General features: G+C 41.6%; 4 protein-coding genes and 1 pseudogene across 12 annotated transcripts; 2 read left to right on the top strand and 3 right to left on the bottom strand.

The window, feature by feature from the left end:
• Positions 1-58,027: 58,027 nt before the first annotated feature.
• Positions 58,028-71,850, bottom strand: LOC147897254 (DEAD-box ATP-dependent RNA helicase 26-like). Of its 4 annotated transcripts, none has more exons than XM_087380883.1 (11): positions 71,204-71,850; positions 64,966-65,075; positions 63,745-63,800; positions 63,285-63,506; positions 62,990-63,196; positions 62,814-62,900; positions 62,601-62,696; positions 62,007-62,225; positions 61,452-61,634; positions 58,452-58,739; positions 58,028-58,348 (listed from the first exon to the last, which is right to left on the bottom strand). In XM_087380883.1, exons 1-10 carry the CDS (start codon positions 71,722-71,724, stop codon positions 58,509-58,511), a joined length of 1,932 nt encoding a protein of 643 aa, XP_087237009.1. In that variant the 5' UTR covers positions 71,725-71,850; the 3' UTR covers positions 58,028-58,348; positions 58,452-58,508. The 4 variants fall into 4 exon arrangements, with proteins under 4 accessions (XP_087237009.1, XP_087237010.1, XP_087237011.1 ...); XM_087380884.1 differs by having other exon boundaries at positions 58,452-58,736; XM_087380885.1 differs by lacking the exon at positions 58,028-58,348 and having other exon boundaries at positions 58,596-58,849.
• A 19,285-nt stretch (positions 71,851-91,135) lies between these two features.
• Positions 91,136-265,945, top strand: LOC147897250 (Nucleic acid-binding, OB-fold-like protein). Its single transcript, XM_087380505.1, has 14 exons — positions 91,136-91,151; positions 255,865-255,964; positions 256,030-256,131; positions 256,204-256,368; positions 256,464-256,529; positions 256,639-256,704; positions 256,811-256,930; positions 257,133-257,207; positions 257,385-257,512; positions 257,633-257,723; positions 257,910-257,978; positions 258,074-258,165; positions 258,437-258,500; positions 265,568-265,945. The coding sequence occupies exons 2-14, from the start codon at positions 255,908-255,910 to the stop codon at positions 265,670-265,672; spliced, it is 1,200 nt and encodes a 399-aa protein (XP_087236631.1). The 5' UTR covers positions 91,136-91,151; positions 255,865-255,907; the 3' UTR covers positions 265,673-265,945.
• LOC147897252 (flowering time control protein FCA-like) lies at positions 96,732-236,068 on the top strand. Of its 5 annotated transcripts, none has more exons than XM_087380709.1 (18): positions 96,732-97,154; positions 132,280-132,350; positions 158,311-158,383; positions 165,085-165,152; positions 165,511-165,577; positions 165,691-165,770; positions 165,989-166,053; positions 166,161-166,229; positions 166,330-166,492; positions 186,661-186,780; positions 186,866-187,648; positions 213,661-213,705; positions 213,815-213,955; positions 214,109-214,339; positions 229,947-229,988; positions 230,097-230,156; positions 230,224-230,279; positions 235,569-236,067. In XM_087380709.1, exons 1-18 carry the CDS (start codon positions 96,917-96,919, stop codon positions 235,585-235,587), a joined length of 2,391 nt encoding a protein of 796 aa, XP_087236835.1. In that variant the 5' UTR covers positions 96,732-96,916; the 3' UTR covers positions 235,588-236,067. The 5 variants fall into 5 exon arrangements, with proteins under 5 accessions (XP_087236835.1, XP_087236834.1, XP_087236837.1 ...); XM_087380708.1 differs by having other exon boundaries at positions 96,733-97,154; positions 229,944-229,988; XM_087380711.1 differs by having other exon boundaries at positions 96,733-97,154; positions 229,944-229,988; positions 230,097-230,130; positions 235,569-235,613.
• LOC147897253 (uncharacterized) lies at positions 171,209-172,574 on the bottom strand (annotated as a pseudogene).
• Positions 241,206-241,996, bottom strand: LOC147897251 (major pollen allergen Ole e 10-like). 2 transcript variants are annotated; one of them, XM_087380991.1, is made up of 3 exons: positions 241,874-241,996; positions 241,477-241,722; positions 241,206-241,401 (listed from the first exon to the last, which is right to left on the bottom strand). In XM_087380991.1, exons 1-3 carry the CDS (start codon positions 241,959-241,961, stop codon positions 241,358-241,360), a joined length of 378 nt encoding a protein of 125 aa, XP_087237117.1. In that variant the 5' UTR covers positions 241,962-241,996; the 3' UTR covers positions 241,206-241,357. The 2 variants fall into 2 exon arrangements, with proteins under 2 accessions (XP_087237117.1, XP_087237118.1); XM_087380992.1 differs by having other exon boundaries at positions 241,213-241,401; positions 241,477-241,719; positions 241,874-241,964.
• Positions 265,946-288,358: the final 22,413 nt, after the last annotated feature.

Raw genomic sequence — 288,358 nt, 5'->3', positions numbered from 1 at the left:
AAAAAATAAGTCAATTTATCAAAGGTGTCCTAGAAGAAATAATCCAAAAAAGATTGAACTTTCCAAAGAGGTTTGGATTAACATCAATGTACATTTTGTTTGTCAAACCAATACTTTCCTATATGGCTTTGGGTTGCTAACCACCTTTCATGGTTCCGGGAAGCTTGTGAAGTTTTTCATGAATCCCTCCTTTTACTCATTTAAGTTTGAAGAGACACTTGGGCTAAATCTATTTGAAAACCTTTATCCCTTTTCATTAGAGGGCCCAATTATGCCATAATAGAGCCACTCAAACATTTCATGAAGAGAGTTACTTCCATCAACCCCACCTCCCTGCTTGAAGTTTCCAAATATGCACCTTGAGCTCTATAATGAGACTCCTCCATCTCTTGGACACTTCAAACATTCAATGAATCATATTGTTAAAGTAACCATGGAACGTGAGCATAAAGAATGTGTTGCATCCACAGGGAAGGTAAATGATGTAAACACCAAAAAAATAAATTCAATTCCAATTTAAATTAAAAAATGTGAGGACCAAACATACCATGTAATGAATAATGTGAAGACCTATAATGAATAATGTGTGATTCACCCGATCCATCCATTTTGGCTTCAATGAACTCTTTCACTCTGACTTCATATAGTTGCACATTCTCGTCATCTATTGAAGAGTTTTGCAAGGTCTTAATCACGTTATCTAATGCTTTCCAAACATGTAATCTTAATTTTCTCACATCAATCAGTGATACACTCACATAACTCTTTCCAACAAATCCAATGAATATTTAGTCAAATTTTGCCATGATTGGACAAAAACCTTCATGTCTTTGGGCCCGCCATGGAAATTTTATTCAAAATATTTCTTGATTTTGTTGAGAGTTGTGTGTAAAGCTTTAGATAGCTTCACAGTTCCTCCATGTAGTCTCATGCTCAAGAGAAGAGCTCCGACCCTTGCAATACATGATGTTGTTGACTCTTTCAATTTCATGTCCCATACTTATACCATGTCCAAGTAGAGAAACTTATCAATCAGCTACATCTCAGCATGCACTAGACAAAAATGCACTCTTTGTACTAGGGTGTTTAAAATTGATTCCCATTTTCCATCAATTTCATATTTGTTGGGTGCAACATCTTGCGTGTATCTCAGCACTCCATTGCTCCTATACATTTGGTTGTCAACATCATCATCTACCATTTCACTCATTGTCTTTTCCATTTTTTAGTTGTTACCCTTCCCTCACTCTAACTCATTGTGAGTGCATGCAAAAAAGGCAAGAGTATGTTACATTTTCACTCAATTCCACTCCAAATATACATGTAAATGTTTTAAGGTCTACTCACATGTGCCCTTCATCTTCAAAGCATCCAAATCCTTCATCTTGGAGCAACTGCCCTTTGGTTTGAGCATCTATGACACTTGAAATTGTAGATCTATCAAAGACCCACTTCAAGTACTAGTATGGCTCTTTAGGAAGTTCAAATGCAACAAGCCACCAAATGTACCTTTTGGATTGAACACTAAAGTCTTTTCTAACTTTCTTATTTTTGGCATGTTTAAGGTATTTTTTCATCATTGTAATACTCACCCTCTTTAGCTTGTGGGATTTTGTAACCTCACACTCATTCAACTTGATAACAAACACAAGCTTTTCTTCGTAATGTGAAAAATTACAAGGTTTACACTGTTAAAAAAGACCTTTAAGAAATTGCGGCTCAAGTAAACAAAAGAAATGTCTCTTATCCCAAAAAAAGACATTGCTATGCTCTGTGTACTCAAAGGTTCTTTGTCCTTGATTTGCCCCATTTGTAGCTTGTCCAGTTTTCTTTGGTGTCTTAGCCTTTTTTCTTGTCTATGCCTTCCAACATCATGCGTTCTAATATGTGTATAGACCACCTAACATATCTTTGATGGTGGAATTTATTTTTTCTTCTTACATTTCTAACATGTATTGGTATCAACAACAATGGATTCTTTACACCTCAAAGTGTAATTACAAAGACATTATAATAGCTAAGTGCTCTTGTCTACCATCACATGCATGAAGAACTTTCGATGGGTCTACAATGTTTCCTAGATTAGGTAAAACCTCTTGCAATATTGCATGTCGCAATGTGGGAATCCCTAAGAATGGAAATGAATTCTCTCTTCTTCACTATACTCTTTGCCACAAAAAGTTTGTTGAATGTTTCTCTTTCAAAAACCTCCTTCATAAAATTCCTACCAAAAAAATATGCTGATGACATCATAAAAATACACAATTACATGATTGCATGACATTTTCACAATTACAAAATAGTCCCAACATACATACCGTCTTTACACTTCCTTGCTTCACCACCATATGCTAAGCTCTGTATTGGTTGCATATCCTGTATTCTATGCTTGTAGCCAAGAGGGGTTCTTTTTATTTTCTCTAACTTCCTAGTTAATTTAGCAAGCTTTTGCTTGATGGAACAACTCTCTTTTACCGATTTTGTCTTATCATCAATTAATCTTGTGATTTCCTCTTGTGACATTTCTTTTGCAACTTCAAAATTAGCAAGTTTTTTTGGTTCTTGGGTTAGCCATTTATGGAGATTATGCATGGTATCTTTAATTCTTTTAATTTCCCATTCTATCTTGAATAAGTTGAACTTGGAAAATTGGGCTTCAGCACTAATATGACCAATGCATTTACAATAGCTAAGTAAGCCTTAAAGACCATCTCCTATGTATTGAATCAAACTTGTCACATTTTCAAATAGAGGAGGAACACCTCTTAAAGTATCCACCCCTAGATAGAGTCCACAAACACTCCACAAGTCGACATGACTTGCTCCTTACTATTTTAGTTGATCTAATGCTTCTTTGTTGACAATCTTGTGGCCATTGCATTCATAGTATTCATTGGTGCAACTCAAATGTTCAAGGTGCTATTCATGGCTTGTTGGTGCGATCTTGTAATGGAACCATGAGAGTATTTCAAAAATAGACTTTTGGACCAAAGTTCAAAGGGACAAAGATTTCAAATTAGCATAGGGTAGGATAGGATCCATTGAAACAAAAAAGGGTTGATATTATAACATAACAAAATGGTGAGAAGAAATTGGATTTAGGGGTTGAAAAGTGATTCTGGTGCCTTCATGATAGTACGAGCAAGCTCACACTATCATCTATCTTTGATTCAGCTACTATTGCTCATTTGGTTTCAAACTTTTTCAATTAATTGACTTTCATCGAGTAACATGGAGTTGTGGCCTCAGGACTCCTTTGTGCATTCAACAAGCAAGTGCAATCCTTGTTACATAATCATATTGGTATCATAACAAGCATGTAATTTGAAACAACCTAGTGCCCAACAACTATGGTGTCTAGAATTGAATTGTATATGTTGATCTTTAAGAAAAATAAAATAAAATAATTGTATATATTGAATTGTATATGTTGACCTTTAAGAAAAATAAAATAGAAAATCACATCATAGCACTAGATGTGCCTCTACAACACACACACACATGTGACTCCCCTAGATGCACACATGCACCATAGAGCAAGCCCTTGACCATAGTTATTCCAACATACCCCCCATCAAGGGTTTGCCTCTTGCAATGTCAACGATACATCTAGTCTCATAGTTTCTCATGCCATCTCATGGTGGTCACAATGGCCATCTCATGGTGGTCAAGGATAAATCTATGTCTAGGATCTCATGCTAGCAAAGGTGCCCAAGGGTCAAGGTTTACAAAACTGGGATAGACCAAACACATATCACATGCCCTACATCATATGGTGACCAGAGGTGATTTACAAAAGACAAAACATATGACATTCTTTTTAGAGTATTACTCTAGGCAGAGAACCTCAAAATTTGACCAAGTGATGATAAACAAAAATTCAAAAGACAAGTTGCTGAAAAGGCAGTGTCCTTATCTTCTACTACAAAGTTGGATGCTTCTTTTGCTAATGGAGTTCTTTCTTCAACCAGATTTGACATAGTCCTCTTCTTCTCATTGCAAACCTTTTCAAAGTGATTATTCTTTCCACAATATGAGCAAGGATTGATTCTATAACAATCCTTCTCAAGGTGATTGTTTTTCCCATAGTGTTTATAAGCCTTGTACTTGCTCTTTGAAAACTTCACTTGCAAGAGCCTCTTTTTCCTTTTTTCCATTCTTGAAGTGTTCTTTCTTTCCTCTTCTTGTAAGGCACTAATGATGCCTTCTAATGAGGGTTGAGGAAGATTCTTCAAAGTAGTAACCACATAGTCAAAATCCTGAGGCATGCTCTTTAAAAGCACTGCCATAACGTCATCCTCAATGACAGGGGAATTAATTGAAGCTAGTTGTGCCATAATACTTCTCATAGTGTTGACATGGGCAGCAACATTATCTTCCTCCATTTTAAGTTCGAAGAACTTTAATTTTCAGATTTAATTTGGAAGTATGAGAGCTAGCACCAAACAATATGTCTAACTTGTGCCATGCTTCAAAAGGGGATTCCAAATATGAAATTTGGTGTACATAGTCATCACCCAAACCTAATGCAATGATGGCATAGGCCTTCTCAATTCTCAGAGTTCCTTCTTTGACTAAGCTTATCCCATAGATTCTCCTTCATAAGCATAAACTTCATCTTCATCTACCAAGTATGGAATCCTTGGGCATTGAACTTGTCAGCTTGCTAGACCTCCAAAGAGAGAAATCATCCAACTGTCTTGCCCCCTGCCGGCATAATTGCATGATTATAAACATGGTAATCTATTTAAATTTAAAATTTCATATTTCATTAAGGGAAGGGAGGGAGGGGACATTGATGAGGGGAGGCCTTCACAGTGGAAAGGGGATGACGATAAGAGGGGTCACATGATGCAAGTAGTGCTCAAAGAAAGAAATGTATTTTTTAATATAAAAGTTATAATTAGAAAATTTTTAAAGTAAATAATTTTTTTCATTTATATAGTTTTATTTTATGAAAATTTTAAAGATATGATAAAGTTTCATTTATATAACTTTAACTATTAAAATAATATTATAAATGAAATTTACACTTAATTTTAAATTTAAATAAGTTAAGTTTGGTTTAAAATAAAATTTAAATTCCATTTATAATATTCCTTTTACAGTTGGGGTTGAAGCTAAAATTTTATTTAAAAAAAGCAACTAAATTTATTTCAAAATTTATAATCAAACTCACATGAAAACTACATATTAAAAAAATCAAATCAAATAAATGTAAAATTAAATACATTACACTTTTAAAATGAATTTAATTTTAAAATTATTTTTATAACTCAACATTGGGAGGGGAGGTAAGAAGGGCAATGTGAAAGAGAGAGAGAGAGAGAGAGAGAGAGAGAGAGAGAGAGAGAGGGAGGGAGTGAGGGAGGGAGGGAGAGAGGGGGGGGGAGGGAGCGAGGAAGGGGGAGAGGGGGGGGGGAGAGAGAGAGAGAGAGAGAGAGAGAGAGAGGCAGGTTTGAGAGGAGGGAGCAACACGAGAGGAGAGAGGGGAGAGGGGCCAGCGAGGGAGAGGGAGAGGAAGAGGGGAAGGAAGGGGTGGGAGGAGGCGGTGCAGGAGAGAGAGGGCAGGAGAGGAAAGGGGGAGGGGGGGAGGAAGAGGGATTACCTAGGAGGAGGACGGAGGCGGAGGAGGAGGAGGATTTGGAAACAAGAAGAATGAGGATGAGATATTGAAGAGGGAGTAGGTACTATAAGGGAGAGGTGGCACATTATTAGGTTTAAGGTAACACTATATAAGTAACATAACCTTCATTCCCTCTTCATTCCATACTTGATTCTTCGATTGTCTTAGTTCCCTCTAAATTTCAATCTATTGCTTGACTTGGCAAAAATTTCCAGATGCAGCAGCATGTGAATTGTATTTTTAAACTATTGCATTTGCAACACCTTCCAACCTATTGTGAATTTGATTTCTTTTATTTTTTAAAAATCAATTCTCTCCCAATCTATTGCGCACGTAACAAGTCTTGTTAAAGTCAATTCTCTCCCAACTTCTTGCATATGCACCAAATTGTCAAAAACAGTGCTTTTTGAAGAATTTATTGATGTTGGGAAAAACCTCTAATCATGCAATATTATAAATTTAATTAATATTATTAATATAAATATGTATACTAATATTTTAAATATAAACTATAATAATAAAATATGGAATATAATAATGTAATTGAAGATATCATGTAAATTTATATAAATATGATATATCTATATAAAATATTAAATAAACACATAATATCATATATATTAAACATATAAATTATTAGTATATTCATAAAAAATATTAATGTAATAGGTTATGTAAATCATTAATGTGCTATTTATTTAAATAATGTGATATTTAAAAAAATAATAAATAAATTTCAACGTATAAAAAAATATATATTGTAATAAATCATAATTTAAATTAATTAAAAATATTAATACAAATATTATTTTATTACAATATACACCTTTAAAAAGACATTATTGAATCATAAACAAATGAGTATGTACAAAATTATAAACCAATTAAAAAAATAGTAAATGATGTAAGCTAGATGTTGAAAAATATGCATTGGTATGCTTCTAGCCTATGTGCTTGTCTTTCATTGGTATGATACTTTGAATAGGCCTTGAAATTACTTAGTTTAAGTCTTGTACCAACTTTCATACCCATCAATTATCATTTGCATGGTTTGGAATGTATATTTCACCATATATCATGCATGCAAGTTGAAAAATATGCATCTGTGTGCTACCATATATGAGCTTGTCTCCAATGCGTATGATACTTTGCACAAACCTTAAACAAAGTTTAAGGCTTGTGCAAATTTCATACCCATTCGGTCTCATACCCGTCAAAGACAAGCACATAGGGTCTTGGATCTAAGATCCAAGGTTTAGCTAGGGTGTAAAGTTTAAGATCTAATTTTTAGGGTTTATGGTCCAGGGTTAGGGTCTAGGGTTTAAGATCTAGGCTTTACAGTCTAGAGTTTGCGATTTAGGGTATGGGAAGTGTTTTTCTTACTCGATTTGATATAAAAATTAAGGACTTCTAAAAGATTTTAAGGTAGGGATGTTTTGGGCTTTTCTTCACAGTTTCTAATCTATCTTTTCCTAGCAGAGGGTTTAGATATGGTGTTATACGGGGAACAATGAAGTAGTGGCCTTTGGACAAATACATTGTCTTGATCCTATGAACGTGTGTCATTTTCAACATTGTGGTGAAAGAAGATGCATAGTGATAATCACAAATGTGAGCTATCCTAAAGTAAAGTTAAAATACCCACATGAAGATTTTGAAACATTGGGATATCTTACAATGTGATAATTTTTGATATGCAAGACGTAGAACTCTTTGGGATTAATATGAGATTGTTCCAACGATATACTTTCAAGATATCAAGAAAAATTATTTCGAGGGGGAAAAAGTTCAGGTGTTGTCTTGCTCTGGAGAAGTATTGCCAATTTGCAAATTCAAGGGGGCTAAGCATATAATCTTCTTTGTATGGTGGAGATAATTAAGTTGACATGTGAAGGCATCATACAAAATGCAATGGATAGTATATTATCGAATGGGGGTTAGGTTTCTTGAGATTAAATTCTCCTAAAATAGTTTCCTTGATGTGGTGGAAGATACATAAAAGTATTATCAAATGAAAAGAACTACACAAATTGGCTCCAAATCAAGAAATTGTAGCAGCTATGATGACTACCATAGTGACATGTTGATCGGTATTGAGGACATTAGAATAACCGATGTTGGCACGGTAAAGGTTTCTTTTGTTGTAATTGACTCGAACATGCTCACTCGTATAGAAGGCTTGTCTTGTGTGGCAAGTGATTGAAACATGGTCACTAGTATAGAAGATTTGCCTTGTGTTGCAAGTGACTCAAATATGCTCATTGGTATAGAAGACTTGTCTCGTGTTGCAAGTGACTCAATTATTCTCATTGATATAGAAGACTTGTCTTTTGTTGAGAATGACAAGATGGGACCACAAAGGAAAATAAATGATGTGATCGATGGAATTGACGTAATAATAGTCCTTGATATATTAGTGATAATGTTTGCCATGTTCTCATAGAAGTGGAGGGTAGAGATGGAAAATCATTTAAAACTTGTGATGTTGGTGCAGATCTTCTTAGTGGCATGGAGCACATAGTGGGCAAAACATTTAATTGTGAAGAAGAGAGGAATTGGCAACTTGTGCACTAGATTCCCATTTCCAAGATATTGTAATGCATATAGCATTTGACTTTAATGATGAACATTAAAGAGAATGGGTATTGGAAAACGCAAGACACTATTCTAGAAATGAAAGTATGTGAGTCAAGAGGCGATGAATCATGGCACCAATTCTAGAACCCAAGAGACACGTTATCTGAGGAGAATATGAAAAGAACTCTTATGCAACTTTGTTGTAAGAAAATTTGCATTAGAAAAGGCACAAAAGAGGATTATGAGGCCATATGCTTGGGTATCTGGAGTAAGACAGGGGAGAATCATAACCATATTCTTCAACTATTTAAAATATCAATAAGTCCATGTGCAATCACCATTGATGGCATGGATCAAAACTTTGCCCAAGTATAGATGCACCCCACCTCCATTGGAGGGTAAACATGGCCTAAAAACACACTTGTTTGGAGTATTAGTACATGGATACTGACTCTTTTGTGATGTATGGATTGAGAGTTTGCACGAACATGAGAATAACTAAGTAGCAACATCCATCATGAAAGCAATATAAAAGGTTACCTCACATCTTGTGTATATAAGCTGATAATTGCTAGAGAGAAAACAAGAATAGATATATATTTGGCTTATGCTCTATGCTAGTTGCTTTGAAACTTTTGAAGAACTAGAAGTTGCTTTTCTTCTTGTCAGGCCATACGTCATAGATTAAATATTTAGTGTTTATCTATGGAGAGTTGAAGTCAAGGGATAATCTAACTATGGAAGATATGTTAGTTCGAATTGGGGGAAAAATCAGAGGTTCTTGAAAGGAAGAATCAGAAGTGGCTATCTTGGAGACGATGGTAGATTGGAGAGCATTCATAGAGCTTCATTTGAAACAATGAGATGATGCACTAATAGAGCACACAAATCCACACTATTTTTTGATTTAACATGTATGAAAATACTCCAGTAATGCATGGAAACCACTACTCAATGGATGGAGATGATTTATGGAGTGAGCCATATGCTTTATTACAATGAATAACTCCATTGGAGGAAACTTGATTTGTTCTTGCAAAAAACAAAGCACTTGACATAGATGATATGAGACAGCATGCATGCCTCAGGATCCATGGAGTGCTCTAAGGTGGATGGAACCTATGTGGAGACATGTTGAAGAGAATGCTCATGACATATACCTCAAGTCAATTAGGTTCCAAGATAGATTAGCTTGGACTCATAAACAGAATCTTGAGTGAATGTGCATTTCTTCTCTTATACTCAACAATACATGATAGGCCTCTTATATAGAGAGTGCCCTTTGAATAGTCAACACATGTGGGATCCTCTCATCCACATCTCTCCTTGTGGATATCCTCAATCCACATCCTTACATCATGTAGTCCACATCCTAGGGTGGTTACTTTAATTCTTTCCTATACCATACCTTAGCCTTTAATCTATGTGCTCATGGCACCACAACTCTCAACTTCTCCCCATGGTGCCATGATCCTTTGGCTACTGCAAGGTGGTCAAATGTGAGTTACATTCCATCACCTCCCCTTAGTGTATGCATTACTACTTAAGGTGATCAAGTGTGGTTTTTACATGTCAATACCTCCCCTGGGTGCTTTCATAGCTACTCTCAGGTGGTCAGGTTTGATTACAAAATATAGGCAAGTTGGCAAGGTTGTTGTTTCTCAATACATTCCATTGATGTTGCCTTTTGGCTGATGCCTTGATGACGATGGCATTCGCTTCTTTGCTTGGTGTAGCTTCATGCATGATGCTTTGTTCTTCCATGTGCCTTGATGCTTTCTATGTGGATGCCATGCTTTGAGCTATGGTCATCTCATGCACTTGAGCTTTTGGCATGCTTATGACAACGATGTGTGCATTCATGCTTTGATTTATCATTTGTTGCAAAGGTCTTACCAATTGATTTCTTTCAATATTGGTAGTGTCTGATCGCTAACAATGATTCTTATTTGACAAGCACATAGAGCTCAAAAAGACGATCACTTTTTCTTTTTAGAGCGTGTGCAAATTCTTCCTGGATTGCAAGTTATGGCTTGTCGAAGTTTCTATGAAGAAGAGGGCCTTTGATGATGTGGCATAGGGATTCACATGCTGAATTCCATACTGTGCTTAGCAAGGGACTCTGTGCTTAGGTGGCACTGTTGATGAGATGGACTATGGGAGTTTAGTGAAACCTAACCTCGGTTAAGTAAACTCAGGTGATGTGGCAACTGCACAGTCAACAGATGACGTGGCAAAAGTTTAAACCACTGCCTATACCCTGGTTGAGCTCAACCCAACCTTGGTTACATATGATATCCTCCACGTGTCATCTCCTAAGGTTTGAAGGAGATGGAGATGGTGATGCAGGAGATGGCATGCTACTCTGAACGGGATGTCGGTGAGGCTGCTTGTAGAGTTTTCAAAGGAGGCGAGTCATCTGTGAGCCTATGGATTTGTTTTTTTGGGTGTGGAGGCCTCTATGAGGCTGCTCACCATCTGTCCGGATCTGTAGGCTCTGTTTCAAGATGCCGCTCTGTGTTTGTTGAAGGCTGCGTTGTTTGTTACAAAGTTCTGGGCTGCTGTATGCATGGCATGGCGCTGCTTTGAAGCTATTTGGAGCGATGGACGTCCGTTTGCTACTGGTCCTAGCTGTCATCATGGAGGTTCGCATCGGAGGAGATAGCACCTGCTTTTGAAGCCTTGATGTTGTTATGGCATTGTCGCTACAAGCCAAGGAGGAGCCCGTGCATGGAGGTCTCTACTACAAGCCAGCCATTTGGTCGAGGCTTTATTGAATCTTGCAAGGGATTCACTGCTGTAGGGGCTTAGAGCCTTAGAATGGGAGCGAGGTCGTTGAAGGAGAAGCTTGCTGGTGCCCATTGGTTCTAGTATCTCGGCTACATGCAATCATTTAGAGCATTGGAGAGTATGTCGACAGGCTGTGGCATTTAGTAGGAGCCTTCACGTTGGTGAAGAGTCGAGAGTCTTTGTTGGAGGGAGCCACCTATGCTTGGCTTTGCAATCAGCTATCATCGTTCGTGTTGTTGAAGAGCCGTTTGGGACATAGAGGAGCTACCCATGAGCCCGAAGTAGTTGCGAGTCATAGTTGAGGCTCTGCTTGCTACTGAGGTGGGTTTGCTGAGGTCGTCAGGCAACTCGTTGGATTGTTGTGTGTAGGCAAAGAAGGCAAAGAAAGTCATTGATATGGAGCTGTGAGGCTGGGCTTGTTGGAAGAAGCTTGCCTCTTTGTTGGAGTCTTGGTCGGCCGCTACTAGAGATTTTTAGCTTAAGAGTGCCTTAGTTGCTATTCAAATTTGAAATCACTGATGTATCTTTCTCTCTTAGAGAACAAGAACAGAGAGATTTCTCTAAATAAAAATACCTCTCTCTCACAAGAAGCTCTCAATGAAAACTTTGCTCCCTCATGAACTCTCTCTTTCTCACATAATCTCCCAAAGAACTCTCGCAGAAGATGGACATAATTCTCTATCTCACATGGGAGAAAATGGATGAAAATTTCATAAGAACTCTCTCACTCTCAATCTAAAACTAAAACTAACCTAGGAGAAAAACATGTGCTCCTAAGGCAAGCCTACAACTAATCTAGTAGGCTAGACCTAAGCTCTGATACCATGAGAAAGCATGCGTGCCTCAGGATCCATGGAGTGCTCTAAGGTGGATGGAACCTATGTGGAGACATGATGAAGAGAATGCTCATGACATATACCTCAAGTCAATTAGGTTCCAAGATAGATTAGCTTGGACTCATAAACAGAATCTTGAGTGAATGTGCATTTCTTCTCTTATACTCAATAATACATGATAGGCCTCTTATATAGAGAGTGCCCTTTGAATAGTCAACACATGTGGGATCCTCTAATCCACATCTCTCCTTGTGGATATCCTCAATCCACATCCTTACATCATGTAGTCCACATCCTAGGGTGGTTACTTTAATTCTTTCCTATACCATACCTTAGCCTTTAATCTATGTGCTCATGGCAGCACAACTCTCAACATGAAATGAAAGGCTTGGAAGTCTTTATTAAACATCTTGGAACTATGATGCAAAAATATCATGAACAATCAAGTAAGAATTTGGAGGTAATCAAATCAAATGACGCACTTGTCAAATCCTTAAAGAAACAAGAAAATTTAATGAGCATTGAATACTGTGAATCTTTTTGGCCAAAATGAGATGAGACACAAGGATCTACATTAGATAGAAACACGATGACAAATGTGGAAGAAGTTGAACAATTTCTTTTACCTCAAAGATATTGCGGTAGGCTTGCTAACAATACCAAAATTTGTACCATCCAACAAAATCCAAGAGGGTACTTTTGTTATAGTTTGGGCGTTTGGTCCAGAATCATAGCTGGATGACCAAGGTGGCCTAATTTGGGTGGCAAAGGTTGCTCAATTAGCAAAGGCTGCTCAATTAGCAAAGGACGACATGGGAATTTCTATGACATTCATAGCTTTATGGTATGAATCATAGCCTTTGAAAAGTCTCTCAAAAAAAAAAAAAAAGAAATAGCTCTATGAGGGTTGCTTACAGAAGAAACATGAATGGGTTTCAAACAAAGAGAGGTTGACAGGGATGTAAGTGAGTAGCATTATTTATTGTTGGAAATCAAGGGCTTGAACTCATTAAAAGAAGAGTGGTTATGATGTTGAAAAATGTATCACAATACTTGATATTAGCCTTGTAAATATTAAATATGGTTTGGGTAGACTTGAACCATTAGATGAAAATGCAATATCAAAATTTGATGACTCTAAACAAGACTCAAAAGCATAGTGTAACATATTTAATAGATTAAGAAGTCTTGTTCCAAAGAAATGGTATATCTCTAACACCACATACTATATTATTAAATCAAATAGCATGTCTACACACCACCTACATGTTGAATTCAACAAACACTTTATATATGTTGTCATGTTTTCACAAATTTACCAACAATGATGTATTGAGTGGAGGTCACCACTTACAACCTTGGTGAAAATTTAGCCATATTATTGTGGAGATCACCCATGTACTATTGTTAAATCTCCCAATTTTGGAGTTCACCAAGTGATATTGAGTAGAGGTAACCAATTTGGAAAAAAGTCCAAACAAGGTGAGAAAGTCCAATTTTTTTGAATAGTGTGTTGTTTTTGTATTTTGTTTATTTTTCCAAGCTTAATCATTATGTACAAGAGATACCACCTTGCTTCTTGCCCAAATTTTTTGGATTTTCAATAATGTAGATATCGGGATCATCCAAGTAGCTTAATCATGGTAAGTTCTAGATGCTGTTGAATTTCATTTGCACAAGAAAGTTGGTATGTTGAAGGATATCAAAAATTATCTTGACGCAAAGAAAGCATGGGAGCTTAGATTTGCCTTGCACAGTCATCAAATTTGGCTTGGTGGGTACGGCTAACATGATGAGTTTGATGTGTGCACAGTTGTTCTTGGAATATTATGACAATGTTGTATGTTTGCAAGATTTTGGCATGGTATTGTTCAAAAAGGGTCATGAGTTCATTATCTTGTCGGAGTTCCAAAAAGAGTAGAGTCGAATCAACATTTCCATGCTAGAGCACACAGTTGGCTGTACAATACACTTACGTGGTACAAATCCTCCGTATGGGTCATGATATTGCTGAGGCAAAACAATTAGTGGCAGCTTATTATAAGTGCTATCTCAAACACTTGCATGCTTGGAATGAATATTTAGGACTCCCATAGCCATGCATGCTATGGACATAGACCAAAAAAAGAAATTAACAAACTAGGATTTGTGTTCATACCTCCCACAAAGTGTGAGAGGTCAAGAATGCAAAGGATGTTGTGAAGATGGCAAGACAGGGCTTTGAAAAGGCTGCTCCAAGATGGCTTTAGACTCCTCTTCTCTTCACTCTCCAAGCTCACAAAGTAAAAGTGAGGAAAAGAGGTGCAAACCCTATTTTCACACCTTGCTAGACCCGCGTGAGAATCCCACCACACAATTAGTTAACTCCCATGTGAATAGGAAGACCCAAATGATTAAGAAAAATGAAGCAATTTGGGCTGAGTTTCTTCCATTTTGTGATTCTAGGTTAATTCAAAGAATGTCTTGGGTATGTTGATGCAAGTTTAGGTCTGACTTTTTTTGTGGCATTTTCCCACCTTAGTTTCTAGAGACATGGTTAATGCCTAATATTAGTACTTTTTGGAGGTCTTTGTGTTGAAATATGAGGGTTATTTATCTATGCTGTACAAGTAGAAGTATTAACAATGATACGCTCGTGGTGACCCAATGGTCAAAGAATGGAATATACCCTAACTCGATGTAGTTGTCAAGAATTTTAGGCTATTTTTATAAAACACCTAGTAATGGAACACTTAATTTGGGACACTTTCTATAGGTTGATAGCTACAAACACACATCACCTCAATAGTGAGTCTTTTATGCATGAGGCTATAAGAAAATAGTGTACAAATTCTTCCAATTTACCATAACATCTTTATTCCCTACATAATTTGGTGACATAAATCATGGGCATTGAATCCAGCTCCACATGCAACACCACTTTCATTTTTCCAAGAGATGGTATATGTTTTCCACAAAATGGGTCCACTCACAAGTTGTTGGATTTGACCTTAGGCTACCCCTAGTTCCTTTCAAGTTTTTAAGGACACTAGATCAACATCTACACCTTCATGTACAAGGGCATGTATTTTTTCTTATTTCATAGCTTGAAGCTTTGACTTGATGTATGTTTAATCATTTGAAAGCTTAAAAATATCAGAGTATGTACACCAAAATTGAGATTAAAACACTCATATATTGATGGTAAAACACTCATATATTGATGGTAAAATTAACATAAAAATGTACAAAATGCCACTATAAAAATGAGAGGGCCAAAGACACGAAGCCTCGTCGATGTCAAAACAATCAATCAGTTGCATTTACGTCGACGACAGCCAAGTCTTGTGCACCAAATAAGTATATCTCTAAGTTTACATACAATTTATCACCTATATCATCATACTATATTGTATGTCTAGTTCACCCTAAGACTTAATCCTCTAGTTCACCCTCTAATTCTCCGTCTTCTTTCCCAATGTCATGATCTCCACCTTCCTCCATGATAGAGTAATTACTGTCACCTTTCTCCTGGCCCATATTATTCATCAGCATTAGTTAGATCTAGTGGTGGCATCTTTGTATCCACATCCCTATCTTAAAAAATATGTTTGCTTCAAGGAGCAACTTGGACCATGTACCACCATCTTAGATCCAAATGATCTGGATGAAAGACCACCTATGTTGAAGATGCAAATTAAATGCCATAATTATATTAATGTATGCTTAAGTGTATATATATGTATAAATATATATATCAACATCTACCAATAATTGTTTGAAAATGAAGATATTAGCTTTTAATCATTTCATTAGCATGTACTTTTTCACAATGCTCTAGAAGAACAAAAGTATCACTTTTATCTGCTATCTAGAGTCTGGTAGAGTAAATGGCAAAGAAACCACTACTGTCTCTCTAGACTGTAGCATTGGGACCATTATAGATAGTTCTAAACCATTTGACCTAAAGAATGAAAATACTAAATCATCTAAAATCAACTTCGTAGACGTCACGTATGGTCCCACAATAATCTAACTACAAGGAGAGAAGATTGGTATTAGAAGCACTTGCTTGGCTACCTTGTATGAAGTTAGCCATGACTCCATAATCGTAGGTGACTCTCCTTGAATCGATGCGTTCCACACAAAAATTCCCAATTCAAGTGGAAAGGTAAGAAACTTACATGTGGCATACATCTGACTACAAGCTCCCTCTCTCGATCGGTTACATCCTCTCCATCATCTTTAAATTTATTGAAGAGCTTCTTGTAGCCAATCATGTGACGTGTCTGGGGAGAAAATCAAGGTTCGGTGGATATGGTATCTTTTGCCTGCGCATGACTCTAAATCTCATCCTCTCATTTATTCTTCTGCTTGGGCCTCTTCATATCTCTCCACCCATTTTTGCCTCTCGGGACTATTGAGGAATTCAGGTTACCATGCCCTTTATTGGGGTCTCTTGATGGTTGAGGAGTATTGCACTTAGGTTATCTAGTCAAAGAAACTTATGCTACTTATGCAATACCCATAAATCTAGGTAGAACTCACTCAGTTAGCAAATGGTATTTGGATCATCTACAAAATAGTACTCTACTTTTAAGTACAAGACCCAAAGGGATACACTCAATGACAATCCCTAAATGCACCCTAGTAATGGCATAATGCAGCTTAGTCCAAACTAAGACTTCATACAATTGGTGGGGATCCTTGAATTCATTGGATCTTGTTAGGACTTGGTAGACCTTGACAAAAAGAAAAGAAGGTGACCTAAGAGTCAGTTTAGTATTAGACTAGATACAAGGCTACATGATCTTGGTACCACTTTTGCCCCTGGGATATCTATTGGGCAAAAGGGAGATGCACATAAGGAGATTGTGGGTATATCTAGGAAGTTCATGAATGGGGATCTAAGGACAAGGATTCACCAACACTTTAGAAACTTTGGTGAGAAGAGTTGTAAAATATACCTATCATGTAGGTGTTATGGAATTGAAAAATTATGGACATGGATTGACCTATTATACTTCCCTTATTGATCATGCACATAGCACTATATTGACTTGCAAGTACTAGTGGAGCACTAGTCAGCATGGATTCTCATGAGGATTTGGGCAATATGGTAATGGAAGTATATATCTATAGAGAATGGGAGTGATAGATATAGAAATAGAATGTAAAGGGGGTGGGGGGGGGGGAGAAGGAGATAATTAAATAGAGAGGGCAAAGGGGAAGAGGAAGGAAAGGGGTTAGGGTTGAGCTCCTGTGAGCTCCAGAAGTCTGAGAGTCATGCCCTCTGATAAGAGAAGACCCCCTGAGGTACAAAGGTCATAGTCCCCTAGGGGTAGATGTCGCTAGAAAAGTGCAAAAAATTGAGTGATGAGAAAGATGGTCCGAGCCACGAGTCAGGCTCGTATGCTAAGGCGGTTATCTCAGATTCAACAAGCAGTAGCTGAAGCTATCGAGCTTGCTTGTTTGGAACAAGGCTTGAAACACATCAATACTAGGAAATTTGATGGTTTTCAGAGCAGAGAGGGTCCCTCGAGGAAGGTGGTTCGCCTACAAGTCGACATTAAGCTAGAAACCTTGCACCGAGAATATAGTAGCTCGCTAGACTGTGGAGTCTTTCTCCTATTCCTTGGTCATGTCCCATCTGAAGACAAATTCCCAAGGTGGGTTGCCTCAGCCTACCAAGGAAATGTCACTCTGGTGGACTATAGATTCGTCAGAAAAGGCTTCTTTCAAGCAACAGTGCAGTCTGCAGGAGAATGCGAGTGGCTCATCTGTAGCTCCGTCGGATACAGCTATTGTAGCTAGGCAGCAATTAGCCGTGGGCAGTGATTTCAAGGTTGCTCATCTATCTGAATGCTCCGAAAAGAGTAGATTATCCATGGCAAGATGTGGCTATATCTGAATTTACAGTCAAAGTACCTCAATCGGAGCTATTCACAAGACTGGTCCAAGTGTGGAAATCAAAGGTGAAAGGCTGCACTTGGGGAGGATTTTATCCGTCCTTGGATTCACTCAGTTGGACTTTATGATTTGAAAATGTTGCATTTAGTCGGATTTGAGGGTTCTATTTTCTTATGACTGCTTCACTCAGTTGGACTTTATAATTTGAAAATGTTTCCTTGAGTTGGACTTTATAATTTGATGGACATTTTCCAATAATACAATACGATTCTATAGCTTGCAATTCATTTAGGATTTGTGGTTACCAACCCGATGGTTGAATTCTGATAATAGATAAAGAGAACCAGCCTAAAGGGGACTATTTTAGTATAGCACTATGCAACAATACGATCCATTTTAGGATGGCAAGGCTACTGTAGTGCAGGATAGGTGGTCGCTAGCATAGTGGTTGGTTGCACACTAGGATATTAATTGCCACTAGCATCGTGGTTTACTTCTATTATTACAAGATGATTCATGAATGGCATGCAATTCATTTGTTTAGGATGTGTGGTCACCCGTGGATTTGTGGTCACAGCTCGGTGGTTGAAATTTGAAAATAGTTAAAGAGAATTAGCCTAAAGGGGACGCCATAAATAAATGCATTTTCTAATATTTCACCAACCCGACGGTTGAATTTCGACTATAGTTAACTTGAGAACCAGCCTGTTAGTGGAAGCTATTTTCCTTGTGTGCAACCAAGGAAAATGCAATTGGAACCCATGACGTGCGATTAGATGATTAAAAACAAGCATGGTGGTTATTTGGGATATACTAAAAACAGGTGTGGTGTTAATCTATCCTTTGGGATTTACAAAAACAAGCACGGTGGTTATTCGGGACACATGATGAGGATCCAAGTGGCCTTTCTTATGACACATGATGAGGATCTAGATGGCCTACAGATTGCACATTCATCGGGGAGACATGGGCATCGATCCCCATGGAGCTCAAGTCATTCACACCTTGCCTGCACAAGTCAAAGAATATGTGTGTGTGGCAAATTGGCAATGACAAACATTCTTGTCTTTGAGTTTCTTGACATACCAGGGCTTCCAATGCTCAAAGTTATTGTGCCCAATTGAAATGGAGTTGAAATGTCCTGATTCTGATCCATAAAATTGAGATACAATCCGTCTACTTACCCAACATGCAAGCCCCCTTTTTGCACTACTATGAGGAAAATAAAACAAAATACAGTATGTGCAAAAATGCGGTCTAATTAAACTAATCAACCTATGGGAAAACAAAACAATGCCAACCCACATACTAGTTTAATACAATCATATATAATAAGGTACTAGCAAAACAAAACAATTTCAACCACCAGGCTGGTTTAGGAGACGGTCACAATTTCAACCACTGGGCTGGTTTAGGACACAGTCACAATTTCAACCATCGGGCTGGTTTAGAATAGTCACTATTTCAACTACCGGGCTAGTTTAGCCTAACGGCCACAATTAGACAATAACAAGTATATTGCTTTTTCATTTTTGAATTTCACAATTAGAAAATAACAATATATTGCTTTTCATTTCTATACCAATATATTGCTTTTCATTTCTTTATTTCTGTTCAATCACAATTTCAATCAGATACTGCTGTTTAACTTGAAACAGCATCGGGTTGGCTTAGGACAATCACAATCACATTACGTCCAAGCCATCTCGGTCTAGAAATTAAGTGGTATATGACCCGAACAATAGGAAATTAAATTTAACAAATTTAAGTACTAAGAAACACAGTAATTTCAACCACCGAGCTGGTCAACAACTAATGTCTGTTCAACCACACTAGTGTTTGAGCTGAACCAGCCACTGTTGCATGACGTTCCAACCACCGGGCTAGTTTCGTAAAATAACAATATATTATTATTCTATTGTGTGAAATATATTGTTGTTACTTCCTGTTCAACCACACTGGTTCAAGACAATCACATAGCTGGTGTTTGAGCTGAATCAACCACAGTTGCATGATGTTCCAACCATCGGGCTGGTTTAGGACAATCACATTAAGTCCAAGCCATCCTGGTTCTGGTGTTTGAGCTGAACCAGCCATGGTTGCATGATATTCCAACCACCAGGCTAGTTTAGGACAATCACATTAAGTCCAAGCCAGCCTAGTAAACTATCCTAAAGCTCAATCACAAACAACCACCGAGCTAGCTTAGGTAACCATTGACTTGCGTTGTATCAAGAAATGAAACAAGTAAACTATCTCAAAGCTCAATCACAAACAAGTTATAACCACCGAGCTGGTTTAGGCAACCACTGACCTACATTGTATCAAGCATGTGTATGATGTGCTCATTAAACATCTTGCATCCCATCTGCTTTCTACAGATGTCCTTGTTATTTGGAGAAACTCTCATATTTTCATGCCAAAACATCACCATCTTGTGACGACTTTCACACTTAGGCTGTCTCTCCTTTTCTTGCATTCTCTTGAAGCCCATAGACTACTCGGATCGGGCACTGCTTCCACTCTGCGTGCATCTCCTGAGGTGTTGGTAGGGTTGTCACTCTATGAACTTTAGGGTGTAGGCTAAAGCTTCTGAAGACTTGAGACTAGTATTCACCTGAATGGCTTGATGTTGCTTTCTCGAATGCTACCACCAATCGTGACATCATAGCTCGAGTTCTTCGCTCTGATGGCAATGATCAAGTGCGTGGCATCTGCAACTGTTTCTTGCTGCTACTCTACAAGGAGTCTTCTTTCTTCTCGTTGTTTCTCCCTTCGCAAACATTGCAAAAGTGTCTTCTGTTGTCATTTCGATACCGTGCCATTTCTTTCCCCGACCCATAATCTATTCCTTGTGCCCTGACCAATATTTTTAGCTTGCTATCTCATAGCCTCTATCTACTTCTCTTGCAAGCCATGATGAGTTGCATGTTGCCATGGCAATGATTAATGAAAGATGACAATGCCAAACCAAAACAGAGAGAAGCTAGCTTGTGAGGCGAGCAAAGAATAGAAGATAACTTACCTGAAAGATGACAATGCCAAACCAAAGACAGCACAAGGTCACATGGACATGCGTGCGGGTTACAGGGCAGGTCGGGCAGGTTGCAGGTACTTAATCTTCCAAGATTTGACAGGCAGGAGGTGTGAAAATTTGAAATTCGTAGGAGTAGCAAAACTTTCAGCTGCTGGTTTTCCCCTCTCTGGCGATACACTTTAGTAGAAGTGGATATCCCCAAAAAGTGCAATGTGGCCTCAAATGCTTCAAAACACAAATAGGCCAAAGGGCATGCTATCGGGTTTGATGGTGTGTATTATGAAATGCAATGACCTTTGGCATGCTTATGAGCCATATAGCACACAAGTGCATGGAAAATGAAATAATTCAAAATTGTAAATAGTGTTGGATTTATTAAAGATCTTTGCACATGCACAAATTGCACATTTTCAACTTCTTTCATTTTAGGGTGAATCTAGATACCAATACCAACAACTATCAATGTTTTAAGACCTCCATGAAGTAGTCCCACTAGTTTCGATTCCAAAATTTCAATCCATTTTGGTTTTCAACAAATCAAAAAAAAGTTATGGAGCGTGTCCTCAAATGGGTGTGCATCACTTTAGCACAACATTGGAGGCCCATTAATTCATGCCTAATGTTCTCATTTAGGTGTGTCCTTGGGTTAAGGAGAAGCTCACATAGTGTACTTTTGAATGATTACTTTGTTGCATGTTTGTATAGAATAAAATTTTGATGTTTTTGAATAAATTGCTATATCCTATAGTCTTTAGGATGCATGCTTCACATGCAACATAGCATTTGTAATGCTTTAACGGGCTCGTTCTAAATCCTTATATAATTTTTTGGTCTCATGTTTAAGTTTGAAGACGTACTACAACTTGAAGACAAAGTTTGCTGAATTCCATTGAGCAATGAATAAGTTATGGGTCATACAAGATACCTATATAGAGAAAAGACCTTGAACCTCATAAAAAATGACTGCATCCAAGCAAACAATGACCCATCAAATAAACATTGGCATATAGGACATAAACATGCATCTGGATGCTCCGTGGGAAGCAGTTGCAAGGCATATAGTTGGCAAGATGGGTGCCAACACATAGCTAACTGCACCTCATCACCCATGTCACCAATCAGTGCTACACATGCATCATGGTTCTCTTTTTGCAACTATATGTTGAGCTCTTGAACACTCTTTCATTGAACATGAAGAGTTGCTATCTAGTTATGTAGCTCAAGCTCGGTCTGTGGTCTTTCATTTTCTAGGTGTGGAATAGAGGTTGAACATGCTTGAGCCAGGCCATGTTCTCCTCATGCAGTTGTGCCACTTGTTGCTCTAGTAGTCCACATGCACCCTCTAATGCCTCTGATAATTGTGACTATGCGATTGTCACTTCTATGTGACGAGGTGTACGCTAAGCGCTTGTCAGGATAAGAGGAGAAGTCCACTCGGATGCCTTTGACGAACTCCACATAGAGAAACTTGGCAAAGTACTGGCCTACCTTGTTGTGATGAGGTGGCTTTCCATATACATTTTGCCAAATTTGCTCATCTCGACACTTCATAGGTGGTCTCATCTTCCCCCCATCATTCTTATGCGTCTCCTAGCTTGGCTATTACCAGCCTCTAAGGGCCAAATTTGCAATAGCTCTTGTTTAGAGACTAGTTTATTTATCTCCTTCCACTGTAGAACTAGAAAAGCAGTGCATATGGTGTACTAGTTTGTAGGTGATAAGTACTCAAGAAAGTGGGCAAAAATATTAAATACATGCAAAAATATCAATACTCAGACCCTCACAATCGACATAACTTGTTGTGCATGTGATCGTGTGTGGTACGTGTTTGGGCATTGGAGGCAGTGCCCATGCGCACTTGTTTTTGCATGTGCTTTACATGAGGGAGGGATTGGAAATTGAAAATCCTGGGCAATGACGACCATGCACATTGGAGGGCCACAACAATTCACAAGGTTTTCACACTACCAAGTATTCATCTCCTAATTCAAGCAGCAATGTTATATTAAATTTTTTTCATGCTTTTGATTTTTGGAAATAAAATGACATGATGGTGAATCACACTTGGGAAAATATAGGTGCAAAGAAGAGACCCATTCACGACATGTTTTATAATTTTTGTGGCTCCAAATATTATTAGGCTTTGTTTACAAAACTTGCGGATGAAGGGGACCTCAGACACGCCTCTGGTCATCTTCTTGCGCTTCTTACATTGCAGGTTTTGTTTAACGGCGCAAGGACTAGGGCAAAAAATCCGACAGCTTTTTGTCTCAATCTGGCACCGAGAGTGAGAACGTCCATTCATAACGAAATGCCTGCAAGGAAGCGACCAGGTAGCAGCAAATTAAACCATGTTTAAATCGTAATATATCAGAAGGGACGAACTAGACACACGTTGTATCCTGGTAATCACCTTTTCTGCAGTGTTTTGAGAAAACATCGTTGAGGATGTTGCTGGAGACGATTGAAGCTCTCAGAAGTTGTAATATCTGCAGTCCACTGCAATCACCATTAGAAGTCCCTCCCACGCTTCCTCCACGTTTTGCAAATATAGGATTTGAGACCTTTTATTACCTCTTCACTGCCAACAGAGATTTCTATCGTATCCAGGTCACCAAGTTTCTCAGATTTCAATGACGACAACCTCACTATGGAATTGATAGTAGAACTAGGAAACATCTCTAAAGAATTTGTAATCATGAAAGTGTTATCCGGCTTTACAAACCCGCCTATCGAGTCGGAGCTTTGGTTGCCGTCTTTCGGACCTAGTATGCTACTAGTCTTGTCTTTCAGGGAACCCCTATGTCTATCACTGATCAGCTCTTCTTGTGAATGCTTGCCTTTCGGCGATTGGATCTGAGATGGCGAACGAGCATTGTCGTCTTCGGTCATGAGTTTACAAGCTATATCCATTTTTTTCTTGTGTTTAGGACATTTTTGGTCGCACCTAGAGGAAATGTACTCGCACGGGCCAGAGTTGCAGCAGAAGAAGCCGGACCCTCGCGATGATCCTTCGGCTCGTGGCAGAACAACAATCTTACCGCCCCAAGGAATTACCGGTCTGGGATCCGTAAGAGATCTCTTTGATGTGCAGAATCTAGCATCGTGGAGCTTTTTGACAGTTTCGAAGAGATTTGTGATTCCGGAGAGGGGCTTGTTAGCTGCACCTGTGTGGGTGGCCTTGTATTCCCCGACGTCTCCCAGTCTATTACCCGTATTGAAAACCCTTTCGCCTTGTTCAGCTTCTGCAAGAAGCTTCACAACGCAACCTAAGGGAAGCGTGAGAAAGCCCAAGATTAAGTCTACGAGTTCCTTGCCCGCTTCCAGCAACAAGATCTGCTTACTGGACTTGCTGTACAGCAAAGTGGCCGGAACGCTGGGATCTCCGCCAAGTTCAGACGTGGGTTTGGCAGCCATCCTTGTTGGAATCTGACTGAAGACAATGCAAGTACGTTAGCGGAGGGATTGTGATGGTCGTGGAGCCTCGAGGAGGAGGGGGAGGAGGAGGACACCAAGATTCCAAAGAGCGCCCTTCTCATCTCCATCGCCATCTCCATGCACCAATGGACGTGCCGCTCTAGTCTCAACTTGATCAACCCACGTGTCAACACGACCTGCGCCATGTGGCAACGCTACTCTACGGCTTCTCTCCTTACGCGCGGTGCTAAGCAAGCTAATTAGATCCTCTAGGGTCGATCGAGTCCAGTCACTTGCCAAGAAGTCTCCAAGGAGGCCGGTCAGAAGGAAGCTCTCGTAGTTTCCAAGGAATGCATATCCCACGAACATAGAGGAAGTCAGTGCCCATGATTTGCACTTTGATACTTTGGAGGTGGCTCAGTTGGTGGTTGGGTCTGCTAAGGATGGGGATGAGAAGTTGCCAGAAAGAACATGTTGGAGGGGGCTTCTCGCAAAGAGCCCCTCCGTGAATTGGAGTGCCTAAGCAGATCAAAGAGGCAACTTGCAGTCTGGAGGGTGTGAAAGAAAGCAGGTTTGTCTCAATAGCTTTGGGGTGCTCGGACAAAAGGTGGCGATCTGTCACATTTTTCGATCTCGATTCTCTTGTGGAACTTGAGGAGTTTCCCTGCAATCGGGAGAAACAACTTAGGTGCATTCGACTGATGACGTAATGGTTGTCTTGTTTTAGGAATTGGAGTGTGCGGAGGATAATTTCTTTTGGTATCAACTTTGATTGTTAGGCTATATGGATTGCCTCGATTGAGGCAAAGGCGGTACTGTGATCTTGATGAAAATTTTATTTGTGGTGCAAGACTTGTTTAAGGATGTTGGGGGTTATCTAAGAGCGTTTTGCTCGGGTTTCAATTTAATGCCGCATAAATGGTTGCACTTAGTCCTTCGCTGCTTCTAATGTAGAGACAAACAACTTTGGCCAGGGACAAAAGACAAGAAACTATAATCTATCCATTTAGGCTACCAGTGTTATTGGTTTTGTCCAAAGACGAATAGAGTCAATGAATTAGGAAATTTCTACATAGCTATTTTTGTATCATGACATTGCTTTATTCTTATGGCAAGCATTTTTGTTCAGTTTGCAAAAATGATATAGTTCAATTGGTAGGAACTTTATTCCTTAGATCACACTTTCGATATCTCTTGCTAGTGAGAAGAAGATTGTGAATGAAAGCAATTTCTCTCCTCGAGAAATCCATGAAACTTTTTCCATAATCAGCATGAAGATGGCACTTGCCTTGTACCTAGCAACATTGATGGATTTCTGGATGATCTTGGGCAGCTGAAATCTACTTTTGTGGATCTCAAGATTACGCATGTTGCCAAGATTCCAAAGATTTGCAATGTGCATGCAAGTAGAAGAGGATGTCCTCCATGCTACCTTTAAGTGTGCATAGCCTAAGCTCTGAGAGATTGGCCTTCACAAGCTAAGGCTTCATCATAAAGATCCAAATCCTTTCTACGAATGTACTCCTTTTCTAATTATCTGCATCATTCCGTATAGGTATTGGGTCATTGTTTGCTTGGGTGTAGCCCTTTTTGGTGAGGTGGGGGTTTCCATTTTCCGAGCAAAAACCCTCGAGCGACGAGTGGACAAAAGGTAGGAGGGGTCAAAATATATAGGCTCAAGTCATTTTTGGGGAGCAAAAAAATCGAAATTATTTCAAGGAATATGTAAGTAAATATGAAATCCACTGTGACACATCGTCTGCCATGTCAACAGACATGTCACCTGTGCCACCACTCATCATTGCCCAATCAGCTGACATCTCATACAAAATTGATTAGGTCTTCCTAAATGTGCAAAAACATGCATATGCCAGTGAGTGTGCATGTAACAATCTAGTGCAAACTATATGTGCAAAAATGTGCATATGCTAGTGAGTGCTCGTGATACAATAATCTAATCCTAACTAAGGAAGACTTGGTTTCCCAAATCTTCATTTTTGTCGGGGATGGCTTGCGTGTTGATGTAGTAGCGCTTCAATCAGCTCCCATTTATTGTTGTGTTGATGTGTGTGTGTATCTAACTAGTTAGTCAACCAGTTACCGATGGTAGCCAGGCCATTACTAGCAAAAGTTCATTGATTTTCAAGTAATTGTAATTGAAATTTTTTCATGCATCATTGCAGCAACTGCCGTTTTATGAAAAACTTATTCATGCCTATAATTCATATAAAAAGCCATGTGATTATGTAATCCCTATTAGTAGGCCTTAGTGCAATTTTGGTGAATTATCATCATGGACCATAAACATCTACGCTACTTTAGTCCCTTCGTTAGCTCTTGCAAAAGCACGTTGAGGTGTGTTCCTAACTAACCACACTTTCTAATTGTTTCCTTGCAACTCCTTCACTTGTTCATTTACATTGGCCTTGAGGAGGTTGGCCCAATTGACATTGTTCCTATTGATGTCTTGTTTATCTTTGAGATGATTTGTCAAGGGACATGTCTAATATCCTTAATTGGATTCATTCTAGGAGAAAACACAAGAATGTATTGGCATATATCTTTAGAACCTTGCTTTGGACCTTGCACTTGCAACCAAGTTCTTTTAGCTGATTGAAGCCTAAAATTTTTCACCACATTTTCTTCATTCAACATGATCTATTTGCCAATCGCTTTGTGCTTTGAAAGATTTGTGCATACATTGTAGGTGTTGATTTCTTCTTTGGTCATAGTGTTCAATCACATCTACTTCATGATAATTCTTGTTGCTCTACCCATGCAATGGCTACTAGTGGCCAACTTTTCTCAAGAGCCCCTTGTATGTCAATTCCTTTTACCTTTTTTTGTCAAATTTGGCTTCTTCAAAGTGAATGGTGAGTTATTTTGCTTGCTATATGTGTGATATGTCTTCCATGAACTTTGTTACTAGCTATTCCACTTTAGCGTCACACAAATTTAGTCATAACAATGCATAGAAGGCTCTTTGGGAAGGTTGTGACTCAAGATTGAAACGTGACTCAAGATTCCTTCTACCTTCTTTGTCAAATCTTGTTTCTTCAAAGAAAATGATGAGTCCTTTTGCTTGTTCTATGTGTTTGTTTTGGAGGGTATGTCTACCATGAACTTTGTTACTACCTATTCTACTCTCATGTTGTGTAAATTTAGTCATAGCAATGCATAGAAGGCTCTTTGGGAAGGGTGACATGTGAAGTATATTTGGGCTATGGAGGTTGTATATTGAATATAAGAAAGAGAGGAACTTTGGTTGAGTACTCTCCTCTTTGATCTCACAAAAGGATATATACAATTGAAGTGAGTTTAAATAGATGTGAATTTAGGTTACCTCCCTTGATCATGAATGCAAAAGGGGGAGTGTTTAGGCTGAGCACTCTTCACTTTGATCTCACAAAAGGATGCATACGATTGAATTGATTTCGAATAGAATGGATTTAAATACCTCTCCTCGATTGTACATCCATTGTTGACTCCATGTTAATTAAACTCATAATGGCATCTTTGTCATGAAATCTCCTTTTGCCATTGCATCATGTCCATTCAATGCTCCTTGCTCTAAAGTAATACATGCTAGATTTAGCACCTTCTCTCCCTTTGACATCTTCCCTTCATCCCATTGATTTGACATGTAATGATTGCCAGCTAGGTGTGCCCACCTACTCTCTCATGAAGGTCAAAGAGTATTTGCTTGAAGCACATGTTGTGCCTTGGAGACGCGATCCATAGTACAATCTATTTATTTTGGTAATTTGTTCCCATTTCATTATCATGATAGTGTTTGATCCTGTATGGTTCAATCCAATATTGATAGATTTTGATTCTTCATCCTTGTCTTGGGATTGAAGAGCAAGACCATTAGCTTAGCATTGTAAAGAAGGACCATCATTGTTTGTACAAATTTTCTATTTTTGATGTGCTGGTCATGCAATCCCTTCCTCTTCATTTATATTATAGTCTATGACTAGGTTGCCCTTCATAGTAATTTGTCAATTCGTCTAGCATCTTCCTTATTGGTTACTTTTGTGAATTCATCAGCCTATTCCTTAGTGCTTTCCTTTTACCATTTGTGAGCTGCACTACTAACCTTAGGCTTGGTACAAGGATCTTGACATTGAGCTGGTACACATTCCATCTGCTAAGTGTCGCTAGTGATATCACGAACCGTATGGAATCCATCTTTGCTACTGGAGCATAAGTCTCATCATAGTCTTGACCATATTGCTATGCAAATCCTTTTGCAATTAGTCTAGCTTTGTATCTTTGAATACTTCCATCTGGATTGTACTTCACTTTGTATACCCATTTGTTTTCTATGGCCTTCTTTCCTGGTGTAAGATCGCATAATTCCCAAGTATTATTCTTATACAAAGCATCCATTTCTTCATTCATAGTACTTTGCCATTCTGGCTTGTCTATGCATCTTTGAAGTACGCTGGCTCTTGTGTAGCCATGATGGTAGTCATAAGAGCATAGTTGGTGGTTTCAACCTGAATTGCTTTGCCTTTGTGAGCATATGTCAATTTGGCTGGAGGTTTGCTTTCCCTAGTAGACCGTCGGAGTTGCTGTGGCTCTGCCTGGGGTGTTACTAGCAATTCTTACTCTTCTTCATTAACCTTTTCTGTAACTGACTGTGAAATTGGTGTGTCTATCTCCTGTGTGTTTGAGGTCTTCCATTCTCATTCCTCATTAAAGATTACATCGCTGGAGATAATGACCTTGCGGTTAATGGGACCATACAACTTGTATGCTTTGCTTTCTTCATTGTAGCCAACCATGATGCATTTGCGTGACTTCGCATCCAATTTCCTGCAAGATGATCATCATGTAAGTGGGCATATCAAGACAAAGCACATTGATTTGAAAGAGCACTTCATCAGAGAAAGAGTGTTACTTGGTGAAATCACACTACAACATTGTGATAGCAAAGAGAATGTTGGATACATCTTTACCAAACCACTCGGTAAAGAGCTTTTTGAGAAACACCAACTAGCTCTTGGTTTGACGTAGAGGAAGGACATTCCCATTAAAGGAGTGTGATGGAATGTAATGTTCAGTCCTTCTTTGATTCCCCAGAATCATCATCTTGAGGGAAGGCCTACTTCATGATGTTGATCTTGAGGGAAGGTGTTGAGAGTTCATGCTCAACATCATGTGATCATATGTGCATAGCACCATCATGTGATCATATGTGCATAGCACTCTAATAGAGTGCTATAAAGGAAAGGGTTAGATGCCCTAACCCTAACCCTAAATGGGTTTGTATATATTCTACATTTTTAACTAGATCTAGTGTACAGTTAGTCATTTGTGGTGTGCTCTCTAGTTGTGCCCTCTCTCCTCATCTCCACTCTTCTCCTCTCCCCTCTTCATATTTTGTCAAGATGTTCATAAGATAGCTTTACAAACCACTGATGAGTTCTTGGTGGTCCCCTTCAAGTTAACCAATGCACCAGCCACTTTCAATTGCATGATGGATAGGATTTTCAGTCCCTACAACCATTTCACAGATACTTTCTTTGGTGACATATTGGTCTTTTCAAAGACAAAAGAAGAAATAAGGAGCATTTGTCACTGTGTTCCAAGAACTTTAAAATCACAAGATTTTCATTAATAACACTTACTTCATTAATTTTGGACTCCAGAGTCTACATTTGGACTAATCCTAAAATCCCTTCCCAAATGGAAAGTTTACTTTATGAAAACATCATTCGAGAATCAAAGTTTCCTTTCTAGCACTAGATTTCCACACAATAAATGTCACAATATCTCTCTACAATATTACACTAATAATGTAAAAACTATAATTAAATCCTAATTTTGTATTCCTATTCATATTTAAAAAATTCCTTAGGTTATTATTATAAATTTATGAAAAATCACTTAATACAAAATAAAGAATTATTAAATTAATTTAATCCATGCAATTGCACTTAAAATTCAATGCAAAAATCTAGAAGAAAACTATAACACTCTTGAAGATTCAAGAAATTAAAAGGTTTATATAGACAAGAGACATGGAAGACTCTTTTGTAATATGAAAAATAGCAATAGCTATGCTTGCAATTTTACATTATGATCATAAGTTTACAAGAAATATTGATCTAGATGAGTCTTTGTACAAAGGAATTTGTCACGGCCTTTTCAATAATTTATTTCTACCTTTACAATGAGTTAAGTACAAATGGGCAATCCTAACATTTTGTGTTTGAATGTCCAATTTGTCATGACTTGTCACTTGGGTGCCATCTTCACTCATTCTCATTTGACCACCATCACCTTCATTCTTTATGGATGCTTGAATGATGTTATCATGGGCATTCTTCATTTGTGCTATCTCCTACTTCCTCCTTAGCAAGCATCTTTGAGAACTCTGTAATGTGTGAAATAATTGGTTGTGGTACCTTTATTTTTTCTTCTACATTATACCCCATGTGCTTCTTTGTTTTCTTAGTCCTTGATTTTCAGAATACTATGACTATCTGTATGGAAAGCTTTGAACTGCTTCATGGTTTGGGACCCATTCCTTTTTCAAACAACTAATATACAATGTATTGTTATCTTGGTTCTCCTTCCTACCCAGTGGTTCATACCATATCATTGTAAATGTTGTAGCTCTCCCTTGGCCATCCATGCTCACATCCACCACTTTTGTAACCCTTCATCGTCCAATGGTCAAACTGAAACAAAACAATGGACGTCTATGTCTATTTGTGGCATAAACTCTCTCTTCTTCGGTCCACAATATGGACGTGGCAACAGTGATTCAAAATCATTTTCAAAAGAGACCATAAGCTGGGTGCAAGTCGTTTACTAACATTTGGCCAAAATAAAGGTTGTTCTCTCTTAACATCATCTTCTCACATTTTCTCAAGGTCCTTTATCAATTGGTAGGTCTTCCTAATTACAACAGTAGTGTGTTCCTTCTAAGAGGGCTTCCAATTAGGAAATCTCTTTGGCATTTCCTCTTTGTATGTAATAAAATCTTTTAAGCCTTCTATTTTACCTTTGGATTTCTCGCTGAATTCTTTTATAGGATGGGCCCATGTTGGATGAATTTCTTTGCTCAAAATTAAAGTTAAGAGACTGTAAGGTTCTTTAGGTTCCCATGTTGTATCAAGAGAACAGTGTTGCCAATACATCACTAGTTTTTCATTCTTTAAGAAAAAGCGAAAGTAATGTGGAGCGCTATGACCTATCAAGGCATCACTACCTTTTTGTATGAAAGGCATAATAAATCTCTTCCAATCATACATCCTTTCAACCATAGAGCATAATGTACCTTCCTTTGTAGCCACCAACTTGCCCCCCACATTCTCTTATCAACTCATCCATCGTCTCCATGTCCTTGTGTTTTAGCTCTCTTGAGACTGTGCTAAATACTTGATCGATATCCTCATGTGGTGTCCAACCAACAAAAACCTAACTTCAATTTCATTGAAGATTTGATAAGTGTTTAGCATTGAGAAAAATGCAAAGAAGAATACATTCTTATTCTCTCATCTACAATTGTCTGCCTGTATTCTCAAATTTGTTGGTAGGTGATCTTAATCTGTACGTACACTGTGAATTGCCTTCATAACAGATGTCACAACTTGATTGCTATCATGTAGATGCAAGGAATCAATCCATATGTCTACAAAAAACTTATATCCATGCACTAATACTCCACATAAATGTGTCTTTAAAAAGTACTTTCCTTGGAGTATTAACAAATCTGGGTAATGTTGTTGTATTCTGATCCATACCATCTACAATAATGCACATGTACTCATTTGGATGAGAAATAGCTTGCTCCTTCCAAAATGCATGTTTTATTCTAGAATGCCAAACAAGTCCATGATGAAATTCTCTCTCTTTTATGTATGCTTCTCTCTGTTCTAGAGACGTTGTGCTCTCAAGTGCTCGCTTTAGATCATCAAAGTCACTGGACTTTGACATTTTTGCCTCTTTGGGATTTTAACATGTCCCTCTTCTTCGAAAGAGTATACAAATTGTCAAAAGATGTCAAAGCATGCTCTGTGTTTCTCCAATAGACTTAAATACTTCTTTTTTTGTCAAAGCTATTGGAAGATGCATTTCAGATAGATGGGGTTGAGGTAAAGCATTTTCATGAATGTAGTCTCTGAAAATTATTGTTGCCAAGACTGTTGAGGCTCTTGTTTTGGGCCTTCCTGTGTTTCCATGAATGTTAAATTTCACTCCATACTTTGCTTTATTATCCAAATCCCAGTATGTGCCATGTGATAATCCTGTAGTAATGCGATATGCATTATAGCAAATACTTTTTTCATTTTTGAGAGGCTTTATATGTTTTCCAAAACTTTGCTTTTTCTTGTCATTCACTAGAAAGCAAGGTATTCCAAAATTTTGCTTTTGCTCCCTCTCCTTTGCCACACATGTTCTTTAATCCCATTGATGTCATGTAAGTTAATGGAATGCATATGCCTGCGCTTGCAATGTGTAGATCGCATTGTTTTTAGCACAACATCTTCATTCATTACTCTTATTCTCTTTAGTTGCTTTTCTACATCTGCTTGGACTCGCTTTCTTTTCATACATATGTATATCTGTTTTTGTTTCTTCTGTACATCCTTATTTGAATTTGTACAGTTCTCCTCATCAAATTTATTTGTCACTTTGTTTTCATGGGATGTTGCATCCTTGATCTTATCAGAGTCAAAGTCAAATACCAAATAGTCCTTTGTTGATTTCATTTGTGTATTTGAAGCAATTGTAGGACCATTTGAATCAATATCCATGTCATCCATGTTTGATAAGCCCACAATGCCACATATGAAACACTAATTGGAGGCCCTTTTGGGACCCCAAATCTCACCTAATAGTCCTTCGCCCACCAATCTACCACGCAAACCCTCTGCAAGTGGAGGATTCAAGACACTGCAAATGTACAAAACCTCTCAAAACATGGTTGAAGTAACAAGATTTTCCCCGCTCTGATGACAAGAGTGGCTATAGCAACTGTAGGAAGTAGTCCTACGCTCGCAATTCTGGCACAATGTCAAGGATTACAAATTATATTAGCACAATGTAGCATCATACTTTCAAACTCTTTGCCCATGTCAATGTGTCATCCACTCTTCACTTCTAAAACTAATTGCTTTCTTGGCACCAACAAGCTCATCCACTCCCAATAAGATATCACTTTTATAGTTAAGTGCATTGAAATCATCCAAGTTTAAGGGGACAACACTGATGATATCTTTATCCTTCTCGATATGCGTGAATTCATCGATTCTAGATAAGACATTGCTTCCAAAATCTTTTTCCTTCTTAGTACCACTGAACTCATCGACTTTTGATAAGATGTCACTTCCATAAATGATTGCATTGAAATCATCCAATTCTGAAGGGGCAACACTTTTGATGTCTTTGCCTTTCTTAAAATGTATGAATTCATCCACTCCAGATAAGGCATTGCTTCTAAATTCTTTTTCTTTCTCAGTACCAATGAACTCATCAACTCCTGATTAGATGTCATTTCTATACTTGCATCCACTGAAATGATTCACGTCTGAAGGGACAAATCTGGGCTCATTAGCATATTCTTTAAGTCCTTTGAAATTGTAGTATACCTTGTTCCAACCCCAAAAATTGACCTTCCACTATGTTCTTATTTGCAAATGATATCATTTGCAAAATATCTCCCACAGTGAAATCCAAAGAAATGCACTTTGTATTCCTGATGATATGTGTTGGGGATAAGTCTCATCTCTATCCCATGCAATAAATGATTTGTTGAACACATTATAAGACATAACATCTCCAAGTATTATCATATCACCACACCTATTCTTTAGCTCAACATGTGCATTAAGAATCTTTGATACAATAACTACCACCTTATCTTTGCCAAGTCTTTTAAACTGACAGAGAATTTGGATCACTATCATGGATTGTAGCAAATGCAACTAATTCTCTTTTGCTACATAAAATCACCTCCATCATTAGAACAAAATCTATAGCCATCTCCTTTGTGAGAGTCCTTTGAGAGCAAGTTGTAGCAACAATAATTACATAAATATTGGTCTCTTTTTAATAATCTACAATAATATTATAAGTTACATACATAATATTTTTAAACACACACACACACACACATAGACACACACACACACACACACACACACAGATATGTGTGTGTGTGTGTGTGTGTGTGTATGCATATGCACAAACACACACACACACACACACATACACACATATATATATGTTTATGTATATGTATATGTACATGCATACATACATACATACATATATACATATGTATGTATATGTATATGTATATATATATATGTGTGTGTGTGTGTGTGTGTATTTATATATACAAGTTGCATTACCCGTTTATATGACTGATTAGAGACCCGGTCCTTCGGGTCTCTCAAGGTGGGATATATAATATACTCTCTCTCTCTCTCTCTCTCTCTCTCTCTCTCTCTCTCTCTCTCTCTCTCTCTCTCTCGATCTAAATATTTATATTTATATTTATTATATATATATATATAATATAGTATAAATATAAATAAATATATCTATTTATTTTTATTTTTATTTATGTATATTATATATATTTTTTCTCTTTCTATTTCTAAAACCAATTGCTTTCTTGGCACCAACGAGCTCATCCACTTCCGATAAGATATCACTTCTATAGTTAAGTGCATTGAAATCATCAAGTTTACGGAGACAACACTGATGATATCTTTATTCTTCTTGATGTGCGTGAATTCATAGACTCTAAATAAGACATCGCTTCCAAAATCTTTTGCCTTCTCAGTACCACTGAACTCATTGAATTTTGATAAGATGTCACTTCCATAGTAGATGATTGCATTGAAATCATCTAATTCTGAAGGGACAACACTTTTGATGTCTTTGCCTTTCTTAAAATGCATGAATTCATTCAGATAAGGCATTGCTTATGAATTCTTTTTCTTTCTCAGTACCAATGAACTCATCCACTCCTGATAAGATGTCATTTCTATACTTGCATCCATTGAAATCATCCACGTCTGAAGGGACAAATCTTGGCTCATTGGCATATTCTTTAAGTTTTTTGAAATTGTAGTATACCTTATCTTTATCATTGAAAACCTCGTGTCCTTTTTTAATCTTCAAAAATTGCATGATCCATCTCAAATGTTTTCCTTCCTCATAATAGGGACCATCCAATGACACTGCCTTATCATCCATACCATCATTAGTAACTTTCATAATCCTCATCTGTGCAAATGACCACTAATTCACTTGTTCTAACCCCAAAACTTGACCTTCCGCTATGTTCTTATTTGAAAATGATATCATTTGTGAAATATCTCCCGCCCTAAAATCCAAAGAAAGGCACTTTGTATTCGTGATGATATGTGTTGGATAAGTCTCATCTCTATCCCATGCAATAAATGATTTGTTGAACACATTATAAGACATAACATCTCCAAGTAATATCATATCACCACACTTATGATTTAGCTCAACATGTGCATTAAGAATCTTTGATACAATAACTGCCACCTTATCTTTGCCAAGTCTTTTAAAGTGACAAAGAGAATTTGGATCACTATCATGGATTGTAGCAAATGCAACTAATTCTATTTTGCTACATAAAATTGCCTCCATCATTGGAACCAAATCTATAGCCATCTCCTTTGTAAGAGTCCTTTGCAAGCAAGCTGCAGTAGCAACAATTACATAAATATTAGTCTCTTTTTAATAATCTACAATAATATTATAAGTTACATATATAATATTTTTAAACATACACACACACACACACACATATGTGTGTGCATATACATATACATATACATATGCATATGTGTATACATACATACATACATACATACATACATACACACACACACACACACACACACACACATATATATATATACATGCATACATATGTGTGTGTGTGTGTGTATTTATATATATAAGTTGCATTACCCATCTAAACGACTGATTAGAGACCCGCTCCTCCGGGTCTCAAGGTGGGATATATAATATATATTCTCTCTCTCTCTCTATATATATATATTTTTTTTATTTATTTATTTATGTATATTTATATTATATATATATATATATATATATTATAGTATAAATACAAATATATATATATTATTTATTTATTCATTTCTATTTCTATTTATGTATATTATATATATATATTCTCTTTCTCTTTCTATTTATATATATAAATAAATACATCTATATCTAGATCTATATATCTCGAGCCTCCAAAATCCAAAGCACCACCAAGTGACGTTTGAAGCACCCTCAAGAAATATAAGATAAGAGATGTGTGTGTGTGTGTGTGTGTGTGTGTGTATTATTTATTATTTATTTATATTTATACCTTGAGCCTCCACAATCCAAAGCACCATGAAGCAACGTTTAAAGCACCCTCCTTAAGAAATATAAAAGAAGACACACACACACACACACACACACATATATGTATGTAGATACACAAACGAGAGAGGTGAGGGCTGTCGCGAAAACCAGGTATAGAGAGAGAAGTAATAGAGGGTATATATAATAGAGAGGGTAGTACTAGTGGGAAAGAAGTAGTTCATAAGAGAGAGGTGAGGGCTGCTATGGTGACAGCCAAGGATAGAGAGAGGAGTACAAGTGGAGAGAGAGAGAGAGAGTGTGTGTGTGTGTGTCGATGTAGACAGGTAGGTGTCTCTCAGGTAGGGAGAGGAGAGAGGTACTCGCTGCCATGGTAGCCAAGAGTAGAGAGAGAGGTGAGAAGAAGGATGACAAAAAAGAGAGAGAGGAAGAGACATAGGGAGAGGAGATAGGTGCTCATTGAAGAGTAGAGAGAGAAAAAGAAAGAGAGAGAGTAAGAATAGGAGGAGATAAGAGAGAGAAAGAAGGGAGAAGGATGGGAGTAAGATAAGAAAGGGAAGGGATGGAGAGAAAGACAAAAGTAAGAGAGGAGGATGAGACAAAAAAGTTGACATTGTAAACGTAAGGATGAAAGAAGAGAAGAGAAGAAGGGAAGGTAGGAAGTGAAGCAACATAGTAATTAAGATAACACAAAGGAAGTGAAGGGAAGCGACGGAAGAAGATAGAAAAGAATAAATTAAAGAAGAGAGAAAAGAAGAAGAGAGGGAAGGAAAGCGGTGCACTAACTTTGAGGATGGAAGCATAGAGAAGAGAGGAAGGAACAGAATCGACAGAAGAGAATGTTCAAAACATACCAAATAAGCATGGAAAGTCTTGAGAATGTGGAGAATGTGTTGGAGAACATATATATAACAAGAAGAGAATTTTGAATGTCTTTGGAATGTGAAGGAGAATGAAAATTTAAAATTCCGATGCCTTCTAAATTTTGAATGTCTTTTAAATAAGGGGGAGAATGAAAATTTAAAATCTTGACACCTTCTAAATTTCCAGCACTTTTTAAATTATAATTTCACACAAAATTTGAATGTTCAAAGCTTATGTTTTCATCTTAAAAGAAACTAGTATGCAACCCGTGTGTTGCTGCAGGGGAGAGAGAGAGAGAGAGAGAGAGAGAGAGAGAAACTCCTTTTGGCACATGCATTGATCGGTTCACCTTGCATGCTTGGATCAGTTGTTGAAATTTTGGCTAAGTCTTAACCCATGGCTTTATTACCTCCTTTCATTTGATTGACCTTCCATCTCATCCTTCCTAACTTCCATCTTCTATCTCCTCCTTTTTCCCAAAGCTACCTCTTGCCTTTTCACCTCCTCCCCACTCAAAGCCCACCTCTTGGCTTTCCACCTCCCTCTCCAAGCCTCCATCCAAGAGATACGTGGTAGGATCTTCTTCTCAAGTTGCCACGTGTCCTCTCTTTTTTTCTAGGTGTTCATGGTTAATACGTTAAAGATTTTTAGCACATTTTTAATTTCAGGGTTATTAAAATTCACCATTCTCCATTACTATATACAATGTAAAAACTATTCAAATTCAAAAAATTCTCTCTCCTCATCTTATTTAATAAAATTCAACAAAACTATTAATAAAAATCATAGTACACATCCTTTGAACAACTTACAATAGTAAAACATCATTATCTTCCCATTTAAAGAACTTAAAATATTAAAATATTCTCACCCTCCCATGCTCGTGCAAGGGCATTTAAAAATTCACCAATACTAGAGACTATTTAATTAAATTCATAGTACTTATCATTAAAAAAATCACCATTATTAGAAACTATAATTTAATAAACCATGTTTTTCCTAGTGTCTTGCACAATCGTCAAAAAACACGATCAGAGGTTTGTTTTTAGACATTATAAATGAACAAATAAAACCTCATTGAATCGGTGAGGGAGCTAATTGACAATTTACATTGATCCACTACCATAAACTTTTGTGCTTTTAGGAAGAGTCAAAACAACCTTGAGCTATGATTTTCCCTTCTTGCCTCCCTTTCTGATGTTGAGGCATCCGATATGGTTTGTATGGTCGATCACCCATCAAACCATATTTTTTACCTAGTGTCATGCACAATCATAAAAAAACATGCTTCGAGGTGTGTTATTCAAAGGCGCACGTCTCTGATGGGCATCTTGCTTTGCACACATGTCAATAACACCTATGTTGAGCCATGTGCAAAGTATAGTGTCCATTGGATGTGGTTTGTATGGTTGATCATGCATTAAACCATCTTTTTTACCGTGTCAAGATAATCGTAAAAAAACATGCTTGTAGGTGTGTTATTCGAACCTGCACGTATCTGATGGACATTCCCCTTTGCACGCATGTCAATCCCACCTATGTTGAGGCATGTGAAAATTATCTTGCCCATCGAATGTGGTTCACATGGTCGATCACCATGTTTTTCACCTAGTGTCATGCATAATCATCAAAAAGCATGCTTGCAAGTGTGTTATTTGAGCCTGCACACATATACGATGGACATCCCCCTTTGCACACATGTCAATACTACCTATGTTGAGGCACATGCAAAGTATTGTGCCCATCATATGTGGTTTGCATGGTCGATCATGAATTAAACCATGTTTTTCACCTATTGTCATGCACAATCCTCACAAGACATGCCTCAAAGTGTGTTATTTGAACCTGCACATATCCGATGATCATCTTGCTTTCCATACACATTAATCCCACCTATTTTAAGGCATGTGCAAAGTATCATGCCCATCTGATGTGGTTCATATGGTCGATCATGCATTAAACCATGTTTTTCACTTAGTGTCCTACAAAATCGTCAAAAAACTCGCTTCGAGGTGTGTTATTCGCACATGCACATATCCAATGAGCACCCCGCTTTGCATGCATGTCAATCCCACCTATGTTAAGGCACATGCAAAGTGTAGACTAGCGCATGGTCGATCACCCATTTAACCATGTTTTTCACCTTAGAGTGTCATGCCCAATCATTAAAAACCACGCTCTGAGGTATGTTATTCAAAGACGCACATATCTGATAGGCATCTCGATTCACACTTGTGTCAATACCACCTATGTCAAGGCATGTGCAAAGTATCATGTCCATAAAATGTGGTTCGCATGGTGGATCATGTGTTGAACCATGTTTTTCACCTAGTGTTGGACACAATCGTCAAAAAACATGCCTCGAAGTGTGTTATTCAAACCTGCACGTATTCGATGGGCATCCTCCTTTGCGCACGTATGTGATGGGCATCCCGATTTGCATGGACGTCCATCCCACCTATGTTAAGGCACATGCAAAGTATCATGCCCATTGGATGTGGTTCGCATGGTCAATCACGCATTAAACCATGTTTTTCACCTAGTGTCGGGCACATCGTCAAAAAACACGCCTTGAGGTATGTTATTCGAACTTGCACATATCTAATGGGCATCTCCCTTTTCATGCACATCAAACCCACCTATGTTGAGGTAGGTACAAATGCAAAGGGGGATGTCCATCGAATACGTGTAGGTTTGAATAACACACCTACAAGCATATTTTTGACGATTATGCATGACACTAAGTAAAAAACATGGTTTAACGCATGACTGACCATACAAAGCAATTTAGATGGGCACGATACTTTGCATGTGCCTAGATATATGTGGTATTGACATGTGTGCAAAGTGCAATGCTCATATGATACATGCATATGCTAAGACCACACCTCAGAGCATGTTTATTGATGACTATGCATGACACTAGGTGAAAACATGAATTGATGGGTGATCGACCATGCAAACCATATCCAATGGTCATGATACTTTGCACCTATCTTAAGATAGGTGGGATTGATTTTCCTGAAATGGGGGATGCTCATCGGATATGTGTAGGTTTTGAATAACACACCTCTAGGCGTGTTTTTTTATCATTGTGCATCGACCATGCAAACCACATCATCTGATGGATACAATACTTTCAACTTCCCTGAACATAGGTGGGATTGACACGTGCAAAGGGGAATGCCCATAAAATACGTGCAAGTTTGAATAACACACGTCGAGGCGTGTTTTTTTATGATTGTGCGTGACACTAGGTGAAAAACATGGTTTAATGTGTGATCCACCATGCGAACCACATCTGATGGATATGATACTTTCAACTTCTCTAAACATAGGTGGTATTGACGTGTGTGCAAAGAGGAATGCCCATCCAATATGTGCAGGTTCGAATAACACACCTCGAGGCGTGTTTTTTGATGATTGTGCATGACACTAGGTGAAAAACATGGTTTAATGCATGATCGACCATGTAAACCACATTCGATGGATACTAAACTTTTATTGTGACTCAACATAGATAGTATTGCACATGTGCAAGGGGGGATGTCAATCGGATACGTGTAGGTTTGAATAACACAACTGCAAGTGTGTTTTGTGACAATTATGCATGACACTAGGTAAGAAACATGGTTTAATGTGATCGACCATGAGAACCCATCCGATGGGCATGATACTTTACACGTGCCTCAAAATAGGTGGTATTGACATGTGTGCAAAGGGGGATTTCTACCGGATACGTGCAAGTTCAAATAACACACCTGCAAGCGTATTTTTTGACGATTATGCATGACACTAGGTGAAAAACATGGTTTAATGAGTGATCGATCGACCATGAGAACCACGTCTTATGGACACGATACTTTGTGCGTGTCTCAACATAGATGGGATTCACATGGGTGCAAAGGTGGATGTTCATCAGATACGTGAATGTTCAAATAACACACCTGCAACAAGCGTGTTTTTTGATGATTATGCATGACACTAGGTGAAAAACATGGTTTAATGCGTGATCAACCATACATCCGATGGGCACAATACTTTGTAAATAAATTAATATAGGTGGTATTGATGTGCGTGCAAAGGGGGATGCCCATCCAATACGTGCAGGTTTGAATACTTTGTAGTAGAGAGTATGATTTGCATTGGATTTCATGTATCCCAGATCAGCAAAATACTTGTCGATTCTACTGTACCAACTTCTGGGTGCTTGCTTTAAGCCGTAGAGACTTTTCTTGAGATGGCAAACCTTATTCTATTTTCCTGGTTCAACATAACCTGCTAGTAACAATGTTGCATGTAGACTTCCTCGTCTAGCTAACCATTGAGAAATGCATTCTTGACATCGAGTTGGTACACATTCCATCTGCTGAGTGTCACTAGTGATATCAAGGACCGTATGGAATCCATCTTTGCTACTAAAGCATAAGTCTCATCATAGTCTTGACCATATTGTTCTGTAAATCCTTTTGCAACTAGTTTGGCTTTGTATCTTTGAATACTGCCATCTGGATTGTACTTCACTTTGTATACCCATCTGTTTGCTATGGCCTTCTTTCGTGGTGGAAGGTTGCATGATTTCCAAGTATTATTCTTATACAAGAGACGGATATCAAAACATGAAAATGTCAATGAAATGCCTGCACCAAGATATATTAGGAAGCATCACTAATAGCAGTAGTGATCAATATGATGGAAACCACAAAGGAAGTCTCGAACAAAATCAATGCCATAAGAGCACCTGCAACAAATAACTCAGCCAAAAAAGTTTAATTCAAAAGGATGCAACAAGATAAACCAAATTTGTATGTTGGAACACTAACCTGTGTGGCTGCTTTTAATCGACTTGCATATTTGTAACCTAGTTTTCCAGCATAGCTCATAACCCACTTTATTAAGTTTTTGTAGCTTTTGGACTTTAATTTTTGAGATTTTGAACTTTAGTGTTTTGACCTTTGAACTTCAAACACACGACACTGGAACAACACAAACCAACATGAGGGCATAGACAATAATGCATATGCAAATCCCATATCTCACAAAGCATGAAAAACAACGAGCACAATAGGCATTATAATAGGCAAACGATGAGGTGCAACAAAGAATGTAGCCTACAACAAAACCCAATAAAGAAGAACCTAGTCCAAACAGGGTCCAAACAAGAAGACCAAAACAAAAACTAAGACACATATATAAACACACACATACACACAAACGTTTTGGATAAGAAAGAACACCAAAAACCCCATGCTTGAAACTTATAAATCAAACTCATGCACATACATTTTGACTCTCACATTGTTACAACAAAGAGTTCCTAAACAATCCACACACCCCAACAACAAGCAACCACAAGCCAACTAGAACTAGGATGATAATAAAATTACAGAAAAGAACACCATACAAAACAACCTTCTAGAATGTAGAAGGCTCACTAGAAGGCTAAAAAAACGTCAAAGAAATGGACTTACTTGATATTATAGGTGCTTAATGTTTAACATCTCATAGAAATGCGATCTCCATTGCCATCGTCCAGAAAGAAGAAGAAGAAGCCTTTCATAGAAAGATCATGGTCAGCGGAAGCACCTTTTTTGCTTATATGATATCTTAGAATGTTGAAACTTGCATGGTGCCATGATCAAGGAAAAAAGTATTTTTGTCTTAGAACAAAATTTCAATGAATACAACGCAAGAGATCAACTTGGATTAACAAGAGGTTCCATTGCCTTGGGCACACTGTTGCTTCTTCAAGAGAGATCAAAATCGAGCACAGATGCACACTTAGTAGAGTTTTGATCGAGTTAGAGTAAAAAAATTTAATGAAGTAGCACGGTAAGTTATCGCTTTGAGAGGTGATTTAAGTGCAACCTATTTTTACGAGGGCCTTTGGAGAGTGAAGGTGTAGCCTAGGGAGGAAGGTGGCACTTGGGAAGAGACCAAGGCCTTATTGCCATCCTCACAAGCCTAAGTATAGGTTATTCCATTGTAGATTGCTTTCCCTTACGATTTCTCATGTATTACTCAAAGAAGAGCAAAGTTTTGCTGTGATACTATTGGATCTCTTCTCTATGATCGCTTCACTATTCTAGCTTGTGATTATTGTAGAGGGGAAGTGTGATGAATAGTCCACAAAGAGGTTGTGTACCTTGTGATGCCTTAATCTTCCCCTTAATCTTCCTTCTTCTCTTCCTTGGATGATATGGTGGTACCATTTCTTAAAGATCATACACTAGTAGTTGGTAAGGACATGTATATGGAAAAAAATGAATTAGAAAGTTGGAGATAATGGTCTCATAGGAGAAAGAAGGCAGTCACAGGCTTAGATAACGGTGCCTTTTGTTGTACGCTTCTTATTATGTTCCCTCTGGCTCTCAAGAATGGTGTACTTTTGGATGCTCCTTGGATGCAATTTGGATGTTGCAGACATGGACTCCCACTTTTTCTTTGATAAGATTTTGTGGTTTCTCCTCTCCAAATTTGTAACTTAATGCATAGCAAAAGATTGTGTGATGTTGCCAAGTTTGAGATTCTCAATTGTAAGAGAGAAATACAATAGAGTTCTGCCATCATTCCTAGGGAACATTGCTTCCATAGTTGTGTCTTGACTCTTGGCCACTAAAGTGTAATTGGTTTGAATTCATATCAACAGCCTAAAACATAGCGACCATCGAGACCTCTAGGCTTCAGTCATGAACTTCATCATTCAAGGCTTCTACAAATGGTTCAATCAAGAAGATATGGAAGTGACGCTGTGAAGACTTCAAATACCTTTCTAGTTTCTACTCAAAAAGTCTATAAATCTCTTACAAAGGCATGAAGGTAGGCACAAGTAACATGTCATCCTTCTTTGCTATTGCCTTGTCTAAGTACACACATAGCCCATTTATTTCGCTCCTCTTGATTTGAGCTATTATGGCAGGAGGGAGGGAACAAGTGGCGGGAAAACCTCTGCCATGATGTGGGTGGCAAGGACATAATCAATTACAAGATTTATTCTATTTTAATGCAACAATGGGGTATTTTTAATGTATGATTGCTCACCTTGGCTATATGGTTTTATGAAGAGTTAAGCCTCCATGAGTCAATGTTACATCACCACAATTCCTCTTTAGCCTCTGAATCTCCTCTTCCCATTGTTGCATTTTTGTTTTGAGGCTAGTGCCCAATACTTGTAGTCCAACTTTCATGAATTGAGCTAATGATGTGGAACTACCCTCATATGCACTCTTCAAGTTACACTATTGAATAAGAGACTTGACCTCCATGCAGTTGCTCTACTATGGCTTGAACCTACCAGTACTTAATGGTTTCTTGTTTATAAGGAAAGAGACACCTTGTTTCCTTTTAAATAGTATAAACTTCTACTAGCAAGGTTGATCATGGAATCCTCCATTTTTTAAGACTGATATATGGGTGAATTCCTTACAGAGGTATGTTTCTAGCCTACAAACCACATCAAAGGATGATGCGAACTTGCTCAATCATACTTTCATTAAAGAATACTTTCTTGTCCCTCATTCATGTTCACTTCTTTTAGAGCTTGGGTACTATTAGTAAGGCAGAGAAGAGTGTATGCATTTGATGACATGATGTGAAGACTGGTGGAGGTGTCAGATGGTGAGATTAGGAGCTTAGTGTGTGTATTGAGATATATGGTATAAGGGATACAAGTTGCAAGGTGTAAGCTCAAGAGTGCTATGTACAAGGCTTGTAGATAAGAAATATAATATTTGAAGGCTTACAAGGAGTAATTTCAAGAAGGGTTTCATGCAAAGGGGCAGCCAAGGATTAAAGGAGTATTTATATTGAAATGAAAAAAATGTATTAATTCATGAAGAAGCTACTTAATTCTTTTCCGAATAGGACACGGGATTGGAAGGACAACCATTATAAGGGAGACATGTGATTGGATGACAATAAGTCTCTACCCTTAGGTCCTACACATGTAGAGGAGTGTGGGATAGAAGAGATGCATCATGGCACAAAGAGTGAGAGCACAAGTGAGGCAAAATCCATTGTATTAGAATGAAGGAATGACCTCCATTTTATAGAAAGAGAGGATGGTGTAGGCACCTCCCCTATACATCAGTGGGACTGGCCTAAATAAAAGGAACCTCCCATGTGGGGGTCTTTGGCTTACATCATCACTTAGATCACACACTATAACAAAAGTTAAATATTCAATTCTTTTTTTCTATGGAAAGAGTTGTAAAATATCTAGATATTTAATTTATTTCAAAACTTGGTTCGATCATTCCTTTTTTTCACCTCCGCATCTCATCGTCCCCGACTTATATTTAGTGCTAGGGTAGTTATTTTGCTTAGGCTGTCATTAGCTAAGGAGGATTATCGAGTCCAAAAAACTAAGGTAGTTAGACACCCTTTTCTTAGATAGCTAGGCACACACTTGTGTATGGCCTCGATGAAGAGAGTTCTAATGTAACCACATGTTAATTTGTAAGAAATCATAGTAATGTCTCAAGCTTGCAAGGTCATTCAGACATGTATTGATCATTGTTGGTACTATTTAGATCAAAATGCAAAGTACTATTTAGTACTACATCACTTCCAGAAAGGCCTCAAGCTCCACATATCATGTCGAGACAGTAAGAAATGCTAGACCAGTCACAAGGATAAATGTTCAAGGAAATGGTTTCATGGAAGTTATGTGCAAGAGCAGGATTGATGAAGATTTAGTATATAAGTTATGCATTAGTGACAAGAAGTACTTCTTGAAACCTACACCAAAGATTGTAGTAGAAGGATTTCTTGATGTATTTGATGCCTTTGGATCTTTGAATAAAAGAAGGGATGCATTGCCAAACATTGTTGTACCTGCAACACCTCAGGTTGTACCCATTCAAACTCCAATGAGTGTGCCACCCATAGCATCTTGCTTTGAGGTTGTATCTATTCAAACTCTAGCAAGTGTGCCACCCATAGCATCTCTCTCTTAGGTGTTACCCATTGCAACATAACTATAGGAATTGCAAAGGAGCTATCCTGGTATAGGTTTGACTAGCGCATCTATTCCGAGGAAAAAAACCAAACAATTATATCTCCACATGCAAATAGTTTGAGTGCAATATTAGGAGATAGGCGAGGAGTTGGATAGTGAACATGATGCAAATCAAGAATATGCGCTTGTAGTTTCCCTACTATCTGAGATTTTTGCAAGTGTGGCATACTTATATCCTCTTAATGACGAGGGATACATTTGGGAAACATATCAATTTGGTATGCCCACCGTGTAGATTGATCAAGCTTCCTTGTTCACCAACCAATGGAAGCTAGATGAATGTTTTGCATGCAAACTTTATGAATATATGAGGATAACTAAAATGTCATTTGCAAGCAATCTCACTCTACATTGCATGATGTTTAAGAGGGCTCAAGAAGATGATCCTCTATTATGTGATATCACATTTCAAAAGCACAAAAACTTTCTCCAAGCCTTTGAAGACTTCCAAAAGAGTGATGTCGTTTGTGCTACTAATTTGTACCATAGCAAATATGGGAGTGATGTTAGAAAGAGATATAAAGAATAGGTTTTTTGATATATCCAAGTCCAAACCCATTGATGGGTAGCATTTTAGTGAAGCTCACAGGTCTTTTATGATAATCACATGGGGAAGTTTGCACGATTCATCGCTTACATATGCCTATTTAAAGATGAGTCTAAGTATATTCTCGTATCAAAAAGGTTAAATTTTCTTCTATGTAAGATGAAGAAAAGCTCAACTCTTTTTGAAATCCTCATATAGGAAAGGGAGTTGTGGATTGGATGTGCTAGGCCACAAACACTAAAGTGCAAGAGACCTACAGTAGAACTTTCTTCAAAGCAAGGTTGCTTCTACTAATGCTTGAAGGACATGGTGAGCAATGTGCAACCAAGTACCCAAGATCAGAAGACCATCATTGCAAGATATAGATATTATACTTGCATCGTGTTTCATGAAGAATAAACTTTTCAATGCACCATGGAAGTTTGTACATCATATGAACCATGGAAGATATCCTTGAGGCACCATAGCATATAGTAGGTTAGAAGAAAGTAATAACAAAAAAGATGTCTATCCATTGGTGGAGAATAATATAGCAAATGAAGATAGAATATCCTTAGTAATGATGACTCCTTCTTTGGAAAGAAGAGCAAGCATAGCCACTTGAACAAAATAGTCACCCAAATGGTTGAAGGTGAAGCTGATGTCTCAGCATTACTATTCTTATTTAGTTCAAATGAGAAGTTAGGCAGTAAAACAAAAATGTAGATAAGAAAAAAGCGTGCGGCCTTGGTTAAATGCTTGACAAGACTTGGACTAGAAAGTGGGTAAAATCATGAGATGTTGATGCTACTCCAACAAAGGATCTAAGAGCAAAATTTTCGATACAGAATGCAACAAAGGCCTTGCAGTGCACCATGCAAGATACAATAGCTTCTTTTGCTTTTAGCTTCTCCTGTGACATCTTGTTGGGCCAAAGGAAGATAAAACATCGGCACACATCATGACAATGACAATAGATGATTGGGAAAAGCCATGTGCATCTTCATGGATGACTTACAGGACCTTGAAGGGGGATAGTTAATCTCGTATGATTTATCATAGAATGTTCTTTGGTAGACCCCAAAAGATTAAAATTGGTTCTTTTCATAACAAAAGCACAAAGGGATCCCTTATATGCAAACCTCACATCTATAGTTGGGTATCCACTTTCAAAAATAATTCATGGTCTATTTCTAGACCATGACATCATCCTTTTAGAAGGCATCGGCATTCAGGTCTTTTAGCCTTTTTTTGTCTATTTCTTATCTGTTGTATGTAGATCCTGGTCCTTTTTTAGAGATTGTTTTTTGGCCATGCTTTGGACTCAGGCTTGCTATGCCCCCCCAGGACGTTACCAGGGGGTTCCAAGGGGGGCTGTAAAGGCTCTTAGACTTGATAATGGAGGTGAATATTGCATCAAAGAGTTTGATAGTTATTGTTCATACAATGGAATTCGTAGAGAGAACACAACTCCAAGAATGTCACAAGAAAATAATGTGTCAAAGAGGATGAACAGAAGAATCATGGAGCATGCAAGGAGCATGAGACTACACGCAGGGCTGCCCTTACAGCTTTGGGCTGAAGCAGTGAATACAATTGTTTACTTGATAAATAGATCGCCTTCACGTTCCTTAGATGGTGGCATTTTTGAAAAGGCATGGATACGTAAAAACATTAACTATTCTTTTCTAAAGGTTTTTGGTTGTGAAGCACTCGTCCATATTGATAAGGAATTGAGAACAAATCTTGAGGCAAAATCCAAGATATTCAATGAGATTGTTATGTATAAATATCACTTGCAGAAAAGAAAGAAAGAAAATGCAGACACAAAACACACAACTCGATGAAATTACATGAGATGAAATTCCAAAGGCTGCAAAAAATGAGAATGTGCAACAGCCCAGGAGCAAGAACCTCACAACCCTCCAGGTGCACTTACAAGGTCTACAAGGGTAAGTAGACCACCTGAGCAATTTTCTCCTTCTTTCAATTATGTTTTGTTGACTGATTCTGGTGAACCAGAAACATATGACGAAGCAATACAGGTAGAATCTGAAAAGGAGTGGGAGTGGAGGCATGGAAGAGGAAATGAACTCTTTGCTACAAAACCAAACTTGGGATTTGGTTCACTTGCCTATGGGAAAAACAGCATTATGGAATAAATAGGTTTACAGGGTGAAGGAAGAAGGAAGAAGATGGAGGAAAAAGGAGCTATAAAGCAAGGCTTGTTGTAAAGGGGTTTGCTCAAAAGAAAGGTATAGGCTTTGATGAACTATTCTCTCCTCTTGTTAAAATGACTTCAATCAGAACTATTCTGAGTCTTATGGCTGTAGAAGACTTGCATCTTAAACAATTAGATGTGAAGACATATTGTCTTCATGGGGATCTAGAGGAAGAGATTTATATGCAACAACCACAGGGATATGAGGTCAAAGGAAGAATTGGTATGTCTACTAACTAAACTCAATGCAATAAAACGACATATATACATTTATGTGTTGGTGTGGCACGTAAGTGTATGCATGTATGGATGTGTGTGTGTGTGTGTGTGTGTGTGTGTGTGTGTGTGTTATTATATGAAAATTTAGGTAATGCTTATGTGGGATGCCATTTGGGCTTTATTTATTAAAAGGAATAAAGACAACCACATTATTCATATCAAGTAATCTTTATTTTCATGTATTATTCTGTGAGATGCTCAATGTAACACAAATACTAGAATACAAAAGGAAACATTGAGATTATATTCAACGTGTTATCTACACACTATATGAGGCTGTATAAGCTCTAAGACAGGAACTGACGATTTCTCTAAGCTGATACATGTTGCTGATCTGTAAGCCGTGTGAAAATTAGGCTTGTGGGTATTCTTTTGATGCTGAGATAAAGGTAATCCGTGCATAACTTTGCAACAAGCTCCTCTTTCACAGTTGCCTGCAAGGGCGCAAAGCCGGTTTGCAATCCAATAAAGACCTCGTATGAGACAAGTGCTTTTTACGGGTCTCCATCTCCATGACTCCACAACCTGCTTCTCCTCCTCCTCTTCTCCTTCTTCGTTATCTAAAGGGGACATCTAGTCTTGGTGTTGGGAGTGCTGCCTACCCTCCCTAATTTTGATGCCAACTCTCTCAAGACCAAAAACTCACCATCCACCGATTGTAACATAGATAGCATTCACGAAAGACCTACGATTGCTCAACCCCAAGGTTACTAGCGAGGAGCAACCAAAAGAGAGCTAGACTGACGACAAGATGAGTAAGGATAAGTAGCACAATTATTTGCAGCACGAGGATAGATTTCAATTGGCGACAAACGAGCTGAGGATCAGTCTAGATAGGCCCGTGGGGAGGGAGGAGTTGGCTTATAGTACTTTGCATTTAGGACATAATCACACATTTGTGTGGAGAAAAGTTGGCACACTTCCTCTCCAAAAACTATAAGACCAAGGAACGTGCCCTTCCTAGGATTCATATCGATTTGAATTCAGCTCATAGCAATATGTATATAGAGTGTACATAGCACCCTGCAATTTGAATTTGGCACATAGCACTTTGCATATAGCATAAACGACACATTGGTGTGGGGAAGCAGGGGCTTCTTGAAGAAAGTAATCTCTTAAAAAATCACTCTGCTTTTCAACTAACCCCTTCCCATCACACACTTTAAAGTAGTCAAGTGACACAGGTTGATGTTTTCCCATTCCCATTGAGACCCGATTATGTGTGGGCACCTCGTCTGGAAACTAATACATTTCCCAGATAATATCATCAACAACATCTTCATCATCATGTGTCTTCTTTCTTGAACATCTATTCCAAGTTCAGCACACTAACATTTCATGAAAAGTAATACATTCAGAAGATCACTTACACATCTAAGCAACAAGTGATGAGACTCTCTATCCTGTGTCTCTACCCTCATCAAACGGACTATCCTTGAGTATTAGGAATATGTTAACTAACAACAAGTCTGCAAAGGTCACGGACAATACCAAAAACAAGCTTGTTATCATGAGTTTCACATGGGATTGATGGTTTAGACCCGACTTGCTCCAAAAAGCAATGGAGGTTGTTTGTACCGTAGTCTTCAAAATTCTTGTCATCTATATCAATCTCACTTTTAGTCGTTATTGTGTCACTTCCTCCCGTGTGAGAGGCAGAATTTCTGTATCCATTAGCACTAGTGAGAATTTCAAAACACTCATCCAATTGCGTCAACGTAGATAGAATGTCCCCATAAAGACTTGGAAGTCTTCCTTCAAAATATTATATTTATTTTTTTTCAAAACAATTGGCCTTGCCTCTCTCTCCTTTTGTTGTCACTGCTCTGCCTTAGCAGTAGCCTCTCTCAAATTAGGAGACTGTAGCTATAAATTATTTTCAAGAAACCCCAATCTGAGAAGCTTATAATGCAGCAGCCAAAACAGATCATTCCATCTTTCCAATATCTTCATACTCTCTGCTTTTAAAGTGTTGCAGACTTTGTTGGAGGCGGCAGAGGACATTCATTTCGATATCCGACACAATGAAGCATAAATGTCTCAAGATCGTGTACTGCAAGGCTTTGAAAAAGTTTCCAACTGGTAAATAGCTCATCCATGACCAACAGAGCAAGCTTGGTAACAGACCTTATCAGAGACACATATTAAACAGTGAGTAATCATAACACTGATTACATGCCCAAGCTACAGTTTTAAAAAAAACAGAAAAGAGAACATTCACAAGCAAAACCATCTCCCATAACAAAACGAAAATACCTGAGCGTGGGTACGTTTTAGTTTTTCCATCAGTAAATCATAAGCAGCGTGTACATTTGCATCAAATACCGGAACAATCCACTTGATAGACTTGATGAGCATCACAAGAAGAACGTCGTTGCCTCCACAAAAAATGGGCGTTGACATTATGAAACTTTTGGTCGCTTCCAAACATCACAGAAAGAGTGTACAGAAGTTACAATAAATGGCGCCTTGGACACAAGGGTCTACAAGATTCTTGCCGGATTCTCAGCCCAAATTTTGCATGCAATATGAGAACGACATCGACGAACCACTCCCGCTACATCCACCACGCTTTCATTGTAGAGATTTCGCGCAGCCTTAGCTTTCAAAACGCGCTCATCGTGAAAAGAATATAGATCGATGGCAATCAGAGGCTGCAGCACCCATGTTGTCTTCAATCTTGCACACTATCCTCATAAATTTGTGTGCTTGCTGACTAGTCTTCAGTCTGCGTTGTAGATCTTAGCTTTTGTGATAGAAATGAGATGGGAGGATTCTGACAATCTAGGCTGGGGACGAAAGATTATCGACGACCATACCGTAGTTATCCATAGATCCGTCGGATAGGTTGCGCCTCATCACATATATTTCTTTCATCCTTTTTAAACAACAGACTTTGTCTCAATACGATGTTCTCAGTAGTCTCGTCCGCTTTTACTGGGAAAGGTCTTTTTGAGGCTTCCTCTGAAACCGGGTTGGTCTAATTCACATTCGCTAAAACGAACAGCCCTCATCGCCGTTGGACGAGTGAGAGGGATCCATCGCAATGAGAGCAAAACCATGGGTAGGAAAAACTCCAAGAATCAATAAACGAACCAAAAATAGAGATTGGAGAGCGATTGATTCAATTTCTAGTAGCAATCTGGAAACAAAGAACCCATTGCTTCTGTCTTGATCGTTGTATTTTTCTGCTTGCTCGTAACTCCAACAATGACTGGTCTTCTATCAGACTGTTACGTGGTGCAAGATTTGTTGAACAAGAGCCGAAAGCAAACGAAAAAAGTATTCATAATTAAAATCATGACACGTGGCTCAACGGGAAACATCCATGCTTATGTCCACACCGAGAGACAACAAATACGCACAAACGATTGCCACGACATCCAAGCTTATGTCCACACTGGGAGACGATAGATACGCGCAAACAATTGACGTGCCAACAACGGAATGGCAACGTGGGACACTTTTTAACAAAACTCTGGAATGGCAACGTGGGACACTTTTTAACAAAACTCTCACAAGAGCACTGCTTGCAAGACAATGCTAAAATAAGATGAATTTCATTCATGTGGCCTGTCCGAGATGGTGTGCGAAAAAGGGGACGAATTGAAAGCTGAGAGAGAGAGAGAGGGAGGGAAGAAAGGTGGGGGGGGGCGGGCGGGGGCCGAGGCGGGAGAAAAGATGGAGGCTTTAAAGGGGTACAAATAGAAAGATGGAGGATTTCAAATTGCGAGTGCAACTTTAGCCCAATCATAAAATTTCAAATTAAAATGAAATAATTCAAAATTCACTTTCATTAAAAAACTCAAGCCATTACTATAGCCTACCCACAGGGCATACCAAAAACAGTCACAAGATTGATGTATGAGCAAAGAGGAAAACACATTAAAAGAACGAATTCTTTATTCATCAATTGCAGAACTACATATTTTAAGGATGAAATGGTAACGGCTGCTACCATCAATCAAGAGAGAGACAATGGTTGCAAATGTTACACATCAATAGGGAGAATATCATAAGAAATAGTAGCCCAAATGGCATAAAGCCAATTCTTTAAACTACTAGCATCCCCATTGCATTTTCATACTCTTCGTCTGCAGCTACCATTATTTTTCAAGCTTCTACCTAAAAACCAATTAGAAACACTTGTCCTTTATTATACTAATATCCAAAGGTGTATATAGTAAAAGCACGTAGAAACATGTGAAGCTGATCAAAAATATGTTAATTCTCGTACACGAGGTGGGACTAGTTAAATCAAAGGAGCAAACAACGAAAAACATAAAACGTCTGTTGGAAAGGTCACCTCCATAGTTTTTTCCATAATACCATGCGCATACGTCATATGAGTGCGGAAGTATAATTGGAGTATGGTTCAGCCCCTGGGACTGAAACATACGTGACCCTAATTTTACCCAAAAAAAATCAAAAAAATATAGATTGATCATTGAACACATTAAATTGACATACAGGTATTAAACTTCCAGCTTGAAACTTGAAACTTGTATTTATTTTAAAGTCATCACTCATGAGTCGTGATTCATCATTCATGAAAGACTCCAGCCTCCAGAGACCGTAGTCATCCAGATTCTAGATTTTGATACATAGTGTCAAATGTATGGAATCATAGATCATAGATCAATCATCAATACTACACCAAAACATCATGATCAAAGGAAGTAGGTACTAGTAACTACACCAAAACATCATAAAGAAAAGGCTGCCACAGCCCGGAAATAAAGCCTGAAATGCATGACAAAATTCACAACGGATGAGGCTCAAGCCTCAAGCTGCATCTTCATCCTCATCCTCTTGCTCATCCTCATCCTCATCATCGTCTGCATCAATGCCCGCACCCTCCTCATCATCCTCCTCCTCATCACTATTATCCTCATCTGCCTCGCCATGAGACTCCAAAAGACTAGACCTGCTTGAAGCTGCAGCAACATTCATCCTTCCTGTAAGTGTAACAATAGGGGCTGCAATGTCTTCTCCCTCTGTATCTGCTTGCCTCGCTAGCAGCCTATCATCATCCTTCTCCTTGTTGATCATTTCCAGGGTCACTTGTATCTTCTCAAATCCCCTTTCCTTGATTTTGGAGATGAGACGCAAATTAGTATGGATGTATACTAATTTATCGGTATTCTTTGGAAGCAGCCTATTCCTTCTTTTAGTATGGATAAGAGAGAATGTGCTCCAATTCCTCTCACAAGGAGAAGCACCTGTGCCTTGCGAGAGCACTCCAAGAGCTAACCGCTGCAAATTTGGGATGTGAGCCCCAAATGTCTCCCGCCATTTCACCCCTTGGTGCATTCTCTTTTCATCCTTTGCAATCGCACAAGCAAATGTGCCTGATATGGATTTGTAAATATCCAACTCATCACATAAGGTGGCCCTGGCTATCAACATCATACTTGGTGTACCGCTCTATGACATCCATCCACCCATCGTGCACCTCCTTGTCACCATCTAGAATTTTCTCTCTCCAAATAGGATGGAGAACAAAAGCTGCCACATGCAATGGAGAATGCATCATATCCCACCTGTCAACACACAAGGCTCTGACATCAGCCAGCTTTGAGGAGTCAATCCCATCAATAGTTGCCATCTTCTCAACCATCCAATCAATGAGCTCATATATAAGTCCCATGGTAGCCCCCTCCCTATCAGCCAGGCGAAGGATCTTTAAAATAGGTGCACAAAGCTTCACAGTGTGTCTTGCATCTTGCCAAAATGAAGCACCTAATATAATAGAAGACACCTGTTGTGCTTTCGCAATGCGTGACACCTTCTTCCTACAATACTCATTACTGACAACCATGCGGCGCAATCCATTGTATACCCTCTCATCCAACAAGTTTGCTAGCATGATAAACATGTAAGCAAACCGTGCTTGTGCTAGCTTCACAAATTCCTTCTTGCTGAATTTTCTATACATTGCTAACATGATGTGTTTCCGGGTAACAAATGTCACAATCATGTGAGCATGTACCAACACTAGCTTCACCCATGCAAGCTTTCCAATGTCCTCAAACAAGAGGTCAAGGCAATGGCATGTGCATCTAGTATAGAAAATGTGAGGCCACTCTTCCTCCACCAATTCTCTTGCCCGCACACAATTAGATGCATTGTCCATACACACCTGCACCACATTTTCAGCCCCAACATCAAGAATGGCATCTTTCAGTATCCCAAAAATGTACTCCTCTAACTTATACTGCCCACTTGTGCCCATGGACTTCAAGAAGGCTGAACAAAATATGCATGAGACCATGATATTGATTATAGGCCGGCACCGAGTGTCAAACCAGCCATCACAAGTTATGCTGCAGCCATATTTTTTCCACTTATCCCGCAACTGTAGCATCTCTTAATCTATGCATACTGCTTCATTAGTTAGCTCCGTTGTGCGCAAAACATTGTGGGATGGAGGCTTGAAGCTAGGCCCAACTTGGCCAATGGCATGAACCATCTCCAAAAAATAAGGGCTCCTCACCTTCCAATGAGGAATATCCTCAGCAAAGAAAAAAAGACGGAGAGCAATGTATGCATCCTTCCATGCCTGTGACTCCCATGCCTTGGCCAAGGCTCCCTTTGACATCTTCTGTTTCTTTTGCTTTGGCTCATATGCACTGGCAGTTGCATTTCGAAGAAACGCTCCAAGTGACCACAAGGAAGGTAAGGGGGTGGGCAAATTTATAGGCCCCCTAACCAACCTGGTCGACCTACAAGGAGCAGGCCGACTAGCCGACCCAAGGGTGTAGGTTTGGGCTAACCCGACCCAACCAAAATCGGACTAGGTTGGTTTGGACCTGACCAGGCAGGTTAGGTGACCCAACCTAGTTAGGGGCCCACACCCTAGGCCCCAACCCTGCCCTGAACATGGGCCTAGGTTGGCCTGCCCCAGTTGGCCTAAATGGCTAGCCACATATCTACCCTTGACCCTAGCAAATATGCTCAGGTATCTGGCTTGGAAATTAACCTCTATTCCCCTCTCACTCTGTGTTCCTACTCTCATAGGATGGGCACACCCACAAAGGAGGACAAAGCTTGGCAAGGGCTGCCCACCTAGGCTGATTCACAGGCAGTAAGGTAGAGAAGAACACACTAGACGGAAATATATATTTTGGTGGTTTCTCTATCTGGCTGGTTCATTGTCTATTGATGAGTCTGCACATCTATGTGACACACATTATTAAGTAAAGAAGTTCGTGATTCCACATCCCACACGCACACTGTGTGAGATCCTGGGTATTACTATAAGTCTTCCGCTGCGTGTACCCTCTCTGTTGGGTATTTTCTAACAAGAATTGCCCCTACAGAGTGACAGCCCTCATGGATGAATCCCTCCCCTAGAGATCCTCCAGTTTGGACCACACCTCTGAGGCATTGGTCAAGCTCTGCATTGCTGGAGAGACCTCTTTCGAAATGATCCGTCCCATAGCAAAATGCGCCTTGAAATCATGCTCCTCTCAACCTTGTAATTCTTGCAGAAAGGCATCCTCGTGGTCTGCATCCCAATGGATGGAGCTCAGTGGACGCTCAGGCTTTCTCTTGAATCCCTAAACAATCTCCCAAAGCCCCTTGTGGATGAACCACAACTTTATGTTCAGCTTCCAATGGGCATAGTTTGTGCCGTCGAGCTTTTCTCCGTTACTCATACATGCAGGTCCCATGGAACTGCTCGAATCCTCACACTCCTTTGCTGAACCTGCAGCCCTTTGAGCGGAGAAGAAGAGGAAAGGCTGGATGGGGGTGTGGGAAAGAAGAGGAGGCTTCCTTGCTGCCTTCTCCAACAGATGCCAACCCCAATGCTTGTCGACCATGCCCTAGGAAAACTGCTTCGAACAGCCTCCTATGCTGTTGTGCTGTCCAGGCCTAAGTCCGGCCCTGCAAACACTGATCAGCACCTCAATTGGCCTCAGATCTACATCACAGCCTGGTCTGAATCAGCTCTGGTCCCTCCTTGAGCTCATGCTCTGATACCATGTGAAAGTTGTGCATGTGCGGAAGCATACGAGAGAGAGAGAGAGACTCTGAATCAAGGCAATAGCAACTGCACATCTGTTGGTAAACAACCTCAGCCACAAGGAATACAAGTGAAAAAGAAATGCTTCAAGTGACCGCAAAGATAGGTGAGAGCCTGGTCGGCCTGCAAGGAGCAGGCTGCCTGGCCGACCAAAGGGTTGTCCTGACCCGACCAGCAGGTCGTGCTGACCAGACGGTTTGACCCGACACCCGACCTAGTTGGGTACCCAAACTGGGCCCCAACCCTGCCCTGACCATGGGCCTGGTTGGCCTGCCCCAGTCAGCCTAAGCCAGGCTCCCCTTGACCTTGGCCAATATGCTCAGGTAACTGCCTTGGAATTTACCCCCTATCCTTCCCTTATTCTGTGTTCCTACTCCTCTCACAGGGTGGGCACACCCACACAGAAGCCCTCTCTCACTATGACATGCCATCACCTTTAACAGAAAGAACATACTATACAAGGCATGTATTAAGTTCAGTAAATTTGGCAAGATACAATTTCAAAATATGGTGCATCAATTTGGGAGCATCTGTTCACACTAAGTTTTGACAAGGATAAGTTCAAGGCACCGGATAGAACACAAGATACATACCTTTGAAATGATACACGTGTATATGAGCATACACAAGCTGGCATTGGGGGGGAAGGGGGAAGGGCAGGGGCATGTGTCTGCATGTCACAGAGAGAGAGAGAGAGAGAGAGAGAGAGAGATGTATACATCATTCTTTTACAATAAAATTTATATCTTGAACATAAATAAGCAGAGCAGCAGTCTTGTAAAGATCCTTTGAAAGGGAGTGCTGTCCTCTGCATAGGAAAGGCAAAGGCCAAAAAGAGATTATATCTGTTCTCCCTGGAAGGAAACAAATCGATGGTTAGAATTTCTTGCTTGAAACATGTGCACATATGTTAAATACACAATGTTGAAGTTCATCTTCAGACCGAATCATGTTTACCTGTGTTTCAGAAACACCCAACTCTCTCCAATTTGCATGTGCATTGCAAGAAGAAACCTATCGTTTTGTTAACCCTGGAACTCCACGTAAAGCCAACTTTGAAACAACCGATTTGGGAAGTGCTGGAGGGAGGTCAAAGCCAATTGAAACGCTGAACTCATTTGCGTGGCTGACAATGGTCTTTTTACTGAGTCCCACAATGTTCAATGATAGGTAATATCCAAGCCATGTTCGATATGCATGTGTCCGAATCGTAGAATCTATGCGCGATAGGCTTGGAAAAATCTTCTGAGTATCCATCAAAGTAAATCAAACATGAAACAGCTCCTCTTGGTCTCAAGTTGAGATTTGAATTTCCAATTAAAAGATTCTCAGGTTCAGGATTTGTCTAGAAATTCCTATCATGATCATGAAAAGCACAGCATTGTTTCATAAAATGTTTATGATGTTTCCTACAGCCTTAGAGACAACCCTTCAGTCATCAAACCAAAGACACAAAATAGAACAGTCAGTAGGCATCACTATTGAACAATTAACCAGTGTGAAAACAAGGACATTCCACAAATTAGTTGGTGAAGGAGAATACTCAACATGTTGCACAATCAAGTATCTCACTTTTAAAAGACCTGATCACTAAATTAAGCTCTAACAAGCTCAAAAGAGTCTGATGCCTAGAACAAGAGAAAGAATAAAGGAAAGAAGGGAGTTTATTAGAGACTTTAGATAAAATTATGAGTAAATGAGAGAAATTTAAATTAAAAATTAAAAAATTAAAAAAATTAACTTAGTAAGAAAGCTACGCTTATGTTCTCATTAGTACCCAAGCATAAGTTGCCATCTTGGTTTCAGAATCTCTTGGATGAACCCAATGCTTACTAAGCTTTGAAAATCCAACCAACAACAGAAACTTCAACAACAAAAAGGTAGAAACAAAGCAGAAAATAAGAATGAGAAATGTGGAGAGAGAGAGAGAGAGAGAAAGAAAGAGAGGTATATTAACGTCCTCAGATGACCTCACGGGCCTCTGGGACAAAGTACATCAAGAGAAGAAACTCATACAAGCCTCTGTGGGCTGAAGCAAAGGGCGCAGTAGGGCCCTTGTGATGGGCTGCACAAATGTCCAAGATCTGCATCTATCGAGCTGTCTCTCGCTATGGCAGAGGATGTGATCTCCTCGATGGCCAATGTTGTTGTGTCGTAGTCTCCCATATCCCTGGGATTTAATGCTTTGTGTATTGGCACAATGGTGGTGGTACTCCAAGCAGGAGGGAAGCAATGACATACTGCATGATTGAACATGTGACTAAGATCGGGTCCAAGACCTCATGTCCATGCGTAAAATGCTCAATCCACAATCCATCATGGTCCTAGGCTCTCTCACGGTGGAGCCGACACAATGCAGCTTGCACATTCTCTACAGTGATTATGATGGATGTGGTGGACATGGGCAAAAATAACATATCAGGTGGTGCAAGGATCAGGACGTCATAGATCAATGTCGCATCATGTGCCAAACACCCGGATCTATGATGGGGATAGGTAGCTTTCCCTCAAAGAGAAGTCCTCACGTGCAATAGTGGGATCCCCTCCTCGAAAAGACCAGATCACCTCATCCATCATGTGCGAGAGGAAAGCTCTGCCCCAAAGCCCACTCACGTGCTAGGTGAGATCTCATTTGTTGCCACTCCATCAAACCATGGGTTCTGGGGCATCTTCCCAACTGGAAGATGTGTTGCGGATGGAGGCATGGGGAAGGATCTAGTGGCGGTGTCCTCAACCACTGATACCAAAGTGCTTGAAGCATGGGTGAGGTCTGCATCATCTCCAAGGAAGGTCGGCAACTCATGGGACAGGTGGCTCATATAGACCGAATGAAGGGCATAGTCAAAGTGTATATGGACACGAGTGGGGATAGGAAGATCCTGTCCTACGACAAGCATGGCAATCGAGATGCTGAATGCCAAATAGGAGAGGTCAGCCATGGGTGGGGCCTTTTGATGCTAGAAGGATCAAAAGAGAAAAAGAGAAGAGGAAAGTTACAAAGAAAGAAGAAAATAACATAAAAGCGGAGAAGAGAACAACAACACTAAAGACAAGAAATAAGAAAAGATTATTGAAATAAACAAAAGGATCACAAAAAGCGGTAGAGAGCAACTAAAACAATAAGTAAAAGCTCACATTTTTTACTAAATAATAATAATACAATGAATAATTAAAAATGATAATTAAATAATAATAATTAAACAAAATGAAAAGAATAAAATTACTAAATAAAACACACACTATTGAAAAATTTTTACTGTTAGGGCTTCCACGCCCGGGTAAGATATTTCGATAAAGTTAAACAGTTGATCACCACTTGGACGAAAATTCAAAGAATTTGCATGTCCACTAAGGTGATAGAAAAATATACCTTTGTAAGACTAGAATATATCCAATCGTACAAATTCATATTTTTGTTTTTCTACAGTCCAAAATTCTACAATGAAAATAAAAGAGAAAACGAAAGAGAAGAAAAATGAAGTGCCCAAGCATAAGCAGCTATACTGGGTGGGTTTCTAAAGACCTGCGGAGTCTCTTGGGCAAACCCAATGCTTACTAAAAATACGTCAATTAAACAAAGAGAAAGATAACAAGAAATAAGAAGAAAGAAAGAAAGTGACAAAGCAAAAATAACAAACAAATCAAGAAACAAAAAAGACCAAAAAACAGGAATAAAATCTCTCTCTCTCTCATGTATGAATGAAAGAAAGAATTTACAGAATGACTGATTTATTTGAAAAATAAAAAATTAAAGGAACCACTTACACTTATGTACCGCTTCTTACAAAGATGCAAAATTACATTCCTAACTTAGAAAGCACATGCAAAGTCTCTTTCAATATGATTTGAACAAAACACATAAAGAAACATCACACATGCAAGCAATATGAGCAAATCCAGTCAGAAGTTTCAACAGATTTAAAGAACCTTGCATTGCCCAAGTTTCCCTATGCATACCTTATTTTCTACCAAAGAGTCAACGTCAGGAGCCGAGACTTTTTCTATATGCCGATTCTGAATTTTATCAAGAAATAATTCTTCCCAAGGTGTCAGTAAGAGTAATGACTCTCCACTCTTTCCAATCCGACCTGTTCTTCCTATTCTATGAATATACTTTCCACCATGGTCAGGCAAACCAACCTGGGCAGACAAAAGAAACGAAGTAGATCAATTCATGACTTCAAACGCGTGTATTAGTAATATTTATGTACTACTAGCAGACGCTCTTAGGAAGTCTAAAAGCATAACATGAAGTGATCAATTTACAACTTTGCAAATACATTATTTGTATTTAAGTGTATATGCAGATGCTCTTAAGAAGTACAAGCATAACCTAAACCCAGTACAATAGCAGAAATAAGGTAATCATTATCAGTCTTAGGATAAGAATTTCACAGCAGGTAGATGCATAAAGGTCTTGAACACAAACACACAGGACAAATATATACAGCAGTGTGAACATTATCAGAATATGGAAACTTACTGAGGCGAGGGATTCAAAACCATGCACACCTGGACAACAAGAGTCACATTTGGATAGTCGATCCCACGTGCAGACACATCAGAAGTGAACAAAATGGTTGACCCTCCTGAGAGCCGGAATTCCTTGTAGGTATGAATTCGATGCATTTGACTCTTCTTTGAATGTATTTCGCTACAGTTGAAACCAAGATCTTTGTAAAGCTGAAACATAAATGCTGTTATCCTGGAAGTTATGCAAAAAACAAGAACCTGCAAGAGATAAAGCACAATGCCTTTATCATTTATATCTGTGAATTATCACCAATTATCACCTTCCATTCAGATGCAGCCATGGGTGCAAAGAGAACGAGAGAGAAAGGTAGAGAAAGAGGAAGAGAAAAGGGGGGGGGCGAGGAGACGGGGGAAGAAAAGGGGAAGGGGAAGGGGGAAGAAAGCGGGAGGGGGGCGGGGGAGGGGGGGTGGGGGGTGTTTGGGTTGTACAGTGGAGGATGAAAGAAAACTAGAAACACTCAAACGGAAAAAGTGGTGCAGGAGAAGAAATTTACTCATATTTTTTAAATAAGGTTTGATATATGCTTAAAGATAGAGTGCACTACTGCAAGGGCTTGCAATATTTCCTCAAACCTTATAATTAGGATCCTGCTTTATGTGATCCTGAAGGATAGAATACAAAACTGCAATATGTTTCTGAACAGGTGCAATGATATACTTCTCCTTAACCTGCAAGTAGACATCATTCACTATCACAGAATGCCTTGTACAGAACACAGGATCTAAATGTAAAAGAGGAAAAAGCATATTTTCTTACAGCCGAGACACTCTAGAAGAGAACAAAACCTGTCCATGTGTGTCCATGCTCATGTTCCTCACTGTGTCAATAGATACATAGTCCTCTTTTAAAGCAACCTTTGATATGCTGTGAACCTACAATGCAATCATTGTCACATTGTCCACAACACACAAGAGTAGAAGATGCACATATCATAACAGAAAGAGCTCCAACAATTCCTGACCTCTTTTGGGGTTGTTGCTGAAAACAAGAGAGTTTGCCGAAAGAGAGGCATACTCTTTACAATGTCTTCAACACTTTTACGAAAGCCCGTATCAAGCACGTGATCAGCCTCGTCAATGATTAAGAGTTTTACCTTTTCAAGTCTCTGCTTAAAACCCTCAGTTTTCTCTATATGATCAAGCAACCTTCCAGGAGTGGCAACCACCATCTACTCATCATTTAATAAAGCATGTAAGGCAAATAAGGCACTAACTGTACAAGTAAATGTAGCTAATTGTTATTCATTTAAAAATTACCTGAAAAGAACTAGATTGGAGACTCTTTCTTTCTTTGGATACACGAAATCCCCCGGTTAAAAGTTTCACGTCAACACCAGTGTGAAACTGTGACAAAATCCGAGCTTGAGCATAGGTTTGGAGAGCAAGCTCTCGAGATGGACATACTATAACCGAACAGATACTGCTGCAAATCTCCTGACTAGTAGGGTGAGCTTCCAAAATTGCTTCTATGGCTGGCAGCTACAGAAAAGAAAGTAAAAATTAAAAACAAGAAAACACAGATGGAAAAAAGGCATGTCCTACCTGAATTGAGATGCTACAGTTGACATTTTTTACGAACTTTGTCTTCTCAAAACACCTTCAAGAGCTGTGATGTTATGTTAAGTTCACGTATTGATGGGCAACTACAATAAAGATTTTTTAATTTGACAAAGAAGACATGTAGTTGCATGCTGAGAAGACTATAGAGCACTCTCACCAAAAACGCTATCGTTTTTCCAGTGCCAGTCTTTGCTTTGACCAAAACATCCTTGCCTGTGGAATCATTAAGAAGCACTCAAATCAATCAGACCTTTGAAAGGCGAGGACATCTCTAGAAGCTCACTCTTATATAAAATAAGAAGTATTACACAAACAGTTCCGGAAAGCAAGGTGGAACTGGGACGTCCCCCAAAAAAAAACTTTTTTTTTTAGTTTGGCGCTTTGAAAGTTTCAAATGGGTATTTTAGAGTTTATATGGAAACTTTAAAGATGCAAAATGTTAGTTTCTTTCATTTTCTAGCATTCCAGTCCCCATTCCCGCGTTCCCCCTTTCCGGAACATTCCCGTTCCGACACCCAAATTTCCGGAACGTTCCCGTTCCCTGGTAACTATGAAATTGAGAGCAAACTTTCCTCTCTTCCTAGTCTTCTCAGTAGATTTCTCATCCTAGCCATAGACTAACCTTAGGCCTTTCATTTTTTACAGCCTTTGCTGCAGTCCCCTTGGTGACTTGTCTTAGGAATGACATATTTTAGCCAAACCATCAAAGTTTTGTATTTCCACCAGCTGTAACTATGGGGAAAAGTCCATTTAATTCACTTTCAATGACACAGGAGATACAGCAGGGTTTATGGACACTAAGTTGGCAAGCGCTTGCATATAGGATGATGATGTAGCAACAGAGTACAAGACGCTGCTAAAGGCTAGTTCTCATCCATTACTCAGTGAAATTCCATAGTAGAAGAGAGCTGATGATGCAGCGCGTATGTTAGAGGTGTGGTATCATACATGCCTCCAATGCCTCTTAGTTTTTAGAGGTATTAGAGGCGCACCACTTGTATTTTAAATGTTTTTAAACAGAAGCAAGGCGAAGGGCACATAAAAACTTGAAAGAATGATATTTATCAGAGGAAAAAAATGGCAATCTAAGAAACCCAAGCAAAAATCGGCGCAAGATCAAACATCACACCGCCAAACTGGTGTGTGACCCACAAATGCCCTAAGCCTGATGTGTAGAGTACCGCTCTCACCCATGTAAGGAAATAGAGCAGAACTAAAAAGATCTCAAGATCAAGTAGCTTCCTTAAGATTTACAATTCATTGCTAAAAAGTACAGTAGTTTTTAAAAATATCTTGAGTGTCCAACTGACTTCTGTCTTTAAGCAATCTACACTGATTGTTGAGAATCTTAAGAAAAGTTTTGATATGGAATTCATGCCTTGTAATATAATGGAAAGGGTCGCTTCTTGCACTGGTGTCATTCTTTCATATCCTAGCACACTGTGCAATGCTTTGATTGAAAGAGGTGACAAACTAAACTCATCAAATCTGCATCCAACAAATCAAAACAAATTAATACAAGATATGTGTTGGGTAACAAAATTAGAGTATAAAGGCCCCAACCATGAAATCTATGCTTGACAAAATAGCAAAGTTACAAAATTGCTTTGAGAATAAAATGTTTAAACCTTATTACATTCTAAGGTTTATATCCACTTGCTTGATAAGTATTTCCCTGTTTATTTTTATTTTTTCAAATTTCAAATTTTGAAAACTAGGATGATTGCCAAAATGTCTATATAGATATTTTTCTTACTGCTCGGCTAGGTACTAGTTGGCTAGGGTCTAGCATTCAAGTGTGGACCCCTTCTATGTGGGTAAAAAACCACAGCCTTACAAATACCCGAATTCGAGACCATGCACACAATGTATAGACTCAATGACTATTGATGGAGAATGTTTATACATGCCTTAGCTGTGCGCCAATGAATATGAAGGAGATAAGAAGACACAGACACGGGGTGACAAACTAAATAGACCTATATGATATGTGAGAATGGTTGACCAAACAGCGTCTAGAATAGAATTAATTGTAGACTAGCCACATTTGATAGAGCTAATCACCAAAATCTCATGCTGAAATTAGAAGGCAAGTCTGGAATGGGATTGACCACACAAACAGAATTTTATGTTTAGACAAATGAAGGGCCTGAAAACCTTAGTCCTCTATTTTACCACCTCATAAATTCAGCTTATCACACATGTCAAATTAAGTATGATTGGTGACACGTGGCATGACATGTGGTAAACGTGACACATGGCAAGACGTGGCAATTTGGCACATGGCAGCGTTTGACACATGGCAACACAAGACACATGGCAGCATGTGACATGGCAAGTGCATGTGGCAGTATGTGACAGGTGGCAATTAAATAACGTGGAGAAATACACATCATGCCATAAGACTCTTACGCATGTGGACACATGGCATCATGCTGTGGACAAGTGGCAGGGCCATCCTTGGCCCATGGAACCCCATCGTCACCTCAAGGGTCCATCCAACCCAGGGAAAATCGCCCCTACTACTAGGGGAGGCCCAGCCACCACAAGAGGCTATAAAATTAGGAGAGAGTCACTTCACTCTTTTGCAGCTTTCCTCCCCATCTGATGGAGCTGCCATCCTCCCTTAGATCCCTTATGCAGTGAGCATTCTTACCCTCCCCCATGGAGCTGCCGCTGCCCCCTCTACCTACTGCAAAGTATGGATACTTCTGCCCCTTTCTCTCTCTTAAGAAATGAAAATAGCAGTCTAAAGCCAGCCCTCTGCCTGCTACAGCCAGCTACTTGCCAGCCTCTATGCTCGGCTAAAACTGCCAGGGTAAAGCCAACTTCGGGAGCCTCTATACTCAGCTAAACAAGCCACGATACAATCAGCGACAGGAAGCCAGCCCTCATACCCTATTCCAGGACAATGATAGAAGTTGTGGTAACTCTCACCACATTGAGAATTTTTCAATTTGTATATCTTCTTAGAGGTTCAATTATTAAAAAACTTGCTATAATTCTGGCTATAGAAAACTGCCATATCAACAGCAGATGAGGACTTACCAACCCATAGTTAACTCAAAACACGGGTCAAGTAACCGATCATTCAACACTTTTCATTTTTTACGAGAGTGCAACACATACCTTTATTTCTTGTGAGTTAGCACAAAGTTTGAGCATAGTCAAGGTGAAGCACAAAAGGCACTTGGTGCATTCAATATCAGGAAGAAAAGGTGTACCGCCTCATCGGTAAATTAAGGATTCATATTAAGGGATATCTTCATCATTTGTCTTTCATGATTGCACTGATACAAGGTGTGGATGTCATTCTCGAAATGCCTTCGCATAAGTCAACCGTCACATTGATTATGCAAAGAACATCTATAACTCGTTGCAAAAGGGTCAAGATTTCAACATTACAGCTAGAGTTTCAGGAAATACTATCTCTATGGTAAGCCATTCACGAATCACGAGTTTCAACAGTCTAGAAAAGGCATATATTATTTTGTGCTTTATAATTTAACAAAAAGAAGTTATATATGAAGTTACCCGAGGTCCATTTATTCAAGAGAGCTTAGACTTCCTTGAAAGATTTTCAAATAATTTCTTACAAAAATTTCCTAGTCAGCTGTTATGTCCATTTTTGGACATAAAGTGCTTGTGTTATGGAGGTCAGGTTAAACTAGGGTGATGTAACCTAACCCTGGGACAATTCGGACATGAGGTAACCTTGGTCAATTAGGGTGGCTCTAGAACATAAGATATTCTAGATTCCATTCCAGGAATTGCAGCCGACCGTATACATCCAGAACGTTCCTGGAACATTCACCAAGTCCAGAATTCTAGGAAATGCCATTCCAGCATTCCCAAGTGCGTTCCTTGTGTTCTGAGTTTTGGGTCTAGCGCTGCCTAGGACTATATGTTGTCATCAGTGTTGGAGCCTCCTCTTAGAGCTCTCTCAGACCACCCTCCTCTCAGCTCACTCTCACCCTTAGTCCTCTCAGCCCCTCGTCCCTCCTCTCACTAAGCCTCTCCTCTCAACTAAGAGCTCCCTCCTCTCAGGCTTCAGCCCCCTCCTCACTCCCTAGTCTCAAGTCCCTCTCCCCCTTGCTTTGAAGTTTGCAGGCTGCAGCAAATTTTTCAGCCCTTTTGCTGCATTTTTTTGCAGGTCCCTACCCCTCTATCTCTGATCTTCCGTCTTCTCTTTCAATGGCTCTTTCGCATAGCATTGAGAGTCCCTTTTGTAAAAGTGAAGGCATAGACCAGGTGTGGGCTCCTTTATTGGGAGTGAGGGGCCAAGTCATCTCCCCTTGCCCTTTAGTTCCAGTAATCCGAAGGCACTTGCAAAGGCGGAGGTTCCTTGCTGTAGCCAACAATCCCGCAGTGTAGAAACGTAGCCTAGAAACACACAGTGCTAAATTCAAATCTTGCTCCTTCCCATCGTGCACATACATTCAGCTCCAACCTGCCAGGCGGCAGGCACCTATGGCCCTGCTCACTATCTGCACAGACCGAACTGCTTCCTGCAGTCTGCATGGAGGAAGTAGAAGGAGATAGTGCAAATGAAGAATGTCCATGATTGAAGCTTTGTATTGAAGTCCATTGAAGGATTTTATTTGGGTACTAGGCAAGAAGCCAATTCAAGACAATTATAATCAGAGTCATCACCTCCTATGTCAAATGAGAGTCAAAATATGCACTGGATGTCACCCAAGGGTCAAGGCTTGGCAAGACAATAGGGAGTTAATGCAGATGGCACCTGGCAAGGGACTATCACATTAAGCAATAAGACAATGGGGAGTCAATGCACCCAAGGGGCAAGGCTTGGCAAGACAAGTGGGAGTTAATGCAGATGGCACCTGTATTTTGCACTAGATGTCACCCAAGGGTCAAGGCTTGGTAAGACAATAGGGAGTTAATGCAGATGGCACCTGGCAAGGGACTATCACATTGAGCAATAAGACAATGGGGAGTCAATGCACCCAAGGGGCAAGGCTTGGCAAGACAAGTGTGAGTTAATGCAGATGGCACTTGGCAAGGTACTATCGTGACATTGAGCAATAAGACAATGGGGAGTCAAATTATGCAGATGGCACGAATTGAGGCTCTTTAAGAGCAACAATTTAAATTGTAAACATATGTTCAATCTATATCATTTTGGATATAAAGACTCTAGCTGAGAGCAACGTCTCTCAATGTAATCATATAATAATAGCTATAATTGGGTCTTATGGCATCATGTCTTTTTTCTATTTATTAAAAGTTTTAAAAATTTTGTGCATATTGCGAGTGACAATGTTATTTTTATGTAATATTTAAGTCTCCTTTTATGGATTTATAAATTTATCACATCAAGGAAAATTATTAAAAATAATTAAATTAACAAATAACTTAGGTATAGCTAGAATTTCTAACCTGTTATGTGCAGTCTGCACCTGTTGTGCTGCCTTGCGTGGCCATTTGGCAATCCCAGATTGACCCACCTTCTGGTCCAGTTGTTTGCAGCAAATCTTGTAGCCTTGTCTATGCTGCTGTCGACAACGTAGTACAGGCCTTTGAATTGTATACCTTGGTAAGACTAGAATATATCCAATCGTACAGGCCTTTGAATTGCCACATACTGTCTGTCCTTCAGTCGTACTGATTCCTATGCTGGGCTGCCTACATTGCAGACTGACTGTACTGTTTGAACTGCCTACATGGCAGTCTTCAGATCTGCCTCTCTCAAACCCAATCTCTGTCGCTGGTACATCTCCACCATGTGAGGGCTCACAGGTAGGGAGGTGACCACAATAATCCCAACACCTCACACGCTTGAAGGCAATTGCAGAGAGGTGGGACAGTATTGGATAAGGAACTGTGATTCTTGATCCTCTCAAGGTCAAGCATCACCAGCCCCAGGCGCTGCAGGTTCTTGCATGTTTGGTAGGTAGCACACTTGCTAATATTTCCGTTTGAGGAGTAGATCTTCATCCACACATACATGTGGGGCTAACACTTTGCCTGCAGCAGTGGGCCATTTCTTTTACGGAGCAGACGTGCCCCCAATTAAAGCCAGGAATCCTTACTTCATCCATATGGTGGAGGAGATTGCAGCGGCTTTGATGGTTGAGATGTGTCACGGTGATGAGAGGTGGATGAAGTGCCACTAGGAGCCGCTCTATTCAATGCAACTCTGGGCCAGCTTTTTTATTAAAGCTATTGACAATTGAGAGGAAAGTCAGCCCACTCCAACAGGGCAGCAGGGAAGATTCTTGAGATTAAGTCTCTCACGTTACTTTCACTCCTTGCATAGCACTTTGGCTGAATTACCTGTTGAAAGACATTCGTAAGTTGGATTGGATGAGAATTCCATCTTTAGAAGCTAGCTGGTCTAAAGGCCCTGATGTAAAGATCTAAAAAGCATCAGCTGATGCTGCCAGAAACCGACCTCTCTACATGAGGATGCAGACAAATCCCTAGGGGATCTACAAATCCAATGCCGACTGCAACCTAGATACTGAGACTAATTGTTTGCCTTAAGATGTTGAGAGGAAAGCTTCTCTTGAAAGCCTCCACAAAATGGGGGTCTAACAAGAACCGGGAAGAATTTGGCACCACCCAGGTGCCTCTGATACCTGAGTAGCTTAGCTATATATCAGTCTGAAACAACCCAATAATAACAAAGCACAGATTCCTATTCATTTAAAAGGGAAGATTGAGAATATTTTTACAGTGCTAAAAACTGAACACGTATGCAAAAATGTTCCTTCTGAAAAGCACATGGTGCAAAACCAGATCCGAAAGATGAAAATTGCCAGCTTGACATACGGCTCGCTTGTATAGAAAATTCTCATCCGACTTTAGCCACAGCCTAGTATGAAATCATCCTGAGAGCGCCTAGATCTACAAGTCAAATTATGACTGAAACAACATAAATTTCATTCATGTGGCCTGCAAAGAGAGAGAGAAGAAGAAGAAGAAGAAGAGAGAGAGAGAGAGAGGGGGGGGGGAGAAAAAGTTAGAATAGTATTCAATGGGCCTGCCCAAAGTGAGAGAGAGAAGAATTTTTATTTTTTTTCAAGAAAGAGACTTCTATTAAGTAAGAGAAAAAACCCGCGAGAGCAAGCTCAAAGCGGAATACATCATGAAATCATGAGGATAAATAAAACCCCCTCAAAGTGAGGTGGAAAAAAACCAAGGCTGAGGCTGAAAGTGTCACCTCAACCCTGTAGGAGTCTCAGAGAAGAAAGGAGAATCTTTCCATTCCCTAAAGAAAGAAGCCCTCCTAGCTGAGGCTGCACGGGAGTCTCCCTGCATACTCATCCATATGACCATCAAAGTATGTACGGTGTCTGTCCAGATACTAGCCAAAGTGTGCGAGGGAAGAGAGAGGAATATTTGGAATGAATGCACTTCCAGAAAAAACAGACCCAAATTTTAAAGAGATGCTCTAAAGTCAACACACCAACCAATCACGAAATTTACACAAAAAACACATCGGAAAAATGCTCAAAATTATTTTTGGCATCTCAAAGTGGAACCTTCACTAAAGCTACCTACGGCAGGGCAAAAAGTGTTGCAACAGTGTCAGATGAAATGGACATTAATTTCAGCACTGGGTACTGTTTCATTAAATGCTATGTGCCTACCTTACTTGCGTCAAAAACGAATCTTCAGATGACGCAGAGATCACCCTTCTAGTGTGGAATCCTTCGTCTTGGGGGGACTTTTCTCGCCCCTGATTCACTGAATGAGACCCTAATAGTAAGTGCCCAATCTCAAGTACTGACGATCGTGCTTGCGCAATGGTTGCTGCAAATGGTTGACAACCTGCTTTCAAATCACCGCTCCATGTGTCCGGATTGCACTCTTTCACGCAGTACGTAGAGGCACTGTGAGCAGCGCCCCTTCTAAAACATGGTTCTGAAGCAGGTTCAAGCTTTGCACCGCTGTGAAGGTATCCAACGTTGGATCCCTTTGCATCCGTCGCAAAGAAGTTGTTGGGCCTCAACTGCCTAGCTACCAGAAATAATTCAGCGCGGTGAATGAGCTGGACTTGTGGGTTCCTTTCCAAGAGTCGTTCTGATCTCAAGACCGTCTCACAAATCAGAAAAGCAACCGAAGCCCCCCTTGCTCGACTAGACGACTTGGCAAACCGGAGCCATACCATGCCTGTTAAAGACGGGGTTTTATCGCTTATTAGAAAGGTTTTTGCATTTTTTGCAGTTTTGGCGTTGCAGCCCGGCTTCTATTGTTTAGAGTTGGAGTACATTTTCTTTCGAATGTGTGAGCAAGCCTCCCTACGTACTCGTATTTTGTTGCCATGTTACATCGCATGCCTAAGCCTTATTAGTAGTGGCACACGAGCACCGCTTATGTTGAGTTTGAAGGCTGGGTCACACCAGTGCCCGCCCAAGGGGTGTGCACCGGCATGGCAAACATGTGTCGTCGAGAGACTTGAGGCACAAAATGAGAGGCACCTGCAGCCACCACTCCCTGCACACCCCTCACCCAAAAATCTGACAGACAGAATCAAACCCGCGACCTCTTACGAGATACTTCAACACCTCAACCACCAAGCCACTTTTGGGTTGATTCGAATAAATGCATGCCTCTTTCTTGATATGATGTCTCGTTAGTGTGTAAACACACCTACCCATCACCTTCCCCCGCTTGGGCAGGCAATCGGCGGTGTGTAACCAACCTCAAATTAGCACCTCACTTTTGGAGGTTACAACTTTTCAATGCTCCATCCCAGCCAATGAAAACTTTGAGAAAACATGCATGCCTCAGGATCTATGGAGCGCTCTAAGGTGGATGAAACCTATGTGGAGACATGATGAAGAGAATACTCATGACATGTACCTCAAGTCAATTAGGTTCCAAGATAGATTAGCTTGGACTCATAAACAGAATCTTGAGTGAACGTGCATTTCTTCCTTGTACTCAACAATACATGATAGGCCTCTTATATAGAGAGTGCCATTTGAATAGTCAACAATTGTGGGATCCTCTGATCCACATCTCTCCTTGTGGATATCCTCCATCCACATCTCCACATCTTGTAGTCTACATCCTAGGGTGGCTACTTTGATTCTTTCCTTAGCACATACCTTAGCCTCTAATTATGTGCTCATGGCACCATATCTTAACACCTCCCCTTAGTGCCATGATCCTTTGGCTACTGCAAGGTGGTCAGATGTGAGTTACAAATCCATCACCTCCCCTTAATGCATACATTGCTACTTAAGGTGGTCAAGTATGGTTTACATGTCATTACCTCCCTTTCATAGCTACTCTCAGGTGGTCAAGTTTGATTTACAGAACATATGGGCTGAAGGTGGAAAGGATTTTACTTTTGAATGCTTGATGTCGATGGCGTTTGCATCTTTACTCGATGTAGCTTGATGCATGATGCTTTGTTCTTCCATGTGCCTTAATGCTTTATGTATGGGTGTCATGTTTTGTGCTATGGTCATCTCACGCATTTGTGCTTTTGGCATGCTTATGACAGTGATGTGTACATTCATGCTTTGCTTTTCCATTTGTTGCAAAGGTCTTACCAATTGATTTCTTTCAATATTGGTAGTGTCTAATTGCTAACAATGATTCTGATCTAACAGACGCGTAGGGCTCGAAAAGACGATCACTATTCCTTTTTGGAGCGTGTCCAAATTCTTCTTGGATTGAAAGTTACGGCTTGTCGAAGTTTTGAACAAGAAGAGGAGCAATCGATGATGTGCCAGAGACTGTTCATATGCAGCTTGCAGGACTGTGCTTAGCAAGGGGTTACTATGCTTAGGTGGCACTTGGTGATGTGGCAATTAACCAATCCTGAACCTAAAGTTAACCAAAGCTCAATAACCTAACCATGGCAAATTTTAATCTAACCAAGCCCATACTTAACCAAGTTCCAAGTCATTCAACCAAGGTTAGTTTTTATCTGTGCCACGTGCCAATCATTGGGAAACCTTAGGATTTCTAAGGTATGGAAATTTCTGCGGCTTTTCCGTCATTTGAGATGGTTGACGTTGTTCCCTTTAAAGGTGGTTGCATCTTCATCGTCGTCTATGTTCAGTGCACCATCATATCTGCTAATGGTTTGCTTAGTGGATGTGTCAGTGTCGGGGCTTGTTGTAGGAGGTCGCATGCTTTTGCAAAGAGTCGCAGGCAACGGTTGGGTCTGTCAAGGCCTCTAGAGAGGGTGTGAGGTTGCTAGTGGATAGTAGAGAGAGAGATCCAATGGAGGTGCAATCGTTGGAGACCCGTGAAGGAGCGTTGAAGACTTTGGTCATTTAGCGTGGGTCGTCAGGGAGCAGACATGCCATTGCAGAGGAGCTTGTCTACACAGCTATTCATCTCAACAAACTTGCCACCTACAAAGTGTACAACGCCTGCAACTAGTCAGAGGGCATTTTGCAGTTGCCTGCACCTCCCAGCAACTCGTCAGATGCATTTAATGCTCACGGAGTTTGGTTCACACTAATAAATTTGAGATGCAGCGTCAACAATCTCGCACCAGAAGTACCATGTGCACTAACTCTATGCGTTTGTTTTGCCTCTCTCCTAATCTACGTATCCTTTGGCACGCCTAGTGTCATTTTCACCTTGTTTTACAAGCTTCCAATTCAAGATGTAACTCTATGGAATATACTAATTGTAAATGCAATGTCACATTGCTTTGCAGCTTGAAAGCTTGTGGTAGCATAGGATCCATAAACAAGGGTCTACAAATACACATTGAGATTGCCATAAAGGAACTGGAAAGAGATCCTTTGGTTAGCATAGCCCTTGAAAGGGAACACGCTATAGCAACGATCAAGTTGCTAGAGTAATCTGCACATAGTTGGCAAGCATGCAACAACCTGCTCTATAATGCGTCGATTAGATTGTGCATGCCTCCCATCTTGCGCAAGCCATCTCACTGCATAAGCTTCAATGTCCTTATCAGCTCCTCCCTACTTCTCCCGCGACATCCTCATCATCAACCATCCACTAGATCTGTGTTTGGTTGCTTCCTTGCCAAATTTCAGCTTGGATCCAAGATTCTCCTTACACTTGATCCAACCGTATGCTAGTGGAGGTGGTCTCTTGGGCTTGTGTGTCATTCATTCTACCATGGATGTGATCTCCTCTTCTGCTACTGCGAACGTGATCCCCTAGGCTTCTACATTGGTGATTCCAGTGTGGGCATTCTGTCCTATTGCTGCAAAGGTGATCGCTTGGGCTTATGCGTCGCTAGGTCTACTACGAGTGTGATCTTCTTGGAGTATCTAATTGGGTGGTTCTGTTTGAGAAGACCGTGAGGTTGGCTTATACATCAGATATTGTTTGAGATTAGCTTCGAAAAGCCTGTGAGTTTTGAAGTTATCTCATTGGTTTGATTAAAAAGACTAACCGGTGGAATCTCAAGTTCTTCTCTTTGAATAGAGTGTAAGCTATTATAAGCTTCATCTTGTAAGCGTTTCGGTTTCTCTAAGATTTGGTTGTTGTGTCGTGAATGTTTTCCATGCGTGTCTTGTGAAGCTCATCTACACATCGATTCTCTTCAAATGTTCAAATTCGATCTTGACTACATGCATCTATTCAAAAGCAGTCAAGCTTTGCGATCTCATTCTACATCGGTATTTCGCTTGCATTTGAGCAAGTTGTTCTTTGAGACCTTGAATGAGCTTCATTTCTGATCATTTTTGTGCATTGGAAAAGCTCTCTGGTCAATGGCCAAAGCGAACCCTAGTCCCTTGGGCCTATACGCTTTCGCTCTCACAACCTTTGTTTTGTCTTCTACAACACTGGGAACTTTGGCATTCATGTCCATAGTCCCCCCAAAGTGATAGTGGGTCTCATAGTCTTCTATGGCAGCATCGGTCAAGCGCTCACGGGAGTGTAGAAGTTCTGCGTAGGCAACACATTCGATGCGACGACTTTCACATCTTACAGGGCATTCTGGCTCTCATATGTAGCCATTCTCATTCTAGGATTTGGTGTGGTGAATTGATATGCAAACGCCGCTCCAAGCATTCTCAACCATGCTCTGGCAACGTTTCTACTGGCGTGGATGATCTCATAGCCACAACGCATTCTAGTGTGAACGGGTAGCTCATTCGTAATAAGTAGACTGGAAAGAGCAATGACGACTCGAATTGGCGAAGTTGTGAATGGATGGCTGAATGCGTATCATGTATGGGTCGAGAAGATCATCCAAGAATGTGTCCCATCGTAAATGGGTTGCTCCTTATGCTTCGCGAATGTATTTTGCTATCATCTCTGTTTTGAGCAACTTGTGAGGTGAGCAAGAATGAAGGTTTTGGGCACAACCAGCTGAATCCATGGGTAGAGACCAAATTCCTGAATGCGTTGAGTTATTAACATCGAGTTGTGGAATTGAGCAATTGAGCAAGGGGTGAATGGGTGGACCAACTGACGCTCAAGCTTTGAAAATTGATTGCGAACCTAAAGAATAGGCATGGAATGGATTCCATGCAGCTGCATTGATGCAAAAGGCAGGTTGTTTGATTGCGCAACGGAAGAAGAACATCAAATAAGCAGGGGAGGAGAGGAGTGGAAGGTCTAAGGGAGGTTTTACTATAATAAATTGAAGATTTTGGTAAGTATATTTTAGTGACTTAAAATCTGAGTTAAGTGATTGTTTTTGCTTTTTGGGTAGTTTGTAAGGAAAATTAAAATATTACTAGACTTCTAAATTAGTTTGAGCAGTTTTTGCTATGTGCGGTACGTCTAAGATCATGAGTAGTGAACCATTATCTTTCTAGAGCCTAAAAAGTGGGAACTTTCTCTTCCGCTTAAGAGGCTGAAGAAGTCTCCTCTATTTTAGTTACATTTTTCCTCTCTCTCTCTCTGGGGGAGGAGGTTGAATTATGTTATTCAATCTATCTTTCTGTGCTTTGCATTTGTTATAGTTTCCTTGTTAGTGATTACTCAAACTAAATAGGTTTCCTTTCTTGCTTCATTTAATCGATCGAAAAATCTATCATGGAGTGGGGTTTCTCTATTTGGTTGGATGATGTTTTCTCTTGCCTCCTTACTACTTCTTTTCTCGTTGTTACAGCTAGAATCTATAGTCATGTTCTCTGTTGCTAGGACTTATTTTCGATGATTTCTTTTTGTGCAAATGTATCATCATTGAGGTTGTGTGAGTTTTAACACTTCGCAAGTGCATTTTCATTTCAATCTTCTTCTTTGTGCTCCTTGGATTTATCAAGTATGTGGGTATTTCTTTCCTGCCACTAATTTTTCATGTTAGGATCATGTCTTCGTGTTAAAGTACTTCTCCTCCATTGATTTTTCATGTTAGGGTGCTCCTCAAGGAATGAATTACGTCTATGTGTAAATTATATCTTTTTAAAATATAATCTATAAAGTTTAAATTTTATTATTGTTTCATTCTGCATAGCATGATCTTTGATTTAGATTTTCCCTCAAAAGTTAGGACATATAACACAGTTCACTCTGTATCAATGTCCAAGCAACAATTGGCTTTTACTTCCGATATCTCATCTGAAACTTAACTCTTTTTGTGTTGGATTTTAGGAAAACTATAACTCCTAGATTCCTTTAGCTTTATGTATAATACCTCATTACTCATACTTCTTGACCCTCAAAATTTCTTTCAAGGATTCTAGAACATGATTCATTGGCATAACACTCTCTAAAGGAGAGATTGAATTTCCAAATACAATTGATTAAAGGAAACCATAGTATGTATATTAATATACCTTAGTGTAAATGCATCTAAGCTTAGTGTGTACATCCTATTCTAGAATGAGTAGTGTAAACATATCTAAGGCTTAGTGTGTACATTCTATTCTAGAATGAGTAGTGTAAACATATCTAAGGCTTAGTGTGTACATTCTATTTCATACTGGAATAGTGTGAACATTCTAAGGCTTAATGTGCTTAATGTGTACATTCTATTTCGTGATGAAGTAGTGTGAACATTTGAACACTTCGTATATTGAGTGTTTACATTATATTTCATACTAAACTAGTATAAACATTTTGACTTGATGTTTTTTAATGTGTACATTCTATTTCATAATGGAATAGTCTAAACATTATAAGACTTAGTGGATTGTTCCTTTCTAAAATGACCATATAATATGAAAATTATTGTATTTTCAATGTGAATATTAATATTGTTTGGTGTGTAGACTTTATTCTATAATAGGATATGCTAAGTGTATACATTTTGTTCTGCCATATTGATATTCCTTAATGTGTACATTCTATTTTGGAAGGGAATAGTGTGAACATTCTAAGGCTTAGTGTGCTTAAAGTGTACATCAAATAGTGTGAACATTTTATCTACATTTTTCATCCTAAATTAGTATGAACATTTAAACTTAGTGTTCTTTAGTGTGTGCATTCTATTTCGTGATGAAATGGTGTGAACATTCTAAGACTTAGTGTGCTTGTTATATACATTCTATTTGTAATAGAATAGTGTAAACATTCTAAGACTAGCTTTATTTATGTTTGTATATATAATTTGTACATTCTATTCTGAAATAGGATAGTGTGAACATTCTAAGATTCTCATTAGTAGCTGTTATTATATGTTGTATATTAATATAGCTTATTGTTAACATTGTATTCCATGATAGGATAGTGTAAACATTCTAAAAGGTGTTGATAACGTGTGCATTCTATTCCATGATGGAATAGTGTAAACATTCTATTTTGTAGTAAAATAGTGTGAACAGTCTAAGAGGAATTGATATGGTCGATGTGTACATTCTACTCCATAATGGAATAGGGTAAACATTCTAAGGCTTAGAGTGTTTAGTGTGTACATTCTACTTTGTAATAAAATAGTGTGAACATTCTAAGACTTGATGTACTTAGTGTGTATATTCTAGTCCATATTGGAATAGTGCAAACATTCTAAGATTCTCATTACTAGCTTCTCTTTCATGCATATTAATATAGCTTAGTGTGAACATTCTAAAAGTTGATATACTTGTGTAAACGTTCTAAGAATTAATATGCTTAATGTGTCATTTTTCTTCGTATTAGAATAGTGTAAACATTGTAAGAGTTGATATGCTTAGTGTATACATTCTATCCATAATGGAATAATGTGAACATTATAAGTGTATACATTCCACTCCATATTGGAATAGTATACACATTCTAAGATTCTAATTAGTAGCTACTTATGCTAGTTAATAGATAACAAGAAATATAAAGGAGGAGTAGTGAGCTCACTACTATTTCAAGCTACTATAAATATTCACTTCATATATTGTATAAGGTCCTTTACTGTAGTGTGTTTATTATATTTTTGGGTAGAATTGTATGCCAATTCTAGGAATTCTCGAATGTTGTGCCCCTTTTGAGCATCTGCTTCATTTGTTGTATAAGCTCCTTTATTGTAGTATCAACTTTATTCTTTAGTAGAACACTATCGTCATCCTGGGCATTTTGTCCTTTCACCTAGTAGCTTGTCTTTGTTAACTAGTTGCTTGAATTTGTCTTTGTATACATGCATAATTTGTATGCAATATTCTTGTAATATGTTCAACTTTATATGTGAGGTTGTAATAGCTTTTTCTTACTTATTTCTTATGTTGTATAAGTTTCTTTATTCTAGTACCTAGTATATTCTTAGCAGAGTAAAGTGGTCATTCTAGGCATTTCTTTACTAGTCATTTCTTTACTCTATTGTGTTTATTCTATATTTTATTAGGGTATTGGGATTATCTTAGGTATTTCTTTCACGACTTGTTTAAGCTTCTTTTGCTATAGTAATTCTATGCTCTTATCAAGCACATTCTAGCCATTTCTTTACTCTACTGTGTTAATTGTATTTTTTAATATGGTAGTGGGATCATCTTAGGTATTTCTTTCACGTGTTGTTTGAGCTAATTATACTTTAGTAATCCTATTATCTTATCAACAAATAACTTGTTTTTTTAATAAATATTGTATTTATATACATGCATAGTTTCTATACAGTATTCCTATACTATGTTCAAGGTTTTTTGTAAGGTTCTAATAGCCTGTTCTTACGTATATAGATAATAATATTTCTTCATGTCTAAATTGTATTGGTATATTTCTAAACTATTTTTAAATGCTCCAATTGATGGAACATTCAGGAGCAAAAAGAAAAAGAATCAATTTGGTGAAGGTGAAACATCACTATTATTCACAGTGCATGATTTAAGCACCAATAGACCCTTAGTAGACATGCATGAGGAGCAACTAAAAAATGCTTTCAATGTGACTAGAAAGAGTATGGATGATTTAGTGACAATTTGGCAAAGATTGCATTTAAAAGGGCTATGTACTAAGTGGCCAAAGTTTGAAGCTCAAATAGATATCTTAACAAAAGGATATTTAAGAGAAGAATGCTTTAGAATTATTAGGCAAATCGATGTATCTGCACAGTCACTGGGCCATCAAATTTCCAGTAACACACATTTTCAGACCAAGATTGCTTTGATCCAGTAATTATATAAAGGTTACAAAGGCAAAGGTAATTGCCTAAGAGATAAAGTAGCTGCTGTGCAATAAGTTCACAATATAGTGCCTATGCCAACATTACGTAAATCTCCTTCTCTCAGACTATTGCATCGTAGACAATTTGTTTTCTTACCAACAACAGATTGGTATTGGCATGTTTACACAACCTAGCAAGGTCAAGATTACTCAGGAGAGTTTCAAGGATAAAATTTTTTATTCAAAAAGCAATGATCAAATCAGTAAGGAAATGCATGCGTTGATAGCAACAACATGCCTAGATATTTCTCGTCCAGGCATCATTGCTCCATTGGGGTTGGTTAGAGATAAGAATGAACCAATGGTTATTATGAGTATTGGAATGGTAGCCACTTGCATAGATGGCTATATTTGATGAATGGACCTACTTCTAGATCTGTGCCCAAAGATTTTTTAGACACATCTAAAAAAATAGGTACTTTACCACGCTTCAAACGCCACATATTTGACACTATCAAGGTCTAATTGAGACTATCCACTATATACATAGCAAAGGTGTTTTGCATAATAATTTACACTCCATAAATATAATGATTCATTTCTCTAAGGAAACAAATGATGTTTTTGTTAAGATGGTTGGATGGAGCATGAGCACAAGGAGTGGAACATTAAAAACTTTCTTGATAATTCTTGATGGGTAATCTAGAAACACTCCATCAATACAAGTAGAAGTTTCAACATGTTGCACTAGAATGTTTTAGTATTGATCCTCTTTGATACTGCAAGGCACAAAATATCTACTCACTTTGCTTTATTATAAGCAAATTGATGAAAGGAATAGAATGTGATATTTTACTCAAGATAAGGTATATACGATGAAAGGAATAGAATATGATAGTTTATACAAGATAATGTATATCCTCAATAATCTATACGATGTAAGTACAAGGGTACTTTCTCTTGATGCTACTTGTTGTCCTACTATTGACAGCTTTGTGAAGGTGATGGCCAGTGCTCATTGTCTTGGCATACTAAATTCTACAAACTCTAGTCTTCAATGTAACAAAACGAATAAACATAATTTGAGATTCGTTACAATATGTTTGAGGATCAAGGTCTCATTATCAATTAGGTTGTTGATATTCTAACATTAATATTCAATTTTAATTGTCCAATGTTTCTACACATTTACGATCACTACAATACCAAATTCATAATGTTGATTTTTATACAATCATCCTCATGTATTTTTCCTATCTCATATTTTTGCATAATTATTCTCATATATCTACATTATAACGTTATATTTAAATAATAACATTAAATAATTTAAAATTTTTATAACCTTATCTCAAAATGCATTGTGATATTCTTACAAAATAAAGAGGAAAGTCCCAAAGACCTGATTATATTCTATGGACAAAAAGTACAATCTTATTTTGGAACTTTGGGTCTCTCTCACATTTTTATGTGTTTACATAGTTATTTGTATGTATGGTTTTGATACATAAGTTGATTATAACATTCTAATGTTAGTTCTTTTCTAATTTACACTAAAATCTCATTATATCTCGAGAAGAATCATCATAGTAAACTTTGAGTCTATTTGTCATTTCTACATGTTTACATAGTATTTTTATGTATCTAACCATACACAAGTTGATTATAACATTCTAATGTTAGTTCTTTTCTAATTTACACTAAGCTCTCACAATTTCTTGAGAAGAATCATCATACTACATCAAAAGATCAGTTGATTTAGGGAAAATATCACCCGGTAGTTATTATGCTTCAATCAAAGCTCAAGATACTCTAAATTAACAATCTATGCTCTTTAGTTACAAAAGTTTATCACCTGGTGGTAATTATGATTCAATCAAAGTTCAAGATTCTTTTGTTAACAATCTATGCATCTTCACATACTCCTAATCCAATTACAAAAGTTCAAATAGCAAATTAAGATAAAGTGATTATTCTCCATGGGAGATTCTCCGCCCTTTTTTTAGCATTTCTTGGTGGCAATACTAGCTCCGATTTCTCCATTCAAGATAGCAATGACCTTATGATCATGGTAGGAGATAGGGAGCATTGCATTGGTGTCATCACTCACAAAGTAACAACAAAGCTTGTTGATAGGTACTCTTGGAAGTTTTTCGATCAAATTTTCACCTTGATTATTTATGCTAGTATTAGGTTCAATTTGTGAGACAACTTTGTGATCTACCTCATCTACTTCTATTGTCTACAATCTACCATTCATGTAGTCCAAAAGATAGGCCCATAAGATTGGACTACTATGTGGCAAAATAGTAATGGGCAAGTTGGTTTCAGTGTACAAGAAGGATGTGATTCTTGCAATGTCCCTAGGTTCACATACATGCCCCATCGTGGGTGGCACTAGTTCCACAAAGATCATAAGAAAACAAATTGCCTTCTTGCTCTTTAAGTATTTGAACAGTGAGACGCCCCTTAAATATTTTGGCTAGAAAATTTGATTTAGGATTTGAAGACACCTACTCCTCAATCCTCTTTGGTACATTCAAGTGTTCAAGGTAATATTGGGGTGAAATGTGGATGGATGGTATTGAGCTTTATATCGTATTCTTTTTATTCTATATTTTGTGATGATGGTATCTTAAAGCAAAGAATGTTGAAGACTTCTTTATTGGACTATTTGGCATTGACATTTGAATTTGTAAACAAAATTCTCATTAGATACTATTTGCTATGATTTTTTTATTGGAAATAAAATGCTCCATTGAGTTCTCATACACTTTCAATAATCGCATACAAAAAATAAGACAAGAATTAGAAGCATGTGCAAGGATGGTTTAATACTATTGAAGAAAAAATAGCTGAGTGTTACTTTGTCTAATCCAATGATTGATCATATCTTGTTACATATGGAGTGGTAAAAAAACATATAACATACTATGATATAAAGATTGGTTATGAAAGAATTTGTCTCATTAGCACAAACAAGAAACAAATGAATGTAAGGTTGATGGCCATATTTTAATAATACTAACTTAGCAATGAAAACTTTGAGAGGGCTAGAATTGACAAAGCATGAAGCTATTGAGTAAAAAGTTCATAAGGCTTGTTTTTTAATATTTTATAGTGTGATACCTCACATGACATAATTGATATGTTTGACTTTCCTTTTATTTAGCGACATCTATCTCCATGTGCACACCTATTTCAATGCAAGTACCTTTTCATGTAACTAGGCGTGTGCTATCACACTCACAATTCCAATCACTAAGATCACCACATAAAAAACAAGGGTGGTAGGAGAGTTAGATATGAAGGATGGAGATGGATAAAGTAGCGAGTTGGAAGGCTCCTACGTGAGCACCTGCTCTACTCACCCTCCCCCCAATTAGATTTTAGTCATCAATACGGCTTGCGTGACAAGTATGGAGATCTCAAGATTCTCAATAGAGAACTTGTCGAATCACGGATAAGACAGATCCCAGTGTCCTACTCCCTCTCTTGCTTTTGGATGATTTTGAGCTTGACAATAACACCATTTTCCCTTCCTTGGGTAAAGACAAGGCCTCTCATCCTTGGACAGCTACTACATCTCAAGATGTTGCCCCTCTATCTATGCGTTATGGAATTAGAACTATTGGGAGCCGGGGAGGCATAGGAGGAGGACATACGTGTCCTTCCTACGCCCATGCAGCTCAAAAGCCACGAGGGGGGGGCTTCTTTAGCTTCACCTTGGGATTGTGTTCTTTTGCTAGCTCTCCCTTTTTAGATGGTACTATGGCCTCAAGATTTCTACACCAAACTGCTTCCTCTAGCTCTCAGCAGCAACTCATAAGAGGAGCCTACAGTCAAAGGGAAGTGCAAGGACTCTCAGCTTTAGGAACCAGAGATGCAACACTCATTTTAGATGCTATCCTAGGTAAAGGAGGAGCCAAAAGAGATGGAACCGCAATGGACAACCGACACCACTCAAGTGCGAGAAATGGACTTATCAAAAGCAATAAAATATGAGCCAGTGGAGGAGTTAGTGGGGTCGAGACAAAACCGGAGGAACTCCAATAGGAGGTGGATATGCAAGAGGAGGACAACTACAAGAAGATAACCCAAATGCTAGGCAAACTCATAACATGCAAGGAGTACCCTCCCCAAGAAAGATAACATTTTATTGCCCACGAAGGATCAAGGAGTAGGAGTTGGTCAAACATTAGCTATTACTGGATGAACATGCTAGAGAGTGAATAATCTTGGTAAGTCTATCTTGGCTTTCCTTCGTGACAAGCTTCTCACTGACTCTGGCTAAGCACCCATGCATTAGTAGGCTACTTACCAGGTGTCTGACAACCCATGACTTTCATTGAAACATGGATTAGAACCAATTGGTTTAGGAAGGTATGAATGTGCTGAATGTTTAGATTTCTAGAAAAAGTTTTTTTGCATTCTTGTTAAGAAGGATGACAATACTTTAGTCTCTTCCAAAGAGGAAAATATAAGCTTAATTCATAATCATTTTTAGGCCCTTCTTTTCTCGTCTATGATTCTAGATGAAGAAGTCCAGAGGGCTAGAGAGCTTTGTCAAGCAATGAGAGACAAATCTGTGGAAAATTTTAGTATGGTGTATTTAGAGAAGCCTCTACCTCAGAAGCTGTCTCAGTTATGGTAGATGGGATAATCGCAGGGGAGGATGGACTACTTACAAAGTGTTTTGAAATGTGGTTGGCCCTTACTTGCTCCTATTATCGCAATAAAGCTTAAATAATGGAGCTTCACCTCCATGTGCTAATGGGGGAGTTATTAAGCTGATCCCCAAGAAGGGATCTAAATATGAACTCGAAAACTGGAGACCTCTTACAATGCTCAACTATAGTTATAAAATATTTGCAAAGGCTCTAGCACTTAGGATACAAAAGAAGATGAAGGGATTGGATATTGCAGGAATAGAAAGGATTGATTAAGGGACATTATCTTCTAGAGGCAATCATAAATTTATAAGAAGGTTGTGAATATGCCCAAGAAACCAAGCAATACATTTGCTTTCTCAAGGTAGATTTTGACAAAGCATATGACACATTAAAATGGGAATTCCTCATTCAATCCTTGTAGGATATGGGCTTAGGCCGCTCTTTTATTGCCTATGTAAAATGGTTGTTCACCAATGGCTTAGCCAATATTTGTGTCAATGGTGATATGAGTCCTTCTTTTCCCTTAAAGAGATCAATTAGGCAAGGTTTCGCCCTTGCACCACTATTATTTGCAATTGTTGTTGCTGACTCTCTTGAATAGCTCCTTAAAAGCCAGTGTTAAGAAGGTAGCCTTAGGGGGATAGAATTGACAGATGGCAACAATAAGCTAGTTTGTCAATAGTTTGTTGATGACACAACTCTTACTCCTAGAAACATACAGCATGATGTGGGGTGCACTATGTAGTGTTTGGACATTTTTTATAAAGCCTTTGGGTCAAGAATTAACCACACAAAAAATAGGTTATGCTACTCTCAAAGGAAGGGAACATTAATTATTGAAAGAACTAGGATGCCACAGGATCAACAAGGGAACTATTTTGAGATTACCCCATGGGGTTTAAAATTACCATGAAGCAAAGGTGGGGCTAGTTCATGGAAAGGTTTCAGAAGAAGACAAACAAATGGAGAGGCTATCAAGCCAATCTTGCAGATAGGAGGCTAGTTCTCAAATCATTGTATATACCCTATAGCCATTTCCTACTTATCCTGTGGGGCCCCATGGACAGATTCATTAGGGTTTATAGATCCTTTCTATGGGGAGGGAACTCCATAAGTTCCAAAGTAAGATGGTCTTTTTTCACCAAGCCTAAGGAAGAAGTGGGCTTAGGAATAATTAACATAGCCTCATTAGCAAGAAAACTCTATGTAAATTGGGTGATTAAAGCTATCTTAAACCTAGATTGTGACTGGGCACAACTTATGTTGAGTTAAACCCAGATTGTAACTAGGCACAACTTCCGTTGAGAAAGATGAACCAGGTTAGACCAATTAGAGCCCCTAAATGGAAGAATTATCCCATTCTCTCTACTTTCTATAATCTTGAGCCTTGTAAGGCTAAGGGGAGCCCTCTGGCGATTAATCTATTTGGAAAGCCTTTGAGGAGATTAATGTTTTTTTACAATTTTTTGGACAAGGAGCCTTTATGGTTGTTGACTCTATATGGGTCTCATCAACTTTTAGAAATGCTCAACTCACAGTTAAATAGTTCTCTCTAGCCAACATTCTCTTTAGAAAAGGACTGCAAACTTGGGGCTAAACTATGGAGCAAGGAGCACTTAAGGTGGAAGACTTGGAAAGAAATCAAAATAGAATTTGCTTTAACTAATCAATGTGAGGCACTGATTCTAGCCAGATTGGAGCTTTGGTAGGGGAATACTTGCTCGAAAGGGAGTATCTTTTTAATATATCATAGAGAGTTTAGCTGGATAGGGAGCTCTGCTTTGCTTCCTATATCCCCACTCCTTCCTTTGATATGGAAGATCTTTTTAGAACTCTACCACAGGACATTAGAGAAAAGTGCTATGAAATATCTTGGAAGATATGGACCAAGCAGGTCCCTGAAAGATGTCTTGCCTAGCTTGGCTTATCTTGCATAAAGATGTGTGGACCAATGAAAGAGGTCTCAAAATAGGGAGGGGGGATGGTAAATGTTGAAGATGCCCTAGTATTATTGAATACATTATTCACTTATTTGTTGCATGCCCACATGCTAGAAAGGTATGGAAGTTCATACAGATAGAAATTGGGAAGCCAATTAATTGGAAGGCCATTTTGTTAGGGGATGCATTCAAAACCAAGCAGGAACTTTGGTTTCAAATAAGAGCTCATGCTTTATGATACATATGGATATCTAGAAACAACTTCCAATCTAATGATGTGGTGATGTTTACTGATGCTTTTGTTTATTGCATGGTGGAATAGGGAAAAAAGAGATTGGATTTTGAAATAAGTGCTTATAACCTTGAACACTCCAAGTTGAGTAAAGGTCTTGCTGAACATATAAGTAGGTGTACTTTGGAACATCAACATGACAAGCCACCTCAATTCCTTCACAGAAAATCACCCTCTCAATCTCAAGCTGATCATACCTCTGCTCAAAACAATGCTGCTCAAGGACTTGCTATTCAGTACCCTCTCTCAGATTCTGCTTTCCAGACCTGAGGTGCCTCATCTCATGAACAGGATATCACTATTGATCCTTTATAGGGTGTTCGGGCTGCTTCTACCACCAATGCTCAGATTTTAGATATTTTTTATGATGATTCTCATACTTTCTCATTTCAAGTCCCCTCATGCATTTATAGGAGGACATGAAGTGTCATGCTGGTTTCTACAAGCAATTCTTTCTCTAGTACTTGGAAGTTTTTTTGTATGTATCCTTAACTGATGGACTAGCTCGACTAAAACAAGAATAACCCTTATGATGTACAAAAGTTTTGATATTAATATAATCACTTTTTTGCTCAAAAAAGAAAAGATCACCACATGAATATGTCATGCAAGAGAATCCTATGTATAATACAAAATTTACCTTTTGAGATCAAATGGTGGAAAATGACATCATTAAGAAACTATATTAGAAAATTGATGAAGGTAATTCAAAAACATTACAATGTTTTTATTACATTGATACCAATCAAGGATTTGAATTGTGAAAAATAAAATAATACATGGAGTGATCACATATGCGATGTCATGGTAAATAAATAATGGTTAAACATTTACAAAATAAGGCATGGAAACAAAAAATAAAGCTTTATCAATCCTAGTGTATGTTAAAACCATATATCTTTAAAGAGAACAATTGCATGGCCATAAGCTAAATTATGTGACTAATTTTGATAGATTTTGAGTATAAGAGGAATTCATTCTCCTTATCAAATCTAATCAAATACTTATTAAATTTTATAGGAGCATTTTTTTGGAAGGATTTACCAAACAACCACTATAAGTTTGGGAAAATAAGTCCTAGCTTATTTTCAGTCTTAATAGAAAAGGTTGGTCTCTATTGCTATAATCATAGGAGAAATAGGACTATGATCATAGGAGAAATAGGACTAAGGTGGTGGTACAAAATAAAAATGATCAAAACTTGTTCAAAGAAGGCTCTGCCATAATGTTGAGAGACCATGCTCAACATCATGTTATTACATGTGCATAGCACTAACACATATAGAGTGCAATAAAGGAAAGGGTTAGATGCCCTAACCCTAAATGGGTTTGTATATATTCTACATTTTAAACTAAATCTAGTGTACAGTTAGTCATTTGTGGTGTGCTCTCTAATTGTCTCTAATTGTGCTCTGTCTCCTCATCTCCCCTCTTCAAATTTTGTCATGGTATCAGAGCTCCCTTGACTTTCGTCAAGGCATTGTGAGAGTATGAGAGAGTATGATAGTTTGAGAGATTGAGAGATCAAGCTTTCTCTTCCATGAGATAAAAATTCTGTTCATTTTGGAAGAAATTCCGTCCATTTCCGTTCATCAAGAGTTCTTTCTTCCGTGAGAGAAAGAGAGGTGTAAAGAGAGGTGTTCATTCCTTTTTGTGAGAAAGAGAGAGAGAATCCTCTTCTTGCTTGAGATATTTTATTATCCGAGAGATTTAATTCGTAGCTTTGAGAGAGAAATAAGGAGTGTTCTTTCCTTTCGAGAGACAAGATTCACTTGTTTTGGAGAGAAGCACAAGTCTTCTCCAGCCAAGTAAAGGCTCTACTCCAAGCAACAAAGGCCCTATTACGAGCTACTTCGAGACAAGCTTCTCCAATGAGAATCTTTGAAGGGGGATACATCATTTTGTTCTAGGTGAGACAGAGGTGGAGAAAGATCAACAGCCAACCTATAAGCTAGCCCCTTCACCTCAAACAGCCTACACGACCATCCCTACTGCTACGATCTCTCACTCCTATGCCCACTGGATGCAACAGCCAAGTAGCCTTAGATCTTCATTAACCCATAGCCAAGACGACTCTCAACACTCCAACCTGATCGGTAGCTCATGATCCTAGCAACGACCAACGAGGCATGCATTTGGACAACTCTCCTCGACTCAACCGATGGCAAGGCAGCTCCACGGGAAAGCAGCAACAATTCTAACTACAAAATCGGCTCCTTCATAGCCAGCCTCTACGTCGTACGCGCCTTCACTACTCCATAGCAAAGCTCCAAATCCACAGCTGACCCAACACGTAGCTCTCCTTACGGCCGCCTTCTTTAATGAATGCAAACGACACCTCTTCCAAAGCTAAAGCCCACGGCTCAAGGCGACCGACTCTTATTGCAGGTAGAAGAACGACAACTAATCAGACTCCTAGCCGCCATCTTTGAGCACCATTTCCACCTCCGATGCAGCTAACAGCCACGACCCTTCAGTGCCAAACTCCATCGCCTTGCATCCTACAAGTCTTCCACAACGTTCAAACCTTAGGCCATGTGGCAGATAGGAACCTACATGGGTTAGGTTCAACTAACCTTGGGTTCACTGGGTGGTCTGCTTTTTGACACGTGGCACCTTGTTGGGTAAAGGTAACTCGAGTAAGGTTAAGAGTAGATAGAGTTGGTCATGCCAACCCCCGATTGAGTTAACCCACGACTGGGTGACCACAGAGAAGTGTGGTCAACATTTTGACATGTGGCATCTTATCCATATCTGCCACATCAACATCCTTAGCCCCATGCCACATCATTCACTGAGTCATTAGCATCCATGTCATCAAGGAGGCCCTAGTGCCATGTCACCATGGACTCGTGTGCCACATCATAAGCCTTCCCAGTTAACATTAGCCTGCCCAGTCAGCATCAGCCTGCCCAATCAGTAGCCATGTTAGCATAGCACATGTGGTAGTGACACCTCATCAGTGCCAACTGGGCACCCTTGTCTCTCCACGGGTACAGCTTTCATTTGCTATGTGACGACTCACTGCCTCCTCAACACACTGCTCCACAGGCACTGTCTCTGCATGTGACCCCTGACTGCCACATCATCATTGAGCACATTTACACTCCTTTTTCCCCTCCACCTAGATCAAGTCATATCTATTGCTCCAAGATGAATTTGAGCGCACTCCAAAAAGAAAAATCGCTCGATTTCTTGTGCTCTACGTGCTCGTCACATAATGTGCACATTTTGGTACAAGTATCACTCACTTTTGAGCCTTGCCCCACTGATAAATCCACTTCCTACACACACATTAACCTCTACATCAACGCATCTGACCCAACACATAAAAAGAACCAAAGAATATGAATTATTTGCTATTCTTTTCATCAATCGATGGTTGGTATAGATCTAGATCACAGCAGACTAGATTGCTATAGAGGAGACAATTTGAATTTCTCCAAGTTGCCAATCTAAGCCATGCCCAAAATTCCCGACTGGAGTCAGTCCCTATGCTCACATACGGTTTCACATCATCACATTACCTAAAACCTTATGTTCATCAGTTCAACAAGCAGAATTCAAAGTGCTTAGAGGCATTGGCTGATTAATCAGGGGCAGATAGCCCATGATTTGATTTCACACACACATGCCATCATTGCAAAGCCTATTTGGCTATTTCACAGCATTGTGCACTTTATTTCAGCCTTGTAAAGCGTCTTGGCTATTTCCAGCATCATTGCCACCACAAGCCTTGTAATTCAGATAGGATTATATAAATTGCAATTCTAACTTCATGGACAGTTCAAATTTCACTTTCCACAGTCAGTGTTGTTTTGTAGTTGATTCAGACAGTAATTTTCACAACACTTTGAGTACATTTCTTGCACAATGTCTACGTCTAGTAACCTCAATCTGGAGGCATCTGCTAAGGTAGACAACTCCAATTATGGCACATGGAAATATTGAATGGATACCATTCTTGTAGTTCAAGACAAATGGGAGTATGTTGATGGATCTATACCTAGACCATTGGATGATCCAGCTAGCAGTAGCTCTACTCCACCTCTTGTCACAACACCAGCAGCGGGATCTATAGAGGGATCTCTAGCTACACCAATAGTTTTCGCACATGTAGTAGTAGATCCTACCATTGCTCGAGCACAGGCAGAATGGGATAAGAAAGACAAGTATGCATATCATTTGATCAAGTAGAATGTGCAAGATTCATTCTAGGATAGCTCAACATCGTCAAGACATCCAAGGAAGCATGGGATATGTTTGCAGCTCTCTACGAGTCCAAGAACACTTCTCTGAATAGACTAGGAGAGGGATACGAGAATCGAGTCCAGAGTATTGCCATTCAACGTGGCAAATACTGATACTGGAAGAACTTCAGTCAATGTTACTTGGTGAAGAACTCAGGATGCAAGCCATTCATGCACGCAAAGGTCATTCTAATGATCAGGCATTCACAGCTTCAGACAGAAGCAGAGACAGAGGTAGATCATTCCAACGAAGTGGTCATCATCACCAACAAAATTAGCATCAAAGTCAGAATTAGCATCAGCATCATCCTCAACAATATCAGAATGAGCAAAGAGGAAATCATTCCAATCGAGAAAGATTACAAGGATGAGGGAATGCATCCACCAACCTGTCAAACATTCAGTGCAACTACTGTCATAAGTTTGGACACTATGAAAGAGATTTCCGCGCAAGAAGCAGTACGACCAAGGCGGTCAATCCAATAGTAATCGAGGGAATTTTCGTGGAAGAAGAAATCATCATGGTGGACATTCTAGTGATAGTCATTATGCAAATGAACATGGGAATATGTTTATTGCAAATGAGGAAATGCAAAAGCATGATATAATGTATCTAGACGTATCTAGACACTGATTGCAATTCAAAAGAAGATTTTAGTTATCAAGTCAACCAAGCAGATCAAGATCCTTGGTATATCGACAACGGTGCATCATCTCATATGACAAATCATCAGGAATGGTTCACAAGATGAAACCATTAGAAGGACAGAAGCATGTCATCTACACGGCAGATAATACACCGAATCCAGTTCAAGGGACATGCATTAATTCTATGAACAATTTCACTAGTAGGAAAGGATTGGTGAAAGATGTACTCTATGTTCCGAAGCTCAACAAAAACCTCTTGTCAGTAGGTCAAATGACGAAACACAACTATCGAGTCATCTTCGACGGAGATGAATGCACTATTAGAGACAAATCCAAAGGATTTTAGCTAGTAGGAAAAGGAGTAAAAGAAGGACGCTTGTACAAAATGCTAGCTATAGTACCAGATTTACATGCCATGTAAGCTCAACCACAACAGATGCCACTATTTGTGTAAAATGGCTCAAGAGATATGGTCATGTCAATTTCAAGAGCTTTCTAGATCTCAGAAATCAGAAAATGGCAATTGGGATTCCTAAGCTACAGTTTTTTGGAAAAGTTTGCAAAGCATGCTGCTTGGCAAACAAAAGCGAACGAACTTTGGCAGAAGGACCTCTTGAGCAAGAGGTATTCTTGATTTAATACATACAAATGTATGGGGTTATGCCTAGATCCGCAGCATCAATGGTTCACTTTACTACTTGACTTTCATCGACGACTATAGTAGATATTGTCGGGTCTACTTTCGGAAAGAGAAATCTGAAGTATTTTTTAGATTTCAAGAATTCAAAGCCATGGTAGAAAACCAGACAAGTAGAAAGATCAAAGTCATGAGATAAAATAGAGGAGGTGAATACATGTCTTCAGTATTCATGAACTTTTGTAGAAGTCACGACATCTGAAGACAATTCATTTGTATAGATACTCCTCAGCAGAATGCAGGAGCTAAAAGGAAGAATGGTACTTTAGCAGAGAGCAAAGCCCAAAACTTCTCTATGATTGGGGCTCAAAAATTATGACAACCAAAATAGGAGACATTGAGGTGTTGATGAAGTACAGCAAGGTGTCCATAGAACACATGGCTTGGAGGTTGAAGATCAATTTCCACAATACATTGAGTTTCAACTTATGGTGATGCACATCTTGGTTGTTGGAGAGATTGACATTCTCATGGTGGCAATGGAGATCATGCATAGGATAAGGGAAGACAAGCTTGATGGATAGCGACATGTTTACCCCGATCATATATTTAAAGGTGCCATAGAAGAATGTGGGCTAGTGGAGCCTAGTATGACTATCACTTGACTTGATACGTAACATTTGGTTTCTAAACCAAACCAATACTCAACTTGGGCACATACAAGGAGCCAATCAGAAGAAAAGTAAGCTAGAATGTGCCTATTACCCTACTTCATGAAAATAAGAAATTATCTATACAATATATGGATGTGTTTGCTTGGAGCTACATTGATTTGTGAGGTGTCCACAATAGAATTTTCAACACCAAATTCCCCTAATACAAGATGCCAAGCTAGTCCATTAACAGAGGTATAGGATGAACCCCAACTATGGCAATGAAGTCAAAGCTGAGCTTGGCCAATTGAAGAAAGTAAGATTCATATATGCAGTTGGCTAGAGCAATGATTGGTAAAGGTATAGGATGAACCCAAACTATGCCAAGCAAGTTAAAGCTAAGCTTGGCCGATTGATCAAAGTAAGATTCAGATATGCTTCGACTAGAGCAATCAAATATTCTTGATCATGGTGGTGCCTAAGAATAATGGGAGGTTTTGGGTGTCCGTTGAGTATAGAAAGCTACAATGCTTAAACAGTACAAGATCCATTTCCAATACCCTTCACCAATAGTATCTTGGATCAAGTGGTATGTCACGAGATGTAGTTGTTCATAAATAGGTAGAGTGACTACAATGAAATCTCCTTGGTAGTTGAGGTCCAACATAATATCGTGTTCATTATTGAGTGGGGCATGTATGCATGCAAAGTTTGACCTCTTGGCTCGAGGAATGTGTTGTCCACCTTCAAACAATTTATGGTTTAAAAAAAAAAAAAGGAGTACTTGATCGATTTCATTGCCATGTACATATAAAAGACTTTTGTATTTTCATATTGGTGGCAATCTCTTTTAATGCAACCGAGTGTGTCTTCTGTGCAATAGAAGGTAAGTTTGCTTGAGCACATCATCTCCAAAGATGAAATGATGGAATTAATTCTATGGTTCATTTATTGATGGGATGATTAAATCTAATCACAGACCTTGATTTTCCAACTAGCCCTTGGTCGGCTTAGTACCATACAATTAATTCATACTCACTGGAGAATTCTTTGGTATGGATAATTCTTAGTCATTTTTCATTCCCGTTACTTTTGTATACTAACTATTGAATCTAACTTGTAGAACCAATGGATTCCCTCTCTAGTAAAATTGGGGTACAACTTCAACCAACATCCTAATCCCACATGTGGATATATAATGTATTCTCTCTTACATCAACTCTCATAACAGACCCATTGACCAAGCGGATCCAATTGTTATTTACCCTTTGGGTATTATTGCTATCAAACCCACTTATGGCACTTACTTCACCACTTATTTCCCTTACTTAAAAAAAAAAAACACACCCCTGAGATTACGGTTTGATATTAATTCTCTTATTAATCTCTTTGGTGGGGGGTAGGTTCCACATGGTGGGTTTACCCCTCACGACATGGTCTTAGCCTCTAGAGATGGGGGGTAGGCCACACACACACATATGTACATAGAAACACATTTTATACTTACACACACACACACACACACACACACATCTCTCATCTCACGCATACACTTGCCCCCCTCCCCCCCTTCCCCGTTTTTTGGTGAGTCGGTATATAATGAATTTTGTAAATCCCCATGATGAAATATGTACTCTTAAAATCTTTTACTAATACATACACTTCCCTTATGGATTTGTTTTAAAAAATGGTCTTTAGTTCTCACATAAGGGTGTGGACTTCCCCCCTTGGTGTGTCTCAATCGATGGTTTAGGAACTTTTCATAAATGGGTGTTTTCTACCCCCCTTATTGTAGGTTCTATAAGACAAAGGCAATTTATATTTTACATTAAACAAATAGTTAGGGCTTGTAACATTCAAAAAAACTTTATGTTTGTGCTTCTGTAGTCACGGTTAGAGCATTTAATCAAAGCGTTTGGAAGTACGTATGAACTTTTTGTACTTTTAGAATTGTCATATTATTATATTTTTATACTCTAGAATTTGGAAGATTGTTCTTGTACCTAGGTAAAGCAATAACGAGCCAATGAACACATGCATTGCGTGTCTACCCAAATCAAGCTATATTGTTTTAACATATGGTTTATTTGGATGGTGGTAGATAAGTGGGCCATGACCTCAGAACTTGGACACTTTCTTATCAATCTTGTGGGTTTTTTTGCAAACTTAATATTAGTAAAAATTCTGAATTTTTTTGATTTTTTTGCAAACTCTATATTAAGAAAAATTCCCAATTTTGTTACAATTTTGTCAAAATATTCATTTTAGCTGTCTCAGATATTTTGTTCGTGTCTCATGTATAGCTTTTTAATCCAAATGATCATATGGTTCATTTGTTGATGGGACAATTAAATCTGAATACACACACATACACACTTACTATTCTCCTTTTTCTTTTGCATCCATTTAATTTCTTAATTTTCCCTTTTTCTATATTTTCTAATTCTTTTCCCTTCTATCGCACAAAGGCTCCCTAATTTTTCCAGATTGCTCCTACTTTTTTTCAATTTCTTTCTTAAAGCTCTAAATTTTTATCTCTCACACCCGTCCCCTTGCATCTTTAACCAATTTTCTCTTGTTTTCTTCCTTATTTTTTCCTCTTCGATCCCCATAATTTTCCCTAATTTCACTTGATTTCCCTCCAATTATTTTTATTAATTTTTTTAAACTAACATTTAAAATCCTTTTTCCTTTGTTTTCAAATTATCTCTAGGCCCTTTTTTTACACCTTCAAAGTTCACATCGAGCTGTTTAAGTCTGTGTTTAAGCCAATATTTTATTGTGACTCTGATAACAAGAGAGGGGTGTTTATGATACCTGTCTTCCCAAATAAAGTTAAGCTGGTTCTTACCATGTTTTCTTGCTGGATGGTGGTAGGTATGCAGACTCTCCTCTTCAATGTGCTTATCAAGACTTCACCAAGCTCCATTTTTTTTTGCTCTTATATACTTTTTATGCACTTTCGTAGGTGCTTTACTTGCACACACACACTTGGGTCCTATCATCACAGCTTCGACGGGGTGGAGGCAGGAGGCCTTTTACAGACTGAGACAAAGACAGACTGCGGGGATGAGGCGGCCTTCGATGGTTAAAGTGGCATTAGATTAGGATAGTGGGCCGTGTGGGGTCCATGGGGTAATCAATGATTCACTATGGCAGGTTTTGGCTTTTATAGCTCCATTAATGAATCAAAGGATATTGCGATTCTTGTGCTAATTCAAGTGATGTATTGTCTTGTCATTTATTGGGTTTTTATTTATGATAGCGGCCAACATTGGGCATCCAAGTCCTTGGAAATGGAAAAATACACATACCCTTCCTAGTTTTGTAGGGGGACTGAGGCCCTCATGAAATATGGAAGCTAATTAAAAAGATTTCCTTGCACCAAGAAGTAAAGAAAATAAAAGTAAAACACTGAACTGGCTGGCTTATATTAATAGAAATATACAAAACTTAGTGCCCTAAACTGGGACCTACGCCATATCAAACCCAACCCAAACTTAGATAGCCACCCAATGTGCCAATAGATAGCCCATGTCCCTACAACCCACATGTATCATCCCGAATTCATTGCGTTGAGGGAGCCCAACACAAAGGGTGTCCGCCCCACTGCTAAAATAGGGGCTAATGCCCAAAGTACGTAACGACTCGTTACGCACCAAGAAGTTTAGTTGGTGGCAAGGTGTATGCCTAGGTTGAGATGGTGTTAGGGCTCGCCTTCTGTACGTGAAGATTTCTCATTTGCCCCCTTCCCCCCTCTGCTCCTCCTCCTCCTCCTCCTCCTTCTCTTGCTGCTGTGGTCTCCATGGAAGCTCCGCCCTTGCTCAAGCAACCCTATTCCTTCCCTCAACAACCTGCTGCTCAACTGCAGCAGCCTCATCAGGGCCCTCTCCTGCAGCCTGGGCTTGCGCGTCCCGCAAGTTTTTTGCCTGCCTCCTTGAATTCGTTTAGCGCTGCCCCACATCCACTGGCAGGCCAGAAACGAGATGCAATGGGTGTTCCTCTCGCCCAAGCAGGCCCCGGCGCAGCAGTACCCAAGCAAGGTACATAGACGCAAATCCTTAATCTGATTTCGTTCTTGATGTAACAGGATAGATCCTAGTATCTGGGAGAATTCAACGGTATTTCCGAATGACTTCCATTTGTCTGAATTGCCCGCGTGTTCCGTGCAAAAGTAGAGAAAACATTTCGCCATAAGAACAGTTCCTCGCATATATTCTGTTGCGCTTGCAGTTTGAGGCCACGATCCGGACTCTCTGTGCTAAGACCGTTTCTAATTTCCTATTTCGATTGAAACAACACTTTTTTTGGGGGTGTTATTGTGGGTATTTCTTCCTTTATTTGGGGTGGTTGGGAGGGACGCAACAGGTTCAAAAGCGGTTCTTGGAATTACCTGTCCGCTCCCCTCTGTTTCTTTTTCGAACCCTTTCATTCACTTGCCTTCATTCATGGTTTAGAAAGCCATCATCCTGGCTTGTTTCCCAAAGCATTTCCAGGCTATGGAAAACCGTGAATCTACTCTGCCTCAACTCTCCCATCGAAAGCGGTCTCTTTGTTTTTCCTTGCCTATTTTACCATTCTTGTCTATACATCTCTTTCTATCGAGAAAGATGGCCCCAAATGCTTTGGCGCCCGCGCCCCTTTGGTATTTATTTAATTCCTCAAACAATGGAAAAATGCTTTCACAACAAGGGTTCACTCCTTTTGCACTCCGCTTCACTGGCAAGTCCACTATCTAAGCCAGTTCCTGGCGGCAAACTGCATCCAATCCCTAGTGCACACTAGAACATCTGCCAAGGCAAGGCTAAGGCATGTCCCATTGTTTGTGTCCACATTGCAAAGTTGTCTAGGCATCCCACAAGGCATCTAGCTTGCTATACAGGGTTTGGCAGTCCCATGAAGTCTTCTAAAGGATATTTAGTTTTATTAAAGGATCCATGAATCTATATTGTTCTAGATTCCATGGATGAAGAAAAAGCTTCTTCATATGCAAACATAAGAATGGATGGTTATGTGAAGTTTGCATTCTGGTAACGTTAGTGGGAGGTGTTAACAATCTTTTTGGCTATAGTTTTTAAAGCTGTGGAGGTGATTATCATGAGGTTACTTATTGCATCGTTACATGATGAGTTGATGCTCTAACTTTGATTCTACTAGTAGGCATGCCATTGGATGCTCGTATGTCTTTGTGGTTATGTTGCACTTGTGAGAGCATATGCTTGTACAGTGGTTAACAGGGTCGATAATGTGGGTGTGGATGCCATAGTAGCTAGTCCCTACAATGCTTGATGGAGTAGAAACGTTCTATTAGAAAAGTTTGAGAATAGGTTGTCCCTTGGGGTCTCAACTTATTGCCTAGAGTATCCTAGAAGTGGGTGCCAACAATTAAGGGGATTTAAGAATGAATGGATACCTCGATCTAGGAAAGTGTAAAAGGTGTCTCATGCAGAACTACTTAGGTCCTTTGACGTTCTTCTTGGAACGTTTTGAACTTCACTCCAAGATGGTTTGCAGGGTGTAGATGATATCATGCCAAATACGCACAAGGGTGGCCGTTTGCTAAGTCTCGTGCCCACCCATTGGCAAGATTGTAGTGAGCCACCCAGATGTGCTAGGCAGTGATGCTAGCGATTGTCTCTCAAGTGATATCCTTTGGGGAGATCTCAGACCACCATCTTGTTGTGGGAGGGGGGTCAAGGATATAAGCTTGGGTCTATAGTTTGAGCGGCTCATGTGAATGGCCTTAGCTATCTAATGGGCCCATCTTGCAGACTGACCTCATGTACGGATGGCATGTTGAACCTTCTCCTCCAGAAATAACCTGTTAGGAATCCTCAATCCATACTGGGGGCAGTTTAACTGAGGCTGCTCCAAATGCATAAGAATGAGAGAACGGTTAGACATGCTCTAGTAAACCATTTCAGTGTCTCTGATGAAAGGAGGAGTGGTTGTTGAAAATTGGGGCTCCCACCAAGCTTCTTGATTGCAAATGGGAAAAATTTAACTGCTCACATGTGCCTCTCTTTGCTGCACCTCTACTGGTAACCTAATGGGGAGATCCTTGACCCATATGCCCATCCACATGGCTTTGCCCCTAGTAGTCCTCCAAATGGTCAACACCTCTGTCACGATCTGTGACGTATTCCTTTCTCTTTATCTAGACTTATGGATGGTTTGATGAATGGACACTTGTGAAAGGGTATGCCCTTTCGACGGGACACTTCCTATGAGGCACAACCCTTCACAAGAGACATTCTATGGAAGAGACACTTCTATTGTAATGTACCCTCTCATCAAGGGTCACACCCTTCACAAGGGGTACACACCTCTTCATGCACATACGCTTTGGAGTACACACCTTTTCATGTGTGACTCTTCACTCTCTATATAAGAGAGGCCCAATTTTATGGATGACACACTACAACTACACTACAGATACTACAGACACTCAAGCAATACAATTATTCCTTGTTCTCTGCTATTTTAGTCTCTTTTCTGTTCCTTAGCACATTTCTAAATATAGTAAATCTAGGATTTCTTATAGTGGTATTAGAGCAAATTTCGCTCCTGCCTGTAGGAAATGCCCCCCACCTTCTAGCGCCTATCTGATACATCTCTTTCCGCTAGAAGGATATCCGTGCACATTCTGCATGGAAGAGATGGAGAGAATGAGCGTAAAAATTTTTAGCGCCAACCCTGCCTAAAGTCATCAATGGCCTCTCCATCTCCCACACATCACGAGTTGAGGTGAATGGACACGACAAAAATCGTGTCTTTTCATGTGCTTGGGCTGTCCCAAAACCAAGGGCGCACCTTTTCCACCATCGGACACACCTTTTGATGAAGAGTCTTGACTCCTCACCCAAGGGACACACCCCATCGTGACAAAAAGGACACACCTCTTCATGTGGGGACACCCCTTTTAAAAACAGGGACACACCCCTTCATGAAAAGGTGCACCTATTCCAAGGGTCACACCCCTTCGAATAGGCACACCTTTTGGAACCAAGCACCTTATATAAAAGGGTACCTAGAGGGGTTAAAAAGGAAAACCCAGCCCCAAACCTTAGGTCTACCCTAGATTACCCAAGGGTCAAATAAACCCACCCTTTAAATTTTTTGGGCAACCACCCAACGTAGGCAGCACAAACGAAAAGACAAAAGGGACGATCCATTTCAACGCCCGTACAGATTTTCGTCAAACAGGTTGGCCTGCCTGCGCAGCCCCTGCCCTCGCCATTTCGCTGCCCTGCTCCCCTCGCCATATGCAGCCCCTAGCCTCGCCAGTTTTTGGCCCTGGTTCCCTGCCAGCCTGCAGCGCTAGATCAGCGTCAGCCTGCCATATCTGCCGCAAATCAGCCTTGGAAGCTGCAGCCTGGTTTCGCCAGCCTCCATGGTGATCCAGCCTGCAGCCTTTGACGCCTTTTATCGCGATCCAGCCTGCAGCCTGTTTCGCCATTGACAGCCTCCCCCCCCCTTGTTTCGCCACCTTACCTGCCAGTTCAGCAGCGGTTCAGCCCTTCAATCGCGATGAAGACAGCCTGTTAAATGCGCCTTGTTCCTGTTTTCCAATCCGGACCAGCCAGGCCCAGATCTGCTCCTCGCAACCCACTGCAACAAGGACCTCCGGACAGAAATCTGCAGGCCTTTTCTACGCAACAAATTGGCAGATTACATCAATGCCAGGTGGATTGTTTCCATTCTACTTCTAAGGATTCTCTTGTCATTATCAAATTTCAGCAAATGAAAGACACTTCCTTAAAGCATGGAAACCCTTGGTAATTCACCCGGCATTTCAAGGACACCTCAGGCATCATCTACCACACAATATCGTGTTCAGATTGCACAAGCAGCCCATTTCGGAGCTTTGGCATCGTGGATCTTCTGTGTCACGTGCCCTCCTAGTGATTTGGACCACATACTATACCTTCTGCGTGAGGCACCTCAGTTACATTACTTCCTCAGCACCGTCCAGGTTGTGCTCCACGAGACACGAAGATATCCAGAACCCGATATTCCTCACGAGTTTTTTGTCCATCTTTGGAGAGATTTTTACCCCTCAGCTTCAGCATCTCCAGGGTACTCTCCACCTCCTTCAGCTCCCAGATATCCTCCCATACAGGTTGTACCTTCCCCAAGACAGTATTTACACCCTGAAGGCACTCCTTCTCTTGGATATCCTCCACTCCCGACAACACTCCTTATCCTTTCTCAGATCCGTGGACTCTGCAACCTACTCCAGTACTCTCACGAGCGGTAACACCCATTTCGGCATCACCAGTGTTACCTCAAACAGGACCTCCTTTACCAGATTTCCACGGGTGGTTCCATCTTGCCTCGCTTGCCCCCTCCAACATGAGCAACCTCAGGGAGCAGCCCGAATCTGCTTCCAGGAATGGTACAAACTAGAGCGCAGGTTCGTGCTTTTCTCACGGGGACCTCAGATATGTTGCAACGCTCCCGTGCAGCCTCTCCAGAGATCAAAGACTCAAGTCCAAAAAAGACCCTTGAAGTCAACATACAAGGCGAAACATTACGGCAACTTCAAATTTCCGAGCTTCAGGACAGCACCTCCGACTTGGTCCAAAAAGTCCAACTCCTCCAAGATTCTCGCAGTACCACACATACAGAGGATGATGTGACGCAACCAGACGACTATGTGGACTCATTCCCAGCAAAGGTAGAAATCATTGAACTCCGTGCCCTCTACCATTTACTCCAAGCTTCCAAAACTAAAAGACTTAACATCAAACTTCCGGAAGCCTACATTGGTCAACGCAATCGCCGAACAGTTGACCAATGTCTCGCAAAATTGCGCATGTACTTTGATACTGTTGATCTCACTGAAGGCAAAAAGATCGCCTTGGCAGCCTCCCTCCTTAAGGATACAGCTTTTCTATGGTGGCAAAGACGCTTAAAGGACGGCAAAAGTGTGTTAACATGGGAATGTTTTGAACACGTGCTTCGTAAGCAGTTCATACCTATCAATGCGGACTTCCAAGCACGTTCAAAACTCCGACAGTTGGAGCAAACAGGCTCCCTGTCTTCCTACATCTCTCAGTTCACCACATTGGTGCTGGAGATTGATGGGTTAACTGAGAATGATCGCCTTCATGCTTTCATCTCAGGCCTAAATCCCTCGTTACGCATTGATGTCCTTAAAGCAAACATCACCACCACAGCTTGCGCTATTGCTTACGCAGAGCGCATTACAGATTTATAAAACACAGGGAAGCAGAGTGCTAATCGAACACAGAACTCTACTATGGCCAAAGGTGCTCGTGCTCAAGATAACCTCAGGTTTAGAAAAAACTCGGGTAATCAAGGTCAGCGACAGTCTCAAGTTCCGCCGAAGTCTCAGAAATCGTATGCTGGATTCCAACAGAAGCACTCCTCCAAGGATTGCACCTCTTCTTCTTCACAAAGTCATCACCGTAATCCCCAACATAAAGGTGTGGCCACTGACAAGAAGAACAACTCCAGCACAAAAGGACTTTGTACCATCTGTACAGGCGACCATAGATGGTTCGATTGTCCCAAGCGACCAAAGCAAAATTCCAATATGCAACCTAGCACTTCTCAAACAGAAGATGCTACCCCAGCATAAGACAAGAAGGCAAAGTTGTTCGAATGGCAAATACCATCTACCTGAGCCTTGCTAGCAACCCCGAACCTTCCCTGGCCACTCAAGTACTTTGTGTTCAAGGATCAATTCGTGGATAAACGGTCACTATTCTCATTGGCAGTGGCTGCTCTCATAACTTCCTAGCTAGTTCTATGGTCGGCAAACTTCGATTGACCACTAGTCCTAGTCTCATGGACTATCAGATTGAACTTGCAAATGGAACTACCTTCTTGTGCAACACCAGGATTAAAAACTTGTCTTTTCGCATCCAACATTATACGGACAAGTTGAACTTCGACATCATGCCTCTTTCTCGGTACGGTGTCATACTTGGACAACAGTGGCTCTACGACTACGATCCATGAATTAGTTTTCGTAGCCATACTATCCAGTTTGTCCACCAGGGAAAACTTATCGAGCTAACTGGTTCTAGGGACTCTCCTTCAACCCCAGTTGCCTCCGTCCTACAAGTAAAGAAGTGGGTTCGTAAATGCCAAGTAAAGACTTCACTTCTGTTGGTTACGGCAGTCGAGGAGACAGTAACAAAGGATCCTCCTGAATACCTCAACCAACCTTTTTTCCTGGATATTTTTTCACAGGAATTGCCAAAGCAGTTACCACCTCGACGACCAGTGGATCACCCAATCGAACTTATTCCCGGCAGTAATCCACCGTCGAAACCTCCTTATCGGGTGTCTTACACTCAAAATGAAGAAATCCAAAGACAGGTCATCGAACTACTTGACAAAGGTCACATTTGGCCCAGTCGCAGCCCTTTCGGATCTCCTGTACTAGTGGAAAAAAAGAATAAGTCAATGCGCCTCTGCATCGACTACCGAGCCCTCAACAAGCTCACTATAAAAAACAAGTATCCATTGCCTCGCATCGATGACCTCTTCGATCAACTTCTACACGCAACACAATTCTCAAAGATTGATTTTCGTTCAGGTTATCATCAAATTCGCATACGAGAAGGCGATAGTACAAGACAGCTTTTCGAAGAAAGTATGGACACTATGAATGTTTGGTCATGCCTTTTGGGTTAAACAATGCCCCGGCCACATTCATGACACTAATGAACGACATCTTCAGGCCTTTCCTCGATAAGTTCGTCATCGTTTACCTCGATGACATCCTCGTTTTCAGCAGATCCCTACATGAGCACAAACAACATCTTCACCAAGTTTTTGAAGTTCTCTGCGCAAATTATCTCTACTTTAACATTGAGAAGAGTGAGTTCTTCAAGACCCAACTCGAATATTTGGGACATGTTATATCCGCTCAAGGCATCTCTGTGGATCCCAAGAAGGTCGAGGTAATCCGAAACTGGCCTACTCCTAAGACTGTTCATGATGTCCTCTACCATACAAAGGTCTATCAGTTTTTCGAAGTCGCAGCTCCTATGTCCGAATTATTGAAAAGCACAGCACTTTTTTAGTGGCTTCCCGAAACAGAGTATAGTTTCCAACAACTCAAGCAAGCACTCACTACCACACCAGTTATGGCTATTGCTGACCCAAACCTTCCATTTGAGGTCATGACCGACGCTTCCGACATCGCTACAGGAGCAGTCTTGATGTAAGAAGACAGAGTTATTGCTTTTGACAGCCATAAACATTCTGATATTCAAACCCGATACCCGGTTTATGATAAGGAGTTTCTTGCCGTTGTACATGCTTATCGCTCTTGGAAACATTATCTCATGGGAGCCGACTCGGTGGTCAAGACAGAATATCACTCTCTAAAGTATATCTTTACTAAGCCAGTCATGAACGCTCGACAAGCACGCTGGGTTGAGTTTTTGGCCAACTTTCACATGACCATTGAGTACATTCCAGAACTACGCAATGTAGTTGCAGATGCTCTCAGCAGGTTAACTCTAGCATCAGCTATGGTAATCTCTACATTATTTGTGGATGTTCCGAATTCATTCAAAGGGAAGTATTTCAATGATAAAGACTTCGGCACAGCAGTACAAGTTCTTTCAAAAGATCAACCTTCGGCTTCCGAACAGAAGATTTTCTCATCCTATTCTTACACGGACGACCTTCTGTATTATCAAGATCGCGTCTGTGTACCACATGACAAGGATGTTCGATGTCTTTTGTTAAAAGAGCATCATGTAGTTCCTTATGCTGCCCATCCAGGCATCAACATGACTTATAGGTTACTTAGTGCAACATACTACTGGCCTTAGATGAAAAGCGACGTCATCAAAATGGTTACATCTTGCTTATCTTGTCAACAAATGAAAGCAAGCCGACGATTTCCAGCAGGACTTCTTCAGCCTCTTCCAGTTCCAATTGAAAGGTGGGAAAGTATTTCCGTGGATTTCATTACAACACTACCACGATCCTCCAGAGGTAACACTCAGATTATGGTAATTGTTGATTGATTGTTCAAAATGGCACACTTTGTTGCTTGCAAAAGCAGTGCACAGGCTCCGGACATCGCCAAACTCTTTATACAACACATCTTCCGACACCATGGATTGCCCAAGAACATCATATTCTGACAGAGATCCTAAGTTTACCAGTCACTTTTGGATTTCACTGTTCGAATCTTTGGGAACAACTCTATTGTTTAGTTCAGCCTACCACCCAGAATCAGAGGGCCAGACTGAAAGAGTCAATCAAGTTCTGGAAGAAATGCTTCGACATTATATTCAATCACGCCTAGCAGCTTGGGAAGAGTATCTACCACTCCTTGAGTTTGCTTATAATAACTCTTTTAATAGTGCCATCAGCATGACTCCATTCCAAGGAGCTTATGGACACACTCCAATCGTACCAACGAATTTTGTACTTCAACATCGAGTGGCCCTAGCTGATCAACTGGTTCAAGAAATGCAAGACATTCTACTCCAAGTGGGGGATCATATGCGAAAAGCGCGAGAGCGGTATCAACGGTCTGCCAACAAACATAGACGTCACTTGGAATTTAACACTGGTGACATGGTGCTATTATTTGTAGCCCCACATCGCTATAAGACGGTTAAGTCTGTGTTTGCTAACTTGCGACCAAGATACTATGGACCTTTTCGGATCATCAAGAAAAATTCATCTTTAAGTTACAAATTGGAATTACCACCATCATGGGATAAAATCCATCCGACATTTTATATTTCTTGGCTAAAGACGTACATTCCAGGCGATGAAGCAGTTCCTCCTGCAGGTGATTATGTCCCAGAAATCGAAGATGATTATGTTCTCCTTATTCCTGAGCGTATTCTGGACCATCGACAGCGAGAGACTCGACATCGACTTATCACAGAATTCCTTGTTCTTTGGCGAGATTTGGACGACTCCGACGCTACTTGGCAATCTGATGAAGACTTACAGCAGTACCCTGACAATTTACAGCAGTATTTTCAGAATTTAGCGTGATATTTTCTGCATCAGTTCATTATCTCCACCAGGGTCTTATTTTGAGTGGGAGGGGATGTCACGATCTGTGACGTATTCCTTTCTCTATATCTAGACTTATGGATGGTTTGATGAATGGACACTTGTGAAAGGGTATGCCCTTTCGACGGGACACTTCCTATGAGGCACAACCCTTCACAAGAGACATTCTATGGAAGAGACACTTCTATTGTAATGTACCCTCTGATCAAGGGTCACACCCTTCACAAGGGGTACACACCTCTTCATGCACATACACTTTGGAGTACACACCTTTTCATGTGTGACTCTTCACTCTCTATATAAGAGAGGCCCAATTGTATGGATGACACACTACAGCTACACTACAGATACTACAGACACTCAAGCAATACAATTATTCCTTGTTCTCTGCTATTTCAGTCTCTTTTCTATTCCTTAGCACATTTCTAAATCTAGTAAATCTAGGATTTCTTACAGCCTCCAAAGCTAAGGCATTCCCCGTAGGAATGCATACTCTGCTAGTGCGTCCTGTTGTTGGGGACCAGATCGCAGGACCACGTCTTGGGAGTAGGCGGCCACATCTCCTTATGTCTGTTGCTAAGAATGTGTGCTCCCTGATCATCAAAACATCTATCGTGCATTCGACAAGGGCATGCTGCAACTACAGTCTCAGGATTAGCCATTGACACACCCGATTGTGAAAACTATTCTCGTTCAAGCTTACTACTGTTTGACTCATAAGGAGGGTTGATAGGAGGAGGACAAAGCCCTCGTAGAGCTAGAGGCATACAACAAATTTTTGCGAGTGGCCCACCTTGGCTAGTGGTTTTGAGTGTTCCCAATCTGTCCGATGCCTCGAGATGGGCGTCAATGTCGCCACACCAAACTTGTGGGTCTAGCCTAACTCCTCATGGTACTCTGCTCCCAAAAGGGTAGCCACTGCTTGCAAGGGCCATTAAGTATCATTCGGAGCGACCTACGGGAAGTCATCGTCCTCTCTGAGGGCAATCAACAATCAGCCTAGTCTCGGCATGTTTGGGGAAAAGGCTAGTTCACACTTCGCCTTATCCCCATACATGATCCATAGCCCCACCTGTGCTGCTCCTAGCCGCGGTGCCTTAAGATTTGTCGAAGGTCTTTGAGGATGACTCCTTGTTGCTTGCAGCTACGAAAAGGAAGCTTCAGGCTAGGTGACTTTGCTTCCCTAAGCCCCTAGGAGCCGCGAACATAGACAACCGAAATCTCCAAACTTTTCGTGTAGTTCCATGGCCATACCGGCAATGAAGCCGAGGAGGTCGAAGAGGAGGGTGTTGTGCGGGGAAGGCTTGCCTTGCCTCCTTGTGAGTCAAATGATGAGGAGGCTCCCTTGGAAACAGCTGGGGTGGCAAGGGAGGCTAGAAGGTGCGAAGGGACAAGGGGAAGGTGGAGGCTCAGGTAGAGGGATGGAGAAGGTAGATAGGGAGGCTTTTTTAGGAGACCTCGGGGGATTTGAATCGGAGGAAGAACGGGAGTCCGAAGAAGAGAGAAATCAACTGGGGTGTGGGAGTTACGAAAGAAGCAACAGATGCGGATCCAAGCTTTCTTGGGGGAGTAGGAGCGTGGGGGGAGATCTGGCGCTCCAATAGAACTAGAGGGGCTGGTGGAAGAGGAACCGTCTTGTTTGGTGGTCCTATTAGGGATGCTACTGTTGAAGAAGATGACTTCTCCACCACGGATTGGGGAGAGGTAGCTCCGCCTTTTCCCTCCCCCCAAGGAGTGAGGGGGGTGTGGGCCTCTACCTCACAGTGTGCGTGCGAGCCTTTGGCGTGCTGATCTCGTGCTCCCAATAGAAGTAGAAGGGCTGGTGGAGGAGGAATTGTCTTGTTTGGTCCTGTCAGGGTTGTTGATGAAGAAGTTGACTGCTCCACCACAGAGGGGGGAGAGGTAGCTTCGCCTATCACCTCCTCCCATGGAGTGAGGAAGGTGTGGGCCTCTTACCTCACACTGTGCCTGTGAGCTTTCCGCTGGCTGAGAGAGCCCCTCCAAGGGTACCTCTATTCCTTGCCCTCCATCTTGATCTTGCTGCAAGGTAGGGCCATCACCGTGGGAGTTGGTCTTTGTCTCGTAGCTTGACTCCGTCTTCTCTCTCCTCTTTTTACGTTTTTCTTCGCATAGTGTCTCTTTATCTTGTTTTGGACTGAAACATCGGCCATGCATGGAGGAACCTGGGAATGTGGAACCTGTGCAGTCAGTGTGGCGGATGAGGGGTCGAGGGGTCTCCCACTGCTGTCCTAACTCCCCCCTCTATCCCTCCCCTTGATGACCAGTGAGCCTTGGGCAAGCCTCTTGGTAATCTTGCAGCGTCCACCCGTTGAGATACCAACCGTCCAAAAAGAGTCTCTAAAGATGGTCGCTTGACCATGGTCTGTTTAGGTTGGCCATCTCACACTTTTGGGGGACATGTTTGTTTTTTGGTCTAATTTGAGGCAGTTTTTTGGGTGCACAAAACCCCAAGGATCCTACGAATAGGGGGCATAGCGTCCTTCGTTTTTCCAATCACTGTTGGATAAGAGGAGCGTGAACTCAAGGTTGTGTTGCAGTGATGCACCCAGGGTTGCATAAATGTGTGCCCTAATGTAAGCAGCTGTATGAAACTTTTTGTACGTACAATATGTGTATGGTATGTGATATCTAAAAAAAGGCACCACCGCACGTGCTGTACAGTGCCCCTGCTCACATGTACTTACTGCTCTTTCTAGCCTGCTCTACCACCTCTCATTATGGGCAGATCTTTGAGTGCATTAGACCCCAAGGATTCTACAAATAGGTGGGCTAGCTTTATTTGTTTCTTCCAATCATTGCAGTATAAGTAGGAGCATGCAGTGTGGAGATTCATTGTTATTCAACGTTTTGTTGCAGCCGTGCACCTAGAGTTGCATGAATATGTTTATTGTAATGTAAGCAACCCTTTGAAACTTTCTGTACATACATAAGATGTATGGTATGGTATGTGCGCCAATCCAAGTGACCTAAACTTTTGATATGTAAAATAAGAATGGCCATTTGATTTTGCCATATGGTGTCCCTGCCTGTGTGGGCTTGCTGCTCAATCCAGCCTGCTTTACCCCTACATGCATCCCCACTTGGGCTCGTGCTTCCTCCTATGCAAGCCCCGCAAAACCATTTCTCCAATGTTGTTCCTTCCTCCTACGCTTGCAAGCTCGACAAGGCCATTGCTGTTGGAAAAGTCACGTCCTCATCTGTAAGCGGAGAGCATGGGGAGGTATACTTAGGGTTAATGTGGCTACCGAATGGGCAGCACCTAGGCTGTGATGTGGATAGCAAAGTGAGAGAGAACCAAAGAGACGGAGCTGCCACATGGGCAGCTCATAGGCTGTCATGTGGGCAGCATAACAAAGGGCTTACCTGGCAGTATGGGGTTGTCAAGAAGACTCAGGTCTGTATGGATCCGCCACGCGGCAGCCTGGGAGCCTACAGCAATGATATGGTGCCTACAGCAGGTGTCAAGAGGCAGGAGCAGGTCCAGGATGGCCCGGGACAGGTGGCACGACTGTACAGAGGGCGAATTGTTTGGAGCAGGTTAGGGTCCTGCACAGGCCCTGGAAAAGGCCTGGATCAGGTCGGCCAGAGAGGGACAGGCGCAGGTCAAGCATTGGGCCAGGTACAGCAAGGAAAGGGGGGCTGCAATGGGCAATCCCCTTCTCCTTATATAGGGCCCAAGCAAGGCTGGTTGGCTGGCCAAATCAGGTTGGTCAGCCAGCAGACCCAAGTCAGGTCCCCACAGACCCATGCAAGGGGCTGGTGGGTTGGTTCACAGACCAGGACTGGTTGGCCAAAAAGGGGCCTGCTGGTTGGTCCACTTAGGGGCTATCAGCCCCTATAAAAGGAGGCCTTTGGGGGTTCATTCCACTGCAGCTGCAATCCAGGAGCAGTTTGGAGCAGCAAAGAAGCAGGATCTGGGCCTACATCCAGGAAGTCCAGTGGGAGCTGAAGTGCTGCAGGCATAGCTCAGGAAGGGGCTGCACCCTTGGCTTTGGGTGCGGGGAGCAATGGAAATGCAAATGGAATGCCAGGGAGAAGCTGAAGCAAAACGAAGTACTTGCAAATGAATATGAGAGAGTACAAGTGTGTGCCACTATATGGCCCAAAAGTCAACTGGTTGACCAAGACTAGGACAAAATGTCCGAACTAGCCTACAAGGCCATACCAAGGCTAAGTGCTGAAGTATCCTAGATTCATCTTAGGTATACTTGGAAACTATATCATGGTTGCACATATTTGTCCAAGATGGATATAGCAACCTATCATAGTATAGGGAGATCAGCATCCATCCATTCTCTGCTATCAAATGCATCCTTATGACAGATAGGTTCCTCATTGCAGGCTGTAGCAGTCAAAGCAACATGAAGCAAATTGGTATCCATTTGTTTTCGACCACCTCTGGTGCGGGCAGCCAAGGGCTCAGCGCGTTTGCTGTCCCGTAGAGTATCCAATAGCCACCTTGGAACTCGTTTTTGCTGCCTAATGACAGCTCGTTCCTCTGAAACTGCCTGCTCAATAGCATGATCATCATGTGGCTGCAAATCAGGTTCAACATTGGCAACAGGAGGAGGCTGGGAGCTGCTAGAAGCATTTGGAGTCGGACCCTGCAAAGTGTCGTCTGAAGCTGTGAAGGGCAGTATGGCATCAAACACATCAGAGGCTTCAACTGATGGCTGTTTTTAACAGTCCAGCCAAGGTAAAGGGGCATGCTCAGCAAAAACCACTTTTTGACTGACAATTACCTTGCCTATGCTATGCTGAAACAACTTGTATCCTTTGCTCTGTGAGCTGTAGGCAATGAAAACGCATTTGATGGCCTTATCATCAAGCTTATGCCTCAGCTGAGAGGGTACATGTGTATATGCAAGAGATCCAAACACTCGTATGACTGAAATTACAGGCTTGTGGCTTTTCCATGCTTCATAAGGGACATTGGTCTTCGATGCCCGAGTGGGTGCTCGATTGAACACATAGTTGGCACACATGACAGCATCCAACCAGAATTTATTGGGTAAAGACTTCCCCTTAAACATGCACCTACCCATTGCCATGTCTGTTCGATTTTTTTTTGAAACCAGAAGGGCAGAATCCAAAGAGCAAACAAATGGGGAACCTCATGAAGGAACATCTGTGACAGAGACTGAGCTTAACTGACGCAAAAGATCCAGCTGCAGGGAAGAAGAAGGGCCATCTGCGAGATCAAGCTTTGCCGATTTGAAAGAGGATGAAGAAGGCAAAGCATTGCGCTTCCGTCGAATGAAGACTCCAGCAAGAGGAACAAAGGAAGCAGAAAAAACAAAAGATGTTTTGGGAGCCTGTACGGGTGGGGAAATCTGTAATTGAGATGGCCCATTCTCTCATGTCAAAGATGAGTTTCAGCAAGCTGTGAATCTGAAATAGCAAATGCTTCAATAGAAAGTGCGGCTGAGTGATGATCAATGTGATAAAGCCCCTTTTGCAAAGTGCCAGTGAGAACTATGGCATTGTCATCACGAAGATCATAAACTAGGCATCTGTAGCCATAAAAAATCACTCTGAAACCTGAAGTGGCAATTGCTGAAATTGAAATCAAGTTGACTTCAATTCCAGGCACAAAAAGAACATTTGTCAGAGTGACAGGATGGCTTGAAATGGATGTGAACTGCACATCTCCAATTCCTTTTACAGCATAGGAAGCATTATTAGCACATGTGACAGTCCCCCCTCGAGGTGCATCAGGTAAAGAATGAAACAACTGTCTGCAAGATGTGACATGCTTGGAAGCACCACTATCAAAGTACCAGGACTGAGCATCGTTAGCAGTAAAGAATGCATCAGCTTTGGAGGGATCAAATGAGCAATGGACAGCCCATGCCCAATCATCCTGAAGAGCATGTGCATGTGAAGCATCTTCTGGCTCATGGGATTCGATAGCATGAGAGGCATTAACTGTCAATCTTGCTTTCTTTTTTTCTGAAGCAATGCGCTTCTTGCATTCTGAAATGTGATGTCTAGGCCTGCGACAATAGTTGCATCTTTTCTTCTTTGACTTATTTGCTGTATTTTTAGATGCATGGGAGGAATTGCAGCTGCTATGCGCAGATTTTGGTTTACCCATAGGCTTGGCAGCCTTGCCTCTTCCTGTCTGCTGTGAAGCAAATGCATGATCAGGAATAATGGCTTGTCTATTAGCTCTACTTTGCTCTTCTTGCAAAAGCAAAGTCACTAGCTGATCAAAAGAATAGTGGTATGGATTACCCATGGCCACTAATCGAAGGGTTCTAGCAAACCCTTGATATGTATCTGGCAGTCCATTCAATGTGGTATTGACAAACTGTGAATTTGGCACCACCTCATCAATGTTGGCAAGTTGTTCCATGAGGTCCTTGACCTTTGTCAAGTATGCATCCATAGAGTCACCTTCATTCATGCTGACTTCCTGTAATTGCCTTCTCAAATATGCAACACGTGCCTCATTGTGAATCTGATAGAGAGAAGCCAATTTATCCCGAGCATCCTTTGCTATCCTGCAAGACCGGATGTGTGGAATAATGATTCTCTTGCATGATAAAGCAATACATGAATGTGCATTTGCATCTCTTGCATCCCATCTTGTCTGTTCCCGAGTTGGAAGAGTAGTAGCAGGAGTGCTAGAAGATGAGGCATCAGGACTAGTACCCCCTGCAGAGGGACCAGCAGTAGAGGCAACCACTGTAGCATTGGCTGGCCTCAGATCAACCCCAGAAACAATATTCCACAAATGCTTTGCAACAAGAATATGTTTCATGAGATAAGACCACATCGGATAGTTGGTGCCATCCAACTTATCATCTTCACGAAGAACTCCAAATAAATTTTGATTGTTCCTAGCCATAGCAAATGTGATACCCTTAAAAAGACGTGAAAACCCAAAAGCCTCAAGGCTATGACTGCAAAAAGCTGGCTGTCCAAAAATGACAGCAAATATCTGCAAATTTCTGACCCAAATCAAAGGGCAAATGCAGATCTGACCCAAATGTGACTGTGGCAGGCAATGTTCACTGCAAAAACAGCAAATTTGGCAAAAGCCCCAAATTTAATGAGGGCAAATAGGCCAAAAAGAGGGCAAATGCAGAAAAGCCCCAAATTTTGCGAATGTGACCCAATGTATGCGAATTCGACTCGATGTCTTGCAGAAAAGACTGAACGTCTGAAAATCTGACTCAATGTCCTGCAGATGTGACTCAATGTTCTCCAATCTGTCCCAATGTATTGCAATCAAAAGAGAAATTGCAGAGAAAATCCCAAAAAAATATAGCCTCAAGGCTTGCAACTGCAGAATTAGGACTTGCTGCCCACAAAATGACTGCAAAAGTGCACCTGTCCCAAGCTATGGACCTAAAAAATTTAGGCTTTCCAATCTGTTGAAATGTCTTGAAATGATTTCAAACAGTAGAAGGAAGATAAGGATAACAAAAATCCTCAAAAGCCCCAAATTTTGATAATGTACTGTAAAGTACAAGCTGTACGGACTGCAGGTGCATCGTGCTGAGCAGGAACGGATTGCAGTGTATGGAACAAGTACGTGCAGTGTACAGATGCAGGTACCTGATTGTACGGATACAGATACGTTGTACGGATGCATGTACTATGCTGTACGTTGTACGGCTGTACGGTGATGTAGATTGAAATTTGTACGGTTGCTCATGTACGTTGTACGGTTGTACGAAATGCAGATTCGAATCTGTACGGTGATTGAAGTATGGAACTGTACGGAGTAGGTACGACGGTCAGTACGGACGGTATGGCGATGCAAGTATTGATCTGTACGGTATCGTAGGTACGGTGGCTTTGGTACGGGACAGACAAGTACGTCGTAGGTACGTAAGAAGTAATGTGTACGGAGTCCAACGTACGGTGGTGCAGATACGAAAGTTGTACTACGTAAGTACAATGGTAGGTACAGATCTGTATGACGCAGGTAAAGACCTGTACGACGTAGGTACAAAATCCAGTACGGACAGGTACAGCAGGGAGTCCAGGGGCAGAAAGACGAGTCAAGCCTAGCTCTGATACCAGTGTAGGATCGTTTGAAAAGAGAGAGTGTAGGTTGCAAAAGAGTTGATGGATTAGCCGTCACATCAAACTAGGATAATGAAAAAAAGGACAAGGTACAAGTACCTAGACCTAGGACTAAGTGTGCTAGGTGTCACATAGGACTGAGTGTCCTATGTGGCCTAAAAGGCACTAGCACTACAAGTGCCTATATTTATGCCTACAAGGCACATACCATGGTTTATAGGGCATCACTAGATCCTCCAGGAGATGGCCTACAATATCATGCACGCCCTTCTCACATCCTTCCAATCGCTCTCTTTTGCTGCCTTACTTGTGATTTCATGGTAGGCGCAGAACATTGAGGTAGAAAAGGAGCTTCAGCCTATTAAGGAGGTGGCAGGCGTCTTCCTTCAGCTTAGAACCTGCCTATTCTCCCCTTGGCGCCCTCTGCTGCCTCGGCTACAGACGGCACTTCGTGTGCTGTGTCGTCACCAGAGAAAGGTACACTCCTTTTTAGACACGCGCGTATGTGGCCATGCTTGAGAAGCTCGCAGTCGATGCCGAAAAAACATCCTCCTCCAATGAAGAAAAAATACCTCAATATAACACTCGACTATGCTTCAAGCGTCCTCCATCTTTCCCGGACTCTTTGGATATGGTCATGCTGCTCTTCGTAAGCATCTTGAGCTTTCTTTTCTTTGATGACAGATACAAATTTTTGCTTTCAAAATGCCAATGACACTTTCGCATGCTCCTCCCTTGAAATCTCAGAGTCTAATGTCCGAGCTACCTCGATGATTAGGAGGGCCTCCATCAGCGTAGGCATGCACAACGCTGAATTGACACCTTTCATCGTTTACATCCAAGAGGAATTTGGTTTTGGAGCTGTAACAATTGCGATTGCTAACGTGGCTCTCGAATGTGAAACCTTCATGATTCTTTAGCAGATGAATCAACTCTTGGCTTTGTGCTCAAGTTCATTTGATGGTCTCGTGTTTGCAACTGTGATAGTTCGTAGGTTTGTTTCTCTCTATTGTTGTAAACCATCACTTGTTGTCCAGGAATGTCCACATTCAATTTTGTTTCAGCGTGTAAGCACGTATCACGAAAAACATCAATCCTCGGAGACGAGTAGCCAGAGAAGAAAGACAGACAGTCGAATATAAGATAAATTGTGATCTGCAAAGCAATAAGGATTCACCTGACGCAGGGTATACAATTGTACAAGTGGCAGCTAATGGCATGCCGTCCATCAATGGATATGAAGTGTTAGAGCGGCCCCTGAGGTTGAAGAGAATGGAGCATTTGAGTACAAAGTTTGTCTCCTACCGGTAATGCATTGTTGTTAGAAGCCGATTTCGCCATTCATGCTAGAAGGCATTTTGGAACCTTTGACGGCAAGCCTTTGGTCAGTGCACTTGCGGCAAGAGCAAAATATCAAGAGGTGAATGCGAGAGATGGTGCTAATGGAGCGAGGAATCCTTGGATGCATGCAACAACGGAAGGAAGATGCCTGCTACCTCCTATAAGAGGTGGATCTGAATACGACCTTTTGCTGATTTTGCTGTGATCAATTGTAGTAGCCATCATAGACTGCCAACTTATCCTAGAATTTGGTATCCAAAAAAATAGTACTGTAAGAGAGGTTTCTGGCTCAGTAAACCTGTCTACGAGGAGCCAAAAATCGTATGTTTTGATGTCAAGGTCGACGATTAAAAAAGTGGTCTTAGCTTTTCCTCTTCAAAGCTTTTGATTTGAGCCTTGTAGGCCTTTAGATCAAAGACAAATCAAGGGCTAACAATTGGAACATGTGGCTTAAGGAGAGCTCAAGAAACTAAAACTTCCCCCTAGGCTGCCTACCATAACAAGGGTGGAAAGACTTTGTATTCATTTATTTAGGATTTCATGGAGATTACAACCAATTAGCAGAGTTTAGCCTATAGTCTCTTTGCCTTTTCTTTGTTGGTAGTCTTTTGAAGGGCTACTGGAACGAGATTACGAGAAGCAGTTAGTCATTTGTGGTGTGCTCTCTAGCCATGCCCTCTCTCCTCATCTCCGCTCTTCTCCTCTCCCCTCTTCATATTGAGATGCTCGATTAGGCAATTCACTTTGCGAAGGTCTTTGGTAGTGCTTTGGCACACAAAGAGAGATTACCTTTGCTGGCTAGTCATGGTGGAAAGCCTAAGAAAAAGATCAACTGTAAGAATTGCCAAGCCGACAACACCTAGCGTGAAAAGGCTATCTTAACAACTTTGGAGCCTCTTGCCAAGAAGCCTTGAACCGGTTCCAACTTAGGCTGATGCCGGGCGAAGGGACTTTGCTTCAAATGCAACAAGCATGGTCATTTGTTGAACGTGTGTACTTTAAATCATGGTAGGGGCAAGGCAACTATTCACTTGGTAGAGTCTAGTGTGATTCCAAGTAGTCCTCTTCACATTGCTAGTCTTGGTGTCTTTTCTTTAAATACTAGTTGTGAGCAATGCCATTTCAATGTTAATATGTTTGGACCCCATGATTTGATCAGCATGGTGGGTCATATTAATGGGCATGTAGTTCATGTTCTATTTGATGATGGTAGTACTCATAATTTTATTGATGCTTCTCTTTTGCAGAGGCTAGGCTTTCCTATGGTTGTCAGTAGCCATCTACATTATCTATCTCGCACATGTTGCTTGTGGGTCGTGGGAGGAGATGGTTCCGAGCCTTTGCGTGGAGATCTAGAACTACTCTGAAGAGCTGTCCTTCCATGTTATGAGATTAGATAGGGTTGACATTTCACTCGGAATGGAGTTGTTTTGTTGTAAACTCCCTTTTGTAAATATTGACTATTTGAATCACGTAATCCATTTTCAATATAATGGAAAGCTTTTGGCTCTTCATGGAGATCTTTGTGAGCCTATGGTTGAAATGACATCTTATATTGATTTTAATGTGTTCGGAATTAATAATATTTTTGTTCTGCTTTGTAAACATTTCGTTTATTGCAATTGGATGAGTAACCTGAAATGTATTTTAATAATGATGTTTTGTCGTACTCAGATTACACACGTACAAAGCATTTCTTGCATGCGATGTATGTTTACTGTCCAAAAACACAGCAAAAAAGTTAGCCTTTAAGCTGTCATTTCTTTAATAGTGATACTTCAGCCATGGCTATGGCTGCTAACATTGATGCTTCAATGACGGGAGAGCAGTGTGCGGGTGGGCTACTCGCGGCTTAGTATTCCTATAATAAGATTCTTTAGAAAAGGTGTCGGGGCAGATTTAGAGATAGGGGTAGAACTTGTGTGTGTGTGTGTGTTTGTCTATCTATATATATATATTCCCCCCCCCCCCCCCAAGCCCCCCCCCCCCAAAAAAAAAAAAGGTAAATTCTATTAATGCTTGAAAACATCATACAAACAGCTTCCAAAAGGTGCTGTCGATGAAATTACAAAAGGAAAACAAGTTGCCAGCTATAAGAAAGCTAGTATATGTGTGTGTGTGTGTGAGAGAGAGAGAGAGAGAGAGAGAGAGAGAGAGAGAGAGATTTCAGCTGGTGACATTATTGGGATCTATGGTCATTATATCGTTGTAAGTATTTTGTTATAAGTATTAGTTGTCCCACTATGGGACAGCTATGAATGTAAATGCTTTCTTAATGCAAAATTTCTTTTACTCAGTGTGTGTGTACGTATGTATGCAAAATTTGTTTATTATGTTTTTCCTCCCATTCCCTTATTTTATCATTCATTATCATTTTAAATTTAAACAAAGCAACAAATAAAGAATTAATAATGATAGTAATTGTTTCATTGAGTTTTCGTTGGTGTTTCATTTGTCTATTTGTTTTTCTTCTTCTTCTCCCCCCCTTCTTTTTGGTTAGGTTGTGCTGTGGTGGAAATTTAACCTAATCTCTCTCTCTCTCTCTCTCTCTCTCTCTCTCTCTCTCTCTCTCTCTCTCTGTGGCTAGCCACTTTACAAAAGAAAGAAAAATCTAAACTGGTAGGTTAAGAGTAGGTTTAAATGGGAAGATGGTCTTTGAGTGATCTTGAAAGAAGGGATATACCTCTTCATGTGGAGGGTGTCACATCTCATTCATCCGTAACTTCTTCCCACCTTGCATGTGGGCAAACACAGAAACAAATTCTCTCACGAGAGTGCTTTTCCCTATTGGAGGGTCACACATGAGCATACATTGGAAGAACTCAGCTCGTAAGATTTGGTATCAGAGTGAAACGACTCTGGCCTGATCACATGATTGTGCTGCTGTTTCCAGCCAGTGCGACTCTTCCTGCAGCTGTTCTAAGTTATTGACAGCGCTGTGCCTCTCCTAGAGGCTACCAGGAGCTGCCTACTGCTGCTGTACTGAACTGTGACTGTGTTTGGAGTTGTTTGGAGCAGTCTATTTAGTTTTGGAGCTCAAACAGCCTGCAAGACAGCTTTCTGAAGGCTCATTTCTGGTGACTTTTGTTAGAGAGCTTTTCTCAGCTGCTACTGTGATTTTTGCAGCTGTTCGGACCCACTTCAAAGCAGTTTTGTGCATCCTTCTGATGCTGTTGTATGTAGAAACACATCCACACTAGCACTCACACTAGGCTACAAAGCCGTACCAAGCGCTAAAATGCCAATCAGTTTGGGAGGTCTGGATAGCAGGACAGAGTACTTGATTTATATCCTTGATGTCCGATTTGAAAGCTCCAATGGATTCAATTTGTCTCTTTGTTTTTTGCGTCCCAACAGGAACTGTGGTGGTTGTGAATGAGGAGCAAGTCCACAAAGAAACTGAATTTAGACGAGGTTGGTACTTATGTGGAATGATGCAGGTTGCAGCATCATCCGAGGATGCCTTTTGAACATGGATATGTCTTCTCCAAGGTGTTTTTGCATCCCATAGCTATCCATTGGATTAATTCCCTGTTTATAGAACTGAATTTTTGCAGGGTCTTGCCATAGTTTTGTTGGAGGTCAGCATCTCCTGATGTCACTGTAGAGAGAGAGGGCCTGTGTTGTGGGTGTGCCCGCCCAGAGAGAGGTTAGGTTAGGGTTCAGAGAGATGCCAGCCCCCCGTCAGGGTAGTCTAGGGTAGGGCTGACATGCAGTGGGCTGTGTGGCCATCCTAGGATCCCTTGCTGTGACACAGGGCATCCTATGAGGAGGCACATCTTGCTGGCTGTTTAGGGGGCTTGTGTGGCCACCCTTGTATGCTGCAGCCCCACCCCCATGGCCCTTTTATGGGCAGAGGTGGTCCGACCTGGTGGTCAGCCACCTAGGCCTGTTTGGTTGGGTGCACGAGCAGGGGGAGCAGCCCCTTTTATGGCTAGGTGCAGCCCCTTTGTAGGGCATGTGGCAGCTGGCCCTAGTCGGCCTGCTTGGCAGGGGCATAGCCCACTCATAGGGCTGGGCTGCAGCCCCTTATAGGGCAGTCTGCCAGCCTTTGTAGAGTGCAGAGGGGGTTGGCCCCCTAGGAGCTACAGTCGGCTCCACCTACGTCAAGGTCAGCCTCCTTACATCCGCCGATTGGAGGGACGGTGAGGGGCTATATAGAGGCCCCCCCTCACTCCTTGTAGGGTATCTCAATGTGGTGCCTCATGAGCAGGGTTGTGAGCTCTTGTGTAGTCTTCTATAGCAGAGGGTTTCCCCACCGCTTTGGGGGATCACTTGCAGATCTTCATCTCTTTCTCCCCTTTTCTTGTTTGGTGTGTGTGTGACGTTGGCTCTCTTTCCGTTCACTGCCTTTCAGTTCCGCTGCACTTCTCACGTCACCACAATGTAAATATCCTAAGTCAAAGTACAGTTGACCATTTATTTGATCATAATTAAAGAGTTTTCCATCTGGGTTCATTATGGTTAAAAGAGTTTTTCTATTGGTCAAAGAATTGACTACCTACAAAGATACTTGACTTCGGTCAAGTAAGCCTGATCTCGGTCAAGAAGACTTGGTTTATACCAAGAAGGTTAACTGCGGTTAACCAAGATGTGCCAACTTCGGTTGGAGAGACTTGACTATAATTAAGGCGCCTCGACCCTTGGTCAAAGCCCCTTAATTATAATCAAGAGCATTGACTCCGGTCAACCAGAGAAAAAATATATATTTATATTTGCTATGTGTGCACTTGTTCAGTGGGGACGCCCACCGTGACTAGAATTAGTCCACAGTGTATTGTTTGCATGCAAAGCGCTAACAATTAATGGGTGCCATGGTGGTGCTCTTTAATTAATTGTTGCAAGTATTAGGAAGAGTTATTTTGCTAAGCGCATCTAAGCGCAATGGAGCCTAACACAAGAGTCTAGGAGGCGGTTCGCGTGACCAAGTGCTTCGAAGACTCCAGAGTTGTCCTTAGTGGCATGTAATTAGGAAAGTCATGTAGAAATTGACAAGTGGCTTGTTGCCAAGAAGGGGAGCTTGAGAGCTCATGTAATTTGATTTCACGTTTTGGATTATGTATGAACAGCTTCCACACTGAACTCATGTACTCCATTTTCTCTCTGATGAATAAAAACCTTCGGGGGGGCCCAGACCGATGATTGTCTTGGGCCCTAGTGTATCTGTTGAGAGAGGGAGAGCAAATGAGAGTGTCTTTGCTGTCTTTTACGAAGGAGGTTTCATCTCACATGGTATCAGCAAAGCCATGGTTGGCTAGAGACCTGAGGTGTTGAGTGAGTGTTGAGCCAGCACACAGGGAGGAGGTTTAGGGATGTGGTTTGGAGGTGTTCGTGAGGAGGTTGTGGAAGTCAAGGAAGGTACACAGACTTTAAAGGGTGTTTTAGGGAGGTTTTGGGCGGGACAACGTGGTGTGAAGGTCTTGTAGGGTCATAGCCTCTTCATCACCATCTCCTTATCCCTTTCTTTCTGTCCATCCCCTTCTCTCCTTCTATCCCATCTACCCTCTCTTCTTAGTTTCATTCCCTCTTCGCTCCGACATGGCAACCTTGTCCAAGATGGCAGAGAGCAAGACAAAAATTCTAGTTTTGCCCACGTTCCCGATCGACCGTTAATTGGATGGACTCAATTATGGAGTTTGGCGGGCCATGATGGAGTCTGTGTTACAGTCGTATGATTTGCAGACTTTATTTTGGTGGGCCTGATCCCCTTGCATCCAACCTTGGCATCCTGGAGCAGGAGGATGCCTAGACCATGTCTCAGCTCTGGGACTGTGTCAATGCAAGGGTAAGGTCGTTTATCTTTCTTAACTGCACTCCTTTGGTGATTAATCATGTGAAGCACATGACGGTGGCTAAGAATATCTGGGAGCACTTGGCATCCTTGTACAATCGCACCTCTCTCATGAAGAGGGTTCTCAAGATGTGTGAGACTCATTTGTCCTACAGATACTAGGGGTTTGATAATCACTGTGTCCTCCGATACTCTCAGGAAGTGATCACTGTAGAATTGGATCTTCGTGGGGAACTCCTAGCCCCCCTTCCAAGTCCGTGACGTATGGAGATGGAGTAGGTCATTCTCGGTACTCTCTTTCTAGGTAAGGTCCAAACCCTTTGAAGATAGGAAGATGGCATCGACTTGGAGTGGTGCCATGCCGAACTCTGCCTGTATCATCTAGTGGGGGACTGAGGGATTGCTCCGAATCACCCTGGATCCCGTAGTCACTTGCAACCTCTCGAAGCTCTACCACTTAGTATCACTGTTAGATCACCCCCCCGGAATGGTGCTGCACACATGGTTGCTAGTCTCACTAGGGTGTTCAATAGCCATCCCTTCGTCGGGGGTCAATAACCTCTATACATGAGACATTGCTCCTTGCCCTCGTGTAAGTGGTGCCTTGGTTGCGTGGGTCATCGTGGAAAATTGGGCCTACAAAGACTGTCCCTAGGTAAGTGTACGATTGTACAGTTTCCTTTGGCTCCCCTTGATATGTGAAGTTGTCACTGAAGCATTGCCTGTGAGGTGTTGAAGATCATAACCTTGGTCTACCAAGGTTGACTGTCAGGTCTCTCTCCGCAAAACACCTCTAGGGCCTCTGGGTGTCTCTGTAGGTCTGCTGCCGAGGAAGATAAGAGGACTATGCCATCTACATATAGTAGTATCTGTATCATCAAATCAGCCAACAGTGACCCGAGGGCCTCTTAGGTGGTTATTGAAAGTCGTGATCTCATCAATATAGAGCCCAAATAGTGTCGGTGAGAGAAGGCATTCTTGCTTCATCCCTATTGTGCTTTCGATCCAATCAGACAAGCCTCCAGGGGCACGTACTCTCCCTTTGACTGACTCATATAAACTCATCATCCCCCAAATCATGACTCTTGGGATTCGCATCTCCTAAAGTCGCCTGTTCATGTGGGACCGTGGTACTATGTCGAAGGTCTTCTCAAAGTCTACAAAATCGGCGTGGACTTTCTGGGATCTCGATCTCGTCTCCTCGATGATTGCCTGCAATGTGAAATGTGATTAAGAAGGGAATGCTGTCTCCGGAACCCAGCTTGCCCCAGTGCTTGTTATTCCTGTGCTTCTGTGTAGGAGCTGATGATCCTCTCCAATACTGACCCATAGATCTTGGCCAATGTATAACCAATCACGAGTGTGCGGTGGTTCCCATTATCCATGGGATCCCTTGCTTTGTGTATCAACACAATGGTGGTGGTACTCCAAGAGGGGGGGAAGCCGTGGCACACAACGTGATTGAACATCTTTGCTAGGTTCGGGGCCAAGATCTCCTGTCCATGTGCGAAGTGCTTTGTGCGTACCCCCTCATGGTCCTAGGCTCTTCGATTGTGAAGCCGGTATAATGCAGCTTGCACATTCTGTGCTGTGAACAATCTGCAAGTGGTGCGTCTGGGAATATATCAAGTGGTGTTTGCATTGGGCGGTCATAAAGGGATCGCATAAGTGTGCCACACGTTAGGGTCTGCGATGGGAAATGGTGACTTCCCCTCATATAGGAGTCCCTATGCAAAGGTGGCATCACCTCCTCGAAAAGATCGAATCACCATCCATCCTGCGTGAGAGAAATACCCACCTCCTACGTCGTGTCCACACCGATAGATCCGTTGTGCCTCTAGTCTTGTCAGGTGTTCTAGAGTTTGCTCTCGTATGAGGAGATCTCATCTCATGGCACTCAAAATCAAAACGTGGATTCTAGGGCACCTTCTCGGTTGGCATCGGGCTGTAGATTGAATCGTGGGAAAAGACTTGATAGTGGCATCCCGGATCACCAAGGCCAAAGTGTTCAAGGCATGGGCAAGGTTTGCATCATCTCCCAGGTGGGTCGGTGACTCATTAGACAAGTGTCTCTTATACACTGCATCCTAGGCATGGTCAAATTGTATTCGAATACGGGTGGAGGCGGGCGGGTCCCGTCTTGCTCCTAGCGTCGTGGTTGATATGCTAAATGCTAAATAGGAGTGGTCTGTGCCAAGTGGGGGGGGGGAGGGACCATGAGGTCATGTACATACATGTGTCACAAAGGTAGAGGAGCCCATCATGTAATCCACTGTGCTCGTCCCCCCTCAATGCGGCAAGCAAGTGAAACCTCTGGATGACGGCCATTTGAGAAGGCCATTATATATGATCAGGTCATGCATTGCTCCCATCTCCAATAGGGGTCTGCCATATCCTTTGACCTATGTATCCTCCGAGTGTCTCACAATCCTGAGTTGTACTGGGTCAATCTCCGGTCCTCTGAGAGGGTCAGCTCCGAAGTCCAGTAGGTTAACTTGTCTGCTTCCCGTCCGTGCATTGAAAGGAGAATCTTCCCTTGCTTAGAGAACTCCGTCATGTCATCACATATCGTCTCTTATGGGCTGTGCCTCTGTGTGGTGACCTCATGAGCATATGATGACGTATCTGGGGGGAAGTAGCACACCACAATGAAAATGGCCCGTGCATCTTGTGGCTGTATGCGAATCCACATGTGTCATGCATGTTCCTCTTTACACATCACATGCCTCAGATGTGATTTGAAGAGGATAGCTGCAGCTCCCGAGCCTCGGACTCCAGTATCTCTCTTTAATGTCTTCCTATAAGCGGACTCTCGTGTGTATCTTGTTATTGTAGGCAATCCTCTCTCTGCACTCTCGTGCCTCTCAGTGTAAAAAATACAGCAGCGTTCCTTTAAAAAATACAGCAGCGTTCCTTCTCAACCACTCTCTCTCTTTGATTTATTCATTGCCACCTTGCGCTTCCTCTGGTGCTAGAGCATCTTCGATGTTCATGTTTTGCTCATATGTTTATGTTTTGTTGCGCCGCTGGCTTTCAACAACTCCTTACAAACTCTTTCCTGCTCGCATCCCCTGCTTCTTCCACCGCTAACTCTTGCAGGCGTTATTCTCTGAGTGCCGATCAAACCTTTCAGCTTCTTACATTGTGCATTAGCTACCCCCGAGTGTCCAACAGCTAAGAAATGACTAATTCTTTACAATAAGCCGGGTTGTTCCTTGTGTGACAGCTTGAAGGAGAAAGACGACGTGTGTCGGGCAGGCCTTTTGAATGCCATTCACCTTGTTATACGCACACACGGGCGCTTGTACACGCACGCACGTATGTAATGTATATATGTGTGTGTGTGTGTGTGTGTGTGTTAATCAGGCTTATCTACGACATCAATATTTCCAGCAAATGATCAGACTTGCAATTCATCCCTTGTCTTTGCATGCCCAGGAGGACATGGATTATGCTTGGGACAGTTTTTGTCTCTGGTATACAGAATGTCATTAGGGAGTAAGGAAACTGGCATATGGCTAAATGGAGGAATGAGGTCAAATGGGCAAAAAGGACAGCACAACAATTGACTGATTTTTCACATTTAAGGCCTCTCTCTGAATCAGAAAATGATTCCCTTTCACATGCTCGGATCAAACTGATTGATAATGATCAGAGGAAATTGCATAAATGGCAGATTAGAGCAAGAATAAAGCCCCTCATGGATAAGGGGTGCTCATCAAAAGCCTTCTTCCAGGGCTTGCGTGCTACTCGAACGAAAAACTCATGCCTAAGGGTAAGGAAGCTAGATGGCTCTTGGACGCACTCTTTCTCTGATCTTCAAGATGAATGCCAAAATTACTTCCAGAAATTGTTCTCCACCCCTGGCTCCCCATCAAATCAAATGACTGATGCGAGGACTGAATTTCTTCAATATGTTTCTGAGATAGTGGAAAGGGATGATGCTCTTACATTGGAGAGACCTTTTACTGACACAGAACTTGATAATGCATTGTCCCACCTCAGCAAATACAAGTCCCCTGGCTGGGATGGTCTTACGGTGGAATTTTATATTTCTTTCTGGGATGATTTGAAAGATGTCCTTTTACAAATGATCAATGTTGCCTGGCAAGAAAATCAAACTTGTGCCCAAAAAATCTGTGTGACCATATGTCAGATTGGAGGCCTATTACTTTGATGCCTGTAGTTTACAAACTCATTGCCAAAATGATTGTGTATAGGCTTCATGGGATTCTGAATGCGGGCCTTCATCCACATCAGTATGGGTTTGTGCCGCGAAGACAAATCCATGACAATATCTCCAATGCATTGACTGCAATTGAATATGCTAAGTACTCGCATCAAGATGTGCTCATATTGCAGGTAGATATCACTAAGGCATTTGACACTGTTCAATGGGATTTTATCTCTCAAATCATGACAAAGTTGGGCTTTGGTCCCAAGATAGCAAATGCAATTTATTGGCTTTATTTTGGCTCTACTTCTCAGTGCATTCTTGGGGGTCATCTATCTCGGTCATGGACATTGGGTATCTTGATCATCTTACAAACACAGGATAGATGACTGGTCTTATAATCCCTGGGGCTGCATCTGTTTTGGCACAAGCATATGCTGATGATTCCTTCTTTATGCCAAAGAACTCTCCCCGGGAAGTTCACATGCTAATGACCACACTATCATTGTATGGATTAGCAGTGGGATTGCATGTCAACTTTGACAAATCTAAATTGCTTCCCCTGAAACAATGTGACTGGCATTCTATTCTCTGGCCAGGTCACGTAGTACATTCCAAAGATGTAGTCAGGCATTTGGGATATCCTATAGGATGGCATATCACCAGGAAGCAGCAGTTAAAATGGATCTTCCAAAGACTTCAACATAAATTGGAATATTGGAAAATTTCTACTTGGCCACTTCATGTCAGGCTCAGAATAGTACAGTCCATTGTAATGTCCTATGTTCAGTTCTTTGTGCCTTTGCTACATTGGTCCTCCAGAGATATTTCAACCTTTATGTCTCAAGCTATGGAGCTGTTATGAAGGACAAAAACTGCTGTGAAAGCATTGAGACTGATGAAGATGGAAATGGTATGCTCTCCTAGGATGCATGGGGGACTCAATGTTCTCAATGTAAGATATCTTGTACTTGCAAGGAAGGCAACTACGCTCCATACTTTTTTCCGTCAACAACTGCCATGGACTTGTATGATAGCATCCATGTGTGTCAACATGAGGACATCTGCTTATGGCCATTGGACTAGTGATCATTGGGAGGTTGTCATTGGGAGATTTGTAGGGAAGATTCATGGCTGCCCTTTCTCTACTGCTCTGATACTTGACTGGAAACAAGTAATTTCCAAGGTCAAATGGGCTCTTGATAATTGCTCGGGGACAAACTCAATGAGAAAAAGAAAGTCTTCATTGGAGTGCCATCTTTGACATTCCATTTGCTTTACAGAAACCTGTTCGGGCATATAATCTCATGAAATTGGGAATTAGATACATCAATGATGTGGTAGATAATCAGGGTTATGTCTTATCTTTTCCTCAAGCCACTGCCTCCTATGCATTGGGAATGCATCATAGGTCGATATGGAAGAAAATTGCTGATCTGTTACATGCTCTTCTACTTGTTCCTCCTGTGGCTGACACAGACAGGCTTATGGATTGGCAATTGCAACCCTCTGCTACATGCTCTCATCTTGTTCCTCTGCCTGCTTTGACCTCCATCCAAGCCTACAAGCTTCTTCAGCCTGCTCCATGGATTCAGCAATATGCTAATACTTTGTGGCATATCAAGAAGCCCCTCTCATGGTGGCGGAAGAATCTCCGAATATTATGGAGATGTAAAATGCCTTTGCAACAAAGATTTTTTCTTTGGAGATGCATGACTGGCACATTGTCAGTGGGAATCACACTTGCCAAACGTCACATTGCACCATCCACATGTTTACGGTGTGAGGCTCCTTCAGAGACCGTCCCTCATTTGCTTTGGCACTGCCCGTCTTCTAGGGACGTCCTTGGGAGAATTTCAGATCATCTTCGGCTCCGTTTCCCGAGTCAGAGATTTGGGAAACATTTTTGGTTATTTGGCAGATTTATGAGGTCTTTGTCTCAATACTCACTATTTCTCTCATGGGTGAGATATTGGGCTCTTTGGACAATCTGGAATGAGCATAATTTGGCATACTTGGGCCGGCAGATTCACAAGTCATATGAATCTTTCCGAGCCTCATTGTGGCGATTCTTATATGATGCCTGCCATGAGGGTGATCTACATGCTTCTTGCACAGAGCTTTTCTTTCTATGCTTCTGATCTTTGGGATACTCTCCATTTTGGAGACTTCCCATCTTGTAAATTAATGAGAATATAAATACAATGCACTGGATTTTACCAAAAAAAAAGTGTGTGCGTGCGTGTGTGTGTGTGTGTGTTCGATATTGGGCACTCTGGACTCTATGGAAGGATCGCAATCATAGGGTCTTTGGTGATCCCATTTTCTCCACTTTCTCTTTCTTTAGATATTCTTTGCAGCAATCGCTTTTCGATTGCTTGCAATCTGATTCTATTACTCATGATGTATATTCCTCCTACAGTGAGATTTTCTCTTGATGTATTTCAGCTTCCCTTTTTTGGGATAGCTTTTTTGTAATATAATGATTCAAAGATTCCATGAAAAAAAAAATGTGTGGGTGTGTGTGCGCGTGCGCGTGCGCGCTTGCCCTTCTACTTCCACATCCATGCTTCCTGTTACTCCTTCGCCTGTTCCTCATCTTTCTTCTCCTGTCTCTGTTCCGGCTTCCATGCCAAAACCCGTTTAGAAGCAACAAAGAGCACAACGGCATACGCATGCATGTGTGTGTCTATCTCTTATGCTCAGATTTACATCTAGATAGATTGTGTTTACCGGCCGATCATAGATTGGCATGTATGAACCCTAACATGGTCGTATATATTCATTGTGAATGACGATAAAGCAATGCAATTATTCAATTCTTCTGGTGTAGTCTCCTTTCGCACCCTCTCATTTGTGTTTTATGCTCACTATTGTTTTAAATCCTACTTCTATGTTTCAATTTGACAAAGCTCATATGCTTCCCCTTGGTCTAGAAGACCCATGTGTTGTCTATGTCCCATTGAAGGAGACCTAAAAACTCATTGTTGTTGTCAATCCCCCTTCCACAATTTAAATTTGGCCAAGCTCGCACACTCCCCTAGGTCACAGATTGTTGTTGTTGGCATACTTGGGCCGGCAGATTTACAAGTCATATGAATCTTTCCGAGCCTCATTGCGGCAATCCTTATATGATGCCTGCCACGAGGGTGATCTACATGCTTCTTGCATAGAGCTTTTCTTTCTATGCTTCTGATCTTTGGGATACTCTCCATTTTGGAGACTTCCCATCTTGTAAATTTATGAGAATATAAATACAATGCACTGGATTTTACCCAAAAAAAAAAAAAGTGTGTGTGTGTACATAAAGGTTGGATATATTCTAGTCTTAGGAAGATATGCACACGCGCGCTCGTACACGCACGCATGCACGTAAGGCTAGGGAGCCCATCGGGCAGTCCACTGTGCTCGTCCACTCTCCATGTGGGAAGTAAATTGAGCCCTCCGGATGACAGTCATCTGAGAAGGCCGTTAGATATGATCAGGTTATGCACTGGTCTCATTTGTAGTAGGTGTCGGCCGTACCTCCTGACCTATGTATCCTCTGAATGTCTCGCTGTCACGAGCTCTGGTGGATCAATCTTCGGTACTTTGAGGGCGTCAGCTCCAAAGTCAAGCAGGTTAACTTGTTTGCTCCCCGCCCGTGCATTGAAATCACCTAGTAGGAAAATCTCCCCTTGCCTAGAGAATTGAGTGATGTAATCATATATCGTCTTAGATGGGCTGTGCCCCTCCATGGTGATCTCATGAGCATATGATGATGTATCTGGGGGAAAGTAGCACACTGCACTGAAAATCGCCCGTGCATCATGTAGCTGGATCTGAATGCACAAGTGTCGTGCATGCTCCTCTCTATGCATCACAGAAATGAGCGGCCTCAGGTGTGATTTGAAGAGGACAGCAAAGCGTTGGACTCCAGTATCTCTCCTCAATGCCTACCTGTAAGCTGACTCCCATGTGTATCCTGTTACTGTAGGCAGTCCTCTCTCTGGACTCTTGTGGTGTGTCTCAATGTAGAAAATGATATCTCTATTAGTGTACGTCTTTGAAAAGCCTCCTGGGTCAGACCAAAGAGTGCCATTACAGTTCCACACAACCATTCTTACTCTGTTGTGTGGCACCATCCTATCAGTCCGACACTGTCATGTGCTGCCTGCATCCTTCTCTTCCCTCTCCTCGCTTTTGGCCCTCTCCCATATGATGACTTTGGCATCTCTGTATACAGCCCATTTCCCTTCCTGTCTTGGTGCCATAACTTGAACCATCCCCTCTCTACGATGTTCTTGCTGCAAAAGCGTAGGATCATAATCTAGATATGCCCTCGTCCCCTTCAATGCTGCCCTCATGCTCATAAAAGTGGACGTATCTGTTGCAGTCCTGAATCTCACAACCATAGGTCTTGATGGCTCATCACCCTTGCGCCCCTTCGAAGGTGACGTTGACGCCCATCTTGGCGATCAATGCTTTGGCATCTGCCATCGGGGTGTCGCCCACTAGTAGGCCTCTAACAAGGACATTCAATGATTTATGGTGTCTTCTTTTCTCCTCCCTTAAGGCATCAGAAATAAATTCCTTTTTTGGGGCTGATGTGCCCTTCTTGACCACTTCAGTCCTCTCTTTGTTTTGCTTTTGCCTCATTTCTTTGCTGAGACATTTATTCATATTTCCCTTGCATGGTGGTTTGTAAGGCTGCTTTGCATTCTCTGCTTTGAATTCCTCTAGTGTGTCCCCTTCCCCTCTAGTGCTTGTAAAATTTTCACTTTTTCCTCCAGCATACTCAATTCCCCATTCAAAGGTGGCTGGATCTCACCTTCTTCCATTTGGGTGCGTGCTTTCAGGAACTCATTTTTTGCTTGTAGGCTGATAACTTTAGCTTCCAATTCCTTTATCATTAGGACATGTTGGCTGGACTTAGCATCCATTATCCAGGTCATTTCTTCTTGCATTTTGCCTCTTTGAATCCCCAGCTGTACTTGCATTTCAGTTTTCCACTTGCTCATATGCATGGTCTCTTCAGTGGTTTCCCCTATCTTTTTTTGCAAGTTCTCAATATCTGCATCCTGCATTTTATAAACTTCTTTCATTTTGGCAATGCATGCTTTGGTGTGCTGGTCATTAATCTTCTGAGTGCTCATCCATAAAGAGTGGTATTTCCTTTCCTTTCCCCCTCTGGTCTTTTTCTCAGGTGAGCTGTGCATTTCACCACCTTGTAGCTATAGATTTTACCTTCCAAAAGAGCTTCTATATTGCTGTGCAAGGCATTAACGACTGTCCATTACAGATTCTTGAAGTTCTTGATCTCTGCAGGCCTGGTTCAGTTCTCAGCAAGGGCTGATGTTGTTTTCTGGTCGTTTTCTTTGTGCTTGCAGGCTCGCTTGTGCTTAGGCAGGTCCTGCACACGCATGCGCGCACCCCCCCCCCCCCCCCCCCCCCACACACACACACACACACACACAGAGACAGAAGTAGAGGTAGAGAAGTAGAAGTAGAAGTAGAAGTAGAAGTAGAGTCTATTAACGTCCTCGGGGGGCCAAAAATGACCCATGGGACCCGTCTCAATACAATATAAAATAGAGTCTCCTCAAGGAGAGGGGTCAGGAGTCTATGAGTTCCTGACGCCAGGTAAAAAGACGAGTGATAAAAGATCCCAATGCTGCTGGAGAGGCAGTAGAGAGAACTGATGTCAGCTGAGCGGAGTCCTCTAGTATCTGCTGGTAGTCCTCCCTGATATGTGCATATCGGGGGCATTGTAGAGCCACATGTGCCTCCGTCTCAACTGTCTGCATGTCACAAAAGGTATAGACTCTAGCATGTGTGGGCTGATGCATCCAAGCTCCCTTCTCAAATGCAAATGTATGAGATCTGGTACGAAACCTGGCTATGTTTCTGCGATATAGAAGGGGGATAGGTGTGCTAATATAAGGCTGAGCATGAGTCTCTATGGACATTTATGTAGACCAACATGAGGGATTTATGTTGTCTTGGTAATATTCCAGCTTTACCCTCTTTTCACTTGTCAGCCAGTGAGTTTGCAAAGTGCTCAGTAAAGACAGCTGAAACTCTTGCATGGTGACCTTTTCAGGCGGCATTGGTGTCAGTGTGCCTGCAGTCATTCTCAAACTGGTAGTACTTCCCCTAGCCAGTGTCCATCCTTCTGTGTATACATTGCCACCATCTATGATTTGCCGGGATATCAACCCCTAAGTATTTGAAGGTGCTGACATACTCAATAATCTGTCCATCAAAGGTGATCTCGGGGGATGTTCTGGCTGATTGGTACAGACTGCCATCATCTTTGTTTTTCCGACATTCACTTGCAGCCCACTTTCCCTACAGAAAGTCTTGAGCACTTTCCCTACAGAAAGTCAGAGAGAGAGAGAGAGAGAGGATGATGCCACACAAAGGCTAGTATACATAATACTGTATAAATGTCATATGCGTATATGTACACCCAAGTGTGTGTGAATTTGGATAGAGTTGTTAAACGACATAATGCTGTCTAAATGTTAAATGTGTGTATGTACACAGAAATGCCATATGCATGTATGTACACAAGTATGTCTGAATTTGGAGAGAGTTGTTAAACAGACCTTGTGTGCACCGGTTACACTCAAATTTAAGCATGCATGTAAGTGTTAAGTGCATGAGTGTTGTTCTATCATAACAACTTGTCTTAGTTTTCATGCTGTTAGTTTAGCTGTCCAAGTTAGTATTAAATTGCATGGAAATTTTTCTTTGTACGTTTGATAACTTTTTGTTGCGTGAATAGAAACTTCTGATGGAGGGAGCTTTGCAGAGCTCTTCGTTGATTCTGCAACCAAGTTGACGACTGAGGAAGAGGTGAACTGCAAATAGAAAAATCTCTTTGGATTGTAACTTCATTGTATAGGGTATACTTGGTTTTTAACGAGGTTCTCTGTGAATAAAAAGAGCAAATGGAAGTCGTGCTTTAGTACAAATGATTAGTTGAAAGTAGTGAAAACAGCTTGTTTTTTATGCATACACCTGAACTCGTCATTTCTGTAATTTTTTGACATATCTTACATTTTGTTTTTTTGGGGTTAGCTAGTGTTCCATCGAAGAGCAAAGACTATAACTTGTGCTTGTTTTATTTGAAGATTAATATGAAAATCTTCTCTCTCGCTCTCTCTCTATGTGTGTGTGTGTATGAATATGTATGTATGTATGTATGCATGAAGGTATGTAAGATAGATAGATAAACTGTATGTATGCATGCATGTAGCTATGTAAGGTAGATAGATAGATGTATCGATCTATCTTTACAATTCTGTTTATCAAGACATATCTATCTATATAATAAATAAAAAAATATATATAAATAAATCTATGTACATACGCACATACGCACATACATACATACATATGTATGTATATATATGTATATAGATACACACACACACACACACACACACACACACACACACACACACACACACATGTATGTGTGTGGGTTCCTTATTGGGCGCTCTAGACTCTATGGAAGGATAGAAATCATAGTCTTTGGTGATCTTCTTTTCCACTTTCCTTTTTTTCAAAAGTTCTCTGCAGCAATCTTTCTTTGATTGTCTGCAAACTCATTACATAGACTACAATGTATACTTGTCATATAGTGAGATCTTCTGCTGTTGTACTCTTGAGCTCTCCATTCAAGGAAGCTACTTTGTAATATAAGGCATCAAAATTTTCACCAAAGAAAAAAGTGTGTGTGTGTGTGTGTGTACAAGCTATCTTCTCAGAGCCATTTTGATATTGATTTTGCATGGGATTCTTTTGTTTCCAAAATGCAAGTTGTAATTAGAGATTATGGCAAGTCTTACATGAAGATTCTGAGAGAAACTGTTGCGCAGGCCAAATTGACTTGTCAAGACCTCACTGAACTCAGCCATCTTCATCCATTGTCTTTGCATGAGCAAACAACACTATGCCAAGCCAGACATTGTCTTCAAATCAATGATCACAGGAAACTGGCTAAATGGGAGACTAGAGCAAGACAAAGAGCTTTTACAGATAAAGGTTGCTCTTCTAAATAAATTTTTAAAAGCTTGCATCAGAAGAGATTAAAATCAAACATTTGCAGGGTGCTTCTACTTGATGGCTCATGGACTACATCACGGTCACAGCTTGCTTCTGTTTGTGTACATCATTTCTCTCAGCAGTTTGGTTCTGCAGATTCTCCCTCGTAGCAGGTTCTGTCTGCAAGAAATTCACTTTTACAGCATGTTTCTCCTATTATTTCCACTACTCAAATTTTGAAATTGGAGGAATCTTTTACGGAGAGGGAATTGTCAGATGCAATCAAATCCTATGGTAGATGGAAATCTACAGGATGGGATGGTCTTACAGTTGAGTTTTTTCTAGAATATTGGCCTCTTTTGAAGCATACATTGCCGCATATGGTGAACTCTGCTTGGCAAAATTAGAAAATGCCAAACACATGGAAGAGAGGTCTTGTTAAACTCCTTCCAAAAAAGCAAATTTGTGAATCTTTGGTTGATTGGAGACCTATCACGCTTATGCCAGTCATTTACAAAGTCACTATTAAAATGATTGTTGATCGGCTCAAAGGTTATTTACATGATGGGTTGCATCCTGCGCAATATGGTTTTTTTCCGCGTAGGCATATCACAGATAACATTGCTAATGCTTATGTTGGAATTGAATAAACAAAATATATGCAGCAGGATGTTTTGCTATTATAAGTTGATATTGCCAAAGCCTTTGATATTGTTAAGTGGGACTTTATTTCATCAACTATGCAGGCATTGGGATTTGGCAGAAAAATGTAGCAGGTTATCAATTGGTTATATCAAGATAGTAAAGCTGCCTGCATTCTTTCAGGAGATATTTCTACAACCTGGACTCTTGGTTGTTCTGTTCGGTAAGGATGTCCCCTCAGTGCTTTACTTTTTGCCATAGCCACTCATCCAATGCTTCAATATATGGACCACCTTTTGGACACTGGCATGTTGCACGGATTGGAAATTCCTGGCGGTTGTAGCATGATCGCTCAAGCATATGGTGATGATTCTTTCTTTACTACGAAAAATACTCGGAGCGATCTCTCCATGATTATGCAGGCTCTTTCTACATATGGTTTGGCTGTTGGTCTTCGTGTCAATTTTCAGAGATCAAAATTATTGCCGTTGCATGCTAAACACTGGCATAGTCTTTTGTGGCTTGGGGAAATTGTTTCAACTTCTCAATTGATTCGACATCTTAGCTATCCTATAGGTTGGGGGCTCACTCGTTCTCAACAAACTGATTGGGTGCTCACAAAGTTGAGGGCAAAACTTGAATAACGGCAAGGAGCTTAGGAAATTTATGTTTTAGCTTGTGTTGTCTTCTTCTCCATTACCTAATTAAGATGACCATATGCAGCTATCATTCGTAGCCGAGAGGAAAAGCACATTATCTTGACTAGTGCAAGAGGTCATTGATGAAGGGCTTGTTATGTAATTGCAAAGAATATCTCCTTCATGTGAGGAAAGCATTCCTTGGGAGTGTTGGACTTCACCATCTTAGCTACTATTTTTGAGGACAGCCTTACGAGATACTTTATTTTTGCTAAGTCTCTGAGCTAGGATATGGACCCAAGGTATTGCTTCCTCTTTCTAGGCATCCACTGTAATATTAAAGACTTGTAATTTCATTGCCTTGTCGATAGATCCTAGCTTTTTCTACTAAAGTAGATCTGGTTTCCTTTATGTTTGCTATCATGGAAATTTTCTGGTGCTCAAAAAATGGCAAGAAAAGTCTCAGATTACTCTCTATGCATCGTCTCTGCTCTCCAAAGATGCATGGGGGACTGAACATACTCAATATTCAAATGCATATACTTGCTCACAGGGGGAAAATGATGTTACAGTTTATGCAAGAGGATCAGCCTTGGGCTTTCATGATCCGCTCTCTTTTATTGCATATTGATACTTCTGCTTTTGGGCATTGGCAGCCTACACAGTGGGATTTTCTTTTTGGCTCTATTCAAGGCAAGATCAGAGGCTGTCCTTTTGTCTCTCGTTTGCTTCTTGATTGGTGCTCAAAAAATGGCAAGAAAAGTCTCAGATTACTCTCTATGCATCGTCTCTGCTCTCCAAAGATGCATGGGGGACTGAACATACTCAATATTCAAATGCATATACTTGCTCACAGGGGGAAAATGATGTTGCAGTTTATGCAAGAGGATCAGCCTTGGGCTTTCATGATCCGCTCTCTTTTATTGCATATTGATACTTCTGCTTTTGGGCATTGGCAGCCTACACAGTGGGATTTCCTTTTTGGCTCTATTCAAGGCAAGATCAGAGGCTGTCCTTTTGTCTCTCGTTTGCTTCTTGATTGGAAGCATATTTTATGTCACTTGGAATGGCATGGTAGGGATTCTTTGTCGGGAAATTCTTTGAGGGAAGAGAATATTTATTGGTCCAAAGTATTCCACCCTCCTTTGACCATACAAGAACCCAGGCGTTCTTATTTGTCTCTCTTTCAAAGGCATTTCTTCTGTGGCGGATGTACTTCAGGATGATGACACTCTTTTATCTTTTTCTATGGTTGCTAGCAAATATGGTTTGGGAGCTCATTATCGTCGTTTTCTGGCATCAGATTTCACAAATGCTCCAACCGTTCTTGCCGGTACCTCGTTTGAAACTTCAGAATAGGCTTGAGGATTGGACTCTACATTCTTCTTCCTCTTCAGCCCGTCCTTTGAAGCTTTCACATATCTTGGTGCCCTCTCTATATTAAGTGTTATTATTTCCGCCTTGGATTTCTGACAGAGCAAATTCTGTTTGGCATATGGATCGTCCACTACAGTGGTGGAGAAAGCGGTTGCGTCTCCTTTGGCATTATAAAGTCCCTCTTAGGCAACAGCTTTTTCTTTGGCGAGTCATACTTGGCATTTTTCCATCTGGGCAGTTACTCGCGCATAGACATATTGCTCCGGCTGTTTGCCACAGATGTCTACATTCTGCTGAATCTGTGCTTCACATCTTCTGGCATTGTCCACACACTTGTGATTTCCTCGCTCTCATCCGACAGAGGCTTCGAGCGAGGTTTCCTACTGTTACTTTTGGTAGGTTCTTCTGGTTGTTTGGAGTTCATCCAGCTAGACAGGGTTTTGATTTATTTTTTCTCTGGGTGCGCTACTGGGCACTGTGGACTCTATGGATGGACAGAAATCATAGAGTCTTTGGTAATCCTCTTTTTTCATCTTTTGTTTTTTTCAAACGATCTCTGCAGCAATCATTCTTTGATTGCTGCCAGACTCATTTGATTGATCATGATGTATATACAGCTTATACAGAGAATTTCAGTTGAGTAGTAGTTACTCCACTTTGAAGTAACTATGAATGTAATTATTTTACAGCAATAAAATATTTTTTCTCACAAATAAAATGTGTGTACAAGCTAGGAGATGTTGAAAGAGGCTGAGGAGAAGACCTGACTTTCAAGCATGCTAGGTTAGTAGGAGGATGGACACAGGTCGTGCAAGCACTTGTCATATAAGGGGTACTATGATTGCAGCATCTAGGAGCTAGGAGCCTCACACCATCCTGTAGAATGCTCCTATAAAGAGGAGTATAGGATGGCAATAGTTAATCTAAGACCAACCCTAGGGAGAATAGGACTCTCGATGGGTCATTAGTGGGCCCCACATGGAGCTTTGGCTACTCATATGACAATTAATTCACGATACATGTAAAGACAAGACATGAACAACTCTTGACACATGTAGTCTTCCCAGTCGTTCCTAGTTTCAGTAGTACTTTATTTTATTTGTTTTTTTTGAGGGTGTGATAGAGACCTCTCTTGTCCTCCCCTGAGGTTGGTACTTCCATGTCGACTTGGTCTTTTGATCTCATAGGGTTTGGGGGCCTTTTATAGACGCTACTTGACTCTTTCCTTCACTCTTCTGTGAGATTGTACCCTCCACTTTCTTGCCTTCGGTAAAGTTTCTCTTCTCTGAAGCTCTCTTTCTTGCCCCCCTTGGCGTTGTATATTTCTAACATGTCATATGATATGGCATTCTCATTCAGGGTCCACATTGCCCCTTCTGTAAACGTTTCCGTTGTTGCATTCGACTTTCTTGAATGTTCTTGTTTCTTGGTAACTAAGGTTAAACAATGCTTGGCAACATTCATAATGTTAATGAATGAGATCTTTTGGCCTTATTTTGGCAAGTTCTCATCACGTATTGAAGGAGATCTTGGTTTTCAGCATATCATTGATCGAACGTAAGCAGCATCTTTGACAAGTTTTTATAGGTTTTAGAGAAAATCACCTTTACACCAAGAATGCTTACGAGTATGATTTCTTGAACCATTTTGGTGCTCGTCATTTCGTGAGATAGCATCTCTATGGGTTTCAATAAGATTTGAGGTAATTGATTGTTGGCCTACTTTGAAAATTGTTAATGTTGAATGCCTCTTTCTCGGAGGCAAATTCTTATCATATCAAAGTTTTGCAAGTTCTTCCTGGTTGCGACACCAATGTACCAACCACTATAATTATATTTGGTGAGTTTCTCACCCACAATTTGTGTAATTTGAGAATTTTCTCCCATCTTTGCAATTTACAGCAAGGGCATAAACCACTCCAAATCCAACACTTGCAAGTGTGTGCAAATCTGAGATTTACCCTCTTTTAAGCATCCATGGGCTCCTATTTTGGTCGTAAATGGCATCAACCATCACACTTTTAAGGCATATACCAAACTGAAATTTTCTGTCCACTAACCCACCTCAACTCATTTGAGGAATTGTCATCCTGCTTCAACATGTATCCACTTGCTTGGTACTATTTCTTTTTGTTTTTCAATAGTATGCTTATTAAGAAATGAAATGTTTTCCTTCTGTTCAGTTACGGACAATGGGGACTAGGTCTAGCATTTGAGGGTGGACCCCCTTGCTTGGGGTTATGGGCATTAGTGACCCACAAGAGTGATGGCCTCTCTTTGAGAGAGACATCTAGAAACCACACCCCACCTGAGTCCCCAAACATGGGACCAATCAAATGCACAGATTGCATACCGACCTAGGAACCATTCAAGAGAATGTTCCCTGAGCTTTGGGTGTGGGCCTGGCAGCATGCCAAGAGTAATGGAGATACAAGATAAGACGACAAACAAATGAGCTCAGTATGGCTCAATTATGACCTTAGAGTACGTCAATAGATAGTCTAAGCTGTTAGGAACCCGTGTGTGCGATCAAAATTAAATTCTGACAACTTTGAAATTTTAGGGTTTTTGGGAGTGACGTGGCAGCTGACACGTGGCAGACTGCCACATGGAATCTGAGCTGGCAGGTCAGTCCACCTGTCCCACACATGTGGCAGCATGCATGGCAAGTGGCAGGGCATGCAGGCCAAGTGTTTGGCCCCAAATCTGGTAGATTTGGGGCAGGTTGTGGGCTGTCCTCTTTGGGACTGCAGCCCACCAAAAATCTGGGACAAGTGTCCACCTTCCACTCTAGGCCTAGGGGGGGGGGCTGAGCCTATAAAAGAAGGCCTCTCCCCTTCATTCCACGCATGAAAATTTCGTCACTTTTCTTCTCCCTCCTTTTAGATGATGCAGCAGAACCTCTCCAGCTCCTTGGGTGCAGCCAGCTTCTCCCCAGGCCATTCTCTCACCTCAGCAGCACTTTCTCTCTCTACAACAGCACATTCTCTCTCTACAGTTCCAGCCCCTCCTCTCCAGAAATCTGCCCCCTCTCAGCTCTTCTGGAACAGCAGCAGCATCCTCTCTCCTTCACCTAGCCTGGAGCAGCCACAGCCCCTTTCTCTCTCCTGCTGCAGTCTTTCTCTCTCTACTGCAGAATTTCTCTCTCTACTGTTCCAGCCCATTTCCCTTGCAGAAATCTGCCTTTCTGTGCACCTCTGGAACAGCAGCAGCTCCTCTCTTACATCTCCTCCCTTGGGATCAGCATAGGTACTCTCTCTCTACAGCTATCACTCCATAAAAGCTTTCTCTCTCTAGACTACAGGCTGTTTTTCTAAGCTGTTCTCATTCCAGCCCCATTTCCACACTCTCCTCACCCAAGGTAGCTTCAGAGGCATCAAGGACTTCATTTACAAAAGGGCCAAGTCACGAAGGGAGCCTGTATTGTCAAGTTTATCTCATTTACAGCACTATTTCATGTTGTTTCTACTATCTTTCTAGAAACTAGTGTTTGTCTCTAATGTTGGATGTAAGTGGTGATTGTTGCAGGCTTCTTCCTTGTGGATTGGGCAAGCCAAGAGCTAAAACCTAAGCTTGGAGTCCTCCTTTTTGTTGTCTACCTTGTACATATGCTCTTGAGTCTTGTATCTAGGTCCTAGGTTTTCACTGAGTTCATCAATTTGGAAGGTGCATTGCACCTTGGTCTTGTATCTCCATTTTCAAGAATAAAGTGAGCCTGGATGTCACTTTGTGTTTAAGCTGTATAAGTCTTAATTCCAGCTTAATTGCAAACTCTTAAGTTCAAGTATATGTGTTTGGCAACTCGCAATCATCTCATTCAAATGCCTCTGCAAAATCCGTTGTTTGAATTGATAGAAAGCACCGAGTAGTTTACATTGGTATCAGAGCTTAGGCAGTGGTCCTGTACTCTGTGCTTTCTCTTGTTGAGTCTCTCCTTCATTGAGTTATCTTGTCATCATGGCAACCAATGGACTTGACCCTCCTCCTAACCTGCATGAGTTGAGTGCTCTCTTGGCAAACATTGCTCAACAGGTTCAAGTGCTGGAAAGCAGCCAAGCAGGAACTCATGACATAGGGCCCCAATCCCAAGGAAGAGGCCGTGCGGACAACACCAACTCCAACAAGGAGGGAAGATCATCCTCTTCTTCCCCTCCTCGAGGTAGACGGCGTCATCGGAGTCCATCTCCTTCGAGACGTCCACGGAGACGAAGGTATGCAAAGCATAAGGTACCTCTTGGAGATAAGCTCTTCAAGTTTACCAAGTACAAGGGAGAGGACAAGCTCGAGGTCTTGCTGGCCTGGATCCGAGACCTCGAGTATTTCTTTGAGGGGGACGAGTACGAAGACAAGGCGAAGATCCGGTTTGCCGTCCTGCACATGCAAGACCGTGCTTCACTCTGGTGGGCAGCTATGGTCAACACTGGACAGCAAGCCCACACCTGGAAGCACTTCAAGAAGAACTTGATGAGGCACTTCCTGCCTAAGGAGTTTAAGAGAGATACAATGGTGCAGTGGGACATCCTCCGCCAACGCCAAGAAGAGAAAGTCAGTGAGTATGTTGATCGTTTTTGGGATACTTTGTTAAAAGTTCAAGCATTCAGTAGGAAGGATAAAAAAGAGCAGCAAAGGAAGTTCTTTGTTGGCCTACGGTATATCGTTCAGCATGAGGTGGACATTGCCACTCCTACTTCTCTCGAAGACACCATCAACATCGCCTTGAAGGTGGAGAAGAAACAATCTTTCTCCAACAAGCGGAATGGCAGCAACAACAAGTGGAAGTCCCAGGGAACCTCTTCCAAGGAACAAAAGGGTAAGGAGACAGCAAAGGACGCACCAAAAGAGCAAAAGTCAGCCAGCCAGCCTCCTTCGAAGAAAGCAGCCCGCACTTTCAGCTCATTGTCTCCACAACAGAAGCAAAAGTATTACTCCGAAGGGCGGTGTTTCAAGTGTGGCGATCGAGGCCACAACTTCTACGAATGCCCTCAAGCTGCCAAAAACAACAGCAACAAAGAAGCAGCCCTCAAAAAGCCAGTTTTGGTAGTCAACAAGGTGGAAGCACCTCCGGAAAAGGGAGCTGTAAACGACACCCATAGTTTGTTGAAAACATGGGGTCAGGTAAAGGATCAATCCGCTTTGTTTTTGTTCGATAGTGGAGCTACTCACAACTTTATTTCTCATGAGATGGCACAGAACTTGGGGATAGCCCCAGAGGATAAAGGAGAAGCCTTGGAGGCAACTGCAGCCTTCAAGAACCAAGAAGAGAAGGTGTACCCCATCATCGGCAAGCTTCGGGTACATCCAGGGGTACTTGGATCATCTACCCTTCATGGTGGCACCACTTCAAGGATCAGATGTAATTCTCGGCATGCCCTGGCATAAGCAAGTCAACCCCCGAATCGATTATGTGAAGAATATTCTAACCCTCCAACATAAGGGTAGAGATGTGAGCATTACAGCGGGAGTTTCAGGAAACACCATTCCTATGGTAAGTCATGCACGATCTCCCAATTTGCTTAAGAAAGGAGTATGTTCTTTTCTAGTGTTTGTACGCGATAAGCAACCAAGTGAAGAAAAGTCAGATCCTCTCACAAAAGAAAGATTAGATTTCCTTCAGGAATTCTCTAGTTGCTTCTCTCAGGAACTTCCTAGTCACCTCCCTCTTGAGAGACCAGAGGATCACAAAATTGACATAGTTCCAGGGTCTTCACCTCCAAATAGACCCCCATATAGAGTTAGTCAATCTCAACAAGATGAAATCTTCAAGCAAGTCCAAGAACTCTTGGACAAGGGATTGATCCAACCCAGTAATTCTTCTTTTTGCTCTCCTGTCTTACTAGTCCAAAAGAAGGATAAGACCTTCAGGATGTGCATAGACTATAGAGCCTTAAACAAACAGATGGTTAAGAATCGTTTCCCAATTCCTCGTATAGACGATATCTTTGATCGTTTAGGAGGATTTGAAATTTTCAGCCGCATAGATCTTAAGAGTGGCTACCATCAGGTACGAGTTGTACCTGAGGACATTCATAAAACAGCCTTCCGAACCACATTTGGGCTGTATGAATATATGGTAATGCCATTTGGCCTTACTAATGCCCCAGCCACGTTCAATCGACTGATGGAACGGTTGTTCAGGAACTATAGACAGTTCACTGCCGTCTTCTTTGATGACATCCTCATTTTCAGCAAGAATGAGGAAGAGCATAAGGAACATCTAAAGATTGTATTTCAAATCTTAGCTGAAAATGCTCTTCACATCAATGAGAAGAAAAGTGAGTTCTTTCTTCCTGAGATTCACTATCTTGGTCACATTATCTCACGAGAAGGTGTCCGTATGGACCCAGCCAAGATACAGACAATTGTAGAGTGGCCTGACTTGAAGAATGCCCATGAGGTAAGGTCTTTTCTAGGCCTATGCTCATATTACCGAAGGTTTATTTGGCATTTTGCTGAACTTGCAGCCCCTCTACATGATCTCACTAAGAAAAATCTGAAGTTCAGATGGACCCAAAAAGAAAAGGACTCTTTTAATGCTCTAAAGCATGCCCTGACTACAGCTCCTGTACTTATCATTCTTGACTTAAGGAAACCATTCCTAGTAGCAGCTGATGCCAGTGGCGATTGCCTTGGGGCTTCTCTTACCCAGGATGGTCATGCTGTGGCCTTTGAAAGCCGACGACTAAGAGATGCTGAACTTCATTATGATATCTATGAAAAAGAACTCTTAGCTGTAATTCATGCTCTCAAACTTTGGAAACATTATCTTTTAGGGATAGATTTTCTTGTAAAAACTGATCATGAAAGTCTTAAATATTTTCTAACTCAACCTCTGATCAGAGAGAGACATATGAAATGGTCTACCTTTCTGCAATCATTTCATTTTCAGATACAATATACTCCTGGAAAAGAGAATGTAGTGGCTGATGCCCTTTCTCGTAGACCACGGCTTCACCATATTTCAGTTCCCTATCATGATGAGCTAACAGCCCTCAAAGAATTCTATGAGGGAGATGCTGATTTTGCTCAGCCATGGGCACATTTGAAAGATGGAGGCACCCATCATGCCTATCACATCAGGGATGGCTATTTATTCATGGAGAACAAACTATGTATCACAAAGCAGCTTAGATCTAAAGTGATGGAGGAAAGCCATAACCCACCCTATGCTGGTCATAGGGGTATTGTGGCCACCTTTTCAGCCATGGATAAATTTTCTACTGGCCTAACATGAAAAAGGACACTGCTGCCTACATTTTAGCTTGTCTCGCATGTCAAAAAGCTAAGTATGAGAGAGGAAAACCCAAGGGTTTACTTCAGCCCCTACCCATTCCTGAGAGACCATGGGAACACATCACCATGGACTTCATTACAGGAATTCCCAGGACCAATCAAAATCATGACATGATTTGGGTGATAGTAGATCGATTCAGCAAGCAAGCCCACTTCATTCCTTGCAGAAAGAATCTCAAGGCACCTGAAGCTGCCCATTTATTTATTAGACACATCTTTAGACACCACGGCATGCCCAAGTCTATAGTATCAGATAGAGACTCAAAGTTTACTAGTAACTTCTGGCAGGCTTTGTTTGAGAACCTTGGAACTCTTCTAAGTTTCTCCTAAGCTTTTCATCCTCAAACGGATGGCCAAACTGAGGTTACGAATAGTACACTCTTGGATTTGCTGAAATTTTATGTGCATGACCAGCAAACCTTTTGGGAGAAATTCCTTCCTCTTGTGGAGTTTGCTTATAACAACACAATTCATTCCTCCACTGGAAACGCTCCTTTCGAAATTGTATATGGTAGATCTTTACCAACTCCACTCATGCAAACAAAAGAGAAAATCTTTGCCGCTGATCAATTCGTGGAGGATTATGACTCTGCTTATGCCACGGTTCGAGCAGCCATTCAAAAGGCACAGGAGAAACAAAGAGCAGCTGCAAATAAAAGACGGAGGGCGTTTGCAGTGAAAGAAGGCCAATGGGTCTTATTGAAATTTGAGAAAGCCCGGTTAAAAACCAAAGTGGGCAAAAAGCGCATCTACTTCAAGCTATCCTTTCGATATTATGGTCCTTTTCAGGTGTTGCAGGTAATAAATGATGTCTCGGTCCGATTGAGACTTCCAGAGTATTTGAAGATCCACAATGTCTTCCACGTAAGCTTGGTGAAACCCTTCATTGGGGAACCACCTCAAGAGCCCACACTGGACGATGCACCTGAAGTAGAGGACACTGAGATCTTGTTGATCCGAGAGCAAATTATTTTGCATAACTTCACTACGGGACGTCGCGGCACGACTCGCAAAATGTACCTTTTGAAGTTCAGAGGGCTCCCATCCACCGATGCCCAATGGGTGGACAGAGCTACATTTCAGGAGTGTCCTGAAATCTTGGATGCTTATGAGGAAGCATTTCAGTTGCGGACAACCGAATGAAAGACGGAGGGAATGTCATCTTGCTTCAACATGTATCCACTTGCTTGGTACTATTTCTTTTTGTTTTTCAATAGTATGCTTATTAAGAAATGAAATGTTTTCCTTCTGTTCAGTTACGGGCAATGGGAACTAGGTCTAGCATTTGAGGGTGGACCCCCTTGCTTGGGGTTATGGGCATTAGTGACCCACAAGAGTGATGGCCTCTCTTTGAGAGGGACATCTAGAAACCACACCCCACCTGAGTACCCAAACATGGGACCAATCAAATGCACAGATTGCATACCGACCTAGGAACCATTCAAGAGAATGTTCCCTGAGCTTTGGGTGTGGGCCTGGCAGCATGCCAAGAGTAATGGAGATACAAGATAAGACGACAAACAAATGAGCTCAATATGGCTCAATTATGACCTTAGAGTACGTCAATAGATAGTCTAAGCTGTTAGGAACCCGTGTGTGCGATCAGAATTAAATTCTGACAACTTTGAAATTTTAGGGTTTTTGGGAGTGACATGGCAGCTCGTTTTGCTGATTTATTGTAGAAATAGTTGATTTGTGTTATAGATCTTGGAGTCATCTCAAGTGTGATTCAGCCCTGGTGGTTTTCTTCTCAAGAATCTAGTGTTTTTCTGATCAATGTAGCTACGAAATAGCTTGGGCTTGATCTCCTAAGCACAACATAACTTCAGAACATGGAATCTCAGCCACCAAACAGTTCAGCCAGAGAGGTCTTGTAGAGCCAGATGATGACTTTGATGAAGAATTTATAGAAATCAGAAACCCAAGGATCACAAAGATTACAAGCATGATCAAAGGCCCAGATACATGTGGAAACACCTTATTAAAAAGGGATTGCCAGCAAAGGCTAAGTATATTTGATTTAATATTTTTTTTGGGTCTCTATCGTTGAATATATGTGTGTTGTTTTCCTTGTTTATTTCAGGGGAACTAGAGTAATACACACTTGGTTTGATTAATGATCAAAGTTAGATTTTGGAAGAATTGCTTGATTGGATAAAACCAAAGCATTGGACATAGCAAAGATATTCACGTTCTTTTGCCAAAAGTATATGGAGTTATTGGATTAATTCTTGTGATCGGTGAGATCAGATGTCTATTATGAATTGCAAGAGGTATTTGCAGAGTAAGCATGGATGAGCTGAGTGTGGTGTCTCCCTGATTGTTTCAGAAACGGAGTATAGTTCAAGTATGATGTGGAAAGTTTTATGGCAAGGCAAGACTTCAGTTAAGTGTGAAATGAGTTTTCACACAGGTATTTATTTTGAGTTATATTATCTCAAGCCCTGGAAGATCTAAGTTATGATGTCTCCATTATGGAGCTAGTTTCTGCTATTCAATCAAGATTATAGACTTGCAGTCTTCTAAGTGCAAAGGAATATAGATATCTTTCGTGGATATTGAGAAATACACAGTTGGACCTTATATGATCTGTGGTCCCATTAAGTGCCAAAAACCAAAAAATTAGTCTCTCAGTTAACTCAAAAGCCCCCAGTTTGTATGATTCAAGCATAGCTTGAAGAGTTCTCATACAAGAGAGCACAAGTACCTGGGAGGTTCGGGACGAGACCCACTTGAGGGTAGTACGTTCTAAATTGAAGTCATGAATATGGTTTTGCTCCATTACTAAATGTTTCCAGCTATCTCATTCCAGAGGATTTTAGTTATGATATTCAGTTTGGTTGTTTTTTTGTATGAAGCATGACATGCTTAAGTACCAGCCCCAATATGGCAGCATTTTGTGGTCATTATTGACCGAGTATTTTTTTGAGGATTCTATTATTAAATAGTTTCCATTGGGATTTGTCTTATACAAGAACTCTTATGGTTTCTCATGGATCAGTATGGCTAAAATGACATAGTTTCTCAGCTTATTTGTCAGATATATGTCATTTTGGAAAGTTTGATAATCCTCCAAGTTTATATCTGACTAGCACGGTAAGTGGAAGACGACCTTGAGAATTGGGAGCACTTGTGCAGTGAATGCAATCTATTTCAGAATAATCCAAAGAAGTGGTTCATACTACTTGGAAACAGTAGCATTATAGCTGCAAATCACTCCATGAGAGAAGACTCGAGGGGTCTCTCAAGAAAAGAAGACAAAGAAAGCCTCCGAGAAATATATAATGCTAAGTATCTCTTTTACGTTGATAAAGTTTGCCTTATGAAGATCTAACCCTTGTATGGCACAAAGAAAAAGAAGGTCCTATGGCTGCTCAGTGCTCTTAAAGAGCAGGAAATGCCAAAGAAACACAATAATCTCTGCACAGAAAGCAGTGCTTTAGATGCAAGGAAAGAAGGGCGCGTGGCTGCCCTGTGCTCTAGAAGGCCAGTCGGCCAAAAGAAGCAGAGAATGCTAGAAGATGGATCGGAAGTTACCAGATTCCAAGAGCCACCTAAGGTGGAAGAGATGAAGGAGATCCTCCAACTAGACCAGACTGCGTATTGCAAAAGAGGAGTCCTTATCAGATTGACTATGGTTAGAAAGCTGACTTTAGTTAACTAGAATAAGTTTTACTGTTCTACTTCTGCTTTACATTGGTAAAAGAGAACTGTGGGGATGCCCACAAGGGACTAGGATTAGTCCCTTGTGCTAGGATTATGAGATTGACTACGGTCAGAAAGTTGACTTTGGCTTAACTAGAATATGTTTATGTTTTACTTCAGCTTTGCTTTGGTAAAAGAGAACTGTGGGGATGCCCACAAGGGACTAGGATTAGTCCAAGAGATAGGAATGCATGCATTTCGCTAACCTTGAATAGGTTAAAGTGTTGGTGTTTTGTAGGACTTGAAAAACTGCAAAAGAGCTCACAAATGGTGTCAAAAAGCAGGTCCCACATGACCAAAAAGCACCAGGGAGATGGTGCCATTAAAGAGGATCCCACGGGGTTCTAGAAAAGGCTTAAAAGTGGCCCCACGGTGGGACAAAAAGCAAGGTAGTCTATTTTGGTGAAAAGTGGCTACTAAAAGTGGGTCTAGCTTTTTGCTAGCTCAAGTGTATAAAAGAAGGGCCTTAGGGCTCCCAAACCTTTCAAGAGTTCTACTCAGCCTAATGTTCTTTTATGAGCCAGTTGTACAAAGTTTATTCCATTGCAATAAAGACCTTTGAGGGTCTTGCCCTTCTTTTTGGGCCCTAATGTGTGTGTTCTCTGTTCTTTCTCTCCCTCTCTTAGTTCATTTTGATTCCTAGAAGAAATTCGCAGCTGCTCCTCGTCAGATGAAGCTGTTTTTCCTTGTTATGTATGAAATTAAAAATCTATCTCGGTGATTATCTACTGTGAATCAAAGATCCAGGCTGTGTTTCTACCATGAGTGATTCATTTTTAGGGTTTCAAGGCTAATCACCAATTCGTTTTAGGTTCCAAGGCTGATTTTTATTTCATTTTAGGATTTCAAAGTTCAATGCAGATTCCTTTTAGGGTTTTTGGTCTAGTTTCATAACACATATCTTATGGATGTTGACTCCATGGTGAAAATTCATTGCTACAAGTCGAAGAGTTTTTTAACTGAGCCTATCATATTGGGTGGAATTACTTGCAAACTTTCATCTTACCACTGAGTACATTCTAAGTTTATGCATTGTTGTTGCAGATGCCTGAGTAGGTTACTCTTAATTAACTTGTGTTATGGTGACCAATACATGCTTTGTTGAAAAGAACTGAAGCAGAATAGTACATGTTCCTTTTCCTTAAGAGTAGACGATTTCTCTCATTCATACGTAAATGACCCCTTGTATCATCAAGATTGTATTCGTTTGGGAGAGACTAAAATGAAATTGTTTAGACTACACAATTAGTTGTAGCTTGAATGAAGAGATTTGGACTACTTTTTGATTAGCCTTCTCCTTTAGTGCTAGCCTTGTCATGGCTGAGTTTGCCCTTCACCTCTGGAGTGCTGACAGAAACTCAGTACGAAGACTTTGTATAAATGGATGCTCAAGTATGTGTGGGTGTGTGGATTTGTATGTGTGAGAGCATATTTTTATACTAAGGTCTACACCCACTGTTGGGCACTGATGACGTCAGTGGGGATGTCATAGTAGCTTAGCTAGACCTTGCTATGCGTGATGGAGTTTATGGTTTTCAATCTTATGAGTGACTGTCGTGAGATTGAAACTGCACTATGTTGTGTTTTTAGAGGATGGGTTTGGGAATGTTCCTGGATTCATCTAGGTATATTGTATTTGTGTGTTGTACGCTAGCGCAAGCAATGGAAGCTCAAAGAAACAAGGAATGGAGGCAAAAACAAGCTGCTGTAATGAATTTTTGCAATCAACGAATGAGTACAAGGAACACCCAGTATAACAAAACCTTAGAACAAGGTATCCTAACTGGTACATATACTAACTGCTACAAACTCCCCTCCATGGTATGGGCTGAAGTATCCTAGACATGTCTTAGAATACCTGAAGAACTAATATCATAGTTTCACATGTTCATCTTGTAGGGATATAGCAATCTATGATTGTACAAAGCATAACAGATCAAGTCCCAAAAGGTACTAAGTTAAAGCTTGCGAAAAAGCTTCAAACTTAAGTCAAGGAAGAGCTTTCGTAAAAAGATCTGCCAAGTTGTCTTCAGTGGGAACAGAAGACAACTGAATATTGTCTGCTGATAATCTGTCTCTCTCTCACATAGTGTTAGTGAAGAATTGGCCTCATAGAGAAGGCCAAATATTGAGTGCATTTGAGGTACTTGAAGACACGCTTCACGACCTGCCAATGGTGTGTAGAGGGGCTCTGCATTTATATATGCTCAATTGTGAGACAAGGTATTGAAGATCGGGTCTGGTATGGTATAAATAAATCAAACAACCAACTGCCTGCTGATAGAGGGGGACATCACATGCACCACTGCCATCCTCAGATGAGAAGTGTAATGTTGTGGATACTGGCTTGCAATCCTCAAACTGAAAACGCTGCGAACGTGTTCAATATACTTGGATTGTGACATCAAAATACCCCCTCACTGCTAGCAAATTGAATGCCCAGATAATGTAGACCAAGATCAGACATAGCAAATGTTTTCTGCAAGTCAAGCTTAAAAGCTGCAATTCGCTCAGCATGTCTCCCAGTCACATGCATGTCATCCACATAGAGTACTAAAATCAGCAAATCTGTCCTAGCCTCTGTAGGGCTGTTCTGAAAGCCAAGATTAAGCAAATGAGCATGTATCCTGGAATACCAAGCCCGGGGTGCCGGCCCTATCATTTTACATATGCTTAGCCAAGTTAGGTGTTTTATAGATGATTTATTGTACTAGATGTTCTTGACTTTCAAGACTTTATGTAGAAAGACGCTTGTGCTTTTGGAGAAGCGATCTATCTTCCTGACTGTGAACTAAACTGCACTTTAAGAGGGGATTCTTGTGTTTTCTTAGATCTTAGACTTTCTCAATCTACCGTAGGATTGGAGGTTGATATATATGATAAACGTGAAGAACCTAAATATAGTGGTTTACACATGATAACATTGCCTCACATTGACTTCAACATTTTTGATTTGGCAAAATATGGAGTCTTTTCTTCCCAATTTCATAGATTTTCCTGCCTTTGTACAACTAAGGAGTCTTTGTCTTTGTCACTCAATGTAGTAATTTGATCACTTTACTAATGCATTGGGGATATAATCCAAGAAAAATAATGAAAAAAGTACGCAGCAATCTTAGATATGAAGTCTTTTATGATTTACCTATGGTGTATTGGCCTTAGGCATGTTTAGAATGATTGAACTTAAGCTGAAAACAAAAAGCAGGGAGCTACCTGTTTTACTTTTAGTTTCAAAAGAGAGTTCAATTGAGTATGCATGCGCTTTCTAAGTTAGAAATGCAATGTTGCATCTAAGTTAGGAATGCAATGTTGCATCTTTGTAGGAAGCGGTACATAATCGTACGAGGTTCATTGAGTTTTTTAAATGTTTTAAATAATTCTTTCATTCTGTAAATTCTTTCTTTCATTCCTTCATGTGTGTGTGAGAGAGAGAGAGAGAGAGAGAGAGAGAGAGAGAGAGGGATTTTATTGCAGTTTTTTGCTCGATTTTGTTTCTTGATTTGTTTTAGAGTTACGAGAAATGACGAAAGGGAAACGGGAAACGGAAACGAAAATGGAAACGTTTCGGGATTTTTGAGAGGGGGTGAAACGGGGAAACGCCACGTCATCAAGGGGGTTTACAAAAGGGGGTTTAGAGTAATGCATACACACATTTAGAGTGCTCTACCTTCAAAAAAAGTGCACAATAAGCTATAGCTCTACCTAGTACCATTAATATTGATTGTAACTTTGAACTTTGGAGATTCAAGTTTCATTGTTCAACCAGTTACCGCAAATTTCAATTACGCAAGGTGGGGTAATTTATAAATCCTATAACAAGTTACAAAATGGAAAAATGATTCATGATTCATGATATTTAAGAAACCAATCATGATTCTTAAATGGTAATTCAGCTTTCAAAGCCCAAATGTCATAGTAACAAAAAGAAAGCTGAAACCCAAAAAAGGCTACATCGAGGATGATATCATATATGATCAAATAATAAGCTCATCCTCATCCTGAGACTCAACCTCTACCTCCTCCTCCTCCTCATCATCATTCTCCTCTACTAACAAATCATCATCATCAGGTGAGTGGGCATCATCTGGGCTATGAAATCCAATATATTTGTCATGCATATACTCGTGTCTCATCTTGTTAAGCAAACGCAAGTTTGCATTAACAAAACAAGATCATTGGCCCGTTGCGTTTGCAGACGATTTCTCTTCTTTGTGTGGATATGGGCAAAGCTACTCCACAAACGCTCACAAGAAGAGGAGGTGCAAGCTTGGCTTAGAATGCGGATGGCAAACTTTTGCAACTCGGGGGAATCAGCTCCATAATCCTCCCACCATGTAACAGCCCCAACTCGAAATCTGAAATTCCAAAACTCATAAATTTCAGATTTCTAATTTTGTATTAAATAACAAATTACAAGTTCCTAAAATCGGAAAATTAAAATGAGTTAATATTACCTATCATGCTGTGCATCTGGCCATCCATACATGCCTTCCTTATTGCGATAATTGGCAAGCTGGTCTTTTATCCTCCGTCGTCCATCAGGAGTTGGCACCATCTTTTGAAGAGTGAGGTTCCAACCACGAACAACCTCTGCATCACTCTGTTGTGCACTTGCCTTGTGTTGAAACTCCAGGTCCAACACAAAGGCAGCTGCATGCATGGGAGAGTAATATTGATTCCATCTGCTCACAGCCAACTCTTTCAATTCTCTCAACCTTTGGGGATCCTTTTCTGTTTCTCTGATATTCTCAATCATCCGATCCATCTCCTCATACACCTTACCAAGAAAAGGCATATCTTCATCAACTCGGTTAAGCAGCTTCACAATAGGCACACATAGATCAACAATGTGAGATGCATCAGCCTAAAATTCATCACTGCCCATGCACAAGTCATAAGAATAAATTCCAAGAGCCTGCCTAGAAGTGGGCCATGCATCCCACTCTGGGCTTGCCACAACTTGTTTCAGTGCAGGTCTCATTTCAAGGAGCTTGCGAAGCATCAAGAAGTTGTATGCAAATCTTGTCTCTGCATACTTCAAAAGCTCCTTGTTGGCAAATTTACGATACAAAGCAAGAGAAAAATTATGTCGTGTGATGAAGTTAACCACCTCTTTTCCATTGTCAATAACATTCTTGACCCAATCCAATTTGCCAATGTCTTTCAATAAATTTTTCAAGCAATGTGCTACACAAGCACTCCACTGGATATGAGGATACTTTTGCTCCAATAATGCACCTGCTGCCTTATTGGTATTTTCCCCATGTGAAACAAGTTGCAAAACATTAGACGGCCCCACATATTCCACTGCATGTGCCCACATTTGCATCAATACAGGTGCTGTTTTTTGTTGCACTCCATACTCTATGGAGTGTATGTAGAGTGCAGATCCCCTACAATATGCAAGGATACCCTCTAGTGAGTGACTTCGCACATCACTCCATCCATCTGCAACCAAACTTACCCCATACTTTACCCATTTCTCTTTCACAGGTTTAATAGCTTGCTTAACTGCCACCATCTCATCCTCTAGAAGCTTGTCCTTCAAAGCATCAAATGTGGGAGGGGTATATGTGGATCCAAATGTTTTGATTTCTGACACCATCTCTTTGAAGTAGGGTGATCTAGCAACATTGAAGCTAATCCCATTGGAGTAAAAAAATTTGGCCACAGCTGCATCTACCTTCTGCCTTCCTTTGCGGATGCCATGATGTGTAAAGACTGCCCTGCCTATGTGAAGTAGACCGAGATGTAGCAGGAATATTAGCAGGAGCTCCATGTGCACTCGCAGAAGAAGAAGCCGTAGTAGCAGAGGGAAGAGGACTCCGAAATGCAGTGGCCTGCTGAACACGTGCTGCATGAGCACCTGAAGAAGCTCCTACACCAGTGGAAGCCATTGTCTTTGCCCTTTTTGTAGTGGGCAATACTTCAACCTCTCTTTGCAACCTTTCTTTCTCTTGTGGTGAGATTACGGAGCATAGCCCAATCCCCCCATCCTTAATGCCAAGAAAATGACATTTGATCCTATCAGGGTTCCCTCCTCGCTCCAATCCACACCATCTGCATCTTAACTTGCGAGCTCCTCCTTTCTTGGAGTCATACTTGCCTACCAAATCAACTTGGCTCCACCAATAATCCGATTGGGTGGACTCCTTCTCTTGCTGAGGGACAACGCTTTGTGAAGCCATATCCATGAGCAAAAAGAGTACTTGTACAAGCTGCAATAGATCAAATTTCAAAGGGAAAAGCCAAGAATCAATGGTTGCAGCCAAAAAACAGCAAGATGTTTGTGGCAAGAGAGGCATAGAGATTCGAGAAAGGAAATGTGCTCACCAGTGACCAAAGTCGGGTGTCGAAAAGAGCAGCCACTCGTAGGGCTGGGACTCGGGACTCGGGAGAGAACCAGGCGGGCAAGAAATCGGGGGGAGAGCAGCAGGCAGAAGGGTAAAAACATGCGACGGCGCGGGAGGCATTTTTATTGTTTTGCCCTCTTTTTAGGTCACGCTCGAAACGGCACTTGAAGCGGCGCGTTTCGGGTCTGAAACGGCGTTTCAGATGCCGTTTCGGCGTTTCAGCCTGTGTTTCGGGTTTTCGGGGCCGTTTCGCGTTTCGGGGGGTCTGGCACGAGGGAAACGGCGTTTCGGGCCTTTGTTGCGCCGTTTCGGTGTTTCAGCGTAACTATGATTTGTGTGTTTATTTTTGCTTAGTCACCTTCTTCCTTTCTTCTTTATTTCTTGTTATGCTTCTCTTTTGTTTATTTGACATAGTTTAGTACGAGACTCTGCGGGTCTTTAGAAACCTAGTATAGCTGCTAATGCTTGGGCATTGGTGACGACATAAGTGTTGCTTTGCTCACTAAGTATATTTACCTTTAAAATTTTGTTACCTCATTTGTCTTCTCTTTCGTTTTCTCTTTTATTTTCTTTGTGGAATTTTGGACTTTAGAACAACAAAAATCTAATTTCATATGATTGGATATATTCTAGTCTTACAAACATATATGTTGAGGCAAAGCTCTCAAAGCAATCAAGACCGTTTGCCTATGCATTGCCTTTGGTAACAAGTCGGCCTTACTAAACCAAAGTCGCATCGGATTTGTTGTAAATCCACTCGGTGCTGGTAACCTCTCGTTTTGGTAGTCTCTTGGCCAAGTGTGATTCGTTAGAGTGGAGCCCGTCTCCATCACAAACCTCTACAATGGCCTATTCTTTGCTTCATCAAAGGACCTTAGCTCCGTGGTCTCCCTAATCCTAGGACACGATATTGTCACGAGCATCCACAGCCCTTGGCATGCTCCCTATAGGCTGCAAGGCTAGAAAATACCGCTAGGTAGCCTTAGAAGGCTAAAAAACACAGAGTTGACTTTTTGGTAAAAAAGTCAACGCGGCGGTGACCTTTTGGTCAACGATGACTTTTTTGGCCGTCTTGGTTAATGGTCGAGGTTGACCATTCGACCAAGATCGGTCAGTCTGCCCTAAACGCGTAATAAGGCAGCTCCCATGGGCGTCATTCTTTATCCTCCTCCTAGGCTGTTTTGGGACAGCAGTTCTCAGCCAGCAATATCAGGATCAGCAGTAGTTCAGCAGATCCGCCCCATCTTCAGCATCTACAGGTTCATTCACAGGTTCCAGCACGGCTCTGGATAGCAGCAGCAGTGGTTTGCATGAGAGCATCCCTTTACTCCATCAGTTTGCAGTTTCTATAGTGAGGGTTCAGCTCCCTCCCTACAATATCCTACTTCCATTTTTCTGTGAGAGTTTCGTCCCTTCATAGAGTACTTAGCCTTGCAAAACCTGCAGTTGTATTGAGCCCTGTTGGGCAGACATTTATTCAATTCAGTTCAGTCCCACTTGTGTTTTGAGTGCATTATTCTCTTAGTTCAGTTATTAGTGAGCAGAGAGAGATTAAGTTAGGCTTTCTGCCTACTGCAGATGTTCCATTGCTGTAGTCCTTGCTTTTGTGAAGTTTCTCTTAGAGATGCCGCTAACCGCTGTGTCCTCCAACTTCATCATGCTACCATTGGAGAATTATGCTTCTCTTTTTAAGAGTCTTCTTTGGAGGCTCTGGTTCCTCCATCTCTATTTTCGACTCTTGAACTAGTCCCATCATTGCTTCATTTCGAATTGCCTAATTAGGTATCCTTGGGGCTACAATTGGAGAAGCTAGATTAACTGTGTCAGGCCCAGGTTTCGTATCAATAGATAATATCTTGGATTACCATGATGCTCTTTTTTACTTGATTTAGTGCAAGCTTGCACTTTTCCTAAAGATTATTCTGGTATGAGCTATTACAAAACTCTTTGACTTCAATGTTTGATCCAATCTCTTCATCAAGGAGTATAAACGATATCCACATGAAGACAACTTAAATATCTACTTGACCTCGTAGGCAGAAGTGCAACCAATACATCGAATGACCTTTAGTTGGAGGACTATATCATCGACGGATCCTTCTTGATGGTCAGAGATTTCTTTCCATATCCCTTACCCTGAAGTGTGATGTTACCGGATGAAATTGCTGTAAGGCCGCAGTACCCTGTGCATTTGTATGTATTACTTAGGTTGAGCTATGCTATACTTTATCATTGTCATGTGTTAGACTATTGTGGGCACGCTGATGATCATAAGACATGTGTTAGGAGCTCTTCTTGTGCTGTATGATGATCTTCTGCTGACCTAGGTTGATACCATGGTTAGGCCCTATTGGGGACATCATTTCCTTATCCATGGTAGAAGAAAGAGTCATGAACATGTTTGTTTGACCTGCAACACAAGCTTGTTTCACCAGTGCTTCGATAAGAGTCTCAATAATGTCAAAGACATGACGCTCATCTCTTCCATCCTCATCCTGTTTTACCTTTTCTATTCTCTGGTTTGGGTTTTGTGGTTATAGCATTAAGGAAGGAGACCTTGGGAAGGAGCCCAAGGTCTCCGCCTGAAAATAAGTTTGTTTCATTTCAATTATTTTCTTTGAGCAACCGCATAAGTTAGAACGTGGTTGGATGCTAAGTAAATAGATGCATAATTTCTTGAAACCGGCCTTCGGGAAATCCAAACGGCAGTGAATAGATAACAACCAGCAAAGACCTAACTTTCAGCCATTTAGAATTTCCCATAGCAAACCAAAATAATTTCAAACACAAGCTAGATTGCCTTGGTCCTGCACCAGACACACCAGATTGGCCCTAAACTTAGTGCCCCTTTCGGTGTTTATTCATCATTTATTTAGAAGGCATCCAAATACAAGAAAAGCACTATCGCGCATTAGCCCAAATCAGCCAACTAAATAATCCGTTCATAGGCACTTCCATCGTGCTATGCATCAGTTTCTGTCTCAAAAAGGCATCCTAGTCCAGTGCAATATCCCATGGCAGCCATTCTTCTGATTCTGGTTGATAGTTCTAACCTGGCAACTTTGATACCCTTAAAGGGAGTCCTCCTACCAACTTTGATATCCTTCAAGGGAAGCTTCGTAGGAGAGAAATTAGCCAAGTTTGTCCTGGCAGCTCTGAACAAAGCCCTGGCATGTGTAGTTTGGCGGTGACTCACGTGTTGTGGAATCTTGCAGGAATGCTGATGGAGTACTCCTCGAAGCTACTCTGGGTTGAGTGCAATGCATGTCCAATAGTGTCACTGTAGCGACTCCTGGCTTGTTGTGATCGTGAATCCATAAGGAGAAGAAGAGGGAGGTGACATGGAAGTGAAGAAGAGAGAGGAGGAGGAGAAGGAGAAGAAGGGAAGAGGAGAAGAGAATATGGCATTCACGAAAGGCACTATGAGGGAACAAGAGACAACTCTAAAGGGGGAGAGCTTGTATTCCAATGTGTGCAACCAACAATTGCAGACCCAACCCTAATTTCTGTATACCACTCTCTTTCCTCATTCTTTACAATCATCTTGAGCCCATTTGCCTCAAGGCACACTCCTAGCTCTACAAACTTGCCATTTTCCATCAAATGACATCACCAACTAATGTAGTTAACATGCCAGGACAAAGACCAGCAAAACAAGCAACCCTGGCTGTTCTTGTCACACAGAAAGGCTAGCTGCAACAAGGCAATAAGATCTGAATATTTTGAGGCAGAAGCAATCAACTGATCTGAAGGCTCTAGGAACCCTCAAACAACAACAAGCAGAAAGGCGAATCTGTCTGGAGCAGTTCTCAAGCACTAAGATATGAAGATTTTGAGGCAGAAGCAATCAACTGATCTGAAGGCTCTAGGAACCTTGAAACAGCAACAAGCAAAAAGGCGAATCTGTCTGGAGCAGTTCTCAAGCACTTTGGCAGGCAAAATCAGCAGCAACAGCCCTAGGAGAGGTGAAAAACAACAAAAACGATTTCCTTCTGGCTCCTGGCAGTCTAATCTTGGTAGGCAAAATAGATCTGTTACCAATTTGGCACCCTCAAGCCGACATGGTGACCCTTCGGCCCCTGGTAGGCAAAATGGATTTGGTACCAATCTGGCACCCTCAAGTTTGTCTGGTGACCTTGGAGTGGATATGGAACAACGAAATCAGGTCTGGCAGCCTTTGGGAAATGCGACTCAGCAATTCCTCTCGCTTGGAAGGAAATGAAGTTGTTTGGAAGCTCCAAAGTGTTTGAAAAAGTGTGATTTTGATAGGCACCTGCCCTGGAAGGTCCCAGAAGAAGTGCGAATCAGATTTGGGCCTTTGGGCCTTTGAGAAGGCATGAACAGCAGGCATGCAGCAAAAACGAATTGCTCTGGAGGCTCCTGGCACAAAAACCAAGTTCGTTTTTGAGCTTCTGGCACCAACAGCCCACGGACTGTTGAAAATCAGCAAGGTGATGTGATAGAATAGCCCTGGAGCACTTTCTGAGCCTATGACTTGGCTCTCCTGACACCTATGATCATTGAAACCCTAAGAATAAAAAAGACAGAGATTTATATGGGAGGTGAAATAAAACATTACATTTATTACCCAGCATTTCTCAACACTTTTCTCTTGGGAGGGCAAATGCACGTTCCTTGTCTATGTATGGAGCATGGCTCTGATCTTATTTTAGTTTTCTGTAATTTGAGGCAAGGGTTATTGCTATTCATTCAGGAGGCTCTGCTACTTTTTCTTCATATTGCTTAATTCATATCTTTTCAGGTGCGACCCATGTTTGGTAAGCATGGAAACGTTCTCGAGACAGCAAGGGACAGGAAAACAGGCCAACAGCAAGGTGGGAAGTTTAATGCGTTGTCCCATTCACTCAAGACTTTTCTCCACCTTATTCTCTCCATCTTGCATTCATTGGATGGTGGCATCATGATCTTGGAATCGTACAATTATTTTTTTTGCTTTAAGTATTTTGCTGACCGATGAATCAGTCCTCAGTGAAGGAATTGCTTAGGTAGATTGAGAAGCTATAGGCAAAGCCTAAGCTATAGTAGCTTAGATCAGTCAAGAAGGTGTTTTTCATGTTTTGTTTGTGTGCTTTTTATTTTTCTTGGGGGAGGGATTTTTAATCAATAATTTCTGTTCGCCGCATCATCCTTCTGCCTGAGGCTCATTTTAGATTTCATTGAAATTTTGACTGTTGTATGTGCGATTATTTTCATCAGTTGTGGGAATGCTTCTCGGCTATGATGTATTTTGTCGAAAGGTTCATCATTTTTAATCTTGCATTGAATGATAGTACAGTGCCGCCCTTAAGAGCAACAATAACTTGAAAGCAACACAAAACTCTCAAAGGGTCTTTTGAAAACTTTGATTTTATGCAAAAGCTTTAGAGGATTGCACTGTAAGGAAGAGTGCTGCCACAGTTTTCTTCTTGGGGATGTTGCCTTTGTCAAATGGTGTTTTTAATGTAAGTCTGCAAAGTTTTTAAAGTTTTTAACTGGTGAGGGAACGACGGTGTCTAAAAGGACATTTAACACAGCTAATTGTAACTCATAGATTACACTCTGAAAGGGTTTTCTGAAGCCGCATCTTTAATATCATGCCAAGGAGAAATGTTATTTGGGGAGTGCTTTGTAGGTAATGATGTCGTTAAAGTTTGTTTAGAAAATTGTGATGTTATGTGAATATCTATGCTTTTGATGCATGATGCTCGCCTAATGATTCAAGCTTACCATGGATCTGCTTGACACTAGATTGGCATCATGAAATAATGGCATGTAGGTTTGAATGATGACATTATATGCTGCTAGTAGATGAATTTTAAGAACAATCCATACATGCCTTGGAATCTGGATGGGCATGTAAGGATCAAATCATCAGTGTATAGGGTCTCAGGTCTGCACAGGGTCTGTGTACAATGCTGCAAGGCTCGGCAAATTTTTTGTCAATAATTTCTGTTCGCTGCACATCCTTTTGCCTGAGGCTTATGTTTTTTTAAGGGTTGGATGTGTCCTGCCTTTGAACTTTGCAGGCCTGGTTTGCAAGCGCATTGTAAGGGGCCCGCTAACATATGGAGTCTGCATATATGCTTGCTACGTGCATGTGTTTTGTGTTACAAGAGCTAGAGTGGGTTCTGTGTGCATGTCTGTTTGAGAGCATGGACTTGTGCCTTTCAAGCAGTCCAAGTCAATATCTAATGTGTGTCTTGGTAATGCAACATTATTATAACAACTTGTGTTTGCTGGTGGTCTTTGTAATTGGCATTTTGTTGGTTTTCTGATCCCTAGTTCTTCCTGTCCCAAGACATGGGTAGGTGGCAAGTTCCTCCTGCGTATTCTGTGTCTCATAGAGACATTTCTATAGTCGTTATTTTGTCAATAAATTATGTTATGAATGATTTTCATCTCCTATTCAAACGTGAAGGCCTTCTTCAATTATTTTATGCACAAATGGAGTAGTTTTGTTGTAGCTCTCTCCAGTCTGTTCTTGACAAAAATCATGGGGTTGTTCCTGCATAGACTTTAGGCCTTCTTCCTGGGATGAGATTCACGAGTTGGGACAGGATTCGAACTGCAGATTGTCACTATGCAAGTGTGGCCTTGTGATGAGCCTAATGAGAAGGTCCCTGGTGGCTCGCCTCATCATTCCTGGTCAGAAATATCTCTTGTGAGTTAGACTTGCTCATGTGCCCTCTAGAGCACCTTATTGTGTGCTCAATCACCAGTGGATTGTTGCTCATGGAAGTGAATGTATGGTTTCATTCACATTGTGAATACCTGTATTCAGTATAAATCAAATTTGCCTATTTGCCTGCAAATTTACCGAAAGACTCGTGTTTTTAAGTTTAAACAACTTTATGTTCCAAGCAGTGAAATATTCTGTAAAGATACATAACGAGCAACTCAAATGAGGTCTGTGCAACCACAGATTTTGTGCAGCAAAGAACTGACTTTGTATGTTTTTGTTGGTCAGATTGATTAGAGTGTATGTTATCATAATGGAAACAGTGTTTAATTTTAATTTTGTCCAGTCTCACAAGTAATTTGCTCAATGGGGATTGATTAGAGATGTCTGTCAGCATACTTCTTATGGAAACATTGTATGTTAGAGATGTATGTCCGCATACTTCTAATGGAAACATTGGATAATCTTAATTTTATCCAGTCTTGCAAGTAATTTGCTCAATTGGGATGTTGTAAAGATTGGTTTAGAGCAAATGTTGTAATTAATTTTTTTTGGAGTGATCATCTTTTCAGGTTGATGTCTGTGATCTTCCTTTCATCATATTTCTGATGCTTAACCCAAAACATATGCACCTTATTCTCTTTGTAATTGTTAATCACTGTGTGTGCGTGTTTGGAGCTGCAAACTTCCTCTAAGTTATCTTAAGCTAGGATAGGACAAGCTAAACTTAGCTATGTAAGGTTACCTTCAATTAAGCATAGTAGACATAGGGATCCAGCCTTTTACCTGCCTTAGGAGAGATGTACGTCTCCTTTCACCTAGATTAAGTTGTCTTAAGCTAGGTTAGATCAGGATAAACTGTTTAGGTTAAGTTATATTAAGCTAGGATAGGACAAGCTAAACTATGCTATGTTAGGTTACCTTCAATCAAGCATTTCCCTTAGCTTACTATAATTTCCTATTTAATTAATGTTACTTTTGAAAATCCAGTGCAAATTGGTTTTCTGGCCTAAGAATTTTCTTTGCTGAAAATAAAAAATGGAATCATGTGGATATCATTTGTACTACACCCATTATGGTACCCATTATGTAATATAAATTTGCATGGATCACCCCAAAAAAAAAAAGTGTGTGTGTGTGTGTAGGAAGGAAGGAGAGCAGGCTGTCTACGGAGAAAGGAAGGCGTTTGTTGTAGACCTCAAGCCTAACCCAAGTTTACTCCTGAGTCCTAAACTAATGTAAATGAGGGCCTTCTATCTTGAAGTTAGACTATAGCTAGTTTATAATTATCTCGGAGATGTTCTATGCACTCCCAAGAGATGCCTTGTGCACTGCCTTGACCTTTGGTACTGAAATGTAGTGGTCATTCTTTTTGGCTGTACTTTGTGCTCAAAGGATTTTTTGAAGACGCTAATCTCTCTCTCTCTCTCTCTCTCTCTCTCTCTCTCTCTCTCTCTCGCACGCGTCTGCGTGCTCGCTTGGCGTATGTCTTTATCAATGTGACCTCCACCCGTTGCATGAAAACTGCCTGTCGCTAGCATCAACTCTTTCCCTCTTTGTGGATGCAACGTGACCTAGGATTATGGTAACAAGCCTCAAGGTGATCCAATACTCTAACAAATCCCTTATGCATCGTGCTACTTTTTCTTTCAACACACATAGAATTATGGTTGCATGAATGCAATCGACATCTATATCAAGGTCGTATCTAGATAGTTACTCAATGGAAATTTCATGGCCGTGAACATATGACTAGAAGCAGCTATACTAGATGCCGTGAAGTTAATATGTCGCCATCGTTGCAATCGTAGTTTTGGTTTGAGAGGCTATAGTGGAGGTCAACACAATCTCTCTCTCTCTCTCTCTCTCTCTCTCTCTCTCTCTCTCTTTGACGGACGCATAGATCATGCTTGGTGTAGTTTAAATCAAAACCAAAAGAGTCTCAGTCTTCAACTGATGTATGGCTGTTTACTCTTTCAGACTATTATGTAGGCACTCTAAAATAATGAGGGTTGCTTTTTGCACTCCTTGGGAGCTGCCATGTGCCCTCCCGAAAGCAGATGTACTTAGAGGGTTTCTTGCTGTCCCATAGAGCTTTTGGTCTCCAGTGGACGCTAATAGACTTTCTTTCTGTGTGTGTGTGTGTGTGTGTGTGTGTGAGTGTCTCTCTCTCTCTCTCTCTCTCTCTCTATCTCTCTCTTTGATGGACACATAGATCATGCTTGGTGACATCCTTTCATGTTCAGGACCTGGGCACGATCGTGGCTTTTGTTTGACGTAGAGCCATTGCCAAGAGGCCACGACGACCACATCCATAGATAGGTGCCAATGCTCTATCATTGGCTTCATGCCAATACAACCCCGCCCATCACTGGGCCCCCCATGATATCCAATGCCTTTTTGGGACCCACTTTCATGTATCTGATGTATCTGACTGGACTTGATATGATGATGATGATGACTATGTAGTACTTAGTACTTAGCATGGGTGATGATGCTCGTTTAGTAGCTCTATCCTTTTAGCTTATTGTATCGGGTTTGTTTCAGTCTCATAGACCCATTGGTCTTCCCTATAGCCCCCCCTCCCTCCCCCCCCCAAAAAAAAAAACAAACAAACAAAGAAAAGCAAAAACAAAAAAACACACTCGTGCACGATCTCGCTTTTGGATGCAAGCACTCACCTATTTCCTCCCATAAAAAAGAACAAGGAAAAGAAAAAGAAAAAGAAAAGACCCTCCCCTACTGTGTTATTCCTACTTGTTTATGTAGGTCTTGTCTCTCTTTTATAGGGACCATTGCCTACGCATCTCTGAGGAGGGGTTCATCGTCCCACTAGTGTAGACTCAGATCCACCTACCACACTCTCTTAGGATTGCTATTGGGCAGTTTTGTCTTTCATCGCACCGACTCTGTATCGAGAGTGGATGAGAGTAGAGGGGATCCCCAGAGAGAGTTGTATTTGCAAACTATGTGATCGGCACGAGTTCGAGTCAGAGGAGCACTTCGCCTTCCGTTGCCCAGTCTATTATGAGATTCGTGGACGGTATCACCGCCTTTTCAGAGACGGCTTTGAGCTTCTTTCCAGACTCCTCTCATAAGCAGACTAGACGTGCCTCACGGCTTTCATCCATGAGGCGGTTTGACATAGAAAGCGTCTCATCAGATCACAGAGACAGGGATGGGAGACCTTATCAGACCCATCTCAGATTGATCACGGAGTTCTTCTATACTGGCCTTCCTTCCAGACAGCAGACAACGATCTATCATGTGGTTTTTGCCTTTACAGCTTGGTCCGTCACCGGGCTTGCCTTGATGCTTCATGCCACATGTGTGCTATATATTGTATTGTATTTACTACTGTGACATTGATGATCATGACATTGACTATGTCCTACACGGTTTTCTAGCATGGGTTAGGATGCTCGCTTGGTGGTTCCACCCTTTTGCTCCATTGTATCAGGTTTTCTATCAATCTCATAGACCCATCAGTCTTTAGTAGACTTTAATGAACTTTCTCTCTCTCTCTCTCTCTCTGGTTTTAGTGGTTGAGTCTTTTTCTCATGCTTCCTTATGACGTATAAAGTTAATTAGTCTTATAAGAGTAATACTACTACTACTACTACTACTGCTACTACTGCTACTACTAATAATAATCATCATAGTTATTATTATGATGTATGTGGCCCGACACTCAAATCTCTTGTCACTTTGTGCTTTGTATTGGATGCATGGATGAGAGATTCCTTTCCCTTTGCATTTGAGACAAGCTAAGGCGTAGAGGTGACTTACCATTTTTCTGTTGTATTGCGCTCCTAGGCCCAAGACATGCACTTGTTTCAACCACCTTATCCTAGGAGGATGAGGAGGATGATAAAGAGAGGGACAACAGAGGGTTGTGCGTGTGTGGAAGTTGTAGGGATCATCATCCAAGATATACATGTACATGTACATGTTATGAACTGAAGATCTTTTTTCCATAGGCCATTCATTGGGAGCTGCTTGTTTGTGATGAACGGGGGGGGACTAAACCAGATTTATAGTTGCAGGATAGGATTTGAATACCACATGATGAAAGGAGATGGACAATGAGGAGTAAATGAGCACATGAGCGAAAAATTCCTGCTTTTGCTTTGGGATGCTGTTTTGCATAGCGCAACAGTAAGCCCTCCTCTAATTGTAACATAGAGGTCTTTTATTGTCCTAACACAGCTTCAAATAACAGCTGTACTTATCCAGGTGTAACATGTTTTCAAGGATTTGGAAAAGGAAAAAACACAATCTGTTTTCCTAACTCCCTAATTCCAATCAGTTCTTGTCTAGCCTTACAAATCTCAACCATTTAGCTGCCAATTTGTTCGAGGGAACTTTCAGAATGGTTTTTTAAGGTAGAGGTTTGCGTGTCATGAAGTTTTTTCATCGTAGTACAGGCAAGGCATTAATGATGGCGTTATGGGGGGCTGTATGTGGCATTCTGATGCTGGTATTCACATGTGGTTAATTTGGATGGTGTATGTCAATGATTCAAGCCTTCAGCCTCAGCTATTGGCCATTTTCCATTTTTAAATGTAGGGGCATTTCTTAGATATATGATTTGTTAAGATGCGTTGTCCATTTTGTCTTCTTCCCCCTCTTGGGTGCTTTCTGCTTTATTGTGTGACATAGCTCCATTTTGATTGTTCTGTCTTAGTAGCTTCTATACTTTGGGGTTCTGTGCATTGTGCACTGGTAATCACAGGACTAGTTTCAGTAACAGAAAATTGTTTAAATGGCTGACAACATGAGGTACATGAGCTGGGATATACAGCCAAATCTGAGTGCCCCATCTCAAGGATCTAATTCGAACTTTGATGCTTACAGGAACACTGGAGCATAAGCTTTTTGTTGGCTGTGTCAACCGACAAGCAACTGAGAAGGAGATTGAAGAGGTATGTTTCTTAAGAGAATAAAAGAGATCTGCTTTGTAAAGAATAAAAGAGATCTGCTTTGTAACTGGACTATTAGGCTCATTAGGACTCTGTCTGAAGGCAGATTGGCCTGATGACTGTCAAATCTGCAAGGTTGGATCCATAAGTTCAGCCATGCTGCAAAGTTTAGCGTTGCTTGATTGTGCTATTATTTTCCAAGATCTGCTGCTGCATGATGTTTAAAATAAAATTCGTGTTCTGCCTATTAATACTGCAGCTGCAATTGGTCGATTCAAGGAATTAAAGTTTTGCTATGATATATGCTGCAGCTAGTACTAGAAAAGAATGATGATTAACCACGCAGTGAGATATTTAACAGATATTTGCACCTTATGGTCGAGTTGATGATGTTTACATAATGAGGGATGATGCAAAACAAAGCAAAGGTGTGTGGATAATTTCTCTACAAGCTATTGTCTGAAACAATCAGTATCCCTGTTGGGTGTATAGTATAGGAACTTGGAGCAGGCCTCTTGATGGTTCTTGGAGACTTGTACAGGTTGTGCGTTTGTAAGATATCCGACCCGTGAAATGGCTGTGGCAGCAATCAATGCATTGAGTGGTTCCTATATTATGAGGGTAAAGTTGAACTAATACACAGTGTGTGCGCTTGCTTCTGTTGACTAAAATCACACAGTTTGCATGTTATGAATTGATGAGTCAACTCGTTTAAAAACAAAAAACAAAAGAGTTGATGGGTCAAATGCAGGATCCAATCTTTATAATATTCTCAAATGACAAAGCTATCAGTGTTCATCTTACATATCACAGAATTCTTCTGTTCTTGGGCATGACAGGGTTGTGATCAACCGTTAACTGTGCGCTTTGCTGAACCAAAGAGAGTCAGGACTGTTGACACAAGGTTGCTGTTAATTTGATGTTGGAATTGGTCTACCATATATATGTTTAACATCCCTAGAAAGGTGAAGATATTTACTTTAATATGGAGCTTGACATGCTGTGTTTCAGGGTTGGCGGTCCAGGGTTTGGGGCTTCCAATTTCGGTCCGAGGCCAGGATTTGCACCTTCGGGGCCACGGTACCATTGGAGTCACCTATAGTAACAATATAGTTTCAAAATCTTTAGTGAGTTGTTATTATGTACTATTTTTCCTCATTTGTATTGGCTGCCAATTCAGGGCTGATCTTAGACCAGGGGGCACGTATAGTGGTGGGCGGGGTCCCCCTCTAGGATGGCAGCATAGTGGAATGCAAGGAATAAGGCCGGGGGCTCAAGCTGGCAGCTCTCTTTTTGATATGCAGGGAGCTATCGGGGGACCTGGTGGAACGCCGCTTTCTATGGTAGCCTTGCTTTTTTTATAAATTATTGTCACAAAGAGAGAGAGAGAGAGAGAGAGAGAGAGAGAGAGAGAGAGAGAGAGGGAGATGTATTAACATCCGCGGGCCTATGGGACAAAAGTGCGGAAACAAAGTAAACTCATACAAGCCACAGTGGGCTGGAGCGAAGGGCTCGCTAAGGCCCTTGCCGAGTACTAGAAAACACATAAACTGAAACACTAATGTAGTACATCATATCAAGTTAGGCCAGAAAAGCCCAAATAGTGTGTAACATGAGTGGGGCATGTCAGGCGCTCAGGGCTAATGCTCCAAGAACATGATCTGGCTCCATGTATCCAGGCTTTGTGATAGCTCTCTGGTGTGACACAAAGAGCTCACGTATCTGTATCTGTTGAGTTGTCTGGTGCTAGGGTGGGGGGCGTGGTCTCCTCGATCTCTGGATCCGATGGGCTATGTCAAGTGTAATGCCACGCCTTTGTCGGTCGCCTCTGAGGAGAGCTGAGATAGGTCGAACCTCAATCGTGTGTGCTCTGGTTTCCTATCGCATGTGAGATGCCCGTGACCCTCGTCCAGTAGTGGTGTCGTGTTGACTCCCTCGACTAAGCCATCTATCTCTCATGTCAGCTACCTCCTCCTCCTCTACTCCCGAGTGTCCTGGAGTTGACTCAAATGCATAGAATTCAGTGACCTGCCTCTGCGCTCGGTCCACCTCAGTGTCTAGTGACGTTGTGGTCGCATCTTGCTGCCCTCTGATCCGTCGCAGTATTGTCTCTCTGTGTCTCCGCATCTCCATGAGGTAGAGCCCAATACAAACTTGATCCTGGAAGTGGATCAATCGTGAGAGTGGGCCAAACCCGTGTCCTTCTTGAAAAAGGCAATGGTAGCGCCCTCGGATCTAGGCGAGACATATACAAAGAAAGTGCTCCTCGGTCTCGACCTGACCCATCTTGCATAGCATACAAGTCCGCTGCTTTTTGGGTATACCTGCAGCACTCCTTGCCTCAATCCTCAGCTGATGGGAGGAGACTCGCATCTATCCAATGACAATCCTTAGTGCATGTGAGACTCCTCTGTCCTCAAGATACTGGGGTTTGATGATGAGGCCATCCTCCGATACTCTCAAGAAATGGTCATAGTAGAGTTGGGTCTTGGTGGGGAAATCCTAGTCCCCCCGTCAAGTCCGAAGTGTGTGAAGATGGAGGTCTAACCGTATGATGCGGTTAATCTCATCTAGCGGAATCAGCTCGGGGGGTGCATCCATGCTATACTGAAAAGGAGGGAGCCTGCTATCCATCTGAATGCCATGACTTGCGAACCAAGCAGAGACACGTGCATACCATGCTGTATCAAACCCATTCTCTGCCAGTCGAATAGAGGATTCCAATGCTAGTCTCGGTAGCCTCTCATGAGGTAGATCCGAGCCTCTATGGAGGAAGGTCACTATCTGAAAGGTGGCATCGATTTGAAGAGGGGTCATAGCAAACTCTGCTTGTACTATCTGATGGTGGACTGAGGTCTTACTACGAATGATCCTGGATCCCATGATTATCTGTAGCTGCTCAAATCTCTTCCACTTCGTTGTTGGAATATCGCACCCGAAGAACGATGTTGCATGCATGGTAGTTGGTCTCACTAGGGTGCCGAAAAGCTAGCACTTCGTCGGTAAGTCCTGGAAGTGCGCCTGGAAACATTGTTGCTCTAGTCGGGCCTGAGAGAGAGAGAGAGAGAGAGAGAGAGAGAGAGAGAGAGAGAGAGAGAGTTGTATTAACGTTATCAGGAGGCCTCGCAGGCCTATGAGACTTGTACAATGAACAGAATAGCTCTTGCTGAGTGCTAAGCTAAGCGAATGATCTAGACAGTCTTAAGAGACTCGAGTAGGTAGTGCGAAAGCTTTGAGAACATATCCGGGAGTCGTGGATCCCTCTGATGAGACACAAAGATGTTTCGTATTTGTAGCTGTCGAGCTCTTTCTCGCCATGGAGGGGGGGCGTGGTCTGCGGGATCTCTAGCATATCAAGGGTGACATCTTGGGTTAGTCGGTCTCCTCTGTATATAGCGTCGATGGGTTGGAGCTCTAATGTGCATGCTCTGGTCATCCTCTGTGGCACTCGCTCCACTGCTCTGTGTCGTCTCTTCGTGCAGATTCATGCTGCCCTCATGTCGGCTATCTCGTGCTAGGAGTCAGTGATGCGTCTTTGTGCTCGATCAATGTCTGTGGTACTGTCAACTCCTGCTCTCTACTCTGGTGTAGGAGGGTCTCTCTATGTTTTGCCTCATCTCCATTAGAAAGAGGCCAACACACACTTGGTTGTGGAAATGGATCAAACGGGAGAGTGGTCCAAACCCGTGTCTCTCCTGAAAGAAGCAATGATATCATCCTTGGTCTAATAGTAATCAGGGCAAATGCATAGGAATTGCTCCTCTGTCTCAACTATTGCTAGTGTTCATAGCGTGCAAATCTGCTGCTCTCTAGGTGTGCCTCCGGCCCTCCCTGCCTCGATCCTCGTCTGGGTGAGATGAGACCCGCATCTGCCCAATGGCAATCCTCAACGCATGCGTAACCCCTCTGTCCTCCAGATACTGGGACGGGGTGATCATTCCATCCTGTGATACTCTTAGGAAGTGGTCACGGTAGAATTGGATCTGGTTAAGGAACTTGATATGTATAACTGGAGCACCAACCGTATGATACGGTTGATCTCATCTCGTGGGATCTGGAGGGATGGGGAGTCCAAATTATATTAAGAGAGGGGGAGGCGATCCATCTGAATGCCTTGAGTACGAAACCATTTGGAGATGCCTGCATACCAGGCTGTGGTGACCACTCTCTCAACTAATCGTCTAGATGACTCTAATGCCAATCTCGGTAGTCTCCATCCTGATAAGGCCCATACCTTGTGTACATATGTCACTATCTGGAAGATGGCATCAATCTGCAGTTCACTCTTAGCTTGTATGATCTGGTGAGGAACTGATGACTTACTCTATAGACCTCATGATAACATGTAGCCTCTCGAATCTCCGCCACTCAGCTGTTGGTAGATCACATCCCCAGAAGGGTGATGCATACACGGTTGTCGGTCTCACTAGTGTATCAAAGAGCCATCCCTTCGTTTGGGGGTCCCGAAAGTGTGCCCCGGAAGCATTGTCTCTCTAGCGGAGCTGCCTTTGTGTGAGTTGCACTCGAGTTGCGTGTGTCATCACTAAGATAGCCCCAAGATAGGTATGTGACTGTAGTATCTACACTCGCTCCCCTTGGTATGTGAATGTGCTGCTAAAGTACTGCTCATGAGGTATTGAAGATCATAACCTTGGTTTTGCCAAGGTTGATTGTCCTTGCAAAACACCTCGAGCCTTAAGATGTCGGTATAGGTTTGCCGCAGAAGAGGAGTTGAGAACTATGTCATCCGCATATAGTAGGATATGTATCATCAAGTCTACAAGTAAGGATCCCTCTCCTCCTAGGCGGTCGATGAACATTGCGATCTCATCAATGTAGAGAGTGTTGCGGAGAGGGGGCATCCTTGATTCACCCTTATGGTGCTCTCTATCTAATCTGATAGACTTCTAGGTGCACGCACTCTCCCTTTGGTAGACTCATATAAGCTCATCACGCCCAAGATCATGAGTCTTGATATCTGCATCTCTTGAAGAAGCCTGCGTATCATGTGGGCTTGTGGAGGTGTGTTTCGAAAGTCTACAAAGTAAGCGTAGACCTTCTGGGATTTGGATCTTGCCTCGTCAAATGACTGCTTGTAAGGTGAAGATTTGGTCAAGGGTGAAATGCTGCCATCAAAACCCACTTGTCCTAGTGCCCGCTGCCCATGTGCCTTAGCACTAATCCATATATCTTGGCCAGTGTATGGCCTATCATGAGTGTGTGGTAGTTTTCAGTATCCATAGGGTCCCCTGCTTTGTGTATTGATACAATAGTAGTGGTGCTCAAGCAAGAGGAAGGCCATGACATATTGCATGATTAAACCTCTGTGGTAGGATCAGAGCCAAGATCTCATGCCCATGTGTAAAGTATTCCGGCCTCAACCCCTCATGATCCATGGCTTTCCGGTTGTGGAGCCGGTGTAGCACAGCCCGTATATTCTGTGGAGTGAACAAAGAGGAGGTGGTGGGCCTGGGTAAGGAGGACAAGTCCGATGATCCTAGCGTCGGGACATCATAGAGCCAAGTCGCATACATGTGCTTGACCCCTGGATCGGTAATAGGTTTTGTGACTTAACCTCAGAAAGGAGCCCCCATGTCATAGTTCGAAGGAGTTTTGGAAACGAAGAAACAGAGCACGGCAGGAAACATGTTTCGGAGTTTCGGCCACCAAAAGAAACGTTGGAAACAAAGTTTTGGTTTTTAAGGTTTTTATTATTACATAAGTTGTACGTATATCATTAACGAAAACATTACAAAGATAGTACATACATCTTCAAAATTCACAATAACTTATAACTTTAGAGAATTCAAAGTTTGGCAAAGCCACACACGCTACATAAATTATCATAGATGATATATCATAAATGACAAGTAGTCTGGGGCCTAGGATGAAGCCTCATAAAAGTGAATACAAAACATGATCCATGATCCATGATCCATGATCCATGATCCATATTCATGTCACATGACAACATCCTACAATAAGTACTATCTATGATGTAGCCAATAGAAGACATATCCGATCCAAAAACGCGACAAGCATCATGCATGCTCTAAGAATCACTCCTCTACATCATTGGCATCCATGGCATGATCTGCCTCCTCTGACTCTTGAGTGTCATCCTCAGATGAAGATAAGAGAAGATCCTGCTCCTCTGGCCTTGTTGAAGTGGAAGCGATGGATATCCCCTCGATCTCTGCCTCTGAGAGCAGGTGGAAGAGCGAGTGGTACGGGTTGACGCGGTCAACTCCTCATAAAGTAAGGAGTACACATCACGCTCATCTTGTGAGATCTTTGGGATGAACTTCACCTTCTCAGTGTCGATCTTGTCCACATTCACTTGAGATGGCTCCAGATTCTTGGCATTCCTATCAAGGAGTTGGAGGTTGCAATGACAAAATACCAACCGCTCTAGCTGAGAGGTTCTCAATCTATTTCTCTTCTTTGTATGAAGAGTGCATGGATCTGAACTGCAATCCTGAGAGAGCACTCGAATGGCAATGTGTTTTTGCACACATAATTAAATTAGAATTAACTAGAATGTAAGTTGTAACTCACATTGTACTATGTTGCATGTAGCTAAACCTTGAGTGTATGGGTAGTGAATTACTAGTGTGGGAGCACAATTCCCATACTTCTTCCACCATAAGACAGGTTGTAGCCGACTCTCTGGAAGCTTTGAAGTCTCTTGACCAAAGCTCCTCCTATGGTTGTGGAAGGCTAAGAGATCATCCTCTATACAGCCCTGCATGTACTCATCACCATGGGTCACCGCCCTCATGTATGTCATGAAGCCATCATCCAGCTCCGCGTTCTCATATTGCTCCTCATTTCACCATAGAGGATCCAATACATGTGTTATTGCATGACTTGGTTTGTGAAACCAATCCCATCGCTGATTCCACACAACCTTGATCTGCTCAATCCTTTAGAGAACAAACCATGGACAAAAAACAAGAGTCAAGAGTCAAGACCAATGTAAAGCATCAAGACTCAAGACTCAAGAGTGAATTAAAAATTTACATAAAAGGAAAAACATAAGGAGACTTACTACTCTCCTCTCAAGTATTGTTGCTTGTTGAGAGACTTATATAAAAGGCGAAGAGTGCTGCCGTTCATGTCTGTAATGCGCAAGGCTGTGTAGATCGGATTGAGAGTTTTGATCAAACCCTTAACCTCTACCCACCACTCCTCTCTCATGACAGCGCACATATAAGCTCCTGCCTTAGGGCTTTCTGTCTCATCCCACTCCAGCCACTCATGTGAATACACAATGCGCACCAACTCCCTGTGAACTTGCAGGAGTTTCTCAAGCACAATAAACATATATGTAAATCTGGTGGTTGCAGGTTGCAGTAGCTCAAGACTACTATAGGCCCGAAATATGCTCAAAACTTTTGGCGTCTTCTCCATAAATTTTACCATGGTTCGTACAGTGCGAAAGATGGAATCAACCCATTGCATTGCACATATGTTCTCAATAAATAAGTCGAGGCAATGTGATGCACAAGGGGTCCACACAATGGCTAAAAACTCGTCCTCTAGCATAGAGCCCATAGTGCAATTGCTCCCATTGGCTGTCACTATTTGCACAACATTCTCAGGCCATATTTGCATGATAGCCTCTCGTATATGATCCCAAATAAATACAGCGGTAACTGCGATGTTAGAAACATGGTGTGTGTGTGTGAGAGAGAGAGAGTTCTCACAAAAAAAAAGTGTGTGAGAGAGAGAGAGAGAGAGAGAGAGAGAGAGAGAGAGAGAGAGGCTAGGGAGGAAGGAAATGATACTCACGATGCATTAAATATGACATGACAAGTGAAGTACAAGCCTTTGTAGGCTACACACACACACACTAGCACCAAGTGCATATGGGATAAGATCCCATGGTGACATGTGGCACTCACACGACTCACACATGAACCACTACTAGCTATTCTAGTACTACACATCACACAACGCATCTCACACACTCTTTGGCTGTGATATCTCCAACCCCCCCCTTCTGAGCAAAGAGTGTGAGACCTAACATGCAAGAAGTAGACCGATCCCCCCCTCCACCACAATACTGCAAAGAGCAAGTCCAACTATCCAACATCTCCCATGTGATATTGACTTCTCAGTCAGCTTGTGACCGGCAAGGGCATTTCATCACTCGTCAACCCCCCTTACTCTGAACTTGGTGGTCAATGCCATCATACCAATGTAAAAGACAATACATTCATTTTTGGGGGACAACCTAGTGCAGAGTATTTCTTATTGACTCTGAATACATTCATTTTAGAGGGACTACTCAAGGCTGAGAACCTTTATTGACTCAACAAAAAAACACATAGCATCATTGAACATCATCTACTACGTCAGATTGGGATAGATCATGCAATATAGCAGATAAAGCTTGCTCCTCATGTCCAGTAGATGTGGCATAAATATTATCGAGCTTGTTCAGTGTCTCCTTGGCTGAAGTAGTGAGGTCAAGATGATGAAGTAGTTTGTTAGCCAGCCTCACACCAATAAGGGCTAGTGCCTTGGCATTCTGCTCATCCCTAGCTGAGAGTTGTGCTCATGAATCTTCACCATGAGGACGAGGCTCCATAGTAGGGAACTGAGGGAACAAATTTTGCAGCAGCAAATGAAGAGCCATCAAGCTGAAATGAATAATTAGCAAATAGAGGGGCTGGTCTAGGGCTCTGAAATGGGTCAATAGCCTTCACAAATGCAAGGTAGTTGAAGAAACGCTTGAAGAAACATGTCCAGCAGCTGGTCGATGACCTTGGAGGCTCCAAAATGAAAACCCTAATGAAAACACAACAAGAAAATGATTCTAAATGTAGAACTGAACCAGAATAGGAGCCCTTGTGGTCGAGACAACAGCTCCAAATACTGCAGTAGGTCTGAAATGAGCAAGGGGCTCAATAGGACAGTTTGAATGATGCAGCACTGTTCGAAGTGCTGCAGCAGGTGTGTAGGTGTTCCAAAGCGCAACAGCAGGTCGGAAATGTATAACGCGGCTCCAAGACAGCTCGAAAATGCCTTTGTTGTAGGCGGTTATGCAGAAGCAGCAGACGGGATGCAGATTGTGGCAACGAAATGCTCCAAAACGTCCTTGGGGAAGCACACGTGCAGATGCGACCTGAAGGAAGCGCCAACCAGCAGGTAATAGGGCCGCCTATAAAGGCGAAAGGAAGAGGAGAGTAGAGGTGGCAGGATGTGGAGGCTAAACCAGGTGCAAACAGCTGAAGGAAGGAGGCAGCTAGAGGCAGAAATGAGCAGGCTGCATAGGAGAGGCGGCTGAGCAAAGTTAGGGTTAGGTTGGAGAAGATGAGACGTGGCAAGGCAGGCTAGGGCAGGACTGAACTGCTTTGACACCATGTTAGAAACATGGTGTGTGTGTGTGTGTGTGTGTGTGTGAGAGAGAGAGAGAGAGAGAGAGAGAGAGAGAGAGAGAGAGATTAATGTCTTCGGGAGGCCTCGCAGGCCTATGGGACAAAATGGCAATCACAAATGGCACATACACGATACTTTGCACGCGCCTTAATGTAGGTGGGATTGACATGTGTGCAAAGTAACGTGGCTTTTAGATACGTTCGTGTTCGAGTAATAAAACCTGGAGCATGTTTTTTGACCATTGTGCATGAGAGTTGGTGAAAAACATGGTGTAATGCGATTTCCATGATGCAAACCGGCTACAATGGCAAAAATACTGTGTGCGCGCCTCACGATAGGTGCTTTTGATGCGTTTGCAAATTATCGTGGCTATCAGATATGTGCGTGTTTGAATAACACAACTCAAAAGGTGTTTTTGACTCGTTGTGCATGCGACTTTGTGAAAAACATGGTGTAATGTGAGTTCGTCTATGCAAACCATATCCGATGGCAATGATACTTTGATGGGCTGAAGCAAGGGGTTCGCTAAGACCTCTGCAGGTCCTAAAAGAAATTCAAAAGAAATATGACTCAAGAAACAATGCGAATGGAGATACAGATACTCAAAAAATATATCAAGGTGCCATGGTGGCTCTCATGTGTGCTGCGTGAAGGGGAAAGGGAGTGGTAGAAGTACAAGAGGGAGAGAGTGAGAGAGAGAGGACTCCAAATGTGCGGGTGTGAAGTGATGAGCCACACCACAAACTCTTAAGTTTTATTAGGATTAGGTTTTCCCCCTATGACTGTCTTAAGACAGTCATAGGTGTCATATCTTTAATAAAGGGGTGGCAATGTGCCTTTATCCCAACAACCTCCCACCTAAAGGCCAATATGCCTAAAGGGGAGAAAAGAATAAAAATTACAGCAATATACAGTTACTGTATACAAGACCATAAAATAAGAGTGGTCTCATCCTAATCCCATGATGTGGCGGCAATGTGCAAACCGCTCTGTAGGCAAGCTCTTAGTGAGCAAATCTGCAGGATTATCATCAGTATGCACCTTCACAGGCTCAAGTCGCTTGTCTTCCAGTACCTCCCTGATGAAATGATATTTCACATCTATGTGCTTGGTCTTCTGATGAAAGACCGGATTCTTTGCCAACATGATAGCACTCTGACTATCACAATGCAAAACTGGCATATCTCCTGTAATGCCCAAGTCTCCCACCAGCCGAGTAAGCCATATTGCTTCCTTGCAAGCCTCAGTGGCTGCAACATATTCAGCTTCAGTAGTTGACAGTGCAACGCATTTCTGCAACCGAGACACCCATGATATAGCACCTCCTACAAATGTGAAAATATAACCGGTAGTAGACTTCCGGTTATCTGCATTTCCTGCATAGTCTGAATCTGTAAAACCATGCACCAATGCATCCTGCTTACCATAGCATATGCACAAGTCTTTGGTACCCTTGAGATACCTCAAGACACCTTTCACTGCTTCCCAGTGCCGCTTGCCTGGATTTGCCATATACCTGCTGATGACTCCCACCGCAAAAGCAATATCCGGAGGAGTGGCAACCATGGCATATATCAAAGAACCAACTGCAGATGCATACGGAACTTTGGCCATTTCAGCCTTATCATCATCTGATCTAGGGCTGTCCTTACTGCTGAGTTTTAAATGTGGAGGCAACGGGGTACTAATAGACTTCCCCCCCTCCATTTTAAACCTCTGCAGTACTTTGTCAATGTACTCCTTCTGTGACAGATACAAAAGTCCCTTGGACCTGTCACGAGTAATCCGCATGCCAAGAATATGGTTGGCATCACCCAAGTCTTTCATGTCAAAAGACTTATGCAGTTGTTTCTTTAAAGCACTAATCTCATGCTGAGATTTACTGGCAAATCAGCATGTCATCCACATATAGAATGAGTAGCATCAAACTGCCATCCTTTGCCCGTTTGGTGTACAAGCAATGATCGGTCTCACACCTATGATACCCTTGGGACTGCATGAAGGCATCAAACTTCTTGTACCATTCTCTTGGTGCCTGCTTGAGTCCATACAAGCTCCTTTTGAGCTTACACACAAGCTGCTCTTTCCCTTTAATAGCATATCCCTCTGGCTGACTCATGTAGATCTCATCATGGAGATCTCCGTGAAGAAAAGCAGTCTTCACATCCATCTGACATAAATCCATGTCCTCATGAGCAACAAGAGCTAACACTGCTCTCAAAGTAGTCATCTTGACGACAGGGGAAAAGATCTCATCAAAGTCAATGCCCTTCTCCTGCTTAAATCCCTTGGCAACCAATCTGGCCTTATACCTCGGTAAAGCATTTGAATCCACTTTGACTTTGTAAACCCACTTGCATGGCAAAACCTTTCTGCCTGCAGGTAGCTGCACCAAGTCCCATGTATCATTTTGAAGTAGGGAGTCCATTTCAGATTGCATGGCTTTCTCCCACTTCCTTTTCTCTGTTCTTCCCATAGCTTCCTTGAAGCTGGAAGGCTCACCACAATCTCTCAGCATAATAAAATCAGCCACATTATTGGCTCCTGGAACAAACCTGGCAAGAGGCCGTTGTACACGGGTGCTCCTCCTAACAAAATGTTCCGGATTAGGCTGCTGTCCAGCCTGTTCGTCATGCATGACGGGTGGCTGTACCACCATATCTGGCTGTTCTACAGCCCCATTTGCTGGCATATTCAGTGGTGCATCATTGGCAAGATTATCTGGCTGATTTTCAGCCTGTATACCCTCTTGAACAGGGTTATCTGCAGCAGCCTGCTGCTGCATATAAATGGGCATTCTATGCTGTCCAACATCATCATAAATAACCCTCTTGTATTCCACAGGTTGCACGGGTTCCTTGTGTACACTATCCTCTTTAAAGATGACATCATTGCTGCGTATAATCTTCCGTTTAACGGGATCCCATAACTCGTACCCCATTTCACCTTCGTCACCATAACCCATAAAGATGCATCTGATAGACTTTGGCTCCAGTTTGGTGCGCAGTTCTTTGTGTACATGAGCAAAGCACTCGCAGCCAAATACACGTAAGTGCTTATATGAGGGTGGCTTGCCAGACCACACCTCCTTTGGCACTTTCAACTCCAAAGCCTTGTTTGGCGACCTGTTAATAATGTGAACTGCTGTTTGCACGGCTTCTGCCCAAAAGCCATGGGGCAATGCAGCATAAGACAACATACATCGAACCTTCTCCTGAATAGTTCGATTCATTCGCTCACTTACACCATTTTGAGATGCATTATGAGGGGCTGTGAGTTCCTGTTTGATGCCCTTAGCTTCGCAAAACTGCACAAAAGCATGTGACACATACTCACCCCCATTATCGGATCTAAGGCATTTCAGCCTGCGACCTGTCCGATTCTCAACCTGAGCGACAAACTTCTTGAAAGCATCTAAGGCATCGCTTTTATGCTTCAAGAAATAGACCCACACTCTGCGTGTGGCATCATCAATAAAAGTAATGAAATACTTTGCACCCCCTAGTGATAACTGTGGCATCTCACACAAATCAGTGTGCACTAGATCAAGCGGTGCTCTATTCTGGGAGTTCTCCTCTTATGAGGAGTCACAGAATGCTTGCCAAATATGCAGTGATCACAAGTAGGCAAATCTGAAAAAGAAAGAGACGGCAGATAACCCAAACGTGACAGTTCTTGCATTCCTTTAACAGACATGTGTCCCAACCGGCTATGCCACAATGAAACCTTTGGCAGCTCGGTTATGGCAACCACATGATTACCCACACTGGAAACATAAAGAGGGTACAAGGTATCACTCTTAAAACCCTCAGCCACTACAACCTGGCCATCAGTAATCACCCATTTGGAATCCCCAAATGTGGTGTGGTAACCACTGTCATCCAACAAGCCAGTGCTAATCAGATTTTTCTTGATTTGCGGCATATGGCGAACACCATCAAGCATAAATGTGCGTCCATCAGGGAACACTATCTGTATACTGCCAATCCCTGCAATCTGACATGCATAGTTGTTCCCAAGGTGAACAACTCCGTGAGTACCTGTGTAGGAAGTAAACCACTCCCTATGAGGAGTAACATGAAAAGAAGCACCTGAATCCAAGAGCCAGGTGTGCATGTCATGGCCATCAATAACCAAGGTATGTGCAATTACAGCAGAAGAGCATAATACCTCATGTCTGTCACTGTCACTGTCCTCTGCTGCAACATTCACTGCATTCAAGTCATCTACCTTGGCCTTGCCTTTGCCTTTACTTCCACTTCCTGCATCCTTTACTTCAGCCTTTTTGGCTTTCTGATCCCGTATAAACTTGAAGCACTTAGACTTCACATGTCCCTTCTTGCCACAATAAAAGCATTCAATATCCTTTTTACCACGGGACTGACTTCGGGATTTGGACTTACTAGCAGATCTCCCCTTCTGCTGAGTCCTGCCTCTTTCCTGTACCTGCAAAGCATTTGAAGACTTGCTGCCCGCATTATTTTTCCTGCTCATCTCCTCCATGAGGAGAGAGCTCTCTACATCAGCATATATAAGAGTGACCTTTGAATTAGACAAGGTGGTCTTGAAAGTGTCCCAACTCTCAGGAAGGGTACACAACAAGAAAGTAGCCTTGAACTCCTCATCAAGGTTCAACCCCTGTGCAATCAGCTGTGTAAAGATGGCATTGAACTCACTCAAGTGTGAGGTCATAGCTGTACCTTCCTTCATGCGAAGATCAACCAGCTTCTTCAACCAATACACCTTACTGGCTGAACTCTTTTGGGCATACAACTCTGCTAGCCTCTGCCATACACCATAAGAGGTCTTTTCAGCCTGAACATTGTACACAAGAGAATCAGTGAGAGTAAGCATGATAGCAGCCCTCGCGGACAGATCTAGCTCCTCCCATTCATCATCTGACATCCCAGATGGCTTGACACCCTTCACCCTTATGGGCTTAGAAATCTTCTTAAGCAGAAGTACATTCAAACACTGTTCTGCCCATAATGCATAATTGTGTGTCCCTTCCAACTTCTTTATGTTCAGAATTGATGATTCACTTCCCCCTGATGCCATATCAGATAAGGAAAGTACCTGACTCCCTGTAAGTCAAGAAAGACTGAATAAAATTCTGATTTCTCAGAAAAAACCTGCTCTATCAAGAGCCAGGAGCACTCACAATAGTGCTGTTTTTTACTGTCAGAAAATCTGCAGCACAACAGAAAATTTTTCTCCAGTTACTGTACCTTCTGACACACTGTACCGTGCTCAAATAGGCATAAAAACAGTAATTTCAGAATGCTGCAGCTGCTCCACAAGTGCTTTAACAGTGCATCATCAGCTGACAAGGCACAAAACACTGCTGTCCTGATCACTTCTCCCACCTCAGATGAGATATTGCACTGATTTAATATGCATTAACCACTTGGCATACACTGTTTTGTTCACCAAAAAAAAAGAGCTCCAGACACTTCAGCCTATCACAAAACCTGCAACAGAAAATGGGATAAATCCCAAGCAATTACCCTTGTGCCAAGGGAATAAAATGCATCTGAAGATCTCTGACAGTAACCCAAGTGCTCTCAAGCAAAATCTGGGCAAAAGCCCCTTGATCTGACACTTGTACCAAGTGAAAACAACCTCAACAATGAGGGATAAGGCATACAATGTGCAAATCTCTCTGACAAAATCAACTAACAGTGTAATGCAAATACTGCCCTGTGTAGAAATGACATACACAGATCCCAACGTACAAACACTCAATGAGGAACCTTTTGAGCACTGTCAACGATGGACAGTTAGGGACCGAGTAAACTCGATGCGCCCTGGCCAAGCGTGGCTCAACTGAGGTTCTCTGAGTGTTGCACAAGAAATGTGACCTGCAAGAAAATGTCACCTCCACACTGCGGAAATCGAGACAAATGTGTGCACTCTGGCACCACACTACCTCAAGGCATACAAAGCATCAACTGCTGGGCAAAAGCCCTATGATCTGCTCACCCGTAAACTGAGATTCAAACCCAGTAAAAGCATATATCCTCTGCAAGATCAAGGCATTACCTTCCCAAAACAAAATAACTGTGCAATCAACCACACACTGTGGTTCTGGTCACCTCAAGCACGAGGGAGATGAAGGTACTTGCTGTACTTTCAAAAAAACACAGTTTTGAGAACTGAAAAATGATCCTGAATGAAGAGCAGAGTGCTCTTTTTCCTTCTCTTTCTTCCCTAGAAAAAAAAACTGATGTACCTGCTGTACTTTCGTACCTGTGTACCTGTGCAGGGTACAAATGTACCTGCTGTACCTGTGCAGGGTACAGATCCAAGGAGAAATTTCGAAATGTACTCCTCTGACGCAGATCCAAAACAAAAAAGCACCTTCCTGTCGAAAATCCCTGACACAGCTCCTGTCACAGTCCGTACGGCGGCATCCGTACGGTACGGTCGCCTGTACGGTGTTCGTACGGCTGTACGGACGGCCGTACGTCCGTACGGTATTGTACGGCGCACGAACTAATGCGCTGCCTGCGCCCACGCGTGCGCCTGCTGCCCGCCTGCGAAATGGCGCGCTGCTGCGCCCCCCGCGCTGCCTGCTGCAGCCCGCGCTGCTGCCCACTCTGCTGCGGCGCTGCCGCCCTGCTGCTGCCCGCTCTGCCTCGCTGCAGCCCTGCTGGCCACTAGGGCAAAAAGAGGTAGGGAGTGGGTAGACGGAGTGGAGAGGGAGGGGTAGGCTCTGATATCAGTTGAAGGGGAAAGGTGAGTGGTAGAAGTACAAGAGGGAGAGAGTGAGAGAGAGAGAGGACTCCAAATGTGCGGGTGTGAAGTGATGAGCTACACCACAAACTCTTAAGTTTTATTAGGAATAGGTTTTCCCCCTATGACTGTCTTAAGACAGTCATAGGTGTCATATCTTTAATAAAGGGGTGGCAGTGTGCCTTTACCCCAACACTGCGAGGATATCTCGGAGTTGTGTTTGTCGTGTCGACTTGCGTAGTGGTGGGAGGGGGAAAGGTTTTTGAGATCTCTGTATCCAAGCATAGTCTGCATATCTGATGCTCTTAGTATGCTGGCGGTTCTGCATGCCTCTATTCCTTGATGGTGGGATGAGACTCTCATTTGTCTGATGGCAATCGTGAGTGAGTGTGAGATACGTCTATCCTCCAAGTATGAGGGTATGATGATCACTCCATCCTCTGAAACACTGAGGAAATGGTCTCGGTAGAACTGGAACTTGGTAGGAAACTCCTAATCTCCTTCCTAAGTCCGTGCCGTGTGAAGCTGTAATAGATCTAGCTGTATAATATGGTTGATGTCGTCTCGTGGGATCAAATGGGACGAGGCATCCAAGCTATACTGAAAGGGTGGGATTCGATCCATCTGTATACCTTGGCTATCAAACCATCGAGAGATACATGTGTACCAAGCTGTGCTAATCCCACTGTTTGCAAGTCAAATGATACTCAAATGGAGACATAATGGAAAGGATTATATTCATTCATCAAGTATATCATGACAAGTGAAGTACAAGCCTTTTTAGGCTACACACTCAACACTAGCACCAAGTGCATATGGGATAAGTCTCATGGTGACATGTGGCACTCACACATGAACTACGACTAGAGCGTCTAGTACTACACATCACACAACACATCTCACATACTCTTTGGGTATGACATCTTCAACATGTGAGTCTTGGGAGGGACGAAGCAATGGCTTTTAAAAACATAGTGCACATTTCACCTTTGTACATCTGACCATCTGTCACACAATATAGTGTAGCCATACTTCCTCCATGTTTCCTTCAAGGGCTCTAACAGCACTTCTATGCATGATCTTTCCGGCTTGAGCTCCCGTCCTCGCAGAGCCTGAGATGAAAGGCCTTCCCACTTGCATCGAATGCGGCTGATGGCTGTCATGGTCTTCCTCCATTGGTTTGTCTTGGCCACATGAAAGGGAAAGACACACTGTTTGGTTGTTCAAGGGTTCAAGCAAGAGAAAGCTATGGAGTGTGATGAGATCTCTCTAATTGTGAAGATGACCACACTTAGATGTGTACTTGGACTTGTGGCGGCAAAGGATATAGAGCTTATATAGATGGATGCCAAGAAAACTTTCTTGCAAAGCAAGCGCCTAGAGAATGGTATCAAAAGTTTGATGCTTTCATTCAGTCCCAGGGTTTCAAAAGGAGTGAAATTGATCACTGCCTCTACACTAAGAGTGCTAAGGATAATAGTCTGATACTCTTGGCAGTTTATGTGGATGATATGCTATTGGCTAACAAGAACACTTATCATTAAAGGCCAAGTTACATGAGGTCTTTTTCTAGGTAGTAGAGGAGTGGGTTGTGATACATCGCCTGGCAAAGGAGTCCTACAGCCGACATAGGGGAATGCCTACTCTGTATCTCTGCCCCTCTTTGCTGCTAGTGCTTGACTTGAACTACCTTCCTCGTCATTTGATGGCTCTACAGAACTGGAATATGTGGGAACATCCAATTTCTTTTGCTTTCATTCTTCATGGTTCTCCTTAACATCTTGAGGAAGATAGGGGCATGGCCCTACATCGTTGCTTGGCACATGGGCGAGATGGCCCTTCACACGGGTGACACTTCATTTTTTTTTCACTCCACATAATTTGCAATTTTACTTTTTAGAACTACAAGACCCCTCATAGCTCCCCAATTGCTTTGCATTGTTCCTAAATGAATTTGGAGCCATGTCGGCCAAGGGTAAGTGCCGGGGCAAGGGCTGAGAGGAGGACAAGGAAGAGAGGAGAGGGCAAGGGATGAGGAGAGCAAGGAGAAGGGGGCAAGGCTTGAGGAGAGCAAGGAGGAGAGGAGAGGGCAAGGCCTGAGGAGAGGAGAGGAGAGCAAGGGGGAGAGGCTGAGAGGAGGAGGAGGGGCAGCGGGCTGAGAAGAAGAAGAAGAAGAAGAAGAATATATTATCGTCCTCTGAAGACCAAAAATCGGCCTATGGGACCTGAGCAATACAAAATTCTCGTACACAAAGACTCCTCCCTTGGAGGGGAGGGTATTAAGAGAAACTACCTTTATGTCTTAGGTGAGTTCCTGTGCTTGAAAAGCTTATAGACAAATGTTCCTAAAGCTGGGGGTGACCCGCTATGTAGCATATCAGCCAGTCTGTTATGTCCCTCGAGAAGAGAGCTAAATGCTTTCCGGATGTGAGTATAGTAAGCGCATATCATTACCATGTGTTCTTCAGTTTCTGCCATTTCCTGGTCACATAATTGGCATATTCTGCTCTCTTTTGGCATATCTTTCCATCCTCCTATTTCAATCTGCAGCTGGTGTGATCGGGTGCAAAGTGAGGCCAAAGCTCTTCGCTTATGTATTGCCATAGGTGTGCAAATGTACTTCTGCGTGGTTGTTTCTCTTCCTGTATAAGTAGCCCAATATTCGGGGTTGATAAATGTATGGTAGTATTCAAACTTATCTCTGTTTTCAGCTGTTTGCCATTTCCTGTGTAGTGCATTCAGCAGGTCATGATGAAAGGCATCCTCATCTACCTCCTCTGGAGAGTAGTCCAAGTACCTCTCTACCTCCCATTTTAGGAACCATTTTTTTAAATCTAGTGCCCATCCAGATGCCAAAATCTTACCCTTATTCGTCTTTTGGGACTTTTGACTTTTGAGAGAGAGGCTATCGGATGGAAGGAGAGCAAGGAGGAGAGGTTGGAGAGGGAGAGAGATGTAGGCTGAGAGGGTTGTGAGGAGAGCGAGGAGGAGACGGTGGAGTGAAGTTGCACACAGAAACGAGCTACAGTGGCGCGGGAGGAGTCGCAAGGTATGGGTTGAAAATAGCCCTACCCGAAATGGCGTTTTGGGTTTTGCAAACGCCGCCGAAATGGTGAATCTTTTTGGGTGCCCAAAAGCGCTGTTTCTGGACACTATGCCCATGTAAAAGATCTGATCATCTCATCCACCCGATGTGAGAGGAAGCTCGTCTCTTTCGGTGAGTCACTCATTGTGATACCTGCTGTGCCTCTCATCTTTGGACACTCATCAGCGAACCATGGGTTCTGGAGCATCTTCCCAGTTGGGGAGCATGATGTAGATCGAGTCGTGGGGAAGGATATGACTATGGAATCCTGAACCACTAATACTAGAGTGTTCGAGGCATGGGCGAGGTTTGCATGGTAGCTCATGCGATAGGTGACATATGTATACTTCATCAAGGGCATGGTCAAAGTGCACCTGGACCCGGGTAGAGGCTGGTGGACCCTGTCCTGAGGCTGACATGTAGGGCCGAGGCCGAGATGCTAAAAGGCAGATAGGAGTGGCCAGCGTCTAGTGGGGGGGGGAGGGATAGTGAGATCATGTATATGTGACACAAGAGCTGGGGATCCCAAAAGATAATCTAATGCACTCGATCCCCCTTCGTGTGGGAAGCAGGTGAGCAAGAAGATATGATATGATATGATTGTATTAAAGTCCGTGAAAGACCTTTCATAGATTGGCGATCACTATCAATTAATAGTGATCCCTTGCATTTCTATGGGACGGGTGGTCACTATCAACTAATCGTGATCCCTCACATCTAGTTGAGAGAAAATATTAAAAGTTATGTAGTATTTGTTGGGCTAGCTTATGCTGCTAGTCCTAGTACCTTGTTACGAGTACATGCTGCTCGTTTTCTACCTTCCCTATGGGGCAGTTTTGCAGGTTCTTTCCTCTCTTGGGATCTTGGGCAGTGCAGGCTCTTCATCTTAGGAGTACATGCTGCTCATTTTCTATCTCCCCTACGGGGCAGTTTTGCATGCTGTTACCTCTCTAGGGATCCTAGGTCTTGCTCACCTACCCCTCTTTACCTCGAGATCGTTTGAACTAGTTCTGATTTTACAAATTAGATGCCTTTAAATATTGATGTCTTTCCCGAGGTACTTCTGCATTCCGCAGCTGTTTATAGAATTGCATTTTCGTCCCTAATTTTTGCCATAGTTTCTGTAGCATTTTGTGCATTTTAATTTCCCTTATTTCACATGCATCTTCTGGTGTATCAGCTGCTGTTATACCCCATGATTGCATCCACTTCATTCCCTCTTTGTGCTAGCCCATGATCTGCATAGCTTCCATCGCCTTGTGTGGTATCCCCTTGGCGTCCATCCTCTCAACTTTGTTGAGGTAAGTCATTTCTTGACACAAAGCTTCCCCTTCTAAAGATCATACCTGTTTCAGCTAGTAGGATGGGGTAGGGTGTTTGTGACTTAGCCCCTAACTCCCCTATCAGGAAACATTTGTGCAACGTTTCTATTCTTTCCCAGTATATCCTAAAGAGCCCGGATGCACAAGCTGGGCATTCGTAAAGGATTACTATACAAGCATGGTGTACAGAAAATTTCTCATTTCCCAACTCTACAGATGTGCGTTCGTGCATTTACTTTGGAAGCTATATAGAGCTTTCAAACCTCTTAAAATCCTCCTTTCCACGCATGTGTTCGACCTGTGATTGTCTGTGAAATTCAGCCCTAGATATTTATATGTGTTCACTATTTCTAGGGGCTCCCCTTCAAATATGACATCCACTTGTTTGTGATGTGTCCCGATCACCATGACCTTTGTCTTGTCTATATTGACCTGCATTCTCGAGTGTCAGAATTCCTTCAGTGCATCCAAATGTGCTTGTAGACTCTCCTTGTTTTTTGGGAAGAGTACCATATCATTTGCATAAATAAGCATTAGCTCCGAACACCTTCCTTGTTGTGCATTCTCATCCACTTTTACAAATCACAATAAAAAGGCCCAAAAGTGTTGGTGAGAGGGGGCAGCCTTGCTTAACCCCTATGCCTCTTGTTCTTACAGCATTGGAGCATGATTCATCTATTAGCGGCTGTGCTAACTCAGCTAAAACCTTGCACCAAGCCTTGCATTGATGTTTCCAAAGACCATAACAGAACCTTCCTGCATGAAAGTTGCAATACCTGTCTCGAGGTCTCTAAAAGGGTCTTCTTTTGTGTGTGCGTGCGTGCGTGTGTGTGTGGGTGAGAGAGAGAGAGAGAGAGAGAGAGAAAGAGAGAGAGAGAGAGAGAGAGAGGGTGGGTGCTAGGGAAGGGGGGGCAGGAGGGAGTCAGCTTAGCTTGTTGTTTATACAGAACTTCTAATGTTCAATGTGAAATGCTGGTTGAAGAGTGGAACAATGAACAAGGCATCGGCTGCAGCAAATGGTCTTCCACAAGGCTTGAATACGTCTGGCTCTCCAAATGGCAGTGGTAATCAGGGCCTGGTTGGTGCAAGCTCACATCAGCAGGTAAGACTGCACATCGATTTAAGCTTTGAGTGGAGTATTAATGTGTCCTTTGGACGGGGTGTTTGACCTTCAGCTCTGTGTCCAGGGCTACTTTGGTTCTTCTGTACACCAGCATGCAGCTTATGGGCAACAGATTCAACAATATTCACAACAACCTGCAACTTATCCACAGCAAGTATCACCCTACTCGCACCAAGGGTCTGCACAACAGCAGCACTCACACCTGCAGATGGTTGGGGGAGCATCTTTACTACCCCAACTGCAGACTACCTATAGTTCTGTTACACTCATGCATCAACCTTCTAACGTTTATGGGCAGCAGTTGGCAACCTCGCAGATGCAGGCCCAACCACATCAGCAGCAGTTGCTATCAAATGCCCATCGGCAAGTCCCCGTTGCTGGAGTCCATGTTGTGCAATCAGCGCCACAGCAAGTGGCCATGTTCAGTCCACAACAGCAGCCAATACCACAGGCTGTTCAGTCACAGTCCCTGTTGCAGACAGGCCATCAGAATCCAATGGTGAAGGCCATTCAGCAGCCCCAGAGTCCAGTTTTCCAGTCTCAACTGCCTTCACAGCTCTCTGCAGTTCAAGTAACCCTGCCATCGTATGGAGTACAATCCATGCATCACCAAGCTATGGGACAGTCAGTACAAGGACAGCAAATGCAGCAGGACCTAGGACATCAGGCTTTACAAGCTCTGCAGCCTTTACACACACAACAACATGCACAGCAGCATCTAGGTCAGCCTTTACAAGCACAGCCACATCAATTACAGCAGCAATCTATGCAGCAGCAGCCTCAACATCTACACACACAACAACAGCAGCTCCAAGCAATACAGCCACTACAAGCACAACAGCAACAGGTTTGTAATCTTCTGATTTGAACTAATAATAGGTAGGCCATGGTAGGATTCAATCACGCTTCTTCCATTTGTGGGTGTAGAAAATTTAAAATCCAGCTTTTCATCACAAATCTGGAAGTCCTCTGTTCTTGGGTGTTTAATTCTCCGTAACTCGCGATGGTTTGAAATCCGGTGACTCAGGCAGCTCACATCATGTTTTGAGTGACAGTAAAATGTTAGTCACATTAGCACCTGACCTAACAAGGGAATATCCAAAGCCTAATAAAAGTGATTGTTTACTGCTACCTTGAAAAGCATATCATAAGGTAAACAGGGTATCTAACACCTTTGCAAGCAACTGTATGTGGTGTTAATTAATCAAAAGGGCTCATTGAAGTTTTTTTTTCATACGTAAAATGTTGTCTATATGCGGAATTCATTACTGCATTTCTATGATCACAGCCGGTGCATATCTTCAAGTCAAGCGTGGCTGCAAGATTCACAGCTAATGGTGCATCTTCTCCTGCATGTGTAGTGGCAACCTTAGGAGGAGAGTAGACAAGAACTCTTCGATGGTGGACAAGTGCTGATTGTGGAGTCCTTAGTGTGCTTTTGAAACCATTCACTCTAGCTTGTGAGAATTCTTTGCTATTAAAGCCAACATTTCTCTTAGATATACTCAATTGCCTTCGCATGTCTGTCCATGATGCTTGCCAAGTCATCTTCCTTCGGTTGCATCTTCAAGAAGCGCTCATCATCTTTTGTTTTAGAGATCCATCCATGACCAAATGATGGGCATGCTTCGTCTCTCTCATGGTTTCCTCTTTTCATTCTTTGTTTTATTTTGGCAATTTTTGATAAAGTCCTACACTTTCCAGCTGAAATGCTATCATCATCATCCCTGTCCTCATCATTGTTTCTCTCTTTCCTTGATTTTAATTGTTGCTTGATTGTCCTGGTCTGCTTCTATAGTTCTTTTATGCCTTGACATCTGTCAAGCAATATTTGTTTGGAATAATTTAATTAATCACTATATATACATCAAAGACGAGCACAGAAGCATTAGCTCAAACATGGCCACTATGTATATCTCAGTAGCAACAAGGGCGGCTTTGTATATCATTGGTTAGGGCTCCAAAAATCGGCATTGCCTGCGACACAACGTGAGAAAGCAACTGCACATAGCTCACCAGTCTCTTGGATGTGTTGCAGGGACTTGGGTATACTAACTATATCTTAATCTATTAAGCCAGGATGAAAAACATGGAATGCATTTCTACCTGACTGTAGCAATCGTGACACGGTGAGTAACTTGGAGCCGTTTCTCCATGACCTTGAGTAGAGTGGACTTAAGATTCGCTGTGGATATAGCTACTTGTATAGCGGCCAATTGATAAAGGTTCAGATCAAAGAACTGTACCACAAAAGAGAAGCATGAGCTACATGACCAAAGACAAAAGCAACTTCAGACTTCGACAAACACAAAGCACCCTAGAACGGTTTTGGATCCTCTTTGTTGTACTTAAAATTCTCTTTTTTTCTTCAACACTTGGGCTAGCTTTCATATCAAGGTTTTTTAAAAAGCAACGTTGGTCTACCTTTACTGCAAATGCTCATGCTCGTGCCATCCCTATTGAGAGGTGAAAACACTTGGTGTTAAAAAGCACCCTAAAATATTCTTAGCCCTAGCTACTTCATGTTTGATATCGATTTTCCAGCTTCGGCTTAATACATATTCATTAGGATATGAAATTTCTAATCTATAAGAGTTAATGAAGGCTTTAATTCTATTGATTTTCATTATTATTGTTTTTGAAACTGATGCTAGTATAGATGTTCAAAATATGGCTTTAACAACCCCAACATCTAGTAGTATGCAGGTGCTGCCTCATTGTGAGGGCACCTTTGTGTTGAGTAGGGGTAATATTGCTTGTAAAGACTCCGTTCAACCATCATTGTCTAAAGTGGAGGAGAACGACATAGTAAAGATACTTTTTATCAAATTTACAGCTTCGTCTTGAAACGGATTCATTAGGATATTATATTTCTAATCTATAAGAGTCAAAGAAAGCTTTAATTTCTATTGATTTTCGTTGTTGTTGTTTTTGAAACTGATGCTAGTATAGATGTTCAAAATTTGGCTTTAACAAAACCAACACCTAGTAGAATGCGGGTGCAACGTCATTGTGAGGGCACCTTTGTGATATTGCTTATAAAGACTCCGTTTAACCACCATTGTTTAAAGTGGAGGAGAACGACATCGTAAAGATTGTTTTTATCATTTCTCTTGAAGTAGGAAATCTTGTATAGATTGAAATCTATCTAATCTGAGCTACAAGTAATCAAAGCGATTTTATTATTTGGCTACAAAGCGTTAAATAGTGAACAAAAATTCCACTATAGTGTTTAATTTTCTTATACGTGATTGGATTTTTACGAAGAGTTTCTTCCGTTTTGGGAGATGTGGGATTCTTTGAGTATACAAATTTCTCCATTGAATTAGTTCGCTCTTACACAAAGTAAGGCCATTCTTAAGCTAAAAGACCTCATTGGGCTCTATGAGACTAGGTGACACGATCCCATAGCTCTTGAAATCTCGGACTTGCAAACAAGCACAAAGAAATTAACCACAGAAACAACATAGGAGGGTGTACGCTAGGTCACCACCCAATCATGATGTTTAGAAGAAGACTCAAGAAACTAGGACGCCCCCTTCGAGCCACTAGTTGAGTTGTTGGCACATCTCCCAAAAGGTTCTCAACTAGGCTAGCGTCCCATACCACCTAGCTTGTGTTACTAAAATTTAATTCGAGACCCTAATCGAATAGTGCTCTTGCAGCTCAACCTGAAATTGCTTGCCTATCCCCAAGCCGCCCCAAGCTTTGTGGCTAGTCTTGTGCACCTAAAGAACTCGCTCCTGAGCTCATAAGAAAGTCCGAAAACTCTTTGAAGTTAGTCAATGTCTCCTATGTAGAATCCTCCTCAACATGATCCGTCCGCTTAATCTTGTATTCCATGATTGTCTTGTTTCTGTCCGGACGTTCATGAAATCTAGGAACACTTTCAAGTTCATGTGGTGCAAAGGTGAAATCTTCAATCTCACAAGTTGATCATCTTCACCCTGTAATTCCTTTAGTCTACTTACATGGAAAACCGGATGTCCTCTTACATTATGAGGCAATTCTAGTTCATGTGCAACCTATCCAATTCTTCTTGTAATCCTAAATGGAACACACTAATTGGGGGATAATGTAATTTGAAATGGACCACATTATCTATTGGATACCTTCGGAACTGTGAAAAGTAAGCTTTTTCAAAAACCTCTCGCGGGGAACAAAGTCTGTCAGAATAAAATCTTTCCCAATCTTGGGCACCTAAAATAGACTTCTTGGCAAAAACTGCAACATCTCTTGCATGTCTTGCGGCAATGTTCTCGCAGCATCATTCTTGATTCCCATGAATCCCACCATTACTGGCGACTTGGGTTGGAATCCGTACATAAGCATTAAAGACTTAAAACACATACTTGAATGCTTTTCTCTACCATAAGCAAGTACAAATCACAGGTAAGTATTCTTCCCATGAGGACTGATTGTTGGAAACATATGCACAAAGCATATTGTTCAAAATATGGATTACTACTTTTGTGTGGCCATCAGATTGTGCATGTTCAGAGGAACTCAAACTAAGAGTGGTATGTAATTTGTCAAAGATGAGTGTCCTCAACTCATTTGGAAATAGGTCCCGATCACTGATTATGTCAGTTGGCAAACCATATGCACGAAATAATAGGGCAACAAACTGCTGAGCCAATTGACTTACTGATAACAATTGATCGAGTACGTAAAGTCTAGCCATTTTTGTCAAACGGTCTACTATAACCCATATGGCATCATGACCTTGTGCATTCTTGGCAAACTCTTGATAAAATCCATGGAAATATTTTCGCATTATTACCAGGGATTTGCAACGGCTGTAATAAACGTGCACTCCATAGGCGTTCAGCCTTGGTCACTCGACAAACTTGACAATCTTCTATATAGTTCCAAACGAATCCTCTCATCTTAGGCGAATATAGATTATGCTTCACCAGAGATGTTTTCCCCTAGGTGTCTTGCACTAGGTGCATCATGACATTCTCGGAGAATCTTGGATCGAAGATCCAATAAATCCGGTACAAAGATCTTTTCATTTTGGAACAATAAACCATTCGGAATGATCCACTAACCTCTTGCCACCTGTATTCTAGGTGGCACAATCCTTGAGTCTTGGTCAATCATGGATGTTCCATCCTGGACCTTCTGCCACTAAGAACTGAAATGAGTATCAGTTGCACAAAGCCTTCTCAAGGATTGTAATAGAGCAGAGGATATCTTTGCAAAGAACATAGCAGTCACCTTCTTAATCTAACTTAAGAGCATCAGCTACACTAATAAAGGAATCTTTCTGATACCGGATTTCAAAATCAAAATCTTGCATTTGCCATTAACTCTACCCATGAAACTTTTCTCCCCCTCAAATCAGTCCCATCACACACATATTGGATTGACTTACAATCAGCCAATACTACAAATCTGGAACCATATAGATAGTGTCTTCAAACCTTAAGAGCATACACCACTTCATAATGTTTCTTTTCTAGTGTCGGCCAACGATATTGAGTGTCATCCAACTTCTAACTCTCAAAAGTAGCTGCTCTACCCTTTTGGAATAATGCAAACTGAATTGGGTAATCACTCGCATCGGCCTCTAAAACACAAGGTGGGGTAGGATTGGGCAACACTGGAACAGGTTCTTCCTTGACACAAACTTTCAATGTGTCGAAAGCCTTGTTCAACTCTTCATTTCAAGTGATAGGTTGATTAGACCGACGGCCACGACCTTATTATACGTTGGTCAAGGGAACCGTGATTTTAGAATAATCACATACTGGTTTTCTTAAAAAGATAGTAAACCTTAGGAAAGCACAAAGTTATTTCACAGCTTAATCCAAAACCTTTTGAATACGATCTAGATCAATGCTGACACCTTCCTGTGAAATCTTGTGTCCTAAGTAAATGATCTCCTCCGTAAAGAAGTCACAGTTACTCATCTTGGCATACGACTGAGTAAAACTAAGATAATTTGGAGATGGCAAATATAGTCCGGTAATGTCTTGTTGTAAACGGAATGTGAACCAAGAACACAGTGACAAACTTACCCATACAATCTCGGAAGGAGTTCATCATCATTTGTTGGAAAGTTGAGGAAGCATTGGTCAATCCAAGAGATAATACGAGAAACTCATAATGACCATACCCTGCTCTTTCCACATGTTCGACATAAATGCGTATCTGGTGATAGCCACTACGCAAATCAATCTTAATGAAATATTCTGCTCTTGTCAATGTGTCTATTAAGTCATCAGATATAGGGAGAGGATACTTATTTAATTGTCACTTTATTTAATTGTTTATAATCAACACCAATTCGCCATGTACCACATCGGTATAGCCTCTCCGTCCGTACAGCCCCTCTCGTCCGTACCTCCGTACCTGTCCATACCTCCCGTTCGTACCTAGTCTAGTTCTAATCCTTCCTACCGAGTTGGGCTAAACCCCCAACCCAACCCGGGGGTTAGGTTAAGCCAGGGGGTTCATCATACAGCCAACAATGGACTGGCCTACCCTCTCCTCCAAGTCCCTCTCAACTCCCTCAACAGCCATCAAGACTCGGTACTCTACAGTTGCAGCCATGACGCCCTCTCCATATGCACGGAATTACCAACAAGAAGGCTCAAAACAACCCATCCTTGGGCAGCAAGATCAGATTTTTTATCTGCAATAGGCAGTGAGAGAGCTACGATTGGAGCTAGCAGAAGTAAAGGCCTGACTTCACATCCTGGAAGGGCCTGGTAAGAAGGCAGTAATTGATGAGGCTGTAAAATCTTGTAAGGATTCCCCCCCTACCCCGCAGCTAGTCTCTAAAGTCAAAGATCTTGTTCACACTGAAGTACAAACTGCTAAGAAGGAAGTGATTGTGGAAGTGGACAACAAAGCAAGTAAGTCTGATATCCAAGCAGAGATTAAAGAACACATAGCTTGATGTGATAATACGCTGAAGATTAGAATAGGGGGGCTCCCAGAAGATTGGTACAAAGAGGAGGACACATTTAGTGAAATATTGACAAAGATCAAATCAAGCTTGCCCAACATTGAATGGGTGAATGATGATGAGCAGGATGATGACGACTCCAGGCCAGCTTCTATTTTGCACTATAGAGGTCATGCAATCCTTACACTGAAGTCAAAGGATATGCGGATCAAGCTTCTTCGACAATCTTACAAGCTGAAGGGCACCAAAGTATGGATAGCAAAAGAGCTTACACAAACTCAACTCAAGATTAAGGCAAGTGAATTAACTAAAGTCAGGGCTGCCATAAAAGATGGAAAATGGGCAGTTTACCGTGAAGGCGTAGCACTAATCAGAGAGTTTAAATCAAAACCAAAAGACTCTCAGTCTTAAACTGATGTATGGCTGTTTACTCTTCCAGAATGTCATGTAGGTACTCTAAATAATTAGGGTTTCTTTTTGCACTCCTTGGGAGCTGCCATGTGCCCTCCCTAAAGCAGATGTACTAGAGGGTTTCTTGCGGTCCCATAGAGCTTTTGGTCTCCAGTGGACGTTAATAGACTTTCTTTCTTTCTTTCTTCTTTTTACAATATAGGGGGACCCGAGGGCGTATATAACCCATCTTCAAGTAGTCCTCGAGTTACCTAGCCAACTCATCCTGCTCTAACTGGCTGATCATATAAGGTGGAATATGTGGCAATGACTGTCCTTTCTAGAGGTAACTTCCGGCAATTGTGCTAGGAATACATCACTAAATTCATTCAACAACTTCTTCAATACTCAGTGTTCAAACTCACTTAAGTCATCGTTGTTGTTAAGAGAAACAACAAATAAAGAAAGCGAATTTGAAACACACTGGGACACATCATAACAAGGTGGTTGCAATATATTTCGCAGTGGCATCACAATTACAAAAGGTCTCTGGGATAGGGATGGACATCATGGATACATGGGACCCTCTATTCAAAAAGAAAAGTATATGAGCTTCCCATACAACTTAGACATTGCGGGTTGTAAACCATTTTATCCTAAGTAGTAAGTCTACATGAGCTAATTGCATAGCATTTTAGGCCATCCCATGGGCTAATTGGTGCCTTTTGTTCCCTGGCATGTGCCTTGTAGGCCTAGGTGTAGGCAGTTAGGATACTTAGGGCACTTATGACATGTGCCACTTAGTACACTAGGCACTACTAGGACACCCTGTCTAGGGTTTCATTATATTGTACTTTGTACTGCATTTTTTGTAATCACAGCCGTACAGTTTGCTTCCACCTTCTCCATTTGCATTGCTTGCACTAGCCTACAGTTGTATTAGAACGGGTTATCTAATTCTAGCATAGGCATTGTACTTGCTTCCTTTAGTCCACAATTGGAAGTGTGCGCAGATTCAATTCACCCATGTGACGCTTGTCGTTTACGTTGATTCATAGAGTTGCATCATACTTGCGCTATCAGCGTCCATACATCAGTGTCAACATCTTAGTGCAACACCCGCGAGTTGTTCATACAGGCTTTGTTTGAATTGGGGAATCTTCTGTATACTGCTCCAAACCTGCGTGCAACTGTGCGTACAATTCTTTGGAAGTCCGTACAATATCTGTAAAAACATTCGTACATGTTGTCAAACACTTCCCATACGTTGTCCGTACATCTTCTGCACAACAACAAGAGTCTAGCGCTCTCTCGCAGAAGTATTCCGTACATTTTGCAAAGAACTTCTGCACAGCTTATAACAGTCTTTTGTACAACTTGACGTACTTATCCTGCGCCGTACGGTACTTGTTTTTTTCCTGTAAGCTGCGATGGCACTTGTTGTACGATTTGGCTGTACAATCTATTTGCAGCCTGCAGGCTGCATGATCCACTGCCACACAGGCACATTGGATTTGCAGCTTGCATTTTGGGGCTTTTGCAGTAGTAGCCTTATTTTGGGACATGTGCAGTAAGTTGCCTTTGGATTTGGGAGATTGATCATTGCACTCCTTTCATTTGCATTGTCAGTTGGTGCTTTTGGCATTTTTGCACTATGGTTGGCATGACTTATTTGGGATGCTTGGATCAGACGACAAACTTGATGGCGCACATAACCCCATGTGGGCTTATATGATGGGCATGTATTAGTTGCCAAGAATCTTTGGAACATTGTTGCAAGTACCGAGGTCAAACCCACTAGACCTAATGCTTCTGGTGCATCTGCTAATGCCTCTGGTTCATCTGGTGATAGTCTAATGCTTCTTCCACTACTACAGCTTTGCCTCCTAGTCAGGAACAAATTTAGTGGGATGGACGTGATGCAAAAGCACATGCCTTGATTGCTCTATTAGTAAAAAGGGTTATTATCCCTCATATCCATTCATGCCAAACAACTAAACAAGCATGAGATCAGCTTGCCTCCTTATATTAGGTGCGGAATTAGGCTAGAGTTGCCTATCTCCACAAGCAGTTGAAGGATTTAAAGCTTGAAGTGGGTGGTAACATGGATGCATATCTTACTAGTGTTAAAGATTTGAAAGAGCAGTTGGCAAATACTGATGAGGTAATCCCAATTCTTAGCTTGTATCCATGACACTTGATGGATTGCTTGACTCATACCAGGGCTTTGCCACTACTTTGCGGTTGGTTGCTATGGGCAATGCCAATCGCTACACTATTGACGAGCTGGTTGCCCTTCTGTTATAGGAAGAACAAAGCTGTGTGGATAGACCCTCTCTAGCCCTTCTTGTTTTGGTTGCAATTGAGGCTGCCATTTCATCACTTACTGATCTGGTTGGGCCGTTAGGTGCCTTAATCCCCACCAGAGTTACCTCAGTTTCAACTGTTGATGGTTCTCATGCAGATACTCGAACTCCTGGCCTTTTAATCAAGCAACCCCCTTTCTGTATTGCTCTCTGAGCTACATCCATTGATAGAGGAAAGATGGCTTCATCCCCTTCACCTTCCTTGAGTGCGGGGATTCTTCACACTCTAGTGTCAAGCTTGGCTCACAGGAAGTCTTTATTTTTCCTGGTAGATATGACCTAGTTGGTGGAGGAGCAGCTTGTGTCCTTTACATTTGGGGATGCTGTTATTGGATTTCCTATCGACAGAGCATCTCCTTACGCAGGTGTGGGGTTCTTTCCCTCGTGCATTTTCTTCCCTTGGTAGCCTTGGTAGGAGAGCTTCTGCTCAGGAGTGGTTTCCTTCCGCCATGAGGTGGGGTAAGGTGTTCCTTCCGACCTCCTCCCATCGATGAGGATTGTCTCTTGGAACATACAGGGCCTTGGTGGTAGGCAGCTGATTCATCATCATTCTCATCTAGGTGTTACTGGGCCTCCCATTTATATTCTTTTTATGTAGAAACACAACTCGGATGCTAGAGATTGTGCCAAGTCAGTAAGATGCTTTCAGGCTACACTTTTTTATCACCTGCAGATGGTACTAGGGCAGGTGCATGCATTTCAGTTTTAGACTCCGTTCTCTCCTCAGTTGTTAGGCAGGGAGTCATCATCAGTGGATTCTTCTTTTGATTAGCTGATTAAGGTTGGCTTCCTTAACCTTTACACACCCAACAATAGAGGGGATCGTGTCCTTATGTTGAAGGAGTTTCTCTCTTGGGCCCCCATTGCAGGTTTATGGATTATTGGAGGAGACTTTAACATGGTAGATTTGCCTTCAGATAAGAAAGGGGCCCCGCCTCCCCCTCCACCACCCCGGAGGGGAAGGGGGGAGGAGGGGGGGAGATGGGGTAGAGAGGGAGGCATTCACTCCTTTGAGAGAGCAGCCTGGGATGCCTTTCGTTTTGGATGCAGTGGCAGAGATGCATGGTTTGATGATGCTTTTCACACTCAGCCATAGTCACTTTTGTTTTCGTGGTCGAATAATAGGCTGCAGATGCCTATCCATGCATGGATTGGTAGATTCTATGTTCCTGACTCAGCTCTCAATAGAGGTGGGTCAGTATGCACTTCGATTGGGGTATCCGTTTTAGATCATTTTCCAGTGGTATTATGTCGGAGCCTCATTTCAAAGGATGCTCTACTAGTCTCAGGATTCCATATGCCTTTTATGCAAAGGAGGACCTCACAGAGGCAACCTTGCAGATTTGGGTTTCTCACGGTAGGGCAGAGTGCTGTCCCCCCTTCACATGTGGCTGCAACTCTTAGAGACGTGACATTCTTAAACGCAAGTTGGTATTCGCCAATTGTTGCCAGCCTTGCCGAGGGAAGAGAAGAAATGGCTACAAATGCTTGGGTTCACGAGCGCCTTGCTGCAGCAAGAGCTCATCAGCATCTTATATTGCTAGATCAGAGAGAAGAGAATGCCTTTCATGCACGCGAGGCATTTTCTATGTAGATGGGAGCGAGAGTCAATCAACACTTATTCTCTACTCTTGACCCGAGACAGAGTAGAGACAGTGTCTCGCAACGTGTTGACTCAAACGGAGATAGATTCGGATGGCATCATGCGCATAGCTACATATTATTATGTATCATTTCTTACAGCAGATCCTGACACACAGACTAGAGATGATGCTATATATGCTATACGACATATATGTGGGTCTCACTTGATGCATCTTTCACCAACATAGAGTTCAGACCGCGCTTCATGTCCTTAATAAGGGTAAGTGCCCAAGTTCGGATGGACTTACTCCTCTTTCTTTATTACTCTTTTGGGATATGATTGGGGATCACATTACCTGAACCCTGTAGGCGTTTGGTACTCTGGTGAGATGCAAGATTCACTTACAAACAATCTCATTCATCTTATTCTAAATGTGGGTAGCAGAATTTTAGTGTCTTAGTGGAGGCCAATGAGTTTGTGGTTAAAACCTTTACTTCCAGATCTTATTCATGATACATAGACGGGCTTCGTGCATGGGCATTTTTCATAATATCTTCTCATTTTGCAAAGCTTCTGAGTGGGCTATGCAAAGCGGCCAGAGGCTCAGCATCCTCCTCGTGGATTTTGAGATAGCTTATGTGATAGGGTAGATTGGGGCTTTCTGAAGGGCACCTTTCTTCGCTTAGGATTCACATCCCCACATGGATTAGAGGGGTTTCCTCCTTACACAAGTCAGCCCACAGCCAGGTGCTTATTGGCGAGGTCAAGGGAGAGCGGTTTGAGATTTCTAGATTAGTCTGCCAGGGATGCCCTTTAGCTCCTTTTCTCTTTTTGTTTGTGGCCGAAGCTATGAGTATCTACATGAGATTTGAAGTTGATATTTTGGGTTGAGAGTTCCCCTTAGGTGGAAAGATGAGCTTCTAGATAGTGAGGTAGTAGATGATACTACTATTTTTTTTAATGCCACACCATAGATGCTCACTTCTTCGAGACAGCCTTGGATCTATTTTGTACCGTTGTGAGGGCATACAATCAATTGGTATAAATCTAATGGCTTTTGGATCAGTGACGAGGACATCATGGATTGGGGGAATGACATTGGCTTCACTTGGATTCAAAGGGGTCTTGCAGTCAGGTTTTTGGGATGCCAGGTTTGTATGGGTATCTCTCCATCACAACAGTTATCTCCTGCATTGGAGAGCATAAGGACAAAGCTCCTCTTGTGGATGTGAGCCAAGCTTGACCTTGCCTGTAGAGTAGTGGTGGTTAAGTGATTTTGTTGGCCATAGCTTGGTTTGTATGCTCTTGATGGTGTCGTTCTAGTGATTGTATCACTCAGCTCACGAGACCTATAAGGAACTTTTTTGGGAGTGGACTTGACGGCACAGTAGATGTTACAGCCATGGTGGCTTGGGAGTCCTTGATTCTCCCCATACGGGAAGGGGGTCTCAACATCATAGATTAAGATTTATAGTGTAGGGCCGTGTTCACCAAGATGGTAGTGACGGGACTTATGCCTGGGCAAGAGCCTTGGAATGACTTCTTTATTCGTAGCATACAGTATTGTACACCTACTTCGAGTGGAGACTGGATGGATAGTACTAGATGGATCTTTACTTCCGCCCACGTCAGGTCTTTTTCCTCCCCTCTTTATGGTTGCTATCCTAAAGGCTTTGGCCAATGTCAGAAGTATCCTTCAAAGAGTTCCCCCTTCCTCTCCCGAAGAGATTAATAGACAATCTGTCATGTGGAACGATACAATACTAGATGAGCATGGCAGACTACTCAGTACCGCTCACTAGATGCAGTGGTCTAGGTGAGAGAGGGGCCCTGCCTCTACTATGGGATCTTGTAAAGCTTTCAAAAAGCTTCCAAAGGATCGTAAGGCTCAGTTAGTAAGCACTTCTTAGAGGAAGTGCAACAAGAATCTAACAGATTGATGCGGCCATTCGAGTGGGTTGGATGGACACATATCATATGCGTATTTTATGTTCCACTTGGATGGGAGCTTTCACGAGAGCGAGCATTCCTTTACAGGTTATTGCTTTTTGTGGTGCACATGACGATGCCATGGTTTTTTATGTCCTTATGGGAAGCAGGTTGCCCAGATCCTCGGATGATGTTTTGTGAGAGATTGCGGATGATGTTGGTTTTGTGGATCATGCTTAGGATTCAGAGTGTTAGATAGATCCTCACTAGTGTCTTATTATCTTGGGTGCATGGAGACTATGGCCTTATCGGGGTGTTGCCATGAAGCTTTTGCAGTGGGATCCTAGGGTGTGGAAGTGGATCAATGAAGGGCACCAAGAGAAGAGACTCTCCTTTCGTTACACTAAGCTGTAGAGGTTGTGTAGGATCGAATGAAAGAGAGAGAGAATGCAGGTAGCAAAGAGTTGAACGAGTCTTAGGCGTCAAAACTAGGATAATGAAAAATAGGAGTCCAAGGTACTTGTACCTAGACCTAGGACTAAGTGTCCTAGGTGTCTACGTTTTAGGTCCTATGTGACCTAAAAGGCACTAACACTACAAGTGCCTACATTTATGCCTACAAGGCACATACCATGGCCTATAGGGCATCACCAAAACCACTAGAAGATGGCCTACAAACACCCCTCCATGGGATGGGCTGAAGTACTTTGGAAACGTCTCAGAATACCTGGTATTTTCTGGTCATGGTGGCACATGTTCATCCAAAAGGATATAGCCACCGATGAATGTACAAGGGATGTCAGATCATGTAACAAAGGGAACCAAGTGTAAAGCCTGTCGGAAGACTTTGAACTTGGGACGAGGAAGTGCCTTTGTAAACATATCTGCTATGTTGTCCTCTGTGGGAAGATAGGACAACTCTATGTCTCGTGCTGACAACCGCTCCCGAACATAATGATAGTGAACTTTAATATGCTTGGTACGTGCATGAAACACTGGGTTACGCGCAATGGCCAAAGCACTCTGGCTGTCAGTGTAGACAATAGTGGAGGATGTCTGGCAAATACCAAGATTTGTAAGTAACTGTCGAAGCCAAACACACTCTACTGTAGCGGTGAAAGCTGCCTTGTACTCAGCCTCACAGCTAGACGTGGCAACTGTTGGTTGCTTCTTGCTGAGCCAAGAGATACATGAATTGCCAATTAAAAAACAATTGCCAGTATGTGACACTCTGGTGTCGAAACATCCTGCCCAATCACTATCCGTGTAAGCATGCATGGTAAGTGAACCGTGATCACCATAGAAGAGGGCTAAATGCTGAGTGCCTCTGAGATATCGGAAGACTCTCTTCACTGCCTGCCAATGCTGTGAACTGGGCATGTGCATGAATCTGCTGAGCTGAGATACTGCATACTGCAAGTCAGGTCTGGTGTGACATAAATAAATAAGGCATGCAACAGCCTGCTGATAAAGAGTGATATCACATGGTGGGCTCCCATCATGAGCTGGGAATTTGAAGTCAGGGTCCACTGGAGTAGAGATTGGCTTGCAATCCTCAAACTGAAAACGATCAAGAAGCTGTCCAATATACTTGGACTGAGACATCATGATACCCCCCTCAACATGAGCAAATTTACTGCCCAAATAATAATGGAGCCATCCCATGTATGACATGTCGAAAATCTGCTGCAAATCAGCCTTGAAAGCTGCAATTTGCTGAGTATCTAGGCCCGTGATGAGCAAATCATCCACATATAAAATCAGCACTAAAAAATCAGATCCACTCCGACGGACATAAAGAGTGGGTTCCGTGGGACTATTCTGAAAACCAAGGGATAGTAAGTGTGCATGAATTTTGGCATACCATGCCCTGGGTGCCTGCTTCAAACCATAAAGGGCTTTTCTAAGCCGGCATACCTTATTTTTAGAATTAACAACCTCAAAGCCAGGAGGCTGTGTGACATAGACTTCTTCCTGCAGATCCCCATGAAGAAAAGCAGTGTTGATGTCAAGTTGGTGCACTTGCCAATGATGATGGGCTGCAATGGCAATGACACATCTAATGGTAGTAATCCAGGATGTGAGAGCAAATGTCTCCTCAAAGTCAATGCCTTGTTGTTGGGCACCCTTTTGCAGCAAGACGGGCTTTGTATCGATCTATGCTGCCATCAGATTGCCTTTTTAATTTGTAGACCCACCGGGTACCAATGGCATGCTTGCCGGGCGGGAGATCTACTAATTCCCATGTGTCATTTTTGGCAATAGATTGTAACTCAGCTCTCATTGCATCCATCCACTCTTTGCTGTCAAAAGCATCTTTATGGCACAGAGGCTCTTCAATGCAAGCTGTAGCAAGGAGTGCAAACTCAAGAAAGTGACCATGCTGTCTATTCCCTGATCTTGTCCGGGCAGCAAAAGGCTGATCTTGTTTGCTGTCCCTCAATGTATCAAGAAGCCATCTGGGAACTTGCCTTTGCTGTCTATTGACAGCTCTTTCTTCAATGACTGCATCATGATTATGTGCCGGAAGAGAAACCTGCCAGCATGAGGTTGTGGCTGATTATTGCTTAGTGGAGGGCCTGCAGGAGGCTCATGTTGCTGGTCAAAATCCTCTTGTGATGATGGCAGAGGTAACCAAGATTCAAAGGCATCAAACATGTCAACATCTGGCGTAGCTTTGCAATCCACAAGAGGAGAAGCTGAATGTTCAGCAAAGATTACATCTCTACTGACAATAATCTTCCTAGTATTTGGTTGATATAACCGATACCCTCTGCTCTCCTGGCTGTAACTAATAAATATGCATTTGATTGCCTTGTCATCAAGCTTATGTCAGATGGTACATGAACATATGCAAGAGACCCAAAAACTCTCATGTGTGAAAGTGAAGGTTTCCTGCCTTTCCATGCTTCATAAGGTGTAATAGTCTTCAATGCCCGTGTAGGTGATCTATTCAGCACATAGTTGGCACCCATTACTGCATCAAGCCAAAATTTATTGGGCAAAGACTGGGCCTTAAGCATGCATGTGGCCATCTCCATTGTGGACCTGTTTTTCCTTTCAGAAACAGGATTCTGTTGAGGAGTGTAAGGAGTAGTGCATGAGTGAATAATGCCCGTGAAGACAGAAATGCATCAAACTCCTTTGACAGATACTCACCCCCCCCTATCTGTGTTGAGGGTGACAAGCTTGCATCCTGATTCATTCTCAACCATTTTCAGCCATCTCTGAAAGCATAAGAAAACTTCAGATTTGGCCTTTAAAGGATATACCCAGCAATATCTTGTGAAATCATCAATGAGAGTCATGAAATACTTATATCCACCAATGGCATTTGTCCTCATTGGACCACAGACATCACTGTGTACTAGCTGCAATTTTCTTTGTGAGAGCTTTGGACAATTCTTTTGAAAAGGAAATCGATACATCTTACCCAAAAGACAACCCTCACACACATGTTTGGAAACTGTGTGAGTTTGAGGTACATCATTTGCCATCTGCTGTGAATGTAGCTTTGCAAGAGCTCTATAATTGAGATGGCCCATTCTCTCATGCCAAAGATGAGTTTCAACAAGCTGTGAATCTGAAATAGCCAATGCTTCAATAGAAAGTGCAGCTGAATGATGAACAAGGTGATAAAGCCCTTTTTGCAAAGTGCCAGTGAGAACTATGGCATTGTCATCACGAAGATGATAAACTAGACATCTGTAGCCATCAAAAATCACTCTGAAACCTGAAGTAGCAATTGCTGAAATTGAAATCAAGTTGACTTCAATGCCAAGCACAAAAAGAACATTTGTCAGAGTGACAGGTTGGCTTGAAATGGTTGTGAGCTGCACATCTCCAACTCCTTTTACAGCATATGAAGCATTATTAGCACATGTAACAGTCCCCGCTCGAGGTGCATCAGCTAAAGAATGAAACAACTGTCTACAAGATGTGACATGCTTGGAAGCACCACTATCAAAGTACCAGGATTGAGCATCATTAGCAGTAAAGAATGCATCAGCTTTGGAGGGATCAAATGAGCAATGGACAGCCCATGCCCAATCATCCTGAAGAGCACGTGCATGTGAAGCATCTTCTGGCTCATGGGATTCAATAGCATATGAGGCATTAACTGTCAATCCTGCTTTCTTTTTCTCCGAAGCAATGCGCTTCCTGCATTCTGAAATGTCATGTCCAGGCTTGCGACAATAGTTGCATCTTTTCTTCTTTGATTTATCTGCTGTATTTTTAGATGCATAGGAGGAATTGCAGCTGCTATACGCAGATTTTGGCTTGCCCATAGGCTTGGAAGCCTTGCCTCTTCCTGTCTGCTGTGAAGCAAATGCATGATCAGGAATAATGGCTTGTCTATTAGCTCTACTTTGCTCTTCCTGCAAAAGCAAAGTAACTAGCTGATCAAAAGAATAGTGGTCTGGATTACCCATGGCCACTAATCGAAGGGTTGTAGCAAACCCTTGATATGGCTGTGAATTTGGCACCACCTCATCAATGTTGGCAAGCTGTTCCATGAGGTCCTTGACCTTTGTTAGGTATGCATCCATAGAGTCACCTTCATTCATACTGACTTCCTGTAATTGCCTTCTCAAATATGCAACACGAGCTTCATTGCGAATCTGATAGAGAGAAGCCAATTTATCCCAAGCATCCTTTGCTATCCTGCAAGACCGGATGTGTGGAATAATGATTCTCTTGCATGATAAAGCAATGCATGAATGTGCATTTCCATCTCTTGCATCCCATCTTGACTGTTCTTGAGTTGGAAGAGCAGCAGCAGGAGTGCTAGAGGAAGAGGCATCAGTAGTAGTACCCCCTGCAGAGGGACCAGCATTGGCTGGCCTCAGATCAGCCCCAGAAACAATATTCCACAAATGCTTTGCAACAAGAATATGTTTCATGAGATAAGACCACATCGGATAGTTGGTGCCATCCAACTTATCATCTTCACGAAGAACTCCAAATAAATTTTTATTGTTCCCAGCCATAGCAAATGTGATACCCTTAAAAAGACGTGAAAACCCAAAAGCCTCAAGGCTATCACTGCAAAAAGCTGGCTGTCCAAAAATGACAGCAAATATCTGCAAATTTCTGACCCAAATCAACGGGCAAATGCAGATCTGACCCAAATGTGACTGTGGCAGGCAATGTTCACTGCAAAAACAGCAAATCTGGCAAAAGCCCCAAATTTATTGAGGGCAAATAGGCCAAAAAGAGGGCAAATGCAGAAAAGCCCCAAATTTTGCTGAAATTTTTTGCAAATGTGAACCAATGTATGCAAATCTGACTCAATGTCGTGCAAAAGTGACTAAATGTCCTGGAATCTGACCCAATGTATAGCCTCAAGGCTTGAAACTGCAAAAATATGAGTTACTGTTCCAAACACTAGTTGAAATTGAGCTCCGAACACAAGAAGCCAAATGCTGTCCAAATCCGGGAGTAAACACAACTATATGGATGACAGTACGGAAGTAGTTACTATGCCGCTACGGAGGTTGTACGATGCCTGTACAGACGCTGTACGACGCCTGTACGGACGCTGTACTGAACGGGTACACGTACGAAAATTGTACGATTCAGTACTGTCTGTAGGTACGAACGTACGGAAGGTGCAGCGCAAGGGAGTACAGTACGGCGCAGTACTGTATGCATGTACGGACGTACGATGCAGGTATGTTGTTCAACGGCGCGTGAACAGTAGGTACAACGCTGATCAGGTAGGGCGCATGTACAGCGTAGGATCTCAGGTACAATGTTGAGCAGGTACGGAACCGTACGGTTGTACGACGTAGGTACGGTGTAGGTACAGAGAGCAGTACCGATGAGAGGAGTGGGTGTAGGAGACGAATCTAAACGTGGCTTTGTACCATTGTAGGATCGAATGAAAGACAGAGAGAGTATAGGTAGGAAAGAGTCGCACGAGTCTTAGCCGTCAAAACTAGGATAATGAAAAATAGGAGTACAAGGTACTTGTACCTAGACCTAGGACTAAGTGTCCTAGGTGTCACATAGGACTAAGTGTGCTATGTGGCCTTAAAGGCCCTAACACTACAAGTGCCTACATTTATGGCTACAAGTCACATACCATGGCCTATAGGGCATCACTAGAACCACCAGAAGATGGCCTACAGGTTGGTGTGACCAAATTGGTACTTCTCCCAAGACATAAAGAGGAATCTTTGATTTGACGATGGTCAAGAAAGTTTACTTTGGTTAACTTGGATAAGCTTTGTTTTACTTTTTCTTTCCATTAGTAAAAGAGAACAGTGGGGACGCCCACAAGGGACTAGGATTAGTCCAAGAACTAGGAATGCATGCATTTCGCTAACCTCTAATCGGTTAAAGTGTTGGAAGTTGTTTGTGCAATGTGTAGGACCTAAGAAAGTGCAAAAAGGACCATGAGTGGGGAGAAAGGCACAAAAGCAGGTCCCACGAGGCCTAAAAGCATGGACAAGGGGGCGTCTTTTTATAAAGAGGGCCCACGAGATAAAAAAGGCACTAAAGCACCAAATTTAAAAAGAAATCCTAAAAAGCTTGGGTTTTTTGTGTGTAAAAGTAGCTTTTAGAAAGCGGGCCCTAGCTTTTTGCTAGGGCTAGTCTATAAAAGAAAGGCCCCAGGCCTCCCATATTCATTCAAGATTTGTACAAAGTAGCCCTTATTTCTGGGCCCCAGTGTTGCGCATGCTACGTCTCCTTCTTCTCTCCCTTTGTTCTATCGCAAAGAATCTTTGAGATAAGTGTTGCAATTCTGATTTTCAGATTTAGTTTGGGTTCTCAAGTTTCTATTGCGAAGTTCTTGTGAAATATTGCAAAAATATTGCGTGGAATTAGCACTCTCTGTTCTTTCTCCCCCTCTATCAGTTTATTTTGTCTTCCAGAAGAAATGTGCTGCTGCTCCTCGTTAGACAAAGCTATTAGATGCTATTTTTCCTTGATATCTTTGCAATTCGAAATGTATTTTGGATTTCTGGTCCGATTTCAGTTCATCCAGAGCTTCCCATTGGGAGGGGTTTGACATTTCTGCCGACATATTGAAGAAATTTTGGAAGACACTTTGAAAATGCCTTAGGAGTAGAAAAATCACTCTTTTCTTTTGGCTTTCTATTCATGGTAAAATTACAGTGAACCTGTGGCGATCTAGGTTCGGAGCCGACTCCACATGTCCTCGGTGTCTTTCTCCTGTGGAGTTAGTTCAGCATTGCTTATGGGATTGCAGACAGGGGAGGATTATTTGAAGAGGGATAGCTAGGATTCTCGGTACTTTTGTCCGTTTTCCCTTCTTCATGACTTAGGGCTGAGTTGCTTGGCTCTCTCTTTCGGGGCCTCGTGTCTTTTATGAGAGACATGACTCTTCTTGGGTCTTATCTATTCGACTCCACTTAGTTCAGCGATGCTCTCTGGATGATGTTACTGTCTCACTATTTAGAGTTGTGCATGCCTATGTAGACTCTTCATGGGAGGTACTGGCGAGTATTGCAGCGTGGCTTATCTAGAGAACCAAATGCACAGAGGCATTGGATGAATCTCAAGTTCACCCTTCTCAACTTTGGTCAGTATATGGATAGACACTATACATACACGGATGGCCATCTGGGTGACCATGCATGGGTTCTCTTCCACAGCTTCTGCTAAGAGAGCTACTTTCTTTAGAGAAAGGAGGGGCTCCTTCTTCTTCTTTGAGTATACTACAGGGTTGAGATGGCATTTGCAGCCTCCACCTTGTTGTTTTCCATCTCTTTCTTAGGAGTGTTTTTTCTCATGCATTGCAGAATGTATTTCCGCTTTGAGCTTGCTCTTGCTGGTTTTCTTCATATTTAATGGAAGTCTCTCTTTTTTTTGGGGAGGAGGGGGGGGTGGGGGGGGGGGGGTGGGGAGATGTCATGGTTGGAGGTCTACATGCACCACTCAGCCGCCTATCAATTGTTCTTGGTTGAAGTCCTCCAAGACCAAGGCCAGCCAATTGTAATACAAACTCCACCGCTATGTCCTATGGGCGAGATACGTAATTTGGTGTGAGGGGGGGGGGAGATGTCATGGTTGGAGGTCTACATGCACCACTCGGCCGCCTATCAACTGTTCTTGATTGAAGGCCTCCGAGACCAAGGCCAGCCAATTTTAATATAAACTCCACCGCTATGACCTATGGGCGAGATACGTAATTTGGGACCTCAACCTAGGAGCAAACGTTTGCATCGCCTAACATTTGCCGCTCTGAACATATGCTATTGACACCCCAACTAGGGCTTGTTGTAGAGTCTAGCTCTGCATGATCCCTGCGACAGTTGATAGTCACAATCATGAAAGCCGTGCATGTTCCAACTCACTCAAAAGTGTGAAGAGCGATTATTGAATGAATCAACACCAAACGAAGAACATGCTTATTACACAAATGTTTCTCACAATCTTTTTGAGCCTCTTTAAATTCGTAGCGTGACTATAAACTTCTGTAATGCGGCAATTGCACAAGTTTGTTGTAGCTTTTCAAGCATCTTTTAAACATTTAAAGGTCTCTATAAGTTATAATAACGTTGTATTAAGTCCTTTGGTAAAACTCTTAGAACCAAGGTAAAAGATCTCTATCTCAATATATTATAATGCCAAAGTTGATTTGGAGTGTCATTGGCACTTAGTATTGTGTATTGTCCTGGAAGATGCAACAAAAGGAATCACTACAAATCCTAAATGTTCATTCTTATTTTAGTAATCACTACTTCTTGAATATATCACACATGGACAATGTTACATAACCGTTATAGCACAAGAGATATCTAGTATAATTGTCATAGTAGGCATTGCGTATATGCGATGGAGCAGATATGTGTTAGCGCAATCAAGATTAGCTTGAACTAATTTAGGAAAGCAGGGATTGAAAAGGAGATGGGGTTAGAAAGAAAGGAGGAAAGAAACTTTATTAAAGTCTTCAAAAGATCCAACACCTATGAGATTGGAAAAACTAGAAACAATGAGCTGAATGGGTGAAGCCTCTAAGCGGGCACTTGCACCAAAGACAAGAACATGACAAACATAGAACACTAGTAGAAATTGTCTGAGCCCATAGGGGGGATGGGAGCTATGGTGTGATGTCACCGTGGTGATCCTCTGTGTGTTGTCTGAGGAACCAAGTCTACGAGAGGCTTCAGTGGTGTATGGGGCTGGGCCGGCATAAAGCTCGTGATAGAACACTGACATTGGTGAGTACTAGTGGTTTACTGTCCTCTCCTAGCCATTGCCCCATGTCAAGAAGTACCATGGTCATACTTGTCAGCGGTGCCTCTGGTGTGGTAAACATGGAGACAATATGCCTGAGCTTGATCTATGCATCAATACGCTAGCGATTTGTCGTATCTCCTGCTTTAGGCCTCGGCTACATCGTCTCCTTGGGGTTATGATCACGCTTAAATGGAATTTGGGCGAGCGCGTTGATCATGTGTATGTGCCCCAAGTAGCGGGTATCTGCATCGTTACCGCCCCTTGAGACAAGAGGCTAGAGAGTGTTGTGAATCCATACTCGAAGAGATAGTGGTTTACTGACCCCGTATCTCATAGTACACATGCTATAGATCATGTAAAGGCAGATGCGACCATCTGTAGCTATGCCCTCGGCCCGTCCAATCTCAATGCGCAGTCATTGTGAGGAAGCAGAGAAATGCCCATTCGCAGTCCTCAATGAGTGGCGAGGGTGGATCCGTGTGTAACTTAGTGGATCGTTGAAGCCCTCCTATGATATCCATAAGCAGTTATCTGTGTAGAAGGTTGAGCTTCACCGAAAGCTTGCTAGAGGCTTACCTGTTTGAAGTTGTAATGCTATGCACTCAGATAACCTGGTTAGTCTAGTTGTAAGTGGGCTGAACAAAGGGTGCCCAAGGCTATATTAAAAAGAAGGGCAACCTGCCCATATGGAGTTCCAGGCTCTCAAACCATCTGCATGCAGTGGGCATACCAACACCTTTTATCATCCTTAGCTGTCAATGCCATGGATGGAGAAAAGACCACCCTTGGTAACAGGCATTGGCCTAAGATCAATGAACCATAATGCCTAATTCGACCATAATGCCTAATTCGACTGCAGACCTGCATCCCACAAGGAAGTTGGCTATTTCGACAAGTAACCAACTGACAGCATAGCAATCTGACATGTCTGACCATGCACCATTTGATTGAGGTACAGGTATGTGATCACTTAGAATGCTGTGTGCTACTCTAGAGGCGCTATCCCAATATAACCAAACCTTAAGATACTTGAAAATACTTTAGCAATAAAATCACTGCTATTATGACACTTTTGAGCAGTTTGCAACACACAAAACAGCTTCTGGAACAAATCGCAATATGGCTGTACTCCTGGAATAGTTTGTAGAGGATCCTCGGCACCGGACCATGCACCATTTGATTGAGGTACAGGTATGTGATCACTTAGAATGCTGTGTGCTACTCTAGAGGCGCTATCCCAATATAACCAAACCTTAAGATACTTGAAAATACTTTAGCAATAAAATCACTGCTATTATGACACTTTTGAGCAGTTTGCAACACACAAAACAGCTTCTGGAACAAATCGCAATATGGCTGTACTCCTGGAATAGTTTGTAGAGGATCCTCGGCACCCTTAGACCAAATCCCAGTAGTGCTAGGCTCCTTGGAATCAATTTGCAGCATCTTTGGGCACTAGGTTGGGCTGGAAACCCTAATCGCAGCAAGTAGATGATCTTCTAGAAGGGCTGGGAACTGGATCGTTGAAGCTGCACTCTTTCCGGGCACTTGTACGCGTCAGAGAGTCAAAAATATGATGCCGGAATGAATTGCAACTCAGCCTGGGAGGAGTAGAAGTAAATCGCAGCAATAGAAAGAGGGGTGTGGGAGAGAGAGAATACAAGACACCACACTAGGGCCCAGAAATAAGGGCTGGACCCCCCCTAAGGTATTTATTGCAATAGAATAACTTTTGTACAATTGGCTCATGAAAGAGCATAAGTCTTTTATAGACTAGGCCTAGAAAAAGCTAGGGCCTGATTTCTAAAAGCTACATTTACAAAAAGCCAAGATTTTAGTCTTTTTCCTTCTAAATCTGGTGCTCTGGAGCTTTTAGGCACTTTTTAATCTTGTGGGCCCTCCTTTTAATGAGGCGTCCCCCTTGTCTTTACTTTTTGAGCCTTGTGGGACATGCTTTTTACACTTTCCCTCCCACTCTTGGATCCTTTTTGCACTCTCTCTTAGGTCCTACACATGGCACAAACACTTGAACCCATTAAAGGTGCATGCATTCCTAGTTCTTGGACTAATTCTAGCCCCTTGTGGGCATCCCCACACCTCTCTTTTACCAATGCACAGCAAAAGTAAAAACAATAAAACTTTTTCTAGTTAACCAAAGTCAACTTTCTTTGACTGTAGTCAATTTGATAAAGACTCCTCTTTAATTCTTTATTTCTTGGAAGAAAAACCAATTGGTGACACCCAAACTTAGTTAGAACGAATTGGTGTGGTTTGGTGGCTTACTACGAATCATCCGTGGCAATAAGAGAACCTGGAGCCTTGCCACTTGAGCCCACTCTAGTTCTGGTAGATTAGGTCCGCAAGAAGGACTGCCATACATGCCCGTTGGACCTACCAAGTAGTCAAAGAGAAGAGACTTGGTTCGGGGATCATAGAAATGAGGGTGAAAGCACTGCCTCTCAAGTCTAGCAAGTGCATCTTATCCCATGCGTGGGTGGGTCTGCATCCTTGGTCCCATCGTGAAAATCTTGCTAGAGAAAAGAACTCTTAATATGTGTATGATGGGACGACCTCCATTGGCTTCCTGAGATGTGTATAAGATCATAATCTTGGTTTTAACAAGATTGAACGTCAGATGATGTGTCTCATAGAAGACATGGAGTGCATCCAAGTGTCACTGGAGGTTCTCAGCTGAAGAGGAGAGTAAGACCGCAGTGCCTTGATGTCTTCGAGAAGGATGACTTTCCCATGGCTAGAGAAATTCATGGTGTCCGGATGTAGGGCTGCGCATGCTGGAGTCTAGGCCTCCTCATGGAGATCTTTAGCAAAGTGTGAGGTCTCTGGGGGGAAATAACAAACTTCCATGAAGAGGTCGTGTTGAGAATTGTGTCGGCTATCCAACAAAATCTTGAATGTGTGATGCCTCTCGATAGAGATGCCTTGGATCTGGCCATAAGGTGCCATTACAGCTCCAAATAGTGTAGTTCAGGTTTCTGGATGGAAGGGGATCACCATATGCCCGTTTAGGGCCTATTAGAAGCCAGCCATCTCGAACTACTGCCCCCTTTCCCTCCTTGCACGCTATGCCTGCTGTTGTAGGAGGGTGCGCCTCTCCTTTACCTTCAAGGGTGTGAGGTCCTCATCCAAGTGGATCTGGAGGTGGTCCCGTTAAACTCTCTGCCTGCGTAGTGCTACATGGCGACTTGAGTGTCTCTAAATCGGATTATGAGAGGCTACTCCCAAGTGGATCCTGCCCTATGTGCAATGCGCCTTCAATCCCGTGCTTTAGGACTCCAAGCGTGGAAGCCCTGAAGCTGGTCGCATCATGATGGCAATAGTGGGGGTACAAGGGATCCCCTAGACTTTAATGTTGAGAGCCTTATTGGCTCTCTGCTGCTGCTTAAGAAGGGCTGCTGTTTCACGTCGTCCACCCATCTACAGGTCTCCTCAATGGCAGACTACATGGTGGCTATTTGTGTCTCCACTGGCGGCCACACTCGGGGCTGACCCTATGGCAGCATGCTCCTTGCGGAGCTATAACTCGTCCTGACCAGGTCTATGTATGAATCTTTCCTGCTCCACCTTTTGTGCACTTAGCCAATGAACCTCCTTGACGAGCTGCTCCTAGGCTTTGGGTGGAATCTGGTATGGCCAGTGTGATTGATATGGATAGGGTATGAAGGGGGGCTGAGTGAGTGGGAGAGGGGCAGGGGGGTGCAGATGACAGAAGATTCAGAGGGTTGTGGGGACATTGGGAGATTGCTGAGGTAAGCGGGACTCGTAGATGGTAAGGATGGCTGGCTAAGGGGTAGAGGTGACAAGAAATTGGAGTACTGTTAGGGGGCCTAAGGGGGTACTTTGGAGGTCGGACTGAATGGGCATTTCAAGGCCGACACTGATGCTAATGCCAATGCTGCACCCAATACCAAAGCTGAAGCTGTAGCCAATGACGATGATGGTGATGATGCTACCAAGAATGATGATGCTACACTGAGGCTAGTGCTGATGTTGATGCTTTTGCTTCTGCAAGCTTCTGCACAGCCATACTCCCTGTCTGTAGACCACTGCGGTTGCAACGATTGCTGATGTCATGCTTTTGGTGGTTGTTTGAGCTCCTGTTTTTGCTTCTCTTCCTTCTTTTCTTCTTTCTCTCCTGAGCTTGGTTGGGAAAAAGAGGTATGTTGGGAAAAGAGAGGTATGGTTGGGAAAGAGAGTGAGGTATGGTTGGGAAAAGAGAGAAGGAGGGGGGGGGGTAGTGGAACAGCAGCAGGAGAAAAGTCAGCAGCTTGAGGAGTGAGGGGAAGGGGAAGAGCAGGATCTCATATTTCAAACATCTTTGAGATTTAACTGTGGGTTTGCTGTGTATCCTAGCTCTAGTCAGTCTGTATATGTTAGTTAGCAGCAGATGGTAATGGTTTTAGTAAACTACCTTTGCAATCTTGTTGTTGACCTTACAGGTTTACTACCAGCCAATACCTGCTGTACAACCACCGCTACAACAGGTATACTCTGCATTATTGGTTGTGAATCTGTGACTTTTCATGCGATTTGATTTTGTTGAATTTAAATAGACCTTTGTCGGCGTTTTTTTCTTATGCTGTACTTCATTAGGCCTCCTGGACAGCTCCAGTGCAGCAGCCACAGGTGGTTGCTTCTGTTTCACCTGCACCTGCTTCTACTTGTGTGTGGTCAGAGCACACTTCTCCTGAAGGCTACAAGTATTATTATAACAGCACGACTGCAGAAAGCAAGGTAAAGCTCCTGCTGAGCATGGAAGGGCCTTCAACATTCATGGATGGGTTTTGAATATGGAACTTGGTGTACTGCAAGCCTCTTGTAACTTCTTATATAAATTTAACTTGGTGCCTGTGTTTGTTTTCTGGATGTGACATCTATTTTTTTCAGTGGGAAAAGCCACAAGAATTAATAGTTGCTGAGCGGCAACCCCAGCCTCAGCCCCAGCCCCAGCCCCAGCCCCAGCCCCAGCCCCAGCCTCAGCCCCAACAGCAGCAGCAGCAGCAGCAACAACAACAACAGCAACAGCAACAGCAACAGCAGTCTCAGCCACAAGTGCAGCCACAGCAACAGCAACAAGTTCAACACCAAGTGAAACATCAGTCAAATGTTGCAAATCCTGTTAGTACCTTCTATATCGAAATCCTTTCTGTTGAACTCAGACAAACGAAGACTCTTGTTCTTTTTTTAGTATGTTCTGTGGACGATGTGAAGGGCTTCTATATCATTGTAAAATTACCAATTTAGGGTTTGTGGTTTAAAGCTCTTACAACACTATTTATGCTTTGGAGGTACATATTGAAAAGACGTTTCTCAAGCATTGCTTCTGTTCTAGAGTAGAAGCCCCAGTGAAGACTAAAATTTGATTTCTGTCTACATTCATCCATGCTTATTTAAAAGTAGTGACCGTTTTCCTTTAGTATGCACCACTGACTTTCTTTCTGGGAAGATCAGGTGTCCTTTTAATTCATGGTAGTCATCTCTCTTATGTCACAAAAATTCTGTTTTCATGCATTACAGTACGTTTCAGCTTTGTTCATCGTTTCTGCTCTCTACTCCCTTGATAGATCCCAACACTGTTAAAACTTGTTTATCCTTCATAAGAAGTATCATTTTTCAAGAAAGATAAAATATGGCGCTTCCTTCATGAGGTTAAAAACTGCACTGTTTGTTTTGTTTTAAACCTGCATTTTGGGCATGATCTGGATTTTGACAAAATAGATATTCACTATAAATACAAGGAAAGGGGATTCCTTCCCCGAAGGAGAAACTAAAACAGGTTTTGTGGCATGCACCTGCAGCTTACTTTAGGTCACAACATCTCAGTCTGTTCTTCTCATGAGGCCAGCCCAGCCCACCCATGGGGTTTGTGGTCATAATGGTGATCAGCTTCTCTTTGACTTCTCTCTCTTCAATCCAGGATCCCTTGTTGTGAGGGCCTGTGGTATGAGATGCAGATTTTTAGTGTCAAGCAGGCCCATGATGTTCTAGAGCTCAGGCTTGGGAGTGGTTCGTGGTGTTGGCCTATGGTTGAGAAGTGAGCTTGCTTGCTCAACCGTAAGGACATATCAAACTGTCAATGTTACTTTGTTGCAAAATCATTAGAACTCAATGTTAGTACCCTGCAGCCGAGGCCTTTTCAGTGTTAGAAAGCACACCTCATTCCTCGGTATGAGGGCTTGTGGTATGGGACACATGTTCTTACTGTCAAGTGGGCTAGTCCTAGGCTTGGGGGTGGTTTGAGGTACTGGTCCCAAGGCTAGGAGGTGAGCTTGCTAGCTCAATCTTGAGGACAGTGTGACTGTTGATCTTGCTTTGTTTGCAAAAGCAATAGATTGTAACTCAAGGTTAGTACCCTAATGCAGAGGCCGTAATAGTATGAGAGAGCACATCATAGAGATCATCAATAATGCAAGGAACTGCAATGTCATAATTGTATATACTTAATAGGATGACATATATTAATTTATAAGCAAATGGGCTGAATGGAGCTGAGGTTGGAACTGAAACTGAAGTGGGGGCTGAAGTCGAAGTAGAGATAGAGGCTGAAGCTGAGGCTGAGGTAGGCCCTACCTTTGCTTTGTTGTCAACCCCGAGTCCAATTCGGTTGACGTGCGTGTTCACATCCTCAAGTTTCAGTTGTGTTTGTTGTTGTTGTCGTCTTTCTTGGCTTTATCCGTCTCTTTCTCGGCTTTTCCCATTGTCTTGGACTGATTCGTGTCCCCTTGATGCAGGTTTTAGTGTGCAATCAGGAGTGGGAGCACAGGCTCCCCCCCCATGGCGGGAAGCACACCTAGGGCGAGGAAGGAAAGAGCGCCCTCGTGAGAGTACTTGTTTCTAATTCGACCTACATGTAAGGTGTGTGAGAGATGGCGGATGAATGCAAAAGAGAATAGAGAATGCTACGTGAGATTCACAATGAAAGGATGATACCCTTTCATTAATGTCCCTTGAGATCACTCAAGTTCCATCTTCCCATTTACACCTACCCTTAGCCTATGACCCATGCATCTACCATTCAATGCACCTTAATGCACCCTTCCCTTCCTATTGCCCCTAGGACCTAGACACGTGTGCACATTTTTATTAATAGAATAAATGTCACATGTTCAAATTTGATGCCGTCTGAAGCAATGGCTCCAGCTTGAATAGTCCTATCTACTGAGATGATCCACCGCCATAACAAATCGGTCGGTGTCCATCATAAATACAAATACATGTTACACCATTGGCGTACAATATATAATAGTGTTTTAATGTCTACTAACCATGGATTAGTGATTTCTCTTGTCATGACACTCCCTCCTGCTTGAATGGGTAGAAGTCCTCTTCTGGATCCTCTCTTGTCTCTTTCTCTTGCGTACGCTTTTCTCTTTTACTTCTGCATTTGCATGTCCTCTTCATAATCTGCAAATAGTCTTCTCATGGTAGTACACGATCTTTTCTGAATCAGAACTTAAATCTCATCTTCAAGTTCTGGTTTCTGTTGATGCTGAATATTCAAAATGTAGGAGTACCACTGCAGTGTCTCTTCAGTATCTCTAAATGCTTAGTATCCTTCTCTGGATACGAAGCTGCTGAAATCTTTTTATAGTAACCTACTCGATAAGCTGAAATATTCTCAACAAACTGGTCAGTATTCAAAATAGTTTCTCTCACCCAAACGTGTTATTGAACTAGGTAGACCTTGGCCATAGTTGATTTTGCAATGAAGAACTACTAAGTCTATAGAAACTATAGACCTTCAATCTCTTTTTCCAACTCTTGTATTTCAGCCCTATTCATCCTATCAGACGCTCTACACGGAGGAAAAAAAAATATATTCTTTGTCCATACTCTACAATGAATATGCCTACTCTCTATTCAGTTCGCACATCCATACACCAGTGTTGGCTGAATGGATAGCATTTACTCTTGGTTCTATGTTCACCGTAAAGTCTTGGGATCAGGAGGTAGAAGTCTCACCCTCTTGCTTGGATGCTTTGCCTTTTCCTTTTACAGAATTGGTTTTGGCAATTTTGGCTAATAGAGTAGGACATTTATGCCATAGATGCCCTAGCTTATGTTTCTTACATCCGAAACATTTACCCTCCTTAATTAGCTTTTTCTTCTCATCGTTAGACAAGGAAGGAAATGGTATCCATCCAGGACGTGATTGGCTGTTAACATTTTGTACAATAGCTTTCTCTTTTCCTTTGTTGAAAGGCTTCTGAGGATTCAATTTCCTCTTAGTAATCCAGCCAATTTAGTGAGGTCTTTCAAGGTGGTTGGGTTGAACATTTCAACCTCATACCTCACTTTCGAGGTTAGGGTTGCTAACTACTACTTCCCTCTATCATCCTCGCTCTTCTCAACTAACTCTAAGGAGAGTATCCATAACCTAGCTGTAAATTCAGCGTTACTCTCGTTATCGAATTGCTTGAACCTTTCTCAGCGGAATGTCAATTCTTCTTCATGCCTCGGACGCATGAATGTGGCCTTAAGTTGCTCTACGAATTTGGACCATTGAAGAATAGGTTCTTTTCCCGTTTGTGATAAGGACCACTACATCAAAGCATCCTTCTGTAGATGGAGTGTGGCAAGAGCAAGCTTCTCGTGGTCAGTCCTATCTTGATGGACAAAATATAGCTCAAAATGGCGAATCCAATTGAGGATTTTATCCGCCTCTCTTGCTCCATCATACTTTGGGAATTCTATTCTCTCTCGGGGTTGGAATTTAGCTCTCTTTGAGGAGGTACTTAAATCTTCATCTCCAAAATTCACCACTCTCTTAGTCCCAAATTTTGTCATAATGGACTGTTCAATCATATGGCTAAGCTGAGAAACTAGCTTATCAACGGGGGGACTCCTCTCTCCCTCTTGCACTTGGATTATAATCCATGTGTATGGTATTTTGAGTTAAAGGTGTAAACTCAGCGCCTTGCTCTTGGATGGACTCATTTCTTCCTTTGTTTCTAAATGAAAACTCCCTTGTGAGTACTAAGGGAGAGAGAGCAGAGTGTGTGAGCAAGAGAGCAAGAGAGTAGGAGAGTGAGAGCTGAAAGCAATAGTTGCAATAGAAGAGTGTAATACAACTGAAGAGTGGGATAGGTTTTGTCTAAGTGACAAAACCTTATCCTACACTAACTGTAGTTAGTGAACTAACTGTGGTTTGGGGGAAAAACCTCTAAAATGAGGGAAAAGTGCCCCTAACCTACTTATTACATTACATTGGTCACTGCTAAATTATAACAATAATTCTAACACCCCCCTGCAGTGCCAATGTCATGTACAAGGAAATGATCAATCACCAAAAGGAGATAAGTTCAGGGCACTGCGAATTGCCTCAAACTTTTCACGTGGAAGTGCTTTGGTGAAAATGTCTGCAACATTGTCATGTGTTGACACATAATACTGATCTCTCCTGCATGCAACTTCTCTCCGACGTAGTGATAGTGAACCTCAATGTGCTTCGTGCGAGCATGAAACACAGGATTCTTTGCCACTGCAATAGCACTCTGACTATTAGTGAGAATTGGAGAAGGACCCTCCAATGAAAGATGAAGATCAGCAAATAAACGACGCAGCCAAACACATTCAACTGTCGCTGTGAAAGCTGCCCTGTACTCAGCTTCAAATGAGGAGGTAGCCACTGTAGACTGTTTCTTGCTCAACCAAGAAATACAAGCTTTGCCCAAAAAGAAACAATTGTCACTTCTGGACTGCCTAGTGTCATAGTCTCTAGCCCAATCTGAGTCACTGTTGGCATGCATCTGCAAGTCACTCCCCCTGGGAAACATCAAGCCAAAAGACTTTGTACCTTGCAAGTAACGGAAGATGTGTTTTACAGCCTGCCAATGCATAGTCTATGGGCTGTGCATATACCTGCTCCCCTGAGAAATTGCAAACTGAATATCAGGTCGTGTATTGCAGAGATAAATGAGGCATCCAACAGCCTGACTATAGAGTGTGACATCAATTGATTCACCTGCATCATGCATTGTAAGCTTCAGCCCCGGCTCCATGGGAGTAGCTATGGGCTTACAATACTGCATGTTGAATCTGTCCAAGAGTTTCTGCACGTACTTGGATTGAGACACAGTGAACTGGATCCCCAAATAAAAGTGTAGCAGCCCCAAATCTGACATGTCAAAAGTGGTCTGCAATTCAGCTTTAACATCTGCAATATTATCCTCATTTGACCCTGTAAGAGTAAGTCATCTACATAAAGAATGATGACTAAAATATCCCCCCCATCCTTCTTGATGTAGAGGGTGCTCTCAGTTGGACTATTGTGCAGCTCCTTGCTGGTCAGAAAGGCATGAATTTTGGCATACCATGCACGTGGGGCTTGTTTCAGCCCATACAAAGCTTTATTCAGCTTGCATACCTGAAGTGCATTTCCTGAAATTTTAAAGCCCGGAGGTTGTTTGACATAAACCTCTTCCAACAAGTCTCCATTAAGGAAAGCTGTTTTAATGTCCAACTGATAAACATTCCATTCAGAATTTGCAGCCACGGCTATAACTAACCGGATGGTGGTCATTCTGGAGTTTGTAACAGCCAATTTGGAACTGTTTTTGCTGCATGTATATCTGCAATTTCTTGCTGAACAACCTCTTCCACTACTCGAGGTGGTAAGACATCCTGTGGCTGAATCGGAGCATGTGGAGGTATCTGTAAATTGTGATTTGCATCATATATATCAGGAGGGAACTCGTCTGCCAAAACTTACGCCCCCGCCTTAGTTTCTCAAAAGGATTTGATCTCAAAACATCAGAGTTTTTGCAAGTCTTCTGGGTTTGTTTGCAATCCAAGCATACCTTTTCTTTGTGCTGCTTGGAAGTTTCACAAAACTCCAAAAAAGCCAAGATTTATTGCAGCTGCTTGTGAGACTACTTTGACGAATATCTCTAAATGGCTAAGCTACTGCTTCAAAGCCATGTTGCCTAGTGTCCATGAACTTTGGAGGGACTTATTAAAAGAGGCAGATGTCCCCTCGAACTCAAGGTGGATTTTAAATGACTCTGTAGGAGTGATTCCTGTTGTAAAATTTTTTAATTCCTCTCGAAGCATTCAGGAAAAAGAGTCTCCTATTCTCCTTCAAACCTATGATTTTACGACGCTTTACACAAAGATTGAGCTGGAAGACGTGAAGTTTAGAATTAAAAAGCTAGTGGCTGAAGTTTTCAAGCTGAGATTTGACAAAGATAGATGCAAAGTGCTAAAAGTTGAGAAAACAGCCTTATGCTTTGACTTTTTGTGGCTAAAAAATAAAGATCATGACATAGGTTCTAAAAAGAAAAGATACACAAAGGTAGTAAGTGTAGAAGATGTTTACTCTTGGATAGATTTTCTTTTAGATAATCTTTACATCACAATAGGTGATTCTTTGTTTCAACAAGTTATAGGAATCCCCATGGGCACTAATTGTGCCGTCTTTTTAGCAAACTTTTATCTTTTCACTTATGAATTTGAGTTTATGCAACGTCTTATTTCTATCAATACCTGCCCTATCATTTTACATAAGCTTAGTCAAGTTAGGCGTTTTATAGATGATTTATTTGTACCAGATGTTCCTAACTTTCAAGACTTTATGTACAAAGACGCTAGAGCTTTTGGAGAAGGAATCTATCCTCGTGACTCTTGTGAACTGAACTGCACTTCAAAAGGGGATTCTTGTGTTTTCTTAGATCTTAGACTTTCTCAATCTACCATAGGATTAGAGGTTGATATATACGATAAACGTGAACAATCTGAATATAGTGGTTTACACATTATAAAAATGCCTCACATTGACTCAAACATTTCTGATTTGGCAAAATATGGAGTCATTTCTTCCCAATTCCATAGATTTTCCCGCCTTTGTACAACTAAGGAGTCTTTTATCACTCATTGTAGTAATTTGATCACTTTACTATTACACAAGAGGTATAATCCAAGGAAAATAATGAAAAAAGTTCACACATTCTTAGATATGAAGTCTTTTATCTATGGTGTTTCGGCCTTAGGTTTGTTTAGAATGATTGAACTTAAGCTGAAAACAAAAAGCGGGGAGCTGAATAGCCCGTTTTTCTTTTAGTCTCAAAAGAGAGTTTGTTTGAGTATACTTGTGCTTTCTAAGTTAGAAATGTATTTTTGCCTCTTTGCAGAAACGAGACATAAGTGTAAAGTGCCTTTTAACTTTTTATGTTTTAAATAAGAGAGAGAGAGAGAGAGAGAGATTCTAGTTTTTTGGAAGTTTTTGTTTCTTGACTTGCTTGTTTATTTTTGCTTAAGTCACCTGCTTCGTTTCTTCTTTATTTCTTGTTTTCATTCTCTTTTGTTTATTTGACGTATTTTAGCAAGCACTGGGTTTGCCCAAGAGACTCCGCGGGTCTTTAGAAACCCAGTATAGCTGCTTATGCTTGGGCACTGATGACGACATAAGTGTTGCTTTGCTTGCTAAGTATGTCTTCCTTTTGCTTTTCATAAAAGTTTTTGTTTACCTCTTTTTTCTTCTCTTTCATTTTCTCTTTTATTTTCTTTGTAGATTTTTGATCTTTAGAACAACAAAAAATTCTAAATTTGTATGATTGGACTAATTCTAGTCTTACAAAGGTATATATATCAGGAGGGGAATCCAAGGCAATGGGTAGTAATCCCTCAAAGACATCATCGGAAGAAGTAGGCATATCAAATTCAGCTTGAGTGTGAGCTGAATTTTCTGAAAATATAACATCTCTACTGACAATAATCTTGCGTGTGACAGGATCGTAGAGACGGTAGCCCTTGCTCTCTGTACTGTACCCAACAAAAATGCATTTGATTGCCTTATCAGACAACTTATGCCGAAACTCAACGGGCACATGAGCATATGCAAGGCATCCAAAAACACGAAAATTATCCACAGAAGGCTTTTTCCCTTTCCAAACTTCACAGGGAGTCTTGGTCTTCAAAGCTTTTTTGGGATCCCGATTCTAAACATAATTGGCACACATGAGACCTTCAAGCCAAAATTTGTGAGGCAATTTTTTGCTTTTTAGCATGCATCTATCCATCTCCATAAGAGTACGATTTTTCCTCTCAGCTTTGCCATTTTGTTGAGGGGTTAGCCTCACTGTAAGCTGATGTGCAATGCCCTTGTCTTTCAAAAATGCATCAAAATCTGTAGACAAATACTCTCTCCTCTATCTGTGCGTAATGTATGTATCTTCAGTCCCGATTCATTCTCAACCATGGCTGCAAAGTGTTTGAAAACCATAAACACTTCTAATTTGCGTTTCAGCCCATAAACCCAAGTGTAGTTGGAGTAGTCATCTATAAAAGTGATAAAGTAAAGATGACCACCCAATGATGGAGTCCTCATGGGACCATAGACATCACTATGAATAAGTTGTGATTTTCGAACAACTTTTACTGATCCATCCTTCTTGAAAGGAAATGTGTGCATTTTACCAAGAATGCACCCTTCACAGGCATGTGGAGGAGGTGTTTCAAGAGGAGGCAATGCATCAACCATAGCATGTTCTTGAAGTGTCATCAAGCTGCCATAATGCATGTGTCCATATCTGGCATGCCATAACTCCGCATTCTGCATAGCAGCAGTAGGAGTGGAAACTGCAAGAGCATGTGCTGGTCTTTTCTCATACATGTCAAGTTGAAAAAGACGACGTAACAAAGTGCCAGACAATCTCAAGGCATAGTCATTCTCTCTGTCATGGACTGCACACTTGTCATCTTAAAAAATGACCTGAAATCCAGCTCTGTTAAGAGTGGACGCTGAAAGTAGATTTTTTGTGATGCCAGGCACATACAAGACATCAGAAATTTTGAATGTTGAGCCATCAATGGCTGTAAGTTCAACTTCTCCTATACCACGAACTGAATAGGAGGAGTTGTTGGCACATGTGACCTTTTTACCAATGGGAGGTGGATGCAGAGATGTGAAAAGACACTTCCTGGAAGTGATATGCTTTGAGGCACCGCTATCAAAATACCATGTATTTAGTGTCTCAAAACACTTAACAGAAAGGCAGTGTGAACTGAAACTTGCAAAATTGCTCTCCCAACACAAAAGCCCCAATTTGTGGCTTGAAATTGCAACCAGAAAGGGAAAATGGTCTAAAAGCTTCAAAAATGCAAGAAATTGCAGTGCAAAACTAAAAGCCCCAAATTGCGAGTTGAAATTGAGCCAAATTTCACCCAAATAGTGAATCTCCTGTAAAAGCCCCAATTTCTTGGCCAATCTTTGCAATTTGCTTGTGATGTGTGCCAAAAATTTTACAAAAGCCCCAAAATTGTAATGTGTCTGCAATTGATTCAGAAGTCCCAATTTCTCTGCAAACAGAGATGCAAACAGAGATACCTGCAACAAAACCAATGTCCTTTGCAATGCCCACTCAACTCAAAAACACCCACGTGTGATGTACGGCAGACAAGAAGAGCTCGTACTCTTTGCTGAAGCTGGCGCAGATCAACCTGTACGAAGAGTACAGTCAGCTGTACGAAATCCGTATGCCGTGACGGTTGTACGGCGAATGTACGGATAAGTATTGCGTAGGAACTTCAGTACGGCGCATGTCTATACGGAATGGGTAGTATGGCGCAGGTACATACGGAATAGGTAGTACGGCGCAGTAAAGGATGGTACGACACGACAGTAATCTCCAAAAATCCGTATAGAAGTTGTACGGACAGTCAGCGCATGACTGTACGGACAGTCAGAGCAGGGAGCAGGGTGGTTGGGCAGGGAGCTTGCGGGAGCGGGAGCGGGAGCTTGCGGGCAAGGAAGCTAAGAGCAGGGTCTTGCTGCTTTGATACCAAATGTGAGTACTAAGGGAGAGAGAGCAGAGTGTGTGAGCAAGTGAGCAAGAGAGTAGGAGAGTGAGAGCTGAAAGCAATAGTTGCAATAGAAGAGTGTAATACAATTGAAGAGTGGGATAGGTTTTGTCTAAGTGACAAAACCTTATCCTTCACTAACCGTAGTTAGTGAACTAATTGTGGTTAGGGGAAAAAAGATCTAAAATGAGGGAAAAGTGCTTATCACATTACATTGGTCACTGCTAAATTATAACAATAATTCTAACATCCCTATCAAGAGATTCTTGAAGGAGAGATGAAGCTAATTGTATACGTGGGTTATCATAATAACTCTCATCTACATTATCCTCTTCAGGAGGAGGTGATGGTGTTCTCTCCCTATCTCCTTTTGGTAGTGGAGGAAAAATGACAAGTTCATTATTAAATATCCCTTCTCCTTCCATTCTTTCCTTTTAGTAATACAAGAGGAAAAATGACTTGCTGTAAGTCAGAAAAGGGGTTTATTCTACAACAAAAGTCGAGTGTTGTAGAGTTGGTGGTACTTATCCGACTCAAATGACCTCTTCTTCCTTCTCTTTAGTCTTTCTTCCTTGTTTTTGTGCTGTAAACTGGTACACTCCGTTTGGGCTACTTGTTTTGAGCGGATTGGTGCTCTAGATACCGTTATAGGGGTTACTTCATGGGTGGATCACCCCCTTGAAATATTGTTCCAATCCGACTTTCCGTTGGGGAGAACGGGGGGGGATCTCTTTTCCTCACGGTTTAAGGGTTTTAAGAGTCTAGGGGAGGGGTGTGGTTTAACCCCGTTAGGAAACCCCGTCCAAAGGGGAAAGGGGGGTCACCCCGTTAGGACACCTTGTTCTGTTCCCTGTCCAGAGACCAAAAAAATCGGAGAGAGCCCTTACCTCAGAGGCTCCAAATTCGCCCTTCCCAAACCTTGCCACCCGGACTTTCAGATCTCATCCATATCGTAGTCTCTCATGCAGGTCTTGTCGGGCTGCCTTCGGGTAGCATTTCAGCCTCTACATGGAATGATATTGAGAAAATGCAAAAAGCTTTCCTAAGGAGACACCTTGGTGTCAAACCCACTACTCCATACTCAATACTTCTGTTGGAAACGGGAAGAAGACCAATTGAATTTCATGCATTGATCAGAGTTATGCAATACCTAATAGAGGTGCAGCAAATGCAACTTGATAGGCTGCCTCATAAAGCATGGAATGCCAGCACAAAGCTTCAAAAGAACTACAAAAGTAAGGTCATCTGCACAGGATGGGCAACCGACATAAGAAAATGGTTCAGCAGATGGAAAGTGGAAGCATATTTGATCATGCCGCCTGAAAAGGTCAACATGCAAGAGTTTCAACTATCTTTACTGAGCATTTTGCGGAATCACAGGTTGACAAGCGAAAAGAGGGTAAAGCTGGAATATTACCAAGACAACATAAATCCCACATGTTGGTCTACATACATGTCCATAGAGACTCATGCTCAGTCTTATATTAGCACACCTATCCCCCTTCTAGATCGCAAAAACATCGCCAGGTTCCGTACCAGATCTCATACATTTGCCATTGAGCAGGGAGCTTGGATACACCAGCCTAGACATGCTAGAGTCTGTACCCTTTGTGACATGCAGACAGTTGAGACGGAGGCACATGTAGCTCTACAGTGCCCCCGATATGCACATATCAGGAAGGACTACCAGCAGATACTGGGGGACTCCGCTAAGTTGACATCAGTTCTCTCCACTGCCTCTCCGGCAGCATTGGGATCTTTTGTCACTCGTCTTTTTACCTGTCGTCAGGAACTCATAGACTCCTGACCTCTCTCCTTGAGGAGACTCTTTTTACATTGTAGCGAGACGGGTCCCATGGGTTGGCCCCCCGAGGATGCTAATAAACTCTCTTTCTTTCTTTCTTTCTCTCTCGCTCGCTCTCGCTCTCGCTCTCTCTCTCTGAACACTATCACACCCATCCACAAAGCAGGAGATCCCATGGATCCAGGGAATTACAGGACCGTCATGATTGGACATGTTATGTCCAAGATCTATGCATCAGTGTTAGATGGCGAGGTCAGTGCTCGCGCAGAGGTACAGGGGCTCAGGGCATCCGGACAGGCCGGTTTCAGGACGGATCACTCGACTTACGATCACATTTTTACACTTAGAGGGATCATTGAGGAGGCCAGACACACGAGACAGAGAGTATATTGTTGCTTTGTGGATTTGTGCAAGGCATTCAACACCGTTCCCCGCGCCCGACTCGTCAGACGCCTGCAGGAGTTAGGCTACGACTCGGAGGTTATTTGGGCAGTAGTAGCTCTGTATGAGCGGGTGACGGGCCAGGTCAGGATTGGCACCAGCTGGACCCCAGAGATCACGAGCACTATCAGAGTCAAACAAGGATGTCCCTGTCACGGACTCTATTTGGCCTCTACATCAACGAGCTCGAGACCACCATCAAGACACTCAGAGGTGCAGGCTGCTCTCTTGCGGAGGCTGTCATTCAGATTCTCCTATACGCAGGCGATGTAGTACTACTATCCTCTTCTGCTACTGGTCTTCAGCGACACCTGGATGGACTTCAGGTCTTCTGTGATACACATGACTTGAAGGTCAACCTTGGCAAAACCAAGGTGATGATCTTCAACACTTCCAGACCTGCTATGCACCGAGAGCAGTTCCTCTTCGCCGGCGACCCTGTTGAGATAGTTGACTCTTACACATACTTCGGCGTTGTCTTCTCAGGCCCGATCTCTACGATGCGCCCGGCCATGCAGGCCAGGATCAGTCGGGGCTACGCCGCTCTTGCTAGGCTGGAGCGACAGTGCTACCACTCCCACTTCCAGGACGGACCAAGTCTCTCCTTTTTTATTCTTTGGTCCGCCCAGCAGGCATGTACGGTAGCCCGTGGTGGGGAGCCGACCTTTCAGACACAGAGTGGGCTCGAGTCGAGGGCCTACAGATACTGATGTTTGCTCGGATGATTCGCAGCAAACCATCGGTACCACATTCGGCGCCTCACCCCTACAGCTCGATGCGGCTTTCCAGGCTATCACTTATCTACACAGAGTCAGGGATTTCAGCTCCTCCGACGACGGTCGCCTCCGCCTACCTTGGCTAGCCCTATCCTCCTCTATGGCCTTATTAGTTGATGGGGACCAGCGATGCTGGTATAGTCGTCTTTCCAGTTGGTTCACCCGACTGGGCCTCGACTTAGACCGGTTGCCTCCTTTTCAATACAGCCTCGACGCTCCACCATCTCCCCTCTCCCCCACTGACCAGGAGGTCAACCGGCTCATTCAAGCGGATTTGCTCCAGCTTCACACCTGGCGGACATGGTTTCTTCACCCCGAGCTTCTTGTGAAGCTTGATTTCTACCGCCGACATTGCCTCCAGATCTCATAGGAGGGCTTCATCACATCTCCGGGTTACACACAGCTTCATCTACCACATGCGCTCCGGATCTCCCTCGGTTAGTTTAGGGTTTTGTCACACCGATTACGGATCGAGAGCGGACGTGCAGAGGGTATCCCACGAGAGGGCCGCCTTTGCCCACTTTGCGACTTGCAGGAGATCGAGTCGGAGGAGCACTTTGCTTTCAGATGTCCTATCTATTATGCCATTCGAGGCCGGTACCATTGCCTCTTCTGCGACGGATCAGCGATGCCTAGCCGCTTTCTTACATGAGATGACTCGCCACCGAGATACCTCTCTCCGAGCACGGCGACACGCGCAGCACACACAGCGTGAGGACACCCAGTGGCCCATCACCGATTTCTTCCAGTCACAGGATACCTCTCCTCAGTCTAGCCGACGACGCGGACGTGAGCGAGAGCCAGAGTCACGACAGCTGCGCTAGCGGACAGACTCACACATCCGGGTCCATGACTTCTCGTCTCTGCTCTCTGCTCGCCCCACCGGGGTTACCGTTGCCCTCATCCACAGGGCCACCCGCCGCCCCCGACGACCGAGCTCGACTAGGCCGCGTGACGTCAGAGGCCAATCATCTATTGCAGGGTTTTTTCCGGCCTCCCATTGCCGTGGCTCCTCTATGATTGGTCTCTGACGATCACCACCTGCACATATATAATCTCCCCCCTCTGTCCCATTTTTGGTGCCCCCCTCTTCTTTTTTGTATCATCTGGAGGTAGACACATATTTTTTGTATCAGGACTAGACACACCGTCCTTCATAACCTCTTTTTTGTAGAAACGGTTGGCTGGCCCATTTTGAGACTGCCACTGTTATGCTCATTGTATCAGTTATCTTTAGTCTCATAGACCTTCACGGTCTCTCGAAGACTTTAATAAACTTTCTTTCTTTCTTTCTTTCTCCCTCTCTCTCTCTCTCTCTCTGTGTCCCGTGGGTCATTTTTGGCCCCCCGAGGACGTTAATAGACTCTACTTCTACTAATTCTATCTCGGCGCATCGTCCTCCCGTACAACTCCCGTCACATGTCCAAATTTGATGCCATCTGAAGCAGTGGCGCCAGCTCGACTCGTGCTATCTACTGAGATGATCCACCGACATAACAAATCGGTCGGTGTCCATCATAAATACAAATACATGTTACACCATTGCCGTATAATATATAATAACGTTTTAATGTCTACAAATCACGGATTCGTGATTTCTCTTGTCATGACAATTTCCATAAGAGAGCTTGTAATACAGAAATTTTATGGCAAAGATATGGCATGAACTACATGGTCTTTTATAAAAGAGAAATCAATCCTTTGCTGGTTTATGGTAAGGCAAGAGTATCTCAAGGAGAACATCTCTCTGTGCAGGGATATACCCCAATATGCAAATGGACTGAAGAAAGGGCAGATGGAAGGACATGCCAACAGAAGATGGAGTTTGCAGAATTTGCCCATCAGGAGATGTATGGGATGAACAGTATACACTTTTTGTATGTGGGGTTTATTGGCACATCAGATTGGCTAGTTATGAAACAGGGTGGGTCCTATATAAAAGGATCCTAGCACACCATTGGAAGGTCTTAGACAAGGCACGCACCTTAGTTAGGTTAGTCACAACCACTAAGACATGAAAAAGTTACTGTTCTGTGTTGACAGCTATCCATGAAGCTGCAACCTATGTATCCTAGCACTCTCTGTGCCATACATCCTGTTGGGTCCCCTGTGGACATTACTCATCTAATCTCTCTCTCTCTCTCTCTCTCACACACACATGCACGTGCTCTCTTACTCGATGCCTCTGTTTGGGGGAATGTGCATGGTAGGGAATGATGAGTGCTTAGTTCTCCAAGCTGTACATGATGCAGGAATGGAAAGGGTAGCTTGTATTAAATAGCTTGCTTCAGTCTTAGTGACCTCCCTCCCCTCCCCTCTGTGTGAACCCCCCCCCCCCCCACCGCCGCCGCCGTGCAGAATCCCCCCCAATGAAAATTTAAATAAAAAATAAATTATCTTTTTAAAAAAAGTAACTAACCTAACCATTAATTTAACCCTAGGTTAGTTTAGCCTAGGTTAAGTTAGTCTAACTTAGTTAGGTTAGTTTAACCTAGGTTAGTTATTGACAGTTAGGTTAGTCTAATTAACTTTTAGTTAGTAACTAATTGTAGTTAGTGAACCCGGTTAGATTAACCTCCCAGTTACAGTAACTAGGAGGATATAGGTTAGTTAATTTAACTTGAATTAACTTGGTTCAAACCCCTTAGTTGGACTTAAAGTCCATTCACACCACCCTTAAGACCCCCCCAAAAAGCAAAATTTACCCTGATATTCAATGTCATCAGCACTTCCGTTTTTGGTGTGTTCTGAAGGGTTTGTGCACTAAATTGGCTGCCCTGCAGTGCAGGCGATGTGTTTAAACTTTCATTTACGTAGCTGGGCTTTTTTTTCAAATAGATCTGTCTCATAGAGTAAGACAGGAAAATGAGTACTGATGAAAAGTGATGCTGATTTACCTTTGCAGCAGCAGTATGGTGGCTCTGGTGCTGTATCTCCGTATTCAGTTCAGGTTAGATATTACTTTCTTCATCTCTGTCAAGACATGCATACCCATTACCAGTTTGCATGTACTTGGTTGATTGATATTGAAATTCTCAATTCTACTTTTGGATTTTAGGGGCTTGGCTATGGGCAGATTCAGCCGGCTACAGGTACTCCAGATCAAGGCAAACAGCAGGTTAGTGAGGCATGTGGATATGAGTAACTTTTATTATGCTTTTAAGTGCTGAGCCAGTTCCTGACAGTTTATGTATGCAGATAGTGAATGCACAAGATTGGGCTTGGAAAGGAAAGACACCAGGTAAATGATCTAATTACGTCTGTTGTTACCTTGTATTCTAAACCCACCGTTGGGTGTGGATGGCATTGGTGGGGATGTCATGGTAGCTAGTACCTGCTATGCATGCTGGTGTTTATGGTTTCTAACATCGTGGGTGATGTCATGAGGTTAATACTGCACTATTTGGTTTGTTAATTGAGTATGATGAGTTTGATCGTGTTCGTGGATGCATCTAGAGATATGTCTCCTTGTATTCTTTCTTTTTGTGCAAGAATCAATCGTTTATTATCATCGTAGTTTATAAAACACTCAATTATAATTGCAGATTCTTTCTCTTTGGCGGAGGTTCCTTGAGCGGCGAGCCCCATCCCCTCTCGTAGACACCAAAATCTGGCACTCCTATGCGCGCACACTATCTGATGTCCCTAACCAGCCAGCACCTGATCTCTCACATGTAGCATGACCCATTTCATGCACACTTTCACAGCCGGTGGTGTTAGACATGCAGCCTTGAAGCTTCACAATGGCCGAGCATCGAATTCATTGCATATGGGATAAATACCTTGGCCGATGATCTTAGCGAAGCTCTTCAACAAAGCGGTTTGCAAGGCTTTCCACACACTTGGACCCTTAACACCATCCATCCCATACACAAGGTAGGAGATCCCATGAGCCCGGAAAACTACAAGTCCATTATGATTGAACATGTCATGTCCAAGATCTATGCCTTAGTACTTCACACAGAGGTTAGCTTGGTCCTAGAGCTTCGAGAATTCATAGCCGTGGGACAGTTAGGCTTTTGGATAGGACCACGGGATCATGGATCATATACTTACATAGGGGCTTCAGTGAGAGGAGGCCAAAGCACAGAGACAGAGGATCTATTGCTGTTTTGTGGATTTCCGCAAGGCCTTTGGATACAATGTCGAGAGCCCGACTCATCATACGTCTACAAGTTACAACAGCTAGGGTAAGATCAAAGGATCACCTAGGCAGTCATGGCACTAGGACAAAATATTCATCCTCTATGGTTGCTTCACAATTCATGGAGAATGTGTTTAAACTACATGGAATGTCCATGTTCATGGGCTAGTTTTGCAAGAGCTATTCAAGGCAATAGGTACCATCTCACTCCAAGTACAGCTGACCACCCCCAAACTGATGGCCAATCTGAGAGGGTCAATAGGTGGCTGGAGGAGTACTTTCAGCATTTTTATTTTGATCCCCAAACCACATGGGACAAGTAGTTGCATTTGTCAAAGGTTTGCTATAATAACAACAAGCACACCTCTATAGGGATGAACCCATTTGAGGCGATGTGTGGTTATAAAGTTCATGTTCCCTCTATCGTTTTTTTTGGAACTATGTCTAACCAGCAAGCCATTGATGGTTTTGGCACATATGATTGCCTTACTTCAGGGTGACAGCTCAAGCACGTATGAAGGCATATGCAAATGATCATCGTAGAGAGATTTCATTTGAAGAAGGAGATTACGTTTTCCAGAGGCTCCATAAATCTAGGTATGCTTCATTGAAGAGGCCAGTTGACCAAGCTAATCTGAGAGGCCAGTTGCAGTTGTCATGAAAATGGTAACTCTTGCACCAAGAGAGGCTACAAAGAGCTCTTAACGAGAAAGTAGACGGACTGAAATTGCAATAAAAAGAGAATGTACATGAGCTTGTTAGTGACACCTCTATAGAGAAGATGCACATACAAAAATCAGTGGATTGATTCAAAAGAGCATAACATATGAGTAAATGAAGAGTTCACCAAAGCTCAATTTATGGAAAAGATTTATGAGTGGGAGAAGGTTAAGGCATCCAAGAAGTAAGGAAGGATGAATGTGTTGAAGTATGATAAAGCAATGGTTTTTTAATCAGAGGATTAGGATGATGTGAAGACATGGGAGGAGGAAGGGAATGAACTACTACAAATAGATGGGTTTGTCGGCACCCGTGGCCATGCCTTGCAACCAACCTTAGCCTTACATTATTAATTAGTGGGTTAGGGTTTAGGGTTTACAAGGGTTAGTTATAGTTTGAGGTTAGGTTAGGTTAGGGGTTTGGTTAGGTTTGGCTAGTTAGTTGGGTTTAGTGAGCCGCCATGCCCTTGAACTGCCCGTCGCCTCCTACAAATAGATGCCATCAACAGTATCCCACCTCATTATCTCTGTGCAGATCTTGTCGCGACGCCGTGCGCCTCCCGTCGCCAGGCCCTCACCATTACGACCGTCGCAATGCCCTCGCCGTCAGCGCTCGTGGCCACGTCTTGCAACCAACCTTAGCCTTACATTATTAATTATTGGGTTAGTGTAACAAGGGTTAGTTATAGTTTCGGGTTAGGTTAGGTTAGGGGGTTTGGTTAGGTTTGGTTAGTTAGTGGGCTACGTTTAGGTTTAGTTAATCTGGGCTAGGTTAGGTTAGTGCTAACTAGGGTTAGCCTAAGTCAATGTCCTAACAGTCCTAGGGATCTTAGGTTAGTGTTGTACTAACTGTCCTAGGTGACTTCGGGACCCTCAACCCCCCCCCCTACCCCCCCAAAAAAAAAAAAAAAATTCTACTCCATTTTGCAACCTCTTCATCAATTGCTCTCTCGAGCTTTGCCATCAGCCTTTTTAGAGGTTCTACACACTCTTTTAGATATTCATTACAGCAAGGTTTTGCTGTCTCCTTCTTTGAGTCCACATTATCTCCTTGCCTGCATTGGAGCTTCTCTCCCCCGGACAGCCCAAGCGTGCTCCTCGGGATACAATGCATGATAGTGATGAGGCTGCTCAGCATGAGCAGTTGCCTTCCTCAGTGGGTGCATCCACTGGTGGTACAGAGTTCCTACAACTCAGCCTTTCTCCCCTACATCTCAAGAAGCGCATCCAGCACAGAGATAGTTGTTGGATACCCTTGCTTCTATGCCCGAGGGTGCTTTCCTCCAGATGGAAAGGAGTTCAGTCAGCAACTTACCACGGGCCATCGGTATGCAGGATACGGCTCTTGCCTAGATGGGACAGTATCTCGAGCAGCAGATTTGCTGATGTAACTGTTGCTAACTTGTACAAGGTTTTGCTGAGACACCCTCGGATTTCAGGTCATGTTAATCGCATCTTGGTGGATAAAAAGATTGCGGCAGTTTTGGGCTTGCAAGATCCCTCTTTGTCAACGGGTCTTCTTGTGGCGGGTTATGCTTGGAGTTATTCCATATGGGCAGATATTGGCACAGATGTATGGCCCCATTAGAGTCCATGGCCCATTTGTTCTGGCATTGCCCTGTGACTCATGATTTCATATTTTAATTGCAGCAGCGTCAAAGGGCTTGGTTTCCTGCTGCTTGCTTTGGCAAGCTATTTTGGTTATTTGGGGTTCAAACTTCACCCTGTTAGGCAGGGAGATGACCTTTTTTGCACTTTGGTGCGCTATGGGCACTATGGGTTTTATGAAAGACAGAAATCATAAGTCTCTTTGGTGATCCACTCTAGCTAAGTTTCACTTCTTCTGGGCATCACCATGGCAAAAGATTGTGGCAGTTTTGGGCTTGCAAGATCCCTCTTTGTCAACGGGTCTTCTTGTGGCGGGTTATGCTTGGAGTTATTCCATATGGGCAGATATTGGCACAGATGTATGGCCCCGTTAGAGTCCATGGCCCATTTGTTCTGTGACTCCTGATTTCATATTTTAATTGCAGCAGCGTCAAAGGGCTTGGTTTCCTGCTGCTTGCTTTGGCAAGCTATTTTGGTTATTTGGGGTTCACCCTGTTAGGCAGGGAGATGGGTGCGCTATGGGCACTATGGGTTTTGTGAAAGACAGAAATCATTGTCTCTTTGGTGATCCACTCTAGCTAAGTTTCACTTCTTGTGGGCATCACCATGGCAATCCATCTATAACTGCCTGCGTGCCCGTGATCTGGATTATCCTGCATACTTATCATATAATGCAATCTTTTGATGTTTTAGTTGCATGTCTCCCCCTTGGGACTGCATTTTGTAATATAAATCCAAATAGATTCGCCCAATAAAGGTCTGTGTTCATTGTGTGATATGATTGCCATTTGATGGTGCTCTTCTCAATGTATTCTAATGACCTATTACTCAAACTCATTATTTTAGTCGTACATCCGTCCACTTAGCCACTTGTAGTGGCTGTATTGAGATCCTCAAAAGACTAAAGTGGCCGATGAGGCAACGTACCTAATAGCACGTGAAATATGAGAGGGAGAGCGTAAATGCTTCTTCCTTACAATAAGAGAAGATTTATGCAAGGTAGTAAGACGCATGTAGTTGATGTGTATTCTGATCCTTTCGATATGGATGTTGAGTATCATAAAAGGTAGAGCAAGTGGGGAAGGCTTAGTTTGCCTCTGTGCCGAAAGCATGCCCTTGATCAACTTTTGTCTGTGTCTTGACACTGTCGGGAAGATCATTGGTGTTTGGTTGTCGCCATGTCCTATGAACGATTGCGGCCTATACATTGTGCGCACTGTTAGTTAAGAAGTTGTGGAAAGGAGGGTGAAATCCTGATCTTATATATCCCTGGAACGGACAGCCGGCCAGTCATCAGGCTGACCAGACACATTAGTAGGCAGCTGACACGTGTGCAGGCGGATGGAACACGACTGTACTGCCACAATATCAGCAGGCTGCCACATCAGCCCTGGATGTTGCCAAGTCGCTGGTGGCATATGTACAGGCACATGGACTGCAGATCTGCTTGCCACACCAGCAGCTGATCTGTCACTGTGACAGATGGATGATCTACAGATGCATAAATAATACCTTTCAGTAGTGCTCACGTTTTAGGTCCTCCTAGGACCCCCAATTGTTATGAAAACCTTGTCCATACCTCAGCCAAAGTTGGCTGATCTCTTCATGTACCCTAATGGTCTCAGGCTTCTCCCCATATGAGGTGGATATCCAAAGGGTGGAAATTGATTCTTGAACACGGTGCCCTTGGAGCCACTGAAATCTCCATTATTTGCATATCTGATTTTGGAAAGGGAATTCCCATGTGTGGCCATGTACTGCATGCAGTCCTTTCTCAGGGAGGGGAAGAGAGAGAGAGAAAGCCCTCTCTCCTTCCCCTTCCGTGGCACCCAGATCTCCAAAAAAAGCCTTTTTTTTTCCCAGAGAACAAAAAAGCCTTTGTTTTGACTTTATTTTACCGTTCACACATTGTCTAATTTTGTATTCTAAGAATCAACTCTACCTAATGCTCTGGCTCTCTTTAATTTTGATTCCTCACTGCGTGATTTGTGTATTACCTTCTGTTAGATGCTTGACGTAATTGAATGGCCTGACAGGATGTTTCCCTATACTGTTACAGGTACATGAAAAGGAATTAGGAAATCATGCGAGGTCAGGTGTTGGGCGATTCTGGTGAATTTTTGCAGATAGTTTATTCATTCCTTTTGGGTACATTCAAAGTATCGCAGTAGATATTTATCTGTAACATGCTTCAACCTGCCTTTGGATGCTCATCTATTGTATTTTATGAGTCACTTGGTGACTTAACTATTGTCTCAAAACACAACCAGATGCTGATTTTTTGGGCGCAGACTTTTGTTGAGTCTAGCAACAATTGAGAGACCACTTGGAACCTTATTCATCTGGGTATTGCGGTGGGGTGGTGTGTGCCTAGGCGGGGCCCGGGGGTGACTTTTGTGTGTCTAGCAACAATTCGGAGACCACTCCGAGAACCTTATTCATCTGGGTATTTGCAATCTCTTGAAGCTAGTAGAGGGTACAATACATTAGAATAGATCTACAATATATCTTGTATGATATTACAATGCAATATTCTTCGCCTCACATAGATCTACAATATATCTTGTATGATATTACAATGCAATATTCTTCACCTCACATATAAAAAGTACCAGAACCTCAGGGCCCAATCTTTAAAGAATTGGAATATATCTTCCTACTTTGAAACGAAAAAGTTTTAAGAACTTGATTTATTTAAGAATGGTAACAATTCTAATGAATACATGTCACCCCTTTGATAATCAAAATCAAAGTAATTAGATCTCCCCCACCTAGAACAGAGGGTATAGTGCATTAGAACAGATTTGTATGATATTATAATTGAATGTTCACGTCACATATAACAAAGTACCACCATCACATATAAGAATTTGACATTTTGATTCATTTAAGGATGCTAACAAGCCTAATAAATATGACTCCCTTTTGATAATCAAAATTGAATTAATTAGTTCTCCCTCGCCTAGAGCTTAATTTGATTCACCTAAGCTAGAAGTCCCCGCCCCGCCCCTCCCCCCAAAAAAAGGAAGAAAGATAAGTGGACATATGTTAGTTGAAAAACTAATCCTCCTCCTCAAGAAAAATTAAACCTACCCTCTCTGAACTCCCCCTCCTCATCGCTTCCTATTGTTCTCGCAGCTCCTCAAAATCCATCTCCCCTTGCCCCTCGTCTCTCCATACACCACCTTCCCTTAGCCCTATGTCCCTCCTTGCCTCCCCCTTTCCCCTTCGTCTCGTCCTTGCTTTCGACTCTTGCTATTGCCCTCTTCCCTTCCCTTCCAATGCTCTGCCTCGCCCTTGTCTTCACTTTCCCTTCCCGCCTTTCTCAATGACCCCTAGCCCTTCCTCCCCCTAGTTTTCCCTCCTTCACACCCCACCTAATCCAAGCGTTAATACCTACACTGAACATGAAAAATGCCAGATCATACAAATCAAGTTGCCCTTTGTTTTTGTTTATAATTGTGTATAGTACAAGCTAGCCAACGATTCATATAGTTGCCAAGCCATATTCCTTTTTAGGATTTTGTGGTAGTACTAAATCACGTGCCTTGGTGTGTGTCTGCAATGGAGTTTTTTTTTTTAGAATCTATCCTATGCTCTGCATCTTCCAACTTATGTGCTTGTGATGAATCACTTTGAAAACCAGAGGGGTTATCTTTTCATGTAAGCGGATGAAACTTTACGATGAGAGCAATGCTATGAGCTAGGAGGCACGATCTCTCATTAGAGCTTGCTTGCAAATTGCAAAGTTGTAACCTGTCTATGAAAAAATTTGTTTTGCAAACATGATGATGAGATTCATTGTTGCAAGTAGCAAAGAGCACAACATTGTATTAACGCTTGGAGGCATTGAAGAGCTTAGAATTCTTGGTTAGAATCATAAGTTTGGGAATCTTGTTTAAGGTGAAATGTTGATTCTTATTGTTGGAAGTTACAAAGCTTTCAACATTGTAAACAATGTTTGAGGCATTGAAGAGGTTAGAGTGCTCTCTTAAAGTTGTGATTTTTATCAGAGTGAATTTTGCTTGAGAGGTAATGTTGATGCTTATTGTTGCAAGTTGCAAAGCCGTTGCTGTTGAAGTAAACTTTTAGGCTTACTTAGGGTTGTGATTTTTTCAAGATTGAAATTTATTTGCGGTTGTTTGTGTCGAAGGTAAAGCCTTTGTGGTGCAAGTCAATTCTAGTTTACCCCTCAAAGATGTAGACTATGGGATAGACCATTTGATGCCTTAGAACTCAATAGAAGCATTGTGACATTACAACTTTGATAGATTATCATCCATAGCTACATACTTCACATATTAAGTAGCAAATCCTTGTTCAATTTAGCCATTCAAATTTGTTCAAGATAGTATTCAACATAAGTAGAATGATGTATTTGTATGGAAGACTTGAGGAAATGGTAGACAAGGAAAGCAAAAGGCAAAGTGAGCATGCATGTGGTTGCTTGTGTTTGCACACACTTGCACATGTATATAAAACATTAAAAGCATATGCATGAATTTTTTCATGCTTAAAAAAGATCCCATCTGTAAAAGTACTTCTTTTGATGCACATTTGTATGAATGATGCATGTGCTAGGAAGAATACATTTATATCCATATCAGGCAAACTTGTGTCGAAGCACCTATTGTCGAAGCATATTAAATCTTCACTCACCTCTATTGTTTGGTCTAGGTGGTGACACTTAACGAATTGGTATATTGTTGTTAAAATAATGGATCTAAAGTCGTATGCAAACTAGCATTTGTCCTTATTTGATATCTTTAATCAAGGACAAGCATCTAGAAAAGTGGATATTGAAACCAAATTTATGATTCTTTAAGCGTTTTTTATGCATGAAAGTGTTGCTCAAAACAAATTGGCAATTACACCGTTCTATGAAGTAGGACTAGTTGATAGTGCTTTGTGACTGTGTGTGTGGTGAAGTAGTTAATAATGGTATAATATCACATAGCACGCACTCCTATGGAATAGAATAGCAATGGAGCAATCAACAACGCTTTTGTATGAGATAGCAGTATCATGTAATGGCTACCAAGGGTATAATACCAAGTAGCATGGCTGTGAAGTGATTAGAACTCTTGGCATAACACTGGTATGCCATGAATGGTAGTGCTAGACTTGACATATCATGTTGTAATGTTATGGACCACTTTTACACTTTGAAATAGCATTGATGTTCTATTGAAATAGTAATATGTGGCATTTGAAACACTAAGTAGTAACTAGCACTGAAATAGCACCACGAGGTACTAATATTTGATGAAATAGCATTGTACCATAGTGGTTAACATTGAGTATGTATTGTTATTATTTGAAATAGCACTGCAAGATGATAGTTAGTAGTACTAGCAATTAGAGGTTAGTAGTGCTATATAGTAGTTATCACAATGTGCTAGGTGCAACTACTATGCTGCATGTTTTCTACTATGTGGCACAAGTACAATATTACTATTGGTAGTTGCTGCTTCTTGCAATGTGCAAGTTGCAACTACTATGTTGCATGCTTTTTTGAGAGAACATATAATAGTAATAGTACATAGCAATTACCACCACCACACTATAAAGTAGTGCTACTATGAAGTGATTACCAACCTTGGTATTAGCCATCAATGGTAGTGTTGGATCATGACATATCATGTTGCATTGCTATGTAGTACACACCACTTTCACACTTTGAGATAGCATTGGCATGAGAGGTCATTTGTGTCCTATAAATTGGTAAAACTACTACATAGCATTACTATCTCTCGCTAAAGAACTATGAATGAATCCTACTTTGTAGTGGTGGTAATTGTTATGTAAAAATGATGTTTCATATTGCAACAGTGTTAGCTGTCAACCTCACATGGTGGCATAGCAATACATAGTAGCCTTACTCATTGCTAAACACTACTAACAGTGGCCAACTGTCATATAGTAGTGTTGTACTAATGCCTCACGACAAAAAGCACTCTAACATAGCATAGCAACTGAATGTTACATAGCACTGGTAACCACTAGTAGTTCTAGCTATCAATTTAGTGCTATTAGCAACACATAATGCTATGATCTTGTAGTGTAAATTTCCTTGCTTAGTGCTATTTTAGAGCATATTTGTACATAGCAACACCACATCTTTCAATGCTAACTACTACTTAAAATTCCAAGTGCCACATGTTACTACAAGATGGTGGTGGGAACATTGCTACAGCTAGTCTTGCTTTACCTCTAAGAAATAGTTGACACCACTTTGGGGCTTCTTTCTCTAGAGAATTCAACCTTGCTATAGCAACCACAGGTTTGGGAAGCTGATCAAGTTATTGCAGTAGTAATTCACCCCCAGGATTTTGCTCATAGCAGCCCCAAATTTGTTGTCGTTCATGAGAGAGTTAGCAATAAGGAGTTTTCACAAGGCGGTTGGCATGACTAGCCAATTCAAATCATAAATCATAAATTAACATTCATAAAGTACATTTGCAATTTAGCAAACCTAATAATAGTTTAAAAATCGAGAGAAAATAGATATTTAAAAAAATCAAATTATTGATTATATGGACATATTTTTTATAAACTTGTTCTACACTTTATGTGCTTAAGTTAAAAAATAATTAATTTTATCTATTCTAAGTATTTTATGATATCAAAAGGCTGATGAGATGAATCTAGAACTAGATATAATGCATGCACTTAATTTCATACACAACACTAAATATATAAAAGAAAGAGCCTTGACAACAAACAAAACATCTATAGGCTACACTATTAAATCAACATTAAAATTTATACAATGTACATTTTCAACTTTAAAGTTTCAAGTATCCCTTTAAAGTCAGAATTTAAGTGTTTTATACTATTGACCTTGTTTGCTTATTGTTGCACTGAATTGTTTCTCCTTGTATTTTTAATCTTGGCATGAACTTGCGAAATGGAACTCTTAATTCTTATTTTAATGATTATATTTTTATCAAAAACAACATAGAAATATGTTAGAAAAAGTGTTTTGAGGCATTGTTAGTTTCTTTGTTCAAGATAATTAAGGCAAAGATATTAATCACTATTGTCATCCCCATCACAATTACAATCTTAACCATATTCTCAATCTTAATATTAATCATTGTTACCATTGCAATCACAATCGCAATCGCGATTGCAATCTCAATCTCAACCAAAATTGTAGTTGTAATATGCTAGTTTCACCTCTTAATCCCAATGTCTATAATCTATCTCAATGAATTTTAATCCTTATATCAATTTCATTATTAGGTAAAAAAAAGGATTAAAAATTTGAATGTAGATACAATTGTCTATAATTATGTTAAGGATTTTATAACAACTCACTTATTTTGGAAGCTTGAAGCCCTTGTGAGTTGTTGAACTTAATTTGGTCATCCTCGCTTATCATTTTTGTAAAATGTAAGTTTGTTTTCTCATTTAATCATTTAACATTTAAAGGGAATGGACATAATGACATACTGGGAGTTAAAATTTTCAAGAGGGCAAACTTTTGTTATTCAAGATAATAAAGAGGAACATGATGCATTCTTCCCTTTAAAAACTTCAAGATGCTAGATTTGAGGAATCCAAGACACATGGCGGCATCGGCTATCATTGGAGAAGCATCTTATGGAGATTAAGGTACAAGTTAATCATACATAATGATTGGAGAGTAGCAATAAGAAGACCATTCATTATGAGGGAGGATGAAAGGTGACATTAAATGAATAGAAAGATGGAAAAGAGGACATATTTAATAAGGTGACTATTGAATATTAAGAAAGAGAAATCTATGGACGAGAAATGATTTTTTGAAGATAAAGGAAAGGAAAGGTCGCCGGCTACTAGGCTACCTCGACGAGGAGATCGCTACCCCTTTAAGTTGTAATAAGGATATATACAGGCTCCGTAACCTGTGGAACATGAGACATGAAAATAAGAGCGCTGCCAAAAAATGGATATATTACACTAGACTTCAAGAGACTTACTTGGATTGTGTATAATCAGCATGGCGGCTCCCCGATAATCGCACGTCGCACCTCTCGACTTCATGTTCTGCCAGTAGCTGTTGACAGCATACGAAGCGTGCGCGTACAAATTGTTGGGCAAGTAGCACGCCCCCTCCGGTTGAATGGGAGCACAGTCTGCGCCTGCTCTACACGCGAAATCTAGCATGCCCTGCAGAAGGTTCAACGGAACCGGTGGCTTCGGAATGCACCACTCTAATAAGCCTGCTGCAACGAAAGGACATAACTTTGTCGTGAAGCTAGTAAACTACACAACGGCCACGCTTCAATTTTAATTTTAGGCGAAAAGAAATGTGTGACCCAACGCCGCAGATTTAAAGCAGAATATTTGCAGAGCTTGACAGTGAGGACGACGAACCGATTTCATTCTCAGATGTGGCCGCCGACCACAAGGGCGACGGTACTAGTAGCAAACTCGCAATTATCCAAGGAAGACCCGAGTTCATGGTTGTGTGTGGCTGGCTCGATGCGTCAAAGCATGGAGTTCTCTATATATACATGTATAGTAAAATCGAGAAAGAAGCTGCGTCAAAGCAAAGCTAACAACGCTTTATGGAATTCTTACAAGGTCATTCTTCTCCTGGTCGCTATCTACAAAAGATTTATTTTGATGAATGCGTTCTGCTACCGGGGATTCTTTGCTCTGCTCTTGTTTCTCCTAAGACGACTATAGTACCATAGTCTTCTACTTCGATGCAACAAATTCAACTCATAATAGGGATACAATCTCGACCCTCTTTTTTTATGCTGGAGAGCATCTTTTTTATGATTTATTACAAAAGATTTTATTGCTTCATTTTTGTGTGTTTCACGTTGTCCTTGAAATGTGTACGAAGGACAATATAGTAGTCTTTTACGCGATAGTCTTCTTGCCACATAGGTTTTAAAAACTAAATGTGCCAACCTAAAAGAAGCTCTAATCTTGGATGAGCAATTTATGATATTGTGGTCTTACATGATGTTCTTGCTACATCGTTTAAACAAAAACCTCAAGTGAAAATAACCAAGATGAAATTATGCAAACTTGATGGGAAGCCAATTTGAGATCGCCTACTAGAAATTAAAACAAATCTCACATTATATATTTTGTGTTCCTCACATGCTCGACACCATTTAATTTGTATTTGCTATGCATAATTGAGTATTGCCATTTTTTGTGAGGTTTTAAAGATTATTCCATATGGAGCGCTTATGTATACAGATAGAGAACTTTATAGTCTTGCTTAGAGATTATAACTTGACATAAGATTTACCTAAGTAACCTTATTATTTAAAAAAATGACACGTGGAAATTCACAAGAGGAGAATCCAAATCTCTAATATAATAAAATTCTAATTATAATCAACCAGATGACCTTTAATGTTGCATATTTAAGCAACAATATTCCATATGGATAAATGTTATAGGAGACTTCAAGGTACAAATCAAGACACCATCTAAACTTTTTGGAAACATTGACCTTAAATATAAAACTCTCTCTCTCTCTCTCTCTCATACCATAGTACAATAAGTAATCTTTAGTGTATTAAGTGCCAACTAATAAGAGCTACTAACCTAAGTTTAAAGTGGTACCTAATGTGAATTCTTATAGAGTCATTATCATTGATTAAAGAAACCCATATGGGAAAGCATCGTTAGAATAACACAAGCTACATTTTATAAAATCTAATATAGCATGATTCCTAAATGATGCTTCAACATATGTAATAATAGTTCATTAATGCTTGACTATCTCATTAATTGTTTTAGAATACCATAAAGCTTAAAAGGATATACCCTCACTAGGATAGCTTCAAAATAGTATTCGAACTACATAACAATCAAAAATATTTTTCCAATTTCAATGTATTATAGTTAGTTTCCAACATTAAAACCATATGTTTAATTTCATGATCTATTTTTCAAGTTTTTTCAATTTCATAGCAATTTGTCGGCTTCATATTCATGACAATGTTGCTTTGATTCAAAATAATTTTCCTAATTTCAACATTACTTTTTCACTCACAAAATTGTCATGTGCATATCTAATGTTTAACATTTCTTAGCTCCAAATTCAAAATAGTGTTTTCACAATTTTCACGCATAGAATTATCATGTGCATATACATATGATTGGCATTTCTTAGCTCCAAAATGAGTCCAAAATATAGAAATCCCAATTTCTTTTTTGTGAATTTTTCATCTTTGTAAATTTTTTATTTTTAACATCATAATCACTTTCACAACTCCACTTTCCATCTTATAGCAAATTTTCTAGCTACATAATAATTTTGAGCTTTAGTTTTTCAACTTCATAGTATCCTTTTGAAAGAAGTCGATCAAAGACATAACGACCGATCCAACACACAAGCTAGGCCAAAAGATTGACCTTGCTCAATTTGAGAATTAGGGAATTGGAAGACAATGGATATCACCAACCTTCATTAAGTGAGGAAGTACTTTCGAGAAATTTTGAAAGAGAAACAAACATGCTACAAGCATCATCATGCTTGGGAAATTCACAAATGCATGAAGCAAGAAAGAAGAGGCCAACAATATAGGGGACTTGACAGAATTTCTTTGTAGAGCTCATGTCTAATTTGGTTAAACTAATATTTTTACTTACAAAAAGTGAAAATCAAAGATCTATGAAAACAAAACTCGCACAAACCCAATATAAGACAATCACCACACACCAAAAGTGATATAAGAAAATGCAACACATGTAGCCAATCAAGCCACTTGTAGGCTATAACACAAACCAAAACCCTCCCACAAGACACTTGGGTGTCTAAGAAAAAACAAACACAAATAGACAAATTCACGAAGCAAACATAAAGGCATGAAATGAATAAAACATAAGGAAACACAAAGCACATGTTACTTCCTTGAATGTTACTTTGTCCATTAGTCGTAGACAATCACTTAGCAAGTCCTCCCATCACACACTAGGCAAGCCTCCTCCTAGTGCCAAGCTAGTGCCTACCAGCCTCTAATGTGGTGTGCATTTCTTCTCTACATATAGAAGCAAGCACAGAAAGAGAAGCACTTCTTGTTGCGAAGAGGGCAGACAGAAAGAAGGTTCTACCCATGGACTATGCACGTTTTAGAGTAGGACTTCCTGACAAAATATGAAGAGGGGAGAGGAGAAGAGTGGAGATGAGGAGAGAGGGCATAGCTAGAGAGCACTCCACAAATGACTAACTATACACTAGATTTAGTTGAAAATGTAGAATATATACAAACCCGTTTAGGGTTAGGGTTAGGGCATCTAACCCTTTCCTTTATAGCACTCTATATGTGTAAGTGCTATGCACATGTAATCAAAGGATGTTGAGCGTGATTTCTCAACACCTTCCCTCAAGATCAACATCATGAAGTAGGCCTTCCCTCACGATGATGATTTTGGAGAATTGAAGAAGGACTGAGCATTACATTCCATCACACCTCTTTAATGGGAATATCCTTCCTTTGCGTCAAACCAAGAGCTTGTCGATGTTTTTTAAAAAGCTCTTTATCGAGTGGTTTGGTAAAGATATCAGCACCATTCTCTTTGCTATCACAATGCTGCAGTGTGATGTCACCAAGTAACACTCTTTCTCTGATGAAGTGCTCTCTGACATCAATGTGCTTTGTCCTGGAGTGATATACTAGATTCTTGGCCAATGCTTTGAGCTGAGTGATTATCACAGTATATTATTATTGGCTTTGATTCATCAAAGTAATCTATTTCTGACAATAGTCTTTTGAGCCATATAGCCTCACATGCACCTGTAGTGAGTGTTCTATATTCTGCTTTGGTCGAAGAGAAAGAAACAGTTGCTTGTTTGTTTGACAACCATGATATAGCACCTTGACTAAGGAAAAATACATATCCTTGTGTCGATCTCCTGGTCTCATGATCTCCGGCATAGTCACTTTCATAGTATCCATACAACCTTGGATGACTTCCTCTATGTTCTATTCCAAACTGTCTTGTACCTCTCATGTATCTCAAGACTCTTTTGGCTGCATTCTAGTAAGACTGGTTTTGGATTTGCCATAAATTGTGCTAGTGAACTTATTGCATAACAAATATCTGGCCATGTGATAGTCAGATATATAAGAGATCCGATGAGCTGCCTGTAGTACTTGTCATTGACTGTAGGCTCTTTTGAATCTTTAGTAAGTTTCAAACTTTGTTCCATGGGAGTGGTTGTAATCTTGCAATCTGCCATATGAAGCTTCTTCAAGAGACTATCAACATATTTGAGCTGACTCATGAAGGTGCTGTCTGAATCTCTCTAGAACTCAATTCTAAGATAATAGTGCATAAGTCCAAGATCTTTCATGTCGAACTCTGCAGATAAGTCTTGTTTCAGCTTTCTAATGAAGCTATCCTTCCTTCCGATCACAATCAGATCATCTATGTACAAAAGTGCAATAGTAATGTCTTCCCCTTGAACTTTGTAGTAAAGAGTATGATATGCATTGGATTTCATGTATCCCAAATCAACAAAATACTTGTCAATTCTATTTACCAATTTCTAGGTGCTTGCTTTAAGCCGTAGAGAGTTTTCTTGAGATGGCAAACCTGATTCTCCTTTCCTGGCTCAACATAACCTGCTAGTTGTTGCATGTAGACTTCCTTGTCTAGGTAACCATTGAGAAAAGCATTCTTGACATCGAGATGATACACATTCCATTTTGCTGAGTGTCTCTAGTGATATCAAGAATCACATCTATGATCTTTTCTACTGGAGCATAAGTCTCATCATAGTCCTGACCATATTGCTGTGCAAATCCTTTTGCAACTAGTCTGGCTTTGTATCTTTGAATACTGCGATCTAGATTGTACTTCAGTTTGTATACGCATTTGTTTGCTATGGCCTTCTTTCCTAGTGGAAGGTCACATAATTCCCAAGTATTATTCTTGTACAAAGCATCCATTTCTTCATTCATAGCAGTTTTCCTTTTTGGCTTGTCTACTGCATCTTCGAAGTACACTGGCTCTTCTGTAGCCATGATGGTAGTCATAAGAGCATAGTTGATGGTTTCAACTTGAATTGCTTTGCCTTTCTGAGCATATGTCAATCTGGCTGGAGGTCTTCTTTCCCTAGTAGACCATATGAGTTGATGTAGCTCTGCTTGTGGTGTTTCAGGCAATTCTTGCTCTTCTTCATCAACTTGTTCTATAGATGATTGTGAAATCGGTGTGTCTATCTTCTGTGTGTTTGAGGTTTTCCATTCTGATTCCTCATCAAGATTACATCTCTGGAGATAATGGCCTTGCGGTTGATGGGATCAACTTGTATGCTTTGCTTTCTTCACTGTAGCCAATGATGATGCATTTATGTGACTTCACATCCGATTTCCTGCGAATGTCGTCATGTATGTGGGCACATGCTATGCAACCAAATATGCAGAGGTGCCCAATGTGTGGCTTGTGTCTTCATAAGGTGTCATATCCTGTATCGGTTTGGTAGGAAGTCAATTAAGCAAATAGTTTGCAGTGGCTATTGCTTCTGCCCAATACTTATTTGAAAGATGCTTCTCACTAAGCATTGCTTTAGCACTATCTACTAAAGTAACATTCTTCCTTTCAGCTCTTGCATTCTGCTGAGGAGTATCTGCACATGTGAATGGTCTTCGAATGCCGTGACTTTTGTAAAAGTTCATGAAACATGTATTCACCTCCTATGTCTGATCTCATGACTTTGATCTTTCTGCCTGTCTGGTTTTCTACCATGGCTTTGAATTCTTGAAATATCGAAAACACTTCAGATTTCTCTTTCAGAAAGTAGACCCAACAATATCTGATGTAGTCGTTGATGAAACTCAAGTAGTAAAGTGAACCATTGATGCTATGGGTCTAGGCATAACCCCATACATTATGTGAATCAAATCAAGAATCCTCGTGCTCGAGAGGTACTTTTGTCGAAGTTGGTTCACTTTTATTTACCGAAGCAGCATGCTTCGTAAAATTTTCCAAGAAACTGAAGCTTTGGAATCCCGATTGCCATATTCTGATTCCTGAGATCTAGCAAGCTCACCATATCTCTTGTGCCATTTTGTGGATAGTGGCATCTGTTGCGGTTGAGTTGACATGGCATGCAAATCTGGTATTGTAGCTAGCATTCTATACAAGCGTCCTTCCTTGAATCCTTTTCCTACTAGCTGAAATTTTCTAGATTTGTTGTCTCTGATAGTGCAATCATCTCCATCGAAGATGACTCGGTAGTTGTGTTCTGTCATTTGTCCTACTACAAGAGGTTCTTACTGAGCTTCGAAACATAAAATACATCTTTCACCAATCCTTTCGTACCAGTGAAATTGTTCATATGGATAACGCATGTCCCTTGAACTGGATTCAGTGTATTATTTGCTTTGTAGATGACATTCTTTTGACTTTCCAGTGGTTTCATCTCTGTGAACCATTCCTGATGATTTGTCATATGAGATGATGCACCGCTACTGATGTACCAAGGATCCTGATATGCTTGGTCGACTTGATAGCTGAAATCCTCTTTTGTATTGAAATCAGTTGTCTAGATACACTGTATCAGTCTTCTATAATTCCTCATTTGCAAGAACCATATTCCCATGTTCCCTTGCATAATGATTGTGACTAGGATGTCCACCATGATGATTTTCCCTTCTACGGCACTTCCCTCAATTGTTGCTGGATCGACCGCCTTGGTCGTATTGCTTCTTGCAGCAATCTCTTTCATAGTGTCCAAACTTATGACAGTAGTTGCATTGGATGTTTCACTTGACTTGATAGCTGAAATTCTCTTTTGTATTGAAATCAGTGTCTAGATACATTGTATCAGTCTTCTTTAATTCCTCATTTGCAAGAAACATATTCCCATGTTCCCTTGCATAATGATTTTGACTAGGATGTCCTGGTACCATGAAACTTCCCTCAATTGCTACTGGACTGATCGCCTTGGTCGTATTGCTTCTTGCGGCAATCTCTTTCGTAGTGTCCAAACTTATGACAGTAGTTGCACTGGATGTTTCACATGTTGGTGGATGCATTCGCTCGTCCTTGGAATCTTCCTCGATTGGAATGATTTCCTCTTTGTTGATTCTGATGTTGTTGAGGATGGTGCTGATGCTGATTCTAACTTTGCTGACGACTTTGTTGCTGATGATGACCACTTCGATGGAATGATCTACCTCTGCCTCTACCTCTGAAGCTGTGAATGCTTGATCATTTAGAATGACCTTTGCGTGCATGAATGGCATGAGTCTTGGGTTCTTCTCCAAGTAAGACTGATTGAAGTCCTTCCAGTGTCGGAATTTGCCGTTGGATGGCAATACTCTGGACTAGATTCTCATGTCCCTCTCCTAGTCCATTCAAGATGACTTGAACCATTTCTGCGGGATTCATAGTCTCTCCTGCTACTACGAGTTGATTGTTGCAGTCTTTGATTTTGAGTACGTAAGCATGATAGGTTTCGTTGCTATTGCGAAAACTTTGGTTGATTTAATTTCTTAGTGTGAGAATCCTGGAAGTGTTCTTAGACTCATAGAGAGCTACGAACATATCCCATGCTTCTTTTGATGTCTTGACGGTGTTGAGCTGTCCTAGCATGACATCTTGCACATTCTACTTGATCAGATGATATGGATACTTATCTTTCTTATGAGTTGGATATAACGATCAAGTAAAGTAAAAGTAGAGATGAGGAAGACGTCCGCAACCTCAACAGTTATAACATTGGCATGCAAGCTTACCATGGTCATAAGAAAAATAAAGTCAGTTAGACATCTAAGTGCCACCTGCTCAGTTTGCATTATTTTATCTCATGGCGAGTGGGATTACATACACACTGCCATGGGAGGGGTGGACAAGGCTTGCATTACATGTCTATAGGTCGAGGGTTCTAGTCCCACCACCTTACAAAGCAATACATTTTTACACAAAGAAAACCTTGGCGCGGGTGGTTGGGCAAGGGTCTTGCCCCCCCAAACTTAGGCGAGCAATGAAAATCGAGCATCAAATAGGTTTGGTCCATGTGGCTCTACTGAATTCCATTTCTGCACGAGCAGGGGTGTAAGAGTCTAGTGTGTAATCTTCCTAATCTATTCTAGGCCTCTCTCAAACCATAAAATAGATTAAGGCCCAAGCATAAGAAGGATTTAAGGAGACTACAAAGAGGAAATGAAAGAGGAGCTCTCAAGGCTATTGTGGATGCAAAAAGCCAAAGCTGCCATGAATATTGCAAGTAAGAATTACCTTCAATGACATGCATCTCGTACCAATCTAAATTGATAGGTTGATATCAAGAAAATGGAGCTGACCCTCACTTAGATGTAGCAAATCTAGTGAGTTAAATAGCCTCAAAGTACAAAGCGATTTAAAAAAAAACAATAAATTTCTATTTCGGGTGTTTTTGGGCGAATGCATGATGGGTATAGCCATTTTTTGTGAAGTTTAGGGAATATATTCGTATGAACCCGTGACTTATGCATTTTTCAATGGAATTTCACAAACTTGGTATTTAAACTAATCTACATATTTTGAACTTGAATTTGAGATCAAAAAATTACACAATTAGCATCTTGAATGAGATCGTTAAACTACTACAAATACTATAATGCCTATGAAGCATGCAGCTTGGATTGGATAGGATATCTGAAAATTTTTAAAAACATCAAATAATTGTTCTACACATAGATGGAAGGAATTGTTTATTTGAAAGTGCACTATTGGAGCTTCCCACAAACCAAAGGAGGTAACCAATTTAGGACCTTTGCTATGGTTTAGGTGGTCTCTAATATTGTGTTGCAATTGTGTGCATGCCTTTGAAGGAAAGCTCAATAACGTTTTCTCATTTGATCGAAAAGTCAAACTTTTTGAAAAAATGTACTCCATACTTCTGAAGCTAGTGCATGGTAGTCTTAAAACTTTGATATTTGGTGAAATTTGTATCTTAGTCCACCCATAAATGGATGCACTAGAAAAAACTAAATTCATACATGTGCAATGATCTTTGAATAAATTCCACATTATATATCATTTTTCATTGGTTCCTTTTAGAGTCACTACCTTACAATGAGGCCCATAAGCATGTCAAAGGTGCTTCCAGTTCTTAACATCAAATCCGCTAGCGAGCCATTTTGCTTATTTTCTTTAAAGTCATTTTGGGATTCTTTGCTCTCATTTGGGGGCACAAGTTGGTGATGTATACAATCAGAGACGGCAAAACACAACTGATGATTTTTTCCAGAGTTGACAACTCCTACTATTACTTTCAAAATTTTCACTTAATTTCATTCTCCCATGCATGTCACCGATGTCCTGCCCTGTCACCCTATCACCAAAGTATTCTCCTAGTCCGATTCTCTTGTATCTAAGACCTCGGCTTCTTTTCCTCATTGCTTATTTTTGGAAAAAAAAAGCATGTGCTCCTCAAGGGCATTTGCCCCTATGGCTCTCCATGCTCCTCAGGCTCTCTTGAAAGTTAGAACGTGCACAATTCTTTATTCCTGTCATGAAGCTTTTAGGCAAGTCCTTGTTTCTCTTCACAAGCTAGCTCGTCTAATAATAGAAATAATTTCTCATTTCTTCGTTCACTTTCTTTATTTAAAATAAGGGTGGTACCACATGGTGCAATGTAGTTTGTCATGGGTAGCAAGAGAACTAGACAGAGGCTATGAAATAGAAAATTTGATATACCTAGTCAAGATACGAGGAGGACGTTCAAGGCCATGGAAACTAATGATACAATATCCAAATGGCAATGGAAGACACATTTGCAACAAATGCGGAGGAAAAGACAATGCCAGAAAAAATGCCTCCTTGCTTAGTAGCTAGCCTCAAAGGCAGTAGATGCACCCATTTGATCAGAGCCATCAACATGAGATGTGGTTTCAAGACAGCAACATCAAGGGATTTGGGGGACTAAAATGCTCATGTCCTTAGAAGCTTTACTATGCACCTCAACAATGTAAAAGGGGTGAGAGAGAGAGAGAGAGAGAAAATAATCTTTCCCAAGCCCATCATACACATAGTTGACACAGTGCAAGTCAGTCGTCAAACTTGCAATGCTAAAATTTGACTATTTTTTTCCTTGCAAATTGGCTTTCATTTGCATCTTATGAAATTTGGGGGGGGGGGAGAGAGAGAGAGAGAGAGAGAGAGAGAGAGAAAGGCAATATTCTTTTCCAAGCCCGGTGGTTGAAATAACAACCACCCATGCTGGTTCTAGTTGGGGATCTATATAAGTGTGAGTGCTATTTAGGAATCTTGACTATGCATAACAGTGGTTAGTCAATTCAGATTGTATGCTTTCATAACTAGGCTGGGTGTAGCTATTTTTTGTGGAAGTTTAGGGTGATAATGGAGAGCTAATATTCATATACTAGTTTCAGCCACCATGTTGGGTGTGTCAATTTGCAGAGGAAGATTGTCTATTGAATCCATGAGGCTACAGCTTGTTGGGGAGGCTTGCAATTGAGAGAGAGGGAGTTGCTTATCGGGGAGTATAAAAATAGCTATAGGCAAAGGGGGCCAATGGTTGCACAATGCATGATCACAACCACCATGTGGTCTAATACAGAGAGTCAACTATAAAGATCCCTTAAAATTATGCAATTATCAAGATTTTTTTATTTAATGGGCTGTTTTTTTAATTTTCACTCAGCTGTTGTGTGCCATAGCATTCAATGGGCTTAATTTGGATGTGGACACTTATCATAATGATGGTGGAAATTAGCCATCGTGCTAGCTCTAACATAACATAATGGTAGTTGGGAAAATGATGGAGTAGAGAGGACCATCTAGGTGAAATGATGGTGTGGTGAGGATTAAGTGGCAACCCTCAGAGTTCGATTTTAGGATTAAGCAAGATGACTTAATTTTAATTCTTTTTGCCATCAGACTTGCAGTCAATTATTAAGTGGCGGCCTTGAAGTTTGATTAGGATTAAGTGGGATGACTTAATTTTATTGCTTTTTAGCCATAGGCTTTGCATCCAATTAAATAGCCATGAGGCTCCTATAGCCACTGGCTTGCATGATGCAATGATCATCTGATCCACCACTATCTACGGCTAGAAAAGTCTGCACAAAGGGGGTTCGTTTCACCCCTTCAAAAACAAGTACCACGTTGGGAAATATTTCTTGTAGTGCCCCTTCAAAACGATAATAGGTAGTCAATAGCTCATCGATTGGCAATTGCTCATCAAGGTCTAGGTGGGCAATGACTATTTAAGTGCCATGTAGCCTTGTCCAATTCACACTGCACCACCCTTGTCATCTCCACCACCCTCGTTGACTTCAATCGATAGGCAACTAATATTTTCAAAACATAAACGTTCGATGGTGTTAGTCAAGCAAACTCGATTTTTTGCCTCGTCACAGCATTGTAGTGCATGTAAAGCTCCATGTAGTTTGAAGATCATTTGCGCTAATATTTTTTGAAATTGATTTGAAGTGAGGCTACCCAAAATCTTTTAGATAGTACGCAAGCATTCCATGAAAATGAGTGGAAATTCTTTTGTTTCAACTCTTTGCACATGATCACACCACCAACTGGTCTATTCCCATCCCATGCAATGTACCTTTGGATCATTTTGTTCATAGACTAAACGGTAAGGCAACATGCATTCTCCCATCTAAATAGTGTACTACATGGATGACGTGACCAACCAAGAGATTCAAGAGTCCACGCATCTTCCCAGCAATGCTCAATGTTCTCGCTAGAGGATGGTGTTTGGAAGATAGCAGCCAGCATCACAATACGGAACATTAGGGTGGAACGCTTGATATTTGGCTTGATATTATCGATAGCTTGTGCACTATTTACAAGACAGGTAATAGAGAGTTTCAATAAGACCATAGAAATGTTGGAGTGTTTCTACAAGGCCTATATTTCTACAAGGCCTACATTTCACAAATCAAGGAATCCTTTGGTTGCTGTAAAGTCCACCATATTAATTGTTGGCACTAATTTCTACACCTATGAGCTTAGACCCTACAAAGCAGATTGTAGGACAACTAGTTTCTTTCAATGCCCCACAAATAGCTAACTCTTTGTATTGTTTTCAAGTTTTAAATAGAATGTACCTTTCTCAAGAATATATATATTTGATTATTTTTTATTTTTTATTTTGTTTCTTTTTTTGGGGGAGGATAAAATACCAAATGTTGGCATGCATGCGAATGATAATGTGCAGAGAGTCTCATTAGGTGCAACTGCTCCCTGTAGTAATATATTTGTTCTATTGATATGAAAAGGAGTTACAACACTTGGTGAAGGCTAGGAGCCTTCCTAAAGGGCACGAGTGGAGAGAGGCAATCACCTTCTCTCCTGCTCTTTTACCATTGGAAAAAAGAGGGCACTCTTGCTAAACATCCCTTTCCCTATGGAGGCTTGAAGCTCTTTTGTAGTGTTGAACTATAGGGTGATTATTGATGCTAGCTGATGCTATAGAATGAAGGGATTGTCCCCTAGAATAGGCTGACTGTAGCTGCCATATCTAGCCAACCTATAGCTACCACAGGGACACACATGGTGTAGACTAACGTGTCACCACCTAACCACAAACTCTTGCAAGGATAGGGGTCAGTCAATCCTGAGCCAAGGAACTCCTAGGCTATGTCCCATAGCCATGGCTAGGACTTCATTAGCCACAAGATCCCACCTTGTTAAAGAGAGTTTGACCAAGCTACAATAAAGTGGTTTGTGCCACACTCTCTCTAACAGTGAGGCAGTTTTTTGCTTAGCTTAAATGTCCTTAGCCTCATTGTCATTCACATCCTTAGTCTCTGCATAATAGGCTACCTCCACATAGGCAACACATGGTAGATAGGCCACATGGGAGAAGAGCTTATCCAAACATGTGGCAAAACTTTGTGGCATATGGCAAACAATCACATTAATAGGACATGTGGCAATGCCAAATCATTCGCTACCACCTCAACAACCATGTGGCACACAATTTCAACTAATTGATTTCACCTAAGCACAATGATATATACACGCACATGTGTACTTTAGCATATACACATATTTGCCATATCATCATTTTTTAGCATTCTTTTTTATAAAATTTTGGCAAGTTTTTTTTCCAAAAAGAATTAGAATGGTTTTATTTAGCTCATAATTAAAGCCTCTTCACTTGCCAAGTTCAACATCACCACACCTTTAAACTCGCATCCAAAAAGAGCCAGTAAATAAAATCTTCTACCGCATTTCTCACCTCAATGTGCAGCCTAGCATTAATACTAGTACATCGTTAGAGGAGATCAGACTCCACAAAGTCAAGTAAGCCGTTGCCCAATAAATCTAAATTAGTTCCTAAGGGTGTGAGTCCCATCGGATCCATCATTGGCTTCACCTCAATACCTTTGGTAGTGGGTAGTATCAAAGTTCATCACATCAATGACTCACTTAGCATGTTGATCTATTTTGGCGGTAAGATAGTTGCATTCTTTTGCATGCCATATTCTATCCTTGTAAAGCAATTTTGCTAGCTGTTTTTGGCATAGTTCCTGCACATGTTAGCCTTATAAATCCTTCTTTGGCTATTTCTAGTAGATTGTCACCATAACAATATTATACAAGTCTTCTACATTTGGTTTATGAACAATCACAAAATAAAACTCTTTTTCTTTCCACACTTATCAGGCTTCCATAGTGATCATCTTACTATTCTTCATGGGTATATTTTATTGATGGAATATAGGTAAACATGGAAAGCACAACTATGATAGACGTTTTAAGATAAACGCAACATAATTGTCCACTATGCAAGTGTTGATTTTGTCTCCATTGCCACAATACCTAGTACAATAGTCTTATATCAGCATAGCCAATTTTTTGTATTGATGTACAGCCATCCTTTTCATGTAGATTTGCAAACAAGCCGTTTACATGAGGCCCTTTCATCATCAGCATAGTGTGACTTTTGTAGTAATGGCTAGCCATCAAATGTTTGTATTGCGTTGACTCCACTTTTTTATCATTTAAATTTGTTGGGTAAGCCCTCAACATGAGGTCCTTCCATCTCCATCAACTTTTAGAGAATACCATAGTACATCATTCTTGGATTCAATTTTCGCCACCACTTGTGATTAGCACATCAATCCTCAACCTAAGGACATTTTAGCATCAATTTAGCGATGCCATAGTGCGTCATTGTTGGATTTAATTTTCAGCACCACTTGTGATTAGTAGATGAGGCCTAAACACGAAGATACTTCAACATCAAGTTGGTCCTACCATAGAGCACTTGATATTATCAAAGTTTTCCATAGCACAAATTGGGGAACAAGAGTGTTCCTTTGCGTACTCCATACTTGCTATAGTTATTTGATGTCATCCACCTTTTATGTCTATGTCATTTTAGCATTCAACATCTCATGTGCTTCTTCTAGTGCAATAGAATTTTAGGGAGGGTGCAGGCACAGCCAACCGGGGATGGGGGTCAGCGTCCACAAAGCCAAAGCGTTGGCAACCATCCTGCAATCGCCACAGGTATGGCCTTTCGCCACTCCGGCTTGTCTGCATCGACTGCCAACTCTGAGCTTTGCTTGTTGTAGGTGAGTGGCACCGCAAGGGAATGGACGGATTTTGACGACGCATGCAGCGATTTGCTCGCTAGCGCAAGTCCACCGGGTCATCAGGATTTATTAGGAGAGGAGGTAGGCATCGCCCCACTTCTAAGCAAGACGTTGCTTTGCAGATCTTTGATTTTCTTGTGAATGTACTGGCAGGCCAGGCAATGGCTTACATTCGCAAAAAATTTCCACGATGGAGACTCGTCCGACAAGCTGAAATCGATCAACGATCATTTGCTTAAGCGATCCGTTTTAGCAGGAACTGGCACCTCGGTCTCGTTGGTAGACATCACTGTTTTCGTGGCAGTGAGAGATGCAGTGGTAGGCACCTCTTTCGCTTTCTTGAGAATTTCCTACACGCTTTTGATGTGCCTCGGCAGTAGCCTGATTTCAGCTCGTATGATGCTGAGGTGCAGGTAAATTTAGACTCTGCGCACCAGGATCATTATCTGAATTTGGTTCGTTGGTTTGACTACGTCCAGGTAATCATTCCTGCAAGAGCACCTTTGAATGGATTTAAAGTGCTAATCAACTCCCGCAATCTGACGTATGCCAGACGTCTTTGGTTCATGTTGCCGAGTGGCTGTGCAGAATGAAGACAAGGTTATCACATTTTTCAAGAAAATACTTATTAAAAAATCCAAATTTGAACAACAGGTAATTCACCGCGGGCCGCAATGATGCATGTAAGACCTACCTTGAGATATAGCCAGTACTCACCACAAGCTCGCAGTTTGATTTTAGTTCGATCGTACCTATGCAGGAGTTTCTAGATGATCTTGCAAAGAAACCTGCAAAGACGGCTCCAACACAAAGCAAAGTAGACAATCAGGCCTCCACCAAGCTAGAAACACTTACAACGGAAAGCAATGGCGTTTTGCAGGTGATTTTTTTTCCACTTTCGCATACAATTTCTGCAACAATTCTTGCACTATGCACATAGATACTATATCACACATCTAACATCATTGTGATCCATACATGTTACATCATACATGAAGCCTTAAGGTCAATAGTACGTTACCAGGAAACTTTGGTACGTTAAATGTTGTTTTTGATTAATTGATGCTGCATTCTGGTATCAGCTCACAACAAAAAAAAAAGTCAAGTCCGAGGACACTGTCAAACCGTCAGTGGCTACCACGGACAAGAAACTTGGTGTGAGTGTTTTGGTAACCTTCAATGCATGCTATTTAGTGCAAGATATTTGGCAGTTATCAAGGGGCAGTGGCATTGCTCAACTTGATCAAAGTATATGGTAATGTTCTTTGCAAATTCAAATGCCTGTTGAATTAGTCCTGCTTACAAGGATCCTCTTGTTTGTTTAATGTTCACAGAGTGACCAAGTTACAAACATGAAGGCAAAAGATGCTGAGCAGAAAAAGGAAGTAGATGTAAGTGTAAGTGCTCTTGACATTCGTGTTGGGCTAGTGAGAAAAGTCTGGAAGCACCCGAGTGCAGATTCGTAAGCAACTCATCTCATTTTTATAAAGTACTCCTGCAAATCTCCATGATATAACAAAGCCAAGTTCATTTTTTCACGAGTTGAAATTCACAGGTCATCTTAAGATGCATTATTGTGTAGCTTGCTTGTGGAGGAGATTGACTTGGGAGATGGTGGCGTCCGGCAAGTTGTGAGTGGCCTTGCAAAGTATTTGAAGGAGGAAGAAATGCTGGTATGGTCTTTCTTTGTGCTAACTATCTTAAGTTGAGCCATCCAGCAAGTAGACAACCAGAAGACGAATATGTAAATATGTATGTGCATTGCGCAAGGATAAGCTTTATGGTTATATTGAATCCACGATGATAAAGATACATTGTACTTTGGATGATATGGATGCTGGATTGCTTTACTTATGCAGAATAGGAGGATTGTGATGATAACAAATGTGAAGCCAGGAAAGTTGCGGGATGTTTTGTCTGCTGGCTTGGTAATGTGTTCTTAGCTCTATCTAGTCACCTGTTGGAGTTTACATGTAGTGTAGGGAGCACAACAAAATGTTGTGATGAAGTTGCTTCTTTGCAGGTACTGTGTGCATCGAATTCAGATCATAGCACTGTTGAGCCCCTAATGCCACCACATACAGCTGCTGTTGGTGAGCGGGTAACTTTTGCTGGGTAAGTCGCTCCCTTTGAGTCTTGAATACAACTTTGAACGTGAAACAGATATGGTTCATCTCATACCTCAATCAGCCCTCTATGTCATGGATAATATTTTTCATCCAGATTCTTCTCTTCCTCCTTTCTCCTTTCTTTCTCTCTCCTTCGTTCTTTCGCTTGAAGAATTTTAATTTGTAAGATTGGATTATTCTTGTCTTATGGAGATATATATACTCATTGTGCTACCTTGTAGTTACCCATGATATCTACTGCATACATGGCCATGCAGGCATGAAGGAAAGCCAGAAGAAGTTCTCAATCCAAAGAAGAAGCAGCTGGAGAAGATACTACCAGTAAGTTTCCGAAATGTAAAGGTTCTGTCCTCCAGTGGTGGACTTTGTGATGTGATCCTGTTCGGGCATCCAACCCTGGAAGCTGATTTCTTCACCACTTCTTTGTGTATTTATCCATTCATTTCTAGCTGTCGAATGCTGTACCATGATTTCTTGTTCTTGGGTGTTTTCTGCTAGTGTATTGTTTTGTGTTGCTGTTTGCTAACCAAAACTGTGTTAGGCGAGACCTATGTGGGTTAGAGTACCTGTCAGACTATCAATAAATGGGAATTTAGTGGTGTTATGTTTACAGATAATACACCTATGGGGTTTTTGTCGTAGTTTAGGGTTGTGTCATCCTTTTGCAGGAAATGTCCTTCATCCATGGTCTAGCTGTCGAATGCTGTACCATGGTTTCTTGTTCTTGGGTGTTTTCTGCTAGTGTATTGTTTTGTGTTGCTGTTTGCTAACCAAAACTGTGTTAGGCGAGACCTATGTGGGTTAGAGTACCTGTCAGACTATCAATAAATGGGAAGTTAGTGGTGTTATGTTTACAGATTAATACACCTATGGGGTTTTTGTCGTAGTTTAGGGTTGTGTCATCCTTTTGCAGGAAATGTCCTTCATCCATGGTCTTAATGGAAAAATGAATAAGCTCCCTATACAAATGAGGAAAATTACAGAATATGGTAGGAGGAAACTCTGAGTGTGCATTGTGAAGAGATGTTGTGAACGAATTTGTGTTAGCGCAAAGGTAGTCTCGTCACAGGATGTCTGCAGGATTGGAGCTCTCAAACATATGGAAAAGGTGATAGCGGAATCACAATGCACGTCTTTATCGTGTATCATTTGTGTGAGACAGTTCACTAGATGATTCATTTTGTATGATACTTCACTAAATGACAAATGCCACGTTTTGACCTGCCTTTAAAGTGTATTAAAATTTCCCCTTGCATTTTAATACCATAGCAGGCTGGGGAAAGCTAAAGCTAGGAAAAGTAGCCCAGAAATGAGCAAAAGCAAACCCAAGGAAGTCGACAAAGACAATTTGAAGAAACAGTTGACTACTTCACTCATTGAGGAAAGAAGGAAAAGTTATGAGTGTCATCAGTGTGGAGAAAAGTGGAAACTTGACAAAGTGCAAGGCAATGGGAGTGCAAGGAGTATGAAACAGCTCAAGGGTGCTTGCAGGAAATGATAACGCCTAAAAGTACATAGTACAGCCATATACTGTATGTATGGTCTATCTTAGTCCTAAGTGTCCTAACACTAGAGAGGACTAACTGTAAAAACAGTACTAGCAGTCCTAAAAGGACTTAATCTAGCCTACAAGGCCTGCCATAGTATGGCTGAAATACCACAGGAATACCTGGAAACTAAATCATGGTTTCAATGTTCGTTTGTAATGGATATATGATAGTATAGGGATAGCTGTTTCACGTAACAAAAGGTACCAGGTGTAAACCTTGCCAAAAAACTTCGAACTTGGGTCGCTAAAGCCTTTGTGAAGAGATCTGCCAAGTTATTATGTGTTTGAAGATAGGACAACTGTATGTCTCTAGCTGACAGTTGCTCCCTGACATAATGATAGTGAACCTCTATGTGCTTAGTATGTGCTTCATGCACAGGATTGCATGCAAGAACCAAAGCTATCTAGCCGTCAGTGTAGACAGTAGCAAAAGATGTCTAACCAACATTTGCAAGTAGCGTATGAGGACAGATACACTCTACAGTAGCTGTAAAGGCTGCTGTGTACTCAGCCTCACAACTAGGAGTAGCAATTGGCTGCTTCTTGCTGAACGAAGATGCATGAAGTCCCAAGCATAAAACAGTTGCCACTATGCGACACCCTAGTGTCATAACAATCGGCATAGTCACTGTCTGTGAAAGCATGCATGATCGGTGAATCATAGAGAAGTCACAAATGCTGTGTGCCCTTCAAATAACGGAGGACTTTGTCACTACCTGCCAATGCTGTGTATTGGGTTTGTGCATAAACCTGCTCAATTGGGAAACGATATACCGAGGATCAGGCCGAGCGTGGCCTAAATAAAGCAGGCAACCAATAGACTGCTAATATAGAGTGGCATCAAATGGATCACTGCTATCCTCTGAGGAAAAACAGAAGTCAGGCTCCAAAGGTGTCAAAACCAGCTTACAATCCTCAAGCTGAAAGCTCTGTCCAATATACTTAGATTGGCTCATCACAATGCCCCTTCAAAGTAAGCAAACTGATCCAAGATAAGAGTGCAACTGACCTATCATGGCAAAAGACTGCTGCAAATCAGCCTTAAATGCTGCAATTTGCTGAGTAGATGGCCCAGTTATAAGCTTGTCATCCACATAAAGAATAAGAATGAGCAAATCTGCTCCACACTGTTATGAAAAGCAAGGGGAATCAAATGCGCATGAATACATTCCATGTCCGTGGTGTGTGCTTCAATCCATAAAAGGCCTTGTGCAGCCGGCATACCTTATTTTTAGATACCTTAACCTCAAGGCCAGGAGGTTGACTGACATATAATATACCTTTTCAAGCAAGTCACCATGAAGAAGGGCAGTCTTAATGTCCTGTTGATGCCTGTGAGCTATGGCCTGCTGCTGAGCATAGCCCTTAGCAACAAGATGGGCTTTGTAGCGATCAAGCACGCTTCCTTAAGTGGATCTAAGAGCCATCTTGGGACTCTTTTGTGCTGTCTAAGAACAACCGTTTCCTGAATAAATGGCATATCAGGCTGAATGTTTCCAGCACTCGAGGCTGAGAATGAGTTGCAGTAGGGAGATTTAAAATCTCCAGTGGATGATGTGAATCTGTACTGGATTTGAAAAGGGGCAGCAATGTTTGAAGGACATTTGAGGCATTAACATCAGGCTGTTTTTGACAGTCCAGCCAAGGCAAAGCTGTTTGCCCAGCAAAAACGGCATCTCTTTGACAATGGCTTATCCAATGCTAGGGTGGTACAATCTGTAATGAAAATAAACTTTGCTGCCTTATCCTCCAACTTGTGGTAGAGCTGAGATGGTACATGAGCATGTGTCAAACAAACAAAGACCCTCATATGTGAAATCACGGGCTTACGGTCTGTCCATGCAGGGTGTAATGGTCTTCGATGCCCTAGTTGATGTCATAGCTTGCACACATGATGGCATCCAACCAAATTTTGTTGGGCAGACTTACCCTTTAACATACACAGCCATCTCCATTAGAGTCTCCAGTGTATATGCGACAGTGCATTGATGTATGATGCTGCAAGCTGCTAAAAAATCAGCAAACTGACGTGACATAGATTTACCCCCCTATTAGTACGAAGTGTAACCAGCTTGTGGCCACTCTCATTTCAATCATAACAAGTATTTGCTTGGAGCAAGCAAAGACATGTGACTTGGATTTCAAGACACAAATCCAAGTATAGCATCTGATGTCATCCACAAATGTGACAAAATAATAAAGTCCCTGTGCATCTTTCCCATCAAGCATCCCTCACAAATGTGCTTTAAAAGTGCATGCATTTTTGGAAGATCTACCTTGATGTCCTATGAATGCATCTTAATGAAGCTACCATAACTGAGATGGTCCTTGAGTGTCTGCAATAACCGAGTCTTTCACTGCATGTGCCTCCACAACGGCCCCTCTCTCATAAGAATTAAGATTATACAGCCCTCTGGCAAGTGTTTTAGTTAGTACAATGCTGTTATCACGATGAAAGTCATGCACAGCACGACGATAATGTAAAAAAGAGTTAGTTTAGTTAAGCTGTTTATATGGCTTTGTAGGTAGTACTCACAGTTTTGGGATATTATGCCATATACAAAGTTGTAAAACAGCCCGCCTTAATCCTATAGAAGGCCTGTATGTCTCATTTGTACTCAGCTTTTGATCTGAACACTGGGACAATGCCAAATTGGATTTGTACACTAGAGCTCTTGGCTCCAGCTGAAGTTCAATAAGGAGTTAACCTTGACTGTCCAGCCCCTGAGTTACTTCTCTCCCAAATCTAAAAGGTACCTTCGTGTTCTTTTCTAGAATTATGATTCTAAGCTAATGAATGGAATTGATCTGACTGAGGCAATGAACTTCATGGTTGAATTATTCTTTTCTGCCCTAAGAATTGAAATAGTCTAGACTAGGATTGTAAAGTCATCTCGAGAATTAGCTAGAGCTAGCTAGAGTAAGGTCTAGTTCTGTTTCAGTTGTATTAGAGCAATACAACCATGGTAAAAGGTGGTCCATTTCATTTGAAATTTGGAGCATGTGTTCTTGAGCCTGTGACACACCTCTGTGCAAAATTTGGTTGCGGACAGTTGTCTCAATCGCTTGTTGCCACATGTTAGAGGGTAAAAATTCAAAGTTATCAGATGTGAATTTTTTTGACATCAATGTGGTCGGGTTGATCTCCTGAATCAAACCTGCAATTGATCATTGGAAAAAATCTTGAATCGGAGCTGTTCTGGGTGCGTATGTTTGGTGTAGGGAATTTTCTTCAACACCTACAATCTGCAGGACTAAGCTATTTAAGACCAATCAAATTTGATATACTGTATCGCTTCAGCACTCTTAAGTTCCCCACCAAGTATCAGATTGATTGGATCTTGATTGATTTGCTTTTTCAGTAAAGAGTCCTTCCTGCGAGCCGCAGATGCTAAATTCGAATTGTGGAAATCTGCCCCAAATTCAGCTCTGACATGACATACGGAATTGCAATTACAACTGGAAGGGCTGTGCCAAGTATTATATCAATCGGATTTGAATTGCCCCAATTTTGGAGCACATTATCCTTCTTGCCAGGCGCAACTGTCAGATTCTCTAAATCCCAGCTGATTTCGAGCAATTCTGTTCTCTGCTAGCACCCCATTGAATTCAGTATTGCTTTAAATTTGGGAAATTTTCTAATTTGGTTCAGAATAGTGAAAATGATTGAATTCTGGTTTTCTCTGCATTCCTAATGCCTTGAAAGAAGCCTGGAAATCAGTCCAAAAGGCAAGCAATGATGGATTTAGACCCTAGGATAAAGGGAGAAGCAATTGAAGAAATTGCAATTATGGGAAGTGGGCTCAGTAGTAGGAGAGCAGGCTGAGAATTCAATTCAAAATCAAGATCCTGTGGGCACACTCAAGTTTCTATGGAGGCTATTATCGAAATCAGATGCAATTGATTCAGAAGCAGTTCATTCAAAATTGTTTGGGCCCTATGCTTCAGGAATTTAGAGAATTGACTGATGAAATCAAGATCAAGAATCACAGGATGGATCAAAGGCTGCAGAATTTATCTGCCACAATGAACAAAGGATTTGATCAACCAAAAAGAAGTCAAATTCAAGAAGGGAAGAGACCCCTAGAAACAATTTCTGAAGCAACCCGTGATTCAGTTGATTACCTTGATCATGTGACTAATCCTGATGGATTTATGGCATCTGCTAGAAGGGCTCATGTAGGTATGAAGAGGCAGCTACTAAAGCAAACTTCCACAAGGTGCAGCTCAGAAAAGTGCCAGTGCAGACGTTGAAGTTTATGCCAGCAATTTAATGAATACAAAGGCCTTCTTGCTGATCTCAGGTCAGTCCTTACATTCCAACAATATGTTCAGACTGTCAGACCCTCAGATTCTAGAGGAGGGTTGCATCAGGGAAGGGCAGTGATGTTAAAGATAAGATTATCCTTTCCCAATTCAAAAGGTAATCTGGTTCACCCAGTGAGCTGGAAGAGTGGATAAGTGGATTGGAAGACCGTATCCAAAATGGGATCTGGAAAGAATAAGGTTTGCTGTGCGTCATCTTGAAGATTTTCCCCACACATGGTGGAGGCATGTGTATCTAGATGGTGTGGTAATTGATACCTAGGAAGGATATAAAAGGGAAATTTTTGAGACTTTTATTTCTCCTTTAGCCAAGGATTAATATATAAACAGATGGTATGATTTGGCTTAGCAAGGATTAGTGACTAAACTATGTCAAATAGTTCTGGAAATTGGCTTTATTCATCCATGGCCTTGATGATGGAAGATTATGCTTAAATTCATTCTTGGACTGCATCCTAGCATTGCTTAAATTCATTATTAGACTGTCATAGTAGCTAGTCCCTGCTATGCGTGATGGAGTTTATGGTTTTCAACCTTATGAGTGACTATCATGAGATTGAAACTGCACTATGCTGTGTTTTTAGAGGATGAGTTTGGGAATGTTCCTAGATTCATCTAGGTATATGCATCCTAGCATGGCCTCAGATGTGGCAGCACAAAACTCAAGGAGGCTATGCAGTTGGCTGAATTATATGAACCCAAATGCAATGTGAAGGAGAAGACTCTTTGTATTGGCCATTTTGGTACCACGCCTTTAATCAAAGACATTCCTACTGATGAAAAGAGGCCACCTGCATCCTCCACAACCTCCTCTCCGTATGGCAGCAATATGGGGCATACAAGGCATACAAGACTGAGGATGCAAAGGCATTATTCAAATCTCCTTCAAAGGATGACTTATGTGAGAGAAAGAGAAGATGGTGAAGCAATTATCTCAGGCCCTCATTGATGAAAGAAAAAAGAAGAATCCTTGTTTACATTGTGGTGTGCAATGGACCCTGTAGCATCAGAGTGTGTGCAAAGCCAAATTAGGGACAAAGGTCAGCATGGTTCGTGAGATTGATGATGATTCAGCCTTAGAGGGCCTAAAGAGGAAGTCAGCAAAGGGAGAGACCTGGAATCCATTCCATGCACGTTGCAAGGGACCACAGTGCCAAGAATTTGTGATGGTGAATCGTGCCTCCTCCTCTGTGCCACCATTTAAGCTTTACAGTGGCACTGCCTACCTCTGCATGCTATCTCCCTTGCTAGTCGGATCGTGCTTCCTTTTTCCTCAAGAATTGTATTTGTCAACTTTCGTGTTCTGTTCTCATTTGCTGAAGTCGGTAGCCTTAAAATTGGTTGGTCAGTTAAGATGGGCATGTATGGATGTGTGCTTATGTGCAACAATATACGTGGGTATTAATGTAAGTATGTGCTCTTGCATGTTTAGATGCTGCTGCATCTGTGGTTATTGACCATGATAATCTGAATTAAAAAGGGAACTTGTTCTCTCTTTTTTTGGCTTTTGCAGGGTCTGTTTACTGATGAAAATGGTGTTGCTACATATCAAGGCATTCCTTTTATGACAGAGGCAGGACCTTGCAAATCTACATTAGCCAAAGCAACAATCAAATGAACAATTTATTTTTATGCTCTGAAGTTGGCAGCTAGCCTGCGATGAAATGAATCAGCATGGCAGCAAGGAACAATACATTAAAATAGAGCTAACACCTTGGTAGTGAAGTGTTTTGAGTAACGGCATTAGGGTAGAGACCTACATGCAGGATGCTTTTATAACTGCAGAAGAGATGTGAGAATTACCTTTTCTAGGATCAGCTGTTCTGTCGATGATTCTTGGGGAGTTATTTTGATTGATGGACTTGGAAACAAAGAAAATTGTTGAGGCTTCGATGTAGGCTAATACAATGCTAATAGGATTTCTGTTGTATGTCGGCATTTATTTTAAAAGCTTTGTAATGTATTTTGAGCATGAATGATGAGTTGAAAAGAGGCAGTTCACACAAAGAAAACGTTTCCTATTGCACCAAGTATCAATCACCATTTTTTTAATGATTGCAAGCAAAATGTATTTTCATTCATTATTTTGACTTAAACATGTTGTCATCGTGTCAAATTCTCTATTGCAGTTTCTTCCCCTCGTACATGTGACTACATGGTGGTGCACACGAAGCACACCCAAACACAGGCACATGTATGTGCAGTTGGGTGATGAATGGGAGGAACAAAGCCCCCTTTCCCCGTGGCCATTTTATGGTGCTTGCGTTATTTCTCTTCTTTTGTGGTGTGTGTGTGTGAGGCAAAGAGATGGTCCATGATGCTATCTCTCCTCTTTGGGCACACTGTGGCTTTGGTAGCCTTGCTTATGCACACCCATGTGACTATGTCCATGGGATAATAGAAAATCATTAAATTTTCAAATCAAAAGGATCTCCTTGTTCTCCCTAATGGAAAGGCAAATTGGGACAAGATTTTAAGGGTGTGATCCATCCCACTACCCTTGGTAAACAATATCGAGACCTTCAAACTAAGTAGCCTAAACGTTAATATACCAGTTTATAGCAAAAATGCTTATTTCAGTATGATTTTGGATATAAAGCAAGTGGGAGATGAGTAAGTATCACTAACTCTACAATATTCGACTTTTGTTGTATATACCTCTATTTGGGTGTTAACCTTGTGGCAACAAGGGCCAGAAGTGTAGTTTAGGACAACTATGAAAGCTTTGTGTGTGTAGAGTAGCGACAAAGCTTTGATTGTAATATCTTGAGCCGGAAAGATGATATGATGAATCTTAAAGGATGAGGATGGTCGAAATTCTCTTGAAACTATTCAATCATACTTGCAAAATTAAGATCTAGAGAGAGAAATACTAAATCTAGAGAGAGATTAAAAACCTATACTTTCTGAGGTCCCTCCACTTTGTGTAAGAGATCCAAAAGGTCCCACTTTGTGTAGAGATCCAAAACGTCCCCTTCAAAAGTAGAGGACTCATGTTCAAAAGGTCTCCTACAAAAGAGATCCCACCACGGAGGTACTTAGAGACCAACATGTGTAAATATCTCTCAATAAAATTAAGCTCTTATTCTTTGGGGTTCAGTGTTCAAGCTCACTATTGTGTTCATATGATTGATCTTCATTGTGTCCATGCTCTTTTACACTATCGTGTTCTAGCATGTCCTTACCCTTACACTCTCCATCCTTGTACTCCCTCCTCTTCCTCCTTCCTCCCTTCTCCTCCTCCTCCTCCTTCTCCTCCATCCTTCTCCTTAATCTCCTCCTCCTTCCATCTCTTCCTCCCTCCTCCTCCTCCTCCTCCCTCTCTCCTCCTCCACTCTTCTCTCTCTTCCTCCTCCTTCCTTGTCCTTCCTCCTCCTTCCTTGTCCTTGCTCCTCAACCCTCACTCCTCGAATCCGCGAAGGAGACTAGTTCTCCACTCCTCAACCTTGGACTCCTCTTGAACCATGCAACCTCCTCTGAACCCTAGAACTCCTAGTTAGCTCTCTCAACCCTGTCCCTCTTTCGAACCCTGAAATTCTCTTCTAAACCCTTGAACTCCTGTGGAGGCGAGGGCCTCCATTAATCGTTATGATCAATTTCTCTTTCTCATTCACGCATGCATGAGTTTTGCTTTCCACGCTTTAGCCTACACCTCTTATCGGAACATGACCCGAGGACCTTTGCTACACTTGTGACTCCTATACTATAATAAGCAACGACACGAGTGTAGGTAACCAATATCCTTGCAACTTGCACTTGGGAGAAACAATGACAACATTTTGGCACCGTTATTGGAAACATTAGCGCGTGAAACGAAAGCAGAGCACGTGTTTGCATGTGTGAAAAAGAACCCCCTTCGAAAAATCATTCAAGATACATCCCTCAAGGCAAAGGAGTATGAAATGCTTCCAAATGGTGCAAAAGGATAATGTTGACTTACAAAATCACATTAATACACTAAACACTAAAAATTAACCGTTAATCCTCCCACATCCTATAAAACAACACCAACCCCTCTTACTTCTTTTCCCACACTTTTGCAAGCCACTTTCTTCTCCAAATTCTGTTAAGCCTTCATATTTTCCGTCTATCTCTATTTTTCGTCCTCCAACTTCCGTCCACCATTTTCATCACCACCACCACCACTTTTTCAGTCAACCCCCCCTCCACCACCACTTTTTCCGTCACCTCTTTTTAATCTCTACCACCACCTCCCATCATCTTCCTCCCCACGACCTCCACTTTTTTCGTCCATCCCATATCTCCCCTACTCAAGGTAACCATCCTTTCCCCCTCCACCATCTCTCTATCTCTCTCTACACCCCCATCTTTCCTTTTCCCTCTCCACCTCCCCTTTTTCCCCCCCACCATCTCTCTACGTCTCTCTAAACTCCCATTATCCTCCACTCCACCATCTCTCTATCTCTCTCTACACCCCCATCTCCCCTTCCCCCCCCCCATATCCCCACCCACCCCCTCCTCTTCCACCTCCCCCCACCCCTCCCTTCAATCTTCCCCCCCTCTCCTTCACCCCCCCACCCCTCCGCCCCCACCTCCACCCCAGCCCTTCTCCTCCTTTACCCCCCTCCTCCACCTCTACTCCTGCCTCCCTCCCCTCCCTTCCCCCCCCTTCCCCCCCCCCCCCTCCTCCACCCCTCCCCCCCCCCACCTCCAACCCCCCGTCCCCCCTCCACTCCCCCACCTCCCACCCCCTCCAACCCCACCTCTCCTTCCCCTCTTCCCCCCACTTGAAGAAGAGGAAAAAGTAATTTCAGTATAATTTGGTGCTAGGGATGTCATAAAAAATATAACCATCCCGCTGGAGCATAAAACCTTTGGCCAATACCCAGCAATAGTGGACGGCAGAGCTGGAGTAAACATTCTGGCAAGAGAGCTTTATGAAGAATGGGGCCTGCCTCTGATGCAAAAGGCCACATTTAACATCCGCCTAGTTGACCACACGAAAATGAAGCCATTGGGTATTGTTGACAATGTGTCAACAAAAATTGCTAGAGTAAGGTTCACTCTCCAATTTACTATCTTGGATCTTCCCAAGAGAGCCACAGCATACCAAATATTGTTGGGAAGACCATGGCTTCGGGAAGCATCGGTACTCCATGATTGGGGTGGCACTGATAGAATTACTATTCAAAATAGAGAAACTACTGTTAAGATAAATCTGGGAACAGGGGAAATCAAACCCACTATTCCTAGAAATGTTGAGGACACTTCCCCCACTACAGCCACCAATCATGCATCCCTTGTGCCTACCAATGTATTAAAGCCCATAGAAGGGGATACACAAAGTGACATCAATAATTGGATACAGACGTTGGCTACAATAGATAATTGTAAAGCAACACATCTAATGTTGCCAGATGTGGATGCCCAAATGATACAACTAGAAGCACCAATCTGGGATGATGAATCAGAAGTAGTGGAAATGCCAGTCTTTATGACAAGCATCGAGTGGGATAGTCACCCTGAAGAGTCCATAATAGAAGATTACAGTGCCAACATTAAATGGGATATGAAAACAGAAGCTGATAATGCAACCTTGGAGGGCCAAGTATTTGACAATGACTTGGCAATCCTATAGGCACTCATGGCCATAGAATACCCCAAGATCGACCCTTCAGCACCAGCTAATAGCAATCGGTCTAGGAAAAAGAAGGGTGTACAATGCTAAAAGGCCACCCGCATATGTTGCCCTATGCTCATCGTGAGGAGGCGAAGCGTTGGCGATATGAGGTGGGATCTCTAGGAGGGACCGTTACGGATGCATGGAGTGATGGTGATAGTAGCCCTCCGCCATTACCTCATGAAGCCGTGGAGGAGGAGGTGTTTGATGATATGGTGCGGGATTTATATGTCCATCAATCCAAAGGGAGGGATGATAGCATGGAGTAGGGCGATCTTTTTACCGCAGCATCGACTCCACTGTTTGAGGGGTGCACATTCTCTGTTCTACGTGCCTCCCTTCAGTTCCTAAACTTCCAAACCATCTATGGATGGAGCAATGCAAGTTTGAATGCATTACTCAAGTAAGCTTTAAAGTCTATTTTGCAAACCGCTTATGGTTGAGCAACGACGTCCTTGGCTCGTAGATAAAGAGCAGGCAACTTCTGTATCCTCTTAGAGCACTTCAACCAATTCGAAAGAATGCTGACCAGACTGGTGGAATTGTGCTTAACTAAGCCCACAAAAGCACCTGAGTCCCCAAAATTTAAATGGGATCCTAAAGGGCTTGAAGGTGTTTGTATGACCAAAGAACCACTCCTTGGGAGTGCAACTCCTATTGAAAATCCATCACCGGTCTCACAAAGCAAAAAGCTTAGAAAGTTCAAACCCAATGTGAGAATGAAGAGTGAAATGGTGAATAGTAACAAAAAAGAACAAGGGAACACAAGTGAATTGGACCAAATATCTTCGAGTGGAGCTAGTAGCCAAGCAAGCACATCAAAGTGCCATGAATGCCTAAGGAAAGTTCCCGATTACTTCAAAAAGTACACTAAGGGAGAAGCAACAATAGCAATGCCTAGGCTAGTCAGGGAATCAGAGCTCATAGAAACAGAGAATATTGAGGATACCCCAGTTTATGAAGGACTAGCCAAGACAAGGAAACTGAATCTTGCCTTGGACGGAGAAGAAGAAAAGCCTATATACATCGGCGAACAGCTCACTCTAGAAGAAGAAAAAGAATTGAAAGCATTGCTGATGGAATATAGAGATTACATGGTTTGGTCCTACAAATAAATGAAAGGGATTTCCCCAGAAGTTGCAGTACATAAAATACCAATATGGGTAGGATCCAAACCAAAGGTATGCGGACCTTACTAGACAAATCCCAAGTATGGCACCCATGTCTATGAAGAACTAGAAAAATTAGTGGATGCTGGTTTCATTTATGAGATCGAGCATACCGGTTGGGTGTTACCAATTGTAATTGTTCCTAAGAAAAACAAGAAGCTTAAAATATGTGTGAATCTCAAGAACGTCAATGCAGCAACAATCAGAGATCATTATCCCCTACCATTGACTAAAACAGTTTTAGAAAGGGTATCGGGATATGAATTGTATAGCTTCTTGGAAGGCTTTAGCGGGTACAACTAAGTACAAATTGCACCTCAAGATTAGGCAAAGACAGCATTTGCATAGAATGGGGCATTTTGCCTACAGAGTCATGCCATTCAGCTTATGGAATGCCCCATCTACTTTTCAAAGGGTAATGTACATTGCCTTCAAGGAATTTCTCAACAAGTTCCTACAAGTCTTCCTCGACGACTTGTGTGTACACTCAGGAAAAAATGATCACTTGAAATGCCTTGAAGAAGTCCTTAAAAAATGCAAGAAGTATGGAATCTCTTTGAATCCTCTAAAATGCCAATTCTTGGTCACACACGGAGTAGTCTTGGGACACATAGTCTCTCGACATGGGTTTGCAACTGACATGGACAAAATAAAGATCATCATGGAACTCCCCCCCCACTGAATGCCAAGGGAGTCCAAGTCTTCATGGGACATGCCAAATACTATAGAAGATTCATATTGAGGTATGCCATGATTGCAAGGCCCCTATATAAGCTCCTAGTCAACTTCATCTGGACAGACAAATGCAAACAAGCATTCAAAACCCTCAAGTGGAGATTGATCACAGCCCCTATTCTAATGGCACCAAATTGTGACATTGAATTTCATGTACATAATATTGATGGTTCCAATTATGCAGTAGGGAGTGTGTTATGTCAACCTGGAAAACACAACAAAGACTACCTAGTATATTTTGCAAAGTAGACAGCTAAATAATGCAGAGGTGAATTACACCACAACAGAAATGTTGAACACAAATTTGAATTCTTACAACTAAGAGTAGAACTATAACGAGCTCTTCAACACAAATTTGAATTTTGGCAATGATCTACATCATGAAGAAATTTCGACACTATCTATTGGCTACTAACTTTATCTTCTACACAGATCATCAAGTCTTATTATATCTTGTGAATTGGCCATGTACCACAGGCTGGATCATTCAATGGCTTCTACTGCTACAAGAATTCAATTTCAAAATCATGGTGAGAAAAGGAGCTCAACATTTCATTGCCGATCACATGTCATGATTGAGGACAGAAGAGGAGCTGGAAGGAATAGAAGATGACCTACCAAATGCCGCATTATTTCAAATAGACGCTGTGCCTAATTGGTGTGCAGATATCATTGGGTACTTAATGGCAGGAAGACCACCTTCTAAAATGAAAGCAGTGGATGCTAGGAAACTAATTCTAAAAGCTGCACCGTATCAACTCATTGTAGGACAACTATACAAGATGGCCAAGGACTAGATTTTAAGGAGATGTGTGATGCCACGTGAGATCATGCCATTCCTCAGTGAAGCACATGAAGGCATTGCAAGTGGACATTTCCAAGGGGAAGCAACAGCAAGAAAAGTCCTTCTCGCAGGATAATGGTGGTCAACACTTTGGTCAGATGCCTATGAATATGTCAAAAGCTATGATGTATGCCAACAAACTACTTAACCACAACATAAAGATTTCAATCCCCTAACAACAGTCGTTGCACAAAAACCCTTTGAAAAATGTGGGATTGATTTTGTGGGTCCCATCCATCCAGCAACAAAGGGAACACATGCATGCTACATCATTGTGGCCACTGATTACTTTACCAAATGGGCTGAAGCTAAAGAAGTCAGAAAGGTAGATGCCAGAAGCATAGCGGTGTTCTTGTACAAGAATGTGATCACCCATTTGGATGTCCAATTGAAATTGTGTCAGATTGAGGCGCACATTTTGTCAATGAGGTCATCCAAGAACTCTTGTATGGCTTTATGGTGATCCATAGAAAGAGCACACCTTACTACCCCCAAGGGAATGGACAAGTTGAATGCACTAACAAAATATTATGCATTGTCCTCACCAAAGTAGTAAAACCAAAACGTTCTGATTGGGCAAAGAAACTAAATGCAACCTTATGGGCATACCAAACCACACTCAAGGTCAGTACAGGAAATACGTCTTTTCAATTGGTGTACGGCCTTGAAGTTGTGGTCCCACTAGAATTTCTAATACCCAGTCTGTACGCATAGTAGTACAAGAACATATGGCAGATCATGCATCGCTAAAAGAAAGACTCTACCAATAAGAGAAGCATATAGAGAACAAATTAGTTGCCTACCATGCCATGACAACAGAAAAACGAAGAAGGAAGGCATGGTTTCATAGAAACGTCAAAGACAAAGACATCAAGGAAGGTTACCTGGTTTTGTTGTACAATACCAAAGTCCATAAGGGCAAGCTCAAATTTCTAGGTCAAGGACCTTATAGAGTCAAAAAAATGAATCCCATCGGAGCTGTGCTGCTAGAAACACAGGATGGAGTCCAGTTCATAACAATAATAAACGGGAGCTGATTGAAGTGCTACTACATCAACATGCATGCCATCCCTGACAATAATGAAGATTTAGAGGCCCCGAGTCTTCCATTGTTAGGACTAGATTGTATCACGAGCACTCACTAGCATATGTATGCCTTCGCACATATAGGTAGTTTCAATTGATTTCAACCTAGGGCTCAGAGGTGATGATTGAATCCTAGCTACCCTATGATTCCCTTAGCAAATTAAGCATATAGGAGGAATGCCCACCTCACTAGTCATGCATACTATACCCACACATTTCGAGCACCATGAATAAATTGCACAAATAAAAGCCCCAAGAGATACTTGTTTTGATCCACACACACAGCACACTCATCATAAAAAGAGTAAAATGCATTAGCCACTCATAAAAAAAACAGGCACTCTTAGCACATGGCACTATATTGGCACTATCAAATTGGGACCTAATTCATGTGTGCAATACGAGGGTGAAGACAATCCAATAAGATGGGAAAAAGGACTACAATGCCGTCAACAAAGTGACATCATGTCAAACGGCCCAAGCCTCAACCTCAACAACCCTCCTCAAATCACCAACTTAATGAGCAAATAAATGCAACATGCCAAGAAGATATGCCACAGAACCAAAGGATCCTAGAGTCAAGAGAAATTGAGGCAGAGCAATTGACTATGCAGGATGGAGGTGCAGAACACCTTTATGACTAGACCAACAAAGAGCTAGCAACAGATAGAACAATACAGCTTGTATGGCTACGAGTCTCAACATTCGCCATGTCACCCGATGCCTACAACCTCTTGCAATCAAAGGGACTAGGTAGTCTTTTTTAGAAGCTAAAATCCTTCTTACCAACTCCTCCTATGACAAAATACATTTGTCAATTCATAACAACATATAAAAGCAGAGAGTTGGAGAAAGATAAATATGGCACAGTTACATATAAAGAAAAGCCCTTACAGATCCACCTCAATAGACCCACTATGCAGGAGGCTTTCTCATTTCCAAAGGCACAAGAAGAATATCCAAAGAAACATTTGGATGCGAGATTCTCTGAAATTCAAGATTTATTCCTACCTAACACAAAGTCACAAAACGGAGGAATACGCCATAATATGATTCTGGTTCCCATATGCAAAGAGGCAACTAAGTTTTTGGCTGACATTTTCAATCATACAGGAGAGAAAAAATTATATGTCAGTAAAAACTCTTACACTCCTTGGAAGAGCAAAACTACAAGGATATGTGTTATTGCTGCTAACCAATTATGTGCACATAATGGCAAAAGCTACATTGCCCATCTATTGGCCATAATAATTGGGTTTGCAATAGAGCAAGAGGAAGACTCTACACCCCTCTCAAAACAAGATATAGAGTACTTTGAAACATTGATATTATCGCCAGAATGGGAATTAGAGCCTCCACCTACTCTTAGTGCGGATAACATGGATGGGCAACAATCCGAATAGATTCCAGAGAATGACAATGTGGAACTCTGCCAAAGAATACTGCAACTCAGTTAAGGCTTGCCCCCGCAAATAGAAGGACTCGCGCGTGGAAATCCAAGAGGATAGGATGCCACACAATGACTTTGCAAGAAAGCCAAATACCATGCCTCTCCAAGAATCACAAGTCACCAACATTGATGACTCCACGGCTCTAGAGTCACAACCCCCAAATGTCTCTAGTGGCACCATACAACAGAATGTTGTAAATAGATCAAAATTCCACATGGGCACATGGGAGTCAACTGTATGTCCAATATAAGCAAGGCCATAGCACATTCCAGATCATACAACATCACAGCCAACAGTTACAACAATGGTCTCAATTATTTGCTACCATGGCGTCAGATGAGCAGGAAAGAGAAATGGAAAGACAAAAGCTCCCATCACTCCAAACCAAGTTGCAAAGCGCCGAGGCTAAAATTATTAAGCTCAAGGAAAGCATGCCAAAACAAATGCAGCAATAGCACAAAATGCTCTAGCAAAAAGTAGAAAGGATGCCGTACAAGCCACGGTTTCTCTCCAAGAAAAACACCTACAGCTATCTGATGCCTTGAACCAAAAGGTTTTCAAGTTGCTAAATCAATTTTCCCTTCTCTCCCTCCACTTTCCACCAACATCCCTACTTCTACATTCTCAAATTCACTACTTGCTTCGACCTCAAGCTTTTCCCCTATAACCTCTTCCTCTCCCCCAAGACCATATATTCCTCCAATCTCCCTTGAGTTCTCAATGGAAGACACCATTAATGTTTCCATCAATGAGCTTCAAGAATTGGATAATTCAATTCGCACACCCACCCGGGAGTTACAACAAGATACAGATAGGATTCCCATGCCTGGTAATCCCATTGGTGATTTTTGGAGGCAATACCCAAACATGCAATCAAGAGAAGGATGGGACCTCTCTGGAATTTCAACAAGTATCTGCCAAGCACAAATCACTCCAAACACCAGCATCAAATTGGAGCAATAGCCTGCTTGGCATAGACCAAAGCTGCTCAATGAAAAGTACCTTCTTGAAAACATACAGGCTCCATCTTCCTTTCGCATGCATCCCACATTTGATGCGGTACCCCGTCGCTACCGGTGGGATGCCAATTATCATGATTGAGATAATACAAATGCTCATCGCAATTGGCCGTTAATCAATAGAAACTCTAAAATTAAATGCACAAACATGCATCAATTATGCAAGGTAGTTATGAAAAAATACTCAAGGAAAGTACAAAATATAGTTAAGCCTTAGCAGTCATTGTCCCTCACCATTGATGACCATTTGCCCAACCTCGGCTTCAATCCAAATCAGCAGATAGATGCTCAAACAACAAGTCGCCTCTTTCAAATAGCCTTATCTCTTCAAGGGTGTTATATGTGTTTGTTCGAAGAAATGGTTGACACCGGCTTCTTAAAAACTGAGCAAGCAATCTACGGTGTTCGTGGATTACAAGGAAAAGATCGACAACAAGCTCGCTCCATCTATCACTATCGCCATCTTTACCATACTCATTGGGTAAAGACAACCGTAGCACAACATTATCTACAGACTCAACCATCACCCGAGGATGGGTAATCAAATCAGCCTAGGGGAGTTATTAACCCTATGGCAACAAGGGCGAGAAGTGTAGTCTAGGACAACAACTATGAGAGCATTATGTGTAGAGTAGCGACAAAGCTCCTCTTATAATAGCTTGAGCCTGAAAGATGGTATGATGCATCTTAAAGGATGAGGATAGCCAAAATCCTCTCTAGAAAATATCCAATCATACTTGCAAAATCAGGATCTAGAGAGAGAAAGACTAAAAGCCTACACTTTCGGTCCCTCCACTTTGTGTAGAGACCCAAAAGGTCCCCCCCAAAAGTGGAGGGACTCCTATCCAAAACGTCTCCCACAAAAGAGGTCCCACCACAGAGGTACCTACGGATTGTGTAGAGACCAACATGTATAAATATCTCTCAATGGAATGAAGCTCCCACTGTTTGGGGTTCAATGTTCAAGCTCACTATTGTGTTCATGCGATTGATCTCCATTGCATCCATGCTCTCTTACACTATCGTGTTCTAGCATGCCCTTACCCTTGCACTCTCTACCCTTGTACTTCCTCCTCCTCCTCCCTCATCCTTCTCCTCCATTTCCTCCTCCTCCCTCCTCCTCCTCCTCCCATCTCCTCCTCCTTCCTCCTTCCTCCCTCCTCCTCCTTCTCCCTCCTCCTCCCTCCTCCTTCTCCTCCTCAACCTCCTCCTTCTCCCTCCCTCCTCCTCCACTCTCCTCTCTCTTCCTCCTCCTTCCTTGTCCCTCCTTCTCAACCCTTACCCCTCGAATTCGCAAAGGAGACTAGCTCTCGACTCCTCAACCTTAGACTCCTCCCCCGCAACCCCCTCTGAACCCTAGAACTCCTAGTTGGCTCTCTCAACCCTATCCCCCTTTCGAACCCTGAAATCCCCTTCTAAACCCTTGAACTCCTGTGGAGGCGAGAGCCTCCATCAATTATTATGATCAATCTCTCTTTCTCATTCATGCACGCATGAGTTCTACTTTCCACGCTTTAGCCTACACCTCTCACTAGAACACAACCCGAGGACCTATGCTACACTTGTGAACACCTATGCTACAATGAGCAACGACATGACTATAGGTGACCAACACCCTCGAAACTTTCACTTGGGAGAAAAAGTGACAACATTAGGAGTACCACAAGGAAAGTTCTTACTAGTAAAAAGGAAGAATGGAAGGAGAAGGGATGCATAATAATGAACTTGTCCAATTTCTTACATTGCCTCAAGGAGAGAGGAAAAGTACACCATCACCTCCTCTTGAAGACGATCCATTAGGTGAAACTTATACACATCTTGACTATAGTAATAGAGCTACCCTCCTCTTCCCAACAAGAATCTCATGATAGAGAGTTGTGTTTTGCAAATGAGAGGAGAAATAAGTTCGTCCAAGACCAAGGTAATGAGTTTATCCAAGACAAGGTAATGAGTTTATACCTTGAGCCCAAATTCCATGCACATGGATTATAATCTAAATGCAAAGAGAAGAGAGGAAGGGTCTCCCATTAAGAAGTTGGTTTCTCAACTTAGTAATATGATTGAGTCTTTTGGAAATGAGGGGAGAAATGAGTTCATCCAAGACCAAAGTAATGAGTTTACACCTTGAGCCCAAAATTGCACACACATGGATTATAATCCAAATGCAAAGAGAAGAGCGAATGGGTCTCCCATTAATAAGCTAGTTTCTTAATTTAGTAATATCATTTAACAATCCATAATGACAATGCTAGAAACAAAGAGGGTTCTTAATTTTGGGGAGGAAGAGCTGAGCACATTTTCATAGAGAATCAAGTTTCAAAGAGAGAGAATTGAATTCCCTCCATATGATGGGCCGACAGAGGTTGATAAAATCCTTAATTGGATCTCCTATTTTGAGTTTTACTTTACCCATCAACACAAGGCCAGTCAAGAGAAGCTTGCTCTTACGACATTGCATGTACAAGAGGATGCTTTTATGTGGTCGTCATTGTTACAAACAAAAAAAGAGCCTATCCTTGAATGAAGCGGTTGAAAGGCACTTTCATGCCACCAATGCATGAAGAGAACTTAACCTTTTGCTAGGAAAGACTCAAGCATAGGACAATGAGAGTATTGCTAAAGTTACAACCAAGTTTTGGAAACTCTCCTTGGAATTACCAAGAAAGTGTGAGGAAGATAGAAGAAATAAGTATCTAAAAGACCTAAACCCTAATATGAGGTATGAGGTTGAAATATTCAACCCAATAATTCCTAGAGACCTCATTAAATTGATTGAAATAGGTGAAAGAAAGTGGAACCCTCATAAGCCTAATAAGGATGGTGGGTCAACATCAAAGACCAACTACATACCAACCTTTAAGAAACCAAGAATAATAAGGGAAGAGAAAGGCTGTTGTATGAAATGTAAACATTTTCTTCCATGATTGTTGAAGAAAAGAGGAGGCTGACTAAGGAAGGAAAACGTATTGGATGTAAAAAACAAAAGTGAGGGTAAGTATGCCATAAATCTCCTATGCTTTTGGCTACAATTTCCAAGACAAGTTTAGTCAAAGGGAAAGCTAAGACATCCAAGCGTTTGGGTGAGGCATCTATCTTCTCATCCCAAAAATGTACCGTGACTATCAAGCCAATAGTGAATGTTGTCCATTCACCCAATACCTTTGGACTCATGACCTTTTCAAGGACCTATCAAAACTATGTCACTCTCAAGAGCCTTTAAGTCATAATGAAGAAGAAACATTCATAGTATGAAATATCCCTTTCAGTATGTAAAAGTGTAGAGATCGAAGGGATTTATCAATAGCTCCTTTACAGGATGTTGATATGATCGTGCTATACACCCCATGCTCATCATTGCTGTATAATACACAAGGATGAGAACATAAGATCATAGGGGATCAAGATAGGTATATGATTCCATTGATTACTCCTATTCAACCAAAAAGATTAATAAAAAGAGCACTATAATCTCACATACATGACTCAAATGGTCTCCATTTTTTAAATAAAATCATGAAAGACACGACTTCTTTAGAGCTTATGAGGATCAACTTTCCAGAGATGACTCATTTGAAATGCCTATGGAAAGAGAAGATGTTCAACCATAGACTTGGAGTGAGGAGCTTCTCCTCCATGTAGAGCTCCTCATAGGATGAATAGGATAGAAATGGAGGAGGTAGAAAAATATATCGATGATCTATTGTAGAAAGGCCTAATTTGACCAAGCAATTCTTTATTTGTGTATAGATTATCAAGCTTTGAATAAACTGCAAGACACAAGTGATGGTTTCATCCATCCACGATTCACTAATGGTGGGTGGGATATGGGCCAAAACAATACCCCGCGCCACCTTGTTGCCAATCCCTTTTCCTGTCCACGCCATGTGCTGGCTACTATAAGTTGCCTAGAGGACTTGTGGCCTACGCTGTCTGTTGTCCACTATATGTGCTAACTGCATGCACAAAATAACCATCTGCTAGTGCCACCTCAAATCGCCCTTTGTTAGCACCTCCAAAGTTTGTAGCAGCAACCCATGGTCAGGATCCTCGATGACTTCCACGTGGCAATGCCCTCAAGAATGCGTAAGCTCGACTCTCATTAGGTCCCTCATCAATGATGGTGAATGATACGATGTGAGAGTGGTGCATGTGCTTCTAGAAGTGTGAGGAGAGAGAGAGAGAGAGAGAGAGAGAGAGAGAGAGAGAGAGAGGCACGAGAGGGGGCGGGCAATAGCAACTGATATATCCAAGGTGTATACAATCCACAATCAAGGGGGCTGGACAAGGTGAGAGGATGTTCCAAGGAATGCCCAAGTGTGAGACATTGAGTGTAAGGGGGCTTTTATAGGCCCCCAGCCAGCTTGGTGGGCTCGCCAATGAGCCGACTAGCCAAGTCAATTGACCTGCCCAAGCCAGTCAACTGACACGACCTAGTTAGGTTGGGTTGACCTGACCACATTGGAGCCCAATTCGGGCACTTAGCCCGACCAACCTATCTAAGTCTATCTAACCTAGCCTCTCTCGAGCGAGCACACCGACATAGAAGCCCTCTCTCACTATGAGATGCCATACCCTTATATCCTCAAGCAAATGATCAAAGTGAAATAGCCAACCAAATCATAATTGCATTACTTAAAGCTTACATTCGTGACCAACCTAGAACAATGCCAGAATTCTTACGCATAATAGAGTTCGCTTATAACAATAGTATCCATACTTCCACCAAGAAGCCCCATTCGAGATCGTGTGTGGCCAATCTTTACCCACTTAAATAACAAATTAGGGGAGCTTACTAGTTTGTTGAGGATATGCCATATGTTATTGAGGAGGTAAAAGAACACCAAGGAAGGCCCAAGTTCAACAATCCAAGGCAACCAATAAGGAGAGGAAACAAGTTCATTATTACAAGGATGGCTGGGTTTTATCAAAGATTGACAAAAGAAGAACCACATTAGTGAAGGGAAGTACAAGTCATGTCAAGCTAGCTTCAAAAATTTTTAGTCCATTTCAAGGTTCAACAACTTTGTCTCAAAAGCATATAAGTTGAGATTATCAAGCCAATAGTGCATGGAGAGTGCCTTTCATGTGAGCAATTTGAAGAGTGATACTACTGCATTTTAACATCAAAAGGAACCAGAGCGTCAAGATGGGCTTCAAGTTATAGATTGTGTACCGTAGAGAGAAGAGAACCTGTGGAACAAAGAGATGCATGTAATGGATGGAAGAAGAGTTCCTTATCGATTTTCCCTCAAATACTTGCAAATTATAAAGAGGCAATGCAAATGCACAAGTAGATCGAGAAATCGCACACGAGAGAAAGAGGCAATAGATATTTCAAAAGAGGACTTTTGCTCATCCAAGCAAGAGGGAGTGGCATGATATACATTTATGTTTGTATTCCCAATGGAGCCCTTAGATCTTGACAAGATCAAGATGTACTGATGGTATCGCAAAACTACATAATATTCAATTATCATGAATAAAGATATGCACCCACATGTCTAAGCCCTAGGGCTAATAGGAAAGGGAAGGATGCATTACAGTGCACAAAATGGTAGGTGCATGAGTCATAAGCTAAGGGTAGGTCTAAATGGAAAGATGGACCTCAAATTATCTGAAGGGCATATAAGCATTATTACACAACCCTGAATGCATGCGTAACTCCGTACTCTCACCTTGGATATCCGTCATACCGGGAAACAAATACTCTCACAAGGGCACTCTTCCCCCATTTGGAGGCCTCATCCAATCAACATCAAATATATGCATTCATTGCACACATTTGCATTCTTGAAGGTGTGGTCCATTACATAGTGGATATACAAAGTCAAGAGAAGTGTGATGGTACCATTAACAAACACAAGGCTGGACTTGGGGCTAAAGAATGTTCGGCACAAAAGCATCGACTGTAAAGAGAGAATATAAAAACAGCCTTCTTAAATGAAAATTCGCAAGATCAAGATTTTGTGAATCAACCCATTGGTTTTGATGTGTCTGGTGTGTATAAGCTTAGATAAGGTGCATACCCTACTTGGTCAACCAAATTCAGAAACAATCCAACCGAGCACAAAAAAGGATCATGGTTTTTGGCTTGTGCTCATTGTATATGTCTATGACATGCAGCCGATTGGGAATAATAAGCAGTTACGCGTATCTTCCATTACCACAAAGTACACAAAATCTTGGATTGTTTTATTCCAGTGGGAATTGTTTTCTTCTTGGCTATTCATGCGTATCTAGATTGCGGATGGCTAAGGACCCACTACGATTCTCACTCGCACACTGAAACCCATACCAAGCAATGGACGGGCTGTTTGCTCACCGGTGTACAATAGGGGCATGAATTGCTGGCTGAGTAACCCTGCCAAATGCATCAGAATGTGAAAATTGCAACTGGGGGGAGGATTGGCCTCAATTCTGCTGTTGTGAACTACGAAAAGAACCCAACGCTTCTCCAAGCATGCTAACTAGCGAGGTGAAGAGACCAATATGCTGATGAATCTCCCCATGAGTACTACCCAACGAAAGATGAAAATGATGGCTACACCCTGTCTGGCATGAAATTACTTGGAGGTCCAGAGAATGCGCCTTAAATGTTGAAGAAATACTGGGTGCTGGCTAGCTTCATCTGAAATGAAATGGACTAGCATCTGCGATGAAAACACTTAGAGCACAGGCATCTACTAATCAATCTGTTTCCCATCTACAAGACCTGCATACGCTCGAAAATGACCCTTGAGATACTTTTTAATTCAGAAACAACTGGGTGAGCAATTGAGCACGTATAAATCTGTAACATTATTAGTAGTAGCTTGACATATGTAACCTAGACGATGGTAGAGGGAGACCCTTCACATAGATAGTATGGCAGTATATGCAGTAGGATCCAAAGGATCTGCGCAAAATATACACCGAACCCTTTTGGTCAGTTACTTAGCCTGATCTAGCAAGCTCAGTTCATACCTTGTCCAAAAAAACGAAAGGAATTCAAAATCCAGAAATGATGTGTCTAACTACAGCAGATACCATTGAAACAAAAGAACCTGAGGTGATATTCGAACGTAAAAGAAAGGTATCCATGAGCGCAAGCGATAGTTAGAATGAACACAAGCTCGTGTCACCATGACACATCTTTATCCTCGTGTTGCCGCTAGTTAATTTAAGTACCTTAAGGAACGTTTGAAAGATTAGGGTAAAGCCAATGCATTCGATAAAGCCTCTTCACATGCTCCAGAGCATAGTCAGACCGCCTTACCTTGCCTCAAAGAGGCTGGCAGCTGAGTTGTCCGGTGTTTTACAAGCATTAATATAAGTAGACACACAAAACATCTCTTTTCTTCGCTTACGTGCACCGCAAACCCATTGCACTGAAGTTATTTTCCACAAAGGTTTGACGAGTTCTTTAGCTATGTTGCTCACACTTGTTAGTTTTCCAAGCAAGAGGGCACAGCAGCCGATCAAGCGGAGCATCATCAGGGTAATTCAGTGAATGAACATCGCGTCATGTAGAGAAGCTTATCGCTTAAACCAACTCTTGGAAAGAGCCGCCCATAAAGCACCCGCCGTAAAAAAGCCCACAGCAGGTTGAAAGAGCACTGGCCAGAGTGGTAACCACACATCGAGCAAGGAAGATGTATCAAACGCTGCCTTTTCCACCAGACCCGCAATGAACCATGCTAAAATGAACAAAAGGAAAAAGAAATCAGCCACAAGAAGCTTCTCTATCGAACTGCCGAGGAAGCGAAATCCCTTATTCTTCTCATCAGCACTTGCCCCGCTTCCGGAAAACTTGCCCCGCTTTGAAAGTATACTGAAGACTCTCCAATTCGCAAATTGTCTGTGCTGTTGGACGAGACATACTCAAAATTTGTCAAAAACTCTGTGGGGCTCGACTCTCAAATTCGCAAATTCTCTGTTGACGGTGTGAAGAAACCTATGTACGAAGAACAGTATCAACCGGCGTCCCATCTTTTTTGTCTCATGTCACATACTGTTTTAATTGGTTACTTCCTGCCTCCTTGGTTCTGACTCAACTTCCCAATTCTCTACTTCTGGTGTAGTCCAACTTCCATCGCTTACTCTTTGGTTCTTGCTTCTACGCCAAACTTTTTGCATGGGTTCAAGCTTACTGAGGTGCTCGCTCCCCATCTCACTTTCCTCTTATTGCCCAATCGACTCGACTCCTTTTGCTATGTTAGCTCCTTATCAAGAAGCCTTCTCGTGATCTTCTTGCATTCAGGTACTCCTCCTTTTGCTTCAACGCAGATCCTTCAAGCAATGTTGTCCAACTTCTACTATGCGTCTTATTGCTCTCTCCTTTGCGTTTTGCTGTTAGTCCGTTGCCTGAGTTTTCCTTATAAAAACCACTGTATTGCTATCAATTTGCTGCATCTGCTATCAATTTGCTGCATCGCATTTTTCGTTTTGGTTGTATTCGTTGTCTAACTTTTTGCTACAAATAGCACCACCAACTATCCCTTGTAACGAGCAGATCCAACCCACTAGTTCTTGTAGAAACTTGCAGGCGTTGTGTTGTATTTCTGTAACTAAGATCGTGTGCGAGAAAGATTTTTTTTTCCATGGTGCCGGGTTGTTCGTTTTAGCAGGTTAGCTTTTTGCTTGTGTAATTTTGAGCTTTTGCTAGTATTTGAAGCTGCTCCAATTTCATGGTATTTTAAACTTAGTTTGATGTGTTTTCAATTTTGTGATGTGGAGTGTCTTTTATTTACGTGTTTAAATCTAACATATGCTAATAAGTTAAGACAACGTATGTTAATGAGTAAGCTAACAAAGAGCAATACAACATGCAATCGAAATAAATCTTGATTGAAATACATTTGGAAGTCTTTGTGAACGTCTTCTTTGGTGCATGAAAATTTTGTTCTTTTAAATTCACACACTCCATGAATCCTTGTAGCAAGCAAAGCAACATCTTTGAAGAAAACACCACAGAAAGATTTAGTGCAACCTCTCAATCCTAATGAAGCAATCTCAGCCGAGGACAAAGACATTCCCGTAGAGCACAAAGCCATAGTACCTTCATACAGTAACTTTGTAGGTGGTGGGAATGGTTTGCCCTTGCTATCCATTAGTGAAATCACAGATAACATCACACATAGGTTTGCTTTTGAGGGCAAACTTTTGGTGAAGTACGACGCATTAAAGCGAAGAATACCAAGTATGACACATGTTTATGCGTTGATTTCACTGATCACCGCAACTGTGAAACTATCACCTTAGTTTGCCTCATTCCTATGTCCAATAGTATAAGGACATTCTGCTACCAAATTTTGAAAACGTAGCGTATTTACAATCATTGGAGTCAAGAACAGCATGCTACGTTGCTTTCATACGTTCAGAGAATGCCCAAAGAAATCGCAAAGACTATTACTTCATGTTACGTGGCCGCTTTCCCAGGTGTTTCACACTCAATGCAAGCCATAATAGCAAAGATATACAAAGCACAAAATTCTTTAACGTTTGGACGCCCCCCCAATGCTACGGCTGATGCAATGACTACTGCCAACCCATGAAATGGGCCCACCCTGCCATATTTCCACAGAAGAATACTTTATACATCACACCCCAATAGCCAAAAAATTTATCAAGACTATTGCAGACACACCGTCACACTCGTGTGTTTGTTGTGGGGTTTTGGACTTCAAGAAGAAAATGCATCGCACTACCGTAGTGACGAACACATTCATGTGTGCGGAAGGCGTCATTGCAAAAAACAACACATCCGAAAGTCTTGTCTGCAACCTTTGTCACAATCAACTTAGGAAGAGCAAAGTTCCAAAGTTTGCTTCCAGCAATATGCCTTTGTCCAATCACCTATAATACACAGACAAACTCAACACACTCGAGGTGAGGCTGATCTCCATTAGAATTTCATTTGCTCAAATACACGAACTCACATACAAAGGACAATTTGGCCTTCACGGGGCAATAGTCAATGTGTTCGCTGATATTGATCGAGTTCAACGTGTCCTGCCATGTTTCTTGAATGACAGCTCAACAATTTTTGTTGCTCTAAAGCGAAAACTTGAGTTCACCCACAACTACATGAGTGGCTTGGTTTGGCCGAACCTAACACTTAGAGCACTTGCTGAGTTGTTAAGCACATCGCTGTACAAAGAATCTAATGTCACAATGGATCCACAATGGGCCTTACACATTAGCCAGACTACGAACATCAACGCGGCACAAGCAGATGAAGAAGACTTTGTAGACCCACAAGAGGATAAGAACCAAACTGACACGGTCATCCACGGTATTTACACAATAAACACTGCGAAGAGCTTGCATTCCCAAAAATTTTCTACGGCCATCCACAACAATATAAATTGCTTAATCGCACTTCCTACCAAGATATTGCACTGTGGGAGCTACTTAACAAAGATAGGCGCTTTGCATTCTACATAGAGAACTTATTTTTCAAGACGATGAAAGTGCTAGTCGCGCAAGTTTTGTCACCCAGGAAAGGACAGCTAAGAGGATAAAGAATACTGGCAAAAGATGCAGCCAAAGACACAAACATTGAACAACTCCTTCAATCGCACATTGAATTCCGTGACTTCGCATGTCCGCTGACTAAAAAGATAAACTCAAAAAAAGCCTGTTTGCGATGCTTAGATAGCTAGGTCCACCTACTTTCTTCCTGACTTTCTTTGTTGCAGAGAAGAACCGGAAGCCACTTGTAGATTGCTTGCACAAATTCAATCCATTGCATGATACTCAAACTGGTCTTTCACCCACAGAGGCACTTCGATCAATAGTTCATGGTGACCCAATCATAACTTCAAGATACTACGTTCACAAGTTCCAAGCAATGAAACGGTTCCTCAAACAAGATTCATCAACACTAGGACGAGTGCTTGACTTTTTCTTCGTGATGACTGAATTCCAAAACAGAGGCAGCCAACACGACCACGGTCTTCTATGGATTACCTACGTACGGTGAATCATCAGATGTAGATGTTGTGTCATTTGTGGATCAATACATTTGCACTGACATTGCTAAATTTTTATTAAACAACAAAGACATTCAAAAACACAAACACAAAAAAACTTGCAGGAAAAAGGGCAACATTTGTCGCTTCCACTTCCCACACCCACCTATGAAAGCAACAACAATATTGACACCTCTACAAGAAAACAAAAGAACAACTGAGCACAAGCACAATTATCATAAAATACATGCTATCTTGAGTGACCACAGCATAGAAGAACTCAGCTTTGATGGCCTGCTGCAAACCTTGTCGCTAACAGAGGAATAGTATGTCATGGCCCTAAGACTAGCATTGTTCAACCATCACTTTTCTTGTGTCGCGAACCCAACGATATATACACAAACAATTTCAATGCAACAATTTTAGCGCTATGGCAAGCGAACACTGACATCCAGTTCGTGATGAACCCCCATGCTGTAGCTGCATATTGCACTTCGTACATGACCAAAGTGGACCACTCAACTACAAAAGCCATGAAACAAGCGATGGACCAATGCCTTCAAGCAGATGTCCCGGCAAATGAGCGCATCCGCAAAATTGGGAATGCAATTCTAAACACTCAGCATATCAGCTCACAGCAAGCAGCATATTTAACCTTGTCCTTGCCGTTAACTAGTTCCACCAAGGAGTTTTGCTACATAAACACCAGCCCTATTGAAGAACGAACGCTCCTACTCAAATATCATTCACAGCTAGAGAAAATGGATCCATATAGTTCTGATGTTTTCTTCAAAGACATAATTGCAAAGTATAAGGTCAGAACAAGCACATTACACAATCTTTGCTTGGCTTAGTACACAAGTACGTACAATACAAGTGCACATGGAGCTGCTAAACATAAGAGAGCAAGAGTTATTCGCTTCAACAATTACCAACAAGGCCAAAGATTGTGAAAACCACTACAAAGAACTCTTCCTGCTATACTTACCTTTCTCAAGCGAGGAGCCTAGTCCTGATAATGAGTTGGCTGGATGGCACGACTTGTATGTAGATGCAAGAGAAATAATTGACTGCAACTCTAGGGACTTCAACAAGGGCATGTTGCCTTCTTGCAATGACACTGTGCTTTCAACAACATCCACATCCACAACACAAACAAATGGTTTCCCTCACATTGCAATAGAGTTTGACCTCCGCACTGAGCTTGACCAAACAAACAAAAAACACGCACAAACAAACACAGGCGACTTCACTTACGTGTTGATGCCTAACAGGGACTACTTTCATGAGCTCTGCAAGCTCAATCCCAAACAATGATTGCTTCTTGAGGACATTATGCTAGAAAAACTATCCAACGACTAGGTCACTTTGTGCTTGTTCTTGTCAGGCAATGCAGGCACAGGGAAA

The sequence above is a fragment of the Dipteris shenzhenensis genome, chromosome 10 (genome assembly GCF_047967505.1).
Source record: "Dipteris shenzhenensis isolate YYH24624 ecotype China chromosome 10, Dip_SZ_1.0, whole genome shotgun sequence".
NCBI lineage: Eukaryota > Viridiplantae > Streptophyta > Polypodiopsida > Gleicheniales > Dipteridaceae > Dipteris > Dipteris shenzhenensis.
This window is presented reverse-complemented; position numbering and strand designations above follow the sequence as displayed.

Excerpts from the sequence above, each read along its gene's own strand:
- LOC147897254 (XM_087380883.1), bottom strand. The coding sequence starts at position 71,724 with ATGGTATGGCTCCGGTTTGCCAAGTCGTCTAGTCGAGCAAGGGGGGCT. Across the intron at positions 63,801-64,965 it reads CCTTTCCATTATATTACAAG|GCAAGGATGTTTTGGTCAAA; the intron begins GCATGAATTCCA and ends ATGATTCCACAG. Across the intron at positions 63,507-63,744 it reads GAAAAACGATAGCGTTTTTG|CTGCCAGCCATAGAAGCAAT; the intron begins GTGAGAGTGCTC and ends TCTTTTCTGTAG.
- LOC147897251 (XM_087380991.1), bottom strand. The coding sequence starts at position 241,961 with ATGAACTCGGGTCTTCCTTGGATAATTGCGAGTTTGCTACTAGTACCG. Across the intron at positions 241,723-241,873 it reads CACATCTGAGAATGAAATCG|CAGGCTTATTAGAGTGGTGC; the intron begins GTTCGTCGTCCT and ends CTTTCGTTGCAG. Across the intron at positions 241,402-241,476 it reads GCTGATTATACACAATCCAA|GTTACGGAGCCTGTATATAT; the intron begins GTAAGTCTCTTG and ends CATGTTCCACAG.
- LOC147897250 (XM_087380505.1), top strand. The coding sequence starts at position 255,908 with ATGGGGGTCAGCGTCCACAAAGCCAAAGCGTTGGCAACCATCCTGCAA. Across the intron at positions 256,530-256,638 it reads GTTGGTTTGACTACGTCCAG|AATGAAGACAAGGTTATCAC; the intron begins GTAATCATTCCT and ends GTGGCTGTGCAG. Across the intron at positions 258,166-258,436 it reads GAGCGGGTAACTTTTGCTGG|GCATGAAGGAAAGCCAGAAG; the intron begins GTAAGTCGCTCC and ends ATGGCCATGCAG.
- LOC147897252 (XM_087380708.1), top strand. The coding sequence starts at position 96,917 with ATGGAAGCTCCGCCCTTGCTCAAGCAACCCTATTCCTTCCCTCAACAA. Across the intron at positions 132,351-158,310 it reads AGTTGACGACTGAGGAAGAG|GTGCGACCCATGTTTGGTAA; the intron begins GTGAACTGCAAA and ends ATATCTTTTCAG. Across the intron at positions 229,989-230,096 it reads TATCTCCGTATTCAGTTCAG|GGGCTTGGCTATGGGCAGAT; the intron begins GTTAGATATTAC and ends TTTGGATTTTAG.